At 35.6% G+C, this 288358-nt stretch overlaps 10 protein-coding genes across 27 annotated transcripts; 8 read left to right on the forward strand and 2 right to left on the reverse strand.

Moving 5' to 3' along the window:
• Positions 1–783: 783 nt before the first annotated feature.
• LOC101894479 (TBC1 domain family member whacked) lies at positions 784–25355 on the reverse strand. 2 transcript variants are annotated; one of them, XM_005178270.4, is made up of 5 exons: positions 25092–25355; positions 24815–25003; positions 10077–10289; positions 9634–9998; positions 784–7014 (listed from the first exon to the last, which is right to left on the reverse strand). In XM_005178270.4, exons 3-5 carry the CDS (start codon positions 10281–10283, stop codon positions 6084–6086), a joined length of 1503 nt encoding a protein of 500 aa, XP_005178327.2. In that variant the 5' UTR covers positions 10284–10289; positions 24815–25003; positions 25092–25355; the 3' UTR covers positions 784–6083. The 2 variants fall into 2 exon arrangements, with proteins under 2 accessions (XP_005178327.2, XP_058979304.1); XM_059123321.1 differs by lacking the exon at positions 24815–25003.
• A 1480-nt stretch (positions 25356–26835) lies between these two features.
• LOC101894641 (thiamin pyrophosphokinase 1) lies at positions 26836–28709 on the forward strand. The gene is made up of 4 exons (XM_005178271.4): positions 26836–27170; positions 27292–27536; positions 27601–27862; positions 28516–28709. The coding sequence occupies exons 1-4, from the start codon at positions 26906–26908 to the stop codon at positions 28641–28643; spliced, it is 900 nt and encodes a 299-aa protein (XP_005178328.3). The 5' UTR covers positions 26836–26905; the 3' UTR covers positions 28644–28709.
• Positions 28710–31437: 2728 nt separating this feature from the next.
• On the forward strand, positions 31438–36655 carry LOC101894967 (short-chain specific acyl-CoA dehydrogenase, mitochondrial). Its single transcript, XM_005178273.4, has 3 exons — positions 31438–31726; positions 35166–35396; positions 35470–36655. The coding sequence occupies exons 1-3, from the start codon at positions 31693–31695 to the stop codon at positions 36441–36443; spliced, it is 1239 nt and encodes a 412-aa protein (XP_005178330.2). The 5' UTR covers positions 31438–31692; the 3' UTR covers positions 36444–36655.
• Positions 36656–38155: 1500 nt separating this feature from the next.
• On the forward strand, positions 38156–41277 carry LOC101894801 (short-chain specific acyl-CoA dehydrogenase, mitochondrial). The gene is made up of 3 exons (XM_005178272.4): positions 38156–38281; positions 39919–40149; positions 40218–41277. The coding sequence occupies exons 1-3, from the start codon at positions 38248–38250 to the stop codon at positions 41186–41188; spliced, it is 1236 nt and encodes a 411-aa protein (XP_005178329.2). The 5' UTR covers positions 38156–38247; the 3' UTR covers positions 41189–41277.
• Positions 41278–41932: 655 nt separating this feature from the next.
• Positions 41933–70933, forward strand: LOC101895126 (signal peptide peptidase-like 3). 5 transcript variants are annotated; one of them, XM_059123322.1, is made up of 8 exons: positions 41933–42342; positions 42488–42561; positions 59058–60327; positions 63442–63564; positions 63650–63841; positions 63909–64362; positions 68526–68646; positions 70713–70933. In XM_059123322.1, exons 3-8 carry the CDS (start codon positions 60051–60053, stop codon positions 70779–70781), a joined length of 1236 nt encoding a protein of 411 aa, XP_058979305.1. In that variant the 5' UTR covers positions 41933–42342; positions 42488–42561; positions 59058–60050; the 3' UTR covers positions 70782–70933. The 5 variants fall into 5 exon arrangements, with proteins under 5 accessions (XP_058979305.1, XP_058979306.1, XP_005178331.1 ...); XM_059123323.1 differs by having other exon boundaries at positions 41933–42581; XM_005178274.4 differs by having other exon boundaries at positions 41933–42561.
• A 5169-nt stretch (positions 70934–76102) lies between these two features.
• Positions 76103–107640, forward strand: LOC101895531 (SH2B adapter protein 2). 12 transcript variants are annotated; one of them, XM_059123218.1, is made up of 7 exons: positions 76103–76184; positions 76775–77627; positions 96292–97399; positions 97459–97566; positions 99035–99283; positions 99354–100508; positions 104405–107640. In XM_059123218.1, exons 3-7 carry the CDS (start codon positions 97016–97018, stop codon positions 105296–105298), a joined length of 2790 nt encoding a protein of 929 aa, XP_058979201.1. In that variant the 5' UTR covers positions 76103–76184; positions 76775–77627; positions 96292–97015; the 3' UTR covers positions 105299–107640. The 12 variants fall into 12 exon arrangements, with proteins under 12 accessions (XP_058979201.1, XP_058979194.1, XP_058979205.1 ...); XM_059123211.1 differs by having other exon boundaries at positions 76106–76586; XM_059123222.1 differs by having other exon boundaries at positions 76106–76586; positions 99053–99283.
• An 8156-nt stretch (positions 107641–115796) lies between these two features.
• On the forward strand, positions 115797–123558 carry LOC101895707 (major facilitator superfamily domain-containing protein 10). The gene is made up of 6 exons (XM_005178278.4): positions 115797–116631; positions 116700–117041; positions 119227–119300; positions 122280–122455; positions 122588–122755; positions 123094–123558. The coding sequence occupies exons 1-6, from the start codon at positions 116197–116199 to the stop codon at positions 123324–123326; spliced, it is 1428 nt and encodes a 475-aa protein (XP_005178335.2). The 5' UTR covers positions 115797–116196; the 3' UTR covers positions 123327–123558.
• A 1675-nt stretch (positions 123559–125233) lies between these two features.
• Positions 125234–140418, forward strand: LOC101895881 (ras-related protein Rab-11A). 2 transcript variants are annotated; one of them, XM_005178279.4, is made up of 5 exons: positions 125234–125360; positions 126213–126455; positions 136493–136614; positions 139229–139577; positions 139643–140418. In XM_005178279.4, the coding sequence occupies exons 2-5, from the start codon at positions 126416–126418 to the stop codon at positions 139774–139776; spliced, it is 645 nt and encodes a 214-aa protein (XP_005178336.1). In that variant the 5' UTR covers positions 125234–125360; positions 126213–126415; the 3' UTR covers positions 139777–140418. The 2 variants fall into 2 exon arrangements, with proteins under 2 accessions (XP_005178336.1, XP_058979286.1); XM_059123303.1 differs by having other exon boundaries at positions 125268–125360; positions 126233–126455.
• A 4506-nt stretch (positions 140419–144924) lies between these two features.
• Positions 144925–148804, forward strand: LOC131802768 (ras-related protein Rab-11A-like; the record flags this gene model as incomplete). Its single annotated transcript, XM_059123339.1, is given in 4 exon segments — positions 144925–145059; positions 147732–148080; positions 148147–148167; positions 148170–148804. Coding segments are annotated over 4 exon segments (615 nt in total), but the record flags the coding sequence as incomplete, so codon positions are not given.
• A 3350-nt stretch (positions 148805–152154) lies between these two features.
• On the reverse strand, positions 152155–154866 carry LOC101896051 (BUD13 homolog). The gene is made up of 2 exons (XM_005178280.4): positions 154519–154866; positions 152155–154448 (listed from the first exon to the last, which is right to left on the reverse strand). The coding sequence occupies exon 2, from the start codon at positions 154347–154349 to the stop codon at positions 152253–152255; it is 2097 nt and encodes a 698-aa protein (XP_005178337.2). The 5' UTR covers positions 154350–154448; positions 154519–154866; the 3' UTR covers positions 152155–152252.
• Between the last annotated feature and the right edge of the window lie 133492 nt (positions 154867–288358).

Consider the following 288358-nt stretch of genomic DNA (forward strand, 5'->3'; position numbering starts at 1 on the left):
TTTGGATGATTTTCTCCACATTTTTCCACGGATTTGTTTTAAAATTAGTATTTGTAGTTCATAATAGATTCTAGCTCCGGCGGAAGAACATTTAATATTTAGGTCCTCGTTTTCCTATAGCGCACATATAACGATATCCACCGATATTCGGTATTTTGATAATCACATTCGCCCACGAAATTGTTTCAAATTTGGTATTTATGAAGATTTGGTAGATGACAATACTTGAAGCATAAAATTGTCTATAGAGGTTCCCGTTTTGGTATGGCCCCCCTATGACGGCCTCACGGATTTATGTTTTTTTTCCGAAAAGTTTAACTGCATTATCCAAACGGTCTTAGTGGTATTTGTAGTTTAAAGTGGAACACTTTTGAATTCATGTAATTTTGTATAAACATGTTTTTTTTTTACCCAAATGTGAAGGGTATGGATATTTAAATTTAGTCCTGTTTGTTTATTTGTTTTCCTATCAACATGACTTGACTTTATTTTTCCATTGGTGGTAGATCTAGTGAAACACATTTCAGCTTGTTTGTACAAACTTTGTCGTATTTTATTTATTTTTTCTTTTTTTATGGAAAAAATCGATTATATTTAGCAGCAAACAAGTACTTGAGTGATTTTTTCTCGGATCAGTATTGAAAAAATGTTGAATATTTTTCGTCAGTTTTTGTTTTATGCTGAAAGAAGTATATGCATGTAATTAAACTAAATCAGCTAATAATAATAAACATAATTGCTTTATTAATGCGGTGATATGTGTTGTAATTGAAACTGTATGTATGTTTTTTTGTTATAATAACATGGGTGTAGGTGTAGCTTGGGTCCTTGCAAAAAAAAAAAAAAAGAGGAGCACAATAAAGGGGCAATGTTTTGTTTTTGTTTTTTTTTTTTTTGTCAAAACATAAGATCTGTGATAACTCTGAACAATTGCAATGGAAAATAATTTTATTGAGTTTTAATAAAAACAATATTGGACTATATCTTTTTAGGAAAGAAAGGAAATTATACGATTGTAATAAATATGGTTATTTTAAATAAATTTATAACGGAATAATGTTTTTTTTTTGCAAGCAAAATCTGATGAATGGCAACTAATAGTACGTTTATATATATGAGGGTTAACCCACTGGATTTGGATTTAAATTGTCATATCCATTACTTTTACTTCAAATAAATCCTCTCAAAGTAGGTTAACCCTACAATATTCAGCTCCATCATGAAAGACAATTTCGTGGGGAATTTTTCTCTTCTCCCTAATTGTGTACCCTCAGCCATATGGCTAGAGAGGTTATATATCATTTGATACGGCCAAAACGTGCCTCATCATCGAAATAGCGCTGTTAGACCCTAGGTTTCTTTGGGACAAATCCGTCCACTCCTTCTCCTCCTACACAAAATGTCAACATTTTCAAAGAAAATATTTAACTGCACAGAAAGAGAAAGTATAGTCCGATTTTGTTCCAACTTTGCTAATCCTAATATTTGCATCAGTGCTAGATTAGGTGCGATGGACAATATCAGTCCACTCCATCAAGTACCTCCCCCACAAAGGGTCAAAATTTGGAATAATTATAAAATATAATAAAATGTGACGTGAGTGCCCGATTGTCATAAAATTACACACATCATAATATTGTTATTAACCCAAGGTCTGGAATATATCGGTCTACTTCTTTTGGTACCTCCCCTACAACGGTTAAAAAATGTTTAATATTCATGAAGCTCATAAAACACGAAATTAACATCCGATAGCATAGGAAGTAGTCGATATAGTCCAAATCTGGCACGTTGTAATATTTATATCAGTTTTTAGTCAGATACGAATTGCTCAATATTGGCCAATTGCTTCGGAAACTCCCCCATAAAGGGTAAACAGTTTGAATAATCATAACTCAAGGCTGGGGTATACATCTGTCGGAAAAAACCGACTGATTCTTTTTTACTTGTTTTATTTCATTTATATATCAAAACAAAGGTATAGTAGTGCGGGCCGACCATGTGACACCCTACAGCACAACAATATTTTAAAAGCCCCTTTATGTCCAAATCCATTTTGGAAGATTTCGCTTTTGAAATTATGTCACGAAGCACTGCCCAGATATTACACCAGATATTATATACACATCGTAAATATTTCGCTATATATATCCGATATATTTACTCTCGACATCTACATAACGGCCAGAATTGACCTTTTCGTCTATTTGTGATTTCGCCGGTATTAAAAGTATTCGCGGTTTAATGGAAAATTTGACTGTTGTATAACACAAATGTTATGGTCTATTTCACCCACTAAATATTACTTGATGACGATCAAAATTGGAAGGTTTCTGTCCGGCCGTAAGCTCTAGCTCCATGCTAATTTCCGCGTCGATTGCTCTATAATTGTGACCTGTAGAGCAACTGTAAAATCAGGAAATTTTTCCGTTTTTGGTCCATTTCAACCCCCAAATATTATGCGATCATCCCCAAAAGAGATAGGCTTCTATTCTGGCCCTAGCCCACCTCCATTCTAAATTTCGTGAAGATCGGGCCATAGTGATTACAAATTAACATGGACAGACGGACGGACTGACATATATATATAGCTACATCGACTCAGCTCGGCGAGATAGAAAGATCCATATATACTTTCCTATGTGGGAAACCAATATTTCGAGGCGTTACATAATTTTTGGCAAAATCAAACTTATAATACCTCCAACACATAGTGTTGTAGGGTATAAATATCCCATGTATAACGCTTAAGTTAAAATTTATTTTTAACCAATTATTTGTGCGTGTTTCCTCCGATTGATTCTTCAAGAAATACCGTTTGACAACAAGATATGACCAAGGTCTGAATTCCCCTCCTGGACGACCTTATAAATAAGTCTTGAATCCCAACCACAATTCTTATACATGATCCTCGCTTACAGATAGCGAAACTCTTTTAATTTTTTAGGATAGGTTAGTGGGTGTTCTCTAACAAGAAATTCTTGGGTACTACACGTTAGCCATAAAAGAAATTATATTTCACTGTTTGTTGTAATTTCTTCATTAGGATATAAATATGTATATGTGTGTATGCATGTATGTATATTCGTGTAATAAATTATAACAAAACAAAACTTAATAATAATTATAATAAGCAATATATAAATAATAATTAAATAAATTGATTGAGACAATAAAGAAGAAGAAAAAAATAAAATAAACATTTTAGTAATAGTAATTTGTAATATATATGTGTGTATATATATTTTATAATTTTAATACATTTGATGTTATTTGCACTTGTTTGCATGGTGTTTTTGTTGTTGGTTTTTAATACATATTGCTGTTAAAATTTATTCGATTTATTATATATTTATATACAAGATTAATAATTTATTATTGCATAGACTATACTAAGAATTATCGTAATAAGTATAATTATAATTATAATAATAATAAAAATCTGTGTGCTGATTGCATATATAGTTATGTATATGTATGTATAAGTATGTATATTTTCTTTTCGTTTCTTTTCTTTTCCCATTGTGTGTGAAGAACACAAAAAAATGTAGTTCTCATTTTCTCGTTATTGTATTTCGCATTTCAAACACTTGGAGGGAGTTCAACTTGGGGAGGAGGGATGGTTTTTTTTTAATTAATAAACAAAATTATATGGAGTTATTGTAACATGCCGTGATTTGTCGTGACAAGGTGAACGTTATTGCCAAAAGAGAAGTAAAACGGAAGGGCCAAAAAAAGGCCAGAAACTAAAATTTTTTCTTGAAAAAAAAAAAAAAAAAAAAATTTGGAACAAAGTTAAGAGGACCCATTCCTCGATATTTGTGTCCAGATTTCTTTTGAGAAATTTTAAGGCGATGATGCCAAACTGAACTCGAATGAAAAACTTCCATTCCTTCTAGTTTTTTTTTTTAATACATGATTTGATGTCGGCCCAAGGCTTACAAAAGGTCGGCCAAGAAGACTACTTTCGACAAAAAATTAATAATAAAGAAAGTCCAAAGGAACTAATATATAAGAGGAATATCCTCTTATGAATCGATTTCTACAAAATTTGCCGGGGCATTTGTGCCTTTCAATTTGCTATATCTAAATTTTAAGAGATTATCTCCAATTTCAAAGAGGTTCGTCCTTGGCTCAAAAAAATTACTTCTGCAAAATATCACCCGGATCGGGCAATAAATGCGACCTGTACTTTGTTCACAAAGTGATTCTTTGAAGATCCTCAAAAGAAACTATGGGTCTGTCTCGTTTCCTTTTGCCTGTTACAAACAAATGCACAAGACAATACGCTGACCACCTTGTGTTGTAGGGTATAATTAGTTGTTTTTAGAATATTGTGATTTGACCGACACTGAATTTCAAATCACAATTATATTTTTTGAAAGCAAATTTAGTTTCTCAGATGGGCTTACAGGCCGGCCTTATATAGAAATTGGTGAAAAGAAGACCTCAAGGTCTTCTATGGTGAATAGAAGTCCTCAAGGTCCTTTTGTGGCATATAGAAGACCTTAGGGTCTTCTGTAGTATATATAAGACCTTAAAATCTTCTATGGTATATAAACCTCAAGGACATCTATGGCATATGGAAGACCTCAAGGTCTTCTATGGTGAATAGAAGACCTCCAGGTCTTCTATGGCATATAGAAGATCTCCAGGTCTTCTATGGCGTCGAGAAGACCTCAAGGTCCTCTACAGACAATAGAAGATCTCAAGGTATTCTATAGACAATAGAAGACCTTCAGGTCTTCTATGGCGTATAGAAGACCTCAAGGTCTTCCAAGGCGTCTAGAAGAACTGAGGGTCTTCCAAGGCGTCTAGAAGACCTGAAGGTCAACAAAGGCGTCTAGACGTATAGTATATAGAAGACCTTAGAATCTTCTATGGTAGTATAAAAGACCTTAGGATCTTCTATGGTAGACCTTAAGATCTTCTAAGGCATGTGGAAGACCTCAAGGTATTATATGACGTCTAGAAGACCTCAAGGTCTTCTATGGTAGTATAAAAACCTCAAGGTTGGGCAGTAAGCCCATCTTACAATTAAAGGAGAGAGTACATAGAACAAGTTTATCACTGGCTTCCGTCATAGGTTGGCTTCTTCGAAGGGAGGAGTTTTATGTTGTCATAGCTCAATTTCGGCCCATAATTTATAATTATTTGGCCCATGATTCTTTGTCCTTTTATGAAGAGGCCAGCCGATGAATTCAGCTAGTAAAAAAACACTTTGTGCAGCTGCACCTTATAGATGTAAAGGTGACAATACAAAAAACGCTTTTTTGACTGGCTTAAGTCATTGGCTGGCTTCTTCGTAGAGGAACAAAGAAGTCTTAGGTTGACTTAGTTCAAGGGGCCTTACGCTCCCTTGTTCTTTTCTCTAGAAGCCAGCCGAAGACTTAAGTCAGTCAAAGAAGCGTTTTATGTGTTCTCACCTTCAATTCATAAACATCTTTAAGTCTTCGCATGGCATATTTTGTGACATATAAAGGGATGCCAGAGCCGTATTTGAATTTTGCCGTCGTTTCCCTTTATAATTTGACATATTAATGTCAATATGCCTAGCCATGATTCCAAGCTGCTTATGTGCCCTCATCTAAGTTTGCTGTTAAAAAAATATAATTGTTATTTGAAATCCAAAAGTTTAATTTTTTTTAATTTTCCACCTTTAAAAAAGATTTGAGACCCAGTGGAATTAGAGTTTTTCTCTCGAGTTCCCTTTCGCATCGCCATAGAGAAACAGTACCTTAATATTTCAAAAAAAAAATATTTATATAACAATTTTCCTTCTGTTCCCTTGGCAATTTCATAGTTCATAGAATGTATGTACGGTGTATACAAGCATTGAATATTTTTTCAAAAATAGTATTACAAAATTACAAATAGCTAATATTGAAATAGGGTTCTTTGAGTGTTCGTTTACGGAAATAAAACTTGGAAAAAGCCATAAATAATTTAGGGAGGAAATTGTGTATAAACTCTGCTTAGAAAAAGAAAATAGGTTTCACTTGTTTGTGTGTAGGGTGTTTTTAAACGCTCAGCGTTTTTTGTTTTTGTTGTCGTTTTCATTTTCCTCAATTTTCACATTAAAATTATGTATGATAGCTGTTAGTTGTGACACTAACACTACCATTGCCATTACTGTTCGTATTGCCATTAGCTCCATAAACTCCATCAAATTTTGTTGTTGTGCTTGTAGTTGTAGTTGCTACAATAACATGGGCACCCCCTCCCATTGCTCCGGCACCATTGCTGCTGGTGGCAACACCACCATTGCTGTATTCATATGCCATTGCCGCCGTCGCTCCAGCTGTTGCTGTACTACTGCTAATACTATTATCATCGCTGCCGCCAATATTCACCACAGTAACACTGCCACTGGTTATATTTGTTGGACTAGTGGTACGACTGGGTCGGCTAAAGGTATTATTTTGGCTATTCGAAGCACTTCGGGTCATTGTGGTGGTCGGTGTTGTACTGGCAACCGGCACATAACTTGCTACTGCTCCTGTGGAAGACGATGTTGCCGCCCTGGGCGCTGCCGCTGCTGCTTGGGCCTCTTGCAAAGCTTTCTGTTTGGCCCGTCGTGCCTTCTGTCGCGTATGTTCAATTTGAAAATCTTCAACGCGTAAATTTAAACGTTGCATATGATTAATTATGAAATCTTCATCGAGCACATTGTCGGGCGGACTTCGTAGCACCTCAAGCGTTTCACACAAACCATTACATTGCTTGCGCACCTTATGGCTATTGAGGGAAGCACCTAATATCACTAGGGCCACTTTGAATATGACACGTATCCCTTCGGCTAGAAAACAATCCCAAACGCGCAGCAACGTTTCCCAGGGCAAAGTTCTCGTCATGGCACACAGAAACCAATCGGTCATGTACAGCAAAGGTTCAACGCGATGCTTTTGCAGATGACGATAGACGGGCGGACAGGTTTTCTTTAGAAGGCCCTCCAAAATGCCGGCATCATTTTGCAGAACTTCCAGACCGGTAATAAAGTAATCTTCTAAATATCTGCAAATAGGGGGAGAAAAAAGGGAAACAAATTAACATTTTGTGAGAAAGGTAATTTGAGGAGAAGTAAAAAACGAAAGTTCGGCCGGGCCCAAATTTCAATTAACCCCACTATGAGATTAAGAAACAAGTAAAAAAGCAGTAAGTTCATCCCGGTCGAACTTTGAATACCCTCCATCATTTGAAAATAATTTGGAAATTAAAAAAAAATAAATAAAATCCGTTAAAAATTCTATTAAAATCTTAAAAATAACGAATATAGCTGTTATATTGGGGCATATACGAAGACATGAAACTGCACAAGCAACACTTGTCATAAGCTATTACAATATTCAAATAAGAAACTTGAAAAAAAAATCGGTGAATAATGTAGCTAGAATCATAAAAATACCGAATATAGGGAGGTACCATTATATCGGGACTATACGAAGACCTGGACCCGCATAGACAATTTTCTGTCGCAAGCTGTAGTACCCATTACAAACTTAGAATACGAAATTTGAAACAATTCGGGTTAATGATGTCGCTAAAATCATCAAAATATCGAATAAAGGGAGGTACTGATATATGGGGCATATACGAAGACCTGCATAGACAATTTTCTGGCATAGACTGTACTTCCCATTACGAACTCTAAATACGAAACTTTAAAGAACTCTGGAGAATAATGTCGCTAAAATCATCAAAATACCGAATATAGATAGGTACTGATATATGGGGCTTATACCAGGACCTGTATAGACATTTTTCTGGCATAGACTGTACTTCCCATTACGAACTCTAAATACGAAAATTGAAACAACTCCTGTGAATAATGTCGATAAAATCATCAAATCCTAATCTGAATCCGAATATAGGAAGGCACTGATATATAGAGGCTATACGAAGACCTGAACCTACATAGACAATTTTCTGTCACAGGCTGTAGTACCTATTAGAACTTCAAATACGACATTTTCAACAATTTCGGTGAATATTGTACTTAAAATCGTCAAAATACGGAATATAGGGAGGTGGAGGGTATAAAAAAACATTTATAAATAAACGTATCTGGACTAAAAAATGTGAAGAGAAAGTCTTCAAAATTCAACAAATTGAACGTTGCTGTTATGTGGGCGGAATTCCGAAGGGAGTGTAAAAAATCCACGCCATGGGAAGCATTCAAAAAAATCTTTTTAACAAATCTACGCCTTCACACCTTGAGGAAGTCTAGAAAAAAGTATTTAAAAAGTTCACGCCTTCACGTTTTCAGGTTTTGAAGTCGTCTAAAAAACCCACGCCTTCGGAAGCCTTGAAAAAAAATATTTTTAACAAATCTACGTCTTCAGACCTTGAGCAAGTCTAAAAAAAATATTTACAAAGTTCACGCCTTTAGGCTTTGGGGGAGTCTAAAAAATCACCTAAGGAAGTCTTCAGACCTTGATGAAGTCTAGACGAAATATTTAAAAAGTTCACGCCTTCAGGTCTTGAGGGTGTTTTAAAATCCACGCCCTGGGAAGCCTCGAAAATAAATCTTTTTAACAAATCTACGCCTTCAGACCTTGAGGAAGTCTCGAAAAAATGGTTAAAAAGTAAAAAAGTTCATGCCTTCGGGCCTTGAGGGAGTCTAAAAAATCCACGCATTGGGAAGCCTTGAAAAAAATCTTTTTAACAAATCTACGCCTTCAGACATTGAGAAAGTCTAGAAAAAATATTTAACTATTTCATGCCTTTAGACCTTGAGGGAGTCTAAAAATCCAGGCCTTGGGAAGCCTTGCAAAAAGTCTTTTTAACAAATCTACACATTTAGAGCTTGAGGAAGTCTAGAAGAAATGTTTAAAAAGTTCACACCTTCAGGCCTTAAGGGAGTCTAAAAAATCCACCCCATGGGAAGCCTTGAAAAAAAAAATTTTTTAACAAATCTACACCTTTAGGCCTTGAGGAAGTCTTGAACAAATATATATTTAAAAAGTTCACGCCTTCAGACCTTGAAGGCGTCTAAAAAATCTACGTCCAGGGCCTTGAGGTAGCCTAGAAAACAAAATTAACAAATCTGCACCTTTGGATCTCTGAAAGTCACTCTAGACTTCCAAGACTTCTAAGAGCTTTTGCTGAAGATTGAATAGGTTTTGGTGCTTCATCTCTATATAGAAAGCCTCCTACAGATTTTCTGTAAATAGAAAACATTTTGCGGGTCATACATGCAGATAGAATCTCATTCAGGTAGTCTCAATGGCCCATTGAATGAAGATTTTCTTTCTATACCTGCCGAATAAACGTTTCGTAACGAAAACTGTTTTCAACCCCTGAAAGACAATCTCTAACAGATTTTAAGTGTATGATCCTTTTAAATATCTTCTAGATAACCCTTTTAATTTTCCAACAGACACACTCAGGTCTTGAGGGGTTCTAAAAAAATTCACGTCTAAGGCCTTGAGGTAGCTTAGATAACAAAATTAAGAAATCTACGTCTTCGGATCTCTGAAAGTTACACTAGACTTCCTCCCAGGTAGAAGACATCATTTCAAAGATCTCTTAAAGGCTTTTCCACAATTAGAATACCTCTTAAGGGTTGGTGGTGTGTAGATCTTTCACAGTTTCTGTTTTCGCGAAGCATGATTTTTTGCAAAATACACTTACACATCACATACGCTAACAAAGACCCAAAATGCATCTTCCGCCGGCAAGTGCATAAGGAGGAAAGCTGCAATCGGCGCCTGGGCTTGACAGAAACCAACTTTTGGATTATATATGGAATAGGCCTTCAGCACATTGAACAATTCGATTTGTCCGACTTTGTCCTCGTCCAAGAACATTTCATGAAATGGAAATTGTCGATGTTTATCCTTTTTGATTTCTTCGATGACATGAGGATTGCCGGGCTTTTCCAAAAGTTCCGCATATAAATTGGGATGTTTCTTTTTCAGTAAATAGGCACCGGATAAAAAGAACCAGGCACGGGGTCGTATCGATTTGGGTATGCCTTTGCGACAGCGATCTCTTATCTGAAAAAGGGTGGAAAAGTGGGCAATATGAGAAGCAGCAGAAATAGAAACACAATATATATATATTGGGACACATACTTTTTTGTAGTTTTTCGACATATACAGCGACCAGTTGTCCAACATGTAGAGCCATTTCTTTTCGCGTGCTATAATTTGTGCTTTCGATAGGGGCTCTTTGGGCTTGTCTGTGCGTTGAAATCCACCATAGAAACCATTGCGATCCGGACAACTCGATACTGTGGAACAAAGCGATATTGTATCGGCAGAACGGGGTGAGGTGGCCATGGCAATCTAAAATGGAAAAACCATAACAAGATTCAATTAGAGCAACTCTAAAAGACAAATAAGTTTCTGAAGCTAACACTATAATGTGAACAAATTAATAATCAGGATGGGATAGGTAGCTGTGTGGTTTTCAAAATTAACAAATAGATAAATTGATTAATAAATATACAAGGTGTTAATTGATTGCACAAATAAAAGAATAATAATAAATAAAATGAAGGTGCTTTAGAATGTCGTTAAAACAGGGTATAGAGTAGAACATTTTCTGTGGGAAATTTTTGTTCGGCAACGTTAAATGGAAAATATATCGTAAATCATAAAAAGTTGGCTTGTTCTATCCCAGATCTGATGTGATTTTTTTCAATTGAAGAATTCTAAGTTCGAAATTTTATCAGGATGAATTGAAATTTTATTGAGATGTGCGAAATTTGAAGGGAAATTTTTGACCCTTTTGTGAAAGAGATACAAGAAGAAGAACCGTTATGTTTCATCTACTCGCCAGGTCTTGTGCTGGCCGAAATACTAGGATATGCCAAGTTTGAAAATAATCAGATGCTCATTTCGTGTTCTGTGAGCTTTATCGTTATTCAAAAATTTTACCCTTTTGTGGGGGAGGTACCAGAAGGAATGTTCCGATCTCTATCATCTTTATAACAGATATTCTGCGGAGGGAAATATTGAGATGTGCTAAGTCTAAGTAGAATGGGATTTTAGTTGCGCGTTTTATGAGCTTCATGGATATTCATAATTTTTACCCTTTGTGGGGAAGGTACCAGAAGGAATGTTCCGATCTCTATCACCTTTGTTACAGGACTTGAGTTGATGAAAATATTGAGATATGCCAAGTCCGAATGCAATCGGATATCAATTTCGCGTTTTACGAGCTTCATGTTCATGTTGACACTCTGTGTGGGATATTGTCCATCTTCACAGCTGATCTTGTGTTAGTAGAAATAATGGGATGTGTGAAATATGAAGAGAATCGGATGCTTATTTTGGCTTTTATAATCGATTTGGTTATTCAAAATTTTGACCCTTTGTGGGGGAGGTACCAGAAGGAATCGTCCGATCTCTACCATCTTTAAAACAGATCTTGCGTAAATGGAAATATTGAGATGTGTCAAGTCTGGATGAAATCGGATGTTAATTTCTCTTTTTGTGAGCTTCATGGATATTCAAAATTTTGACCCCTTGTGGGGTAGGTACCAGAAGGAGTGGACTGATATCGTCCATCTTCACACCAGACCCTAGGTTAATAAAAATATTGTGATGTGTGCAATTTGAAGAGAACCGGATGATTATTTCGGATTTTATAATCGTTTTGGTTATTTAAAATTTTGACCCTTTTGTGGGGGAGGTACCAGAAGAATTGGATCGATGTCTACCATTATTGTAACAGATCTTGTGTTGATAGAAATATTGAGATATACAAATTCTGAATGGAATCGGATATTAATTTCGGGTTTTATGAGCTTCATTGATATTCAAAATTTTGACCCTTTGTGGGGGAGGTACCAGAAGGAGTGGACTAATATATCCCATCTTCACATCAGACCTTGAATTAATGAAAATATTGTGATGTGTGTAATTTAAAGAGCATCGGATGCTTATTTCGGATTTTTAATCGTTTTGGTTTCAAAACTTTGACTTTTTTGTGGGGGAGGTATCAGAAGAAATGTTCCGATCTCTACCATCTTTATAACAGATCTTGCGTTGATAGACATATTGAGATGTGCCAAGTCTGAATGGAATCGGATATTAATTTCGCGTTTTATGAGCTTCATTGATATTCAAAATTGTGACCCTTTGTGGAGGAGTTACCAGAAGGAGTGGTCCGATATATCCCATCTTCACACCAGATCTAGTTTTAGAAGAAATAATTGAATGTGTAAATATGAAGAGAATAGGATGCTTATTTTGTTGTCCTGATTTTATAATCGTTTTGGTCATTCGAAATTTTGACCGTTTTGTGGGGGAGATACCAGAAAGAGAGCACCGATATATTCCATCTTCGCACCAGACGATGGAATATATCGGTGTGTGTAATTTGAAGACAGACGGACTCTTACATTACATTTTATAAGAGTTAAAATTATTCTAAAATTTGACCCTTTGTCGGTGAGGTACTATCATATCAAAGCCACTCATCCGACAGCTGATGATTGATTGTGATTTCTTTAAATTTGGCTGAAAACCCACAAGTGGCTATCGTTGAAACACTCCAGCATTTAAACATGACTCGCTCGTTACCGTGATACTGTTAGCGTAGCCCGACGTCAAGGAAGTGGACGGAAGAAAGCAACAACATCAGCAGAAATGGTTCGAAAATGGTAAAGAAGCGACTTGATCGGGCTCGTTAGCTGAACATATCGCAATATTTCATTCGGCAAATATTGAAAAATGAGCTCGGGATAAAGCCATTGAAATTCCAAAAAGTGCAAGAACTTACACCGCAACAGAACAGAAAGAAAATAGACTCAATAGAGCTGAAGAGATGCTTCGCTTGGCCGAACGAAAGTGGTGAACTGCCGAATTTTGGTTTCCTTCTATCACCGATGAGAAAACATTCGTTCTCCCACAGTTTGTAAACAAATAAAATGAACGCGTTTACGTGCCAAAGAGGTCAGCTGAAAATGTGCACCTTCGATTGGCCACCAGAACTCAAGCGCCGGCCATGGTGATGGTGGGGGCCGCCATAACAACCGATGGTCGCTCTCCGCTCGTATTAATCGACCGTGGCATCAGAATAAATGCCAAATATAATCGCGAAAATATTCTGTAGGGTGCGTACCTTGGGCACGCAAATATTTTTGCCGCAGACCTTGGACATTCCAACAGGACTCAGCACCATCGCACGCGCCACCCAAGAATGGTTACAAAATGAGGTTTCTCGCTCCATTTTAGCACAATGGCCAGCAATATCTCCTGATACCAATCCGTTGGGCAATTGTGTTTGGAGTATTTTGTAAAGCAAGGTTGACACTAAAAAATACCAAAGTGTCGATCACCTCAAGCAAGCGCTTCGCCGGGAATGGGCCAAAATACCGCAGAGCAACATTTGGGCCGTGTGTGACGGTTTCATTGGCCGTTTGAAGGCCATAATTCGTGCCAAAGGTGATCAATTCGAACAAATCTAAACTTATTTTAAAATTTGATGCTATTTCCGACATTTTTGGCTTGCTTTCAATAAAATTTAAAAAAAAAAAATGTAAAAATTATTTCGTTTGACTTTGTTGTAAATTTTTTTTGTCTCACCCTGTATACCCTTTCTAGCCATATGACTGAGGGTTTAAAAAGTAGTATTTATGATTTGATATTCCTCACTTATGTTGCTATCATTTACAACCTGCTATTTACCCACAAGCTAATAATAAGGAAGACTCCGTATCATATCATATCTATTGTTGTTGTTTGAACAAACCTTGGCATAAAACTTTTTTTGATGATTCATTGTGTGCCAAGTCTAGAGAGAGAGCGAGCGAGACAGAATCGCATGACAAATTTATACGTCTGATAAAACAGCAGAAGGGTAGAGGTTTTTATTTTTATATCTCAGATAACATTGAATCTGGCAGTAAAATCTGATGGGGTTTAAAATAAATTTCTATAAAAAAAAAGCTCCGACATCTTTTATGACACAGAGAAAAGAAATCGGCCCTCCACGACATGTACCTCACGTACATTTGCAATGGGATATGTATTTCAAATCGTTCCATAACTACCCTCCACCAATTGCAGAGCTAATGCCTTTGATTTTTTCTAATATTAAATAAATGAACACACACCACTAACACCGACCATCCATCCATCCCATCATCCTAATATGGTTTGTTTACCTCGTTTTTTCTTTCAATTGGCGGTGTGGTAGCAGGGTTATTCAATATTTTTATTGGCATTTGCATTAGTATTTCGAATTAAATAATCAAAACAAATATTGAATCGCATACCTAACCTATGTTTGGTATTTGTCGTGTAATCACAAGTCATGGATGGGTGTAATGACATTCATAAAAAACACATTCGTCAAATATTTCTGGTGGTGACCTTAACCGGCTTACCGATAATTACTCAGTAATTTAAAATTGTGTAGTCTAATCTTATCTAAAGGGAGGAGGGTGCTCTGCTGATAACATTTAGAATTTACAAGGCAACTGCCTGAGTGGTGAGTGGTCTCAATAACAAAATATTGCTGGCTGGCAATGTTTATTCCGCCTGGCGTGGAATTTTGATTTTTGACGGCGAAAAGATATTTCCCCATTGAAAAGATGTCTCATTCATTTGTATTGAAGGAATATTCCCATAGCAATGCAGGGTAAGATAAAAAAACTGCAACAAAGTCAATGGCCATAATTTTTAGATTTTTTTTTAAATTTTAAATTTAAATTGAAATGAAAGCAAAAAATGTCGGAATAGGCATCAAATTTGAGAATAATTTTAGATTTGTTCGAATTGATCACCGTTGCCACGAATTATGGCCATCAAACGGTCAATGAAACCGTTACACGCTGCTCGAATGTTGCTCTGCGGTATTTTAGCCCATTCCCGGCGAAGCGCTTGCTTGAGGTGATCGACACTTTGGTATTTTTTAGTGCCAACCTTGCTTTCCAAAATATTTCAGACACAAAAATAGTCCAACGGATTGGTAAACGGAGTTTTTGGTGAACCTCGGGGAACCTCATTTTGTAACCATTCTTGGGTGGCGCGTGCTGAGTGCGAAGCTGCAGAGTCCGGTTGGAATGTCCAAGGTCTGCGGCCAAAATTTTTGCGTGCCCAAGCCTTTAATACACCCTTCAGAATATTTACGCTATAATATTCGGCATTTATTCTGATGAAACGGTCGATTAATATGATAAAAGGGTCGATTAATACGAGCGAAGACAACCGGCCATCGGCTGTTATGGCTGACCAACACCATCACCATGCCCGACGCTTGAGTTCTGATGGCCAACTGAAGGTGCACATTTTCAGCTGACCTCTTTGGCAAGTAAACACGATCATTTTGTTCTATTTGTTTACAAACTTCTGCACAAGGAATGTTTTCTCATCGGAGAGGAGAAAACCAAATTCGGCAGTTCACCACTTTTGGCCAAGCGAAGCAACTCTTTAGCTCTTTTGAATCTATTTTCTGTTGTTTCTGCTGCGGTGTATGTTCTTGCACTTTTTGGAATTTCAATGGCTTTACCCCGAGCTCATTTTTCAATATTTGCCGAATGAAATATTGCGATATGTTCAGCTCACGAGTCATTTGTCGGTCACTGCGACGCGGTTTTCGATCAAGTCGCTTCTTTACTTTTCGAACCATTTCTGCTGATGTTGCTGTTGTCTTCCGTCCACTTCCTTAACGTCGGGCTACGCTACTAGTATCAGCGATGGTACCATAGACACAAACGATTTATTCACATTTGAATGCTGGAGTGCTCCAACGATAGCCACTTGTGGTTCTCCAGCCAAATATAAAGAAATCACACAGGCTTAAATTCCATCACGAATAACTTTTGAGTTCTGGAGAATTCCCACCAATATGCCTTGGTACACTTGTAAACAATATAATGAGCTGTCACTGGCATAATTTTAACAGCTGTCGGACGAGTGGCTTAGAAATGGTAGCAGTCCGAAGTTGGTTGCATTTTTTTTTCATCTCACCCTGTATATCTCCAACTGATTTCGGATTAATTGTGTACCAAATGCCCAATATCAGTCCAAATGACCTGAATTTTGGTACATCCGACTGAATTCAGTCTAGAAGCTAGTACATCAAATTTGGAGAAAATCGGTTCAGATATAGCTATAGCTCCCATATATATGTTTCATTCGATTTGGTATTTAAGTCCCTCACATTCGTAATATGCATTCGACAACAATGATATTTCGTACCAGATATCTTATAGAGCTCGCAACTACCTTTGCCAAAATTTACCAATATCGGCTAAGATTTGTATATAACTCCCATATATATCCTAAATCCGATATCAGCTTTTTTGTGCAATAAAGGCTAATATGGAATGAATTTCGGGACCTACATGTCGTCATATTTACATCACAGGTTAGTTCTGTGTAAAATGCCCAAACCTTCGGTGTCTGTCCCATAAAGGGTCAAAATTTTGAATAATGATAAAGCAAATCAAAATGTATTTTAATACACGGACATGGGTTGAGGATGGTATACATCTATCGGCCAAACCGGCTGGTCTATTTATTTATTTTATTTTTATTTATTTTGGGAAATAATTTTTAGTTCTGCAGCACTTGCTGCCATATTGTTGAAGGGGTAGTGTTGTTCAAAGGGGATTTTTTGGTTTCTGTTTATATTTATTTATAAACTTATAAATATCCCAATTGGGGGGATGTTTATTTGATTGATTGCCAGTGGTGTCTGTTGAATTTCCAATTCGAATAATGCACAATTAATTTCATGATCCCATAAATTTTGGAATTTGAAATGGAATTTTTAATAGGAAATTGAAGACAGCAGGAAAATTCCGTTGATAGAAATACCTATTTTGCCCGGGCTAAATTTAATTCACATCTGGTTGAAAGGGAAAAGTTTAATCGAGAAATTTCGATTTAGTCCAGGCTGAATATGCACAAGGAGTTTATACTGTTAAAGGAGTTTATACTCAGTCCAGGTTGAATGTTACAAAATTTGGTAAAAAAAAACTTCAATTCTAACCCCGGAAATTTCCTGTATATAATTTTTGGTTCAGTTCGAAAATTAAAATTTCAGTCCTACATATAATATTTGTTTCTGTCTCTTTAGCCGGGATGAATCCAAAAAAAATTACAATCATTAAAGGTTCGATAAATGTTGCTATGGGAATATGTCTTTAATCTAAAATCTGTTAGAGATTATCTTTCAGAGGATGAACACAGTTTTCGTTGAGAAAACTTTTATTCGACAGGGCTGGAAAGAACTTGCATTACGAAAATCTTTATTCAATGGGCCAGAGGGTAAATGTTCTTCAGGAAAAATTCCATTTAGACTACCTAAATGGGATTCTATCTGTGTGTATGACCCGCAAAATGTTTTCTATTTACAGAAAATCTGTCGGAGACTTTCTATCTAGAAAAAAAAGAACCAAAGGTATTCAATCTATAAACCAGTAAGGAAAAGTCAAAAGTCGGGCGGGGCTGACTATATGATGCCCTACACCACTATGTATAATTAGTAGAGCTTCCGTAACAAAAGAATTAAATTGAATTGAAGTAGATCATACCACCTATCAAAATTTGACTTTTGAGCAGTTATAGTATGGGTTCAGAGGAGGAGGTATATATATGGGAGGTATATCCAATTCTGAATCGATTTTCACTAAATTTGACGGAGACATTTTAATATTTTATACCAAATAACCAAATGGAAACGTACGTCCCGGAATTCACTCCATTTGGGTTGATGTTAGCCATTATTTGCAAAATAAACCTGGGAGCTTTATCCAAATCTGATCTGATCTTGGAAAAAAATTGGCAGAGGTATTTCCAAGCTTTATATGGTATCTGTTACCAAATATCATTGTTGTCGAAGGGATATTACGAATGTGGGTGACTTAAACACCAAATCGGCTGAAACACATATATGGGAGCAATAGCTATATCTGAACCGATTTTAACCAAATTTGAAGTACTTGATTCAAGGATGAAGTCAGTCGGATGTGCCAAAATTCAGGTCATTTGAACTGATATTGGCCATTAGGTGAACAATAAATTTGAAATCGGATAAAGGATATATATGGGAGCCATATCCAAATCTGAACCGATCGTGATAAAATTTGGCAAAGGTATTTCCGAGCTCTATAAGATATCTGATGCCAAATATCATTGTTGTCGAATGTATATTACGAATGTGAGGGACTTAAAGACCGAATCCGTTTAAACATATATATAGGAGCTATGGCTATATCTGAACCGATTTTCACCGAATTCGATGTACTTGCTTCTAGACTGAATTCGGTTTGATGTGCCAAAAATCAGGTTATTTGAACTGATATTGGCCATTAGGTGAACAATAAACCTGAAATCGGATAAAGGATATATATGGGAGGTATATCCAAATCGGAACCGATCTTGATAAAATTTGGTAGAGGTATTTCCGAGCTCTATATGATATCTGATACCAAATATCATTGTTGTCGAATGCATATTACGGATGTGAGGGACTTAAACACCAAATCGGATGAAACATATATATAGGAGCTATAGCTATATCTGGACCGATTTTCATCAAATTTGATGTACTTGCTTCTAGACTGAATTCAGTTGGTTGTGCCAAAATTCAGATCTTTTGGACTGATATTGGCCATTTGGTGCACAAATAATCCAAAATCGGTTGAAGATTTATATGGGAGCTATACCCAAATATTAACCGATCTCGATAAAATTTGACAAAGGTATTTCCGAGCTCTATATGATATCTGGTAGCAAATATCTTTGTTGTCGAAGGGATATTACGAATGTGGGTGACTTAAACACCAAATCGAATGAAACCTATACATGGGAGCTATAGCTATATATGAACCGATTTTGGCCAAATTTGAGGTACTTGCTTCTAGACTGAATTCACTCGGAAGTACCAAAATTCAGGTCATTTGGACTGATATTTGCCATTTGGTGCACAATTTATCCGAAATCGGTTAAAGATATATGTGGGAGCTATATCCAAATCTGAACTGATCTTGATGAAATTTGACAGAGGTATTTATGGGCTGTATCTGATATCTTATATGTGTAGTGTGCACATTACAAGTGTGGGCGACTTAAACACCAAATCGGATGAAGCATTTACATGGGAGCTATAGCTATATCTGAACCGATTTTCATCAAATTTGATGAGCTTGCTTCTAGACTGAATTCAGTTGGATGTGCCAAAATTCAGGTCATTTAGACTGATATTGGCCATTTGGTGCACAAATAACCCAAAATCGCTTGAAGATTTATATGGGAGCTATACCTAAATCTGAACCGACATTGATGAAATTTGGCAGAGCTACTTCTGGATGGTATCCTATATCTGGTACCAAATATCATTGTTGTTGAATGCATATTACGAATGTGAGGGACTTAAACACCAAATCGGATGAAACATATATATATGGGAGCTAAAGTTATATCTGAAGCGATTTTCACCAAATTTGACGCACTTGCTTCTAGAATGAATTCAGCCGGATATGCCAAAATTCAAGTCATTTGAACTGATATTGGCCATTTGGTGAACAATTAACCCGAAATCGGTAGAAGATATATGTGGAAGCTATATTTAAATTTGAACTGATTCTCACCAATTTCAATAGGGTTCGTCCTTAAGCCAAACAAAATATCGTTTGAAAAATTTCATCTCAATTGGATAATAAATGCGACCAGCATTTTGTTCACAAGAATACATGGACGGAAGGACGGACGGACTGGCATAAATAAATCGACTCAGAAAGTGATTCTATGAAGACCCCTTAAAGTAACTATGGGTCTATCTTGCTTCCTTCGCCATGTTACAAACAAATGCACAAAGACATAATACCCTTACCACACTATGTGGTGTAGGGTATAAGAAACTTAAATTAAGGCAAAAGGTAGGTAGGTGGGTATGTAGATGAATTAGAGATGAAAGAAAGAAAAAAAAAAAAAACAACAAAAACACACACAAAACAAAAAGTCGCGCAAACAAAAACAAATTTGTACTTCAATTAGAACACGATGAATAATATGTGCGGTCATCAGTTTTGGGCTTCCATTGATGGGGATGATGTAGAAGTAGTAGTACTTGTTGTTGTAAAACAATTTAACCATAAAAATAAATAAATTTGTGTACGCGAGTGTGTGTGCGTTTGTGTATTTGTGGGTCTGTCAGAACATTGACAGAGAAACAAGTGAGTGCACATACGTACATCATCTTCATATGTTAATTTTTGACATGATTGAAATAGGTTTTTTCTTCTTTTCTCTAGCGGGGTGAAGATGATCAGCACATCTGGTCCATGTATATTACAATTAATTGCAAATAAATGATCTTTGGGCCTTTACTGGCGGCCAATATTCTATGAGAACTTTTCCACTTAGCCTGCTTGAAGGGTAGGCATTTTCTATTCAGCCAGGCCAAAGGCGAAAGAAATGTTACAATTAAATAAAATATTGGAAAATTTTGGAGGCAAGGTTATGTGGTGGATATACGAAAATGTAAACCTGTATGGGCCACGTTTTTTCACAATCATATCCTGTAAATATTAAATTTTAACAACTAAAAAAGCAGTCAATTGGGCCGTGACGAACTTTGATTACCCTCCACCATTTGGAAAGAATTGGGGAAATTAAAAAAAAACAAAAACCCGTTGAAAATTCTGTTAAAATCTTAAAAATACCGAATATAGAAAGTCGCCGTTATATTGGGATCTCTACGAAGACATGGACTAGCATAGGCAACTTTTGTCAATATTCAAATACGAAAAAAGTACGGAAAATTATGTCGGCAAAATCATCCAAATACGGAATATAGTGAGATACCGATAAAGGGGGGCTATACAAAGACTTGGACCTGCATAGAAAGACTTTCTGTCACAGACCAATTCTTCAAATACGAAATTTCCAACAATTTCGATGAATATTGTACCTAAAATTGTCAAAATAGCGAATATAGGAAGATACCAGAATGAAGACGGCAGCTACAACAACAGCAACCGCACTGCTCATGTCTTCATGTCTCTGCTTTTAACTCCAAGATCAAAAAGCAAGTGACCTGTATTGATTGGGTCCAAGGAGGAGTAGGTTTGACTGGGAAGTTGAAAATCAATACAAATTGAGGCGGCTACACCATCCAGATCTCAGTAGAGACAAAAAGTCCTGTGGTTTCTTGCGTCTAGTTCTTCAGCTGATCACCGAGTATGGTATTCACTCTGTATTCTGCTATAACTGCTGTGACCGCATCAGAGTAAATACTATTCAGCCCTGCTTCATAGGCCTGTTGATCAAGGAGGTCCATCCATTATATCTCTGTAACTCTCTTCCTCTAGATCATGAAGGTCTCTCCTTACTTGCCTTGTCCAACAGATGGTGATGTTGTTGTTGTAGCAGTGATAACGTGCTCTGTTATTTATAGACTGATTAATCCGGTTCTTCTTCGATGTCCAGGTTTAGGAAATCTGCCAACTTAATGGACTGTAGCCGGAGATCCTCTGGACAAAGTTTAGTAGGCTTGACTGGACAATTGAAAAGATGCGGCCTGTATCGCCCGCTGGCCAGGCGTTCCGCGCATCTTCGTCAATTCGTGTCCAATATGAATTGCCTAGGCAGCCGACGTTGTTCAGTTGCAGTGGATGGGGGTTGGACTCCGAGGATGGCATTCATATTGTAATTGCTAGCTACCTCTGCGCCTGCATCAGTATGAATTCTATTCAGCCCCGCTTAATAGGCTTCAATAGTTAGGGTCTCTCTCTTATATCGCTGGACCTCTCTCTCTCTCTAGATCATGCAGGTCCTTCCTGACACGCCTGGGGGTGGAGGGAGTTCTGTCCACAATATGGTGGAACAGATGGTGATTGGGATGGTTGGGTTTATAACAACAAAGCAAATATTGCATTGCCGGCATTTTATTCGATAAGACCTTCGGAAGGGTGTCATAAGGAGGCAGTCTGTTGCGCTACTTAGGGCGGTGTTCCGGTAGCACTGAATGTGATTCCACTGCCTAACACTTATGCTGGCGGACCACAATGGAGCCGCATACTTTTCCCCAGACTGGCCTATCGTGTTGTGTAATGTAAATAAGGCTTCCTTATCAGCTCCCCAAGTGCTGCCGGCAAGAGACTTGCAAATCTTGTTCGTACTTCTAATCTTATGGCAGATAGCTGTACTAGATGTGTGTGTGTGGCAGTTCCCATAACGGCATTTAAGGTACTATTGGATTTTTATGGAAGGATTTTTCCAATAAGGCTCCCATTGGTTTCCCCTGATCTATAAAAATGTGCTCTTATATTTCCTGTGGAATATGTAATCTAAATAATGCAAAAGGTGGAGTTTTCCAACAAGGTTCAAAACCTGAAAATTCTCATTCTATTCCCTTTGTTTCCATTGAAATCAGATCTAGTTGGAATATGACGACCTCGTTAGGTCATTATATCACAACTAACACAGTGTGTGTGCATGTGTGTGTTCTAATGGTTAATGGGTTTTTTTGAAGTCACCTCATTAAGCATTGCCCTCTGGGCTCCATTAATAACAAACATAATCACTAGGCAAAAGAAGCGCGCCAAATATGGATCAACCTTTTGATGTTTTGTGTTCTTCATTAGCTCCGGGGGCCCAGAGAAAGCGGCGTGGAATGAATGGTATGATAATATGGAGAATAAGCAACAGGTATTTGAAATTATATACTTTTTTGTTGTGGAACATTCCACAAGTACAGGGTGAGATGAAAAAACTGCAACCAACTTCAGACTGCTGTCATTTCAAAGCCACTAGTCCTACAGCTGTTAAAATTATTCCAGTGACAGCTCATTATATTGTTTACATGTGTACACAAGCATTTTGCGGAGAATTTTCCAGAAAAAAAAGTTATTCGTGATGGAATTCAATCGTGATGGTGTGATTTCTTTATATTTGGCTGGAAAACCACAACCACAAGTGGCTATCGTTAGAGCACTCCAGCATTTAAATGTGAATAAATCGTTTGTGTCTCGTACCATGATACTGGTAGCGTAGCCCGACGTCAAGGAAGTCGACGGAAGAAAATAGCAACATCAGCAGATATATTTCGAAAAGTAAAGAAGCGACTTGATCGAATTCCGTGTCGCAGTGGCCGAAAAATGGCTCGTGAGCTGAACATATCGCAATATTCCATTCGGCAAAAATATTGAAAAATGAGCTCGGGGTAGGTAAAGCCATTGAAATTCCGAAAAGTGCAAGAACTTACATCGCACCAGAAAGAAAATAGACTCAAAAGAGCTAAAGAGTTGCTTCGCTTGGCCGAACGAAGTGTTGAACTGCCGAATTTGGTTTTCTCCTCTCCGATGAGAAATCATTCGTTGTCCAGCAGTTTTTAAACCACAACAAAACAAAATGATCCTGTTTACTTGCCAAAGAGGTCAGCTGGAAATTTGCACCTTCGGTTGACCACCAGAACTCAAGCGCCGGACATGGTGATGGTTTGGGCCGCCATAACAGCCGATGGTCACTCTCCGCTCGTATTAATCGACCGACCGTGGCATTAGAATAAATCCCGAATACTTTCGCGAAAATATTCTGGAGGGTGTATTAAAGCCTTGGGCACGCAAACATTTTTGGCCGCAGACCTTGGACAATCCCACAGGACTCAGCACCATCGCACTCAGCACGCGTCGCCCAATAATGGCTACAAAATGGAGTTCTTCGCTTCATTTCCAGCGCACAATGGCCACCAAAATCTCCGGATACAAATCCGTTGGACTATTTTGTCTGGAATATTTTGAAAAGCAAGCTTGGCTCTAAAAAAATACCAAAGTGACGATCACCTCAAGCAAGCGGGAATGGGCCAAAATACCGCGCAGAGCAACATTCGGGCAGCGTGTGACGGTTTCATTGGCCGTTTGAAGGCCATAATTCGTGCCAAAGGTGACCAATTCGAAAAAATCTAAATTTATTCTAAAATTTGATGCTATTTTCCGACATTTTTTGCTTTAATTCGATATAATTAAAAAAATGTAAAAATTATGGCGTTTGACTTTGTTGCAGTTTTTTATCTCACCCTGTAGAAATGAGAAAAATCGCCTTTTCTCCTCCGGCAATCCAATTCAAAATCTATGGATACCATGTAAATATGGCCCCATAACAGAAGAATGGGTATGAGTTACCTCCATACACATATTGAGTTTCAAATTGAAAGTCTTTTTTTTCTTTTGGAATAGTTGGGTGCCCGTATTTCAAATACCCAAAATTTGGTTCAAATTCAAATCATTTGAATTTCGTATCGAAGTTCGGTTTCATTTTCATGCAAGGTGCATCACTCCCACTTGCAAGAAAAATCAAGAGTTCGATATTGAAAACCTTATTTTCATATTAATGGCACACCACACCACTCCATTCCACAACAAAAACAAATACAAAATATTTATTTACAAAAAAAAAAGAAATAAATAAAAAAAAAACCCACACCACCACTCACCATCAAACGATCGACACAAAAGACTAGGAACAACACAATAACAACAACAACAGCAGTGGAACCTATACCACCACACAATACCCAACTTTAAGGTGTTGCTCTTTTTGGATATGTGTGTGGGGGAGCAACCTTTACATTGTTGTTGTTATTATTGTGATTTTGTTGTTAATGACGTTTAAAAGGGAACTAATAAATGAATGGATGGTTTGACGGGTAGGTCGGTCGGTCATTGGTATGTGGATTTCATGTCAATCCCCCCAAAACAGAGGAAGTGGGAGATGGAACCTGAGTAGTCACTGGCTGCAGCATCATTATCCAATGAACCCCCACAAAACATACAACAATAATTATCTATTATTTGTTAAAAGAAAATAATTACTCAAAACCCATTACGCTATCATTTTAAAACACTCACCTTTTGTGCGACGAAAGTTGTGGGGCTTAATTAAGCCAAAAAAAGAAATATTAAGCAATGTTTTGCCAAATAACTAACTGCCTTTAACAACTGCAATGTTTGGAAAACAAGACTCCAGGTTATCCATTAAACGATTTGGTTAAGGAATTTTCCTTTTATTTCGCTTTTTTCACGATTCTGCACATAACACTATCAAAATAAATACAATAAATTTTATACAATTTAGTTACACTTTTTTTAATTATTGTATCGTTGTTTGTCATCCACTCACACACACCTTTTATTTTGTCATATTCTCTTGTTTTTTTTTTCTGATGGGGGCACTTTCTAATTGGATTTGTTTTCTTGCCAGAGAGATATTTCCGTTTCTTATTTTCGTTTTCCAACACCTCACTTATACAAAAAATCGCAATTTATTTTCGCATGGCTGTATTATTAATTGATTTTGTTACATTTTACTGGTTAAATAAATATTTTAATTTATTTTTTTCGCAAAAGTACGAACGAACTAAACGAAACGACGTAGAAATAATTTTGACACTTGAGAGATGGGAGAGAGATATAAGTCGATTACATTTAGATAAATCGAAAAACATCGATTGTGATGTGAGTGTGAGAGAGAAGGGAGAGTAGAAACGGCCGGTAAGGCCGTATTTACACTATGGTTTGATGTTATAATATAGTTCACACGTTTAATAATGTGGATTTAAAAAAGAGATTTAAATGTGCATTTAAATAGTGAAGAATAAAGTGTTCCCAAATTTTGCCAAATTTGTGTAAGTATTTATTGTTTAATTAATAAAAACGAAGTATTTTCAAAATCTACGATTGTAAGAAACTTTTATTTCTGTATTTTTGCGAATCTATTTTACTTTATTACTGTACCATGGGTGTAACAAATCCAGTGACGTTAACCTGATGATTGTTTTCGGAAAGGTTAATGTTGACCTTTTTGGAAAGGTCAAAAGTCGGGTGGTGCCGACGATATGATACCCTACACCATTATTCGGATTTAGTTGAATATGAAAAAATCTATCTAATTTGGGCTGATATTACATAAATGGTGGGCAATAACCTAAAATCAGAGGTATTTCCGAGCTGTATCTGATGTTCGGTATCAATAAACCGAATCTTACCAATTTCAAGAGTGTTCGTCCTTGGGCCAAACAAATATCGTTGGCATCGTTACGTCTTTAAAGTGCTGCGAATAATAATGCAAGTGTGAATAATGAGCGCTACAGAGAGATGATCTCCAACTTTCTTTTCCCAAAATATAAGATCTTGACTTGGGAGAAAACTGCCAGTAAGAGATTTGTTTTCCATTTCTCTTCCCTTACCCCTCTCTCCAGCAAGAAGAGACGTGCCATAAGTAAATTTGCCCAATATAAATTCCGACTAAGAAATCGACTTAAATTTTCCAAAATTCCTTTGCATCGAAATCGATGTAAGAGTCGATTTCAACTTGATTCAGGTGAGAATACATAGGAGGACTTTTTGCCTGGCTCAAAGGTGAAAATACAGAAAACTCTTTGTTTCTAGCTTATTTGGCATTCTTAAAAAAATGCCTTTTATGTACTCTCACCAATGAGCTAATGAAAAGGCGTTTATGTATTCTCACCTTAGCTCTGAGGCTAAAGTCTTTTACGTTCAAATTTACTAATAAAAAATGCAAGAAGTTGTGTTTATTTGGTATTTTTTTTCTTGCATTGTTTAAACGACAGAAAAAAATTACAAAAAAATAACGAAACTTCGCAGATTTTCTTCCAATATTGATATAATATATACACACAGAATTTCTGTATATGTTTTGACATAACAAGGCAAAAAAAAATTGCAATTTTTATACTCTAGTACATGGTATCACATGCTCTAGTATCACATTTCACCATTTTAAAAATTAAATGAACAAAACCGTTTGTTTGATACATGTTCATTCTTTCCGAACTAGTGATCCCTACATTTGCCCACCAGCTGATTGCTGGCAAACCGAAAGTCGATTCATAGACACCTACATTCCATTGGCCAATATTTTTTGCCAATTTTGTTTTGATTCCTAATCTTTATTGGACATCTGCATTCTCTTCATGTTTCATGTGTTCTATACGACTGTCTGGCATCTCTTGGCACTCAAGGAGGAAAACAAGCTGCTGCACGTTTAGCCTAGGAATGTTAGACAATTTCTGTGGGACTAATGGAGGCAGTATTACCGAGCAGCCAACACAAAATGTTTGCCATTGGGATCCTACAGCTATACTTAGTGAACCGTATCTAGCTGCTGGCCAGGGACATGGATGTTTGGTGCTGAATCGCAATATTAAAAGTCCCTCACATGTGGTTAAGGCCTTATGGCAAAATGGTAAATAGAGACAACAGTTCAATTAAATTCAATCAACGTTATTTAACTTCTCGAACCGAATCGAGTTAACGAGTTGTTATGTAAACATAATTGTTGTTGTTCTTGAATTTAAATTTTGTAGCCTCTGTAAGATGTTGTGTGGACGGTGGTACAAACAAATGGCTTAATTTCATACGAAATGAATTACAAAATGATTGTAGTATTAAGCTGCCGGATTTGATAACGGGTGACTTTGATTCGATAAGTCAAGAAACAGAGGACTACTTCTCTTCGCGAGGGGTAAAACGAATCCATACACCCGATCAAAACAATACGGATTTTACAAAGGCTGTGGACGTTTTGAAACCAATTATCAGGGAGAAAAAGGTAAATAGCTTTGGATTAAAAAATATATCATGGATGTAATGTTGAGTTTGTTTTCATTTTCCAGCTGCGTGATATTATTGTACTACATGACACCTCGGGTCGTTTTGATCAAATCATGTCTAACATCAATACTTTGTTTACCAGAAATGATGAATTTTGCAATATCTACTTATTGGGTTCCTGTTCACTGACATGGCTTCTCCGGCCGGGGAAACATTCCATTGTTATACCTCCACATTTGGTGGAGGAGCAAAGGTGGTGTTCTCTCCTGCCCATTGGCCATGAGGCTACAAGTGTTACAACGAAGGGTTTAAAATGGAATTTAAGTGAGTGATGTGTTCTTTATTTCGGAGTCATCTATGGAAAGTTTCATTGCGAGATCTTTTTTTGAATTTTGAATGAAAAACAGAATTTGTGTCATACAGGGTGAGATAAAAAAACTGTAACAAATTCAAAGGCCATAATTTTACATTTTTTTAAATTTTATTGAATGAAAAAAAAATGTCGGAAATAATATCAAATTTTAGAATAAGTTTAGATTTGTTCGAATTGGACACCTTTGGCACGAATTATGGCCTTCAAAGGGCAAATGAAACTGTCACACCCCGCCCTAATGTTGCTCTGCGGTATTTTGGTTCATTACCGACAAAGCGCTTGCTTGAGATGATCGACACTTTGGTATTTTTTAGTGCCAGCCTTGCTTTCCAAAATACTCCAGACGTTGGACAAAGTAGTCCAACGACGGATTGATATTTGAAAATTTTGGTGGACATTTTGCGTTGGAAATGAAGCGAGGAATCTCATTTTGTAACCATTCTTTAACAGCTGTCGGACGAGTGGCTTAGAAATGACAGCAGTCTGAAATTGGTTGCAGTTTTTTTATCTCACCCTGTATTGTCCTCCTTGAAACATTTCATATATGAATTCCCAGTGTTTTTTTTTTTTATTATTTAAAAACTATTTCTTTTTAATTTTCCAGAGAATAGTCCCTCGTACTTTGGCGGCCTTGTTAGTACTTCAAATACATATGCCTCAACACACATAGAAATAGAAACAAATTCGACACTGGTTTGGTCAATGGGAGTATTTTATTTCGGGGATGACTAGACAAGGGAGAGAGAGAGAGGAAGAGGCAAGCGTCCAGTGAAACAAAATTAATTTTGTTGCATTTTTTAACAAAATTTAAATTTAAGCTTTATTTTTTCTTTGTCTTTCATCTCCATTCAGGGTTAGGGTAATGACATGATATATAGTTCTAAGATATTTTTCCTGTTTGTAAATGTTATTCTTACAATGGAGATGTAAATACTTAACCAAAATCCTTGTTACTTTCAAAAAAAAAAAAATGTTTTTGGATTTTTTTTTGTATTGTTATTTTGTAAATAATAGTTAGCTTTTGTTTTTAGCCAATATCAATGACACACCCCATCCATGACTACAATTTGTAGCTCGAATCAAATAGTTAAAGGTCTTTTTTCATCAAAAAGGTCAATGCAGAAAAGTCTTTATAATACTAGAATACTACTTAAATATCCCTCCCCCTTCCCCCTATTAAAAATCCAAAAACATGACTTGTACTGGTACTACTTTTTTTTCCTATGCTAGTATATAATAAGTCCTTTTATTGTATTTTTTATTTGGAACTGTTATGGTACTTATGTGTTTAAATATACGTACAATATAAATTTATTTATATTTTAAATAAAAAAAGTTATTTTTTATATTAAAATTTTAACCCTTTGTGGGGGAGGTACCGGAAGAAATGGTGCGATCTCTATCATTTTTACAACAGATCTTCTGTTGATGGAAAAATTGATATGTGTCAAGTCTGAATGGAATCGGAGGTTAATTTCGCGTTTTATGAGCTTCGTCGAAACTCCAAATTTTGACCCTTTGTGGGGAGGTACCAGAAGGAGTGGGCCGATACATTCCATCTTCACAGCAGAACTTGTATTAGTAGATGTGTGTAATTTGAAGAGAACCAGATGCTTACTTTGGATTTTATGATCGTTTTGGTTGTTCAAAATGTTAACCCTTTGTGAGGGAGATACGAGAAGGAATGGTCTGATCTCTACCATCTTTATAAAAGATGTTATGTTACTAGAAATATTGTGATGTGCCAAGTCTGAATGGAATCGGATGCTAATTTCGTGTTTTATGAGCTTCAAGAACACTCAAAATTTTGACCCATTGTTGGGGAGGTACCAGAAGGAGTAGACCGACATATTCTATCTTCACACCAGGCCTTGAACTAATAAAAATATTGTGATATGTGTAATTTGAAGAGAACCGGATGCTTATTTTGGATGTTATTATCGTTTTGGTTATTCGAAAAGTTAACTCTGTGTGGGGAAGGTACCAGAAGGAATGGTCCGATCTCTACCATCTTTACAACAGATCTTCTGTTGATGGAAATATTGAGATGTGCCAAATCTGAATGGAATCGGATATTAATTTGGTGTTTTATGAGCTTCTGAATATTCAAAATTGTCAACCTTTGTGGGGGAGGTACCAGAAGGAGTGGAGCGATATATTCCATCTTCACACCAGACCTTGGATTAATGAAAATATTGTGGTGTGTGTAATTTGAAGTAAATCGGATGCTTATTTCTGATTTTATGATCGTTTTGGTTGTTCAAAATGTTAAACCCTTGTGAGGGAGGTACGAGAAGGAATGGTCTGATCCATCATCCATCTTTATAAAAGATGTTATGTTACTAGAAATATTGAGATGTGCCAAGTCTGAAAGGTATCGGATGTTAATTTTCGATTTTATGAGCTTCATGAATATTCAAAATTTTCACCCTTTGTGGGGGAGGTACCAGAAGGATTGGGCCGATATATTTCTTCTTCACACCAGACCTTAAGCTAATAAAAATATTGTGATATGTGTAATTTAAAGAGAACCGGATGCTTATTTCTGATTTTATGATTGTTTTGATTATTCAAAATGTTAACCCTTTGTGGGAAAGGTGCTTGATCGGATTATCCTTTCACGGATTATCAAATCGGATACTCCCTTCGAGAGTTATTGTGTGCACCAGTTTGGACTAAGTCGGATACTCTCTTCGAGAGTTATCGTGCCCACCAGACAGACAGACGGACATCGCTAAATAGAATCTAAATGTCCTGAAACAGATTTGGTCCAAAGAGGCCTAGGGTCTAAAGTCATTATTTCGATGAGTCGCGTTTTGGCCGTATCAAATGATATATACCCTATGACTGAGAATATAAAAAATAAACAAAACGAATTTGAAATTACATTCGTGAAATATATCTTTAATCCAGTCCGACCTTTTCTCTTCGGACAGATTTTTTTAATTGAAACGCAAAGCAATTTATTTGTCCATGATAAAATTAAGAAGGTAAAATCATTTCAAATAAGCATTCCCATCTCTGTATTTTCTGTAATTTACCTTGTCACATTTCTCTAAAAAAACAAGTTCCCATCTTTACAAATTTTGACAATGAGATGTTGTCAATTGAATAATTTATGAAAAAATTATAAACATATGACTGCATATGAAATTATAAACATATTTATTCTACTATGGGGCATTCTTTAAAAAACAATAATTTACATGTTAGTTTGTCCCTGAGAAACAATTTTCAAAAACTCCAAAGTCAATGCTGTGACTCTAATTAAAAATATTTATTAAAATCCATTTCAAAATCTATTAAAAATAATAAAGAAAAATAATTTTAAATCAACGTTGAGATTGTTAGGCCTAACGTTCTATCGATAGTTTGTTTATCGATAACAGTACAGCCAATGCCTTTACTTTACCTGTACGTTACCTTACGTGTGCAATGGTTTGCAAAAAAAGACAAGACCAAACAAACACAATAATAAATAATAATAAATGTTTTGTTGAACAAAAAAGAAACAACAATAACAACCATAATAATTTTAATACACATCATTTCAACGGAGAGAACTGATTAAATCCTCTCTCTCTCTTTGACTTGGTTAAATGCCCCAGGGGAAAACAGAAGGCGGCATTAGCAGTAGTTTATTCTCAGTTTGTCTGCCGGGTTGTTTGGTTTGTTGGAGACTATTAACCAGTTGCTTCAACATTTTGCACATACGTTTTTGGAATTGGAATTAATCTTTATTAAGAAATTCCAGCTGTTTTCCCCGCTATACAAAACGAAAATGTTTAAAGTTTTAAGCTCATCAGTGAAATTGGGTGAGTTTTTTGTTGTTGTTAAAAGATAAAAACAGCCATCATTAATGGAAAGATAGAACACATATGGCCAAAGTCCACAATTATTAAAAATAGTTTGCTACTTAAGGTTGGAGGACAAAGGAAAGAAGGACATGTTGAAGGACATACGATTTGTTTGCTTAAGAAAATTCTTATTCAGTGACGTTTGTTTCGATGGGGGTCAAAGAACCTGTTGCCGTTGTTTTGGAATGTGTTGTAATTATTGTATTTTTTCCCTATTGCCATTAAAATAAGACATTTACATGCATATATATGTATCTGTGTACATATGCATCTAGTCAACCACCGTGGGAACGAATACATCATTTTGGCAAACAGAATTTCAGAGTCCATCCTGAATATTTAAGAAATATAGGGTACAAAAATTTTATTTATAAAATGTAAATATTCACAGGTTTGGTAACGCATCCAAACAAGTCATCAACAATTTGCTACATTGAATAAATAACCCATCGCGAGTTACTATGTACCTCCTCCATTGAGGTCAATCTAACAAGGAACCTTGTCTTAGGAAACCAACTTTAATCGTCATTGCGGGAAGTTAGACCAGTTACGCAAGAGATCTTCTAATTTATTTGCCATTCAACCGGCATTCATGCAGACGTTGGCATTCAACACACGTGTCATCCGAATTTCGCTACATAATAGCTTTTTAATTGGGCCTGAATTAAATTTTTGCGAATAATTCCCAATTTTTGGGGATCAAAGAAATCTGTTCTATAGGAAATCTACCGGATAAGAGAAGTATAACAGGATATCGTGAAGTTTTTAATAGAAAATGGTGAGGAACAAATACTGGAAGAGACAATTCTGTGGATAAATTTGTTAATAGAAAATGTTGTAGATCAAAATATTGTCGACATAAAATTTAGAGAGATTCCAATATTTTTGGGAAAACGTTGTGAAACATAAAATTTTCTATGGAAACCGTTTTGGATTGCAAGGAATGTCTGTGGATTTTAAAGGTATTCTATAGAAAATCTTGTGGATTACAATGGAAATGTTGTGGATTGCGTTGTAGGTGGTAATATTTTATAAAAAAAAAATAAGACTGGGAGTCATAAAACTATTGTGGATCGTAATTTTTTTCAGAGAAAATATTGTAGATCCCAAATTTTCCAAAGAAAATCTGGTGGAACGCAAGAATTTCCTGAGAAAATCTTGTGGATTGCAATATTTTCCAGAGAGAGTCTTGTGGAATGAAATTTCGTCTTGTGGAACGTAATATTTCCTATAAAAAATCTTGTGGAACGAAAAAATTTCCTCAGAAAATCTTGTGGAAGGCAATACTTTCTATAGAAAATCTTGTGGAACGCAAAATTTTCCAGATAAAGTTTGGTGGAAGGCATTATTTTCTATAGAAAATCTTGTGAAACTCATTATTTTCTATAGAAAATCTTGTGAAACTCATTATTTTCTATAGAAAATATTGTGGAAGGCATTATTTTCTATAGAAAATCTTGTAGAACGCAATATTTTCTATAGAAAATCTTGTGGAACGCAATATTTTCTATAGAAAATCGTGTGGAACGCATTAATTTCTATAGAAAATCTTGTGGAAGGCATTATTTTCTATAGAAAATCTTGTGGATCGCATTATTTTCTATAGAAAATCTTGTGGATCGCATTATTTTCTATAGAAAATCTTGTGGAAAGCATTATTTTCTATAGAAAATCTTGTGGAAAGCATTATTTTCTATAGAAAATCTTGTGGAAAGCATTATTTTCTATAGAAAATCTTGTGGATCGCATTATTTTCTATAGAAAATCTTGTGGATCGCATTATTTTCTATAGAAAATCTTGTGGATCGCATTATTTTCTATAGAAAATCTTGTGGATCGCATTATTTTCTATAGAAAATCTTGTGGATCGCATTATTTTCTATAGAAAATCTTGTGGAAGGCATTATTTTCTATAGAAAATCTTGTGAAAGGCATTATTTTCTATAGAAAATCTTGTGGAAGGCATTATTTTCTATAGAAAATCTTGTGGAAGGCATTATTTTCTATAGAAAATCATGTGGAAGGCATTATTTTCTATAGAAAATCTTGTGGAAGGCATTATTTTCTATAGAAAATCTTGTGGAAGGCATTATTTTCTATAGAAAATCTTGTGGAAGGCATTATTTTCTATAGAAAATCTTGTGGAAGGCATTATTTTCTATAGAAAATCTTGTGGAAGGCATTATTTTCTATAGAAAATCTTGTGGAAGGCATTATTTTCTATAGAAAATCTTGTGGAAGGCATTATTTTCTATAGAAAATCTTGTGGAAGGCAATATTTTCTATAGAAAATCTTGTGGAAGGCAATATTTTCTATAGAAAATCTTGTGGAAGGCAATATTTTCTATAGAAAATCTTGTGGAACGCAATATTTTCCAGCGAAAATTTTGTGGAACGCAATTTTTTCCAGCGAAAATTTTGTGGAACGCAATATTTTCCAGAGAAAATCTTGTGGAACGCAATATTTTCCAGAGAAAATCTTGTGGAACATGTTATTTTCTGTAAAAAATCCTGTGGAAGGCATTATTTTCTGTAGAAAACCTTGTGGATTGCAATGTTTTCTATAGAAAATCTTGTGGATTTCAATATTTTCCTGACAAAATCTTGTGGATCGCATCGTTTTCTTGTGGAAAATCTTGTGGATCGCATCGTTTTCCATAAAAAAATTTGTGAAAGGCATTATTTTCTACAGAAAATTTTGTGGAAGGCATTATTTTCTACAGAAAATCATGTGGAAGGCAACATTTTTCTGAGAAAATCTTGTGGAACGCAATATTCTCCTGAAAAAATCTTATGGATCGCATCGTTTTCTACAGAAAGTCTTGTGGATCGAAATATTTTCCAGAGAAAATCTTGCGGATCGCAATATTTTCCAGAGAATATTTTGTGAATCGCAACATTTTCCAGAGAAAATTTTGTGGAACCCAATATTTTCCAGAAAAAAATCTTGTGGAACGCAATATTTTCCAATGAAAACCTTAAGGTCTTGCAGAAATCTCGGGGACTAAAACCTAAATCCATGTTCTTATCTTCAATGGACATGTTGAAGATATAGAATATCGCCACACGATTTCAATATTTCAAATCAGATAAAATTTATCAGCACAGACGACCGACCTTATCTCACCATCCGACAATGGAAAATGTCTATGCCAGACAGTAATCGAACTATGTGGAAATTTTCCCTAGTTAAAAAAGTGTGCGGCTCTTATCAATTGAGTTATTGTGAAGTGATAATTAAGAATAAAGATGTGCGTAGCTAAATGGACAGATGTTATCTGGATTGAAGATGTTCCACCTTAGCTATAAATAGCCAATAGTATTAATAACTAGACAAAAATACTTTTGTAGATAACAAAATATTAATCAAGCTTTTTGTTGCTTTTTGTTTCAACAGGTTCCCACCTTCGCCGTCCCCTACAACAGCAGCTATGTGGCCGACACATTGCCTCGTTGTCGGCCTTGCCCGAAACGCATCAAATGTTGCAAAAGACATGCCGGGATTTTGCCAATTCCGAGCTGGTGCCCAATGCCGCCAAATGTGATCGTGAACATTTGTATCCCGAGCAACAAATTAAGAAAATGGGAGAATTGGGTCTAATGGCTGTGGCCATACCCGAGGAATTAGGTAATGCCGAAAATTTGCCTCCAAGAAAAAATAAATTTAATCCAACATTCATTACTTCTTCTTTTCCCCTTAGGTGGCACTGGTCTTGATTATCTGGCCTATGCTATTGCCATGGAAGAAGTCTCTCGGGGCTGTGCCTCGGCTGGTGTTATTATGTCGGTCAACAATTCTCTGTATTTGGGACCAATTGCTGCCTTTGGCAATGCCAAGCAAAAGGAAGAATTCATAACACCCTACACCACAGGCGATATTGTGGGTTGTTTTGCTCTGTCCGAACCCGGCAATGGCTCGGATGCAGGTGCTGCCTCTACCACGGCAGTTGAAAAGGGTGATCACTATGTTTTGAATGGTACCAAGGCCTGGATTACCAATGCTTATGAGGCCAAGGCAGCTGTGGTTTTTGCCACCACCGATAAGTCGTTGAAACACAAAGGTATTTCCGCCTTCATTGTACCCAAAGACACCAAGGGCTTTTCATTGGGCAAAAAAGAAGACAAACTGGGCATACGTGGCTCCTCCACCTGTCAATTAATATTCGAAGATTGTGTCATCCCCAAGGAGAATATTTTGGGAAAGCCGGGATACGGTTTTAAAATTGCCATGAAAACCTTGGATGCTGGTCGTATTGGTATTGCCGGTCAGGCTTTGGGTATTGCCCAAGCTTCATTGGAATTGGCTGTGGATTATTCGCAGAAGAGAATTGCTTTTGGTAAGCCCATATCAAAACTGCAAGCCATACAACAAAAAATCGCAGACATGGCATTGAGAGTTGAATCGGCTCGCTTGCTGACATGGCGTGCTGCCTGGTTAAAAGACAATGATAAGTCATACACCAAAGAAGCTGCTATGGCCAAGTTGGCCGCTTCCGAGGCGGCCACATTTTGCAGTCATCAATGCATTCAGGTTTTGGGCGGCATGGGTTATGTCTCCGACATGGCTGCTGAACGTTATTATCGTGATGCTCGCATTACTGAAATCTATGAGGGTACCTCGGAAGTTCAACGTTTGGTAACAGCTGGTGCCATTCTTAAGGAATATGCAGCCTAAGGAGGAGCAAATATTTGTTTTTATATGAGTGCCTTATTGCGAGTGCCTTATTTTGTTGAAAAAGGTTGATCCAAAACTGTTTTTTGTAATTTTTAAGCGAAATCAAAGATTTGAATGCATTTATATTGAAAGATCACCGGATAATAATGCCGTTTTTAGAACGTAAGAGAAAAGTAAAATGTAAATAAATTTTTTTATTCTAATTTTAAAAACATTTTTTTAATAACAGGATAGAAAATATTGTGGATAATAGGATTTTCTATAGAAAATATTGTCGATAACAGGATTTTCTATAGAAAATATTGTCGATAACAGGATTTTCTATAGAAAATATTGTCGATAACAGGATTTTCTATAGAAAATATTGTCGATAACAGAATTTTCTATAGAAAATATTGTCGATAACAGAATTTTCTATAGAAAATATTGTCGATAACAGAATTTTCTATAGAAAATATTGTCGATAACAGGATTTTCTATAGAAAATATTGTCGATAACAGGATTTTATATAGAAAATATTGTCGTAACAAGTTTTCTTATAGAAAATATTGTCGGTAACAAGTTTTTTTTATAGAAAATATTATCGATAACAGGATTTTCTATAGAAAATATTGTCGATAATAGGATTTTCTATAAAAAATATTGTCGATAACAAGATTTTCAATAGAAAATATTGTCGATAACAAGATTTTCAATAGAAAATATTGTCGATAACAAGATTTTCTATAGAAAATATTGTCGATAACAAGCTCGATATTTCCTGTTACAAGATTTTCTATCAGAAATATTGTCGAAAACAGAATTTTCTTTAGAAAATATTGTCGATAAAACGATTTTCTATAGAAAATATTGTCGATAAAAGGATTTTCTATAGAAAATATTGTCGATAAAAGGATTTTCTATAGAAAATATTGTCGATAACAAGATTTTCTATCGGAAATATTGTCGAAAGCAGGGTTTTCCATAGAAAATATTGCCGATAACAGTATTTCCCATAGAAAATATTGTCGATAAAACGATTTTCTATAGAAAATATTGCCGATAAAAGGATTTTCTATAGAAAATATTGTCGATAAAAGGATTTTCTATAGAAAATATTGTCGATAAAAGGATTTTCTATAGAAAATATTGTCGATAACAACATTTTCTATAGAAAATCTTATCGATAACAAGATTATCTATAGAAAATATAGTCGATAACAAGATTTTCTATGGAAACTATTGTCGATAACATGATTTTCCACAGAAAATGTTGTCGGTAACAGGGTTTTCTAGAGAAAATATTGTCGATAACGAGATTTTCTATAGAAAGTATTTGTCGATAACAGAATTTTCTATTAGAATATATTGTCGATAACATATTTTTTTATGGAAAATATGGTTGACAACATGATTTTCCGGTTAAAATATTGTAGACAACTAGGTTAACAATAGAAAATATTGTCGATAACTGGATTTTTCGATTAAAAATAGGGTCGATAACAAATTTTTATCAATGAAAAGTACTTTTCGTTCTGCTAATTCTTTGCAGACAACTTTTTTCATTATTAGGATTTACTAACGATTACCACAATTAAAGCTACAAAATCTACAGCATACTTTCAGGCTTGTATGATTCATATATAAAATAGAAGTGGCAACTCATATGAAAGAATGAGGGTGTAAGAAGGAACCAACTAATACAAAATTTAACTTACACACACCTTCTTCTATGTTATAATACTGGCGATCAGTTAACAAGATCGTCAGGCCAATAGTGAACATAATTTTTTTTTGTACCTCAAAACTAGAATATAAATAACCATGTTGAAATTATTGAGATCATCCACCGCTATTGGTATGTAAAAAAGGAATATATTCAAATTGATGTGCAATTTTAAACGTCAAAATACAAAGTTCAGTCACTAATATTGCAAAAGAAAAAAAAACAAAAATGTAAACACTTTGTATTGTGGCCACACGCAATCACATTCGTACACACATTCAAACACTTATGTATGTGCATAAATAAGCTTGCGTGAATATTCAATAGATAAAGAATATTTACCTTTGTGATAAGAATGCTAATTTTATTAAAAAAAAAAACATTTTGTTGCTAATATTTAAAATGCAACAAGTGTAAAATAAACTTTTATTGATAAAAAAGAACTGTCATTTACATTACCGTTACAATCAAAATGTTTACATGAACCGTACCGATTGCTCTCTTAAAGTGATCTCCAAATCATTTGTTGAAATTGAGAATATTTCTATTATTATTATTTTTATTTGCATTCTTGTTCATGACCCCAATCTATATTTTATGAGCTTACTTTTAAAATTGATAAGGCCAAAATAAAATAACTATTGCCGATAGAAAGAATAGTAAACAAATAATGAAAAAAGCATTTAAAAAAATTTTCATTTTGCATATGGTTAAAAAAGGATTGTTATCGGAAATTGTATTTATTGAAAATAGATTTTTTTTTATGGAAAACATTTTTATAGAAAGGGTTTTTATAAAAATAAATATATCAACATTATTGTTAATAGATAGTCTGTTCCAGGACTGCAAGAATGTAAATTTATCGAATAAATAAATAAATAAATTTTTACCGATTTTTTTTTGCAAAAACTATTGGCATCAACAAAAATGTTTATAGAAAATAAGGTTATCGGCAACAATTTCTGTAACAAATATTGTTTATCTACAATTTTGGCTAAAGAAAATATTGTTATTGACAAGATTTTCCATAGAAATATTTAGATATATATCTTGTTATCGGAAATATTTTTTAATAGGAAATCTTGTTATCTTCAACAAATTGTCTGTAGAAATTCTGTTATCGACAATATTTTCTTTAGAAAATCCTGTTATCGACAATATTTTCTATAGAAAATCCTGTTATCGACAATATTTTCTATAGAAAATCCTGTTATCGACAATATTTTCTATAGAAAATCCTGTTATCGACAATATTTTCTTTAGAAAATCCTGTTATCGACAATATTTTCTTTAGAAAATCCTGTTATCGACAATATTTTCTTTAGAAAATCCTGTTATCGACAATATTTTCTTCAGAAAATCCTGTTATCGACAATATTTTCTTTAGAAAATCCTGTTATCGACAATATTTTCTATAGAAAATCCTGTTATCGACAATATTTTCTTTAGAAAATCCTGTTATCGACAATATTTTCTATAAAAAATCTTGTTATCGACAATATTTTCTATAGAAAATCCTGTTATCGACAATATTTTCTATAGAAAATCCTGTTATCGACAATATTTTCTATAGAAAATCGTGTTATCGACAATATTTTCTATAGAAAATCGTGTTATCGACAATATTTTCTATAGAAAATCATGTTATCGTCTCTATTTTTTGTAGAAAATCTTGTTATCGATCATTTTGACATTTCCGCAGTTCTGGAACAGAACCGCAAAATTTACTGTGACATTCTTGCTCAGCCCATTTAAAATATTTTTTCTAGGACTCCGTCTGCAACAGCAAACAACCCAACAGCTAAAATGCCGTAATATTGCCTGCCTATCAGCTTTACCCGATACCTATCAGATGTTGCAGAAGACGTGTCGGGACTTTGCCGATGCCGAATTGGTACCGAATGCCGCAACATTCGATCGGGAGCGTCTATATCCAGAAGAACAGATTAAGAAAATGGGTGAATTGGGTGTCATGGCCGTTGCGGTGCCAGAGGAATATGGTAAATAAGATAACTCCTAAATGTTCTCATATATATTTTATTAATAACTTATATTCTATGTGATCTAGGTGGTCCTGGTTTAGATTATTTGGCCTATGCCATTGCCATGGAAGAAATCTCAAGGGGATCTGCATCCGCGGGTGTTATTATGGGTGTAAATAATTTGTATTTGGGCGCCGTTTTAAACTTTGGAACGGAGGAACAGAAAAAGAAATACATCCCGCCATATACAACGGGCGAACAGATAGCTTGTTTCCAATTATCTGAACCTGGCAATGGTTCCGATGCTGGTGCCGCATCCACAACGGCTGTTAAGAAGGGTGATCATTATGTTTTGAACGGCACTAAAGCATGGATCACCAATGCCTATCAGGCCGGCATTGCCGTTGTGTTTGCCTCTACCGATAAGTCACTTAAAAATAAGGGTATTACAGCATTTCTGGTACCCATGGATACGGAAGGTATTTCCCGAGGCAAGAAAGAAGATAAAATGGGTATGCGTGGCTCATCGACGAGCCAGGTGATCTTCGAGGATGTGCTGGTGCCAAAGGAGAATATTTTGGGCGGTCTGGGTTCGGGCTTTAAAATTGCCATGAAATCTTTGGATGGCGGTCGTGTGGGAATTGCTGGTCAGGGTTTGGGTATTGCCCAAGCCTCGCTGGAATTGGCCGTGGATTATTCACAAAAGAGAATTGCCTTCGGTAAACCCATATCAAAGTTGCAGGCTATACAACAAAAAATTGCCGACATGGCACTGAGAATTGAAGCATCACGTCTGCTGGCTTGGCGCGCCGCTTGGTTGAAAGACAATGACAAACCCTATACCAAAGAGGCTGCCATGGCCAAACTATCTGCTACCGAAGCGGCCACATTTTGCAGTCATCAATGCATTCAGGTTTTGGGTGGCATGGGCTATGTCAGCGATATGCCAGCTGAACGTTATTATCGTGATGCTCGTGTTACGGAAATCTATGAGGGTACATCGGAAATTCAACGTTTGGTCATTGCTGGACAGATTTTGAAGGAATATGCAGCTTGAGAGGGGATGTGTGTTATTGGGAATAATTGGAGATCTTTTTTTTTTGACTGAACCTGGAATATGTGCATTTAAATATTTGTTTATTTTTTTGGTCAGTTTACTACTTAATTTAGTTTTTAAGACGTGTTATTTTTTGTTGTGGTTTAATTTTAAAAACAATAATTTAAATAAAATTTTAAATAAATTGTTATTGCAAACATGACACAATCATTTTAAGGTCGAGTAGGTTTATGGTAGAATTAAGAAGGTAAAATTAAGCAATCATTGCTCTGCTCCACAATCTGCAATAATCTTCTAGTTATGATGCTTTGCCGATATCATAAAGGGTAATCGGTTATCGTAGTGAAACCTTTTATATATTCTTGCAGTTCAGGAACAGACCATTATTTAAGAATCATCTCAATTCTTCCTTCTGTTGATATGTCAAAATTTTTTAAATGTTCCTTCAAATATAAGTAGATTTGTATATGTTTTCCTATACGACGCCAATCGGAGGTTGTTATGATATGCATTTTTTAGCAATTTTTACAAATTTGAATAATTTTCCATTCAAAAATTTTAATTGCAAAATTGGTTTGATAGGTCATTGCCGCAGCAGCTGTGTCGATGCGTCTAACTTTGTTCTTCTACCATGTATGATGTGTAAACTAGTCTTTGCCATCATAAAAAATCGACTACTCTCAAGTTTCTCCAAACCTACCTCTGAATCCCTAATCACTTCCATCGATTTCACGATAAGTTGAAAAGTCGACCTAGTGAACCCTGCAATTATTGTCCTGGCAAGAAATCGAAAAAATAAATTGCATACAAGAGGCGGAGAAGTGCAAAAATGTAAAGAAAAAACGTACAAAAAATAAAATAATTGCATTTCATCGCTACCATTTATTAAATATTGCATACAAAACGCCGTGTGTAGTGTTGAAAACAAATCGGGAAAAAAGTAAAAGAAATTCTCAAAGAAACCAATCAACATCATTTTTTCCCCCAACATATCGTAGGGAGAAAAAAATGTAAAGAAAAACATATAAAACACAGAGTGTAAAATAAAAAAGTAACAAAAAAATAAAAGTATATAAAAGAGAGTGCCCGTGAGAGAGTAAAGCCCATATTTTTTTTGTGAGGCAAGCAGCCATAACAAACAAAAAGCAAGAGAAGTAAGTGTGCAGCAGCAGCAGCGACAGCAAAAAGAAAACAACAAAACATTAACAAAATAAAAGTAATACTTCTACTACTACTTCTCTTCTCTTGGAAGTACACAAAACAAGAAAATAATGAAATTAAGTTTATTTTGTTTTCAAGTGGCTTTTATTTCGTTGAATGTGAACGAACAGCAGTAGTATAACCGCGTCGTCGTCGTTGTCCGTCGGTGGTGGGTGAGTGCGAATGTGTTGCTGTGCGTTTTTTATTTATAAAAAAAATAACAATTAACAAAAAATTTAATTCCCTTAATTATCGAAAAGAAAAAACATTGTTAATAATCATTAATTAGGAAACGAATCCAAGATATTTTTATTGTGAAGCCAAAAAAAAAAACTTGTTAACAAAAGAAAAAAAAAATACCAAAACAACAAAGGTAATTTGGCTGGCCAGTGACAAAAGACAAAAACTAAAAACCACTTTTCTATAAATTGAAATTGCTCCATTTATTGTACAATGACCGACCAACCGACCGGTGTGTTTGTGTGTGCCTTGCCTTGTTTTTTTATTTGTCAGCCAAGTGTTTTCCTTTTTTTTGGCAAAGGGGGCGTCTTTGTAGTAGATCCTCTAATAAAACAAGATTTGGATTACTTATTTTCCATAGGCCACCATTAGAGGATTACTTTGTTGTGCCTGCCTTTTTGTTTTTTTTTTTTTTCATTGGAAAAAAGTTATGGTGGCAATTTTTCATTTCTTCACTATTTGCCTCGTTTTTTTCTGTGTTTTTCTTCTGGTTCTGTTGTGTTGTTGTGTGTGGTAATTGGTTTCTTGGTTTGGAGTTTGAAAATCTCTGCCATAATTAACCCGTTTTGAAGTTGTGTGTTTAAGTGGCTACCAAAATTATATCACACTTGTTTCTAAAGTGAAATAAAATGCCAACGATTTTGTAATCCTTGTTTTTTTTTTTTCAAAGAAAATCTTGCTTGCTTGCTTTGGTTTGTTACAGTTTAGTTTTCCACCATAAAAGGCAAGCAAACAAAACATTGTTTTCTTTTTAATGCCATAATTCTCAATTTAACGTTGGTGTGAGTGTGAGAGAGAGACAAGGGAGCTTAACTCTCAGCCAACACACTGAGTTAATCGGCTCTTTGATTGTTACGGTGTATTTTCATGATTTGCTTGACATTTGACATCTTGTTCGATTCTGTTTCATAGGGGGACTTTGATGGTAGCATCCAACCATGCATTGTTGTTATTGCAATCTTTATCACAAAAAATCATTGTATTTTGTTAACCCGTGACCTACCCCACAAACATTTCTTGAATATAAAAACACCTCTCTGTCACCGGCACTTTTATTTATGTTTTTCTTATCAATCACACACACACACACACACAAGCATGGTCATAAAAACCCCATTGGAATCGTGCTGCCACCACTGTTGGTAATTACCATTGATGCGTGGACGAACGTAACATCAAGTAATTTATATCGCCCTGCTTTATAAAAAAACCAAAACTATGTAGGTAACATTCACAATAATAACATTGTCATTCCATTTCTAAAATCCATTAGGCGTAACAAAATTCCACAGCTGTAAAGCGAAACAGGTATGTGGGTGCTGGTTATTTCTTCCGGTTTTGTTTGGAATTTGTTCCAGTATGGATTTCATTAAAACTAAACCGGGAAGTAATAGAGGTATTAAGCCTACTTCCAAAGGGGTGATTTTAAAGAAATTTAGGAATTACTCAACTAAGAAACCTGCTGGTCCATTGTGTTCATCCTAAATTTGTGAAAATAGGCATAGACAGAAATAAAGAAAGAAAGAAAGAAAATGATTTGAAATCCAGGAATGGTTGGTTGGTTTACGGATGCGCAGCTACAAGAATTCGGCAACTGCTTCACTCGGAGATCTTTGGTCCATTGTCTTCATCCTAGGAAGAAATGAAAATTTTTAAGGATAGCAGCGAGAAGGAAAAAAAGATTTTTTGGAGAGAAGTGTAGATGGGAGGGTGGTCTGCCTTTGGCAAACTTGTGAATGATGATGGGATCTCCCAACTGCCAAATACCCTATATCTCTTGTTGGATAACATGGTCCATTGACAAGTAGATGTTCGATCGTCTCTCTCTACCTCTTCTTTATCTTCACATAGCCTATAGTAGTCAGGAACACTGTTGTCCCATCTTGAGGTCAGAAATTTGATACTGCAGTGACCAGTCAGTATTCCCACAACGATTCTAAGTTTAGACCTACTAAGTGATAGAAGGAAGCTTATTAACAGTCTCATTAATCGGTATATCAATCTAAGCTTATTCATCAGCTACGTTTTTCCTTACTATATTGCTATGTCCAGGAACTATTAATTGTATTACCTTCATCCAATATATTCCGACATACCAAATGTCTAGGATTTCCTAGACATACCAACTGTCCATAACCAAAACTTGAAGAGCGGCGCCATCCCCAAGCTTCGTGCTGTCTCAGTGCACTTCTTGTTGCTTGGAATTGAGCCAAAATATCCCGGGGCTGTAAATTTTGCAGCACATTCAAGTCAAACTGGGGAATGCTTTTGAGAGCTCTAGTTGTCAGTACGAACGCGGTTCTGTGCACTGTGGTTAATTTGGACATGAGTTGCGCTCTCTGAATTCTAGCCACGGTTAAGAAAAGTGAGGCGTTCAAGGTTATGAAAACGGGCGATGGGTGGGTGACATATGTAAAAGCTTGAACCCCTATCTCGCGGAGCTTGCCGCATACTTCCACGCGAGGAATATGAAAATATCCGCCACGGAATCAACGGTCACACTCCACCATATGGTGAGAACACAGCTCTAGGCAGGTCGAAGAAAATTTAATACCGACCACGAACTACCCCAAGATTCTAGGGGTCACATTCGACAGCATGTTCATGACGTCCGCGCAAGCCAAAGCTATCTGCGATAAGATGAAAAGTAGAAACAAGGTCCTCAAAGTGCTAGCCGGCAGCATTTGATGTGCGGACAAGGAAACCTTGTTGACCTCTTATAACGCCATAGGTCGATCTGTGGTCTTGTATGTGGCTCCAGTGTGGTCTGCGAATACTAGTGCTACGCAGTGGAATCATATCCAGACCTGCCAGAATGCTGCCTTGCGTCAGCATAATCATATGCTTTCGTTGCAGTACCTGCTTGGGTCTTACCGTAAGAATCATCCCAACCATCATAAGGTTGACACAATTCCCACCCATACACGATCTAGAGAGCGAGGTCCAATGGAGAACCTCTAGATCAAGAAGCCTATCAGGCAGGTCTGAGTGGCATTCATACCGATGCAGTCGAAGATGCCATCAGCAATTACAGGATGAATCTCGTCCTTATTGTCCACCCCCCCATCCATTGCAGCTGAAAACCGCCAACTGCCTAGACAAACCAGACTAGTTTTGGCGCAATTACGTTCAGGAATTGACGAAGATATGTGTGATGTATGCCCGGCGTGTGATACAGGCCCGCACAATACGCTGCACCTCTTTAATTGCACAGCCAAACCTAACCAAATCACTCCAGAAGATCTCTGGCTATAACCTGTTAAAGAAGCCTGGAGCTTGAACCAGATTAGCAGAATGCAAACACTCACATGTACTACTGCTACAATAACAACAACGCTCATTTGCTAACCTCTGCTGGGAAATTTGGTTTTATCTCGGGCATTCGTCCAGCAGGTATATAGCGAACGGTTGCAGCTTTAAAGATTTTTCGGAAAATCCTTTCTGCTACCCGTATATCAGAAGGTCTGGGCAGTTCTCTGAAGCGACAGATGGTGAATTTTCTGAACTCTGGCCTGTGAACTTTCCCATGGTTAAGGAAAGTGCGGCGTTCAGAGGTTATGAAATCGGAGGACCTGCTTATGGAAACGATTGTCGGGAGAGAAAGAGAAATGACGTCATTTATCGGACCGGATGACACTATGGTTAAATCTGGCGAACAGTGACATCCTCCTCTTATTCGGGTGGGGGCATCCTCGTTTACCGTGCAGAATGTGGAGCAATCAATCTGTTTTTCCAACGCTGATCGCCTCTGCTCATTACTCAGGGCGGAATGCCGCAATTCATGGTGGGCATTGAAATCCCTAGAACCAGACGGTTATTGCCTTCCAAAGCGGGCTAATGTTTGCGGATCACGACACATTAAGCACCTCTACTTCGACAGTTCCACACTTGACTGCTACACCCATAGTACGCTATGTGTGGGCCACTAGAGATTGGCTCAGTTGAGATAGGTATTTATTGCTTAGTATTATGTAACGCCAATCCCCCACCTACACTACATGATCTAGAGAGAAAGGTACATAGGTATAAGGGAGAGCCTCTAGATCAACAGGTCTATCAAGCGGAACGGAATAATATTCACTCTAACGTCGTCTCAGAAGTCATGGCAGGATATAGAGTGAATACTGTACTAGGATAGAGAGCGGCCCCGACAAACCCGAGTAGTTTTGGCTCCGTTAAGGTCCGGATGGTGCATCCGCCTCAATTCCTATTGGGCCCGGATTGACAGCGATGTCAGCCAAACTTACTCACTTAACTCCAGCCTCGTTGTGGACCCAACCCATACAGGTTGCATTCTTTTTGAGACTGGACTTAGAGACAGAACCAGATTGGGAGGAGTCAGAACGAACACAACAGTATGTGCTGCTAAAACAACAACAAACTTTACTTCTGGGATCCTTCCTCAATCAGAAGAACATTGTAGACTACAATTTTCATTGAGCTTGGTTTCCTGCACCACAGCGATCAATATATTCCTCCAATTCATAAAGCCAATATCTCATTTATTTTGCTTCGAAGTCCGTGTCAATTTTATTTTGCGTATCATTTGTTTAACATAACATTATTTTCTTTCGCTCTATAATAAAAAAAAATACTTTCAAAATAGAACATTAAAGTGTATAAATAAAAATTATAACATTTAATTATCTTCCGCATTTGTTTTCGAGTAGTACTTCAATTTGAAGTGGTGCTTCGTGTTTACTATTTGGATACATAAAAGTGGATTTGAAGTACAATATCTTCGCCCTCCCTCCCATATTGGCTTTTGAAAATGTTAACATGTTTCTTCTTGGTTGAATACTTAAAGATCAACGATTTGGATGGATGGTTAGCTTCTACAAAATCCACTTATCATTGTTGTTATTATTATGATGTGTTGTGTTGTGATGTCCCTTTAAAAAAATAGAAAAAATGTAAATTAACTTGAAAATATGTTTACCATCTTGATTCCACGTTCTCTCCTCTCTCTCTATCTCTCTGCCCCTCTTGGTTACAACAAAATTATTATTAGTTTTCTTTTAAATCTTTATAGCTTTCTTGGCAATTATCAAAGTAATTTAAGAGGAATTTGTAATCCCAAAGCGTAACGCGCGTCGTGGCAGCATTACTTGTAGCTTCGATGCGGCTACATACATACATACAAATGAAGCTCTAGTTTCTTTAGAGGGCACAGACACACGACACATATATGTTGTAGTCATACATATATGTCGTGTGTCTGTCAGTAGTCATTTAACATTATTTGTTGTTTCTTTTTCCCTTTTTGTGTGTGTTTGTGTTTCCAACTGTCTTCTTTATTTAGTTTTGATGTAACAACTCTTTTTTTCTCTCTGAGATACATTCATGTATGCCTAGTGAACAATGTTTTGTTGTTGGATGTGTATTAGGGTGGATCGGTGAAAAAATGAAATGAATAAAAAAATGAGTGCTATAGCAAAACGTGAACGATTTTCAGCAACATGGGTTTTTATCAACATCTAGTCTGAAAAAATTATACAAAATAAAATGTTATGATACCTATATTTTAAAAAAATTTCGTAGCAAAACAAAAATAGTAGCAAAATCACACGCCTCTCGAAAAAATCTCATTTGACATTTCTCCTCTTTGTAAATTATGTTTTCTTTTTCCAATTTCTTAGATGCATATTCCCTGCAATTCGAATCCACCCTAATATACAATTTTATGTTTAAAATATTTATTATATAGTAGTATTTATGTTGCAATTGTTAAACAGTTGTTTGCTTTGTTACATGGCAGAAAGAAGAAATGTCAATTGTTTGGACGCCAAACGGCTGAATATGTATGTTGCTCTCGCACAACTCAATTTCACATTCTCACACCGTTCGATGAGAGTGTGAGAGTAATAATGTTGGCCCAATAATATGAGATTCAGTTACAACTGTTCAACTGTTGTGCTGCTGTTGTTGTTACTATTGTTGTGTGTGGGGGTGACGTATGTGACGACGCCACATTGTTATTGTGGGTGATGGGCCAAAAGTAAAAGAGAAGAGTGGGCGCCAAAAAAATGGAGAGATCAATGTAATGTGGGAAAATGTAGTAAGGAACAGAGATGGAAATGTTGAATTTATGAAAGTTTGTATAGCAAGGTCTATTGATGGACGTATAAAATATCTCCATAATTTGTACAAATTATTGCAAAATCTTGTTAAATAAACCAAGCCTTCTAGGTTTCGACAAGATCTCAGTGGCCAGGGACCAAGTCAGGCGACTCAGCTTTGCAAGTTTTGTTGTTGGTTTAAGGATGCGCAGCTACACGAATTTGGCAACTGTTTCAGTCGGAGACCTTTGGTCCATTGGGCTCATCCTAGAAAGAAATTTTTGAAAATTTTGAGGATAGGAGAGATATAGAAGCGAGAAGGAGAAGAAAAGATTTATAGAGAGAAGTTTAGTTAGCAGGGTAGTCTGCCTAGGCGGAGAATTTCTTTGGAAAACTTGTAAATGATGATGATCTGAGAATAACGTTAGAGTTTCTGTCCAATAGCATATGTCTCTTTGTATTAGGTCAGAATTAGATGGAAGAAATCTACGAGGTATCAGCAACACTACACCAACGGCATATGCGACTGGCTTTGACTATCGACAAATATATTTCTAAAGAGTATGCGACATGATGCTGCTGAAGTTCACTGCAAACCTTTTAATGTAGCTCTGCTTAAAAAGACAATGGCTACTTAACTTCCCATCCCCGCTAAAGGGCATATCAAAAACAAAGAAGCCCATCACACTCTATTAGGGAAAGCCAAAAAACATGATGAACCCATGGTTGCTGTTTTTTTTCTTGCTTTGTTAGTTTCTTTTTTGTTTTTCTTTTGTTTTTGGCCATAGGAAGTAGGTTTCCAAGAGGTAGTGGTAGTGACAACAAATATGCGAATGAATGGTTGGTCGAATGAAAGAATGAATGAATTGCTTGTTTGCTGACTTGACTTTGCTGTGTGCGAGGGGGAGGTGGAGGAAGGGGTTAACATACTTTTTTTTCGCGCTATAAGCCTAGCTTCAAAAGCAATAATTCTTTTCTTTTTCTCGTTGTATGTGAATTTTGAAGAAGAAAAACCCCAAAACAACAACCACAACAACGCCAACGACAATTAACCAGCCAGCAACAATAGACCATAGAGTGTCAACCATGGTGGCTGACATCGTTTCACCATCGTCGAACAACGTAATTTTATGCTATTTCTTCCTTCTTCAGCCTGCCCTTTCCACCAACTCTTTTCATAATTGGTTTCTTCGTTGGGTTGGCTGTGTGTGCTTTATTTTCTGCTTCTGTGTCTTTTTTTTCACACAACAACAGCAACAACAATTGTTTAATTGTTTAAATGCTGTTATCCCCCCTTCTAGCAGCAGCAACAACAATTCCGCCATCAGCAACATTCAGCTCTCATTCTCAACTATCACTCAATAATATGTGCAATAATTATGCAGATGGTTTTTTTTAAAGAAGATTGTACCACCGCCTCTACCTACTTTGCATGCTGGAAATTGGGTTTCAAGATTGTCCCCCATCATCTTCCTGCACTTCATTAAAAATGGGATTTGTGCTCTTTTGGTTTCTTTATTTTGTTTCTGTTTTGAGATGAATGACTGACTTTTGGCTCTCATTTGTCATCTCATGTTAATGAACAACATCATAAATATAATGATGACTGTAGGTTGCTTTCGTACCATCAATACATTTTGTGGAAATGGTTTTGGTTCTTCATTCTCCTGTTTCTACTTAGTGCCTATTAATATATTTGTTGCAGCTTAATTATTTATTGCTGCTTAATTGGTTTGGATGAGAAAATAATGCAAGTATGGTTAGTTATTCACTTTATCTTTCTCTCTCTCTCTCTTTGTCAATGAGCCCATAGTTGGGAGTGGAAGATCAATCGATTTAATATTTAAAATATTAAATTAATGCGATTGGTTTTGATATTAAAGCTAATCATGCAGATCCGCGCAAAATTTTATTTCCACGGAAAGCATTTTTCTCCAAAGATCATTTCTCCAATCATAAATAGTTTAGGGGAAATCATTTGTGATGATGGCAACGCGAATAGATCTTTTTCGTACCTAGTGTATCCTATTTTTTTGCAAATTGGCGCAAATTGCAAGTGCTTTGGTTTTTTATAAAAATTAGGCACCTAACAGCTTCTAATTTTGAATTTAGGACTGGAATGTATGTGTTAGACGTTGATAAGTCCATGTGGCAACATAGAAGTTCGAAAATAAGATGCTGAGCGGTCAATTTTAACAATGGTTCTTGGTTGCTTTTTTATCGATTATTAAAATGCAAAAATACGTTAATAACTATTAAAAATATTTTAGGAGGAAAAAAAAGATAAAATATAGAAGAAAACATGAAATCTTAGTACAACTTTGGCTTAAACTTTCCAACTCTTCGGCCGCTATGTCACGAATAAATGCTTCAATGTAGTCTTCCAACAGCGTCTATTGAAGCGTTCTTGTCTCTATAGACATGAGCTTTAACATAGCCTTAAAAAAATATTCCAAAGCCGCAAAATCGGCCGATCTAGACGGGCCAATTGACCATTCCCAAAGTAAAAAAGAAAATGTTCGCCTGACTCACCTTTCAATAAGTCAAATATTATGCGTGTTGTATGGTATATTACACCGTCTTGTTGAGACCACACGCCATAGAAATCAATCGCTTGCATTTTGGGCATAAAAGAGTTATTTCATCTCACAGTAGCACTCATTACTCACAGTTACGCTACGTACTTGAAAAAGTGCGGCCATTGATGTCATTAGCCTATAAAACACACCAAACTGTTGCTTTTTCCGGATTTAATCGTAAATTTTGCAAAGTTTCTGCTGGCTGATCTGGAAATTCTTATAATTGAAGTGCGTGCTACAAGTCCTCATGAAAGAAGTAAAAAAATCGTACGGTAGAATGCTAGCTAAAAATGTAAACGTATATTTCTTACAGGGCGAATCCCTAAATTCATAGTGGTGTAGGGTATCATACAGTCGGACCCCTTTCGGTCGTTGTTTTAATATTTTTCTATTATTTCAACATAGACTTTTTTTCTTTTTAATTTGCCACCATGATTCATTTGCCGTTGTTAAACCACCAAATCCGGGGATCTTTAAATCAAATTAGTTTACCTCAAAGAAGAAAAAATATAACTTAAAAAAAATACCAAATTGTTTAGCAAACAAAGCAACAAACAAAAAAATTATACGCCAGAGAGAGAGAGGGGGAAAGTTAATGACCACAACATAGTCGGGTTGTTGCTTTTATTATTTTGCTGGTGTTGTCGTAGCATAAAGCTGTTGTTATTAGTATTAGGTTTCTTCCATTTCTATGAACACAATATGACTTTGTGGTTTTTTTTTGGGTATTTTATTTTCAACTTTTCATGATGTTTATTTTCTATCAGGATAAGTGATAAATGACGCACTTCTGCTTCGGAGATTTGCAATTGTTGGCGGCTAAACGAAATTTCGATTTATATAATGAAGGCATAATAAAGCTCGGTTGTAGGTAGTAGATATTGGAGGGATATTTTTTACGAGTTTTTCAATTGAAAACTGAAGATGTTCTCTGATTCGGGATTATAGGTAGATTTAGGGACTATTTTCCGCATAGCAATTCGATTGAAAACACCCATCCCATCAATATTTTTAAGGTATAATAAAACAAGTAAAATAGTCTCAGTATTACCCTTTGTGGGGGAGGTACTTGATGACCTGACCTAGCATAGATGCAAATACTAGGATTTGCAAAGTTGGAGCAAAATTGCATTATCCTTTCTCATTCTGTGAATTATTGTCTTTGAAAATGTTGATGTTTTATGTGAGAGGTACCAGAAGGAGTGGACCGATATTGCCCATTTCCGAACTCGATTTAAGTTTGAGAATAATATTACGATGTACCAAGTTTGGATCAAATCGGATACTCCCTTTGAGAGTTATCGTGCACATCAGTCAGCCAGACACACAGACTGGAACAGATTTGGTCCAAAGAAACCTAGGGTCTAACACCGTTATGTTGATGAGGCACGTTTTGGCTGTATCAAATGATATATACCCTCTGTAGCTATATGGCTGAGGGTATAAAAATATGGGAGATTATCAATTTACCTTTAAATTAAAATAGAAACAAACACAGTCGCCGTTCCATTGATGATCTACTTTTTTTAAATATACCCCGTAATTGTTTCCAAGTCCATGTACTTACTATTGAATTGCATTTGGTGAGTCCATTCAACTTTGTCAAAGCAAAACGTGATTTTTTTCATGAAACAATAATGGCAATATTCTGACAAACTTGTTTGACTTATGGCGACGTAAATTGATATTGGCTAGAATTTCAATTCTGCAATTCTATTATTTTCAATGACAATTGGTGGTGGTAGGGTACGGGGAAATAATAGGTAATTTTTAATTCACAAAGTCAAGAAATCCCTCTGCGTTTTTGAGTAACAAAATATTGGAAAAAATGAGAGCAAGATATAGGGTGAGATAAAAAAAACTGGAACACATTTTATTGAATGAAAGTAAAAAAATGTCGGAAATAGAATCGAATTTTGGAATAACTTTAGATTTGTTCGAATTGGTCACCTTTGGCACGAATTATGGCCTTCAAATGGCCAATGAAACCGTCACACACTGCCCGAATGTTGCTCTGCGGTATTTTGGTCCATTTACGGCGAAGCGCTTGCTTGGTGATCGACATTTTGGTATTTTTTGTGCCAACCCTGCCTTCCAAAATACTCCAGACACAATAGTCAAAGGGATTGGTATCCGGAGATTTGATGGCCAATAGGTGCGCTGGAAATGAAGCGGGGAACCTCATTTTGTAATCATTCTTGGGTGGCGCGTGCTGAGTGCAATGGTGCTGAGTTTTGTTGAAATGTCCAAGGTCTTACGGCCAAAATGTTTGCGTGTCCAAGGCTTTAATACACCACCATCCAGAACATTTTCGCGACAATATTCGGCATTTATTTTGATCTACGGTCGATTAATACGAGCGGAGAGTGATCATGGGCTGTTATGGCGGTCCACACCATCACCATGGCCGGCGCTTGAGTTCTGGTGGCCAACCGAAGGTGCACATTTTCAGCTGACCTCTTTGGCAAGTATACACGTTCATTTTGTTTGTTTACAAACTGCTGGAAAACGAATGTTTTCTCATCGGAGAAAACTAAATTCGGCTATTCACCACTTTCGGCCAAGCGAAGCAACTCTTTAGCTCTTTTGAGTCTATTTTCTTTCTGTTGCGGTGTAAGTTCATGCACTTTTTGGAATTTCAATGGTTTTATCCCGAGCTCGTTTTTCAATATTTGCCGAATGGAATATTGCGATATTTTCAGCTCACGAGCCATTTTTCGGCCACTGCTACGCGGGTTTCGATCAAGTCGCTTCTTTACTATTTTCGAACCATTTCTGCTGATATTGCTGTTTTCTGCCATCCACTTCCTTGACGTCGGACTACGCTACCAGTATCACGGTAACGAGAGATGGTACGAGACACAAAAGATTTATTCACATTTAAATGCTGGAGTGCTCTAACGATAGCCACTTGTGGCCAAATATAAAGAAATCACACTATCACGCTTGAATTCCATCACGAATAACTTTTTTTCCTCGAAGATTCTCACCAAAAATGCTTTTGTAGGCTTGTAAACAATATAATGAGCTGTTACTGGAATAATTTTAACAGCTGTCGAACGAGTGGTTTAGAAATGACTGCAGTCTAAAGTTGGTTGCAGTTTCTTCATCTCACCCTGTATATCTCTCTAACTTCCAAAGAATCCATAAAAAATACCCAAGTTTTTGTTCTGTCCCTCCTGGGAATTAATACATCTCAAAAGCGACTTAAAACTTCAAAGCCTCCCGGAAATCGGTTGTGCATCTACAAAAACAAAAAAAAAATACACTTAGGATTACCAAAAAATAAATATTCCATTCGAAATTTGAATACATCATAACGGACTGCATTGAATATCAAAATTATTTGCTATTGAACCTTCAGCAACAACAAAAGCCACAACAACAAAAGGCGAACTTACAATTAGCTTAATTGAAATGTTGCTTAAATATGCTGCTTGCTGCTTTACTTGTTGTAATTTTATCCGCTGATGTTTTATTTATTAACCTGGTCCGGCAGCCCCTTCCACTGTGCTTTTTTCGGACTTGGATTACAAATTAAGCATTTGGATAGATGGGAGCCGCCAATAAACAAAAATTATGTGTGTGTGTGTGTTTTTGGAGTGGAGAGGGCGGCAAGGCGGGTTGGTTGTGCGCCTAGGCATGACAACAATTTTTTGAGTAGCTAGGTATTTCATTTCATTTTCTTTAATTATTTTGTTGTTTTTGTTTGATTTGTGTGTTTTTCTTTAGTAAAAGTAACAACAACAATAATAAAAAAATACCTTCACTTCACAGGCGAAACGGCAAAATTACCAACCCAAAAGATACACTTTTTTGGTCTAAACGCAATATTTATTGCCTGTGGTTTATTTGGCGCTGGTGGTGTTGTTGCTGTTGGGTTGATATTATCTTTAAGTCAATTGAAAAAGAAAGTGTTTTGTGGTGGTGTCTATCTAGCTGTCTGTCTGTCCGTCTTTCTTTCTTTGTTACTGTCTGTCTATTTGTCAGTCTGAGAGAGTAGTTTTGTTTTATTTCATTTCGTTTCGTTTTTTTGTAAAGATTTTTGCTTTGTTTGCGGTAACTAAACTTTTTCGCTACAACCTACTACTCTCCCTCCACTCAGACGTACACACAATGCCATGCCACCCATAGCCAAGTAGTGTCGATAGTTTTTTTTTTTTCATATTTTTTGGTGGCGCTCAAGCAGCTTACCTATTGAATCGTTGTAACACTTAAAACTTAAAAGGGAGACTTGGAATTGAAAGAGAGGTAGCGTGGAAAGCGTTTCTAAAATATTGACTCCCTTTGTGTGTGGTTGAGGCAAAAATTATAGGGGCCTAAACGAAAATTGAACTGAGAACCAAAAATTGTTTTGCGGTTTTGGTCTACAAACCGAATGGGCCTCCCTGCCTGTCAATACCACACTTAGATCCGATGTGAAGATGGACAATTCCGGTTTATTTCTTTATTCTCATACCTCCCACACAAAGCATCAAATCAGCCCACTCATCAAAATTTGATGCTTTCCCACTCCCCAAGACGACTGTAAAATTCTAAAAAATAAAAATTAAAAAAAATGGTTTTGTGCCCTCTGCCATATGGCAAGAGAGGTTAGATATCATTTGATACGGGCAAAACGTGCCGAAGTACCTCTCCCACAAAGGGTCAACATTTTGAATAATTATAATTCTTATAAAATACATAAAAAGACTCCGAATGTCTTCAAATTACATACATCACAATATTTTTATTAATCCAAGGTCTGGTGTGAAGATCGGTCCACTCCTTCTGGTACCTCCCCCACAAAGGGGCTCATAAAACACGAAATTAACATCCGATTTCATTCAAACTTGGCACATTTCAATATTTCGATCAACACAAGATCTGCTATAAAGATGGTAGAGATCGGACAATTTCTTCTCGTACCTCCCCCACAAAGGTTTGAAGTTTTGAAAAACAAAAACGGTCATAAAATCCGAAATAAGCATCCGGTTCTCTTCATACTACACAAATCACAATATTTTTATTAACCTAGGGTCTGGTGTGAAGATGGACAATATCAGTCCACTGCTTCTGTTACCTCCCCCACAAAGGGTCAACATTTTGAATATTTATGAAGCTCCTAAAATGCGAAATTCCATCCGATTCCATTCAGACTTGGTACATCTCAATATTTCCATCAACACAAGATCTGTTGTAAAGATGGTAGAGATCGGACAATGTCTTCTGGTACCTCCCCCACAAAGGTTCGAAGTTTTGAATTACCAAAACGGTCATAAAATCCGAAATAAGCATATGGTTCTCTTCATACTACACAAATCACAATATTTTTATTAACCCAAGGTCTGGAGTGAAAACGGGATATATCGATCCACTTCTCTGGTACCTCCCTCACTAAGCGTAAAAATGTTGAATATTCATGAAGCTCATAAATCACGAAATTAACATCCGATTCCATTCAGACTTGGTACATCTCAATATTTCCATCAACACAAGACCTGTTGTAAAGATGGTAGAGATCGGACCATGTCTTCTGGTACCTCCCCCACAAAGGTTCGAAGTTTTGAATGACCAAAACGGTCATAAAATCCGAAATAAGCATACGGTTCTCTTCATACTACACAAATCACAATATTTTTATTAACCCAAGGTCTGGAGTGAAAACGGGATATATTGCTACACTCCTTCTGGTGCATCCCCACAAAGGATCAAAATTTTGAATATTCATGAAAATTAACATCCGATTCTATTCAGAATTGACACATCTCAATATTTCCATCAACACAAGATCTGTTATTAAAATGGTAGAGATCGGAATATTCCTGGTATGGTACCTCCCCCACAAGGGGTTCAAGATTGTTAAAAACAAAACGCTCAAAATAGGAGATCCAAATCCCTCTCTCTCACTCTCTTCATCCAAAGATCTATTGTAAAGATTATATGTATCTGCCAACCCATTCTGGCACCTCACCCACAACATAACTTGCAAAACAATTCGGCGTTTCTTTATGACTTGCTTGCTTGATGTCGAATAAAATTGGATATAAATGTTCGATTACCTTCCAATTTTATATTTTTGTCTGCATTAGATGAAGTATGAAACTGGAATACTTCGGCCCGCTACATCTTGCACTTCACGCATATTTCTACAATTTCTAAAAATTTGCACATATCTCATATAAGGTATATGAAATTGTGGATATAGTCCAAATCTGGCACGTTGTAATATTTATATCAGTCTGAGTTCTCATACTAAAATGGTAAATTTTGTCCAACTGCTTCGTAACCTCCTCCATAAAGGGTCAACAGTTTGAATAATCATAACTCAAGGCTGGGGTATACATCTCTTGGCAAAACCGACTGATACTATTTTACTTGTTTTAGAGTCAAGTTTGGACATTTTGTTTCAAAGTCTTTCTCTTGGCTTAACACAGTTTTAGACGCTGTTCCTACCGACCATTTATGTGTACCCTTTTTGAAGTTGAAGGCCTTAACTTTACATTATATTATTAAAAAGTTATTTTAATTTTAAGCTCAGCAGCTCACATTGGTGAAATTGGCCGCTTAGGATTGATCCTCAGATTTCTCAACATCCAGTGCATATATTCAATCCTTATATAGTAAATTTGTTTATTAACGTTGTTTAATTTGTTAAATTTCCATAAAAACCACAGGAACTTAAAACTTGCGCCAATTTTCACAACGCATAGGGTGCACTAGGCACGAAAAAGTCTTACTAGCGTTGCCATCTTTGCAAATTATTTAAATGATTACTCCTCAATTATTTATGATGGACCGCTAAAGGAAAATGCTTTTTGTGAACGTTCCTGATTCGAAGGATGTACTAAGGGTACGGGTTTAAAAAACTACTGACAGCAGTAATATATTGAAACTATTGACAATAATATTCAATTATTATGATGAGAGAAATGAACACACGACGAAATTGCTTTCAAACAGAATTTCGCAAGGATATTCTTGATTGGACTGATAGTTTATGTCACCTTAAGGCTACGTGGATAAAAATCAATGCACAGCAGTAATACATTTGTGCCTCTAGTAACTTTTTTTTGCCTTTTCCCTAGTCGATTAAAAACCTCACACTTATGATGAAAATCTTGATGTATATAAGTTTTGGGACCTAGGTACATTATTCCAAGAATCTATTAACGCAATGAAACGCTTAATGCCACACCTTGCTGCACGGACTTATTCAGTCATTTTATTTTCAATTGCCTAAAAGTATGCTTTAATTTTTGTTAACTAAGCAAAGAGGTGGTAAGACCAATGTTCATTTGAGGTCTAATTAATCAAAAGATAGTCTAGACAAAACAAATATTAAAAAACGATTGAACTATTGAATTTCCTGCGAAAGAGTTATAGATTAGGTTAGGGTCCTAGCACCCAATTTGACGTAATCAAGAGATAAGCAAGGCAGACAGTCACAACGATAGTGTCGCATAATTCAGACACAGAAAATGTGATTATAGAAGAACCGAATTTTTGGAGTGAGGGCTACGAAATAATAACACGTCTGCTGTCCTCTTTATGACGCCCTGTCAATAAAGGGTTCACAGGTTGTATGGATTGTCAACAAACTATTGTTTATCTAAAACAATGACCGCCAGATAGTATAATAAATTTTATTTGCTTATTAGGTTATGTCTAAGAGTGTGTGTGTGCGCTCGTATTTGATACCAATTAATGTTGATTGGCTTAACTTCCAACTTACATACATACATACACGAACATATCTCTCTCCCATTGACAAACCAACTAATCTTCTCTTTATCTTTTGTTTACTTTTAGAAAACAACAACTCCAGAAAAATACAACACAAACACACACGGCTACAAACAAACAGAGACAATGTCAGTGTTTGTCCTTAGATAAACGTTTTATCAATGTTAAAGGTCCTGATATGATATCAGAGCAGCAGCAGCGACAGTAGTTGTTGTAGCAACACAAACGAATACCAGCAACAACTGTGAGAACTCCACTCCAAACACCGGATCTCAAATTAATAGAAAAAATAAACAACATTGGAGTGGTGCCGCGAACGAATGTGAACGCGTCAATAATGTTCTGGTGCAGCTAATGCGAGCACGGCATGTTGAGTTATCAAATTGAATTTGTAATGCACCGTCTTCTGCGCCATCATCACCATCATAAACGGTGTTGATACGACGTTTGTCGCCGTAGCTCTACTGCACTTCTGCATAGCTCTCATACCCAAAACCACAACATCAGTAACCATCATTTACCACCGGCCCCAGTAAGGAAGTAGCTAGCTAGCAGTAGACAGAAGACATATGTTCCAGAAAAACAGTCTCTTCTCCCCCTCACCGGAATAAAAGTGTCAAACAAGAACTCTAGCCAGCAATTCTGGCAAAATGCTCTCATATACCACCCATACCAAGTGATTCATCCTTCCAAGAAATGAAATGAAATAAATTGCATTTTCTTTTTCATTATTTATGAAAATAAAAAAAAACGAAAAACTAGAAAACGAAAACACCAACAAACGCCAAGGCAAAAGGAAAAGGAAATTAAAAGATTTCATCAACACAACAAGTGAAGCAAGAAAACAACCAACATTCTACCATAACAGCATCAAACATTCAAGCCAGAACACGGTCAATGCTACTAGTGGGTTGGTGGCTGTCTTGAAGAAACCTGGGAAGACACCCACACACACATACATCTTAGCATCAAGGCTCTAAGAACCACCACCAACCACCACAAATTTCCCATAGCAAACACACACACATTTTTTTTGCCTGTGGTTGGGGGGCAGTGGCAATGTCGCCCGGTTCTTTAAATGGTGGAGCAGGAGCAGCCGCAGCAGCAGCAGGTTATATCGATAGCAGTAGCGCCACCTCAAATACCTTTCAAATTGCCGCCAACGGTATCATGGATTCATCAAGAGTTTCGACATGCCTCATATCGATGCTGTTGATAGTCTATGGCAGTTTTCGTAGCTTAAATATCGAACAGGAGGCCCGCGAGCGGGAGCTAAAGAAACGCAATGAGTCGACAACAAATTTACTGACCGGCGAGCCGGTGCAACAGGAGACGAGTAAGTAAATGGAACATTTTTTTATACCCTACACCACATAGTGGTAAGGTTATCAAGTCTTTGTGCATTTGTTTTGGGGAAGGAAGCGAGATAGCCCCATTGTTACTTTTGAGGATCCTCATATAGAATCACTTTCTGAGTCGATTGTCCGTCATTATCCGATATTTGTCTGGCCCATGGACGAACCCTATTGAAATTGCTGATAATCGGATCGGATTTAGATATAGCTTCAATATATATCTTCAGCCGATTTCGGGTTAATTGTGCACCAAACGGCCAATATCAGTCCAAAGGTCCTGAATTTTAGTACATCCAACCGAATTCAGTCTAGAAGCAGGTCATTCCGTCTGTCCATGTATTCTTGTGAACAAAATACAGATGGCATTTATTATCGGATTGAGATGAAATTTTCCAAACAATATTTGTTTGGTCCATGGACGAACCCTATTGAAATTGGTGATGATCGAATTAAATGTAGATATAGCTCCCATATATATATTCTACCGATTTCGGGTTAATTGTGCACCAAATGGCCAATATCAGTCCAAATGACATGAATTCTGGCACATCCAACCAAATTGAGTCTAGAAGCAAGTACATCAAATTTGGTGAAATCGGTTCAGAAATAGCTATAGCTACCATTTATAAGTTTCATCCGATTTGGTGTTTAAGTCCCTCACATTTGTAATCTGCATTCGACAACAATGATATTTGGTACCAGATATCAGATACAGCCCAGAAATACCTCTGCCAAATTTTATCAAGATCGGTTCAGATTTGGATATAGCTCCCATATATATCTTCAACCGATTTGGGGTTAATTTTGTACCCAAATGGCCAATATAAGTCCAAATTACCTGAATTTTGGCACATCCGACCGAATTCAGTCTAGAAGCAAGTACATCAAATTTGGTGAAAATCGGTACAGATATACCCATAGCTCTCATATACATGTTTCTTCCGATTTGGGGTTTAAATCCCACACATTCGTAATATGTGTTCGACAACAATGATTTCTGGTACCAGATATCAGATAGAGCTCGGAAATACCTCTACCAAATTTTATCGAGATCGGTTCAGATTTTGATATAGCCCCATATATATCTTCAACCGATTTCGGGTCTATTTTGCAAATAATGGCTAATATCAGCCCGTACGTTTCCATTTTGTGGAATTAGGCTCCGATATATACAGGGTGAGATAAAAAACGGCAACAAAGTCAAAGGCCATAATTTTTAGATTTTTTTATAAATTTTATTGAACGACAGCAAAAAATATCGGAAATTGCATCAAATTTTGGAATCAGTTTAGATTTGTTCGAATTGGTCACCTTTGGCACGAATTATGGCCTTCAAACGGCCAATGAAACCGTCACACGCTGCCCGAATGTTGCTCTACGGCATTTTGGCCCATTCCCGGCGAGGCGCTTGCTTGAGGTGATCGACACTTGGTATTTTTTTGGTGCCAACCTTGCTTTTCAAAATACTCCAGACCCAATAGTCCAACGGATTGGTATCCGGAGATTTTGGTGGTCATTGTTGTGCGCTGGAAATGAAGCAAGGAACCTCATTTTGTAACCATTCTTGGGTGGCGCGTGCTGAGTGCGATGGTGCTGAGTCCTATTGGAATATCCAAGGTCTGCGGCCAAAATGTTTGCGAGCCCAAGGCTTTAATGCGCCACCCTTCAGAATATTTTCGCGATAATATTTGGCATTTATTCTGATGACACGGTCGATTAATACGAGCGGAGACAATCGGCCATTGGCTGTTATGGTGTCCCACACCATCATCAACATAGCCGGTGCTTGAGTTCTGGTGGCCAATCGAAGGTGCACATTTTCAGCTGACCTCTTTGGCAAGTAAACACGATCATTTTGTTTGTTTACAAACTGCTGGGCAGCGAATGTTTTCTCATTGGGGAAGAGATAACCAAATTCGGCAGTTCACTACTTTCGGCCAAGCGAAGAACAACTCTTTAGCTCTTTTAGCCTATTTTCTTTCTGTTGCGGTGTAAGTTCTTGCGCTTTTTGGAATTTCAATGGCTTTACCCCGAGCTCATTTTTCAATATTTTCCGAATGGAATGGAAGCTCACGAGCCATTTTTCAGCCACTGCGACGCGGGTTTCGATCAATTCGCTTCTTTAACATTTTCGAACCATTTCTGCCGAAGTTTACTGTTTTCTTCCGTCCACTTCCTTAACATCGGGCTACGCTATTAGCATCACGGTAACAAGAGATGGTACGAGACACAAAAGATTTATTCACATTTAAATTCTGGAGTCCTCTAACGATAGCCACTTGTGGTTTTCCAGGCAAATATTAAGAATTCACACTATCACGACGCTTGAATTCCATCACGAATAACTTTTTTTCTGGAAAATGCTCACCAAAATGCTTTGGTACGCTTGTCAACAATATAATGAGCTGTCACTGGAATAATTTTGACAGCTGTCGGGCGAGTGGCTTAGAAATGACAGCAGTCTGAAGTTAATTGCAGTTTTTTCATCTCACCCTGTATTGTGCAAATAATGGCTAATATCAGCCCGGATGGAGTGAATATCGGGACGTACGTTTCCATTTGGTGCAACTCGGCTCCGATATATATTTTTTAATATAATCCTCCTCAAAGTCATATCAGGCACTCTATAACAATGTTATTTGGTATAAAATTTTAAAATGTCTCCGTCAAATTTAGTGAAAATCGATTCAGAATTGGATTTGCCTCCCAAATATTAGTTCTCTCTGAAACCAAAGTATAACTGCTCTAAAGCCAAATATTGATGTCATGTATAATCTACTTCAAATAAGTTCTTTTGTTACGGGAGCTATACTTAACCTGCATATTGGTGTAGGTTATAAAATAGTTGGCCCGCCCGACTTTTTTCTTTTCCTTACTGGTTTTATTTTTTCTTTATTCATCGGACAATCGATTTATCCAAAAATGTGGATAACGTTTCCAGGAGCATTCCGACCAAGTGTATAACTTATATTGATCTGTACAGGACTTGAATAACTTAAATTTATATCAGCCCATTCTTTAAGAGACCTTTATTGCCTACCTTTTATTTTCCATTCTTAATTTCCTTCTCCTCTTCTCTCTCCTTTTCGTTGCAGGTAAATTTGCCACATTGGATACAATGCATGCCCTCTGCCTGCCATTGGGTGCATCCATTTCACTTTTAATTATGTTCTTCTTTTTCGATTCCATGCAGCTGCTGTTTGCCGTTTGTACAGCAAGTAAGAGTTTTCGCCTACATTCCTTTCTTCTTTAGTACTCCTCCTTCATACGCATTTTCTTTCTACCCCACCACTTTTGTTGCAGTAATTGCCACCGTGGCTCTGGCCTTTCTACTCTTGCCGATGTGTCAGTATATCATACGCCCCTGCACTGATGGTACCCGAATCTCATTTGGAGTCTGTGGACGTTTTACTGCCGCCGAATTATTTAGTTTTACTCTATCTGTGTCAATTGTCTGTGTGTGGGTGCTAACGGGTCATTGGCTCTTGATGGATGGTAAGTTAAGGAATTTTATGAAAATATCTCCATAATTATTAATTAATTTCTACCTTTTCGATTCCAGCAATGGGCATGGGCTTATGTGTTGCTTTCATTGCATTTGTCCGCTTGCCCAGCCTTAAGGTCTCCACTCTCCTGCTAACCGGCCTGCTCATCTATGATGTCTTCTGGGTCTTCTTCTCGTCGTATATCTTTAGCACAAATGTTATGGTCAAAGTGGCAACACGTCCAGCCGATAATCCGGTTGGCATTGTGGCGCGCAAACTGAACCTGGGCAATATGGTTAAGGAGGCGCCAAAGCTGAATTTACCGGGAAAACTGGTTTTTCCCAGCATACACAATACCGGACACTTTTCAATGTTGGGTTTGGGTGACATTGTAATGCCGGGTCTGTTGTTGTGTTTTGTGCTGCGCTACGATGCCTATAAGAAAGCCCAAATTGTAACGAACGATCAAATGCTACCACCGCCAAAGGGTGTCGGCTCAAGGTTGACATATTTTCACTGTTCCTTATTGGGGTGAGTAAATTTCTTTACTTTTTTTTTTTTCGAACGTTCCCACGCCTCACATTCCCACCCCTGCCGACCGAGGGGGCGACCTCCCTTTACGGAGGGATCGCGTACACATCATGATCCGCATCATAATGGGAATTCAGTAGGAAATTTAAAACCAGCTACAGAATTTAATTCATCAGCTAATTTGTCAAATAATAAAACATGTATGTTAATTGTTTAAAAATAAAATTATTCTAGATTTAATAACTTCTAAACTCATACCAAAATCTACATTACAGTACACAGAATTAAAGTCAACACACATTTTACTAAGAGGTTCGCCCATTGAATAATTCGTGCGGTGAAAATCAGTATATAATAATTGGTAGTATCTACTAGATCTAAACGGAACATTAATTCTAATAGATGAAATCAGAAAATCTGAGGGTATATTACCATTTAATATTTTTAGTACAAACATGGAGTTCAACATAATACGTCTGCTTTTAAGTGTAGGCAATCTAATTAATTTTAGCCTGCTAGCATAAGAAGGCAAAACAAAATCACTATTCCAATGTAAACCTCGTAAGGCAAATAGCAGAAATTGTTTTTGCACGGATTCTATTTTATCTGAGTATGTTGCATATTGAGGATCCCATACAACAGAACCGTATTCCAATATAGGTCTAACAAGAGACGTAAATAACTGTTTTGTTATATATGGATCAGAAAAATCTTTGGCCCACCGTTTAACAAAACCTAAAACACCATTTGCTTTATTTACCATTGTTATTACATGGCTATTAAAATTTAATTTTGGATCCATCAAGAGGCCAAGATCAACAAATGAATCTACAGTTGATAATGAATGACCGTCAATATTATATTTTAATATCAGAGAAGAAGATCTGGAGAAGCACATATGCTTACATTTGCTTAAATTTAACTCCATACAATTTAACGTGCACCATTTAAAAAGGCTATCTAAATCGTTTTGAAGTAAACTCGCTCGTTTATCACAATTATGGGAAATGAATAATTTAACATCATCTGCGTACATTAACAATTTCGAGTAATTTATGGAATTAGGTAAATCGTTGATAAATAAAAGAAAGAGGACCGGTCCAAGGTGACTTCCTTGCGGAACACCCGATGGAACGTTAATCGTTTTGGATAGATACCCTTCAAACAAAACTAGTTGTGATCTATTTTGTAAGTAAGATGATATCAATTTGACTAAGTTTGTGTTGAAACCCATATAATTTAATTTATATATTAGGAGTTCATGGTTAACCCTATCAAAAGCTTTACTAAAATCGGTATAAATTGTATCAGTTTGTTTACGCTGAACAAATCCTTTTATTACTGTTGACGTAAATTCTATAAGATTTGTTGTAGTTGAAAGACCACTACGAAAACCATGCTGATATGGACTCAATATAGATTGAATTTTCTGTGAAATTACTGCAGTAATTAATTTTTCAAACAATTTTGGTATGGCACTTAATTTTGCAATTCCTCTATAATTTGACACATTAGTAAGACTACCAGACTTATGTAAAGGTATAATATAAGATTTTTTCCAAAAAGTAGGAAAGTGACCAAATTTAAGTGAATAATTAAACAATATAGTTAACGGAAGTGCTAATGTTTCTGAACAATATTTAAGAATTATATTAGGTATGCCATCCGGTCCTGGACATTTAATCGATTTTAAACTACGCAGACTATTGGACACATCATGACGTTGTAGAAAAGGCATACAAATTTGATCAGCCTGTGATAACTTATAAGGATACGAATCTTTAATTTGGCAAGATGTACTGGAATAGGTTGTGGCAAAAAAATCTGCGAAACATTCAGCAATATCTGTGCCTGTGACAAATTCTTTATTGTTATATTTCAATACTGAGGGCTTTGAGGAAACTTTTCGTTTTAGATTAACAAAATCATAAAAAGATTTAGGATTGGATTTAACATTATTTTTAATCTTGTCTAGGTAAAGATTATACAACCGTCGAGACTCTAAAGTATATTTAGATCTAGCAACAGAGTAATTAGTATAGTCTATTGTTAAGCCTGATTTTTTATATTTACGAAAAAGCTTATTTTTAGAATTTTTTAAACTTGATAACTCAGGGGTTATCCATGGATATTTATTTGAATTTTTAACTCCAGTGGTTGGAACACATTCCAGTTTAAATCTATTTAAAATATCATAAAATTGATCAATTACATATTCTAAATCTGTATGGCTGTTACACAGGCACACAGAAGCCCAATTTATGGAGGAAATGAGAGTATTAAGTTTTCGAAAATTAGTTTTTTTGTAATTAAGGACAGTTTTAAATGAGTCGGACTGACTTTCTTCAATTACATAACTGTGAGTCATGGAGATATATAAAGTTGGATGGTATATATCTTCAGGAGTGCATATTGGAGGAATTCTGAATATATCAAAATGCTGTGTTATATTTACAAACGCCAAATCAAGAATTTTGCCATGCGAATTTTTTACACTGTTTATTTGATAAAGATTTACAACATCAAATGTATACTGGGTACTGTTCATTTCAGATGGCAAAGGAATCAAAGCTTCAGAATCTGGCATTGGAAGCCATTTAATGGAGGGCATATTAAAATCACCAAGGATCAGAATGCGATCGGAATCTTTCATTTTTTCAGTAATTAAATTTATTTCTGATAAATGCAGATTATAAATGTCAAGTGAAGATGAGGGGGGAATATAAGAGCAAGTTACAAACAATTTAGATTTGCCCAATTCAATGGAAACACAAACAAATTCTATATCAAGAAAATCATTTAGATCAATTAAATTAGTGGTATATTTGGTATCAACTGCAATAAGGACGCCACCACCTTTTTTACAAACACGATCTTTTCTAAATATTTGATATTTTGAACATAATATTTCACTATTTAATATAGATGTTTTTAACCAAGTTTCGGAGAAAACCAATACATTATAATTGAAACCAATGCTATCAGTATATAAACTGGTTAATTTTGTATTAAGCCCCCTTACATTCTGATAGCAGATAGAAAATGAGTCATTTAGTTTTTTGGCACCGAGTCTGGTCTAAGAGGCAAATGAGCTAAATTATCGGATCTCTCCACAAATTCTTTAATAAATGCCCTAGCAGGCCAAAATTCTTTTAAAATCAACTGTACAAAAATATTGTCAGGCACAACGATTTTGAAAGAAGATCTACTTTCAGAAAATGCAGATCGGAGCTTATAACATTTCAAAAAGTAATCTCCCTCAATTTTTGATTTTATATAATAGTTTATGTCATCGGCCGTTGTTTCTGGTGCAAACCTTGTTGCAAATATCATTTTCATGGCGGGGGCCATGGATAATGATCTTTGGACAGGTTGAGTTTTGCCAGTAGCAGTCTCGGGACGATCACTAGTGATAAGTGAAGGAAATGATAATTCCTGTATGTCACGAGTAGATTGTGAGGTTTTCTTAGAAACCTCACTATCAATATTCATAACATCAGGATTAATTACCCCTTTACCTATACCGCTGTTATCTACCGGAACTGGGTGTGTAATAACACTGGCATACGACTGTTCACGTCCATTCTCAGTTGTATCAGTGATATTAACTGAGACCGGTTGTGGAACAGTGTTCTCAACAGAAACTATTGCTTTGCGACTAGGCATTCCCTTAGTTGGTGCCTTTTTCGCAGCCCTTTTGCGTTTCTGTCCAGAAACTAACGGTGACGACACAAACTCATCTAACTCTTGGTATTTCTCAAACAATGTAGAGAAATTCTCAAATCGGAGTGATAATGAGGAAAAATCTTTTTTCATCGATGTCAATTCCGACTGCAAATCCTTCACAAAATTATAAAAGTCTGCAGAGAGTTTCCTGCATTGCACACAACACCAACGAACACCAACATTATTTCTAATTGTGTCTACTACTTTTGCATTAATCCTAGCACATTTTGCATGCCATTGATTAAGACAAAACCAACAGGTAACACACAATTCATCCTCAGCAACAATATTACACAATTCAAAAGGGCACGACATTTTCTTTATTTTAATTATAACTATTTCTTTTTTAATACACAAGTTCCAAATATTTTATTTAAGATTACTCCAGGAAAACTTTATTCTAACTAATGTTTATTCTTGCTATCCATCCATTCCAGTTACTTTTTGGGTCTACTTACCGCCACTGTAAGCTCGGAAGTCTTTAAAGCAGCGCAACCGGCACTTCTCTATTTGGTTCCATTCACATTACTGCCTTTGTTGACAATGGCTTATCTGAAGGTAAGAACAAAGATGTGACATTCGCAAGGGTTATTTGCAGTAGCACATTTTCTGTACATGGAGGTACTTGTCGGAAATCGTTTGTCTAGAGAAGGCCTATGAAAGAGTTTCTGTCCACGGAGAAAGCCCCATATTTTTAAAAGATCTAATCAAAAGAATACATTTAGAAATCTTCTATTTACAGATGTATTCGTAGAATTTTTTCATCTATTGAAGGTCCCTAAAAGCTTTTCCATCTATCGAAGACCTGTAAAAGGTCCTCTAAGTGTAGGAGTCGTGGAAAAGTTTTGCTTTTCCATAGTCAATCTATACAAATCCCTGTGAAAGATGTATTTGTATAGTAGCGTCGTGTTTCTCTAGAAGTCCTGCAACACGTTTTCTGTCTAGAGAAGACCCAAGAAGGAACTTCATCTGAACTTATCGACTCGGCTATTTGGCGCTTCAGCTCGCCTGTCGATGAGGCTCTATGGAGAGCTGTCTGTCCGCTTATCGAAAATACTCCTTGAATTACCTTCAGCTTGTCTATTGATAAGGCTATCTGGGCCCTCCCCAGCTCCGTTTTCGGTAAGGCTCTCTGTAGACCCTTTACCTCGCCTATTGTCTCGGCTACCTTGCTCTCCATTTCAACGCACCTATAGATGAATCTTCTATCGACGAGACTCCCTAAAGGACCTATAATTCGTCTATGCGAATAGGCTGCCTGGAAGCTCTTTCGGTCGCCTATGGAGGCCCTTCAGTTTATCTACGAGAATTGAAGGGAAAGCCAAAAAAATTCCCTAGCCGAAAAGATAGCTGAAGGGATTCAGCTCGTTCATGAAAAAAAGACTCCCTGTTGCTGCTTCAGCTCGTCTTCGAAAATAGAGACTGCATGGTGTCTATCAGAACATACACTCTCTGTTGGCTCTTCAGTTCGTCTTTGAAAATGAGAATTCCTAGATGGCCCTTCAACTCGTCTATGAAACAGAGTCTCCGAATTGGCTCTTCAGCACGTCTCCGAGAATGGAGACTGCCTGCTGGTTCTCCATTTCGTCTTGAAATATAGAATCCCTAGTGGCCCTTCAGCTCGTCCATCAAAGAAGAGATTCACCATTTGTCCTTCAGCTTCAGCTTCAGTCTTCGAGAATAGAGACCATATTGGTCCTTTAGATCGTCTACTCTAATAGCGACTCCTTAACTCGACTTCGAGAATAGAGACTCCTCAACTTGTCTTTGAGACTTCTTGGTGGCACAAGGGAGACTCCCTGGAGGATAGACTCATATCTGAGAATGTAGTCCCAGACCCGTCAGTTCATCTCTTAAAATAGACTCCCAAGCCCGTCATGCCCGTCCATAGAATAGTCTACTGGTCGTCTACTCGTCTGTTACCAAGGAAAACATTTTCCTCGCCAGATCGCTTCTCCCGTCATGAGCAGAAATAATTTGCGAAGTTGGCAACGCCAATGGGTCTTTTTCGTACCTTGTGTAACCTAGTTGTTGTATAAAGACGAGAGTACATAAAAGGCTTTTCTCACTGGCTTAAGTCATCGGTTGGTGTCTCTTTGTAGAGGAACAAAGGAGTTTTAGGTTGACTTAGTTCGATTTTGGCCCTACGCTCCTTTGTTCTTTTCGAAAAAGCCAGTCTATAGCTTAAGCCAGTTAAAAAGGCGTTTTATGTGTTCTCACCTTAAATTAGTGCAAAACTTAAAGTTTTACTTTTTTTATAAAATAATAGGCTACTTAAAATACATGTGTCGAAAGTTGAAAAGCCTATGGAGCGACAGAAGTTTGACAATACAATCCTTAATGGAATTTTATCAATGTTTCTTAGTATATTTTTAAAATCAATTTTTGAAATAAAATGCAAAAATAATTTAAAAAAAAAAACATTATGTATGTTAATAAATAATTGAAAATATGGTATAAATAAAAGGCATTATCGCTTTTTTGCCCGTCTGTAATTGTCAACATCTCTTTAGAACGACTATGATAGATATCCAGTTTTTTTAGCTCGTTCATTATAGGACAGGAATCCTTTATTTCTAATGAAACATTTTCTCATCTTCTATTTTTTTTCTTTTCCATTGCAGGGCGATTTACGTCGCATGTGGAGTGAACCATTCATTACCCAACAACCTTCAAAACAACTGGAAGTCTGAGTGTTTTTCATGAAACGAAAATACTTTTTTTTAAAGAAACAAAAAACACTACTACTACTATAACTTAATGTATAAATTATAAGTTAAACAACACTCTCTTTTTTCAAAAAAAAATCTTTTTTTTTTGTTTTCTTTTTAGTAATACGTTTTTTTACAAAACAAAAATAGGAGAAAAAAATAAGCAAAAAAAATAAATAAATATGGAATATAAACAAAAAAACCGAAAAGAAATGAAAACAAAAATGAATCAAGAAGAAGAAAAAAAAAACAAAAACAAATTTTATTTATAAAATAAGTTAGGTTAGTTTTTAAATTGCCTTTAAAAATTATTATTATTATGTATTATTATTTTTTATATATATGTAGAAATATTATATTTTTTGTTTTATAAGTTTTAAGTATAATCTTTTTTCTATACAAAACAAAAAACAAAAACAGGAAAACATTCACCCTTCCCTCCTCCTCTCGCTCTCTTTATACATTTCTTAAGATCATTAATTTTCATGGTGGAGAATCTACAAAAAAAAATAGGCTTTGGATTTATTATTTTTTTGTTTTTCATTTTTTCTACCCTTCAAAGCCGCCCCTTCGAATATTATTTAATACACAACAACAATAATAATAATAAATAACAACAAAAAAAAACAAAACACCCACATTCTGTCACATTACTTACATAGAAGACATATATTATGGAATAACTAAAACAAAATATAAACGTAAAGTATGATGGAAATAAAATAATAATAAAACAAATAATATAATTAAACAAAAAAACAAAATTAGCAACTATTATTAACAATAAAAACAAAAACAAGAAACTTGAAATTACAAAAAAGATCGAATCATTCTTGAAATTATAATAACATGAACAAATGATAAACCAAAAAAATCCTAGTATTTATAATTCATTTTCATTGAATTTTGGGGAATTTTTAGACATCCTGAATGTCTCTGGCTCCAGATAAGATAATAGCACATATTGCAGCATTTTGGAAAGGTTAAAGTGTAAAGGTGAGAATACATAAAACGTCTTTGGACTGGCTTCTTCGCAGACGAACAGTGAGTTTTAGGTTGATTTAGTTCGATTTTGGCTCTACGGCTCCTTTACTCTTTTCCGAAAAAGCCAGCTAATGAATTAAGCCAAATAAGCGTTTTATGAATTTCGCTGGGTATGGGAAACGTAGACCTAAATATTCAATGTCCTGCCACCGAAGCTAAAACTCATTTTGAAATACAAATACAAATTTTTAGACAAATCCATGGAAAAGTATGGAAAAATTAACAAAATACCGAATATGGGGAGGTACCGTTTTATGACGGCTATATCAAATTTTTGACCTATATATCTCATTTTCAATGCCAACAATCCTAGACACAATACAAATTGTCCTACCAAATTTGGAGGCTCTATGTCAAATAATGTGGGCTGTATCGTGATTTCAACAGACAAACTGGCGGATACCTAGAATTTTATGCAGATTATGAATATATGTACTTTATGAAGTGTATGACGAATACGTAGGAATGTTACAAACGGATTGACACAAAGTTAATATACCCTCCTTTTCAAGGTGGAGAATAAATAAAGGAGCTTCAGGTTGACTTAGTACAATTCGGCACCATAAAATGGCCCAATTATGTCTCTGTTTCAAAATCCGTACAAAGCAGTGTCAAATTATCCATATCGAAAAGGGGTACGCATCGTGTGATACGTTTTATGTATTCTCGCCTTAATTTCTTTCTCCAATTTTCATGAGCTATTAAATGATACTTATAATATCCACATGGGTTTAGTAGATCCGTGTCTTAGACCCGAATCTGGGTATCCGTATACGTCCCCCAAGGAAAAATAATTTCTGGGTAGTAGGGTACAAATACCTTTAGAAAAAAAGTATTTTACCTGACTGGACTTGTTCCAAAGTTGGAGTCACTGAACAGTAGCGGTCACCATATAACAATATAATATTTTTTTCAACTGCTGCTTATTTCGTAAATGGTAACACTTAAGGTGAGAATACATAAAACGGCTTTTTGACAGGCTTCTTCGTAAAAGAAAAACAGAGCTTTTAGGTTGACTTAGTTCAATTTCGGCTCATAATTTCGAAAAAAAAATGGTCCAATTATGTCTCTGGGCCAAAATCTGCACATAGCAATTATTCTTTTTGGCTGTAAAACCCATTCCATTTGATAATGCCAATCGTGAGTATCCGCGCGAAATTCTACTACCACAGATAGAGGAGAAATTGTTTACGCAGATGGCAACGCCAGTGGGATTTTTTCGTACCTTGTGTAACCTATTTGTTGTACAAAATTGGTGCAAAATTTTAAATGCTCTTGGTTTTTGTTAAATGATGATTTCATCCGCTGTCTTTTTTGTAGAGGAACAAATCAAAGACCTAAAAGACAAGACAAAATGCATTTTGAGCAAATGGTTTGTATCTACAATACATAGAGTAGCAGCACATGAATATTAGAAAAATCCCAAAATTTGGCTTCAAAATTCTATTCCATAGACCTTTCCCAAAATGTGCATATTGCTTTAGCGGTTTAAATCAATTAGCATTGGAAACTATGTTGTTATGATATCATAACAACAGAGGCGTTTTGACAGGGCTGCCATATTTTTACTCTGTCTTGTCTTATCTTTATACTTCTATGTCTTTGAACAAAAGAGTAACGTAGTTCGATTTTGGCGCTACTCAGAAAAGCATTTTATGTACTCTCACCATTACGCGTTTTATGTATTCTCACCTTTCTGCGTTTTATGTATTCTCACTTTAATTAAATGAAAGATTTGAAGAATTTCAAATATTTTTAAACGTTCCCCTACCAAACATACATACAAATTGTCTTCGTTTTACCAAATCATTTGTTCTGTTCATGTGTATAAAAATTACTCATTTTTTGATTTTAATTCCTTCCTTCTTTTTTTCTTTTTATCACACACAAAAAGCCAATGTATTATTAACAAAAAAAAACCAAAATTATATTTATAGCTAAAGAAATTAATAATAAATACTGGAGATTGTGCAACCAAACCATCTTGAAAATACTGACATATTTCAATTATTATTATTAAATTAACAATTATTACAAAACAAGAGAAAACAATAAGTAATATAAATACAAAAAAAAAAACATACATAAGTAAATGACAAAACAAAATGACATTTTAGTATTTAAGTTATCAAAAATTGGTTAAAACAAATAATTTTTAAATAAACAGCAACAAACAAGTAAAAAAATATATCAGTTCTGATGAAAGAAGAAAAATATGCATGGGTGTCTTATTCACTTTTGTGATGTTAAGTGAAATTAAACGTAAACAGTTTTATAACGTCCGACGGCAACGTGCTTTCATTTAAATTTGTTTCGTATAACAGTTTTGTTTTACGGACACTCATGATTATTGCATAACGTAACGCAACAATGACTATGGATGATACTTTAGTACTTGCGTATGGCAGGAAACACAAACGATATAGTCTTATTTATTTGTAATTTTGGCAATGAAAATATATTAATAAATTTGATATTGTTCAGTAAAAGTTTAATTACTAATAATATTATTAAAATATCACAGGAACCCATTATATCCGACGTAAAATAGCAATACTGGTAATCAATCTAAGTATTTTACTCAGAAATTATGAGAATAGAAACTGGTAAGAATCTCTAAAATAGACTTTTACTACATTTTTAGACATGGCGGAATTTTTATACCCTCCACTATACATAGTTAGAGGGTATATTAAGTTCGTCATTCCGTTTGTAACTCATCGAAATAATAACTTTAGACATAACAAAATATATATAATCTTTGAATAGCGTAAAATTCTAAGACTATAAAGCCCCGTCCGCCCTTCTGTTGTAATCAGGCTAGATTCAAAACAAATAAGGATAAGAAGCTAAAATTTTGCACAGATCAGTCTTTTGTCAGCAAGAAAGTCAAGTTCGATGATGGGCTATATCAGTCCACGATATCTTATAGCCACCATAAAACGGTACCTCCCGAACTATTTTGATGATTGTAGCCAATTTTTTCAATGGAATTTCCTCAAAATCCAAAAAAGGAGTTCCTTCTGAGTATTTTATCCCCCGGAAGAGTATTGTCTAGATAGGTCCACGACATATTGTACCCCTTATAACGGTGCATCCCAATATTCGGTGTTTTGATGATTTTGGCTACATTATTCAATGGAATTGTCTAAAAATTCATACAAGAAGTTTTTACTAAGCACTTTACCCCCTGGAAGAGAAATGTCTATATAGGTCCACAATATCGTGTAGTCCACATACAACGGCATCCCCGATATTTGATATTTTGACGATTTTTGGTACAGCATTCAACGAAACTGTTTGAATTTTCGTATTTGAAGTTCCGAATGGATACTACAGCCTGCGACAGAAAGTTTTCTATGCAGGTCCAGATCTTTGTTTAGCCCTCGATATAACGATATCTCCCTATATTCGGTATTTTGATGATTTTAGCTACATTAATCACCAGATTTTTCTCGTAGTTTCGTATTTGAGTACTGTAATGTCTTATGACAAAAGTTTCCTATGCAGGACCACTTCTTCATAGAGATCCCAATATAACGGCTATATTCGGTATTTTGAAGATTTTAACAGAATTTTTAACGGATTTTTTTTTTGAAAATTTCTAAATTCGTTAATTGGTGGAGGGTATTAAAAGTTCGGCCCGGCTGAACCCTTTGTACTATCGTTCCGACACCACTGGTTAAAACAGTCCACATACGTTTCGTGTTTTGCCACAAAGTTTACGATTTTTCCCTAATGCCTTAATTACAGTAAAAAAAAAACATCGGAATGTCTGTCAAGTACATATGCATGTACAAGGTGGCACAAAAGTAAACTTTTGTCTGTAACTAAGTCAATCGTAAAATTTATAGCATTTTCTGATAGAAAGATTACTTTTGCGCCATCTTGTATATTAATCCCCCCTGTGATGATCCAATCTCAAATACAAAACTGTTTTCCTCTAAACTGTACAGTCCCAAATGAAAAAAGTTCGCTTGTGTGTACACCACTTCAGTTTTATTCATTCTACTGAATTTTAAGGGATAACTAGGTCGACTTGTGGTTTATTTGTTTTTCATATAAAAAAAACAAATAATTTATCTCCAATGTACATTTTAACGAATTCTTATAAAATATAGAATGAATAATTTATATTAATTAACTCCTTTTAACTTCAAAATGCTCTCGCACACAATGCATTCGATTATTCTCATCGATGATTATAGATCTCCACATCCCTATGCAACGAAAATCGATTAGTCAAAAGTCGCTCTAGTTATCCCTAAACGAAAAGAAGACAAGAAGGCGGACACACACGGACAATATAAACTACAAAATAGGCAAAAACAACGTGATACGGTGAAAAATATCATAAATATTATATTACGTGACGCGTGAAAATTTCCGAAAAAAATAACAATACAATTTGGCAGTGTAATAAAATTACACAGAAGAGTGGTTGGTGTATGTGGAGTATGTTTTGAAATTTTCTTCATTCAAAGAAGTCAATCGGTCAGTGCACAAGTCAAGCCCAAAAAAAAACAGAACAAAACGAGACATTTTTATGTGTGGTGTGTGTATATATTATAGTATATATTAGAACACATATATTTGTGTACTTGTGCGATTAGAAATACAAATCCCCATTAGAATAACACCTAATAAATCTATGTTTTGATCTATATATTGTGTGTTTTTGAAAGAAACGCAGAAAGTGTGTTTTTTCTTTCCCCAAATCGATGATTTGTGAAAAAATGTGGAGTGCGTTGTGAAAATTTACAAAAAGAAAAGAAATAAGAAGAAGAAGAAAAAAATAAAATATAACAACAACAAATAACAACACCAAGAATCTATTTCATGGTTGATGTTTTTGTTGTAGATGATGTGATGTGAGTGATTACGGTGGTGATGTTCTTATTGTTGTTGTTTTTTTTTTCTTAATTTTGTAGAAGGAATCAACAGTGAAAACAGAGTGAATTTTTATGGTCGGGTTTAAGGTGTACACAACAAAACAACATCATCAGCAGCAGCAGCACCAACAACAACAATAATAACAACAGCCAGCACATCCTCAATGCTGGCAGCGACAGAGGGCACTCTGTTACAACAATAACCAGACAATGGTCTGATTTGTTGGTTCTCTGTGTACACACAAGAGAACTGCAGCAGCATCGGTAGTGCGTTCCGTTAAAGTGCTAACATCGTATGTTGCATTGCCGAAGAAGAGAGAAAGCGCGCGAGCAATTACATTTGGCTCTGATGATGCCTAGGTCACTGTTGCTGCTCTGCTAAGCCAGAGAAGAACGAAAACAAAAAGAAAAAAAAAACAAAGCAGACAAACAGACGTTTCGGTTTAGTTAGTCAGCAGTCCAGTCCGTTGTGTGTGATGAAAAAAGATGGTGATGTTGATAAACAAATAAAAAATAAAAAAAATGGAAAAATTAATTGTTAATGTAATAATCACGATGTAAAATTAACAATAACAAAGGAAAATTGAAGTGTAAAACAAACCAAGGGAATTATTAATGAAATCCATGTCAAATCTCTTAGTTAAACCAAAGCAGCATCAACAAATACAACAACCACAACAATTAGCATAGCTAAGTGAAAAATAACAACAAGAAAAAAAGTATTTATTAAAAAAAATCAACAACGACAACAACAACGTATGTGATACATACGTCAACCAGAGGCAAAAAAGATAGTAAACAACAAACGCTGACGAAACACAGTCAACATCAGCAGCCAGTCAGTCAGTCAGCTAGCCAGCCGCAAGCAAGCAGGCAGGCAGGCAAGTGCAAGGTAATTTAAACCAATCAAAAACAAACTACAGAAAAATAAACAATAACAAAATACGTAAAACATTCATGGTGGTAGACGGCAAAACAAAATTATATATGTATATTTGTATATATAGTTATTATATGTATAAATAAACAACAACAACAACAACAATACAGTGCAAAGAAATATTATTAAGCTTATTAATGTGAGGTTTTACGGCGCAATAACGAAACAACAGCAACTACAACACAACACAATGCTGCTGTTGTCGTCGTGGTCGTCGACGTAGTCGCTGTTGCCGTTGTTGTTATTGCTGTTGAAGAAAAACAAATAAAATGGTAGAGGCACAACAACAACCAAACGCTAAAATGCGTATATAAAAATATTCGCTATCACTTGATGTGATGTGTTGTTTTCATTTTATGCTGTTGTTATTTTATTTGTTTTTATTTTGTTTTTTTTTTTTGTCTTCTTTGCTTTCATATGTTTACTTTTTTATTATTATTTCTTCCACTCTATATAATATGCACACGAACAGTGAGACACGCACACACACATCCATGTACTATATACATATATACAAACATATATATTAGACATTTATTTTGTATGCTGTTATTTTACTACACAACAAATCTATACTAAAAATGGGAGTATGTCTGTATGTCCATATACATATGTAGGTTGTATGTACGTAGGTCACTCACTCTCAATGTTGTTGTTCATTTTCGTAGTGACAAAGAAGAAAACACGCAATTAGTTTTGGTTTTTTTGCACACTCTCTCTCTCCTCTCACCAGCACTACCATTCGGGTCTTGTTCTTGTTCTTACCCAACATCATCTCCTCATCAGCAGAAATGTCAAATTCCTTTAATTTAAGGAGCCCTCTCTTAAAGCAATGTTGCCAGATGGGATATTTATTGGGTTTTTTTTATTTTCTTTTATTTTGAGGAGATGTTTATACGGGGAATTTTCTAATTAGAAATGAAATAGAATTGAGCATTTTAATTGGGGTTCCTTTTAAATTCATGGTAATAGTATTTGTAAATGAGAAAGAGAATTAGATTATTGGCATGATTAACGAATTTTTATATGATCAACAAACGAAAATAGAGCATGGTACACACTACAGAACATTATCATATTTGGACTATTTTTTTTAATATAGTTCTTATTTTCGTAATGAATCATATCAGCTGGAATGGTAAATTCTTTCAATTATAACAGTGGATTCTTTTACTTTTTATGTAAAAAAAATATAAAAAAATAAAAAAATGGAGGGAAGAACAGAAAATCGTTGTTGGAATTGATAAAACGGACACACTTAGAAAAAAGTTGTAATCAGCTGGTAGCTCTATCTTACTTTTTTTTTTGTACCTATCTGCATTTCCCCCAAAAAGTCTGTGTTTCTAGAGGTTTTCTTTTTTAATTTTCCTAATGCTACTCTAAAATTTAGTACGTTTTGATGGATAACAATTATAAAAATTAACTGCCTCTGTTATATTTTATTATTTAACAAGTAAAAAAGCATTAAGTTCGACCGAGCCGAACTTTTGAAAATGCCGAATATATACGATATTGGGATCTATACGAAGACGTGGATCTGCATAGACAACCTTTGTCATAATTCATTACAATATTCAAATAAGAAACTTAAAAAAATCGGTGAATAATATAGATAAAATCATAAAAATACCGAATATAGCGGGGTACCGTTATATATGAATACCTGGATCTTCATAGAAAATTTTCTGTCACAGGCAGAAAACTTCGTTAAATATTGTACCTAAAATCGTCAAATTACCGGGGAGGTACTGATATACGATGGGCCTATACGAAGACCCTGATCTGCATACACAATTTTTTCATAGACTGTAGTTTCCTTGCGAACTCTACAGAGTGATCGACACTTTGGTATTTTTAAGTGCCAACCTTGCTTTCCAAAATACTCCAGACACAATAGTCCAACGGATTGGTATCCGGAGATTTTAGTGGCCATTGTGCGCTGGAAATGAAGCGAGAAACCTCATTTTGTAACCATTCTTGGGTGCTGAGTGTGATGGTGCTGAATCCTGTTGGAATATCCAAGGTCTGCGGCCAAAATGTTTGCGTGCCCAAGGCTTTATTATACTCTCCAGAATATTTTCTCGATAATATTCGGCATTTATTCAGCTGTTATGGCGACCCACACCATCACCATGGTCTGTGCTTGAGTTCTGGTTGCTAACCGAAGGTGCACATTTTCAGCTGACCTCTTTGGCAAGTAAACACGATAATTTTGTTTGTTAACAAACTGCTGGACAACGAATGTTTTCCCATCGCAGAGTAGAATACCAAATTCGGTAGTTCACCACTTTTGGCCAAGTGAAGCAACTCTTTAGCTCTTTTGAGTCTATTTTCTGTTGTTTCTGTTGCAGTGTATTTTGGGATTTCAATGGCTTTAACCCGAGCTCATTTTTTCAATATTTGCCGAATGGAATATTGCAATATGTTCAGCTCTCGAGTCATTTTTCGGCCACTGTGACATGGGTTTCGATCAAGTCGCTTCTTTACTTTTCGAAGCATTTCTGATGTTGCTGTTTTCTTCCGTCCACTTCCTTGACGTCGGGCTACACTACCAGTATCACGGTAACGAGCGATGGTACGAGCCACAAAAGATTTATTCACATTTAAATGCTGGAGTGCTCTAACGATAGCCACTTGTGGTTTTCCAGCCAAATATAAAGAAATCACACTATCACGCTTGAATTCCGTTACGAAAAACTTTTTATCTGGAAAATTCTCAAAATGTTTTTGTACGCTTGTAAACAATATAATGAGCTGTTACTGGAATAATTTTAACAGCTGTCGGACGAGTGGCTTAGAATTGACTGCAGTCTGAATTTGGTTGCAGTTTTTTCATTCTCATCCTGTATATATTCTCGATTTATCTTTTTATTTTAAGTTTTGCAGAAAGTGTGGCAAATATTTCCCTTTAAAAATCTCATTGGTAATGACTTTTGAACACATAATTTACATTTTATACCTTATTTGCGTATTTTTGAGGATTTGGGGAATTTTTTACAACAATCCCGATTTTTTTGTTTTCAATATGCCAAATCTGGCAACTCTCTATTCCATATTCAAGGAGCTTTGTCCATGAAAACAAGCTCTCATTGTGTAGTATTTCCGTTTGATAAGTACTCTTCTCTTTCTCACTTCCTACCAATAGAGAATGCAAGGTTATTATTCAACTCTCTCTCTTTCTCTCTCTCGCTCTTTTGCGGACAACATTCAAAATATTTCCCCCCTTTAGGAGACATTTTTTTAGTATCCTTTAACATCCTCCTTTGTTTCTTACTCACTTTTCAAGGAGTATCGAAGCGGGACAAAAGAGAGAGCGAGCAAAATGGGATATATTTGTGCCTACCCCACACTAAATGGTTGGATGGTTTTGTAAGTTTGAAATGCCTAAGAGTACTGTTTCCTTTCTTTTTTCTGCTGCTTCTTCTTCTTTATTTTTTTCTTCGTATGTTACTGTTTTTGTCACATTCTCAAGGCTGTTGGTGAGTGCTTTTATTTCTGCCCTAAATAATGCGACATAGAACATGAGAAAGGCTGGCTTTCTGGCTGGCTAACTGGTTGGTTGGTTGTAACAAAAAAACCAAACAATCATCCACACAAGGACAACAAATGGGCTTGAGACTTGTAACCGAAAAACAAATGGGGGAGGCTTTACAAGGATACTTGTTTCTTTTTGCGTTTTTCTTAAAGGAAGTTGAGACGTATGTTTACATTTTTTCTCACGATAATTAAAGAGGATATTAAACACATTGGTGTATTGGCGAAACTTGTAATTATAAAGGGTTTTCTTAATCTATTTTATAGATTGAATATAATCTAAGACCTTTCTGGGAGAAATACTACCGATGATACTTTTTAAAGGTAGTTATAGGTAGGAAATTTTCAATTTTTTTCAAATTTTGTAATAATTTCTTAAAATCCAGACCTATGTAGAAAAATCATTAATAAAATCAAAATTATTTAAATTTTTGTTCGATTCAAAGATTTTCATTCAAGATATCTAGGTTTTATGTCTATAGAAATTTGTCATATATGTCAGAACTGTGTTTTCATTTTTCGACCTAGAATTCCCTATATAACATAGGGAATTCTAGATCTAGGTCTGTTGTGTGTCAGCGTTGTAATGCAATGCAACATGTCAGGCATTAACGGCTTTATTCTAATTAGCACAACACACTGCTGCGTTAATTAGGGCACTATAGGTTGAAAAATGAAAAGAGACTTTTTGTGTTCATGTCAGTAGATAAAGGGGGTTATTTATAAATTGATCGATAAATGAAGTTGTAACCGGTAATTGGAGGTATATAAATGAATTACATGTAATTTTATATCTTTAGCACAACACACAACGGGTGATCTGTGTTACATAAGGAACTCTAGGTCGAAAAAATGAAAACGGCGTTTTGACACATATGACGAATTTTTGTACAGGGTGAGATGAAAAAACGGCAACCATCTTCAGACTGCTGTCATTCTAAAGTCACTAGTCCGACAGCTGTTATTAATTATTCTATTGATAGCTCATTATATTGTTTACAAGTGTACAAAAGCATTTTGGTGAGAATTTTCCAGAAAAAAAGTTATTCGTGATGGAATTCATGCGTGATAGTGTGATTTCATTATATTTGGCTGGAAAACCACATCGTTAGAGTACTCCAGCATTTAAATGGGAATAAATCTTTTGTGTCTTGTACTATCGCTTGTTACCGTGATACTGGTAGCGTAGCCTGACGTCAAGGAAGTGGACGGAAGAAAACACCAACATCAACAGAAATGGTTCGAAAAATAAAGAAGCGACTTGATCGAAACCAGCGTCGCAGTGGCTGAAAAATGGCTCGTGAGCTGAACACATCGCAATATTCCATTCGGCAAATATTGAAAAATGAGCTCGGGGTAAAGCCATTGAAATTCCAAAAAGTGCAAGGACTTAAGAAAATAGACTCAAAAGAGCTAAAGAGTTGCTTCGCTTGGCCGAACGAAAGTGGTGAACTGCCGAATTTGATTTTCTCCTCTCCGATGAGAAAACATTCGTTGTCAAGCAGTTTGTAAACAAACACCACCTTCACCACAGCACCTTCGGTTGACCACCAGAACTCAAGCGCCGGCCATGGTGACGGCATGGGCCGCCATAACAGCCGATGGTCGCTCTCCGCTCGTATTAATTGGCTGTGGCATCAGAATATATGACGAATGTTAAAGCGAAAATATTCTGAAGGGCATATTAAAGCCTTGGGTACGCAAACATTTGGGCCGCAAACCTTGGATATTCCAACAGGACTCAGCACCATCGCACTCAGCACGCGCCATCTAAGAATGGTTACAAAATGATGTTCCTCGCTTCATTTCCAGCGCACAATTGCCACCAAAATCTCCGGATACCAATCAGTTGGACTATTGTGTCTGGAGTATTTTGGAAAGAACGGTTGGCACTAAAAAATGCAAAAGTGTCGATCACCACAAGCAAGCGCTTCGCCGGGAATGGGCCAATATACGGCAGAGCAACATTCGGGCAGCGTGTGACGGTTTAATTTGCCGTTTGAAGGTCATAATTTGTGCCAAAGTTGACCAATTCGAACAAATCTAAACTTATTCTAAAATATGATGCTATCTCCGATATTTTTGGCTTCCATTCATTAAAATTGTAAAAAAAGAGAATGTAAGAATTATGGCGTTTGACTTTGTTGCAGGTTTTTATCTCAACCTGTATTTAACGGTGTAAACGTAGCATTCACCAAACAGTAACACTGCGTTAAGAAAAAAAGCATTTGCATTGCAATCTTTAACAATATTAAGAAATATGTGTACAATATTGCCTGAAATGGGAGATAAACAGTTCTCTGTCCGTCTCTTTGCCTCTCTTATCTCGTAGCACCGTAAGACTCTGTGGCACATGTAAAATATTACCTTCCATTTGCCGTGCAAACGCACCTGTCATTTCTCGACCTACAGTTTACTATGCAAACAGGTAACTATAGGTCGAAAAAAAGAAAAGGGCGTCTTTAAACCTGTGGCACTATGCTGATGCTGTTATTGCACGATTAATGCAATATTAGATGAAAATGAGTAGTAGTATATGCATTAAATGTATTAAATACATCATTTTGCGTTCCAAAAGGCGATGTGCAATCCAATGGTACACCGTTATGGTCGCTTACTTTTCTTTCCATTGTTTTCATATTCCAATTCTTAAAAACACATAACAGCTGATGCATGCAAAACCCAGGGTACAACAGGTTGAAAAGTTGCGGGGGCGTTTTTACACATTTGACGTAGTATTGGCTGCCAACAGCTAAATCGAAAAGCTTTGTTTCTGTTATGTTTCGTATCTCAACCGATTATTTACGTTCCAATAGTCGGCCTATAGCTATTAAAAAAATAAATTCCTATTCCTACATACCCACAAACATTGTTACTTACTTTTGCAAAACAAAAAAACAAGAATCACGCAATAATATTCCGAAAATCTCTGGAATTGTTACACAAACCTTAAATAAAAAACGTAAACAAAACTATATCTGCAAAACGAAATTCAATTGATATTTCTCGTCTGTTGTGTTGTTGTTTTCATTTTTTTTTATCAAACAACAACAATAACAAGCGCCTCCGCTTCGCAAACAAATAACAAAAAAAAAAAAACGCTCACTAACTCATAATAATAAACACCAACTACTACCATTAAATCACAACAACGACAACAACAAATTAGCAGAACTTTCGATGACTATCTAAAAAAAATAAGAAACAAAATAAACTAAAAATACCATAACACTGCTGCTTGCTCGAGCAGATGTTGTTATTGTATTTTCTTGAATGCGGCAGGAGTTGAGGGGCCTGTCAGGGGGGAACCCTACAAGCAACCAATCAGCAGTACATTGACGGCAACAATCACAATGCTGATGACGATGATGATGATGATGGCGATGACAACAACCACTACTACTACCACAACTATTCATTAATAAATAAACAAATTAAAACATAAATAATGAAAAGTACAAATAAACAAGTGTCGTCTTCCCTTGTGACTTGAATTCACAAAAAAAAAAAAAAGTAAATCATACACAAACAAAATATGGGTGGTCAGATTTAAGGCTCTCCTCTCTCTCTCTCTCTCTACACCTCTAATGTGTGGAAAGAGAACATAACACGAAGGGTGAGAGAGAAAGAAAGAAAGCAAATGGATGTCGTGGTCTGGTGATGGTGCAGTTTTGTTAAATTAAGAGATAAATAATTCATTGAGAGTGGAAGAGAATTATTTAGAATGATATTGCATATTCAATTTGTTTATCTTCTGTCTCAGGCAATGTTGTAAAACAATTTCATCAGATTATTTAATATGGCAATGTAAATGCGTTTCTTTTTTTTTTTTTGTCGAGAAATAAGGGGTGTTAATAAAACAGGTTATCACACAACAGTGAGTGGCAAATGTAATGGCGTATTTACATTTGTATGACCAGTGGGAAGGAAATGTGGGGGTGTTCAACAGTTGTATTTTTTTTTTTTTTGAGGGAAAGGAAGAGAGAGGGAGTGAGAAAGAGTTGAAATTATGTGTAATTGGAAGGAAAACGGCTAATGTTCTATCTCAGGCAATGTTGTAAAGTAATTTTATCAGATTATTGAAGATGTCAATGAGTTTTCTCAAAGAAGAATTATGTGATTAATATGACTGTTATGTTGATGGTCAATAATCTCCTATTAATTTCTCTTATCAGACCAAATGAGGGTGGTAGCGAAACAGGTTATCACACATCAGTGAGTGGTAAATCTAATAATGTGTCGCATTTAGAGCTGCGAAGATTTCTTTTGGAGGTGCAGCAGAATCTAATAGAGCGTATGATATCATATATATATAGAGAACGAACTCTGCCTTCTATTTGACATATGGAGGCATTTTCTTTTCTTTTTTTGCTTCTGATGCTTTAGTGTTAGTCTGTAATCTGCCACCATCGTTCTACACTTCACAATTCTTTACGGTGATCATTATTTCTTTCCTAAGTAAATTGAAGGCATATTTTGAAGCTACACTTCATTATTTAACAGCGGTCACAATTATTAAAGCATAAATAACGAACGGAAGAAGATTACAGTTAGATGCATCAACACTTGGGAACATTGATTTGTCAAAATTTTTAATATGTTTTTTTTTTTCAAATATAAGTAGATTTTCATAAGTTTTCTTATACGACTTCAATTGGAGGTTATAAGGGGTTTTTAACAATTTTTACAAATTTAAATAATTTTTCATTCAAGATGTTCAATTCCAAAATTGGTTTGACAGTTCATTGTATTCTGTATTTTTTTGCCATGGTTAACGGTAAATGATACTCTTAAGAGCGTAGGTATGGCTTTTGATCTAATCTCTCATCATCGAATGTGTAAAATGGGGGCATGCACAAATAAATGATAGCCTTATGTAATGTGTTGACATCTACGTGCCCGATATAAAATGGTTTTGATGATCAATAAAAAAGTGTGATCTCTCTCTTCACCTAAAGTGCAAACCAGTGGCATGCAAAAGTAAATGATAGCCTATAGTGTATTTACACTAGCATGCTTCAGGAATGACTTTTGATCTACTCTCTCATCATCCAACGTGCAAAATGGAGGCATGCACGAATAAATGATAGCCTTATTTGATGTATTGACAACTACGCGTGAAATGTTTTGAAGATCAATGAAAAAAGTGTGATCTTCCCTGTCATCACCTAAAGTACAAACCAGTGGCATGCAAGAGTAAATGATAGCCTATGGTGCATTTACACCTACATGCTTAAATAGCTGTGGAGTTTATTAAAATTTATTCCAAATGTGGAGGTGGACAATATATGAAAAGTGGTGGTCTTCTGTACAGACACTTACATCAAATGAGATGTAATTTTGGACGCGTAATGAAGACATTTTTATACCCTACACCACAAGGTGGTCAGGGTATTATGTCTTTGTGCATTTGTTTGTAACAGACTGAAGGTTCCTTTTGATGATCTGCATAGAATTACATTCTGACACGATTTATGCATGTTCGTCCGTAAGGGAAGGTATTCACTTGGAAATGATAAGACGTGAATGAAAACATATGACTCTGAAGATCAATAAAACTTATTAAAAATATAGAAGTGGAGAAGTAAAGAGTCATTCATAAGTAAATTATAGCCTATGGCGTATTTACATCTACATCCCAAATATAAAACAAGTAAATGATTAAACGACTTTTGAGATTAATAAAACTTTTTGCAAATATTAATGTGGTGAAGTATAGAGCTATTCATAAGTAAATGATAGCCTATGGCGTTTTTACATCTACATGTCGAATATATAACGGTTTTGGACATCATTTGCAAATTCGAAGGAGAAAAAGGGAAAAGAGCGAGAACTCCATGATGAAAAATACGACGTTGTAGGAGGTATTCATAAAAAATGATAGCAGAATATGATAAAAACGACTTTGGAGAATAATAAAACTTATTGCAAATATGAAAGTGGGGAAGTAGATAGTCAGTCATAAGTAAATGATAACCTATGGAGTATTTACATCTACATCCCAGATATAAAACAAGTTCGGCGAATCAATAAAACGTTTTGTATATTGAAAAGTGGAAAAAAGATGCTAACGCAGGTATTCACTTGAAAATGATAGCAAGTAAATGATAAAACGAACTTGGAGAACAATAAAACATATTGCAAATATGAAAGTGGTGAAGTAAAGAGCCATTCATAAGTAAATGATAGTCTATGGAGAATTTACATCAACATGTCAAATATAAAATAACAAGTTCGGAGATCAATAAAACGTTTTGTATATTTCGAGGTAGAAAAAATGTGCTGACGTAGGTATTCACTTAAAAATGATAACAAGTAAATGAGAAAACAAACTTGGAGAAAAATAAAACTAAAGACCGAGAACTTCATGCTGGAAAATACGACATTATAAGTTGTAAGGGAGGTATACACAAGAAAATGATAACAAGTGATTGACAGCAGAATATGATACAAAGACTGAAGATCAATAAAATCTATTAAAAAATATGGAAGTGCAGAAGTAAAAACTTCGGAGATTAATACAAATTTTCTATATTTTGAGGTGGAAAAAAGGTGCTAACGTAGGTATTCATATGAAAATGATAGCAAGTAAATAATAACACGACTTTGGATAACAATAAAACTTATTGCAAATATGAAAGTGGTGAAGTAAAGAGCCATTCATATGTAAATTATTGCCAATGGCCTGTTTACATCTGCAAGTCGAATATATGACATAATTTGAAAATTTGAGAGTGAAAAAGGGAAAAGGACGATAGCTTCATGTTGGAAAATATGACATTATAACTTGTAAGGGAAGGTATTCACAAGAAAATGACAACAAATAAATTATAGGAGAATATGATAAAAAAGACTCTGGAGACCAATAAAACTTATTAAAAATATGGAAGTGGAGAAGTATAGATCCATTCATGAGTAAATTATAGCCTATGGCGTTTTTACATCTATATGCCAAATATAAAAAAAGTTCGCAGATCAATAAAACGTTTTGTATGTTTGGAGGTGAAAAAAAAGAACAAACGAAGGTATTCACTTGAAAATGATAGCAAGTAAATTATAAAACGATTTTGGAGAACAATAAAACTTATTGCAAATATCAAAGTGTGGATGTAAAGGCTCATTCATAAGTAAATGATAACCTATGGCGTATTAACAGCGAATATATAACAATTTAGGAGATCAATTAAACTTTATGTAGGCAATGAAAATATAATGATTGACATGAATCCCCTCATTTCCAATAGATTGCAAAAGACTCTCCCCATTCGTTTCGCCCCAAACGCAATCGATCGCCAGATGATGATCACTATCCATCCAAGTCATCACCCAATTGTTCCCTTACATTGCAACAAATCAACCCCAATCCCACCAACAATTAAATATCAAACATCAGCTGCCATCACCCCAAAAAAAAAACAGTTGCAGTTGCAGCCCCACAACCGGCCACACCAAGCTGAATCGATTTATTTTTATAAAATGTCATTGTATTTTTATTTATATTTAATAGATTTGTGTATTATTTTTAATATTGCTGTTGTTGCTGCTGCCGATCTTCTATGCTATTCAGAGAAATAACAATGCGACAACGATGGCTATTTTTAAAAATTAGCATGTTAAAACGTGTTGAGGTGTGGGGGAATGGGATTTTTTTCTGTCGAAATTTCTTGGTATTTTTGGTCTGCAATGCATTGCATTATTGGCTATGCTGTTGTTGTTGTTGCTGGTTATTTTATTTTAATTCGTAAATTCCCGTCTGTCATTTGTCGCACATGGCGACCGTATTAGTAGCACCGCCACGCCACCGGTATTTACCCATGACAAAAACAACAGCAACAACGACAACTAACTATGGGATGGTGTTTTGAATTGTTTTTGGTGCATTTCTTTGTTGTTGTTGGTGATGAATCATTCAATCACTGCTTGATGTTTTAAGGAATTTGGTGATGGGTGTTTTTTAATGGTATCGGCTTTTTTTCTTTTTGGAAGAAAAATCTTTCAGATGGTTTTTTAGGACAGCAGTTCTTTTTTAAATGTTTCGATAGACCTTCACGCAAATGTTCGGGAGATTGAAGATAACTCTCGGAAATCATCGTGTAGGAAGCAAGAAAATTAATCAAGTTTTTATTGAAGAATCTATTGAATATTTATTTAATAAGGATGCGACTAAGAGTAGCACATTTACTGGAATTTGTAGACCCAGTCTATTTAAATTGCCAATTTTACTGCATATACTTTAGGTAAATGAAGGTTTAGACGTCAAAATAACACTGCTTCTTGTAAGGCCATTAGAATAGGGATGCGTAGATCGACTTTTTGATATTGATCAGGGATTCGTAGATTGACTTTTGATATTGAAGATTCCAAGTCAAATTTCTCTTGTAGAAAAAATTACAACTTATTTTGACATATCATCGACGTACCATGGTCAGCTGCGTTGTGTTTGGTGCTTTCTTCGTCCTGAATTGTAATGACACGTACTTGCTATTTGTCAAATGCTGTAAGCAGTCAAAAAACACCTCTCCTTGTTAAGCCATTAGATAAGGGATACGTTGATCAACTTTTGATATTGAAAGTCCACAGTAAAATGTTGCTTGGTAACCTGAATGAAATGGAATTTTGGACCCCTATTTCTGATCTAGTGCAATTGTAGAGTTAAAGATGTAATCACGAGAAAATGATAGCCACATGACGTACCTTCATCTGCATACCAAACATAAAACGGCATCGGATATAATTCACACGTTTTGGCAAATTTGATAGCGACATTATAACTTGTAAGAGAAGGTATTAACAAAAAAATGATAACACACGAATGAAAGGAGAATATTAAAAAAAAAAAACTCTGGAAATCAAAAAAACTTATTAAAAACATGGAAGTGCAGAAGTAAAGAGACATTCACAAGTCATTGAAAGCCCATGGCGTTTTTACATCTACATGCCAAATATAAATCAAGATCGGAGAACAAAAAAACTTTTTGTATATTTGGGGGTGAAAAAGGTGCAAATAAAGTTATTCACTTGAAAATGATAGCAAGTAAATGATAAAACGACTTTAGAGAACAATAAAACTGATAGTAAATATAGAAGTGTAGAGATAAAGAGACAATCACAAGAAAATTATAGCCAACTGACGTATTTATATCTGCATGCCAAATAGAATACTTTTTGCAATTTTGAAGGTGAAAAAGAGAAATGAGCTCTTCAAGAAGGTTTTTGATATTGCCTTTCACCACATAATTTGTAAAGGAAGGTATACACAACAAAATGATAGCATAAGTCATAAAAAGACTCTGGAGATCAATAAAACTTATTAAAAATATGAAAGTGCAGAAGTAAAGAGAAATTCACAAGTAATTGATAACCTATGGCGTTTTTACATCTATGTGTCAAATATAAAAAAAGTTCGCAGATCAAAACTTTTTTGTAAATTTCGAGGTGGAAAAAATTTGATAATGAAGTTATTCACTTGAAAATTATAGCAAGAAAATGATAAAACGCATTTGGACAACAATAAACTTATTGCAAATATGAAAGTGGTGAGCGAAAGAGCCATTCATAAGTAAATGATAGCATATGGCATATTTACGTCGGCAAGTCGAATATATAACGGCTTCGGACATAATTTGCAAATTTGAGGGTGAAAAAGAGAGAAGAGCGAGAACTCCATGTTGGAAAATACGACATTATAACTTGTAAGGGAAGGTATTCACAAGAAAATGATAACTCGAAGTTATTCACTTGAAAATGATAGCAAGTAAATGATAAAACGCATTTGGAAAACAATAAAACTTATTGCAAATATGAAAGTGTAGAAGTAAAGACCCATTCAGCAAGTAAATGATAGCCTATGGCGTTTTTACATCTGCAAGTCGAATATATAATGGTTTAGGAGATCCTTTAAAACCATTAGATTGGGAATACGTAGGTCGACTTATGACATTGAAAATTCAAAGTAAAACGTTGCTTGGTAACCTGAATGGAATGGAATTTTATGCTCCTATTTTTGGTCTAATGGGACTTTTTGTCAGGCCTCTCTATTTCTACTTGGATATTATGGGGTTTTAGCAGACTTTTTAAATTTTATTTTTTTTTTTAATAATTTTAATCATTTAAAGGTCAAAAATATAGATTTCTTAAACAGTTGGTTAAAAAGTCGACTTTTATATCCCTATTCTAAAAATGTCTTCTGTTGATACAAGATCTTCTGAAGCTATTTTATTTTGAGATCTCCAGGCAGCTCAGGCTTCTCTATAATTTTATATCTGCTAGTCTACTTGAGTATTGCCTTTACATTTTATAGCCACACATACCATTTTCTTTAAATGCATATAGTCAATGTCTTTGGGTGTCATTAAATTAGGGATATGTAGGTCGACTTTTGCTATTGAAAATTCCAAATCAAAAAAGGAGGAATTTTTGCGATTGATTTTCGATCATTTTTAGCAGGATTTTTTGTTTCATTTTCCTTTTTTTTTTCATAATAGCCTGCAAAATTCAAAAGGATCGATTTCTTAAACAGTTAATTAAAAATTCCAATTATGGAGGCACAAAATCTTCTGAAGGTCTTTTGTTGTGAGAAAATACTCGTCTCTCTTTATTTCTCTCTTGAAGTTAACTAAAGGTCCTTCAGCCTTTAGAAGACCTCCAGAAACTCATCTGGTTTTGGGCGATAAAAGGTTTCTATCTACAAATAGAAGACCCTCAACATCTTGTAACGTAAAAGCCGCAATTGTGTGATTGTTTATATTGTTTTATTGCCTTCTATTTGTTCTAAAGCAAGCCCACAAAAATGCATTTCAAACACTTGTGGTGGATGAACCGCTTGACATCTAAGCTAATTTCGCGTGGCGGCAATTATCAATATCAGCTGAGACAGCGTCAGATTTTTTTTATATATTTTTTGGCGCCAATATTCTGTCTTGCATTTCTTTCAGCCAACAACAATAACAGTAGCATCGTCATCCATAAATATTGACAGATAAGACCTATGATTTGTTAAACAGCAAAATAACACAACTTGTTGTTAAACCATTACATTAGTAGGGATACGTAGGTCGACTTTTGCTTATGGTAAAAAGTGGACTTTTCGTAATAGTTTTTCGATTTTGATATCAGGGATGTTTGGCAGATTTTTTGTTTTATTTTTTATTATTTTTAAAAGTCAAAAAGATCCAAATCCATAGTCAGTAGATCTAAAGTCGACTTTTTTTGACAGAATTGCTATTTTTTATGTCTTCTGTGGACAGAAGATCTTCTGAGGGTCTTTTTTTGTAATGAGAAAATACTTTTCTCTATCTTTCTCTCTCTCTCTCTCTCTCTCTCTCGAAGTTAACTTAAAGTTCTTTTGTCTTAAGAATTACACTAGAAGCTCTCATCTCCCTCTCTTGTAACCTTAATCCCGCCATTTTTTGATTGTTTTGTTGCTTTGATTCTAAAGCAAGCCCACAAAAATGCATTTCAAACACTTGTTGTGGATGAACTGCTTGACATCTAAGCTAATTTCGCGTGGCGGCAATTATTAATATCAGCGGAGACAGCGTCAGCTTTTTTTATATTTTTGGCGCCAATATTCTGTCTTGCATTTGCTTCAGCCAACAACAAAAACAGTAGCATCATCCATAAATATTGACAGATAAGACCTGCAATAAATCATTTTGACACTTTGATACTAGACGGGTACTTAAACATCATTTGGCTGTCGTTATTTTTTTATAGATCCTCGACACCTAGTCATTAATGCCAATTAAATCTTAATACCAAGAAATCATCCGAAACAGAGATGATCAAGATGGCGCCACCATAAGCGTGAAATTCCTTTCCCCAGATGATTTAAAGCATGTTTACAATACAAAAAGAAATCCAGTGGATTTTAAATGTCAACTTCATTCTGTATGTCATCTATATGTCAAATTTGTAATCTAATAGTACGTTTATATATATGAGGGTTAACCCACTGGATTTGGATTTAAATTGTCATATCCATTACTTTTACTTCAAATAAATCCTCTCAAAGAAGGTTAACCCTACAAAAAGTTCTAACGTAAACATGGCATAATGGATTTTATTATATTTAATGGAATTGACAGTTGAAATTTTAAAATGGATTTATTGTCCATAGACACGAGCTTTGATATAGCCCCCACAAAAAATTTTCTAAAGGCCTAAATCGCTCAATGTACGCCTCTCAGTAAAGGTGAGAGTATATAAAACGCTTTCTTGACTGGCTTAAGTCATCGGCGGCCTTCTTCAATGTAGAGGAACAAAGGAGTTTTAAGTTGACTTAGTTCGATTTTGGCCCTTCTCTTCCAAAGAAACCAGCCGATGACTTAAGTCAATCAAAAAAAAGCGTTTTATGTATTTTCACCTTAAGTCTATTGGGCTCCACATGCATTTTGGGCCTAAAAGTATGCTATAAAAATGCCTAATAAAAATAAATATAAAAGTCACAAAATATATCTTTAACATGATGTGTAAATTAGTCTTAAAAAATCTAAGCTATTGGAGACATGGATGGTCTTCAATTTAATAACAGTTCAAGAAAGGTCTCATAAAAATGTTTCTAGTAATCCCTGATGATTCTGCAAAAGATCTCGGAAGATCTTTAAAAAACCAGTTTTCCTTTTCATAACTTTCTGCATTATTTTCACTTATCAAAAATCTACTGTTGTTGGTAGTCAGTGTCACACGCTGCCTTATCACGACAATAACAACGGTGAAAACCACCAGCACATTGTTTTTCACATTTCTAATCGAAACTAGATTGTATTTCATGCATTTCTAAGAATTATTTATGAATGAGTGCTGTCTCCGTGGTGGGGTTTGATTGGTTGGTTGGTTGAGGTGTGAAATCCACTATTTAAAGAAAAAAACACAAACACCTCTAATCTTTACCACCACCTCATTTATGATTTGTTTACAAAATGACATTTTTTAAAGTCCAAACAGCGACAGCCGGTCGCTGAATGCATTGCTATGCATATCTGTTTTGTTGCTATTTTTTCTATAAATATTACAAAACTAATTTTGTTTTTCAATTGAAAACACACGCGCTGGCACACAAACCTACACACACGCACACAATGGCATGCACACTCAATGTTGTTGGTGTTGTTGTTTTCCTGTGTGGTGTTATTCGTTCGTGATGAGTAAACTCTGTTGACATTACCGTTGAGAGACAACTCTTCAATGACGGTAACGTTGTCAGAGGCTACTGTTATAATTTTGCTGACGCCGTTAATGTGGCCTGACGTTGACGGCGCCGTTTAAAATGAACGATGTTAAATGAACGGTTGTGTGTGTGTGCCGTTTTGTGTTGTGTCTTTTTTATTTGTTTTTGTCATTTGGAGGTGTCCAATTTCCGGTTTTTACAAATCGAACGACAACGACGACAACACATGTGGGCTCATAAATTTTGCTCATATTCTTTTAGAATATGAAAAACCCAACAACGACAACGTCTTTTCACATCGTTGGCCACAATAACAAAAACAGCAACAACAACACAACCAAATACCGACATTTTAATGATGATCATATTTAGCGTCGTTTTTTTCCTTAATTGTTTTGTTTTCGTTTCGTTTCTTTCATGCTGCTGCCGCGCGATGTTTTTGTTGTTTTTTTATTATTGTTGTTGCTATTGTGTGTGAATTATGAAAGTAGTGTGTAATCGATGGCAATTGGTGGGTTGTTTTTCTCGGTTAAGTTGTTTGTATTATTCACGGTGTTCATTGGTGTTGCCAGATATAGAAAATTATGATTTATGTTAAGGGTTTTTTTGGGAGGAAATAAAAGTTAAGGCTTTTATTTTTAAAGAGAATTCTTTGGAAACAAAATCAAGTATTTCCGGCTTCCGGTAAATGAGGAACTTGTATATGATGTGTCATGCACTGAAAATTATTGGCCGCAGATAAGAAAATGATTTGAAATCAATGAAAATGGGGAAACTTGAAATTGCGAGATTTTATTGGCTGCTAAGTCACTAACATTGGAACAACTCTAGTTTAGTAAAAACTCTTCGATTTTTTCGAAATTTTTTCCAGATGTATGTATTTTTACCCTCATTCCGGGAAACAGTTTTTTCTTAGGGAACGGACCCGGGACCCCAAAATTTTTGACCGGAATGTCCGAGTCTAGACCAGACCCGGATCCACTTACCCGATATAGGTATTTTCATAATCTTTCAAACGATTCTTATATCCGGGTCTTGAACCCGAAGTTTCGCGTCAAAAATCTGTGGTCCCGTGTCCATTCCCCAAGAAAAAAATATTTTCCCAAAATTAGGGTTAAAATGCCTGCAAAAAATGTCAAAAAAAATCTAAGAGTTTTTACTCAACTAGCGTTTAGCCCAATTTTCTTTCGTAAATTGTATTTTTACAGAACTTACTTGGACCGTACTATCTAAATTTTATGTTTTTTTTATGAAAACTTTCCTAAGCTCTTAAAAAATCAGCCTGCAACACTTCCAATTGTTGATTAGTTTGTCAACAATTGCATTTCCTTTATTATCCATAGTTTATTTGTCGTTACACTGCTTCCTTTCCCATTAACGATTATCCGTTACCAGTCTTTTATATCATCAGATCTGGCAACCCTTTGTTTGTGCTAATAAATCATGCATAACCAAATTAGACACGAGTTACGATGAGAGAGAGTAATTGATTTATGAATCCCCTCTGTCACTCTTTCCCGTCGTCCCTTTTGTTTTTGTTTTTTTTTTCACAACAAAACAATGATTCAATGGCGCGGCACTTGAAGTATCAAAATTATGAATGAATTGAAGAATTGAATCAAAAAAACAAAATACTATTTTTGTGTAGTATAGTATTTGACTTGGGTGGGTAGAGGTAGTTAACATAATTTGTTAAATTGCTGCGGCTACGGCTACTGATGGCCCCAACCCCAGTTGTCTGATCGGACGATGGTGTAAATTAAAATTAGCGTAACTAATTGAAATTTATGTCACGTCATTTTATTTTTGTCGCCCTGTTCTTGTTGTTGTTGTCGTTTGTTTTGTCTGTGTCTAGCTAGTTTTTTTTTATAATAATTCTTATAAGAATTTTCCTCTTTTCTTTGCTATTTTCAGAGAATTTCTACATCACAAAAAGAAAAAACACACATCACGATTTCTCAGAACAAGACACCAGAAGAAGACAATAAAATACCTATTTGTTTGTTTATTTTCTTTCTTCGGGAGGAAGAAGATCCAATCCTAGTGGAACGTCAAGCGCAACAAATAACTGAAACAACCTCCTTTCTCTCCCTCCCTCTCTCTCTATCTCTGACAACATTGGAGAGGGGGGATGCTGTTTTGCTCTGCACTACTTGGCAGCTTAGAGAATTGTGTCAATATTCAGAAGGAATTTTATGTGTGGGAGTATCATCATTGTCGCCACCAATAATAGCCAAATAGAAAAACAAACATCCATCAGCATAGACAAGAACAACAGCAGCACAGCAGATGAAAAAAAATTCCATCTCCTCAAAACTGAAAAAATAAAAAAGAAACAAAAAAAAAAAAAGACTTTGTTGATATTTTCAAAGAAAGGAGAAACAAAACAACGGCATTTACTCTTAATTTACTTTTGCTTTAAGTAAAGAGAGAACGAGACCCCCAAAAAAAGAGAACAAGACCCCCCTTTGTTTACATTTGTCCAACGCAATACACTCTCTTCACTAGGCGGTAGTGGAGTGTTGAAAACCAACGAAAGAAAACTTAAAACGCCAACATTCAAAGCACACAGCAGCAAAATAATTCCGGCGGCGCAGAAGTTCCATCACCATCAGCCACAATAACAGCAACAACAAATATGGGTGGCAATAGCACGGCCGCCTTTAGTATTGGCGGCTATATGGGTGGCAGTGCGGGCAGCACTGGGAGTGCTGGTGGTGCTGTGGGCGGTGGCACCTCCGATCTAGTACCCTCCAGCAGTATGTTGGGCAGTGGTGGTGGAGGTTCCTCATCCACGCCGGGCATACCCTATGCCTGTGGCATTAGTTGGGATGAATTTTCCGAGCGTCATGCACGAGTTGCAGCCGCCGATTTTGCCAAAGCTTGTATTTGTTTCATTAACGGTGGTCTAGCGCCCGACGAGGCCCGCAATCTAACCTATAGGAATTTTGGTCAAAAATTTCTCGAATCATTTGCCGAACACTATGAAAAGGAGTTCCTTCGGAGACGAAGTAATTTGAAGGTAAGTTTTGTATACGTTTTTTTATAAGTATTTGTTTTAATGCCATTTGTGTCTTCCAGGTCGGCAATGGTGTTTTAGAGGAGCCCGAATATACCGAAGAACAACCAAAAATCTTTCCCAAAACATTCTTTCGACGTTTGTCATTTAAGGGACTGAGAAAGGGCAAGGTTTGCTATCGTCATTGTATAAGAAAAAAAAAAAAAAACAACAACAACAAAAAACAATCCCAACAGCTAATACGAAGGTTGCTATTAACATTTTGGGTATTCATATGTGGTGGAGTGTAGGGAAACTTTTTAGAAGCACAGTAGGAAGGAAGTCTATGGGAAAGGAGAAATCTTTTGAATGCCTAGTTCGTAAGATTTTAAAGTAGCAGAAAAAAGGATTTTTAATTCGGTTAAGATAATATTTTCAGATAACCAGAAGAAGGGCAACTTTTTAGGGAGGCTTACTTTTAAGGCAACCAAATGGGCGTTTTAGACGACTAGAATTCAGTCTTTAGATAAGTCTTTATAGGTGTTCAGAAGGAAGTATTTAAGGGCGACCATAAAAACTTCTTAAAATGCGACCAGAAGTGGGTTTTTAAAGGCGATCACAGCGAGACTTGGAAGGTGGTTAGCAGGAAGTCTTTAGAGGCAATTTAAAGGGAGCCTTTAGAGGCGTACAGAAGTGAGTCTTTAAAGGCGCACAGGATTGAGACTTTAAAGGCGCACAGAAGTGAGTCTTTAAAGGCGACCCCAAGCGAGTTTTACAAATCGACCAGATGGGAGTCTTTAAAGACGACCGACCAGCAGGGATCCTTGAAAGGCCACCAGAAGGAAGTCTTTAAAGTCGATCAGAAGCGAGACTTTAAAGGAGTTAAGAAAGGAGTCTTTAAAGGCGGCCAGAAGAGAGTCTTTAAAGGCGACCACTGGGAGACTTTGAAGGCGATTAGAAGGGAGTCTTGAAAGGCAATCAGACATGAGTCTTTAAAGGCGCACAGAACTGAGTCTTTAAATGCGCACAGAACTGAGACCCCAAGCGAGTTTTTGAAGTCTTCTAAGACGACCAGACGGTGTTTTAAAGGCGACCAGAAGGAAGTCTTTAAAGGCGATCAGATGGAAGTCTTTAAAGGCGATCAGAAGGGAGTCTCTAAAGGAGTTCAGAAAGAATACTTTAAAGGCGGTCAGAAGGGAGTCTTGAAAGGCGGACAGAAGGAAGTATTTAAAGGCGATCAGAAGGAAGTTTCTAAAGGAGTTCAGAAAGCAGTCTTTAAAGGCGATCAGAAGGGAGTCACTAAAAGAATTCAGAAAGAAGTCTTTAAAGGCGGCCAGAAGAGTCTTTAATGCTCTAGAAATTGACTTTGAAGACCCTTTAAAAAAAAACTTTCTAATCAGAACACGACATCGAAGTTAGCAAAAGAGAGTAGATTTGTGGGCCAGGAAACAAGTTATTCTACTTAGCCCAGAGACAGATTTTTAGACCACCAGAAGAAGATTTCTTTAAGTTTCTTTCTTCTCCGCGTTTCCATTGAAAACCGGAGGGTGAGCACCCAAAAAAAATGTGCATAGCAACCCTTGTATATTGTTTTTCCCATCCTTTTTAAACACTACCATTTTGTTGGGGAACAGTAATTTAAAAACGTGTTATCATTAGAATTTTCTATTCTTACAGACCCTATCACTGTTTCACAAAAGTTCCGATGAAGAGGAGACGAGTAAACACAATAAGAAATTTGCCAAAATTTTAGTCGAATGCAAAAAGGAGGGCATCGTCAACAATCTAACACCGGAAAGTTTGGATCAACCCACGGGTACACAGAAATGGGAAAAATGTCGTCTACGTTTGGTAAAGGCCGTGGGAGGATTTATGCTGGAATTTTATATACCACCCAAGGCGGCTAAGGTATATTAACTACACTTTGCCAGTTATACAGAATTAAAAAAAATAATGCCTATTATTTTCTCACTTTTAGCCCCGTTGCGGTGTCTTTTGTTTCCTAATATCGGAGGCGCGTGAAACCACCGCCTTGGAAATGCCGGATCGTGAAAATACCTTCGTCTTAAAGGCTGATAACAATATGGAATATGTTATTGAAGCTCAAAATGCCGAAGAAATGCGTGATTGGTTGGATACCATACGGTTGTGTATGCGTACGCCACCCACACAACAGCCTACCACAGATACCGAGGTAATGGCCGCCGCCATGCAGGCATCTCCGATTATTATTAATCCACAAACTGCGGTGGGAGGTGGCACCACAACGGGAGGTCTACTAAATGCCGTACAAAATCCCCAGTATCATCAACAAAATCCCATGGGCTCAAATGGTAATGTGGCACCGAGTAGTTCACTTTCCGAAAATGCTCTCTCTTCGCTGGCGGCAACCACGGGCGTTGGTGGTGGAGGCATAGGTGATTCCATTACCGATATTGCCTGCAATCCTGCCGCCCATAACATACAACACGACATACAACATCGGCGCGGAGAACAACGTCTTTCCTCCTCGAGTAACATCGAACCATGTGATGGTTTTCAAGATCCCGATGCTGATGTCAATGTGGCCGATATCAGCAATGAAATGCGACAATTCCCCTGGTTCCATGGCACCCTACCCCGATCGGATGCAGCTCGTATGGTCCTACAAAATGAAGCGCAAGGTCATGGTTTCTTCCTGGTGCGTCAGAGTGAAACACGCAAGGGCGAATTTGTATTAACCTTCAATTTTAATGGACGTGCCAAACATTTACGCATGACCCTCTCCGATAAGGGTCAGTGTCGGGTGCAACATCTGTGGTTCCCCACCATACAAGAAATGTTGGAACATTTTCGTCACAATCCAATACCCTTGGAGTCGGGTGGTACCTCCGATGTTACCCTTACCGAATATATACATAATCAAGGAGTTCCTTATATGAATGCACCGACGCCGATGGGTATGGATGTTAATGGTGGCATTGCAACGGCACCAATGGCGGAAAGTGGCAATGTCTCAGTTCCCACAACATTGCCTCCAACTCAAACCCAACAGTCAACGACGCAACAACAACAAGTAACACAACAGCAGCAGCAGCAGTCGCAACAGCAACAACAACAACAAACACAACAGCAAGATCCATCACCGAGACATGTGAGATAGCCTAAATTTTGGAGTCAATTCAGTGTCAGTGATGATTTTTTATTTGAATTTATTTTTATTTTATTATTATTTATTATTTTAAAAATGAATTGATTTTGAGGGACATGCATATTTTTTCAATGTTGAGTTTAGAAGGCTACCAGAGGGGGTAGTTTTTGTAGAAGAGCAAAAGAAAGATTTTGTAGCCATGGCACAATAAGGTAGAGTTTAAAGGGGACAATAGTGCCGAATCGAAGTCTTAAAAGTGGAACACTAAAAGTGAACAAGTGGGACTTTTTACAGTGCGGTCATGACCTTACGCAACCAAGCGACTGAGAAGAACTGTTTAAGGAAAGCAAAAAGGGGAGTTTTTGAAATGCGAGAAATGGGAGTCCTAAAAAGAGACCTCAAAGATGTCTTTTATTAAAAAAAAAGTAGTTTTTCTTGACGGCAGAAACTGAGTCTTAGATGACCAAAGTTAAAATTTTTATGGCGACCTAATAGTTGTTTTTATTAGGACGAAACCTAAGGGGCAGAAACTGAGTCTTAGGTGACCAAAATTAAAAATTTCATGGTGACCTAAAATTTTTTTTTAGGACGAGACCTAAGGGAATTTTTAAAGCGACCAAGGGAGACCAAGATGAATTTTGCTAAAGTGCCCACATGGGAATTTTTGTGGAGCTAATGTAAATATTTCGACCGTCAAAATGGAGTTCAGGAAAGGTTAGCCAAGAGAGCTCCCTTAAGACGAGCAAAAAGTGATTTTTTAGGGTTACCAAAAGATGTTTTTAAGGTTACCAAAAGGGGGTGTCCCTATAGGGGTGTTTTAGCCGAGTTAAAGGTAGCTTTTAAAGGCGACCCAGAGGAACATATTAGATTATCCAAAGAGAGTTTTCTTTTTAGAAAAAAGAAGAATTTGACATATAGTTAAATAGTTGAGTAAACTATATTTTTTTAAATCATGCCTAAGGGTAGTCCCCAAAGGCGGTCAAAAGAGAATATCTTAAGCGAACAAACGAAAGTAAATATAAAATCGATCAGAAGGAGTCTTTTAGGCGATCAAAAGGTGTTCTTAAGGCGTCCAACAATAACAAATAACAAAAAAACATTTCTGTAGATGGCCAGGGGAAAGACACTGTGGCCATAGAAACGGAGTTTTTAAAGACGACCAGTTTGGAGTCTTTTAAGCGATCAAAAGGTGTTTTTAAGGCGTCCAACAACAACAAATAATAGAAAAACATTTTTATAGATGACCTGGCCATAGAAACGGAGTTTTTAAAGACGGACTAGTTTGAATTTTTTATTCTTCATCATTGAAAAAAGTGAGGTTATGAAATTCGTTTTCTTATTTCCAGTTGGGCAATGAAGTGTAACATTGTTTGCCAAAGGCATTACAAAATTTGTAGATTTTTTGGCAATATATGATAGCTTTAGAGAAACCACATAACCTCAAAAAAAAAAAAATAAGCTTAACAAATAAACAATAAGCTTAAAATAAAACAGCCAAGTTTGGCCGGGCCGGAACATTTTTCTGTCATAGGCTGTAGTGTCCATTACAAACTTCAAATACCAAATTTGAAACAATTCCGGTGAATAGTGTCGCTTAAATCTCAAAAATACCGAATATCGGGAGTTGTCGTTATATGGGGGCTATACGAAGACGTGGACCTGCACCGACAAGTTTCTGTCATAGCCTGTAATATCCATTACGAACTTCAAATGCCAAATTTCAAACAATTCCGGTAAATGTCGCTAAAATCATCAAAATACGGAATATAGGGAGTTGCCGTTATATGCGGGTTATACGAAGGCGTGGACCTGCACAGACAATTATCTGTCATAGGCTGTAATATTCATTTCGAACATCAAATACCAAATTTCAAACAATTCCGGTTAATAATGTCGCTAAAATCATCAAAATACGGAATATCGGGAGTTACCGTTATATGCGGGTTATACGAAGGCGTAGACCTGCACGAACAATTTTCTGTCATAGGCTGTAGTATCCCATACGAACTTCAAATACCAAATTTGAAACATTTCCGGTGAATAATGCCACTGAAATCATCAAAATACCGAATATCGGGAGATACCATTATATGGGTGCTATACAAAGACGTGGACCCCCACAAACAATTTTCTGTCATAGGCTGTAGTATTCATTACGAACTTCAAATTGAAACAATGCCGGTGAATAATGTCGCTTAAATCTCAAAAATACCGAAAATATGGAGGTACCGTTATATGGGGGCTATACGAAGACGTGGACCTGCACAGACAATTTTCTGTCATAGGCAGTAGTATTCATTGCGAACTTCAGATACCAAATTTGAAACAATTCCGGTGAATAATGTCGCTTAAATCATCAAATTACCGAATATCGGGAGTTGCCGCTATATGGGGGCTATACGAAGACGTGGACCTGCACAGACAATTTTCTGTCATAGGCAGTAGTATTCATTACGAACTTCAAATAGCAAATTTGAAACAATTCCGGTGAATAATGTCGCTTAAATCTCAAAAATACCGAATACTGGGAGTTGCTGTTACATGGGGCTATACGAAGGCGTGGACCTGCACAGGCAATTTTCCGTCATAGGCTGCAGTATTCATTCCGAACTTCAAATAGCAAATTTGAAACAATTCCGGTGAATAATGTCGCTTAAATCTCAAAAATACCGAAAATAGGGAGGTTCCGCTATATGGGGACTATACCAAAACGTGAACCTACATGGCCCATTTTCAATACCAAAAGTCCTGCAGACATAATGCACATTTGATTAAAATTTTATCAATCTACTTCATTTCTTTCGGAAGCTAGAGTGATTTCCACAGACGGATAGACGGACGGACATCGCTAAATCAACATTGAATTGTATGCTGATCAAGAATATATATACTTTGCTGATCAAGAATATATATACTTTGTGTACATATTTTTCGAGGTATTACAAACGGAATGACAAACTTATATACCCTCCATACTATGGTGGAGGATATAAAAAGAGAGAGAGAGAAAAATATCCAAACATCGTATTTTGGGTAAATGCATTTAAAAATTGTTATATGAACTTTTCATTACTAAATGTCAGATCTAAAGATCATTGGAAATGTGAGATCATGAATTTCGATGGTCTTCCAAAGGGGTTTCATAGTCTAGAGATTGTTTTCCCATATTATTGTCTTACAAATGTGATATTTTAGACAGAACCTGAAAAATTATATATTCCGCCAAAATTGGATTACTAGCCAAATTATTGACGGTGGTGCTCAATAAAGTCATTAACGACTTCTATGGGAAAATCTAAGGGATTTGCTTTTACATAAATTTTGAAAGGCGACCTACATATGACTATAAATATGACGTAGAAGAATTCCCGAGAGTGACTCCTCAATTAGTCTCCTAAATTCCTAGGGATAAATAAGACTTAATAGGCGATCAAAAGGAAGAATTTTGAAGCCAACCGAAAAAAGATTAATAAAAGATCTTGGGGGTCTTTATGAATGTGATGCAGGTGTAAAGTTTTTATAAATCTCAAATGATTATAAATTTATTTATTTCCCCTTTTTGGAAAGAAATTTAATTATGTTTTCTAAAGGATATTAAATTTTTTACTTCATTTTCTTTGTTTTGATTAGTTTTTTTTTTTGTTCTTAAATTACAAGGCATGTTTACAGTGTTTCTTCGTACCGCCGTAGTACTCTCTTTTTAGATCGATCCTACTATTCTTATTCTACTTTCTGACTATTACAATTAGAAACGTGTTCCTTTTTCTTCCAAGTAGTAGAAATTAGTTGCAATTTTCTTTCATTTGTTTTTTTTTTTCCTAAACAACTTTTCATATTTCCTCCTCCATTCCTGTTATCTAATCAAAAACCTCTTGTTGTTATTGTACTTTTCATTGTAGTCACAGGATGTTATCTCCATGAATTGTAGTGTACGCTTAAAAACGAATGAAATGGATTTGGCATTATTATTGGCAGCTGGTGTGGCCACGCGTCATTATCAACATCACAATCATCCTCAGCAACAACAGCAGCAGCAGCTGCAGCAGCATCATCAACAACAACAGCAGCTGCAAACGCAACATCAACAACAAATAACACAGCAAACGACCACGACGACGACGACAGCAACATCAATGGCGGCAGCGACAGCAACAACCGTAAAAACAACGACAATAATAACATCATCATCAGCAACAACAACAACATCATTAACATGCAGTGGTAATGTAACTGCAACAACAGCCAATACTTCTTCCTCCTCTTCCACATTGCCACCGTCGTCATCATCATCCATCATTCCAGTGGCCGCAAACTCAGCCAATACCACAACAGCTGTAACAACACAAAATCTTACCCAACTCCATCAATTCAATGTCTCCGATGCTTTACAATTCGAACAGAACAGTGCATTGATGGGTGCCGGTGCCATTGTTTCACTGCCACCCGAAAATATACGAGACTCTGCCTCACCCACACAATTTGGTGGCATGTCAAATGCAGCCGTGGCTGCGGCAGCTGATCTAAATCAATATTTGAGAGCCTCTAGTGTTTCGCTGCAATCACAGGCCACTACGGGTGGTGGTAGTGGCAGTGGTAGTGCCGGCATTGGTACTGGATCTTCTGGCAGTGGCGGAAGTATGGGCAGTAGTAGTGGTGGTGGTGTTATGCTGCTAACTCAGCAGCGCCAATATCAACAACACATCAGCAGCAGCTACAATGTGGATGCGGCGGCAAGTAGTGCCACTCAGGGTACAACACCCAGAGCTGTTGATAATCAATACAGTTTTGTTTAAAACAGTTTGACGGTCTAACTAACTACTCGAGTTGTTTGGTGGCGGTGAGAAATCGTTGTTATTTGAATTGGCCGGGCAGGGCGAGGTTGGGGCGTTAAATGGGGGAAGGGGGTAAAAGAAGAAGAAGAATACTGATATTCATTGACACACATCACATGCATATTATTTGATATTGGACATAGTAAAAGAATACAGGTAGATGTATCAACGCTTGGGAATATTGAAATTTGTTCGAATGTTTTTTTTTTTTAAAAAATAGGTAAATTTTTTTTACGTTTTTTTGAAAAGAAGTCAAGTGGTGGTTATGATATGCATTTTTTAAACAATTTTAAACGAAATTGAACAATTTTGCATTAAAATTTTCAATTTCAAAATTTGTTTGACAGTTCATTGTCCCAGCAGTTGTGCCAGCATTCTTCTACCATGAAATTGATTAACAAACTTATCTCTCTTTTTTTGAAGGCTTCAGTTTTAAAACATTAGTAGTCAGGAATTAATAGAAACTGTCAAAAAATATGAAATCAATGGTAATTGTATTTAAAAATACATTTCGACAAATGTAGTTTTGAGAATATACACCCTTCATTATAGAAACTGATATCAAAAGATTCTGGGGAAAAAAGTGAGGTTATGAAATTCTATTTTTTTATAAAGTTGTGCAATAAAGTATTGCATGGATTTCCAAAGGCATTTTAAAGTCTAGACATATTTTTTTATAAATATAATTGCCTTACAAGCCAATGGAAAACGAAAACGTAGAACACTTGCACACATAACCTAAAAAATTATACAGCGCTTAAAAAGAAAGAATATACCTTAATATCCTATATTGGGTTATTATATTTCAAAAAATACATTTTGGAATTTTAATTCTGCATATAGCCTCTTTTCATTACTGAAATTCAGATCTGAAAATCATTGAAAAAAGTGAGGTTATGAAATGAAATTTCATATTAAGGTGTGAAATGAAGGCTTACATGATTTCCCAAAGGCAATTCAATGTCTGTAGTTTTTTGTTTATAAATTATAGCCTTACAGAAAGAAGTAGAAGCAGGCGTGGAACATTTACCAACTTTTCACTCAGTAAATATCTACTTTCTATAACTGAATTTCAGATCTGAAGATCACTGAAAAAGTGAGGTTATGAAATTTAATTTCTTATTCAGGTGTACAATATAGTGTTACATGGTTTTTTAAAGGCACTTCCAACGTCTGGAGATTTATTTTCATATATAAAAATTTTCTTATAGAGAGAAGTAGAAGAAGACGTGGAGATCTTTCGAAAGATATTCCATTAACAGAGGAAACATTACAATAACGTCAATAGCCAAAATACCCATTTGAAAGCCTAACTTTTTTGATTTTTAAAAAAGAGATTACACTTTTTAAAAAGAGACTTTTATGTGCCATTTGTTGAATTATTAAAAACAAGTAATTTAACATTTTGTTCATACACTTTTATATTCATTTTTCTTTTTTTTATAACTTCAACAAAACACAACTATTACCCCCCTCTTCTTCCCCCTCATAAAAAGAAAGAAACGAAACAAACAAAAAAAAAATACTTTTGCGGGCTTTTACAACGCTTACAAATAATGCTAAAGAAAATTTTCAATGTAAATTTATAGCTTCCATATAAAAAAATACTTATAAGGCCGTATCTCCATACATAAAAAATTAATATTTTTAGGAAATTTAAGAGAATAAGGGCAAATGAGGCAATGTAAAATGTAAAAATCCTTTAACTTGGCAAAAGCGGGGGAATTTATATCCCCTACCCAATGGGCCCTTTCTCTCTTATATTACTTGGTAAAGCCAGCGTTTGAGACTGTACAGTTTAGGAGATCTTTCCCCATAATTTGTTGTTGTTGTGTGTTTTTTTATAATAATAATAATAAATTATTGGGAGGATTTTCAAAATAAAACTCAATGTTCTTCATTACTGTGTGTTCAAATTATAAATGTTCGTTCTTTTTTCTTTTTTAATTTATATAGAAAACAAAAATTGCATTATTGAAATATTCAAGTCTCTTACTATTTTCTTGTACATATAATGGCTAATCCTCTCTTATTTTTCTCTCTCTCTGTCAAAAACATATATTAACTCCCTTTTTTATAGATATTTTTTTTTTTTTTGTAATAATTTTGCCACACATGAAAAAGACAAATGAAATTTATAATAAATTATAAAGAATCAACAACACAAAACAAACCAGAAAGATTAACATGCAAAAAAAAAGAAACCCACATACATAGATATTTAATAATATTTAAGAAAGTATAACTTGTTCTTAAAATTGTAAGGCTTTAAAGAAGAAAAAAAAAACATAAACGAAAAAGAATTATAAAACCTAATTAAGAAAAAAAAATACTACTATACATAATTTATCCTATACACACACACATATTATATATATAAATATTTATATAAAAGAAATATTAATTAAATTATATAATCTATAATATATAGAAAGAAAAATTATGTTTAAAAACAGAATTATATATTGATAATGCATAGATAAACAAAGAAAGAAAACTAAAAATTAATATTTATTTTTTAATTTATATAACTAAGTTATTTGTATATTTATAATGTGTTATGTACATTTCCTAAACAAAAAATATAATTATAATAATAATAACAAAAAAAGAAAGAAAAATTTAACAAAAAAAGCAAAACAATGTAATTTATATATTTAAGCAACAAAACAAAAAATATACGCCAAATTACAAAATGGAAAACAAAAGGAAAATTGTCATATGTGGTAATAGGAAAAATAATAAGGATAAGAAAAAAAGAAGGTGCAGCGAAAAGTTTTCAACGTTTATTTAACAAGAATCTTATTTGCTAGAAAGCTTTTACTGTAACATCAAATCATTGGTAATTGTATTTAAAAATACATTTCAACATTATGGAAACTTAGTTCGAAAGATTCTTGGAAAAAGTGTTGCGTGGCATTTCAAAGTCTAGATATATTTTTTCATATGTAATTGCCTCATAGGCAGATGGAAAACGAAAACGTAGAACACTTTCACACATAACCTCAAAAATTATATAACTCTTAAAAAGACAGGAAAAATACCTTAATATCCTATATTGGGTAATTTTATTTCAAATAATACTTGTTGGAATTGTCATTCTCTAAATAGCCACTTTTCATTAGTGAATTTCACATCTGAAGATCATTGAAAAAAGTGAGGTTATGAAATTACATTTCTTATTCAGGTGTCAAATGAAGTCTTACATGGTTTTCCAAATTTCAATGTATGTAGTTTGTTGTTCATATATTAGGTAGCCTTACAAAAAGAATTAGAAGAAAACGTGGAACACATAACCTCAAAAATTATGTAACGTTTAAAAAGAGAGAAAAATATCTAAACATCCTTTATTGGGTAATTTTATTGAAAAAATACTTGTTCCAATCTTTCCTTCAAGCTTGGAAATTTCTTCAAGGGCACTGAAGACCTTTTTTATAGATAAAAAACTTTTCAAAGTGCCTTCGATACCTATAAAGTTCTTCAGCAAATCTTCTATAGATAGAATTTTCCTTTGAAAGAGGTTTTGTGAAACCTTTAAAAAGGTTCTTATCCAATGGAGATCTTTTTAAGGGCACTGCTATAGATTGAAGTATTTTTAAAATGCTTGTGTTTTGATGAAAGTCTTTTCCTTTACTTATGGAATAGCTTTTCCAAAAATATTTACAAATTCAAAAGGTTATTTTTAGATGGAAGGCACTTTTAAGGACTTTTTAAAAACACACTTTAAGCTAAAATACTCTAGAAAGTGTTTTCAATGCTCATGGAGTTCTTTATCGTATTTTCTATAGATAAGGCAAGAGACATTTGAAAAGCGGTTAACTGGTAGAAAACATATACCAAAGACTAGTCAAATGTTTTCTAAAAAGGTTCTTATTTAGTTGGAGGCTTCTTTAGTTTCTATAAGGTTCTATAAAAACAATATCTACCTTTTAGAACTTTTCAAAATAACTTCTTTTGAGAGAGTATTTTTCAATGGAAGGTGAAGCAGCAGGTCTTCTATAAATTGTTTGAAATAACCTCCTTATATTGATAAGATTTTAAGATATACTGGTCATCGTTAAATACAAATATAAGACTAATATCAAGTTTCAGAGGCCTCTCAGTAATACTGAAAATCACTGTGAATAAAAAATAATATCCTTTATGGGAAAGAGATCTCTTAAAGGCTATATATTTTGGAAAGAAGAAAGAGGGGACTTACTTCTAAATTTCTTTCTATGAATAAAAGCCAAGGTGTATTTGAAATGCACATTAGCCTATGCGTGTGGCCTGTCCTAATTTTTTTGAGAGTCGACTTATTCATTCCAACATGGCCGAGAATTCCTTAAGGAAATCAGTCAACAGTGTTACTTCCCTGTTTCTGGGGGTAAATGGAAAGCACAAGGTGCCTAAGTATTTGTTGCTTTCGCAGATAAGGTTGTTGGTGTTTTTCTTCTTCTGTGATGATGAATGAAGTAACTGCTAAGATACCCAACTTCCTGGCCATTATCAACAATTACTTCCTTTAAGGCAATCTGACATTATCCTAAACAAGACATGCTTGGCTTTTTACCCTTTCTAGATGTCAGGTATATATCAGGAACTAAATATATCCGTGGAAGGCAAACGTATATCATAGGACATAATCCAAAATTAGGGCGAGGGGTGTTAGACGTAAATGCTAAGATAAATGGCGTAACTGCTAAGATATCCAACTACTTGACCATTATCAACAATTACACTTTTCAGCGCAATTTGATATTATCTCAAGAAATTTATGCCGTCTTTCCTGTCTGGATGCAACACCAAGAACTAGATGTATTCATTGAAAGGAAGCGTATATCCCAGTACATAATCCAGAATAAGGGGGTGGATGTAATATTCGACAACCTTCTCTCTCTTATTTCACACCGCATAAGTATTAAGAAAGCCATCTCTGGGAAGCTGCTTCGCCGAGACATTCCCTACGCCCCTCCGCTTCTTCATAACTTTTACAGAACTATGTTGCAGTGACCTGTAATAACACACCTTACCAGTCTTAGGTCAGACATCGTTGGGGAGAATTGAGTAACTGCTAATCTTGTACAAGAAATTGATCGTATTGCCTCCAGAATGTGCTTCCAGTTGCGTTTTCATTTCATCTTCACAGATCTATTTATCCTTATTGGGTCATGCTACGGCGATCTGCTAATAAGCCCCCTAACTATTTTAGGCCAGACTCCGTTAGGAGTTATAGAGAAAATGTTTGTCGTTTGGAAGGAATTATTCACATTACTGTCGAATCTATCACCAAAGACCATCATAGGAAGAAGATAAGAAAAACCCGTCGTAAATTCGATAGCTATAGATTTTATTATCACAGCCAAAATCAGGTATCTAACTAAACACACATTTACTTGGCTCCCGATTCATTTTGAGCCTTTCCAAATTTTGAAAAAAAAAAAAAAAAACATCAGCAATTTTTCCTAAATTGACATCTAAGCTCACTTTACTACAACTGGTTTGGCAAAGTCTGCATTGTTTTATCATAAAAAGCATGCATTTAAATATTCATCGAAAGCAATCCAAAAATATTGGGAAATTAAAAAGAAAGCCACCTCTGGAAAGTGACACCTAGCGTAGCACAATTTTTTTAGGATCAACCTCTTCAAAGCACCAGACAATACCAAGAAATTGACATTAAACTCCAGAATATGCCTCCAATTGTGTTTCCACTTCATTTTTACAGATCTAAGCCAAATCAGCCACACATTAATTGCCTCCTGATTCACTTTGAGCCTTTCCAATTTTCGAAAAAAGAAACACCACCAATTTGTCTTAAATTGACATCTAACCTCACTTTACTACAACTTGTCCGCATTGTTTTGTCATAAAAAGCATGAATGTAAATCGATTTAAAAAAGTAACCTCTAAACATTCTTTAATAATCCCGCATGCGACAGACACTCGGTCAATAGGATAATACAGAGTGAATGCAATATCTGCCAAATCTAGAGATTTTTAAACACAACAAAATGAGGATGTCACCTTATTCAAATTGAGCCATTTAGAATTTCGAAAAAAAAAAAAAACAACAGCGATTATTCTTAAATTGACACCTAACCTCACTCTACAACCACTTGTTTGGACAAGTCCGCAAACTTTTGTCAAAAAATGCATGAATTTAATTCTAACCATACTTTCTTAATACCACACATGACAGTTCTCCTGTCAACATATTCCTCTACACTAAATGCAAATTAATGTTGTGTGTTTTAGTTGTTTTATTTAAAAAAATAAAAACAAAAAATATAAAACAAATCATTTTCGTTTTTAGTTTAGCTTAAATTATACAAAATTTCAAATGTCAAACCTAAAACGCTTTTTTTCTTATTTAAAGAATCAAAAAAAAATTATAATTATAATATACCATATATTTAGTAAAAATATTAATAATAATGCAAAGAGGTAAATATAAAGCTAAAGAGCTTTAAAAAAATGCATAATAATTAAACTAATGCTATATTATTTATTTTTTATTATTAAACATTTGTAATTAATATTTGCAAGCAAATTAAAAAGCTACAACTACTACTACGACACACTTTATATATATATAAAACAAAAGAAGATTACTAATAATAAAAGATATATAAACAACAAAAAATAAAAGCAAATAATTTTCATCATCATCGTCATGATCATGTATACTATTATGAAACTTAGTTTTAATAATTGCATAAAACAAACAAAACAGAACAGAAAAACGAAATTCATAATAAATTATTTAATATAATATAAAAAATATAAGCAATTGTTTTATTTATTGAGACTCTGTGGATTTTAGATGGACAGATATTAGATCCATGAAAAGACATTCTAAACATTTATCAGAAACCGATTTTAAACTTTTCTCAGGAAACTGTTTTTGAGTTGGAAATAAAGAAAATCCTTTAAGCGTTTTAATAGAAGAACTTCTGGATTGTATTAGATATACCTTTAGACCATGCTCGGGAAAACCTTCTACATTCTGTTCTTCTATTAACTATTAGATCCTCTAGTCTTCTAAAGGAAAATCAATATTCAAAAACACTCTGTTCTTCTAAAAGAAGAACTTCTCATAGTTTTCTTTTAGAATACCTTTCGGAATTCTATAATAAGGTGTTCTGGTCTACTATAAGAAGACACAAGTAGACATTCCGGTCTCCCACAACAAGTCCTTCTTCCCTTCTATAAAAAACCTTCTTTTTGATCTTTTGTTCAAAGTCACTTTGGTCTTCTATGCGAAATCATTTAGTTCTCATTCGAGAATACCTATCGGTTCCCTTCAAGCTGTTAGAAGAGCTCTTGGTCAGTTATTGGTAGACATTCAGGTCTTATATTGGACCTTCTGATCTTCTGAAAAAAGACCACTTGGCCTCCTATAGGTAAACATAGAACTTTTGATCTTCTGTTAAAAGAATATCTCATCTGCTAGTTAAAGACCTTCTAGGCTTTTAATAGAAGAAGGGAAGAAAAACCTTTTTGGCCTCCTTTGAGAATATCTATTGGTTCCCTTTTTGGATTTTTTTAGAAGAGCACTTAGCTTCTAAGAGGACCACTGGCCATCTATAGCAACACCTAAAATGATCTTCTGTTTAAAGAATTTCCCACCTGGTAGTTAAAGACCTTCTAGGCTTTCCATAGAAGACTTTCCGACCTTTTTTGGAAGACTTTCTGATCTTTTATGATTTAACCGATTAGACTTGTTTGCGAAGACTCAGTGTAGCTTCCTTCTGGAAGACTTTTAGCACCACCATTAAATGACATTACAGTCAAGTATTAAAAGACCTTTTATAATGGGATTGTCTAACTCAGTTTTTTTACTTAAAATTAAATGCTAAATTATGAAGGAAAACTTAGAGAATCCCACTACAGGTCTTCTTCTTGCTAGCCCGTGGTTTCAATTGCTAGCCCTTCCTTTCTTCTTTAAATTTTGTTTAGTAGGACCATCTTTTCTTTTATAAGAAAAGTTCTCTACAAGAAGAAGGTCTTATCTTCTATTTAATGACTCCCTCGTCTTCTAATAGAAGACGTGGTCTTTCTAAAAATACTACGCAATCGATTCCATTAAAATCACGCAAAAAACCTCAATTCGAAATCGTAATAAAGATCGATAAATTTATTTTGATATCATTTTGGGGAACAACTCTAGTTTAGTAAAAACTCTCAGATTTTTTCGAAATTTTTTTCCAGAGGTAGGTATTTTTACCCTGATCCCGGGAAACTATTTTTTTCTTGGGGGACGGACCCGGGACCCCAGATTTTTGACCCGAAAGTCCGGGATCAAGACCCCGCCTGGACCCGGATCCACTTACTCCACTTACTTATAGACAATATGGGTATCGATTGAAAGCTTATGGAAATACCTATCCAACAAGTGGTCACATGAAGGGGTAAGTTGTCATGGTTCGGAAGTTATAGTCAAATTATCGATTTTTTGGACCCGAATTTTTTATGAAACCCCCAAAAAGTCAAAAAAGGGCCCATTATGGGGGTCAACAAAATTGTTTCCAAATTATAGCTGACACTCTTACCTTTCCAAAATGCTACAATTTGTGCTAATACCTTTTTCGGGTCCAGAGATATGGGTCTTTCCATCCGCATAACCCGATTCTAACCAGTTCATTAAAATGATGTTTTTAATAAAAAAGTGTTTATTTTGCGTAGCAGTCGCCGGAATAACAAAAGTTTTCTAAATTTGGCACTTATTGTAAATAGCCGGCCTTCGGCCGGGGCTTGAGATTTTCACCTATGGGTATGTCCGACACCGGCTAACGCGAACAAAAGGTTCATAATTTGGCACTTTTTGTAAATAGCCGGCCTTCGGCCGGGGCTTGAGATTTTCTCCTCTGGGTATGTCCTACACCGGCTAACGCGAACCAAAGTTTTCTAAATTGGATACCTTTTGTAAGTAGCCGGCCTTCGGCCGGGGCTTAAGATTTTCTCCTCTGGGTATGTCCTAAACCGGCTAGCGCGAACCAAAGTTTTCTAAATTTGACACTTTTTGTATATAGCCGGCCTTCGGCCGGGGCTTGAGATTTTCTCCTCTGGGTATGTCCCACACCGGCTAACGCGAACCAAAGTTTTCTAAATTTGACACTTTTTTTAAATAGCCGGCCTTCGGCCGGGGCTTGAGATTTTCTCCTCTGGGTATGTCCTACACCGGCTAACGCGAACCAAATTTTTCTAAATTGGATACCTTTTGTAAGTAGACGGCCTTCGGCCGGGGCTTGAGATTTTCTCCTCTGGGTATGTCCTACACCGGCTAACGCGAACCAAATTTTTCTAAATTGGATACCTTTTGTAAGTAGACGGCCTTCGGCCGGGGCTTGAGATTTTCTCCTCTGGGTATGTCCTAAACCGGCTAACGCGAACCAAATTTTTCTAAATTGGATACCTTTTGTAAGTAGCCGGCCTTCGGCCGGGGCTTGAGATTTTCTCCTCTGGGTATGTCCTAAACCGGCTAACGCGAACCAAAGTTTTCTAAATTTGACACTTTTTGTATATAGCCGGCCTTCGGCCGGGGCTTGAGATTTTCTCCTCTGGGTATGTCCCACACCGGCTAACGCGAACCAAAGTTTTCTAAATTTGACACTTTTTTTAAATAGCCGGCCTTCGGCCGGGGCTTGAGATTTTCTCCTCTGGGTATGTCCTACACCGGCTAACGCGAACCAAAGATTTCTGAATTTCATTCTTACGCAAAATATACCTTTTTTTATTGAAAACATAGTTTTAATGAACTGGTAAGAATCGGGTTATGCGGATGGAAAGACCCATATCTCTGGACTCAGTGAAGGTATTAGCACAAATTGTAGCATTTTGGAAAGGTAGAAGTGTCAGCTATAATTTGGCATCAATTTTGTTGTCCCCCATAATGGACCCTTTTTTGACTTTTTGGGGGTTTTATAAAAAATCCGGGTCCAAAAAATCGATAATTTGACTATAACTTCCGAACCGTAACATCTTACCCCATCATGTGACCACTTGTTGGATAGGTATTTTCATAAGCTGTTGTTGGATAGGTATTTTCATATTGTCAATATCGGGTAAGTGGATCCGGGTCTAGTCGGGGTCTTGAACCCGGACTTTCGGGTCAAAAATCTGGGGTCCCAGGTCCGTCCCCCAAGAAAAAAATAGTTTTCCGGGATCATGGTTAAAATAACTACCACTGAAAAATGTTCAAAAAAATTGAAGAGTTTTTACTAAACTAGAGTTAAGCCCATTTTGGTTGCTAACTTGCCGAAAAATTTCTTAAATTTCGGCATTCTATCATCCACTTGTCTTCTATTAAAGGACTTTATTGAAAATCGCCCAAATAAACTCAATTTGAAATCGTAATAAAGGCCCTCTCATTGGCTCATTCATCTGTAGTTCTTCTAATAATCCAAAAATGAACAACTTTTATTTAACTAGTTCACATGGTTCTCTCAATGAATCACTCGATTGAACCCCTTGTTTTTATAAACTCTCAATTGCGTTTTGTTGTCGTTTGATTTTGTTTCTCAAACTTTCACTTGTTGGGGTTTGCTGGCTGGCTGCTAGCTACCTCTCACCGTTGTATGGAAATGTGAGTTTGATTAGCAACTTCTTAAAAAAGCAAAGCGCGTACTTGAAGACTGAAGACAAAAAAAAAAAAAAAAAAAAAAAAAAACAATACGCTAGCTATGGAAAGAGTTCATTTACTGGCACGATAAACAAGTAACAGCACGTACACGGCAGCATTTGGTGATCAGCGGCGACGAGCGACACTGCATTGTACATAGCAGCGGCATTCATTTGAAGCATCAGCAAATTTTATCATAAATCGCTCAACCCCCAACCCAATTCCATCATCCAGACCACAACATTCATTAACGGAAATGTCTTTAAGGCAACGCACAAATAATAACAACAATAATAATGTCGTGGAAGGCAGCACAGCATCCCCGGACAACACCCACACTACAGCGGATTCGAATAAGAAAAATGCCGAGCAACAGGAACGTACAAATCCTATGGTGTACATAGTTTTCATATCCCTTCTATTTGATTTGTTGGCATTTACAATCATTTTGCCGCTGCTGCCATCGTTGTTGGAATATTTTAAAAATAATGACAGTTCCGGTTTGTATGCAGTGCTAACGGATCGCATAAAATGGTTTCAAGAATTGGTCGGTGCGCCGGATCGCTACAATTCGGTGTTGTTTGGTGGCCTGTTGGGTTCCATGTTTAGCTTTTGCAGTTTCTTGGCTAGTCCCATTGTGGGAGGGCTGTCGGATTGCTATGGCCGTAAACCGGTTATTATATTGTGTGCGGTAGGTTAAACGATTGAAAACGTATTAGAGATTTTTGTTATTTTAACAATATTTTTTTTTTCTTTAAGGCTGGCATTGCTTTATCGTATTTGCTGTGGGCATTTTCCCGCAATTTTGCTGTCTTTGTTTTGGCCCGTTTTGTTGGTGGCCTTAGCAAGGGTAATATATCGTTAAGCATGTCCATTATCACAGATGTTAGCAGCGGTAAAACTCGTGGCCGTGGCATGGCCTTGGTGGGAGTGGCATTTTCACTGGGCTTTATTGTTGGACCAATGATTGGTGCTTTGTTTGCCATATTTTCGAATAAATCAACTGGACCATGGTTTGTTTTGCCATCTCTGCTGGCGCTGGCATTGGCTTTGGGGGATCTGTTGATTTTGGTGTTTTGTTTGAAGGAAACATTGCCCAAGGTAAGTGAGCTGAAAATATCGCATAGTTAATGAAAAATGTTGTTGAAGGTCATACATTGATACAGTCCTTGGGAAATACAGCAGGCCGTCTTGAAAACCAATGAACAGAGGAGAAAAAATATCTACAATAGATAAAAAACTAGACGATTTTTTTGTAAAACATTTATATAGAGGTATCTTATGAATTAACAATCTTCTAAAAGCATACTATAGGTAGAAAAGCCAAATCTCTTCTATAGCTAGATATTTCGTAAAGATTCAAGGCGGTTACAAATCTTCTGTAGAGTGTTTTAGAGCACCTTTAAATATTCCTCGAAAAATGTTAAGGTTTGAGGATCTTCTAAAGGTATACTGTAACTCCAAATCTAAATCTCTTTTAAAGATATATTTTTTAGATTCAACAGATTTTGGGGATTTTCTGTAAATGGAGGGTGTTTTAGGGATACTCTATAGATAAAGGACCTTTAAGTATTCCTCGAAACAGACATGTGCAAATAGATAGGACTTCTAAGGTTGTACTGAAAATAAACACATTTTGATATTTCTTCGATATAGGCAAAGGTCGACTGTAAATAGAATACCTTGTAATGGTTGAGTCGTAACTTCTATATACATACAGGGTGAGATAAAAAACTGTAACAAAGTCAAACGCCATAACTTTTACATTTTTTTAAAATTTATAATAAATTTAGATTTGTTCGAATCGGTCACCTTTTGCACGAATTTTGGCCTTCAAACGGCCAATGAAACCGCTGCCCGAGCTGGAAATGAAGCGAGGAACCTCATTTTGTAACTTTTCTTGGGAGGCGCGTGCTGGGTCCTGTTGGAATGTCCAAATGTTTGCGTGCCCAAGGCTTTAATAAACCCTCCAGAATATTTTCGAGGTAATTTTCGGCATTTATTCTGATGCCACGGTCGATTAATACGATCGGAGAGCGACCATCGGCTGTTATGGCGGCCCAAACCATCACCATGGCCGGCGCTTGAGTTCTGGTGGCCAACCGAAGGTGCACATTTTCAGCTGACCTCTTTGGCAAGTAAACACGATCATTTTGTTTGTTTACAAACTGCTGGACAAGGGGACAACGAATGTTTTCTCATCGGATAGGAGAAAACCAAATTCGGCAGTTAACCATTTTCGTTCGGCCAAGCGAAACAACTCTTTAGCTCTCTTTAGTCTATTTTCTTTCTGTTGCAGTGTAAGTTCTTGCTCTTTTTGTAATTTCAATGGCTAATGGCTTTACCGCGAGCTCATTTTTCAATATTTACCGAATGGAATATTGCGATATGTTCAGCTCATGAGCCATTTTTCGGCCATTGCGACGCGCGTTTCGATCAAGTCGCTTCTTTACTTTTCGAACCATTTTTGGCGATGTTGCTGTTTTCTTCCGTCCACTTCCTTGACGTCGAGCTACGCTACCAGTAGCACGGTAACGAGCGAGCGTGAGCGAGACACATAAGATTTATTCACATTTAAATGCTGCAGTGCTCTAACGATAGCCACTTGTGCTTTTCCAGCCAAATATAAAGAAATCACACTATCACACTTGAATTCCATTACGAATAACTTTTTTTCTGGAAAATTCTCACCATAATGCTTTTGTACGCTTGTAAACAATATAATGAGCTGTCACTGGAATAATTTTAACAGCTGTGGGACGAGTGGCTAAGAAATGACAGCATGTTGAAATTGGTTTCAGTTTTTTTCATCTCACCCTGTACTTAAAAATGCCATATAATCTACTGATGACAATGGTAACTGTATTTTATTCTGTGATAAATTTCTAAAAAAGTCATTCACTCCATGGTAGAAGATCAAAAAAGCTACTTCGTTGTAGACGACCCAGAGTATGATAACTTTGCGGTAGATGATGATGTCCTAGGTGATCAAAAATATCATCTACTCTTTTGTAGACGGCCCCCGAATATCATAACTTTGTCGTAGATTACCTAAAATGACATCTACACTTTTGTTCATCCCTAAAAATATATTTAACTCCCCAGTAAATGGCTAAAATAGCTTTCATTCTGCAGTAAACTATTTTCTAGATTCCCAATAATGTTATCCAGTTGACCCAAAAATTTCATACATTTTCAATGACCCTATATTTTTTCCATTGACCCACCTTTTTAAAAATGCTTATCTATTAACTCTAACTAATAAATTCAATTATCATTTTTTTAGGAAAAACGCGTCAAGGAAATCTCTTCTTCGATGTCATATGCCTTTCAATTGATCAATGTTTCCTCTATCTTTCGGTGAGTAATTCTTTTTTTTTTAATTCATTTTAATTGCCTATGCGCAAGGTTTGTAGCACGTTTTTCTTTCAAATGAATTCTTGACTATCATTATCTGTCTGACTGCTATCTGAATAGAAGCCACAGTCTTTTTAAAACAACAAAAACAACATTTAAATTAAATTATTGATTACCGCCAGAAAATGAAAGCAATGTACTCTCCCCCTATGGAGTCTATGCAAAGTTAGTTAAATGAATCAGCGGCATTTTGTAACTTGGCCACCACCGCATATTTTGTATTTCTTATCTGAATTTAATTTCAAGCAGCTTATAATCTGATTACTTTTATATTGGCCAATGCTTTTGATGTTAGAAGAAAGAGTTTGATTTACAACACTCTTGTCTGTTCTATGTCATATTTGCTTGAAAAAGATATTGTTATGGTGGGGGGAGGGTTTAGCCGGCGTTTTTTGTTGCATTTGATTCATATGATTTCATAACTTAACATATCAAGCGTAAAACATTGATTGTAATTTAATGCCTCAATGAAGAGATACATACAGGGTGAGGCAAAAAAACTGTAACAATGTCAAACGCCATAATTTTTTATTTTTATTTTTTTTTTTTAATTTTATTGAACAAAAGCAAAAACGTCGGATATAGCATTAAATTTTAAAATAAATTTAGATTTGTTCGAATTGCTCACCTTTGGCACGAATTAAAATCAAACGGCCAATGAAACCGTCACACGCTGCCCGAATGTTGCTCTGTTGGTAATTTGGCTCGGCGAAGCGCTTGCTTGAGGTGATCGACACTTTGGTATATTTTAGTGCCAACCTTACTCTCCAAAATACTCCAACCACGAATAGTTCAACGGATTGGTATCCGGAAATTTTGTTGGCCATTGTGAGCTGGAAATGAAGCGAGGAACCTCATTTTGTAACAATTCTTGGCGCGTGCTAAGTGCGATGGTGCTGAGTCCTTTTGGAATGTCCAAGGTCTGCGGCCAACATGTTTGCATGCCCAAGGCTTTAATACCCAGACCCCAAGAATATATTCGACTTTTATTCTGATGCCACGGTCGATTAATACGAGCGGAGAGCGACCATCGGCTGTTATGAAGGCCCACACCATCACCATGGCCGGCCACGAATTGATGAAGACGTGCGCGACGCCTTCCCGGCGTGTGATACAGGCCCGCACAAGCTAATTGCACAGCCAAACCTACCCAACTCACTCCAGAAGATCTCTGGCTACAGCCCATTAAAGTAGCCGAATTTCTAAACCTGTAGCTGGAACCAGATAAGCAGGATGCAAACACTTGCATGTACTACTGCTGCAACAACAACTATGGCCAACACTTGAGTTCTGGTGGCCAACCGAAGGTGCACATTTTCAGCTGACCTCCCTCTTTGGCAAGTAAACACGATCATTTTGTTTGTTTACAAACTGCTGGACAACGAATGTTTTCTCATCGGAGAGGAGAAAACCAAATTCGGCAGTTAACTGTTTTCGTTCGGCCAAGCGAAGCAACTCTTTAACTCTTTTGAGTCTATTTTCTTTCAGTTGCGGTGTAAGTTCTTGCACTTTATGGAATTTTTATGGCTTTACCCCGAGCTAATTTTTTCATATTTTCCGAATGGAATATTGCGATATGTTCAGCTCAAGAGCCATTTCGGCCACTGCGACGCGGGTTTCGATCAAGTCGCTTCTTTACCATTTTCGAACCATTTCTGCTGATGTTGGTGTTTTCTTTCCTCCACCTTCTTGACGTCGGGCTACGCTACCAGTATCACGGTAACAAGCGATGGTACGAGACACAAAAGATTTATTCACATTTGAATGCTGGAGTGCTCTAACGATAGCCACTTGTTGTCGTTTTCCAGCCAAATATAAAGAAATCGCACTATCACGCTTGAATTCCATCACGAATATCTTTTGAGTTCTGAAAAATTCTCACCAAAATGCTTTTGTACGCTTGTAAACAATATAATGAGCTGTCCCAGGAATAATTTTAACAGCTGTCAGACGAGTGGCTTTGAAATGACAGCAGTCTAAATTTGGTTGCAGTTTTTTTTCATCTCACCCTGTCTTCAAGACTTTAATAGTTCCGAAAATGACGAAGTATAAAAAGGTGTTTTTTTAAAGCATTACTATTAAAGTCTACACTGTTTCGATAGTGGAGATTTCGGGGAATTTTCAAGGAAGTCTACAAAATCTTAAATCCAAGACCTCAAGTCTCCAATTATCTATTAGGGATTTTTTAAGAAATCCAGAAGAATAAAGAATATTTTTTCAAGGACCAAAAGACCATCAAACGTGGATTTTTTAAAGAATATTTTTTCAAGGACCAAAAGACCATGAAACGGGGATTTTTTTAAAGAATATTTTTTCAAGGACCAAAAGACCATCAAACGAGGATTTTTAAAGAATATTTTTACAAGGACCAAAGACCATCAAACGTGGATTTTTTAAAGAATATTTTTACAAGGACCAAAGACCAGCAAACGTGGATTTTTTAAAGAATATTTTTCAAGGACCAAAAGACCAGCAAACGTGAATTTTTTAAAGAATATTTTTTCAAGGACCAAAAGACCATCAAACGTGGATTTTTTAAAGAATATTTTTTTCAAGGACCAAAAGACCATTAAACGTGGATTTTTTAAAGAATATTTTTTCAAGGACCAAAAGACCATCAAAAGTGGATTTTTTAAGAATATTTTTTCAAGGACCAAAAGACCATAAAACGTGGATTTTTTAAAGAATATTTTTTCAAGGACCAAAAGACCATCAATAGTGGATTTTTTAAAGAATATTTTTTCAAGGATCAAAAGACCAGCAAACGTGGATTTTTTAAAGAATATTTTTTCAAGGATCAAAAGACTAGCAAACGTGGCTTTGAAATGACAGCTGTCTGAAGTTGTTTGCAGTTTTTTCATCTCTGCATTGTTCTATTATCATTTCTTGTTTCTTTCTTTCTTTTTTTCTCCTGTTTTTTAGATTTGCTTCCATCAAAAATGTACCCCAGAAACAAATCAAGTCTTTGCAAACAATTGGTATCATTTACTTTGTCTATTTGTTTCTTTATTCTGCCTTGGAGTTTACCGTTACATTCCTAATGTATCATAAATTTGGCTATACATCCATGGATCAGGCTAAAATGTTTTTGACAACAGGTAAGTTATACCCTGACAACACACACACTGAAATTTGTTAAAATAAAAATAACTTTTTTTAAAAAATTTCTTTGCCTTTGATTTCTGAAAAGTATCCGAAAACCTTCTAATAAATCTTCTCCTCCATTTCAGGTATTATCATGACAATATTACAAGGCTCTGTGGTAAGGCGTCTACCCGAAAAGGATATTAAAAACTATGCAGTATTCAGTTTATATTTATTGATTCCGGCCTTTGCCATTGTTGGCATTGCCCACTGTACATGCATGCTATACATTGGCATGATATTGTATGCCATATGTAAGTGTCAAATATTGACATTATGGTAGAAGAATAAAGGTAGACGCATTGACACAGCTGCTGTGACATGAGCTGTCAAACCAATTTGCGAATTGAAATTAAAATTTTTCAATGAAAAATTCTTCAAAGTTGAAAAATTGTAGACAAAAACGCAATTATAATAACCTGACTTTGACGTCTTATAAGAAAACATATAAAAATCGACTTATATTTGAAAAAAAAACAACATCAAACAATTATGACATATCAATGTTCCCAAGCCTGTATTCTTCTACCATGTTTGATACACTTCTTCCCAAAAAGACACTCATTGAAATTTGTTGTTCTTCCCCCCACAGCCACTGCATTTACGGTCACCTGCCTTACCACCCTCGTCTCCAAATATGGCAATGACGATCAGAAGGGCTCAGTTTTGGGTATTTTCCGTTCTTTGGGTGCTTTGGCCCGAGCCATGGGACCCGTCGTCGGTTGCATTGCCTTCTGGTGTATTGGCTCGAAATTAACCTATGTTAGCGGTGGATTGCTATTGCTTATACCCGCCTATGTTTTGCAGAAAACTCAACTTGCATAAATGCTTGCGTTTCCATTTGTGCTTCCATGTTGTAACTTTATGAAATTATATAACATGCTTTTTCTGTATTATATACACACACATATATGCGCGAAACTGTTTAAATGTATTATTTAGTACTTATTTATATATTTAAAAACAAACATTAAATGCCTTTTTTATATACTTTATATATATACTATATGTAGAAAAACTATTTTTTATAAATAAATATTTATTATATAATATAAAATATAGGAAATTTACATTGTGTGAGGTTATAATAGGACTACATGGGAGAGTTATTAAGGGGTTTCAATAACTAGACAATCCATATAAATCCTATCTGTGGAGAGGCAATAGAAGGTCAGCTATTACCACAAAACCTAAAGAGGTTCTCGTCTACGAAAAAAAGTCTGTTTCCCAAAACTGCAAGAATGTTAAACTACAGAGTGAGATGAAAAACCTGCAACCTACTTCAGACTGCTGACGTCAAGGAAGTGGACGGAAGAAAACAGGAACATCAACAGAAATGGTTCGAAAAGTAAAGAAGCGCGTCGCAGTGGCCGAAAACTGGCTCGTGAGCTGAACATATCACAAAATTCCATTCGGCAAATATTGAAAAATGAGCTCGTTGTAAAGCCATTGAAATTCCAAAAAGTGCAAGAACTTACACCGCAACAGAACAGAAAGAAAAAAGTACTGAAAGGAGCTAAAGAGTTCCATCGCTTGGCCAAAAGTGGTGAACTACCGAATTTGGGCTGGCTCGTGAGCTGAACATATCATAAAATTCCATTCGGCAAATATTGAAAAATGAGCTCGGTGTAAAGCCATTGAAATTCCAAAAAGTGCAAGAACTTACACCGCAACAGAACAGAAAGAAAAAAGACTGAAAGGAGCTAAAGAGTTCCATCGCTTGGCCAAAAGTGGTGAACTACCGAATTTGGTTTACTATTCTCCGATGAGAAAACATTCGCTGTCCAGCAGTTTGTAAACAAACAAAATGATCGTGTTTACTTGCCAAAGAGGTCAGCTGAAAATGTGCACCTTCGGTTGGCCACCAGAACTCAAGCGCCGGCCATGGTGATGGTGTGGGCCACCATAGCAGCCGATAATCTATTAATCGACCGTGGATTCAGAATAAATGCCGAATATTATCGCGAAAATATTCTGGAGGGTGTATTAAAGCCTTGGGCACGCCAACATCTTGGCCGCAGACCTTGGACATTGCAAGAGGACTCAGAAAGCGCCACCCTAGAATGGTTACAAAATGAGATTCCTCGCTTCATTTCTCCGGATACCAATCCGTTGGACTATTGTGTCTGGATTATTTTGGAAAGGAAGATTGGAACTAAAAAATACTAAAGGGTCGATCACCTCAAGCAAGCGATTCGTCGGGAATGGACCAAAATGCCGCAGAACAACATTCGGCCAGAGTGTCACGGTTTCATTGGCCGTTTGAAAGCCATAATTCGTGCCAAAGGTAACCAATTAGAACAAATATAAACTTATTCTAAAATTTGATGCCATTTCCTACATTTTTTTGCTTTAATTAAATAAAATTTAAAAAAAGAAAATGTAAAAAATATGACGTATCAAGCCCTGTATGCAGTTTTTTGTCTCACCCTGTATTTATAATAAAATATAATAATAAACATTACCTCAATAATTGACCAATCACAATAAATCAAATTCGTATGTAAACGTACTTTCACCTTCTTAATTCTAGTATCTTTATAGCCTAATCCTGTTGATTGTTTATTTAATATTACTACTTACACCTATCACAGCTTGAAAAAATATATATCTTCATCTTTTCTTTCTTCAAGATTTTATTTCATAATTTTGTTTTAAATTATGTTATTTAACGCACCCATTACTCCCATCTCTGCCACCCATTGTCTACTACTACTACGCAAATTTACATCTCTCGTATGATAACACCACAATACAACTCTGCGATGACAGCAACGAACCAAATACGAACTGGTACAGCAGAAACGAATTTTTTCTCGTCGGCGAAAAATCAAGTCGCAAAAAGGCATAGAAAAAAAGGTGATTAATTCCTATTCACGTTGGAATGAATACATGAAAGAGTTTTCAATAAAACTATAGAAAAAGAAAAAATACCATCAAGAATTGTTGCACAAACGAGTGCGTTTAGTTAAATTGTTAAAGAAAGTGTTTGCAATTGTGTGTGAGAGAAGAAAAAACGAAACGGGAAAAAGTAGAAAAAACAAAGAAATACAATCTTCAATTCCATTTTTTTTTGCAAAAGAAAGTGTGTGTGATTACAAAGAAGCAAGCAAAAGCAAAAAAAGTAACCGCCCCGTATTCTTGTTCATTTTTCGTTGGTTTTTCACTTATTTTTTTTATGCTAACAACAAAAAAATTAACATAGCAATTTTTTTCTCTTCTTTCTTTCTTCAATTCTTTGACGGAATTTTTGTCGATTGTCTGCGCGGCGCTGACGATGATGTTGTTGGTTGCCTATGTTAATCATTGACTTCATCGCTCGATCCCTGTCGCTGATGATGATTTCGTACGGTGTTTCTGTTTAATTTTAATAATTTTTTTTTTGATAATTTGGGGCTGCTGCACTTGTAACTAACTACGCGCTGCGCTACATCAAATCACAATCCCCAACGAACAACGACGACGACGAATCTTCAATAAAAACAACAACAATAACGTACTACATTGCTTCTCTTGTTATTTTGTGCCTGTGATTCCCTTTGTTGTGCTCGTCGTTTGCTGCTGCCTGCTTTCTGCTGCTGCTGCGGGTTGACGACTGTAATGGTGTTGGTTGGTGTGTGAGTTGTGATTTGGATTTTCTGGTTTTTTTTGGTCACATCACATCAAACTGCATTTATTCTTTTGTTTTTCTTGAAAAATATCCTTTGTTAGAGAATATCCAGTAAGAAAAGAAAAGGAAAATAAACAAGTAACCAAAAACAAGAGAAAAGAAGAAATTTTTAAAACGGATTAAGAATTTAAACGAAGCTTTTTGGATATTGTTCTGTAGTAGCTTCGTTCACGAAATCTTCTAACAAAATCTTAACAGAGAAGAAGAAAAACCAGCAGCAGCAAAAACAACAACACACAACAAAATGGGCACAAGGGAAGATGAGTACGATTATTTATTCAAAGGTAAATATAAGTCTAATTGGAAAAAAATGTGTAATATAGTATATTGTGTAAACTTGTTTTTAAGTTGTGTTTTTTTAAGTGAAAATGTCTTATCTATCTCTTCTTCTATTTTCATATTTAATTATTACTCATATTTTCTCTTTTTTTTCGTCGTGTTTATTCATTGAATTTCTAATGCAAAAAAGGTGAAAAAGCATTCCAGCAATGGATATTGACGCACGGTTGACTATCAGTTAGAAAAAATAGAGTTGCCAGATGTGAGAGTTTAGGAAATGTTGTGGGGAGAATTAAATGAAGATTTTTTTTGTTTCATTTATATGACATTTATATAATTGTTAATTTAATGACCAGTTTCCTATAAGAATGACCCAATCAATTTAGGGAATTTATATGAATTTTCATTTTCTCATGGATATCAGCTGAATATGTTTAAAGTTCTTCCTTAAATAAATAAAACATTTATGCCATGGTAGAAGAATACAAGTAGTGAGTGCATCAATGCTTCGGAACATTGATATGTCACATTCTTTTTTTTTTTCAAAAAATATTAAGATTTCTTTATGTATTCTTATACGATACCAATCCGAATTTCTTATATATTTTTTTCAATGTAACGAAGTTGAATAATTTTTCGTTAAAATTTTTCAATTCAAAATAGGTTTGACAGTTCATTTCCCCAGGAGGGTATAAACAGATACATATAGAATGCTAAAGTTGCATCTCAGTCATTTCGGTATTTTTTTTTCAACAAGGGCCCCTGGCAGTATTTTAACTGTAACAGGTTTTTTGAAAAGCTATAATAAATTAAGGAAATAAACATACATTTAAGAAAAATGTAGGAATTCTTTAATTGAATAGAACGGATCATAAATGCTCTGTTCCCGAACTGCAAGAATGTAAAAGTTTTTCAATCCAATCAAGGTTTGAAGAAATTATTTTTTAAAGAAAAAATACAAACTTTAGAATAGCTGAGGGTCTACAGACGTCCTGCGTCTTCCCTAGATGTGGATCCGAATCTGGACACATATGGACAAACATATCTATTAATTTCTAGTATCAGCGCCTATTTTATGGTAGGCAATTTATTTGCAGCTTCTCAATCGTCTTTAGAAAAATTTCGTCTTTAATTTTTTACTGCCTTTTCTGACATTATTTCCATTTTCTATCTCTTCCCTTACTCATCTCTTCTACTTGCCTTATGTAAATTGCGTTTAATTCGATCGTGAATCTTTTTTGTGGGTATTTTTCATTTTTGTGCCACATTTAATTAATGATGGCAACTCTCTCTCTATAGGGTTTATTTAGAGTACGATGACGTACATTCTTTTTTTGTTCATGTTTTCTCTTCACTACTTTTAGCTGTTCTTTCCCAAAAACAATAAGTTTAATTGTTGAAGTCATTAGCCAATTTATGGCTTGTTTTTGTTGTAGTTGTCTCATATTCAAATATGAGCACACTTTTCCCCTGTGTGTTCTTTAGAAGGAAAAAAAATAATGTGTATGAAAGTTTGTTCTCCTTTGTTATCCGGATCATTTAATTATATGCAGCAGTAGCTGCAAAGAATGCCATGCCATGCCATGCAATTTTTCTTTATTGATAAAAATCGTGTTTAATTCTTGTTCCACCCACACTCTCTCGTGTAAGCTCTCGCCTTTTTTTCAAAATTCTCTTCCGCTCTTTCGCATTGTGTGCTGCTGCTGGTGGAACTTCACATCATTTGATTAGCTTTTATTATGAGTTATTATAGTTTGTTTTTTATGACACGTTGCATAAACTCGTTTCCATTTGTTTTATTCTTTCTTTTTTTATTTTTGCTTGGTGGCTGCCAGTCACTACTCAGCTGATTTGTTGTGTGTTGGTTCTTCAACTATTGATGTTTTTGCCATCTGTCATTCACTCATCCACACTCACTCTCTGACTCTCTATGTTGTGTGGTTCAAATGTGTTGGTGTTTGAGAAGAAGGTGTATGATGGTGGGGTTTGCTTTTTTTTAACTCCCCATGTCATGTCACATCTACTTTCTTTTTTCTGTTCTCTTCGTCGTCGATGAGCAGTGGCGGCAGTTGTATGCTCTTGTTGCCTAAATTTTCATGTAGTTGCTTGCCCATTGACCGTTCATCTTATCTTGAGATATTTATTGATTAGATTTAAAGAAAAATTAAATCAGTGTGTAAATAAATCTTTAATTTGTGGTGGACATTTTACGGAGTAAAAAAAGTCACCGTTTTGGGTTCACATTTGAAAATCAAAGAGCTGCTTGCTTGTTGATTGCAGGAACCGTCAGTAAAATGTATGCTGCCAATTTTAGTTGAAGTTGCCAAATACAATTTAACCTATATTTTTCGTAATGCAAAGGGGGGAGGTGATTCAGGAAATCCTTGACAGTTCTCCTAGACGTCACAAAAATACAAATGCCATGGCATAAAAACAAATGGATTTTAAATTTCATATCATGCCTAATTCACATGAAGAGACATGCAAGAAAATGCAATTGGAAGCTTTCTAAGTGGAATTTCTAAATAGGTTCCAATTTATTTAGCATAAATGCCAAGCAAACCTCACATTTTCTATTACTTTTATGGAATATTTAAAACACACGTCCACAAAACAACCAAAATTATTTAAGTATTTTATTTTTGTTAAATACTCTCTTGTCGCCATGTAATAATATTGTCGTATTTATAAATATTCATCCGATTTGTAACAAATTAAATTGAAAAAAAAATCATGAATCATATTCCAACACTAAACTGAAATCCAATTCATTATTGCGTTAGCACTGTGTGGCTATTTTCATCATATCAGCTGGCGGTGATAAGCATATTATGCATGCGATAGCGAATTTAGTTATTCATTCCAAGGGTCATAAAGATATTCAAATTATCAAATTGATTTATATGAGATACATATAACACGAAGTGGTGCCGTCCAGAAGTTACCTTTTGAAAAATGAAACAACTTGGGCTTCTGTGTTCCTTTTCCGAAAAGGTAGACTTTTGATTTTAAAAAAGGATGAGTCCACAATGCTGTGTTGGGGTTAGGTTCAAGACTGTAACCAATTCTTTCGGAGACCAATGACCGTTTGTGTATAACCTGTAAGTGACATGAAAATAATGAGTGGTCTAAGGATAGGCAGATAGAAAGATGATACAAATTTTAGAAAATGAGGTTAAAAATTGGAGGCTCCAAGAGTGTGTTTCCCATTAAATTAAAGAAAATAACCATGCCTGATATGACAGGTCAGTTTAATGAAGCATTTCTTATAGCGTTGGACCACTGTCTCTGAATCGTGTGTGGGTGGGGGAGTTGTATACACCATACCCCTTTTGATCAGTACAATATACAAGTCAGCTGTTCTCAATTTTGTGGTGATCCAATATAAATTTATACCTGCATTATCCTGCTCCCAGTTGGTATTCTGGTTTGTCGAGACAGCTGGCATTCTTTTGCTGCAATTGTGCGAAATATCGTAGATATCGGGTGAATATTATGGCATTGACTGATGCTAGATGTAAAACCAGGCGAAATTTTTGTATGGGAGGTACATCTAGTAGTTAGCGGGTAATTATCTGTTCCATATTTTCCTGGAAAAGAATACCAATCCAAAATGCGATTGTTGAACAAATAAAATACAAAACAAATGCTAATTTTTCAAGGGTATTGCACAGAAATTTATACTGGATTCAAATTGATTCATAAGATTGGTAAAGAATGCAGCGTGTCCGGGACATGCGTTGAGTACATGTAACAATTAAACATTGGAAAATGATTTGGAGGTGTCCTGTTTTGAATGATTGGAAATTGCCTATTTTTATTATTTGTTTTACAATGGATTAGGCGGAGATTTTGTTTTAATCATTTCTGCAAGGCTTTGTTATGTACTTTTTGTTAAACTTTGCACCGACTTCTGTAAATTTTATTTACTTGGTCTTTTCTTGCATCAGTTGTCGAAAAAGGCGGCATTTCTATGTGGGAGAGGAATATATAGAGAGACAATTTCCAGTGAGATTTGGCAATTTATTAAACCAGCTTTACATTGTGTGATTCCTTTGCGTTGAGCTATTATGGGAGGACAATGTTTGCGTACACTTTTTGTTAACACTTGGCACCGCTGATTTCTGTAAATTTAATTTGCTTGGTCTTTTCTTGCATCAGTTGTTTAATAAGGCGACATTTCTATGTAGGAGAGATATAGAGAGACAATTTCCAGTGAGACTTGGCAATTTATTAAACCAGCTTTACATTATGTGATTCCTTTTGCGTTTAGCTGTTATGGGAGGAGAATGTTTGCGAAAGAGATGGTAATTCTGTGAATGCATATTATTAAGGCAGATTTAGCTTTTGTGATTTTGTTTGTCTCTCAACTGCTATCAGTTAAAAAATGCGGCCTTATTTGGCATTTTATTAAATCTGCTTTACATTGTCTGATTCATTGATGTACTCAACTCTTATTGGTGGAAAATATTTGCAAAAGAGATGTCAATTCGATAAATCAGAGATGGTGCATATTATTAAAGTTGATTTAGATTATTCGATTTTTAATTGTTTCTCAACGGCTGATGTTAATGGAAATAATGAAGACGTAGGTTCTTTAAAAGAGAATGGGCGATACAAAGATTTGGCCCTTAAGTGCTACTTCTGTATTTCATTAAAATATAAACAAAATTTAAATTTTGTAAAGGAATATTTATTTTCATATTTGGTTTAATTATATGGCTGCTTTATACTTTGTGATTTTTGGGAAGTAACGTTAGCAAAGTTATATTTTTTGAGGAAAAATCAAGAGATATACAATATTTAATGTGAAAATATTATCCTAGAGTTGGGAATATATAAATCTAGTGTACATTGCTGAACGAAGGCACAATAATAAGGTGTTATACCGGATTTTCACAATAAGACGGAATAATTAAATTAGTTTGTATATTTTTTGTACTGTGCTTTGATAACATGTCTAGTAATTGTTACATGTTTTGAACGTTTAGGACACTTCGGACAAAATGTGTTAACAAATTTTGTGAAATAAAAATTGCATTTTTTTTGTAATAGAAATCGCAATTTGAAATTAAATTTTGAAATATGTGTTTTGTTTTAAATTATCCATTAAATTCGACTGAAGCAGTCAACATTTTGTGTTTTTTTTTTGCTCCAGAAGTTTCGTATCGCAAACGCTCATTAATATTAATGCAAATGGTATTCTATGAGTTCACTGATCTTAAATACAATAATTTACTTTTATTGTTAATTCTCGAATATAATTGCAAATTTCTCTACGAAATTTGAGAATATTTGAAGAATGATACCATAATATTTGCTTTTCGTCATTTTTGTTCAACATTTCCAAATTGGAATAATTGGTTGACTGGTTGGTTGGATGTTTGATAAACCGCAAACAAACAAAAAATTGTGTGTGTTATCGTCATCGTTATTTAGCCTTGCCAGTCATCTTCACAGTTCTATACTTCTACAACTGATATGCAGATGCTTTGGTATTAATAATTAAGCGACATAGTAACGATAACGCTTAACTGAATATATTTCACACTCGTTTTGAAGTTTATTTTTGTTAGCTTTTTTTCAATTCAATGTTAAGAATATACCAACTTTTTCGTCATGACTCATATATCGGTTTAGGGGTGTTGCTATTTATTCCATGGAATATATTTATTTTTTTATATTTAAAATGGATAATGATTAATAGTGTGGAAGATTCAAATTCTACATACAATGTAGGTTAGCAAGCCACTGGTGTAAATGCGAGTCTGTGGTATGTGTAACACATCATTCCGGCCCATAATTTGCTTCATGAGAATAATGAAGAATAGGATTCATTGTTTATATTTTTTTCTAGCATTTCATTTGTTTGAAATATGTCAAGAAGGCTTCAAATTAATGATAACTTTGATAAAAAAAAGTTGTGAGCACATTATCTTCATATTGCGTTATTAATTCATTAGCGTCTAATGTTTTTTTTACATGGGACGTGGAATGCCTTTTGGGAGTCTTATTTAGATATCAGACTTTTTATATCAAATCACTGGGGAATTGTATATGAAAGCTATATCTTAATCGGAACCGAGGAAAGATTGTTATACAAATGTTTCTAGAGAGTATGTAACATTCTGTGCGGAATATCGTAGCATTGACTGATGCTGAATGTGAAACCAGGCGAATTTTTTGTATGGGATCCACTTTAGCGGACTTTCTTTTAGGTTATGTTAGACCTTATGTGCAGTACTTTAAACTGTGCTTCTTTCCTAAACAAAAATCTTTACCTTAAACCGACATTTTAAACAGATTTTTTTAATTTATAAAATTTTGTTCCAACAAAACAATGCAGGTCAGTCATTAAAAAAAACTCTCCCCCTCTTTGGTTACCCATATATATTATGGGAGAAATGGCTCATTAAATACTCTTTCTCATGTCTATATAATTAGGCACACATAACAAGCGACGGCCGGCAAACATAAACACAAACAATTCCCTTTTTGGGTGGCATCTTCTATTTAATTAACCATTCGTCGTCGTAGTATCCATCATCCCCCCCGCTTCATGCTTGCAGCCAACAAATAATGGATGAGAACAACAAACCAATGATAGTTGACAGTTGTGATCGTGTAACGAACGAACAATAACAGAAAAAAAAGCCAACTATCAACAATTTTCTTTTGTTATCCACTAGGAAAAAAAAAACAGAATGAACTACTCCCCTCAATTTACAAAGTTATCTACATTGTATTGTTGTTGCTTTTTTTGTGATGATTTCGTGATGATCCGCGGGTCGTCTGTCCCACATCATCACAAGTTGTTGTATATGTATCTGTATTCATACATAGACAATAATTAAATTCTTTGTATTATTTTTTTCCTTCGTTTCCTGTACAAATAACTTACCCCAGTGCTCTTGGATAGTTTTTTTTTTCTGTGGAGTTATACAGTGAAGATCGTATAAAGCTTTCCTTGTGTTTGGAGGAAACTGCATCTTGTGATTACTTTTTTGTAGGCTTTGGGGATTTGATGAGTTTTATTATTGTATTTAGCAATTTTGTAGTCTACATTTTCCAAAAATTATGATATCCATGCAAGTCTCCTTTTGCAAATTTAGTACTAGCTTTACTTATTTTGGTTGGTGCTTTCTTTTAACAGCTGTTTTTCTCATGTAAACAATGAGTGCAAGCCTAACTCTCAGAGAGTAAGAGTATGAAGTACATACTCCTTCATTAAAGAAGGCATTTTTATGACACCTGTTACATTAGCTGTTTGTTAATGTATAAAGCTGATTTACACTTTGTGATTTTTTTGTGATCAAGTCTCATTTGAAACAAATAATGAACATATTACTTTGAAAAAAAAGATCTATAGAGATAAGGTAAATTGTGTATGTAAGTGATCAAAGGTTACTGCAATTATTTATGGGATTTTAAAAAATTTTTAAATTCATTCCACAGTGAAATTGTATTGTGAACAACAAAGCTTCAAATGAATCTAATGAATGTGAGACAGAATTTTATGGGAGATGCCAAATTTTATATCAGCTTTTTGAATGTGGGATTCTGTTAGATTTTCGGTAAAATTTTAGCCGCTATAGTTGTTATTTTCTATAAAAATTGTTATTATCGATAACATTTTGTACAGTTAGAGTACTTAAAGGCAATATTTTTAATTGACATGGTTGTAATCGATAAAATTTAGAATGAAATAGTTAATTTCGCCAACATCTTCTACATGAGGCGTTTTTATCGTTTTTTTTTGAGGCGTTTTTATCGTTTTATGTTTTCGATATTTTTTTTTATTATTAAAATCGTTGTTTTCGACATTTTTTTTTTGATTAAAATTTTTGTTATCGACACAATTTTCTATAGAAATTGTTGTTATCGACACTATTTTTTATAAAAAATGTTGTTATCGAAACCTTTTTTTATAGAAACTTCTGTTATCGACACAATGTTCTATATAAATTGTTGTTATCGATACAATTTTCTATATAAACTGTTGTTATCGATACAATTTTCTATAGAATTATTGTTATCGACACAATTTTCTTTAGAAATTGTTGTTATCGACAACATTTTCTATAGAAATTGTTGTTATCGACAACATTTTCTATAGAAATTGTTGTTATCGACAACATTTTCTATAGAAATTGTTGTTATCGACAACATTTTCTATAGAAATTGTTGTTATCGACAACATTTTCTATAGAAATTGTTGTTATCGACAACATTTTCTATAGAAATTGTTGTTATCGACAACATTTTCTATAGAAATTGTTGTTATCGACAACATTTTCTATAGAAATTGTTGTTATCGACAACATTTTCTATAGAAATTGTTGTTATCGACAACATTTTCTATAGAAATTGTTGTTATCGACAACATTTTCTATAGAAATTGTTGTTATCGACAACATTTTCTATAGAAATTGTTGTTATCGACAACATTTTCTATAGAAATTGTTGTTATCGACAACATTTTCTATAGAAATTGTTGTTATCGACAACATTTTCTATAGAAATTGTTGTTATCGACAACATTTTCTATAGAAATTGTTGTTATCGACAACATTTTCTATAGAAATTGTTGTTATCGACAACATTTTCTATAGAAATTGTTGTTATCGACACAATTTTATAGAAATTGTTGTTATCGACACTATTTTCTATAGAAATTGTTGCTATCGACATTATTTTCTATAGAAATTGTTGTTGTCGACAGCATTTTCTATAGAAATTGTTATTGACACAATATTCTATATAAATTGTTGTTATCGACATAATATTCTATATAAATTGTTGTTATCGACACAATTTTCTATAGAAATTGTTGTTATCGACAACATTTTCTATAGAAATTGTTGCTGTCGACAACATTTTCTATAGAAATTGTTGCTGTCGACAACATTTTCTATAGAAATTGTTGCTGTCGACAACATTTTCTATAGAAATTGTTGCTGTCGACAACATTTTCTATAGAAATTGTTGCTGTCGACAACATTTTCTATAGAAATTGTTGCTGTCGACAACATTTTCTATAGAAATTGTTGCTGTCGACAACATTTTCTATAGAAATTGTTCCTGTCGACAACATTTTCTATAGAAATTGATGCTGTCGACAACATTTTCTATAGAAATTGTTGCTGTCGACAACATTTTCTATAGAAATTGTTGCTGTCGACAACATTTTCTATAGAAATTGTTGCTGTCGACAACATTTTCTATAGAAATTGTTGCTGTCGACAACATTTTCTATAAAAATTGTTGTTGTCGACAACATTTTGTTGTTATCGACAACGTTTTCTATAGAAATTGTTGTTATCGACAAGATTTTTTATAGAAATTGTTGTTATCGATAACATTTTCTATAGAAATAATTGTTATCGACAAATTTTTTGATAAAAATTGTTGTTATCGACACAATTTTCTATATAAATTGTTATCGAAATGAGTTTTTATAGAAATTTCTATTTATAATTCAATATTACTCAGTTCCCCATACTATGCCGGTGTATATAAGCTATATTAAAAACCACCTCGGCCCATTACATATAAATGTACAATTAAAATGTCCTACCCTCGAAAGCATCTTAAGGCCTACCAATGGCAATGGTAAATTAAAAATAGTTCCCTTGAGGAAAATTATTGTAATTCCTCCACTTACTCTAATGTTCTTATGTTCGATTTCATTGGTGGGGAAGGTATTTAATTGCATCTAATATACACATTAAATGGTGTCAAGGTCACGTGGGTCCCCAATTAATTAGATAATCGTTGATTTGGGAAAGAATTTTTCCAAGGGGTTCTTAAGGGGCAAATAATAAAAAAATATTACCAAAACAATACGCATTTTCTTTGACCTTGCCAAACTGCTGGCTGGCTAAACATAAACCATAATCACCTTGTTGAAATTTTGCCCATATTCATCTTTCTGTTTATATTAGAAACATCAATTCATTAATTTATCAATTTCGTATTGTATTTTGTATATTTATTTGAAAAAATTTTGTATTTATCTGATCTGTTGTTTTTTCATTTCCAGTTGTTCTAATTGGCGATTCTGGTGTCGGCAAAAGTAATTTACTTTCACGTTTCACGCGCAATGAATTCAATTTGGAATCGAAATCAACGATTGGCGTGGAGTTCGCCACACGTAGCATAGAGGTAAGTAAGAATACTATTTATTCACAACTAAAAGATGTGAACAGAAAGAAAAAAATACTGAACAAAATAAAACGTTCATGTGAACAAAAGAAAGTATTAAGGCAATGGCAGCAGCATTGAGCGCTGAAAGGCAGACAGCCAGGCATGAGAAGAGCAAGGAACAACAACAAATGGTGTGTTCCATTGTCAAGAAGCAGAAGGTTATTTGGGAAAGAAAACAACATACATAACTTGTGGGGGTGTGCGGTTAAAATGTCAGTGGGTTGCTGCATTCATCTACTGAAGGTACATTGTAGGGAGATTTTATTGATTTTCTTTTGCCATTGTCAACCGAACGAAATTCGCGTTGTGAAAAGGGATCGAAATGTAAATTTAAAAAAAAAAAAAAGAATTGTAACAGCGAAATTGTAGCTATTTTTCGTGGCCGTTTCAATAAAACACCCATCAACCACCTACCCACCAATCATTCATACCCGTAAACTCCTAACAAAGGTTAAATAAAATTGTTTAGGTCAGGGATATTAGAAAAGCAAACAAAAAAATAAAAGGAGAAAAATGACAACATAAAGGCTTTGCCCAATGCTAGGCAACAGAGTGAGGTACTACATGTGTATGTGTAGTGGGATATATACACAGTGAAACACGAGAAAAAACACGAAATTCTGCTAAGGATTTGTGCCAATTTGATGTCGATAACAACATTTTCAGCAGAATTAGGTCATGTTGTTCTACGGAAATTGTTGTTATCGAAGAGATTTTCTATAAAAAATTTCGATTTGTTGTAATCGATATTATTTTCTATAGAAATTATTGTTATCGACAATATTTACAATAGAAATTATTGTTGTCGATAATATTTTCTATACATATTATTGTTATCGACAATATTTTCTATACAAATTATTGTTATCGACACAATTTTCTATAGAAATTATTGTTATCGACAATGTTTTCTATAGAAATTATTGTTATCGACAATGTTTTCTATAGAAATTATTGTTATCGACAATGTTTTCTATAGAAATCATTGTTATCGACAATGTTTTCTATAGGATTTATTGTTATCGACAATATTTTCTATAGAAATTATTGTTATTGACAATATTTTCTATAGAAATTATTGTTATCGGCAATATTTTCTATAGAAATTATTGTTATCGACAATATTTGTTATAGAAACTATTGTTATCGACAATATTTTCTTTAGAAATTATTGTTATCGACAATATTTTCTATAGAAATTATTATTATCGACAATATTTTCTATAGAAATTATTGTTATCGACAATATTTTCTATAGAAATTATTGTTATCGACAATATTTTCTATAGAAATTATTGTTATCGACAATATTTTCTATAGAAATTATTGTTATCGACAATATTTTCTATAGAAATTATTGTTATCGACAATATTTTCTATAGAAATTATTGTTATCGACAATATTTTCTATAGAAATTATTGTTATCGACAATATTTTCTATAGAAATTATTGTTATCGACAATATTTTCTATAGAAATTATTGTTATCGACAATATTTTCTATAGAAATTATTGTTATCGACAATATTTTCTATAGAAATTATTGTTATCGACAATATTTTCTATAGAAATTATTGTTATCGACAATATTTTCTATAGAAATTATTGTTATCGGCAATATTTTCTATAGAAATTATTGTTTTCGGCAATATTTTCTATAGAAATTATTGTTATCGACAATATTTTCTATAGAAATTATTGTTATCGACAATATTTTCTATAGAAATTATTGTTATCGACAATATTTGCTATAGAAATTATTGTTATCGACAATATTTTCTATGGAAATTATTGTTATCGACAACATTTTCTATAGAAATTATTGTTATCGACAATATTTTCTATAGAAATTATTGTTATCGACAATATTTTCTATAGAAATTATTGTTATCGACAGTATTTTCTGCAGCAAATATTATTATCGACAATATTTTTATAGAAATCATTGTTATCGACAATATTTTCTATAGAAATTATTATTATCGACAATATTTTTAATAAAAATTATTGTTATCGACAATATTTTCCATAGAAATTATTGTTATCGACAATATTTTTAACAAAAATTGTTGTTATTGACAAGAATTTTTATCGACATCTTTTTCTTTATAAATTGTTATTATCGACAGTATTTTCTATAGAAATTGCTGTTATCGCTGATATTTTCAAGAGAAATATCTGTTATCGACAATATTTTCTGTATGTATCGGAACCAATTACTACCGAAAATTTAGTTATCGACACATGTTTTTACTCTTGTTTCCCAGTGTAAACATTTGCCTGTAGCTGTGTGTTCTATTGTGGCAAATGACACCATCGACCTTTATTTCCTCGACTTTATTTCCTTTTAATTTTCATAAAAGCTTTAAAGTTTGTGTGTATGACAACGGACAATAAATACCCCCACCATGTGTGCGAATAGTAAATATGTACATGTGTATGTCATATTACATATTTACTATTCCTTAACATGGCAACACCTTCAAAAACCATTACTAATTTTAGCGTTTTTTTCTCCTTTCTTTTTATCCTTTTTTTCCGGTGCTTCTCTCAAACTCTTTGCTGCTCTTAGGTTGATGGTAAAACAATTAAAGCCCAGATCTGGGACACAGCTGGCCAGGAGCGTTATCGTGCTATTACATCAGCCTATTATCGTGGAGCTGTTGGTGCTTTGCTTGTCTACGACATTGCAAAACATTTGACATATGAAAATGTTGAGAGATGGTTGCGGGAGTTGCGCGATCATGCCGATCAGAATATTGTCATTATGTTGGTGGGTAACAAGTCCGATTTGAGACATTTGCGGTCAGTACCAACGGATGAGGCTAAACTGTTTGCCGAACGTAATGGCCTAAGTTTCATTGAAACTTCAGCGTTAGATTCTACTAATGTTGAAACTGCATTCCAGAATATACTCACAGGTGAGTAGAAGTGTTGGTTTTTGGGTTTTCGTTTTGAGATTAATGTAATTTTTATTGCCTTGCAGAAATCTACCGTATTGTTTCCCAAAAGCAAATACGTGATCCACCAGAGGGTGATGTTATTCGTCCTGGCAATGATGTACCCATTGATATTAAGCCGACTGTTACTAATGATGTACGCAAACAATGCTGTCAGTGACCGCCTTATAGCTGCCCCTCAATCCTAAAACAACAACCACAACAACTATTACACCTTTATTCAAGAACACGCTAAAAGCCCATGTTATGGTTTTCTTCCTTTCTTCTTGATTTCTTTACCTTTTTTTGTGTACCATTCTATTCTTTTTTTCCATTTCTATTCTTTAAGAAGCGTTATTTAATTAGTGAAAAAAACAGTTCAATTACACAACAACAACAAAAAACAAGAAATTATTATTATTATTCGTATTATAATTATTGGAAAGAAATAAAGCAGCAATTTCCATCGTGTTTGCTTTTAAATGTCCACATCATTGAACAACAACAATAACAAAAAAGCAAAAAACGAACTTCTTAATTATTAGCTTCATTCCATGTTAGCCATGAGTTTTTCTATTGTTTCCTTTAGCTCTCTTCTTTGCCAAGTCCTTGGAATATTTTCACTTTTTTCCTCCCTTCGTTTGCAACTCGCATTCATACGAAAACACACACACGCAAATTGTCCATTTGAAATGAAGGAAAAAGAATCAAAAATATTCAAGAAGAAAAAAATGAAAAAAAAAAAAGATTTTTAAGCTAACTCGTTGGCCAAAATCACAGAAGACCCCGGCCAACGTTTATCAATTAACAAGAACAACAAAAATTCAAATTATTACGTAAAAATTACTAAAACAAAACAAAACTTAACTATATCTTAATTTAGCTAGATTTGTTCTCTTTCTTCTTCTTCGACTATTTCTTAAATGCCGCCGAGAATTCCCCGTTTTTATTCTCTCTCCCCCCTTCCATTCCTCCACATACAGACAGTCAGTATCTATTTTGTTTTGCATTCAAAATTTCGTTTTGAAAAAGACTTCTTCTATTTAGTTTGCCTCTTAATAATTTTTTTATATAAAAAATTTAATATTTTTACATTTTAAATTTATAAAAACAACAACAACAAAAACGTGAACATGAAAATTTAAAAGCAAAAATATATATAATATTAATTAAAATAAAAGAAAAGTAAATATATATATTTGCGCGTAATTTAAAGTAAAACAAGAACAACAAATAAAATTTAAATATAATTTCAAATGAAATAACAATAAAATAACAAGTGGTTTTCATTCTATTTTTTTAAATAAAAAATGTAGAAAATCTCATTAACAGCAATATTCTCGTTAGAAAATCTATCGATAACAGGACTTTATAGCAAGAAAACGATATTTTTATGGAGACTTATCGATACCGAAATTTTTGATGGAATTCTATTGGCAATGTTGTCGACAACAACAATTTCTATAAAAAATGGTGTCGACAACCACAACTTCTATAGGAAATGGTGCCGATAACAAAACATTATATAGGAAATGTGGTCGATAACAACAATTTCTATAGGAAATGTCGATAACAACGATTTCTATAGAAAATTTCGATAACAACGATTTCTATAGAAAATGTTGTCGATAACGATTTTTATAGAAAATGTTGCCGACAACGATTTCTATAGAAAATTTTGTCTATAACAACGATTTCTATAGAAAATGTTGTCGATAACAACGATTTCCATAGAAAATATTGTCGATAAAAACTATTTCTATAAAAAATATTGTCGATAACAATCATTTCTATAAAAAATATTGTCGATAATAATCGTTTCTATAGAAAATATTGTCGATAACAATAATATCTACACGAAATGTTGTCGATAACAACAATTTCTATAGAAAATATTGTCGACAACAATAATTTCTACAGAAAATATTGTCGATAACAATAGTTTCTATAGGAAATATTGTCGATAACAACAAATTCTATAGGAAATATTGTCGATAACAACAATTTCTATAGAAAACATTGTCGATAACAACAATTTCTATAGAAAATGTTGTCGATAACAACAATTTCTATAGAAAATGTTGTCGATAACAACAATTTCTATAGAAAATGTTGTCGATAACAATTTCTATAGAAAATGTTGTCGATAACAACAATTTCTATAGAAAATGTTGTCGATAACAACAATTTCTATAGAAAATGTTGTCGATAACAACAATTTCTATAGAAAATGTTGTCGATAACAACAAATTCTATAGAAAATGTTGTCGATAACAACAATTTCTATAGAAAATATTGTCGATAACACTAATTTCTATAGAAAATATTGTCGATAACACTAATTTCTATAGAAAATATTGTCGATAACAATAATTTCTATAGAAAATATTGTCGATAACAATAATTTCTATTGAAAATATTGTCGACAACAATAATTTCTATGGAAAATATGTTCGATAACAATAATTTCTATGGAAAATATGTTCGATAACAATAAATTCTATGGAAAATATGTGCAAAATGTTGCCGAAAACAACGATTTCTATAGGAAATGTTTTCGATAACAACTATTTCTATAAAAAATATTGTCGATAACACTCATTTCTATTAAAAATATTGTCGATAACAATAATTTCTACAGGAAATTTTGTCGATAACAACAATTTCTATAGAAAATATTGTCGACAACAATAATTTCTACAGAAAATATTGTCGATAACAATAGTTTCTATAGGAAATATTGTCGATAACAACAAATTCTATAGGAAATATTGTCGATAACAACAATTTCTATAGAAAACATTGTCGATAACAACAATTTCTATAGAAAATGTTGTCGATAACAACAATTTGTATAGAAAACATTGTCGATAACAACAATTTGTATAGAAAACATTGTCGATAACAACAATTTCTATAGAAAATGTTGTCGATAACAACAATTTCTATAGAAAATGTTGTCGATAACAACAATTTCTATAGAAAATGTTGTCGATAACAACAATTTCTATAGAAAATGTTGTCGATAACAACAATTTCTATAGAAAATGTTGTCGATAACAACAATTTCTATAGAAAATGTTGTCGATAACAACAATTTCTATAGAAAATGTTGTCGATGACAATAATTTCTATAGAAAATGTTGTCGATGACAATAATTTCTATAGAAAATGTTGTCGATGACAATAATTTCTATAGAAATAATTGTCGATAACAATAATTTCTATAGAAAATATTGTCGATAACAATAATTTCTATTGAAAATATTGTCGACAACAATAATTTCTATGGAAAATATTGTCGACAACAATAATTTCTATAGAAACTATTGTCGATAACAATAATTTCTATAGAAACTATTGTCGATAACAATAATTTCTATAGAAACTATTGTCGACAATAGTTTTTCTATAGAAATTGTTGTTATCGACAACATTTTCTATAGAAATTGTTGTTATCGACAACATTTTCTATAGAAATTGTTGTTATCGACAACATTTTCTATAGAAATTGTTGTTATCGACAACATTTTCTATAGAAATTGTTGTTATCGACAACATTTTCTATAGAAATTGTTGTTATCGACAACATTTTCTATAGAAATTGTTGTTATCGACAACATTTTCTATAGAAATTGTTGTTATCGACAACATTTTCTATAGAAATTGTTGTTATCGACAACATTTTCTATAGAAATTGTTGTTATCGACAACATTTTCTATAGAAATTGTTGTTATCGACAACATTTTCTATAGAAATTGTTGTTATCGACAACATTTTCTATAGAAATTGTTGTTATCGACAACATTTTCTATAGAAATTGTTGTTATCGACAACATTTTCTATAGAAATTGTTGTTATCGACAACATTTTCTATAGAAATTGTTGTTATCGACAACATTTTCTATAGAAATTGTTGTTATCGACACAATTTTTATAGAAATTGTTGTTATCGACACTATTTTCTATAGAAATTGTTGCTATCGACATTATTTTCTATAGAAATTGTTGTTGTCGACAGCATTTTCTATAGAAATTGTTATTGACACAATATTCTATATAAATTGTTGTTATCGACATAATATTCTATATAAATTGTTGTTATCGACACAATTTTCTATAGAAATTGTTGTTATCGACAACATTTTCTATAGAAATTGTTGCTGTCGACAACATTTTCTATAGAAATTGTTGCTGTCGACAACATTTTCTATAGAAATTGTTGCTGTCGACAACATTTTCTATAGAAATTGTTGCTGTCGACAACATTTTCTATAGAAATTGTTGCTGTCGACAACATTTTCTATAGAAATTGTTGCTGTCGACAACATTTTCTATAGAAATTGTTGCTGTCGACAACATTTTCTATAGAAATTGTTCCTGTCGACAACATTTTCTATAGAAATTGATGCTGTCGACAACATTTTCTATAGAAATTGTTGCTGTCGACAACATTTTCTATAGAAATTGTTGCTGTCGACAACATTTTCTATAGAAATTGTTGCTGTCGACAACATTTTCTATAGAAATTGTTGCTGTCGACAACATTTTCTATAAAAATTGTTGTTGTCGACAACATTTTGTTGTTATCGACAACGTTTTCTATAGAAATTGTTGTTATCGACAAGATTTTTTATAGAAATTGTTGTTATCGATAACATTTTCTATAGAAATAATTGTTATCGACAAATTTTTTGATAAAAATTGTTGTTATCGACACAATTTTCTATATAAATTGTTATCGAAATGAGTTTTTATAGAAATTTCTATTTATAATTCAATATTACTCAGTTCCCCATACTATGCCGGTGTATATAAGCTATATTAAAAACCACCTCGGCCCATTACATATAAATGTACAATTAAAATGTCCTACCCTCGAAAGCATCTTAAGGCCTACCAATGGCAATGGTAAATTAAAAATAGTTCCCTTGAGGAAAATTATTGTAATTCCTCCACTTACTCTAATGTTCTTATGTTCGATTTCATTGGTGGGGAAGGTATTTAATTGCATCTAATATACACATTAAATGGTGTCAAGGTCACGTGGGTCCCCAATTAATTAGATAATCGTTGATTTGGGAAAGAATTTTTCCAAGGGGTTCTTAAGGGGCAAATAATAAAAAAATATTACCAAAACAATACGCATTTTCTTTGACCTTGCCAAACTGCTGGCTGGCTAAACATAAACCATAATCACCTTGTTGAAATTTTGCCCATATTCATCTTTCTGTTTATATTAGAAACATCAATTCATTAATTTATCAATTTCGTATTGTATTTTGTATATTTATTTGAAAAAATTTTGTATTTATCTGATCTGTTGTTTTTTCATTTCCAGTTGTTCTAATTGGCGATTCTGGTGTCGGCAAAAGTAATTTACTTTCACGTTTCACGCGCAATGAATTCAATTTGGAATCGAAATCAACGATTGGCGTGGAGTTCGCCACACGTAGCATAGAGGTAAGTAAGAATACTATTTATTCACAACTAAAAGATGTGAACAGAAAGAAAAAAATACTGAACAAAATAAAACGTTCATGTGAACAAAAGAAAGTATTAAGGCAATGGCAGCAGCATTGAGCGCTGAAAGGCAGACAGCCAGGCATGAGAAGAGCAAGGAACAACAACAAATGGTGTGTTCCATTGTCAAGAAGCAGAAGGTTATTTGGGAAAGAAAACAACATACATAACTTGTGGGGGTGTGCGGTTAAAATGTCAGTGGGTTGCTGCATTCATCTACTGAAGGTACATTGTAGGGAGATTTTATTGATTTTCTTTTGCCATTGTCAACCGAACGAAATTCGCGTTGTGAAAAGGGATCGAAATGTAAATTTAAAAAAAAAAAAAAGAATTGTAACAGCGAAATTGTAGCTATTTTTCGTGGCCGTTTCAATAAAACACCCATCAACCACCTACCCACCAATCATTCATACCCGTAAACTCCTAACAAAGGTTAAATAAAATTGTTTAGGTCAGGGATATTAGAAAAGCAAACAAAAAATAAAAGGAGAAAAATGACAACATAAAGGCTTTGCCCAATGCTAGGCAACAGAGTGAGGTACTACATGTGTATGTGTAGTGGGATATATACACAGTGAAACACGAGAAAAAACACGAAATTCTGCTAAGGATTTGTGCCAATTTGATGTCGATAACAACATTTTCAGCAGAATTAGGTCATGTTGTTCTACGGAAATTGTTGTTATCGAAGAGATTTTCTATAAAAAATTTCGATTTGTTGTAATCGATATTATTTTCTATAGAAATTATTGTTATCGACAATATTTACAATAGAAATTATTGTTGTCGATAATATTTTCTATACATATTATTGTTATCGACAATATTTTCTATACAAATTATTGTTATCGACACAATTTTCTATAGAAATTATTGTTATCGACAATGTTTTCTATAGAAATTATTGTTATCGACAATGTTTTCTATAGAAATTATTGTTATCGACAATGTTTTCTATAGAAATCATTGTTATCGACAATGTTTTCTATAGGATTTATTGTTATCGACAATATTTTCTATAGAAATTATTGTTATTGACAATATTTTCTATAGAAATTATTGTTATCGGCAATATTTTCTATAGAAATTATTGTTATCGACAATATTTGTTATAGAAACTATTGTTATCGACAATATTTTCTTTAGAAATTATTGTTATCGACAATATTTTCTATAGAAATTATTATTATCGACAATATTTTCTATAGAAATTATTGTTATCGACAATATTTCTATAGAAATTATTGTTATCGACAATATTTTCTATAGAAATTATTGTTATCGACAATATTTTCTATAGAAATTATTGTTATCGACAATATTTTCTATAGAAATTATTGTTATCGACAATATTTTCTATAGAAATTATTGTTATCGACAATATTTTCTATAGAAATTATTGTTATCGACAATATTTTCTATAGAAATTATTGTTATCGACAATATTTTCTATAGAAATTATTGTTATCGACAATATTTTCTATAGAAATTATTGTTATCGACAATATTTTCTATAGAAATTATTGTTATCGACAATATTTTCTATAGAAATTATTGTTATCGACAATATTTTCTATAGAAATTATTGTTATCGGCAATATTTTCTATAGAAATTATTGTTTCGGCAATATTTTCTATAGAAATTATTGTTATCGACAATATTTTCTATAGAAATTATTGTTATCGACAATATTTCTATAGAAATTATTGTTATCGACAATATTTGCTATAGAAATTATTGTTATCGACAATATTTTCTATGGAAATTATTGTTATCGACAACATTTTCTATAGAAATTATTGTTATCGACAATATTTTCTATGGAAATTATTGTTATCGACAACATTTTCTATAGAAATTATTGTTATCGACAATATTTTCTATAGAAATTATTGTTATCGACAATATTTTCTATAGAAATTATTGTTATCGACAGTATTTTCTGCAGCAAATATTATTATCGACAATATTTTTATAGAAATCATTGTTATCGACAATATTTTCTATAGAAATTATTATTATCGACAATATTTTTAATAAAAATTATTGTTATCGACAATATTTTCCATAGAAATTATTGTTATCGACAATATTTTTAACAAAAATTGTTGTTATTGACAAGAATTTTTATCGACATCTTTTTCTTTATAAATTGTTATTATCGACAGTATTTTCTATAGAAATTGCTGTTATCGCTGATATTTTCAAGAGAAATATCTGTTATCGACAATATTTTCTGTATGTATCGGAACCAATTACTACCGAAAATTTAGTTATCGACACATGTTTTTACTCTTGTTTCCCAGTGTAAACATTTGCCTGTAGCTGTGTGTTCTATTGTGGCAAATGACACCATCGACCTTTATTTCCTCGACTTTATTTCCTTTTAATTTTCATAAAAGCTTTAAAGTTTGTGTGTATGACAACGGACAATAAATACCCCCACCATGTGTGCGAATAGTAAATATGTACATGTGTATGTCATATTACATATTTACTATTCCTTAACATGGCAACACCTTCAAAAACCATTACTAATTTTAGCGTTTTTTTCTCCTTTCTTTTTATCCTTTTTTTCCGGTGCTTCTCTCAAACTCTTTGCTGCTCTTAGGTTGATGGTAAAACAATTAAAGCCCAGATCTGGGACACAGCTGGCCAGGAGCGTTATCGTGCTATTACATCAGCCTATTATCGTGGAGCTGTTGGTGCTTTGCTTGTCTACGACATTGCAAAACATTTGACATATGAAAATGTTGAGAGATGGTTGCGGGAGTTGCGCGATCATGCCGATCAGAATATTGTCATTATGTTGGTGGGTAACAAGTCCGATTTGAGACATTTGCGGTCAGTACCAACGGATGAGGCTAAACTGTTTGCCGAACGTAATGGCCTAAGTTTCATTGAAACTTCAGCGTTAGATTCTACTAATGTTGAAACTGCATTCCAGAATATACTCACAGGTGAGTAGAAGTGTTGGTTTTTGGGTTTTCGTTTTGAGATTAATGTAATTTTTTATTGCCTTGCAGAAATCTACCGTATTGTTTCCCAAAGCAAATACGTGATCCACCAGAGGGTGATGTTATTCGTCCTGGCAATGATGTACCCATTGATATTAAGCCGACTGTTACTAATGATGTACGCAAACAATGCTGTCAGTGACCGCCTTATAGCTGCCCCTCAATCCTAAAACAACAACCACAACAACTATTACACCTTTATTCAAGAACACGCTAAAAGCCCATGTTATGGTTTTCTTCCTTTCTTCTTGATTTCTTTACCTTTTTTGTGTACCATTCTATTCTTTTTTTCCATTTCTATTCTTTAAGAAGCGTTATTTAATTAGTGAAAAAAACAGTTCAATTACACAACAACAACAAAAAACAAGAAATTATTATTATTATTCGTATTATAATTATTGGAAAGAAATAAAGCAGCAATTTCCATCGTGTTTGCTTTTAAATGTCCACATCATTGAACAACAACAATAACAAAAAAGCAAAAAACGAACTTCTTAATTATTAGCTTCATTCCATGTTAGCCATGAGTTTTTCTATTGTTTCCTTTAGCTCTCTTCTTTGCCAAGTCCTTGGAATATTTTCACTTTTTTCCTCCCTTCGTTTGCAACTCGCATTCATACGAAAACACACACACGCAAATTGTCCATTTGAAATGAAGGAAAAAGAATCAAAAATATTCAAGAAGAAAAAAATGAAAAAAAAAAAGATTTTTAAGCTAACTCGTTGGCCAAAATCACAGAAGACCCCGGCCAACGTTTATCAATTAACAAGAACAACAAAAATTCAAATTATTACGTAAAAATTACTAAAACAAAACAAAACTTAACTATATCTTAATTTAGCTAGATTTGTTCTCTTTCTTCTTCTTCGACTATTTCTTAAATGCCGCCGAGAATTCCCCGTTTTTATTCTCTCTCCCCCCTTCCATTCCTCCACATACAGACAGTCAGTATCTATTTTGTTTTGCATTCAAAATTTCGTTTTGAAAAAGACTTCTTCTATTTAGTTTGCCTCTTAATAATTTTTTTATATAAAAAATTTAATATTTTTACATTTTAAATTTATAAAAACAACAACAACAAAAACGTGAACATGAAAATTTAAAAGCAAAAATATATATAATATTAATTAAAATAAAAGAAAAGTAAATATATATATTTGCGCGTAATTTAAAGTAAAACAAGAACAACAAATAAAATTTAAATATAATTTCAAATGAAATAACAATAAAATAACAAGTGGTTTTCATTCTATTTTTTTAAATAAAAAATGTAGAAAATCTCATTAACAGCAATATTCTCGTTAGAAAATCTATCGATAACAGGACTTTATAGCAAGAAAACGATATTTTTATGGAGACTTATCGATACCGAAATTTTTGATGGAATTCTATTGGCAATGTTGTCGACAACAACAATTTCTATAAAAAATGGTGTCGACAACCACAACTTCTATAGGAAATGGTGCCGATAACAAAACATTATATAGGAAATGTGGTCGATAACAACAATTTCTATAGGAAATGTCGATAACAACGATTTCTATAGAAAATTTCGATAACAACGATTTCTATAGAAAATGTTGTCGATAACGATTTTTATAGAAAATGTTGCCGACAACGATTTCTATAGAAAATTTTGTCTATAACAACGATTTCTATAGAAAATGTTGTCGATAACAACGATTTCCATAGAAAATATTGTCGATAAAAACTATTTCTATAAAAATATTGTCGATAACAATCATTTCTATAAAAAATATTGTCGATAATAATCGTTTCTATAGAAAATATTGTCGATAACAATAATATCTACACGAAATGTTGTCGATAACAACAATTTCTATAGAAAATATTGTCGACAACAATAATTTCTACAGAAAATATTGTCGATAACAATAGTTTCTATAGGAAATATTGTCGATAACAACAAATTCTATAGGAAATATTGTCGATAACAACAATTTCTATAGAAAACATTGTCGATAACAACAATTTCTATAGAAAATGTTGTCGATAACAACAATTTCTATAGAAAATGTTGTCGATAACAACAATTTCTATAGAAAATGTTGTCGATAACAATTTCTATAGAAAATGTTGTCGATAACAACAATTTCTATAGAAAATGTTGTCGATAACAACAATTTCTATAGAAAATGTTGTCGATAACAACAATTTCTATAGAAAATGTTGTCGATAACAACAAATTCTATAGAAAATGTTGTCGATAACAACAATTTCTATAGAAAATATTGTCGATAACACTAATTTCTATAGAAAATATTGTCGATAACACTAATTTCTATAGAAAATATTGTCGATAACAATAATTTCTATAGAAAATATTGTCGATAACAATAATTTCTATTGAAAATATTGTCGACAACAATAATTTCTATGGAAAATATGTTCGATAACAATAATTTCTATGGAAAATATGTTCGATAACAATAAATTCTATGGAAAATATGTGCAAAATGTTGCCGAAAACAACGATTTCTATAGGAAATGTTTTCGATAACAACTATTTCTATAAAAAATATTGTCGATAACACTCATTTCTATTAAAAATATTGTCGATAACAATAATTTCTACAGGAAATTTTGTCGATAACAACAATTTCTATAGAAAATATTGTCGACAACAATAATTTCTACAGAAATATTGTCGATAACAATAGTTTCTATAGGAAATATTGTCGATAACAACAAATTCTATAGGAAATATTGTCGATAACAACAATTTCTATAGAAAACATTGTCGATAACAACAATTTCTATAGAAAATGTTGTCGATAACAACAATTTGTATAGAAAACATTGTCGATAACAACAATTTGTATAGAAAACATTGTCGATAACAACAATTTCTATAGAAAATGTTGTCGATAACAACAATTTCTATAGAAAATGTTGTCGATAACAACAATTTCTATAGAAAATGTTGTCGATAACAACAATTTCTATAGAAAATGTTGTCGATAACAACAATTTCTATAGAAAATGTTGTCGATAACAACAATTTCTATAGAAAATGTTGTCGATGACAATAATTTCTATAGAAAATGTTGTCGATGACAATAATTTCTATAGAAAATGTTGTCGATGACAATAATTTCTATAGAAATAATTGTCGATAACAATAATTTCTATAGAAAATATTGTCGATAACAATAATTTCTATTGAAAATATTGTCGACAACAATAATTTCTATGGAAAATATTGTCGACAACAATAATTTCTATAGAAACTATTGTCGATAACAATAATTTCTATAGAAACTATTGTCGATAACAATAATTTCTATAGAAACTATTGTCGATAACAATAATTTCTATAGAAACTATTGTCGATAACAATAATTTCTATAGAAAATATTGTCGATAACAATAATTGCTATAGAAAATATTGTCGATAACAATAATTGCAATAGAAAATATTGTCGATAACAATAATTGCTATAGAAAATATTGTCGATAACAATAATTGCTATAGAAAATATTGTCGATAACAATAATTGCTATAGAAAATATTGTCGATAACAATAGTTGCTATAGAAAATATTGTCGATAACAATAATTTCTATAGAAAATATTGTATATAATTTATACAATATTTTCTATAGAAATTTCCTTAGAAAATATTGTCGATGACAACAATTTCTATAGAAAATGTTGCCTATAACTATAATTTCTTTACAAAATATTGTCGATAACAATTATTTCTGTAAAAAATGTTGTCGATAACAAAGATTTTTTAGAAAGTGTTAGTGATAACAAAATTTTTTATGTTATATATAATTTATATTAAAAATATTGTCGATAACAACAATAGTTATGTTATCGACAACAAGATTTTGAATAGATAGTGTTGTCGTTAACAGTATCTGCTATTGAAAATCTTGTCTATAACAAGATGTCCTAGCAAATCTATTACTTTGGGCTTAATGTCTATGTCAAAGTATCTTTCTTCATATTCACCTATAATAAAAGAAAACTTTTTTCCCAAAAATATAAAATATATAAAAACATATATTTTCTTTTTTATTTTACAAATACAACTTTGTATAGTAACTACTTTACAAACACCAACAACAAATCCATCCATTTGCATCTACATATCTTCCACACTATATTGATAGGCTTCGTCTTGCCGAGCTCTGCGTTCATTTTGTTTGTCAAACCATCTCTTTTCATAACCATTGGAACGATCGACACCATCCCAGCGATAACCGGGACGTATACCAAAACGATTTTCTGGGAAGGGGCCTTCATACACCGGTTTTTTGGGTTCATTGGAAGTTTTCTCCTTTTCTTTGCGCTTCTGCCGCATATACTCCAGCATAGGATCTTCAGCACGTTCTTGTTCCTTGAGGTAACGTTCCAAATCTTCATCGTTTGCATGACGTGCCAAAGGTTTACTTGCCTCGTGGGCCATTTCAGCTTGCCGGTTCTTAAAGTCTTCAATTTGTTTGAGACCCTTGCCCAAACGTTCATAATGTTCCTTGCGTTTCTGTTGATTTTCTTCTTTGAGTCGCCGCTCTTCGGGATCTTCTTCACGTGCCTCTCGGGCTCGTCGACCTTCTCGCCCCGTTTTGCGTACACGTATTTCAGCATCCCGACCCGAGACATCTGAAGACATTTTGTCGAAGAGTAAATCCTCTTGTTGGCGCCGTTTAAGGGTTTCTTCCTTTAGGGCTTGAGCATTTTGTAGACCCGCTTTTTTGCCGTCTAAAGTTTTTGTGACTTTTGGTTTATGTGTGGGCGGTGGTGAATCACTATCTTGTTTCTCCCAACGAGATTTTCTCTGTGGCGGTGGTGAGGATGGTTCGACGGAGAGTTTTTCTCTTTTAATGTGTCGTGGTGGTGTTGTGTCCCGGTCTTTACGTCGCCGGTCAGGTGATGACCTATTGTTTTTGTAGAAAGCTTTTTGTGGTGGTGACAAATCCCTTCTTCGCCTTGGCGGCGACTGATCGGAGTCACTTCTTGTGCGACCTTTTCTGGCAGGTGATTGATCAGAATCTTTTCGACCTCTCCTAGGGGGTGATTGATCAGAATTTCGTCTACCTTTTCTGGGAGTAGATTGATCAGAATCTCTTCTTCGTCTGGGCGACTGGTCTGGGGTTTGTCGTTTACCTTTTCTTGGCGGTGATTGATCAGAGTCTCTTCTACGTCTGGGAGGAGATTGATCTGGTGTTTGTCTACTCTTCCTTGGGGGTGATTGATCGGAATTCCGTCGCCTTCTTGCTGGTGAGTGGTCTAAATCTTTTCTACGCCTAGGAGGAGATTGATCAGGGGTTCTTTTACTTCTTCTTGGAGGCGATTGGTCAGAATTTTTGTGTCTACGTTGCGGAGATTGATCTGAATCCCTTCGTTGACGTGCTGGAGAATTCCCACGTTTTCTAGGAGGTGATTGGTCAGAATCTTCCCTGTTACGTGGCGATGGTGATCTGTTATTTCTTCTAGCTGGTGACTGATCTGAATTTCTTCTTCTTCGGGGAGGTGATTGTTTTTCATATCTCCTCATTGGCGGTGATTGATTTCTCTTTGAAGACCTACTATTTCTGGGTGGGCTTTGATCTCTGGATCTGGAACGTCTGCCATTTGGAGGAGATTGGTTAAAGCGTGATTTCCTCGCAGGTGAAGGACTTCTTTTACGTCTGGGTGGAGATTCATCAGAATCTTTTCTCCTCCGTGCGGGTGAGGGACTAGTATATTTCTTACGCGCTGGAGGAGGTGAATCACTGGGACTTCGTTTTGAATTTTTCTTCTTTTCTTTTTTGCGTATCGGCGAGTTATCGGGAGTCCTTTTTTCTTTCTTGATTTCAATTTCTTGCTTTATTTTAATTTCCGATGCCTTTTTGCCCCACAAATCCTCCTCTCGAGTTGCGCCACCACTATCATTATCCTCGGGTTCATCTTTAATAACAATACTTTTCCATTTGGGTACATTCTTTACAGCACTCTGTATCTCTTCCGTGTATTCTCCAACAATTTGGGGAGCATCCTCACCAGTCAACAGCAGTTCCTCATCGATTTTGATGCCATCAGTTTCGACGAAGTCATCATCGATAATTTTCACTGTTGCGGCGCCAGATTCCTTGCTTTTCTTATGTTTATCCTTCTTTTTTTTCTTTTTGACTTTATCGCCGGATAAATACCGCTTCAAGTATTCCTTTTGGTCTATTTTTGTTGCCGAATGTGAAGACATGGTCCAATTTTAAGTAAATTTAATTGAAAATATTTTTTTATATTTCGAACGAGGCCTTTATCTTCGTTATATGTTTTAAAAGTGGAAATTTAAAGGTACCTAATTAGTGAAAAGAAGGAAACAGGTTAAATAGCTCCTCTAATAGCATTAAAAATGGATTTCTACTCACTTCTCTATTTATGTGTCTTCCCAGCTGACGTATCCTTTTCGCAACAGCAGTTGGATGATAAAGCACTGAGTCTGTTGAGACAAGTTGATGATAAAGTTTCCACAAACTTTTCTTTATTCAGTCTGACATGGAACCAATTCCAATAAAAAAGTCTTCATTGACTGGATGGCATGCAGCATCTGGCCTGTGACTCCGGAAATTAGTAGTACTCCAACTGTCGAAATTTCCTTCTTTCTTGTTTTTTCGGATACTCGGTGGATCCTCCTGGCCGCCAAGAAGAGTCTTTCATGAGATTTACCAAGAAACGTTTCCAACTCAAAGAATAGTAGGGCTCTCAAGATCGAAAGCGGGTACAGCTGCTAAGCAAGAGAGTAGAAATGTATTTTTTCTCCTTTCCACAAGAAGCATATTAGGTCTCTCGAGATCGAAAAAGGAATATCGATTGATGGATTCCACAATGATAAAAGAATACAGGTAGTCACATCGACGCTGCTTGTACAATACATAATATAATAGAAGCATGTTTATGCCTGAAAACAATAATGTGCAAAATTAAAGCATTTTAACGGTAAACGAAATATTAAAGTTCAATTTGAATTACGAAAAAAATTTTAATTCACTACGATGCCATAAATTTTATAACTAATAAAGGAAAGAATAGAAACGAATTTTGCATTTAACTACAAATCATTAGAATTTAAATTGATGACGCGATTGTATTGCTAAAAGAAACAAGTAAAAAAGCAGCTAAGTTCGACAGGGCCGACTTTTTAATACCCTCTACCATTTGAAGGTTGTTGAAGGAAGGAAGGAACAATTTAAAAAAACCGTCGAAAAATACCAATTGTATGAAAATAAATAATTTTCTGGCATAGGTTGTATAACACATTACGAGCTTTAAACTTGAAATACGAATTTTTAATCAAGTCCGATCAAAAATGTCGCTAAAATCATCAAAATACCGACTATCGGGGGTACTGTAATATGGAGGCTATACAATATCGTGGACGTATATAGACAATTCTGTTTCAGCGACTCCTGACAATTCCATTAAAAATGTGGCAGAAACCATTAAAATACCGAAAATCTGGAGGTACCATTACAGGGGGATATACGACAATTCCATTCCATTCCGATTTCAGACAATTCCATTGAAAAATCTGCTAAAATCATCAAAGTATCGAATATTAGGGCTTCCATCATATGGGAGCTGATATAGCCCACCTTCGAACTTGACCTGCCTAAAGACAAAAGGCTGATATGTGCAAAATTTTAGCTTCCTATATTAGATCGTTTTGACTCTAGCATGATTACAACAGCCGGACAGGGCAAAATCGCCCTTGAAATTTACGCTGATCGCGAATATACATACTTTGTTAGGTCTAAATTTATATTTTCGATGAGTTACAAACATAATGATGAATATACCCTCCATAGTATGTATAGTGGAGGGTATTAAAATAGGTATCTTTTTCAAGTAACGGGATAAATGTGATACCTATTTAAATCAATGATAACTGATGAAGTGTGTGTTTAGTTTTTAAGAGCCATTTATAAGGTATGTTCACTCATTGCTTTTTGTTGGATAGCATGTTCAATCACTGGAAACAATCGTAAACTATATTAAAGTATTTTAACGGTCAAAATGACATGTTTTTTTATTGTAGAGTATGCTCAATCAGTACATATTATTTAGAGAAGCATGTTTAATTGTGGAAAACCATTTTCCGTATATATATAATTAAGCATTTTAAATGTCAGAATGAATTATTGAAGATTCTGTTTGAATTACTAACAACAAATATTACATACTTATTTTAACCGAGTATAACTGATGGGGTGTGTGTTTAGTCTTTCAGAGTCACATATAAGGTATGTTTAATCAGTGGCATGTTCAATCATTGCAATTTGTTTGGAAGCATGTTCAATCACTGGCAACGAACGTAAACTATATTAAGCTATTTTAACGGTAAATGACATGTTTTTGTATGTAGTGTATGTTCAATCAGTACATATTATTTAGAGAAGCATGTTTAATCGTGGAAAACCATTTTCGGTTATATATTAAAGCATTTTAATGGTCAAAATGAATTGCTGAAGATTCGATTCGAATTACTAACAACAAATATAACATTTGTATAAAATTGGTTGTTGTTTTACCAGACTTGTAAACGGAAGTTCATTTCTTGAAATTTTGAAAGATAAAAAATGTTTGTGAAGCCACAAGTGTTGGATCTGAGTACAAATGCGCGGGTGGGCCTTTAAACAGAGGACAAAGCATTACATGTGAGACTTGATAGAGGACAAGGCATTACACATTAGACTTGATAACGCGATTTTAAGACATCAACATCTTTAGGCCAAAGTACATACTTCCATAACAGCATTTTGGGTTCTTTAATTTGGTACTTCATAAAAAACCACACAAATGCTCTAAAATATAATTCCGACATCACTTTGAAACATATGGATAATACTGCAATTATAAAAATAGAGGTACAAAGCTGTTAATATTAACATTTATGATTTCTATTTCCACACCTGGCGAGCACACTGGAATGCCTATGACAACAAGTCAAGTGTTCCTGGAAAACTGATACCATATTTTTACATTACTTGACAAGGTGCCAATCATTAACGTGGTGTGCCCACGTAAACTAGTTCAATGTTAACAATCCTCAGTGTTCACGATTCCGCTAAGATTTCATCAAGGATTACAAACACCAATTATATCTAGCAATTACAACAAATTCGGTTGTAATTGCTAGATATAATTGGTGTTTGTGCATTTAAGTTGCACTTCCAGCCATGAAGCTGGCGCAACTAGTTTCAATGATATCTGTCATTAGATTTATGGCCATATGAATGTCTTGCATGCTCGATTTGAACCACTTATTAAGTATCCAACTTGTTGAGATATCGTTGGCATAATATTTCATGGAGTTTTCTTTTTTTTTTGCTTTTGCCTTGATGTTATATAATTTTCTTCGGTGTTTTCTTTAGATTTATTTTGACTCGAAGGCGATTTTCTATTTAAATATTAATTAACTCGCTTTTATTTGTTCAATACTGGTTTCTTCGCTCTTTTGTTTGTGTTGTGCGTAGCAGACAAGAGACGAGAGAGACACGATCCTTTATAGCCATCTATCTGAACCTGTTTTTATTCATTGACTTGCCAGGCATACGTTTTACAAATGCAAGCTGGCATCATGACATGGCATGAGCGTCGTCATGCGTGCCGTCATCTAAAACAAATACCTCAAGTGGTGAACTTCGAATATGCAAAATAACAAAAACAATGATGATGAAGGAGATGATGATGATCGTGAAGAAAAAGTGTTTAAATTGTAAGAGTTTGTTTAGTGGCAGCAACACTTATTTTTTTGTCGGCTGTATGTTGATTCTGCTAACCACAAAGATATTAACGGCATTTGTGGTTTCCATGACCATGGGGTCTTCTCATATGGCATGAACCATTTCTTAAATGTTGCTTACCATTTCACCAACCGATTGATGTGTGTTATTAAAGTGGTTTTTCCAAGGAAGCTGCAGACGGAGATGTAGGGAACATATGTAAGCGAATGCTGAAGATTTTGTGGTATTGCAAATTTCAAATTATATTGTTAAAGTATGTTCTGTGAATTTTAAGGTCACTCACTTCGAAGAAGATTTGATGCCTTGGTCAGATTTCATAACGAAGGCGACTAAGAGATCTCTTAATAGGAAAGGTACAAAATTGTTAAAGTGTTTCCAATTGAGAAACGGAGAACGAAATGGCGCCCGATGTGGAAATATAAACTTTGAAATCTAGACAGGTTAGATAATATACAATTAATGAATATCGACAATATGGCACACGATCTCTTAATTTCTTTTAGATATTGAGTTAAAATAATCTTATAATTTTTAACTAAAGATAAGTAGATGAAATGAAAAACAACTTTGACTGAACGACCCCATCAAAACAGTTAAAAGTAGGTGGTCAGTTAGCCAGTTACCATTAAATATAGGATTTCAGATATCGTACACTACAAACAAGGCTTAGTGCTCTGGATACCTCTTGTATGATTTTACTTTAACTTATTTTTATAGAAGCAAGTTGGCGCCCAATGTTTAATTAATGACTCATTTCATATTGCTTTTTTTGTGATTATTTTTACGCATAAAGCTAAGGACATTTTTTCTTAGACTGAACGACCAGTCACCTTGAAAATTCCCCGGGTTTTATTTCCTAGGCAAGACAATTCGAAGGTCCTCTGAAGTAAAGCATATGGATCTCTTAAAGTACATTTTATTTTCGTTGACTGAACATACCCATTGACAGTTACCTTTAACTATGGGATTTCATTTACGACATATTTACATTGTCCTTCCCTGGGCCACATAACACAAGCAAGGCGATTGGAAGATCTTCTTAAGTGGAGCATACAAAGCTCAAAAACCACATTTAATGGAATATCTAAATGTAGACAAGATGGCGCCCAGTTGATTCTTTGAAGATATGAAGTAAAGATGGCTAACTTATGTTGGCTAATTATATTATGCCACCTTTCAGGTCACTTGCCTTAAAGCACAGGATTTTCTGATCCGTATAAGGCTAACAAAATATTTATATCTAGCGTAGATCCTATAAAGAGTTCAAAATAATGCAAATAAAGTCAAAAAATGGCGCCCAATGCTTAAAGATTTAATTACTATTTTCAATTAAGAATAAAAGTAAGCTTTTAGAATGTGGAAAATCTTGAATAAAAGTTTGCTTGATGGATCGTTTATAGAACAATTATCAACTAGTATAAAAGCAGCAGTCGGCCGTGCCGAGCTTTGAATACCCTCCACCATTTGGGAAAAAAATGGAAATTTTCAAAAAAAAAAAAAAGAAAAACGTTAAAAAATACTGTTAAAATCATAAAAATATCCAACATAGGGAGTTACCCTTATATTGGGATCTATACGAAGACGGGGACCTGCATTTGTCATAGGCGATTACAATATTCAAATACAAAAAATTCCGGTAGATAATCTCGCAAAAATATCAAAATACCGAATATAGGGAGGTAACGTTATATGAGGGCTATACGAGAACTTAGACCTGAATAGTCAATTTTCTCTCACAGTCTGTAATACCCGTTATGAACTGCAAATACGAAAAGTTAATAAAGTCGCTAAAATCGTCAAAATCCCGAATATAGGGAGCTACCATTATATGGGGGCTATACGAGACAGTGGACCTGTATAACCAATTCTCTGTGACAGGTTGTAATACCCGTTATGAACTGCAAATACGAAATTTTAAACAATTCCGGTTAATAAAATCGCTAAAATCATCACAACCCGGATATAGGGAGGTACCATTATATGGGGGCTATACGAAGCAGTGTACCTGAATACGCAATTTTCTGTCACAGGCTATAGTACTTATTGCGTAGTGCATATACGAAATTTGAAGCACTTCCTAAATTAAAATTATGAAAATACCGAATATTAGGCGGTACCGTTATATGGGGGCTATACGAAGACGTGGACCTATATAGCTTATTTTCAATACCGAAAGTCCTGCAGACCAGACACACGTCTGAGTAAAATTTTATAAACCTATTTCAATTCGTTCGGAAGCTAGTGTGATTTCCACAGACGGACGGACTCAATTTTATGCTGATCAAGAATATGAATATACTTTGTAGGGTCTAAAATGTATATTTCGAGGTGTATCGTATGCCGTAAACATGAAGTTTAAGGCTATTCTACTTTGAAGTGTAAAAATATCTTAAATCATCCTCTATAGAATCAATAAAATATAAAATAGATGGCGCCCAATGTAAAACTTCTTCTCAAAGGACTTTTAAACTTCTGTAATTGAGTTTTCCATGTTTCTTCTTCTTACTTACAGTTTTCTAATCACTTCTCCCCAAAAACTCTTTTGGATGAAGTCTATAGACCGGAAGATATCCAAGTAGTAGAGTTACCTTACACGGAAGCCCTCAAAACTAACCTAATCTCCTTCTGCAATAAATATTTTATAAGCGGCTATTGTTCCTGCAAAAACTCTTCTCTCTTTAATTGTATGTAAATTCCTTAACTTACCACACGCATTTCCGCACATTTATACATACATCGGTATGTATGTGTCATAATTACAGTATCCATTGTTATAACATTGTTGTCCTTAGAGTTGACAGACATTTCACCGGATATTCGTCATGACAGCAATAATAATCAATGTTAACACACACATGCATATTCATAATCATCTCTACCTCCCCCCACCAAACCAATTCTTTACAATATCCTTATCAAAAAAAAAAAAAAACCAACGCATCTTCCGATGTTGATAAGGACGAACATATCTCACTTTACCTTGGTATGGTTCAGTTTGTCAGTTCTCTAAGGAATTTCAATTCTTTCATTGTTGTTGTTGTTTATTTTACATATTTTTTTTTTGTTTGATTTTGTTTTAATGCTTTTCATGCAAATTCTTTGTCTCGCAGCAAGTGAACGTCACAGTTGTGTCATGAAAATGACGGACGAGTGACAAAAGACAATGCCATGAAAAGTAATTGTTTCGTGATATGAATACCTTCCCCTTGGGAGATGACTACCACACCAATACGACCTACATTCTATTGTGGTATTAGGTGTGTGGTGGGAGGGAGAGAGAGAGAGAGAATGCGTGTGTGTTCCTTGGCAACAGAAAAAAAACCTTTTGTTGTCTTTGTCTGTGAAATGGTAGCATAGAATGTCTTCACTGTTGTTTTGCGGAGAAGGTTTACATACTCATATTGTCCATTGGAAATTATTGAAATTTTCTACATATTGGGCGCCATTTTATCTATATAGTACTAGTCTTTAGAAGATACTTTTCAGCAAGGTTTCCGAGTCAAGCTATTAAATTCATAATCGAGATCAGTGTCTGAGAGTCAAGTCGGGGTGGTTATAGCCATTCATGACCCGTATTTTTCGTCTCCGAAATAGGCTCCCTTCTCTGGTAGAAGAAATTGACCGCAACTCGGAAGCCCGTCTTGTGAGGACTTTGTTCTGCTTTAAATAATAAGAATTTTTATTTGTTTTATTTGAATAGCTCTCTAAGGGACCCCGTTTCTGAATTATATTATTGACCCAAGGAACGTTTCAGATAATAAAACAAGGTTAATGGAATCAGTCGGTATTGCCGACAGCTGCATACCCTCAGCCAATGTTCGGTTATTTAAATATATTTTGACTTGCGTTATGATTATTCAAATTGTTGGACCTTCATATTTAAGTTCGTAGTTCGTTTTATGTCATTCCAAAGTTTGACTCTTTGTGGGGGAGGTACTAGAAGAAGTGGTCGGTTCAATCTGTTCTTTATACTTGCCCTTGTGTTAGTAGAAATGTTGAAATGTGCGATATTCGGAGATAATCAGACTCTTAGTTCAAATTTTATAAACGACATAATTATTCAAAATGTTGATCCTTTGTGGGGGACGTACCAGAAGGAGTGGTCCGGAACTATTGAGATTTGACAAGTTTGAATGGAATCGGATGTTGGTTTAGCGTTTTATGAGCTTCATGGATAATTAAAATTTTAACCTTTTGTGGGGAAGGTACCAGAAGGAGTGGGCCGATATATTCCATCTTCGCAGCAGATCTTGTTTTAATAGAAATAATGGCATGTGTGAAATGTGAAGAGAACCGGATGCTTATTTCGGAATTTATAATAGTTTTGGTTATTCAAAATGTTGACCCTTTGTGAAGGAGGTACCAGAAGAAATGGTCCGAAATCTACCGTCTTTAAAACAGATCTTGTGTTGATAAAAATATTGAGATGTACCAAGCCTGAATGGAATCGGGTGTTGATTTCGCGTTTTATAACTTCATGGTTATTCAAAATTTTGACCCTTTGTGAGGGAGGTACCAGAAGTAGTGCCCCGATATATCACATCTTCACAGCAGATCTTGTGTTAGTAGAAAAAATGGGGTGTATGTGAAATTTGAAGAGGCTTTTTTCGGATTTAATGATTGTTTTGGTTATTCAAAATGTTAAACTTTAATTCGGAAGGTACCAGATGTCTACCATCTTTATTACAGATATTGTGTTGACGGAAATATAGGAATGTGGCAAGTTTCAGTGGAAAAGGATATTGGTTTCGCGTTTTATGAGCTTCATGTTCATTCAAAATTGTTGATCCTTTGTGGGTGAGGTACCAGAAGGTGTGGACCGATATATTCCAACTTCACAGCAGATCTTGTGTTAGTAGAAAAAATGGGGTGTGTGAAATATGAGGAGAATCGGATGCTTATTTCGGATTTTATGATTGTTATGGTTATTCAAAACTTTAACCCTTTGTGGCGGAGGTACTAGAAGAAATGGCCCTATCTCTACCATCTTTATAACAGATCTCGTGTTGGTGGAAATATTGAGATGTGCCAATGTTATTGGATATTCATTTCGCCTTTTTTGGCCTTCATGGCAATTCAAAATGTTGACCCTTTGAGAGACAGGTACCAGAAGGAGTGCACCCATATATTCCAACTTCACGCCAGACTAATAAAAATATTGTGATGTGTGTAAATTGAAGATAATCGGGCTCTTACATCACATTTTATAAGAATTATAATTATTAACCGAAATCGTTATTTTCGCACTTGTCCTAGCACTTATGCAAATATCAGGATTTTCAAAGTTTTAGCAAAATCGGATCATCCTTTCCTTTCTTCCTGTGCAGCAAAATATTTTCTGTGAAAATGTCGACGTTTTGTGGGGGAGTTACCAGAAGGAGTGGACCGATATTGCCCATCTGCCTACTCGATCTATGTTTAATAATAATATTACGATTTGCCAAGTTAGGAACAAATCGGATACTTCCTTCGAGAGTTATCGTGTGCACCAGGCAGCCAGACAGACAGACCGAAGGATGGACACCTATAAATCGACAGTAAATGTTCTGAAACGGATTTGGTCCAAAGAGTCCTAGGGTCTAAAACCATTATTTTGATGGGCGCAATCTTGCCTATATTTACTATATTTATAGTAGATATGTTCACAAACACGTTCATACTTTGAGCTAGAGGCCTCTTAAACATCTTGTTTGTATGAATATGGACCTTCGGTTTCCTATTGTTAAAAAATCCTATATCCCTTAAAAAAATCGCCCTTTAGAAGACTTCCTAGAAAGAGTCATTTAGCATTGCTTCGTAAATAAAAAAATATTTTAATTGAATTTAATGAAAGTTTTCCCATAGAAGATTATCCCTCCATTCCATTTATGAAATTTCCCATTTCCACAACAAAAAGAGAAAAATGTCAGTGTCCCTTAAAAAACGGAATAACAACAAACACAATAAAACCCAATTAAAAGCTCTTAACATTCCGTCATTGTGTGTAGGGGATATTTGCATACGTGGTCGGTCGACTGGACCGTCGGACTGTCCTCTATCCAATCAATTAGAAAGGGAATCATATCCCCTTTGTCTTTTGTTCGATGTGACTTGCCATCTGTGTGTTCGATTCCGCACACACGTATAGAGAATGATTACCTTTGGTATTTTTTTATGTTTTTGTATTTATTCAACATTGGCTCGATACAGAATATTGAAATATACACTGAGGGAAAAAGGCATTAATTATACCCTCAGCCATATGGCTAGAGAGGCTCTATATCATTTGATATGGTCAAAACGTGGCTCATCGAAACAACGGTTTTAGACCCGAGGTCTCTTTGGATCATATCCGTTTCAGAACATTTGGAGTCGATCTGGCGGTGTCCGACCGTCTGTTTGTCACACTGGCTGGTGGGCACAATAACTCGAAGGGAGTATGCGATTTGGTCCAAAATTGGTACATCGTAATATTTATAACAAACTTGAATTGAGTTCGGAGATGGGTAATATTGGTCCAACACTTCTTGTACCTCCCCCAGAAAAGTTCGACATTTTCAGAGAAAATATTTTACTGTACAGAAGAGAAAGGATAATTTAATTTTGCTCCATGTTGCTCGGAATACTCCTTCTGGTACTTCAGATACAAAGGGTCAACATTTTGAATACTTTTAACTCTTATAAAATGTGATGTAAGAGTCCGATTGTCCCAAATTACATAAATCTTAATATTTTTGTTAACCTAAGGTCTGGTGTGAAGGTGGAATATATCGGTCCACTCTTTCAGGTACCTCCCACACACAAAGGGTTACAATTTTGAATATCCATGCAGCTCTTAAAACGCGAAATTAGCATTCGATTCAATTCGGACTTGCCATATCTCAATACAGATGGTAGAAAACGGGACATTGCTTCTGGTACCTCCCACACAAAGAGTTAATGTTTTGAATAACGAAAACGATCATAAAATCCGAAATAACCATCCGGTTCTCTTCATATTTTACACATCACAATATTTTTATTAACCCAAGGTCTGGTGTAAAGATGGAATATATCGGTTAACTCCTTCACGCTTAAAACGCGAAAATAAAATCCAACTCCAATCAGAATGTGCACATCTCAATATTTCTATTGGTGCAATATCTGATATAAATATGGTAAGGATCGGACCATTCTTTCTAATACCTCCCCCACATAGGGTCAAAGTTTTGAATAATAAAAAAGATTGTAAAATCCGAAATGAGCATCCGGTTCCCTTCATATTTCAAATATCCCATTATTTCTACTAATACAAGATCTGCTGTGAAGATGGGATATATCGGTCTACTCCTTCTGCTACCTCCCCCACAAAGGCTCAAAATTTTGAATATTCATGAAGATAATAAAACGCGAAATTAACATCCAATTCCATTCCAGACTTGGTACAACTCAATATTACTATTAACGCAAGATCTGTTATAAAGATGGTAGAGATCGGTCCACTCCTCATGGGTCTCCACCACTAAAGGTCAACATTTTGAATAACCAAAACGATTATAAAATCCGAAAGAAGCATCCAGTTCTCTTCATAATTCACAAATCCCATTATTTCTACTAACACAAAATCTGCTGTGAAGATGAAATATATCGGTCACCTCCTTTTGGTACCTCCACCACAAAGGGTCAAAGTTTTTTTTTTTGGGTCAAAACTTTGAGTATCAATGAATTTCATAAAACGCGAAATTATCTCTGATTCCATTCAGACTTGGCACATCTCAATATTTCCATAAACACAAGATCTGTTATAAAGATGTTAGAGATCGGACCATTTCTTCTGGTACTGCCCCACAAAGAGTCAACATTTTGAATAACAAAACCGATTATAAAATCCGGTCCACTCCTTCGAATACCTCCAGAGGGTCCAAATGTTGAATAACCAAAATGATCATAAGATCCGAAATAAGTACCCGGTTCTCTTCAAATTTCATACATACAAACATTTTGTGAAGATGGAATATTGACGAGCTCCTTTTGGTACTTGCCCCACAAAGAGGTAAAATGTTGAATATCCATGAAGCTGATAAGACGCGTTAATAACAACCGATTCCATTCAGACCTGGTACATGTTAATATTTCCATCAGCATAAGATCTGTTATAAATATATTAGAGATAGGACCATTTCTTCTGGTACCTCCCCCACATAGGGTTCAAGATATTGAAAAACAAAACGCCCAAAGAAAGCGATAATAAGCATCATACTCTATCTGTAAATTTCAAACATACAAACACTTGTGCTAACACAAGATCTGTTGTGAAGATAATAGATATCTGCGAACCCCTTCTGGTAGTTCACCCACAAAGGCTCACAATTTTCACTACTTTTATCCGTCATAGTTTGGGAAACAAGTCAGCGATTCTTTACAATTTGCTATGCCTAAATATTTCTCTCAACAAGTAACCTGATATGAATATGAAATTTATCGGAATTTATGATTTCGCATAAAATTGGATATTAATGTTCGATTTTCTTGCAATCTTTGCCCTACGAACATTGTTATCTGCATTAGATGAGGTATGAAAATGGAATACCTCGGTCGACTATATCAGGTAACTCGCGCACATTTTAATATTTTCTAAAAACTATCACATATCTCATATAAAGTAAAGGATGTAGTCGATATAGTCTAAACTTGATACGTCGCAATATTTCTATCGAATTTATTTAGATCCGATACGAAATGGACAATATTGGCCCATTCTTTCGGAACCTACTCCATAGAGAATCAACAGTTTGAATAATCATAACAGAAGTCAGAATATATGTAAATAATCGAACATTGGGTATGTAGCTGTCGACAAAACCGATTGATACTTTTTAATTTGTTTTTTATTTTTTTTTAATTTAAAATATAATTTCTTGTTCCTTTTTTTAATTTAAATTATAATTTCTTGTCGGATATATTATTCAGCCATGCCGAAAACGTAACATCTTTGTGAATATGTGTATTATTCTCTTTGGATGTCACTTTTCTCTCAGTGTAGCTCTCTCATATAAAATCACTCCGTAATAGAGTTAGCTATATTTGTTTTTGTTTTCATTACATTTTGATTGTCTTCAATGAGGTCAGACGAAACAAAAGGTTTTTCCTTCACTTCCTGCGGCTGCGCAAAAAAGAGAGATAAGATGAGCAGCAGTTTTGTTGTTCTTGTATTTAAATCTTGTTGACATATTTGTTTACCTGATGAATGGATGGATGGATGGCTGTTCTTCTTCGAATGCCAGTCGGTAATGAATTCATCTTCAGTTCGCCGCAACTGAAATATTGTTGTCGTTGTATTGATGGCCAATTTTCAGATAAGAAAGTGTTGAAAAATGTTTGTATTTCTGCATAAATTGTTTACGATAAAGGGGAAAGTGATTAAATGAATCGATTTTGAATGTCATCGAATTAATGTGTTTTGATTTTCTACAGAAATAAGTCAGTAAGTAAGGTAGGTAGGAGAATTAAGAGATGTACGATGTGGTTGTTCCGATGGGGAATTTCTGTCGAAAATTTAACGAATTTTAATTGTAAGGCAGAACTAGAACACGTGTTGATGGCCATTTTCAAGGAATCAATAAAGGCTTTCGATTGTTGCCTTTACTCATTTGGTCCATTAATAAGCAAGGTACCTGGACCTTATCTTATCTAGGAAAGATTTTTTATATTTTAACACAGTTAATAAGTTAATAAGAATCAATCAGTTTTGTCGACAGATTTATACCCCCAGCCAATGTTCGATTATTTAAATACATTTTGACTTGTGTTATGATTATTCAAATTGTTGACCCTTTATGGAGTAGGCTCCGAATGAATGGACCAATATTGTCTATTTCGTATCGAACCTAGAAATATGTGATAATTTTTGGAAAATGTTAACATGTCCGTGATGTATCAGATATAGTCGACCGAAGTATTCCATTTTCGTACCTCAACTAATAGACATACAAATATTGGTATGGGCAAAATTATAAGGAATTCGAATATTTTTATCCAATTTTATGCGAAATCATAAATTCCGAAGTCATATCAGGTTTCTGGTTGAGAGAAATATTTAGATATAGCAAGTCGTAAAAAACCGCTGACTTGTTTCGCAATATTTTGACAGATAAAAGTATTGGAAATTGTGACCCTTTGTGGATGAGGTACCAGAAGGGGTTCGAAGATATCTATCATCTTCACAACAGATCTTGCGTTAGCAAAAATGTTTGTATTTGTGAAATTCGAAGATAGATAGATGCTTATTTCGCTCTCTTTGAGCGTTTTCTTTTCCAAAACCTTGGATTCTATGTGGGGGAGGTACCAAAAGAAATTGTCCGATATCTACCATCCTTATAACAAATCTTGTGTTGACGGAAATATTGAGATGTCCCAAGTCTGAATAGAATCAGATGTTAATTTCGCGATTTTTTGAGCTTCATGGATATTCAAAAATTTGAACCTTTGTGGGGAAGAAAACAGAAGGGTTGCGCCGACATATTCCATATTCACAAGAGAACTTGGGTTATTAAAAGTATTGTCAGATGTGAAATTCCGATTTTATGCTCGTTTGGGTTATTCAAAACTTTGACCCTTTGTTAAGGGAGCTACTAGAAGAAATGGTCCGACCTCTATCATCTTTATAACAGATGTCAATATGAATATTGAGATGTACTAAGTCTGAATGGAATCAGATGTTAATTTCGCGTTTTAAGAGCTTTATGGTTATTCAAAATTTTGACCCTTTGTGGGGGAGGTAACAGAAGGAGTGCGCCGACATATTCCATATTCACAACGGAACTTGGGTTGTTAAAAATATTGTCACGGGTGAAATGCCGATTTTATGCTCATTTTGGTTATTCAAAATGTTGACCCTTTGTGGGGGAAGTACCAGAAGGAATGTTCCGATCTCTTCAATCTTTACAACAGATCTTGTATTGATAGAAATTTTGAGATGCACCAAATCTGAATGGGATTGGATGTTAATTTCGCGTTTTAAGAGCTTTATGGTTATTCAAAATTTTAACCCTTTGTGGGGGAGGTATCAGAAGGAGTGGACATATATATCCCATCTTCACAGCATATCTTGTGTTAGTAGAAATAATGCGATGTGTGAAATATGAAGAGATTTATTGCGGATTAATCGTTTTTACAATCGTTTTGGTTATTCAAGACTTTCACCCTTTGTGTGGAAGGTACCAGAAGGAATGGTTTGATCTCTACCATATTTATAACAGATCTTGTGCTGATGGAAATATTGAGATATGCCAAGTCTGAATGGAATCGGATGTTAATTTCGTGTTTTTATGAGCTTCATGAATATTCAAAAGTTCGACCCTTTGTGGGGCAGGTACCAGAAGTTGTGCGCCGATATATCCCATCTTCGCATCAGACCTTGGGTTAATGAAAATATTGTGATGTGTGCAATTTTAAGAAAATCGGAATCTTGCATCACATTTTATAGAATTATAATTATTCAAAATGTTGACCCTTTGTGGGGGAGGTAATTGATGAAGTGGCCCAATATTGTCCATCTTTACACCTGACCTAGCACTGATAAAAATATTAGGATTTGGAAATTTACAGCAAAATCGGATTATCTTTACTCTTTCTGTGCAGCAAACATTTTTTTTTTGAAAATGTTGACCTTTTGTGGGGGAGGTACCAGAAGGAGTGGACCCATCAATTCCATCTTCACGCCAGGCCTTGGGTTAATAAAAATATGGTGATGTATGTAATTTGAAGATGATCGAACTCTTACATCTCATTTTAAATGAATTATAATTATTCAGAATGTTGACCCTTGATGAGGGAGGTACCAGAAGGAGTGGACCGATATTGCTCATCTCCGAACTCGATCTAAGTTTGACAATAATATTATCAAGTTTGGGCCAAATCTCTGTGTGAGTTATCTTGCGTTCCAGCCAGCCAGACGGACGGACATCATTAAATCGACTCTAAATGTCCTGAAACGGATTTAGTCCAAAGAGACCTAGGATCTAAAACCGTTATTTCGATGATGCAAGTTTTTTCCGTATCAAGGATTTAATTACCGGACCTATCATCATTTTAATTCTTTGTCATAAAGTTCGATGCCAATTTAACGATGACCGTCCGTCTGTGGAAATCACTCTAGCTTTCCAACGAATTGAAGTAGGTTGATATAATTTATTTCATCACAACAATGGGGTTAGATCGCATGTATCTGTAAGTGATATACGTCTCAGGATATTTAGAGTAGCCGTCTGTATTGACGGTGCATACTATAATCCTTGGAGTATCTAAATTTGGTCTATGTCAGTCCAGTACCTCTGGTATCCTCCCACAAAAAAGAAACTGTCAAAAATTTGCCGAAAATTGCCAAAAATACCAAATAACTATTTTCCCGATTTTCTTAAGGCTTCTCAAAAATAATATTTCCTTCAACACTAGATCTAGATCACAGGTACTCAGGCGGCAAAGAGTAAGAAATGTCGGACCTCATAACTTTTATAAAAGCAAACAATGTCCAATAAATTTTTCTCTTTATATCTACCCAACTATTTATGAGGAGATAACCTGCTTCTATTTCTCTTCCCCCTAAAGCTCACAATACCTAGAGAAGTCCGTCTGACTATCAGCTTGTCAATTAAAACATCAAAAGGTCAACTTCACTACTTTGGCCACATTTAATTTTTGAAAGATGTTTTTTTTCGATTTTCGGATTTTTTTTGAAAACATCTTTAATTCCCTTAAAAAAATAGTGGATTCTTAAAATTTGCTGATTACCCACTGATGGACACCCATGAAGACTTCATAGATCTATGAAATAATCCCCACCCCTGAGATCTCTCCTTAAATTTGCCCCTAAGAAATTCCCTGTCCCACAACATCCTGCCATGTTTTACATATCCCCCTAAAAGGTTGGGTAACAAAAAAATGACAGGAAACAATTTCGAAATAATGCCTAAGCCCCACGGCAAAGACCTCCGCCAATTTAAAACAAATATTTACATTCCAACACATTTTTCAATTGAAACTAAACTGTGATTCTCCCCAGTTTAATTTTTAAAAATTGTCAGCATCCTTCCCTTCAATATTGAATTATAAAATTACAGCCATCGTCAAAAGAGCAACTGACAGAGGATAGCCAACAACTGTCCGTTGTTGGAATGAAAATAGATGCAAAAAAACAAAACTGCTGAGGGTATCTCTGTCCACCACTGCAATCCAATCTCCATCAAATAGATGAAGCTACTGGCAGTGTCGTCTAAATAAATCATGTCCGCTTTGATTTCAATTCGTTCCGAATTTGTTTTTTTTTTTTGTCACAACTCGAGATGGAATGCGACATCATTTGCAAGTTAAACAAACAATGAAATTAAATATAAACATAAAAAACAACAACAACAACAAAAGTTAAAAAACAAATTCGCCAAAAAAAATGTTTCAAAGAATTCAACAGACATTCGCTGAAACTCAAGTGGATCAAAGGGAGAGAAGTGGTTATATAATTTGGTTGATGGTTGTGGCCAGCATTAATATTTGCATAATTTTTTTTTTCATTTCAAGTCATCTCTCCCTTCTCCATCCTCCGAAAATTTATTTTAAATAGTTTCATTTTTATGAGATACCTCTCCATTATCATGCCAAGGATGCAAGTCCATATTTACCGGCACGCAGCATAATGCCTGTCCATCACTGAATATGGCAAGACGTTGCCATCGATTGCGGCGACGTCGGAAGCATGCCAAAATGAACGCGACTAAACACATTTAACCACGAACTATTCTGGTATTACGCCCATCAGCTATGGTCTTTGAAAACCCCAGCAAAAGATCGGAGCTCTGGAGATGAAGTGGGCACATTAGCATTGTGGATGCATTAAAGTATTTGACAAGAAAGAGAGAAGAGAGCGAAAGGAAGAAAATCCACACAAAAGGAAAGGTGGATAATAATTCTCCCCGAACAGACTCCTAAGTAACTAGTCTGTGAAAGAGATTCCCTGAAAGAACCAAATACATCAAATGTGAAGAATAGTCTCCCTGGCCTTCAGCTCGTCTGTAAAGATTCCATGGTCCCCCGGCTCGTCTTTACAGACTTTATGGTCCTTTAGCCCTTCTCTGGCGATAAGACTTCCTGGTGGACCTTCAGAACTTCTACGTAGAATAGACTCGCTGCAATATAAGCTGGTCAGTCGAGACTCACTGGCCCGCAAGCTCATCTATAGAGACTCCCTAGCCCTCCAGCTCATCTATAGAGACTCCCTAGCCCTCCAGCTCATCTATAGAGACTCCCTAGCCCTCCAGCTCATCTATAGAGACTCACTGGGCCACCAACTCATCTAAAGATATTATTTGGCCCTCCAGCTCGTCTTTATAGAGACTTCTTTATAGAGACTTACTGGCCCCCCAGTAGCTCGTCTATATAAAGCGTCTATATAAAGACTCACTGGCACGCCAGCAGCTCGTCTATATAAAAACTCACAGGCCCGCCAGCAGCTCGTCTATGTAAAGACTCACAGACCCGCCAGCAGCTCGTCTATATAAAGACTCACTGGCCCGCCAGCCAGCTCGTCTATATAGAGAGAGACATGCTGGCCCGCCAGCCAGCTCGTCTATATAGAGAGCTCATCTATATAGAGACTTGCTGGCCCGCCAACAGCTCAACTATAGAGACGTACTGAATCACCAGCTCGTCTCTAATGACTCACTGGATTTTAACTTGAGAGCTGGAGGGCCAGAGAGTCTCTATAGGCAACCAGGAGGGCCACGGAGTCTTTATATGCGAGGTGGAGGTCCAGCGAGACATCAGAGTCGAGTTGGAGGTCCAGTTAGTCTATAGAGACTTGTTGGGCCTCAAGATAGTCTATAGAGACTCCCTTGCCTCCAAGCCCGTCTATATGAGGACTGACTGGTCCTCCAAGCCATCTTTAATGATTCCCTGGACCATAGATGCATTTTGACCTCCAGCTTGACTATAAAGACTCTCTGGACATCAAGCTCGTCTATAGAGACTTTCTGGGCCACTCACTGACCCGCCAGCTTGTCTACAGAGACACACTGGCCAGCCAGCTTGTTTACGGAGACTTGCTGGGTCACCAGCTCGTCTATAGAGATGTGTTGGGCCATTAGCTTGTCTATAGAGGTGTGCTCTGCCGCCAGTTCGTCTATAAAATTCACTGGACCACCAGCTCGTCTATAGAGACTCACTGGACCACCAGCTCGTCTATAGAGAGTCACTGGACCACCAGCTCGTCTATAGAGACTCACTGGACCACCAGCTCGCCTATAGAGACTCACTGGACCAACAGCTTCCCTATAGAGACTCACTGGACCAACAGCTCCCACTGGATCTCCAACTCGTCTATGGAGACTCACTGGACCAACAACTCGCCTATAGAGATTCACTGGATCTCCAAATCGTCTATGGAGACTCACTGGGCCACCAGCTCGTCTGTGGAGACTAACTGGGCTACCAGCTTGTCTATAGAGACTTCCCGACTTCCAGCTCATCTATAGAGACTATCTGCCCTCCTGCTTGTCTATAATTTTCAACATCTCCCTCTACTGTAATTACTCTAATCTTATTTTCCCAATTTCTGTGGGTCAGTAGATACCCTAAAGAAACAACCAAAAACATTGTTGTAACCAAAGCCGCCATTGAGAAAATTATCAGCCCCTCCTTAAGACCCGAATCCCTACCCTCTGGAAAATGTCTGAAAATGCAATTATCTTTAGATAATCATTGGAGCATATTGACGGTTGTTTGTTCCTTCCCTGCTCTGGCCTGTTGTCGAGGGTCCTCTTAATTTTGTCTATTTGAGTGAATTAGTTTGGGAAAGAATGCCACTTGATTTTGGCGAACAACAACAACCCTCCATGTCAGTCGGTCTGTGGTTGTAGTTGTTTTTTTTTACATTTAATTTTCTGTCTGATGCTCGGCGAACTCTCGGTAGCAAATGAAAAGCAATCAGAATATATAATAAATAATAATAGCAACAACAACTGCCGCACAACTGGACCAGAGAGGAGCTGTAAAAGCCTTCAGCCGTAAGAAGAGTAGTAAGTTTGGCAACAAAAACAACAAGAGGCCACTTAAGCGAACAATTAAATTTGTTGCAATGAAAAGAGCAGCCAGCCGGCCAACCAACCAACCAGTTGGAGTATGAAACCGAACATCATCAGCAACAATTATAACAACATGAAACGCGGTATGTCTGAAAAAAAAAGATGAAGAAGATGAGGAGGAAAAAAAGGAGGAGGAGTAGACCATCCAGCCGGCTAAACCATTCATCCTGCCCCGCAAAAAAAAAATCCGGCTAAAAGGACAATTGAAATGAAATGAATAATAAATATGAGAAGAACCATCCACTGCAGCAGCTGCTGAAGCCGCAAATGAAAACAAAAACAACAACATCACCAGCAAATACGCCCCAAAGCACTTTATCTCTCTTCATTTTAGTTCTCTTTGGCTTCATTTTTCATTGGCTTCTCAAAAGCCTTGTTTAGAGGGGCTTTGTTGGGAGCCTCGTTGTGATTGTGATTCTTGTGTGTTGACTTTTGGGTAGTTCCATATTTTGATTTTCGAGGTTGCAACCGTTGATGCAGGCATCTGCATTTGTTGTTTACTGTGCATTTGTGCCAGAGGGTTACCACATGGTATGAAGTTGGTTTTTTTGTCGAATGGGAAAGAGGCATTATTTCATATTTGCCGAAAATAGACACCCCAAAGGCCTTTCAGCTTGTCTATGAATAATAGAGCCTATGTAGGCCTTTCAGGTCATCTATGGAAATTATAGACAACCTAGAGGTCTTTCAGCTTATTGATGGACAAAGGGATCCCTGACCCTTTAGGTCGTCTATAAATAGACTCCCTGATCGTTCGCTTACAAAAAGCACTTCCTGGTCCGCTGGAAATTTGTCCCTAAGTTCATTTCTCAAAACTTGGCAACCCTGTCAATCCCAGCATTCCCATCATTTTCGCTACAGATTTCATTTTGTGCGGAAACAAACATTTGAAAACTCATTTCAAAATAGACTCCCCAAAGACCTTTCACCTTGACTATGAATAATAGACTCTATGGAGGCCTTTCAGATCATCTATGGGAATTATAGACTACCTAGAGGTCCTTCAGCTTATTGATGGACAAAGTGATCCCTGATCCTTCAGGTCGGCTATAAATAGACTCCTTGATCCCTAGACTATCTTAAAAAATAAGCCATTTGACCTTAAGTTAATTTCTCAAAACTTGGCAACCCTGTCAATCCCAGCATTGCCATCATTTTCGCTACAGATTTAATTTTGTGCGGAACATTTGAAAACTCATTTCAAAATAGACTCCCCAAAGGTCTTTCAGCTTGTCTATGAATAATAGACTCTATGGAGGCCTTTCAGGTCATCTATGGAAATTATAGACTACCTAGAGGTCCTTCAGATTATTGATGGACAAAGTGATCCCTAATCCTTCAGGTCGTCTATAAATAGACTCCTTGTACGTTTGCTTACAAAAAGCACTACCTGGTTCGTTGGCAATTTGTCCCTACATTCATTTCTCAAAACTTGGCAACCCTGTCAATCCCAGCATTGCCATCATTTTCGCTACAGATTTCATTTTGTGCGGAACATTTGAAAACTCATTTCAAAATAGACTCCCCAAAGGTCTTTCAGCTTGACTATCAATAATAGACTCTATGGAGGCCTTACAGATCATCTATGGAAATTATAGGCTACCTAGAGGTCCTTCAGCTTATGGATAAACAAAGAGATCCCTAAGTCTTCAGGTCGTCTATTAATAGACTCCCTGATCTTTCGATTACAAAAATCACTACCTGGCCCCTAAGTTCATTTCTCAAACCTTGGCAACCCTGTCCATCCCAGCATTACCATCATTTTCGCTACAGATTTCATTTTGTGCGGAAACAAACATTTGAAAACTCATTTCAAAATTAACAACTACTGGAGATACCCAGATGCAATGTTAAGTCTATAAACTTCGATTATTGGGTTGCCCTTGGTTTTCCAGGTCGGATTCTTCTGTGAGTGTGTGTCTGACTGTGTGTTTTTGCCTGTGATTGCCTTGCCGCCCCGTCATTTGTAATTAAACCAGTTGGGTGTTGAATGTTTTCGCGTTGATTTTTTTTGTTCGTTCTGTTCTGCCCTCCTCCTCCTCTGTCGGTCTTGTTTCAAAATAGAATGAGTCGCTCGCTTGCAATCCAGAAATGCTGAACTGCAATTCATGATCCCGACGAATGGATTCATGTTTTCTTTGTTTTTTCTTTTTTTGTTCTGCTCGCCTCCAGTAATAATGGTATTGAAGATGTGGGCATACCGCAGACCCATGTATGAGGCAATGTGCTGAGCCATGTTTTAGAGTTCGGCCGATGTGATAAACAACGTGTCTACATGTATGGAACGAAATTGTTATTGCTGATACAAAAATACAGATAGACCATTGGTACTGTCCAAACATAGCTGGCATTAGAGCGCGGGAATTGCAGCGGTATTTGGAGCATGGACTACAAGGTAAATGCCGCCAATGGCAAATGAAATATTTGGCGCGAAAAGAAGGATGTTAAAGAGTGAACTGATGGATATTATCGATGATTAACTGCCGGTCAGTGGTTAGGATTATGCGGCAGAATGGAGGATACAATGTAATTTATAGTCTTGGGAAGTTTGAAGGAAAGCAGGGAGAACTTACAGATGAGCTGAAGGACAGAGAATTTTTATAGGCCGAGGAGAGAGGTTTTGTTTTTTCTTAGACGAGCTGGAGACCAGCAAGTCGATATAGACTAGCTGACAGGCCAGCAAGTCGCTATAGACCAGCTGAATGCCAGAAAGTCGCAATACACGAGCTGGAGGCCAGGACGTGACTATAGAGTAGCTGGAGGGCCCCGCAAGTCTCTATGGAAGAGCTGGAGGGCCCCGCAAGTCTCTATAGAGGAGCTGGAGGGCCCCGCAAGTCTCTATAGAGGAGCTGGAGGGCCCCGCAAGTCTCTATTGAGGAGCTGGAGGGCCCCGCAAGTCTCTATTGAGGAGCTGGAGGGCCCCGCAAGTCTCTATTGAGGAGCTGGAGGGCCCCGCAAGTCTCTATTGAGGAGCTGGAGGGCCCCGCAAGTCTCTATAGAGGAGCTGGAGGGCCCAGTAAGTCTCTATAGAGGAACTGGAGGGCCCAGCAAGTCTCATAGAGGAACTGGAAGGGCCCAGCAAGTCTCCATAGAGGAACTGGAGGGCCCAGCAAGTCTCCACAGAGGAGCTGGAGGGCCCAGCAAGTCTCCATAAAGCAGCTGGAGGGCCCAGCAAGTGAGGCTTTATAGACGTGCTGGCGGGCCCAGTGAGGCTTTATAGACGAGCTGGCGGGCCCAGTGAGGCTTTATAGACGAGCTGCGGGCCCAGTGAGGCTTTATAGACAGCTGGCGGGCCCAGTGAGGCTTTATAGACGAGCTGGTGGTCCAGTGAGGCTCTATAGACGAGCTGGTAGCCCAGTGAGGCTTTATAGACGAGCTGGTGGCCCAGTGAGGCTCTATAGACGAGCTGGTAGCCCAGTGAGGCTCTATATACGAGCTGGTGGCCCAGTGAGGCTTTATGGACGAGCTGGCTGGCCCAGTGAGGCTCTATAGATGAGCTGCAGGGCCCAGCAAGTCTCTATAGACGAGCTGGCTGGGCCAGTAGATCTCTATAGACGAACTGGCTGGGCCAGTAAGTCTCTATAGACGAACTGGCTGGGCCAGTAAGTCTCTAAAGACGAGCTGCTGGGCGTAAGTCTCTATAGGGGCTGGGCCAGTAAGTCTCTATAGACGAGCTGGCTGGGCCAGTAAGTCTCTATAGACGAGCTGGCTGGGCCAGTAAGTCTCTATAGACGAGCTGGCTGGCCCAGTGAGGCTCTATAGACGAGCTGGCTGGCCCAGTGAGGCTCTATAGAGGAGCTGGCTGGCCCAGTGAGGCTCTATAGACGAGCTGGCTGGGCCAGTAAGTCTCTATAGACGAGCTGGCTGGCCCAGTGAGGCTCTATAGACGAGCTGGCTGGCCCAGTGAGGCTCTATAGAGGAGCTGGCTGGCCCAGTGAGGCTCTATAGACGAGCTGGCTGGCCCAGTGAGGCTCTATAGACGAGCTGGCGGGCCCAGTGAGGCTCTATAGACGAGCTGGCGGGCCCAGCAAGTCTCTATAGACGAGCTGGCTGGGCCAGTGAGTCTCTATAGACGAGCTGGAGGGCCCAATGAGTCTCTATAGACGAGCTTGTTCTGCTCGCCTCCAGTAATAATGGTTTTGAAGAAGTGGGCACACAGCAGACCCATGTATGAGGCAATGTGCTGAGCCATGTTTTAGAGTTCGGCCGATGTGATAAACAACGTGTCTACATGTATGGAACGAAATTGTTATTGCTGATACAAAAATACAGATAGACCATTGGTACTGTCCAAACATAGCTGGCATTAGAGCGCGGGAATTGCAGCGGTATTTGGAGCATGGACTACAAGGTAAATGCCGCCAATGGCAAATGAAATATTTGGCGCGAAAAGAAGGATGTTAAAGAGTGAACTGATGGATATTATCGATGATTAAACTGCCGGTCAGTGGTTAGGATTATGCGGCAGAATGGAGGATACAATGTAATTTATAGTCTTGGGAAGTTTGAAGGAAAGCAGGGAGAACTTACAGATGAGCTGAAGGACAGAGAATTTTTATAGGCCGAGGAGAGAGGTTTTGTTTTTCTTAGACGAGCTGGAGACCAGCAAGTCGATATAGACTAGCTGACAGGCCAGCAAGTCGCTATAGACCAGCTGAATGCCAGAAAGTCGCAATACACGAGCTGGAGGCCAGGACGTGACTATAGAGTAGCTGGAGGGCCCCGCAAGTCTCTATGGAAGAGCTGGAGGGCCCCGCAAGTCTCTATAGAGGAGCTGGAGGGCCCCGCAAGTCTCTATAGAGGAGCTGGAGGGCCCCGCAAGTCTCTATTGAGGAGCTGGAGGGCCCCGCAAGTCTCTATTGAGGAGCTGGAGGGCCCCGCAAGTCTCTATTGAGGAGCTGGAGGGCCCCGCAAGTCTCTATTGAGGAGCTGGAGGCCCCGCAAGTCTCTATAGAGGAGCTGGAGGGCCCAGTAAGTCTCTATAGAGGAACTGGAGGGCCCAGCAAGTCTCATAGAGGAACTGAAGGGCCCAGCAAGTCTCCATAGAGGAACTGGAGGGCCCAGCAAGTCTGGCGGGCCCAGTGAGGCTTTATAGACGAGCTGGCGGGCCCAGTGAGGCTTTATAGACGAGCTGGCGGGCCCAGTGAGGCTTTATAGACGAGCTGGTGGTCCAGTGAGGCTCTATAGACGAGCTGGTAGCCCAGTGAGGCTTTATAGACGAGCTGGTGGCCCAAAGAGGCTCTATAGACGAGCTGGTAGCCCAGTGAGGCTCTATATACGAGCTGGTGGCCCAGTGAGGCTTTATGGACGAGCTGGCTGGCCCAGTGAGGCTCTATAGATGAGCTGCAGGGCCCAGCAAGTCTCTATAGACGAGCTGGCTGGCCAGTAAGTCTCTATAGACGAACTGGCTGGGCCAGTAAGTCTCTATAGACGAACTGGCTGGGCCAGTAAGGTCTCTATAGACGAGCTGGCTGGGCCAGTAAGTCTCTATAGACGAGCTGGCTGGGCCAGTAAGTCTCTATAGACGAGCTGGCTGGGCCAGTAAGTCTCTATAGACGAGCTGGCTGGGCCAGTAAGTCTCTATAGACGAGCTGGCTGGCCCAGTGAGGCTCTATAGACGAGCTGGCTGGCCCAGTGAGGCTCTATAGAGGAGCTGGCGCGGCCCAGTGAGGGCCTATAGACGAGCTGGCTGGCCCAGTGAGGCTCTATAGACGAGCTGGCTGGCCCAGTGAGGGCTCTATAGACGAGCTGGCTGGCCCAGTGAGGCTCTATAGACGAGCTGGCTGGCCCAGTGAGGCTCTATAGACGAGCTGGCTGGCCAGTGAGGCGCTATAGACGAGCTGGCTGGCCCAGTGAGGCTCTATAGACGAGCTGGCTGGCCCATTGAGGGCTCTATAGACGGCTGGCGGGCCCAGTGAGGCTCTATGACGAGCTGGCGGGGCCCAGCAAGTCTCTATAGACGAGCTGGCTGGGCCAGTGAGTCTCTATAGACGAGCTGGAGGGCCCAATGAGTCTCTATAGACGAGCTGGAGGGCCCAGTGAGTCTCTATAGACGAGCTGGTGGGCCCAGTGAGCTCTATAGACAGCTGGTGGGCCCAGTGAGCTCTATAGACGAGCTGGTGGGCCCAGTGAGCTCTTAGAGACGAGTGAGGCTCTATATACGAGCTGGTGGCCCAGTGAGGCTCATATACGAGCTGGTGGTCCAGTGAGGCTTTAGGGACGAGCTGGCTGGCCCAGTGAGGTTCTATAGACGAGCTGCAGGGCCCAGTGAGGCTCTATAGATGAGCTGCAGGGCCCAGCAAGTCTCTATAGACGAGCTGGCTGGGCCAGTAAGTCTCTATAGACGAACTGGCTGGCCAGTAAGTCTCTATAGACGAACTGGCTGGGCCAGTAAGTCTCTATAGACGAGCTGGCTGGGCCAGTAAGTCTCTATAGACGAGCTGGCTGGGCCAGTAAGTCTCTATAGACGAGCTGGCTGGCCCAGTAAGTCTCTATAGACGAGCTGGCTGGCCCAGTGAGGCTCTATAGACGAGCTGGCGGGCCCAGTGAGGCTCTATAGACGAGCTGGCGGGCCCAGCAAGTCTCTATAGACGAGCTGGCTGGGCCAGTGAGTCTCTATAGAACGAGACTGGAGGGCCCAATGAGTCTCTATAGACGAGCTGGAGGGCCCAGTGAGGTCTCTATAGAAGAGCTGGAGGGCCCAGTGAGTCTCTATAGACGAGCTGGAGGGCCCAGTGAGTCTCTATAGAAGAGCTGGATGGCCCAGTGAGTCTCTATAGACGAGCTGGAGGGCACAGTGAGTCTCTATAGACGAGCTGGAGGGCCCAGTGAGTCTCTATAGACGAGCTGGAGGGCCCAGTGAGTCTCTATAGATGAGCTGGAGGGCCCAGTGAGTCTCTATAGACGAGCTGGAGGGCCCAGTGAGTCTCTATAGACGATCTGGTGGCCAGTGAGTCTCTATACGAGCTGGGGGCCCAGTGAGTCTCTATAGACGAGCTGGAGGGCCCAGTGAGTCTCTATAGACGAGCTGGAGGGCCCAGTGAGTCTCTATAGACGAGCTGGAGGGCCCAGTGAGTCTCTATAGACGAGCTGGAGGGCCCAGTGAGTCTCTATAGACGAGCTGGAGGGCCCAGTGAGTCTCTATAGACGAGCTGGAGGGCCCAGTGAGTCTCTATAGACGAGCTGGAGGGCCCAGTGAGTCTCTATAGACGAGCTGGAGGGCCCAGCAAGTCTCTATAGACAAGCTGGAGGGCCCAGCAAGTCTCTGTAAACGAGCTGGAGGGCCCAGCAAGTCTCTATAGACGAGCTGGAGGGCCCAGCAAGTCTCTATAGACGAGCTGGCTGGGCCCAGTGAGGCTCTATAGACGAGCTGGCTGGCCCAGTGAGGCTCTATAGACGAGCTGGCTGCCCAGTGAGGCTCTATAGACGAGCTGGCTGGCGCAGTGAGTTTCAATAGACGAGCTGGGGCCAGTCAGTCTCTATAGGCGAGTTGGTGGCCCAGTAGGTCTCTATAGACGAGCTGGCGGGCCCAGTGAGGCCCTATAGACCAGCTGGCGGGCCCATTGAGGCTCTATAGATGAGCTGGCGGGCCCAGTGAGGCTCTATAGACGAGCTGGCTGGGCCCAGTGAGGCTCTATGGACGAGCTGGCTGGCCCAGTGAGTCTCTACAGACGAGCTGGCGGGCCCAGTGAGTCTCTATAGACGAGCTGGAGGGCCCAGTGAGTCTCTATAGACGAGCTGGAGGGCCCAGTGAGTCCTCTATAGACGAGCTGGAGGGCCCAGTGAGTCTCTATAGACGAGCTGGAGGGCCCAGCAAGTCTCTATAGACAAGCTGGAGGGCCCAGCAAGTCTCTGTAAACGAGCTGGAGGGCCCAGCAAGTCTCTATAGACGAGCTGGCTGGGCCCAGTGAGGCTCTATAGACGAGCTGGCTGGCCCAGTGAGGTTCTATAGACGAGCTGGCTGGCCCAGTGAGGCTCTATAGACGAGGCTGGCTGGCGCAGTGAGTTTCAATAGACGAGCTGGCTGGCCCAGTCAGTCTCTATAGGCGAGTTGGTGGCCCAGTAGGTCTCTATAGACGAGCTGGCGGGCCCAGTGAGGCCCTATAGACCAGCTGGCGGGCCCATTGAGGCTCTATAGATGAGCTGGCGGGCGAATGAGGCTCTATAGACGAGCTGGCTGGGCCCAGTGAGGCTCTATGGACGAGCTGGCTGGGCCCAGTGAGTCTCTACAGACGAGCTGGCGGGCCCAGTGAGTCTCTATAGACGAGCTGGAGGGCCCAGTGAGTCTCTATAGACGAGCTGGAGGGCCCAGTGAGTCTCTATAGACGAGCTGGAGGGCCCAGTGAGTCTCTATAGACGAGCTGGAGGGCCCAGCAAGTCTCTATAGACAAGCTGGAGGGCCCAGCAAGTCTCTGTAACGAGCTGGAGGGCCCAGCAATCTCTATAGACGAGCTGGCTGGGCCCAGTGAGGCTCTATAGACGAGCTGGCTGGCCCAGTGAGGTTCTATAGACGAGCTGGCTGGCCCAGTGAGGCTCTATAGACGAGCTGGCTGGCGCAGTGAGTTTCAATAGACGAGCTGGCGGGCCCAGTGAGTCTCTATAGACGAGCTGGCGGGCCCAGCAAGTCTCTATAGACGAGCTGGCTGGGCCCAGTGAGGCTCTATAGACGAGCTGGCTGGCCCAGTGAGTCTCTATAGACGAGCTGGAGGGCCCAGTGAGTCTCTATAGACGAGCTGGAGGGCCCAGTGAGTCTCTATAGACGAGCTGGAGGGCCCAGCAAGTCTCTATAGACAAGCTGGAGGGCCCAGCAAGTCTCTGTAAAACGAGCTGGAGGGCCCAGCAAGTCTCTATAGACGAGCTGGCTGGCCCAGTGAGGCTCTATAGACGAGCTGGCTGGCGCAGTGAGTTTCAATAGACGAGCTGGCTGGCCCAGTCAGTCTCTATAGGCGAGTTGGTGGCCCAGTAGGTCTCTATAGACGAGCTGGCGGGCCCAGTGAGGCCCTATAGACCAGCTGGCGGGCCCATTGAGGCTCTATAGATGAGCTGGCGGGCCCAGTGAGGCTCTATAGACGAGCTGGCTGGGCCCAGTGAGGCTCTATAGACGAGCTGGCTGGGCCCAGTGAGTCTCTACAGACGAGCTGGCGGGCCCAGTGAGTCTCTATAGACGAGCTGGCGGGCCCAGTGAGGCTCTATAGACGAGCTGGCGGGCGCAGTGAGGCTCTATAGACGAACTGGCGGGCCCAGTGAGGCTCTATAGACGAACTGGCGGGTCCAGTGAGGCTCTATAGACGAGCTGGCGGGCCCAGTGAGGCTCTATAGACGAGCTGGCTGGCCCAGTGATGCTCTATAGACGAGCTGACTGGCCCAGTGAGGCTCTATAGACGAGCTGGCTGGCCCAGTGAGTCTCTATAGACGAACTCGGGGCCCAGAGAGTCTCTATAAACGAGCTGGAGGATTATTATGAGTATTTCATTTTCGGAAAGCTCCTGCATCTTGTATGAAGACTTTCATATGTGAGGCCTTTTACAGCCCTATTATATCCCTATTTATTATTTGACTTTCTATTTACCACAACTATAAATATCCACTGACCTCTAAACAAACAAAACGCACTTATCTTCTGCTCCATATTCACCTTCTGCTATGAAAACATTTGTTGATTGTGTCTTTGACCACCCTCCCACCACCAACTCCAGTTTCAATCCGACTTCCACTTACATTTTTATTTTTCCAACATTCGGTCGATTCTTTTGTTTGTCCATCCAGCAGGAAAACAAACGAGAGGATAGGCAAACAACAAAGGCCTCAGAGGCAGGAACAGCAACCAGCCAGCCAGCCAGCCACACTCATGAAGAACATTAAAACTGAAACCACTTCATATTGCAGCTCCAAAAATCATCCATGGCAGAAATATATATACACACATACATACATACATAAAGCTGTACATATGTCCAGTCATCCGAACAAACATTCATCCATCCACCCAGCCATACATCAATATTTCAGCTTCCTACAACATCGTCGACAATAACAACAACAAAATGATGGTGTCGAACTTTGTGATGATGACTAAAATAAATAAGTTGTGTGTAATAGGGAAATGTATTAAAAGGTCCGGCATAAAAGCCGAAAAGTCGGAAAAATATACCCCCAACTCCACACACACTACACCATCCTCCACACACACCCTCCCACCTCACACCCTTCATTGTTTTCAATGTTTGTCCAAAAAGTTTACTTCCATAATGGAGTGGAGGAATAAAAATAACAAAGATTTCCCGACCTAATGATGTACCCATTTATCCTCGTCCGGTCTGTATCCTGACTGCCTGCCAAAATTAAAACTTTAGAAATAATAGAGCGACTTTGGCAAAGTAATTGTCTGGCCTTGTTAATAATATTCCAAATGTCCGGTAGATTTTAATTGTAATGCTAATTAGCATTGAGGCTGAACCCGTTCGCAACCCACTGAATCAATGGTTGAAGTCATTCTTGTCATTAGGCCTAATCGAATTAATCCCCCAAACTAGTGATAACAAAGTGATCACAAATAATAGCTAAAATCGCTGTAAACTCAATATTTAAGGGGTTATGGCCAATAATTCGTGCCTAAAAAAGTGATCACAAATAATAGCTAAAATCGCTGTAAACTCAATATTTAAGGAGTTATGGCCATTTTAAAGTTCTCAATAATTCGTGCCTAAAAAAGTGATCACAAATAATAGCTAAAATCGCTGTAAACTCAATATTTAAGGAGTTATGGCCATTTTAAAGTTCTCATATTCGTGCCTAAAAAAGTGATCACAAATAATAGCTAAAATCGCTGTAAAACTCAATATTTAAGGAGTTATGGCCATTTTAAAGTTCTCAATAATTCGTGCCTAAAAAAGTGATCACAAATAATTGCTAAAATCGCTGTAAACTCAATATTTAAGGAGTTATGGCCATTTTAAAGTTCTCAATAATTCGTGCCTAAAAAAGTGATCACAAATAATAGCTAAAATCGCTGTAAACTCAATATTTAAGGAGTTATGGCCATTTTAAAGTTCTCAATAATTCGTGCCTAAAAAAGTGATCACAAATAATAGCTAAAATCGCTGTAAACTCAATATTTAAGGAGTTATGGCCATTTTAAAGTTCTCAATAATTCGTGCCTAAAAAAGTGATCACAAATAATTGCTAAAATCGCTGTAAACTCAATATTTAAGGAGTTATGGCCATTTTAAAGTTCTCAATAATTCGTGCCTAAAAAAGTGATCACAAATAATAGCTAAAATCGCTGTAAACTCAATATTTAAGGAGTTATGGCCATTTTAAAGTTCTCAATAATTCGTGCCTAAAAAAGTGATCACAAATAATAGCTAAAAATCGCTGTAAACTCAATATTTAAGGGGTTATGGCCAATAATTCGTGCCTAAAAAAGTGATCACAAATAATAACTAAAATCGCTGTAAACTCAATATTTAAGGAGTTATGGCCATTTTAAAGTTCTCAATAATTCGTGCCTAAAAAAGTGATCACAAATAATAGCTAAAATCGCTGTAAACTCAATATTTAAGGAGTTATGGCCATTTAAAGTTCTCAATAATTCGTGCCTAAAAAAGTGATCACAAATAATAGCTAAAATCGCTGTAAACTCAATATTTAAGGAGTTATGGCCATTTTAAAGTTCTCAATAATTCGTGCCTATAAAAGTGATCACAAATAATAGCTAAAATCGCTGTAAACTCAATATTTAAGGAGTTATGGCCATTTTAAAGTTCTCAATAATTCGTGCCTATAAAAGTGATCACAAATAATAGCTAAAATCGCTGTAAACTCAATATTTAAGGAGTTATGGCCATTTTAAAGTTCTCAATAATTCGTGCCTATAAAAGTGATCACAAATAATAGCTAAAATCGCTGTAAACTCAATATTTAAGGAGTTATGGCCATTTTAAAGTTCTCAATAATTCGTGCCTAAAAAAGTGATCACAAATAATAGCTAAAATCGCTGTAAACTCAATATTTAAGGAGTTATGGCCATTTTAAAGTTCTCAATAATTCGTGCCTAAAAAAGTGATCACAAATAATAGCTAAAATCGCTGTAAACTCAATATTTAAGGAGTTATGGCCATTTTAAAGTTCTCAATAATTCGTGCCTAAAAAAGTGATCACAAATAATAGCTAAAATCGCTGTAAACTCAATATTTAAGGAGTTATGGCCATTTTAAAGTTCTCAATAATTCGTGCCTAAAATAGTGATCACAAATAATAGCTAAAATCGCTGTAAACTCAATATTTAAGGAGTTATGGCCATTTTAAAGTTCTCAATAATTCGTGCCTATAAAAGTGATCACAAATAATAGCTAAAATCGCTGTAAACTCAATATTTAAGGAGTTATGGCCATTTTAAAGTTCTCAAGTAATTCGTGCCTATAAAAGTGATCACAAATAATAGCTAAAATCGCTGTAAACTCAATATTTAAGGAGTTATGGCCATTTTAAAGTTCTCAATAATTCGTGCCTAAATAGTGATCACAAATAATAGCTAAAATCGCTGTAAACTCAATATTTAAGGAGTTATGGCCATTTTAAAAGTTCTCAATAATTCGTGCCTATAAAAGTGATCACAAATAATAGCTAAAATCGCTGTAAACTCAATATTTAAGGAGTTATGGCCATTTTAAAAGTTCTCAGTAATTCGTGCCTAAAAAAGTGATCACAAATAATAGCTAAAATCGCTGTAAACTCAATATTTAAGGAGTTATGGCCATTTTAAAGTTCTCAGTAATTCGTGCCTAAAAAGTGATCACAAATAATAGCTAAAATCGCTGTAAACTCAATATTTAAGGGGTTATGGCCAATAATTCGTGCCTAAAAAAGTGATCACAAATAATACTAAAATCGCTGTAAACTCAATATTTAAGGAGTTATGGCCATTTTAAAGTTCTCAATAATTCGTGCCTAAAAAAGTGATCACAAATAATAGCTAAAATCGCTGTAAACTCAATATTTAAGGAGTTATGGCCATTTTAAAGTTCTCAATAATTCGTGCCTAAAAAAGTGATCACAAATAATAGCTAAAATCGCTGTAAACTCAATATTTAAGGAGTTATGGCCATTTTAAAGTTCTCAATAATTCGTGCCTATAAAAGTGATCACAAATAATAGCTAAAATCGCTGTAAACTCAATATTTAAGGAGTTATGGCCATTTAAAAGTTCTCAATAATTCGTGCCTATAAAAGTGATCACAAATAATAGCTAAAATCGCTGTAAACTCAATATTTAAGGAGTTATGGCCATTTTAAAGTTCTCAATAATTCGTGCCTATAAAAGTGATCACAAATAATAGCTAAAATCGCTGTAAACTCAATATTTAAGGAGTTATGGCCATTTTAAAGTTCTCAATAATTCGTGCCTAAAAAAGTGATCACAAATAATAGCTAAAATCGCTGTAAACTCAATATTTAAGGAGTTATGGCCATTTTAAAGTTCTCAATAATTCGTGCCTAATAAAGTGATCACAAATAATAGCTAAAATCGCTGTAAACTCAATATTTAAGGAGTTATGGCCATTTTAAAGTTCTCAATAATTCGTGCCTAAAATAGTGATCACAAATAATAGCTAAAATCGCTGTAAACTCAATATTTAAGGAGTTATGGCCATTTTAAAGTTCTCAATAATTCGTGCCTATAAAAGTGATCACAAATAATAGCTAAAATCGCTGTAAACTCAATATTTAAGGAGTTATGGCCATTTTAAAGTTCTCAATAATTCGTGCCTAAAAAAGTGATCACAAATAATAGCTAAAATCGCTGTAAACTCAATATTTAAGGAGTTATGGCCATTTTAAAGTTCTCAATAATTCGTGCCTAAAAAAGTGATCACAAATAATAGCTAAAATCGCTGTAAACTCAATATTTAAGGAGTTATGGCCATTTTAAAGTTCTCAATAATTCGTGCCTATAAAAGTGATCACAAATAATAGCTAAAATCGCTGTAAACTCAATATTTAAGGAGTTATGGCCATTTTAAAGTTCTCAATAATTCGTGCCTAAAAAAGTGATCACAAATAATAGCTAAAATCGCTGTAAACTCAATATTTAAGGAGTTATGGCCATTTTAAAGTTCTCAATAATTCGTGCCTAAAAAGTGATCACAAATAATAGCTAAAATCGCTGTAAACTCAATATTTAAGGAGTTATGGCCATTTTAAAGTTCTCAATAATTCGTGCCTATAAAAGTGATCACAAATAATAGCTAAAATCGCTGTAAACTCAATATTTAAGGAGTTATGGCCATTTTAAAGTTCTCAATAATTCGTGCCTAAAAAAGTGATCACAAATAATAGCTAAAATCGCTGTAAACTCAATATTTAAGGAGTTATGGCCATTTTAAAGTTCTCAATAATTCGTGCCTAAAAAAGTGATCACAAATAATAGCTAAAATCGCTGTAAACTCAATATTTAAGGAGTTATGGCCATTTTAAAGTTCTCAATAATTCGTGCCTATAAAAGTGATCACAAATAATAGCTAAAATCGCTGTAAACTCAATATTTAAGGAGTTATGGCCATTTTAAAGTTCTCAATAATTCGTGCCTAAAAAAGTGATCACAAATAATAGCTAAAATCGCTGTAAACTCAATATTTAAGGAGTTATGGCCATTTTAAAGTTCTCAATAATTCGTGCCTAAAAAGTGATCACAAATAATAGCTAAAATCGCTGTAAACTCAATATTTAAGGAGTTATGGCCATTTTAAAGTTCTCAATAATTCGTGCCTATAAAAAGTGATCACAAATAATAGCTAAAATCGCTGTAAACTCAATATTTAAGGAGTTATGGCCATTTTAAAGTTCTCAATAATTCGTGCCTAAAAAAGTGATCACAAATAATAGCTAAAATCGCTGTAAACTCAATATTTAAGGAGTTATGGCCATTTTAAAGTTCTCAATAATTCGTGCCTAAAAAAGTGATCACAAATAATAGCTAAAATCGCTGTAAACTCATATTTAAGGAGTTATGGCCATTTTAAAGTTCTCAATAATTCGTGCCTAAAAAAGTGATCACAAATAATAGCTAAAATCGCTGTAAACTCAATATTTAAGGAGTTATGGCCATTTTAAAGTTCTCAATAATTCGTGCCTAAAAAAGTGATCACAAATAATAGCTAAAATCGCTGTAAACTCAATATTTAAGGAGTTATGGCCATTTTAAAGTTCTCAATAATTCGTGCCTATAAAAGTGATCACAAATAATAGCTAAAATCGCTGTAAACTCAATATTTAAGGAGTTATGGCCATTTTAAAAGTTCTCAATAATTCGTGCCTAAAAAAGTGATCACAAATAATAGCTAAAATCGCTGTAAACTCAATATTTAAGGAGTTATGGCCATTTTAAAGTTCTCAATAATTCGTGCCTATAAAAAGTGATCACAAATAATAGCTAAAATCGCTGTAAACTCAATATTTAAGGAGTTATGGCCATTTTAAAGTTCTCAATAATTCGTGCCTAAAAAAGTGATCACAAATAATAGCTAAAATCGCTGTAAACTCAATATTTAAGGAGTTATGGCCATTTTAAAGTTCTCAATAATTCGTGCCTAAAAAAGTGATCACAAATAATAGCTAAAATCGCTGTAAACTCAATATTTAAGGAGTTATGGCCATTTTAAAGTTCTCAATAATTCGTGCCTAAAAAAGTGATCACAAATAATAGCTAAAATCGCTGTAAACTCAATATTTAAGGAGTTATGGCCATTTAAAGTTCTCAATAATTCGTGCCTATAAAAGTGATCACAAATAATAGCTAAAATCGCTGTAAACTCAATATTTAAGGAGTTATGGCCATTTTAAAGTTCTCAATAATTCGTGCCTATAAAAGTGATCACAAATAATAGCTAAAATCGCTGTAAACTCAATATTTAAGGAGTTATGGCCATTTTAAAGTTCTCAATAATTCGTGCCTATAAAAGTGATCACAAATAATAGCTAAAATCGCTGTAAACTCAATATTTAAGGAGTTATGGCCATTTTAAAGTTCTCAATAATTCGTGCCTATAAAAGTGATCACAAATAATAGCTAAAATCGCTGTAAACTCAATATTTAAGGAGTTATGGCCATTTTAAAGTTCTCAATAATTCGTGCCTATAAAAGTGATCACAAATAATAGCTAAAATCGCTGTAAACTCAATATTTAAGGAGTTATGGCCATTTTAAAGTTCTCAATAATTCGTGCCTAAAAAAGTGATCACAAATAATAGCTAAAATCGCTGTAAACTCAATATTTAAGGAGTTATGGCCATTTTAAAGTTCTCAATAATTCGTGCCTATAAAAGTGATCACAAATAATAGCTAAAATCGCTGTAAACTCAATATTTAAGGAGTTATGGCCATTTTAAAGTTCTCAATAATTCGTGCCTATAAAAGTGATCACAAATAATAGCTAAAATCGCTGTAAACTCAATATTTAAGGAGTTATGGCCATTTTAAAGTTCTCAATAATTCGTGCCTAAAAAAGTGATCACAAATAATAGCTAAAATCGCTGTAAACTCAATATTTAAGGAGTTATGGCCATTTTAAAGTTCTCAATAATTCGTGCCTATAAAAGTGATCACAAATAATAGCTAAAATCGCTGTAAACTCAATATTTAAGGAGTTATGGCCATTTTAAAGTTCTCAATAATTCGTGCCTAAAAAGTGATCACAAATAATAGCTAAAATCGCTGTAAACTCAATATTTAAGGAGTTATGGCCATTTTAAAGTTCTCAATAATTCGTGCCTAAAAAAGTGATCACAAATAATAGCTAAAATCGCTGTAAACTCAATATTTAAGGAGTTATGGCCATTTTAAAGTTCTCAATAATTCGTGCCTATAAAAGTGATCACAAATAATAGCTAAAATCGCTGTAAACTCAATATTTAAGGAGTTATGGCCATTTTAAAGTTCTCAATAATTCGTGCCTATAAAAGTGATCACAAATAATAGCTAAAATCGCTGTAAACTCAATATTTAAGGAGTTATGGCCATTTTAAAGTTCTCAATAATTCGTGCCTATAAAAGTGATCACAAATAATAGCTAAAATCGCTGTAAACTCAATATTTAAGGAGTTATGGCCATTTTAAAGTTCTCAATAATTCGTGCCTAAAAAAGTGATCACAAATAATAGCTAAAATCGCTGTAAACTCAATATTTAAGGAGTTATGGCCATTTTAAAGTTCTCAATAATTCGTGCCTAAAAAAGTGATCACAAATAATAGCTAAAATCGCTGTAAACTCAATATTTAAGGAGTTATGGCCATTTTAAAGTTCTCAATAATTCGTGCCTAAAAAAGTGATCACAAATAATAGCTAAAATCGCTGTAAACTCAATATTTAAGGAGTTATGGCCATTTTAAAGTTCTCAATAATTCGTGCCTATAAAAGTGATCACAAATAATAGCTAAAATCGCTGTAAACTCAATATTTAAGGAGTTATGGCCATTTTAAAGTTCTCAATAATTCGTGCCTATAAAAGTGATCACAAATAATAGCTAAAATCGCTGTAAACTCAATATTTAAGGAGTTATGGCCATTTTAAAGTTCTCAATAATTCGTGCCTAAAAAGTGATCACAAATAATAGCTAAAATCGCTGTAAACTCAATATTTAAGGAGTTATGGCCATTTTAAAGTTCTCAATAATTCGTGCCTATAAAAGTGATCACAAATAATAGCTAAAATCGCTGTAAACTCAATATTTAAGGAGTTATGGCCATTTTAAAGTTCTCAATAATTCGTGCCTAAAAAAGTGATCACAAATAATAGCTAAAATCGCTGTAAACTCAATATTTAAGGAGTTATGGCCATTTTAAAGTTCTCAATAATTCGTGCCTATAAAAGTGATCACAAATAATAGCTAAAATCGCTGTAAACTCAATATTTAAGGAGTTATGGCCATTTTAAAGTTCTCAATAATTCGTGCCTAAAAAGTGATCACAAATAATAGCTAAAATCGCTGTAAACTCAATATTTAAGGAGTTATGGCCATTTTAAAGTTCTCAATAATTCGTGCCTATAAAAGTGATCACAAATAATAGCTAAAATCGCTGTAAACTCAATATTTAAGGAGTTATGGCCATTTTAAAGTTCTCAATAATTCGTGCCTAAAAAGTGATCACAAATAATAGCTAAAATCGCTGTAAACTCAATATTTAAGGAGTTATGGCCATTTTAAAGTTCTCAATAATTCGTGCCTATAAAAGTGATCACAAATAATAGCTAAAATCGCTGTAAACTCAATATTTAAGGAGTTATGGCCATTTTAAAGTTCTCAATAATTCGTGCCTAAAAAAGTGATCACAAATAATAGCTAAAATCGCTGTAAACTCAATATTTAAGGAGTTATGGCCATTTTAAAGTTCTCAATAATTCGTGCCTAAAAAGTGATCACAAATAATAGCTAAAATCGCTGTAAACTCAATATTTAAGGAGTTATGGCCATTTTAAAGTTCTCAATAATTCGTGCCTATAAAAGTGATCACAAATAATAGCTAAAATCGCTGTAAACTCAATATTTAAGGAGTTATGGCCATTTTAAAGTTCTCAATAATTCGTGCCTATAAAAGTGATCACAAATAATAGCTAAAATCGCTGTAAACTCAATATTTAAGGAGTTATGGCCATTTTAAAGTTCTCAATAATTCGTGCCTATAAAAAGTGATCACAAATAATAGCTAAAATCGCTGTAAACTCAATATTTAAGGAGTTATGGCCATTTTAAAGTTCTCAATAATTCGTGCCTATAAAAGTGATCACAAATAATAGCTAAAATCGCTGTAAACTCAATATTTAAGGAGTTATGGCCATTTTAAAGTTCTCAATAATTCGTGCCTATAAAAGTGATCACAAATAATAGCTAAAATCGCTGTAAACTCAATATTTAAGGAGTTATGGCCATTTTAAAGTTCTCAATAATTCGTGCCTATAAAAGTGATCACAAATAATAGCTAAAATCGCTGTAAACTCAATATTTAAGGAGTTATGGCCATTTTAAAGTTCTCAATAATTCGTGCCTAAAAAGTGATCACAAATAATAGCTAAAATCGCTGTAAACTCAATATTTAAGGAGTTATGGCCATTTTAAAGTTCTCAATAATTCGTGCCTATAAAAGTGATCACAAATAATAGCTAAAATCGCTGTAAACTCAATATTTAAGGAGTTATGGCCATTTTAAAGTTCTCAATAATTCGTGCCTAAAAAGTGATCACAAATAATAGCTAAAATCGCTGTAAACTCAATATTTAAGGAGTTATGGCCATTTTAAAGTTCTCAATAATTCGTGCCTATAAAAGTGATCACAAATAATAGCTAAAATCGCTGTAAACTCAATATTTAAGGAGTTATGGCCATTTTAAAGTTCTCAATAATTCGTGCCTATAAAAGTGATCACAAATAATAGCTAAAATCGCTGTAAACTCAATATTTAAGGAGTTATGGCCATTTTAAAGTTCTCAATAATTCGTGCCTAAAAAGTGATCACAAATAATAGCTAAAATCGCTGTAAACTCAATATTTAAGGAGTTATGGCCATTTTAAAGTTCTCAATAATTCGTGCCTAAAAAGTGATCACAAATAATAGCTAAAATCGCTGTAAACTCAATATTTAAGGAGTTATGGCCATTTTAAAGTTCTCAATAATTCGTGCCTAAAAAAGTGATCACAAATAATAGCTAAAATCGCTGTAAACTCAATATTTAAGGAGTTATGGCCATTTTAAAGTTCTCAATAATTCGTGCCTATAAAAGTGATCACAAATAATAGCTAAAATCGCTGTAAACTCAATATTTAAGGAGTTATGGCCATTTTAAAGTTCTCAATAATTCGTGCCTAAAAAGTGATCACAAATAATAGCTAAAATCGCTGTAAACTCAATATTTAAGGAGTTATGGCCATTTTAAAGTTCTCAATAATTCGTGCCTAAAAAAGTGATCACAAATAATAGCTAAAATCGCTGTAAACTCAATATTTAAGGAGTTATGGCCATTTTAAAGTTCTCAATAATTCGTGCCTAAAAAAGTGATCACAAATAATAGCTAAAATCGCTGTAAACTCAATATTTAAGGAGTTATGGCCATTTTAAAGTTCTCAATAATTCGTGCCTATAAAAGTGATCACAAATAATAGCTAAAATCGCTGTAAACTCAATATTTAAGGAGTTATGGCCATTTTAAAGTTCTCAATAATTCGTGCCTAAAAAAGTGATCACAAATAATAGCTAAAATCGCTGTAAACTCAATATTTAAGGAGTTATGGCCATTTTAAAGTTCTCAATAATTCGTGCCTATAAAAGTGATCACAAATAATAGCTAAAATCGCTGTAAACTCAATATTTAAGGAGTTATGGCCATTTTAAAGTTCTCAATAATTCGTGCCTATAAAAGTGATCACAAATAATAGCTAAAATCGCTGTAAACTCAATATTTAAGGAGTTATGGCCATTTTAAAGTTCTCAATAATTCGTGCCTAAAAAGTGATCACAAATAATAGCTAAAATCGCTGTAAACTCAATATTTAAGGAGTTATGGCCATTTTAAAGTTCTCAATAATTCGTGCCTATAAAAGTGATCACAAATAATAGCTAAAATCGCTGTAAACTCAATATTTAAGGAGTTATGGCCATTTTAAAGTTCTCAATAATTCGTGCCTAAAAAAGTGATCACAAATAATAGCTAAAATCGCTGTAAACTCAATATTTAAGGAGTTATGGCCATTTTAAAGTTCTCAATAATTCGTGCCTAAAAAAGTGATCACAAATAATAGCTAAAATCGCTGTAAACTCAATATTTAAGGAGTTATGGCCATTTTAAAGTTCTCAATAATTCGTGCCTATAAAAGTGATCACAAATAATAGCTAAAATCGCTGTAAACTCAATATTTAAGGAGTTATGGCCATTTTAAAGTTCTCAATAATTCGTGCCTAAAAAGTGATCACAAATAATAGCTAAAATCGCTGTAAACTCAATATTTAAGGAGTTATGGCCATTTTAAAGTTCTCAATAATTCGTGCCTATAAAAGTGATCACAAATAATAGCTAAAATCGCTGTAAACTCAATATTTAAGGAGTTATGGCCATTTTAAAGTTCTCAATAATTCGTGCCTAAAAAGTGATCACAAATAATAGCTAAAATCGCTGTAAACTCAATATTTAAGGAGTTATGGCCATTTTAAAGTTCTCAATAATTCGTGCCTATAAAAGTGATCACAAATAATAGCTAAAATCGCTGTAAACTCAATATTTAAGGAGTTATGGCCATTTTAAAGTTCTCAATAATTCGTGCCTAAAAAAGTGATCACAAATAATAGCTAAAATCGCTGTAAACTCAATATTTAAGGAGTTATGGCCATTTTAAAGTTCTCAATAATTCGTGCCTATAAAAGTGATCACAAATAATAGCTAAAATCGCTGTAAACTCAATATTTAAGGAGTTATGGCCATTTTAAAGTTCTCAATAATTCGTGCCTATAAAAGTGATCACAAATAATAGCTAAAATCGCTGTAAACTCAATATTTAAGGAGTTATGGCCATTTTAAAGTTCTCAATAATTCGTGCCTATAAAAGTGATCACAAATAATAGCTAAAATCGCTGTAAACTCAATATTTAAGGAGTTATGGCCATTTTAAAGTTCTCAATAATTCGTGCCTATAAAAGTGATCACAAATAATAGCTAAAATCGCTGTAAACTCAATATTTAAGGAGTTATGGCCATTTTAAAGTTCTCAATAATTCGTGCCTAAAAAGTGATCACAAATAATAGCTAAAATCGCTGTAAACTCAATATTTAAGGAGTTATGGCCATTTTAAAGTTCTCAATAATTCGTGCCTAAAAAGTGATCACAAATAATAGCTAAAATCGCTGTAAACTCAATATTTAAGGAGTTATGGCCATTTTAAAGTTCTCAATAATTCGTGCCTATAAAAGTGATCACAAATAATAGCTAAAATCGCTGTAAACTCAATATTTAAGGAGTTATGGCCATTTTAAAGTTCTCAATAATTCGTGCCTAAAAAAGTGATCACAAATAATAGCTAAAATCGCTGTAAACTCAATATTTAAGGAGTTATGGCCATTTTAAAGTTCTCAATAATTCGTGCCTAAAAAAGTGATCACAAATAATAGCTAAAATCGCTGTAAACTCAATATTTAAGGAGTTATGGCCATTTTAAAGTTCTCAATAATTCGTGCCTATAAAAGTGATCACAAATAATAGCTAAAATCGCTGTAAACTCAATATTTAAGGAGTTATGGCCATTTTAAAGTTCTCAATAATTCGTGCCTATAAAAGTGATCACAAATAATAGCTAAAATCGCTGTAAACTCAATATTTAAGGAGTTATGGCCATTTTAAAGTTCTCAATAATTCGTGCCTATAAAAGTGATCACAAATAATAGCTAAAATCGCTGTAAACTCAATATTTAAGGAGTTATGGCCATTTTAAAGTTCTCAATAATTCGTGCCTATAAAAGTGATCACAAATAATAGCTAAAATCGCTGTAAACTCAATATTTAAGGAGTTATGGCCATTTTAAAGTTCTCAATAATTCGTGCCTATAAAAGTGATCACAAATAATAGCTAAAATCGCTGTAAACTCAATATTTAAGGAGTTATGGCCATTTTAAAGTTCTCAATAATTCGTGCCTATAAAAGTGATCACAAATAATAGCTAAAATCGCTGTAAACTCAATATTTAAGGAGTTATGGCCATTTTAAAGTTCTCAATAATTCGTGCCTAAAAAGTGATCACAAATAATAGCTAAAATCGCTGTAAACTCAATATTTAAGGAGTTATGGCCATTTTAAAGTTCTCAATAATTCGTGCCTATAAAAGTGATCACAAATAATAGCTAAAATCGCTGTAAACTCAATATTTAAGGAGTTATGGCCATTTTAAAGTTCTCAATAATTCGTGCCTATAAAAGTGATCACAAATAATAGCTAAAATCGCTGTAAACTCAATATTTAAGGAGTTATGGCCATTTTAAAGTTCTCAATAATTCGTGCCTATAAAAGTGATCACAAATAATAGCTAAAATCGCTGTAAACTCAATATTTAAGGAGTTATGGCCATTTTAAAGTTCTCAATAATTCGTGCCTATAAAAGTGATCACAAATAATAGCTAAAATCGCTGTAAACTCAATATTTAAGGAGTTATGGCCATTTTAAAGTTCTCAATAATTCGTGCCTATAAAAGTGATCACAAATAATAGCTAAAATCGCTGTAAACTCAATATTTAAGGAGTTATGGCCATTTTAAAGTTCTCAATAATTCGTGCCTATAAAAGTGATCACAAATAATAGCTAAAATCGCTGTAAACTCAATATTTAAGGAGTTATGGCCATTTTAAAGTTCTCAATAATTCGTGCCTATAAAAGTGATCACAAATAATAGCTAAAATCGCTGTAAACTCAATATTTAAGGAGTTATGGCCATTTTAAAGTTCTCAATAATTCGTGCCTATAAAAAGTGATCACAAATAATAGCTAAAATCGCTGTAAACTCAATATTTAAGGAGTTATGGCCATTTTAAAGTTCTCAATAATTCGTGCCTATAAAAGTGATCACAAATAATAGCTAAAATCGCTGTAAACTCAATATTTAAGGAGTTATGGCCATTTTAAAGTTCTCAATAATTCGTGCCTATAAAAGTGATCACAAATAATAGCTAAAATCGCTGTAAACTCAATATTTAAGGAGTTATGGCCATTTTAAAGTTCTCAATAATTCGTGCCTATAAAAGTGATCACAAATAATAGCTAAAATCGCTGTAAACTCAATATTTAAGGAGTTATGGCCATTTTAAAGTTCTCAATAATTCGTGCCTAAAAAGTGATCACAAATAATAGCTAAAATCGCTGTAAACTCAATATTTAAGGAGTTATGGCCATTTTAAAGTTCTCAATAATTCGTGCCTAAAAAGTGATCACAAATAATAGCTAAAATCGCTGTAAACTCAATATTTAAGGAGTTATGGCCATTTTAAAGTTCTCAATAATTCGTGCCTATAAAAGTGATCACAAATAATAGCTAAAATCGCTGTAAACTCAATATTTAAGGAGTTATGGCCATTTTAAAGTTCTCAATAATTCGTGCCTATAAAAGTGATCACAAATAATAGCTAAAATCGCTGTAAACTCAATATTTAAGGAGTTATGGCCATTTTAAAGTTCTCAATAATTCGTGCCTATAAAAGTGATCACAAATAATAGCTAAAATCGCTGTAAACTCAATATTTAAGGAGTTATGGCCATTTTAAAGTTCTCAATAATTCGTGCCTAAAAAAGTGATCACAAATAATAGCTAAAATCGCTGTAAACTCAATATTTAAGGAGTTATGGCCATTTTAAAGTTCTCAATAATTCGTGCCTATAAAAAGTGATCACAAATAATAGCTAAAATCGCTGTAAACTCAATATTTAAGGAGTTATGGCCATTTTAAAGTTCTCAATAATTCGTGCCTAAAAAGTGATCACAAATAATAGCTAAAATCGCTGTAAACTCAATATTTAAGGAGTTATGGCCATTTTAAAGTTCTCAATAATTCGTGCCTAAAAAGTGATCACAAATAATAGCTAAAATCGCTGTAAACTCAATATTTAAGGAGTTATGGCCATTTTAAAGTTCTCAATAATTCGTGCCTATAAAAGTGATCACAAATAATAGCTAAAATCGCTGTAAACTCAATATTTAAGGAGTTATGGCCATTTTAAAGTTCTCAATAATTCGTGCCTAAAAAGTGATCACAAATAATAGCTAAAATCGCTGTAAACTCAATATTTAAGGAGTTATGGCCATTTTAAAGTTCTCAATAATTCGTGCCTATAAAAGTGATCACAAATAATAGCTAAAATCGCTGTAAACTCAATATTTAAGGAGTTATGGCCATTTTAAAGTTCTCAATAATTCGTGCCTATAAAAGTGATCACAAATAATAGCTAAAATCGCTGTAAACTCAATATTTAAGGAGTTATGGCCATTTTAAAGTTCTCAATAATTCGTGCCTATAAAAGTGATCACAAATAATAGCTAAAATCGCTGTAAACTCAATATTTAAGGAGTTATGGCCATTTTAAAGTTCTCAATAATTCGTGCCTATAAAAGTGATCACAAATAATAGCTAAAATCGCTGTAAACTCAATATTTAAGGAGTTATGGCCATTTTAAAGTTCTCAATAATTCGTGCCTATAAAAGTGATCACAAATAATAGCTAAAATCGCTGTAAACTCAATATTTAAGGAGTTATGGCCATTTTAAAGTTCTCAATAATTCGTGCCTATAAAAGTGATCACAAATAATAGCTAAAATCGCTGTAAACTCAATATTTAAGGAGTTATGGCCATTTTAAAGTTCTCAATAATTCGTGCCTATAAAAGTGATCACAAATAATAGCTAAAATCGCTGTAAACTCAATATTTAAGGAGTTATGGCCATTTTAAAGTTCTCAATAATTCGTGCCTATAAAAGTGATCACAAATAATAGCTAAAATCGCTGTAAACTCAATATTTAAGGAGTTATGGCCATTTTAAAGTTCTCAATAATTCGTGCCTATAAAAGTGATCACAAATAATAGCTAAAATCGCTGTAAACTCAATATTTAAGGAGTTATGGCCATTTTAAAGTTCTCAATAATTCGTGCCTATAAAAGTGATCACAAATAATAGCTAAAATCGCTGTAAACTCAATATTTAAGGAGTTATGGCCATTTTAAAGTTCTCAATAATTCGTGCCTAAAAAAGTGATCACAAATAATAGCTAAAATCGCTGTAAACTCAATATTTAAGGAGTTATGGCCATTTTAAAGTTCTCAATAATTCGTGCCTATAAAAGTGATCACAAATAATAGCTAAAATCGCTGTAAACTCAATATTTAAGGAGTTATGGCCATTTTAAAGTTCTCAATAATTCGTGCCTATAAAAGTGATCACAAATAATAGCTAAAATCGCTGTAAACTCAATATTTAAGGAGTTATGGCCATTTTAAAGTTCTCAATAATTCGTGCCTATAAAAGTGATCACAAATAATAGCTAAAATCGCTGTAAACTCAATATTTAAGGAGTTATGGCCATTTTAAAGTTCTCAATAATTCGTGCCTATAAAAGTGATCACAAATAATAGCTAAAATCGCTGTAAACTCAATATTTAAGGAGTTATGGCCATTTTAAAGTTCTCAATAATTCGTGCCTATAAAAGTGATCACAAATAATAGCTAAAATCGCTGTAAACTCAATATTTAAGGAGTTATGGCCATTTTAAAGTTCTCAATAATTCGTGCCTATAAAAGTGATCACAAATAATAGCTAAAATCGCTGTAAACTCAATATTTAAGGAGTTATGGCCATTTTAAAGTTCTCAATAATTCGTGCCTATAAAAGTGATCACAAATAATAGCTAAAATCGCTGTAAACTCAATATTTAAGGAGTTATGGCCATTTTAAAGTTCTCAATAATTCGTGCCTAAAAAGTGATCACAAATAATAGCTAAAATCGCTGTAAACTCAATATTTAAGGAGTTATGGCCATTTTAAAGTTCTCAATAATTCGTGCCTAAAAAAGTGATCACAAATAATAGCTAAAATCGCTGTAAACTCAATATTTAAGGAGTTATGGCCATTTTAAAGTTCTCAATAATTCGTGCCTATAAAAGTGATCACAAATAATAGCTAAAATCGCTGTAAACTCAATATTTAAGGAGTTATGGCCATTTTAAAGTTCTCAATAATTCGTGCCTATAAAAGTGATCACAAATAATAGCTAAAATCGCTGTAAACTCAATATTTAAGGAGTTATGGCCATTTTAAAGTTCTCAATAATTCGTGCCTATAAAAGTGATCACAAATAATAGCTAAAATCGCTGTAAACTCAATATTTAAGGAGTTATGGCCATTTTAAAGTTCTCAATAATTCGTGCCTAAAAAGTGATCACAAATAATAGCTAAAATCGCTGTAAACTCAATATTTAAGGAGTTATGGCCATTTTAAAGTTCTCAATAATTCGTGCCTATAAAAGTGATCACAAATAATAGCTAAAATCGCTGTAAACTCAATATTTAAGGAGTTATGGCCATTTTAAAGTTCTCAATAATTCGTGCCTAAAAAAGTGATCACAAATAATAGCTAAAATCGCTGTAAACTCAATATTTAAGGAGTTATGGCCATTTTAAAGTTCTCAATAATTCGTGCCTATAAAAGTGATCACAAATAATAGCTAAAATCGCTGTAAACTCAATATTTAAGGAGTTATGGCCATTTTAAAGTTCTCAATAATTCGTGCCTATAAAAGTGATCACAAATAATAGCTAAAATCGCTGTAAACTCAATATTTAAGGAGTTATGGCCATTTTAAAGTTCTCAATAATTCGTGCCTATAAAAGTGATCACAAATAATAGCTAAAATCGCTGTAAACTCAATATTTAAGGAGTTATGGCCATTTTAAAGTTCTCAATAATTCGTGCCTAAAAAGTGATCACAAATAATAGCTAAAATCGCTGTAAACTCAATATTTAAGGAGTTATGGCCATTTTAAAGTTCTCAATAATTCGTGCCTATAAAAGTGATCACAAATAATAGCTAAAATCGCTGTAAACTCAATATTTAAGGAGTTATGGCCATTTTAAAGTTCTCAATAATTCGTGCCTATAAAAGTGATCACAAATAATAGCTAAAATCGCTGTAAACTCAATATTTAAGGAGTTATGGCCATTTTAAAGTTCTCAATAATTCGTGCCTATAAAAGTGATCACAAATAATAGCTAAAATCGCTGTAAACTCAATATTTAAGGAGTTATGGCCATTTTAAAGTTCTCAATAATTCGTGCCTAAAAAAGTGATCACAAATAATAGCTAAAATCGCTGTAAACTCAATATTTAAGGAGTTATGGCCATTTTAAAGTTCTCAATAATTCGTGCCTATAAAAGTGATCACAAATAATAGCTAAAATCGCTGTAAACTCAATATTTAAGGAGTTATGGCCATTTTAAAGTTCTCAATAATTCGTGCCTATAAAAGTGATCACAAATAATAGCTAAAATCGCTGTAAACTCAATATTTAAGGAGTTATGGCCATTTTAAAGTTCTCAATAATTCGTGCCTATAAAAGTGATCACAAATAATAGCTAAAATCGCTGTAAACTCAATATTTAAGGAGTTATGGCCATTTTAAAGTTCTCAATAATTCGTGCCTATAAAAGTGATCACAAATAATAGCTAAAATCGCTGTAAACTCAATATTTAAGGAGTTATGGCCATTTTAAAGTTCTCAATAATTCGTGCCTATAAAAGTGATCACAAATAATAGCTAAAATCGCTGTAAACTCAATATTTAAGGAGTTATGGCCATTTTAAAGTTCTCAATAATTCGTGCCTAAAAAAGTGATCACAAATAATAGCTAAAATCGCTGTAAACTCAATATTTAAGGAGTTATGGCCATTTTAAAGTTCTCAATAATTCGTGCCTATAAAAGTGATCACAAATAATAGCTAAAATCGCTGTAAACTCAATATTTAAGGAGTTATGGCCATTTTAAAGTTCTCAATAATTCGTGCCTATAAAAGTGATCACAAATAATAGCTAAAATCGCTGTAAACTCAATATTTAAGGAGTTATGGCCATTTTAAAGTTCTCAATAATTCGTGCCTAAAAAGTGATCACAAATAATAGCTAAAATCGCTGTAAACTCAATATTTAAGGAGTTATGGCCATTTTAAAGTTCTCAATAATTCGTGCCTAAAAAGTGATCACAAATAATAGCTAAAATCGCTGTAAACTCAATATTTAAGGAGTTATGGCCATTTTAAAGTTCTCAATAATTCGTGCCTATAAAAGTGATCACAAATAATAGCTAAAATCGCTGTAAACTCAATATTTAAGGAGTTATGGCCATTTTAAAGTTCTCAATAATTCGTGCCTAAAAAGTGATCACAAATAATAGCTAAAATCGCTGTAAACTCAATATTTAAGGAGTTATGGCCATTTTAAAGTTCTCAATAATTCGTGCCTAAAAAGTGATCACAAATAATAGCTAAAATCGCTGTAAACTCAATATTTAAGGAGTTATGGCCATTTTAAAGTTCTCAATAATTCGTGCCTATAAAAGTGATCACAAATAATAGCTAAAATCGCTGTAAACTCAATATTTAAGGAGTTATGGCCATTTTAAAGTTCTCAATAATTCGTGCCTATAAAAGTGATCACAAATAATAGCTAAAATCGCTGTAAACTCAATATTTAAGGAGTTATGGCCATTTTAAAGTTCTCAATAATTCGTGCCTATAAAAGTGATCACAAATAATAGCTAAAATCGCTGTAAACTCAATATTTAAGGAGTTATGGCCATTTTAAAGTTCTCAATAATTCGTGCCTAAAAAGTGATCACAAATAATAGCTAAAATCGCTGTAAACTCAATATTTAAGGAGTTATGGCCATTTTAAAGTTCTCAATAATTCGTGCCTATAAAAGTGATCACAAATAATAGCTAAAATCGCTGTAAACTCAATATTTAAGGAGTTATGGCCATTTTAAAGTTCTCAATAATTCGTGCCTATAAAAGTGATCACAAATAATAGCTAAAATCGCTGTAAACTCAATATTTAAGGAGTTATGGCCATTTTAAAGTTCTCAATAATTCGTGCCTATAAAAGTGATCACAAATAATAGCTAAATCGCTGTAAACTCAATATTTAAGGAGTTATGGCCATTTTAAAGTTCTCAATAATTCGTGCCTATAAAAGTGATCACAAATAATAGCTAAAATCGCTGTAAACTCAATATTTAAGGAGTTATGGCCATTTTAAAGTTCTCAATAATTCGTGCCTATAAAAGTGATCACAAATAATAGCTAAAATCGCTGTAAACTCAATATTTAAGGAGTTATGGCCATTTTAAAGTTCTCAATAATTCGTGCCTATAAAAGTGATCACAAATAATAGCTAAAATCGCTGTAAACTCAATATTTAAGGAGTTATGGCCATTTTAAAGTTCTCAATAATTCGTGCCTATAAAAGTGATCACAAATAATAGCTAAAATCGCTGTAAACTCAATATTTAAGGAGTTATGGCCATTTTAAAGTTCTCAATAATTCGTGCCTAAAAAGTGATCACAAATAATAGCTAAAATCGCTGTAAACTCAATATTTAAGGAGTTATGGCCATTTTAAAGTTCTCAATAATTCGTGCCTATAAAAGTGATCACAAATAATAGCTAAAATCGCTGTAAACTCAATATTTAAGGAGTTATGGCCATTTTAAAGTTCTCAATAATTCGTGCCTATAAAAGTGATCACAAATAATAGCTAAAATCGCTGTAAACTCAATATTTAAGGAGTTATGGCCATTTTAAAGTTCTCAATAATTCGTGCCTATAAAAGTGATCACAAATAATAGCTAAAATCGCTGTAAACTCAATATTTAAGGAGTTATGGCCATTTTAAAGTTCTCAATAATTCGTGCCTATAAAAGTGATCACAAATAATAGCTAAAATCGCTGTAAACTCAATATTTAAGGAGTTATGGCCATTTTAAAGTTCTCAATAATTCGTGCCTAAAAAGTGATCACAAATAATAGCTAAAATCGCTGTAAACTCAATATTTAAGGAGTTATGGCCATTTTAAAGTTCTCAATAATTCGTGCCTATAAAAGTGATCACAAATAATAGCTAAAATCGCTGTAAACTCAATATTTAAGGAGTTATGGCCATTTTAAAGTTCTCAATAATTCGTGCCTATAAAAGTGATCACAAATAATAGCTAAAATCGCTGTAAACTCAATATTTAAGGAGTTATGGCCATTTTAAAGTTCTCAATAATTCGTGCCTATAAAAGTGATCACAAATAATAGCTAAAATCGCTGTAAACTCAATATTTAAGGAGTTATGGCCATTTTAAAGTTCTCAATAATTCGTGCCTATAAAAGTGATCACAAATAATAGCTAAAATCGCTGTAAACTCAATATTTAAGGAGTTATGGCCATTTTAAAGTTCTCAATAATTCGTGCCTATAAAAGTGATCACAAATAATAGCTAAAATCGCTGTAAACTCAATATTTAAGGAGTTATGGCCATTTTAAAGTTCTCAATAATTCGTGCCTATAAAAGTGATCACAAATAATAGCTAAAATCGCTGTAAACTCAATATTTAAGGAGTTATGGCCATTTTAAAGTTCTCAATAATTCGTGCCTATAAAAGTGATCACAAATAATAGCTAAAATCGCTGTAAACTCAATATTTAAGGAGTTATGGCCATTTTAAAGTTCTCAATAATTCGTGCCTATAAAAGTGATCACAAATAATAGCTAAAATCGCTGTAAACTCAATATTTAAGGAGTTATGGCCATTTTAAAGTTCTCAATAATTCGTGCCTATAAAAGTGATCACAAATAATAGCTAAAATCGCTGTAAACTCAATATTTAAGGAGTTATGGCCATTTTAAAGTTCTCAATAATTCGTGCCTATAAAAGTGATCACAAATAATAGCTAAAATCGCTGTAAACTCAATATTTAAGGAGTTATGGCCATTTTAAAGTTCTCAATAATTCGTGCCTATAAAAGTGATCACAAATAATAGCTAAAATCGCTGTAAACTCAATATTTAAGGAGTTATGGCCATTTTAAAGTTCTCAATAATTCGTGCCTATAAAAGTGATCACAAATAATAGCTAAAATCGCTGTAAACTCAATATTTAAGGAGTTATGGCCATTTTAAAGTTCTCAATAATTCGTGCCTATAAAAGTGATCACAAATAATAGCTAAAATCGCTGTAAACTCAATATTTAAGGAGTTATGGCCATTTTAAAGTTCTCAATAATTCGTGCCTATAAAAGTGATCACAAATAATAGCTAAAATCGCTGTAAACTCAATATTTAAGGAGTTATGGCCATTTTAAAGTTCTCAATAATTCGTGCCTATAAAAGTGATCACAAATAATAGCTAAAATCGCTGTAAACTCAATATTTAAGGAGTTATGGCCATTTTAAAGTTCTCAATAATTCGTGCCTATAAAAGTGATCACAAATAATAGCTAAAATCGCTGTAAACTCAATATTTAAGGAGTTATGGCCATTTTAAAGTTCTCAATAATTCGTGCCTATAAAAGTGATCACAAATAATAGCTAAAATCGCTGTAAACTCAATATTTAAGGAGTTATGGCCATTTTAAAGTTCTCAATAATTCGTGCCTAAAAAAGTGATCACAAATAATAGCTAAAATCGCTGTAAACTCAATATTTAAGGAGTTATGGCCATTTTAAAGTTCTCAATAATTCGTGCCTATAAAAGTGATCACAAATAATAGCTAAAATCGCTGTAAACTCAATATTTAAGGAGTTATGGCCATTTTAAAGTTCTCAATAATTCGTGCCTATAAAAGTGATCACAAATAATAGCTAAAATCGCTGTAAACTCAATATTTAAGGAGTTATGGCCATTTTAAAGTTCTCAATAATTCGTGCCTATAAAAGTGATCACAAATAATAGCTAAAATCGCTGTAAACTCAATATTTAAGGAGTTATGGCCATTTTAAAGTTCTCAATAATTCGTGCCTATAAAAGTGATCACAAATAATAGCTAAAATCGCTGTAAACTCAATATTTAAGGAGTTATGGCCATTTTAAAGTTCTCAATAATTCGTGCCTATAAAAGTGATCACAAATAATAGCTAAAATCGCTGTAAACTCAATATTTAAGGAGTTATGGCCATTTTAAAGTTCTCAATAATTCGTGCCTATAAAAGTGATCACAAATAATAGCTAAAATCGCTGTAAACTCAATATTTAAGGAGTTATGGCCATTTTAAAGTTCTCAATAATTCGTGCCTATAAAAGTGATCACAAATAATAGCTAAAATCGCTGTAAACTCAATATTTAAGGAGTTATGGCCATTTTAAAGTTCTCAATAATTCGTGCCTATAAAAGTGATCACAAATAATAGCTAAAATCGCTGTAAACTCAATATTTAAGGAGTTATGGCCATTTTAAAGTTCTCAATAATTCGTGCCTAAAAAGTGATCACAAATAATAGCTAAAATCGCTGTAAACTCAATATTTAAGGAGTTATGGCCATTTTAAAGTTCTCAATAATTCGTGCCTATAAAAGTGATCACAAATAATAGCTAAAATCGCTGTAAACTCAATATTTAAGGAGTTATGGCCATTTTAAAGTTCTCAATAATTCGTGCCTATAAAAGTGATCACAAATAATAGCTAAAATCGCTGTAAACTCAATATTTAAGGAGTTATGGCCATTTTAAAGTTCTCAATAATTCGTGCCTATAAAAGTGATCACAAATAATAGCTAAAATCGCTGTAAACTCAATATTTAAGGAGTTATGGCCATTTTAAAGTTCTCAATAATTCGTGCCTATAAAAGTGATCACAAATAATAGCTAAAATCGCTGTAAACTCAATATTTAAGGAGTTATGGCCATTTTAAAGTTCTCAATAATTCGTGCCTATAAAAGTGATCACAAATAATAGCTAAAATCGCTGTAAACTCAATATTTAAGGAGTTATGGCCATTTTAAAGTTCTCAATAATTCGTGCCTATAAAAGTGATCACAAATAATAGCTAAAATCGCTGTAAACTCAATATTTAAGGAGTTATGGCCATTTTAAAGTTCTCAATAATTCGTGCCTATAAAAGTGATCACAAATAATAGCTAAAATCGCTGTAAACTCAATATTTAAGGAGTTATGGCCATTTTAAAGTTCTCAATAATTCGTGCCTATAAAAGTGATCACAAATAATAGCTAAAATCGCTGTAAACTCAATATTTAAGGAGTTATGGCCATTTTAAAGTTCTCAATAATTCGTGCCTATAAAAGTGATCACAAATAATAGCTAAAATCGCTGTAAACTCAATATTTAAGGAGTTATGGCCATTTTAAAGTTCTCAATAATTCGTGCCTATAAAAGTGATCACAAATAATAGCTAAAATCGCTGTAAACTCAATATTTAAGGAGTTATGGCCATTTTAAAGTTCTCAATAATTCGTGCCTATAAAAGTGATCACAAATAATAGCTAAAATCGCTGTAAACTCAATATTTAAGGAGTTATGGCCATTTTAAAGTTCTCAATAATTCGTGCCTATAAAAGTGATCACAAATAATAGCTAAAATCGCTGTAAACTCAATATTTAAGGAGTTATGGCCATTTTAAAGTTCTCAATAATTCGTGCCTATAAAAGTGATCACAAATAATAGCTAAAATCGCTGTAAACTCAATATTTAAGGAGTTATGGCCATTTTAAAGTTCTCAATAATTCGTGCCTATAAAAGTGATCACAAATAATAGCTAAAATCGCTGTAAACTCAATATTTAAGGAGTTATGGCCATTTTAAAGTTCTCAATAATTCGTGCCTATAAAAGTGATCACAAATAATAGCTAAAATCGCTGTAAACTCAATATTTAAGGAGTTATGGCCATTTTAAAGTTCTCAATAATTCGTGCCTATAAAAGTGATCACAAATAATAGCTAAAATCGCTGTAAACTCAATATTTAAGGAGTTATGGCCATTTTAAAGTTCTCAATAATTCGTGCCTATAAAAGTGATCACAAATAATAGCTAAAATCGCTGTAAACTCAATATTTAAGGAGTTATGGCCATTTTAAAGTTCTCAATAATTCGTGCCTATAAAAGTGATCACAAATAATAGCTAAAATCGCTGTAAACTCAATATTTAAGGAGTTATGGCCATTTTAAAGTTCTCAATAATTCGTGCCTATAAAAGTGATCACAAATAATAGCTAAAATCGCTGTAAACTCAATATTTAAGGAGTTATGGCCATTTTAAAGTTCTCAATAATTCGTGCCTATAAAAGTGATCACAAATAATAGCTAAAATCGCTGTAAACTCAATATTTAAGGAGTTATGGCCATTTTAAAGTTCTCAATAATTCGTGCCTATAAAAGTGATCACAAATAATAGCTAAAATCGCTGTAAACTCAATATTTAAGGAGTTATGGCCATTTTAAAGTTCTCAATAATTCGTGCCTAAAAAGTGATCACAAATAATAGCTAAAATCGCTGTAAACTCAATATTTAAGGAGTTATGGCCATTTTAAAGTTCTCAATAATTCGTGCCTATAAAAGTGATCACAAATAATAGCTAAAATCGCTGTAAACTCAATATTTAAGGAGTTATGGCCATTTTAAAGTTCTCAATAATTCGTGCCTATAAAAGTGATCACAAATAATAGCTAAAATCGCTGTAAACTCAATATTTAAGGAGTTATGGCCATTTTAAAGTTCTCAATAATTCGTGCCTATAAAAGTGATCACAAATAATAGCTAAAATCGCTGTAAACTCAATATTTAAGGAGTTATGGCCATTTTAAAGTTCTCAATAATTCGTGCCTATAAAAGTGATCACAAATAATAGCTAAAATCGCTGTAAACTCAATATTTAAGGAGTTATGGCCATTTTAAAGTTCTCAATAATTCGTGCCTATAAAAGTGATCACAAATAATAGCTAAAATCGCTGTAAACTCAATATTTAAGGAGTTATGGCCATTTTAAAGTTCTCAATAATTCGTGCCTATAAAAGTGATCACAAATAATAGCTAAAATCGCTGTAAACTCAATATTTAAGGAGTTATGGCCATTTTAAAGTTCTCAATAATTCGTGCCTATAAAAGTGATCACAAATAATAGCTAAAATCGCTGTAAACTCAATATTTAAGGAGTTATGGCCATTTTAAAGTTCTCAATAATTCGTGCCTATAAAAGTGATCACAAATAATAGCTAAAATCGCTGTAAACTCAATATTTAAGGAGTTATGGCCATTTTAAAGTTCTCAATAATTCGTGCCTATAAAAGTGATCACAAATAATAGCTAAAATCGCTGTAAACTCAATATTTAAGGAGTTATGGCCATTTTAAAGTTCTCAATAATTCGTGCCTATAAAAGTGATCACAAATAATAGCTAAAATCGCTGTAAACTCAATATTTAAGGAGTTATGGCCATTTTAAAGTTCTCAATAATTCGTGCCTATAAAAGTGATCACAAATAATAGCTAAAATCGCTGTAAACTCAATATTTAAGGAGTTATGGCCATTTTAAAGTTCTCAATAATTCGTGCCTATAAAAGTGATCACAAATAATAGCTAAAATCGCTGTAAACTCAATATTTAAGGAGTTATGGCCATTTTAAAGTTCTCAATAATTCGTGCCTATAAAAGTGATCACAAATAATAGCTAAAATCGCTGTAAACTCAATATTTAAGGAGTTATGGCCATTTTAAAGTTCTCAATAATTCGTGCCTATAAAAGTGATCACAAATAATAGCTAAAATCGCTGTAAACTCAATATTTAAGGAGTTATGGCCATTTTAAAGTTCTCAATAATTCGTGCCTATAAAAGTGATCACAAATAATAGCTAAAATCGCTGTAAACTCAATATTTAAGGAGTTATGGCCATTTTAAAGTTCTCAATAATTCGTGCCTATAAAAGTGATCACAAATAATAGCTAAAATCGCTGTAAACTCAATATTTAAGGAGTTATGGCCATTTTAAAGTTCTCAATAATTCGTGCCTATAAAAGTGATCACAAATAATAGCTAAAATCGCTGTAAACTCAATATTTAAGGAGTTATGGCCATTTTAAAGTTCTCAATAATTCGTGCCTATAAAAGTGATCACAAATAATAGCTAAAATCGCTGTAAACTCAATATTTAAGGAGTTATGGCCATTTTAAAGTTCTCAATAATTCGTGCCTATAAAAGTGATCACAAATAATAGCTAAAATCGCTGTAAACTCAATATTTAAGGAGTTATGGCCATTTTAAAGTTCTCAATAATTCGTGCCTATAAAAGTGATCACAAATAATAGCTAAAATCGCTGTAAACTCAATATTTAAGGAGTTATGGCCATTTTAAAGTTCTCAATAATTCGTGCCTATAAAAGTGATCACAAATAATAGCTAAAATCGCTGTAAACTCAATATTTAAGGAGTTATGGCCATTTTAAAGTTCTCAATAATTCGTGCCTATAAAAGTGATCACAAATAATAGCTAAAATCGCTGTAAACTCAATATTTAAGGAGTTATGGCCATTTTAAAGTTCTCAATAATTCGTGCCTATAAAAGTGATCACAAATAATAGCTAAAATCGCTGTAAACTCAATATTTAAGGAGTTATGGCCATTTTAAAGTTCTCAATAATTCGTGCCTATAAAAGTGATCACAAATAATAGCTAAAATCGCTGTAAACTCAATATTTAAGGAGTTATGGCCATTTTAAAGTTCTCAATAATTCGTGCCTATAAAAGTGATCACAAATAATAGCTAAAATCGCTGTAAACTCAATATTTAAGGAGTTATGGCCATTTTAAAGTTCTCAATAATTCGTGCCTATAAAAGTGATCACAAATAATAGCTAAAATCGCTGTAAACTCAATATTTAAGGAGTTATGGCCATTTTAAAGTTCTCAATAATTCGTGCCTATAAAAGTGATCACAAATAATAGCTAAAATCGCTGTAAACTCAATATTTAAGGAGTTATGGCCATTTTAAAGTTCTCAATAATTCGTGCCTATAAAAGTGATCACAAATAATAGCTAAAATCGCTGTAAACTCAATATTTAAGGAGTTATGGCCATTTTAAAGTTCTCAATAATTCGTGCCTATAAAAGTGATCACAAATAATAGCTAAAATCGCTGTAAACTCAATATTTAAGGAGTTATGGCCATTTTAAAGTTCTCAATAATTCGTGCCTATAAAAGTGATCACAAATAATAGCTAAAATCGCTGTAAACTCAATATTTAAGGAGTTATGGCCATTTTAAAGTTCTCAATAATTCGTGCCTATAAAAGTGATCACAAATAATAGCTAAAATCGCTGTAAACTCAATATTTAAGGAGTTATGGCCATTTTAAAGTTCTCAATAATTCGTGCCTATAAAAGTGATCACAAATAATAGCTAAAATCGCTGTAAACTCAATATTTAAGGAGTTATGGCCATTTTAAAGTTCTCAATAATTCGTGCCTATAAAAGTGATCACAAATAATAGCTAAAATCGCTGTAAACTCAATATTTAAGGAGTTATGGCCATTTTAAAGTTCTCAATAATTCGTGCCTATAAAAGTGATCACAAATAATAGCTAAAATCGCTGTAAACTCAATATTTAAGGAGTTATGGCCATTTTAAAGTTCTCAATAATTCGTGCCTATAAAAGTGATCACAAATAATAGCTAAAATCGCTGTAAACTCAATATTTAAGGAGTTATGGCCATTTTAAAGTTCTCAATAATTCGTGCCTATAAAAGTGATCACAAATAATAGCTAAAATCGCTGTAAACTCAATATTTAAGGAGTTATGGCCATTTTAAAGTTCTCAATAATTCGTGCCTATAAAAGTGATCACAAATAATAGCTAAAATCGCTGTAAACTCAATATTTAAGGAGTTATGGCCATTTTAAAGTTCTCAATAATTCGTGCCTATAAAAGTGATCACAAATAATAGCTAAAATCGCTGTAAACTCAATATTTAAGGAGTTATGGCCATTTTAAAGTTCTCAATAATTCGTGCCTATAAAAGTGATCACAAATAATAGCTAAAATCGCTGTAAACTCAATATTTAAGGAGTTATGGCCATTTTAAAGTTCTCAATAATTCGTGCCTATAAAAGTGATCACAAATAATAGCTAAAATCGCTGTAAACTCAATATTTAAGGAGTTATGGCCATTTTAAAGTTCTCAATAATTCGTGCCTATAAAAGTGATCACAAATAATAGCTAAAATCGCTGTAAACTCAATATTTAAGGAGTTATGGCCATTTTAAAGTTCTCAATAATTCGTGCCTAAAAAGTGATCACAAATAATAGCTAAAATCGCTGTAAACTCAATATTTAAGGAGTTATGGCCATTTTAAAGTTCTCAATAATTCGTGCCTAAAAAGTGATCACAAATAATAGCTAAAATCGCTGTAAACTCAATATTTAAGGAGTTATGGCCATTTTAAAGTTCTCAATAATTCGTGCCTATAAAAGTGATCACAAATAATAGCTAAAATCGCTGTAAACTCAATATTTAAGGAGTTATGGCCATTTTAAAGTTCTCAATAATTCGTGCCTATAAAAGTGATCACAAATAATAGCTAAAATCGCTGTAAACTCAATATTTAAGGAGTTATGGCCATTTTAAAGTTCTCAATAATTCGTGCCTATAAAAGTGATCACAAATAATAGCTAAAATCGCTGTAAACTCAATATTTAAGGAGTTATGGCCATTTTAAAGTTCTCAATAATTCGTGCCTATAAAAGTGATCACAAATAATAGCTAAAATCGCTGTAAACTCAATATTTAAGGAGTTATGGCCATTTTAAAGTTCTCAATAATTCGTGCCTATAAAAGTGATCACAAATAATAGCTAAAATCGCTGTAAACTCAATATTTAAGGAGTTATGGCCATTTTAAAGTTCTCAATAATTCGTGCCTATAAAAGTGATCACAAATAATAGCTAAAATCGCTGTAAACTCAATATTTAAGGAGTTATGGCCATTTTAAAGTTCTCAATAATTCGTGCCTATAAAAGTGATCACAAATAATAGCTAAAATCGCTGTAAACTCAATATTTAAGGAGTTATGGCCATTTTAAAGTTCTCAATAATTCGTGCCTATAAAAGTGATCACAAATAATAGCTAAAATCGCTGTAAACTCAATATTTAAGGAGTTATGGCCATTTTAAAGTTCTCAATAATTCGTGCCTATAAAAGTGATCACAAATAATAGCTAAAATCGCTGTAAACTCAATATTTAAGGAGTTATGGCCATTTTAAAGTTCTCAATAATTCGTGCCTATAAAAGTGATCACAAATAATAGCTAAAATCGCTGTAAACTCAATATTTAAGGAGTTATGGCCATTTTAAAGTTCTCAATAATTCGTGCCTATAAAAGTGATCACAAATAATAGCTAAAATCGCTGTAAACTCAATATTTAAGGAGTTATGGCCATTTTAAAGTTCTCAATAATTCGTGCCTATAAAAGTGATCACAAATAATAGCTAAAATCGCTGTAAACTCAATATTTAAGGAGTTATGGCCATTTTAAAGTTCTCAATAATTCGTGCCTATAAAAGTGATCACAAATAATAGCTAAAATCGCTGTAAACTCAATATTTAAGGAGTTATGGCCATTTTAAAGTTCTCAATAATTCGTGCCTATAAAAGTGATCACAAATAATAGCTAAAATCGCTGTAAACTCAATATTTAAGGAGTTATGGCCATTTTAAAGTTCTCAATAATTCGTGCCTATAAAGTGATCACAAATAATAGCTAAAATCGCTGTAAACTCAATATTTAAGGAGTTATGGCCATTTTAAAGTTCTCAATAATTCGTGCCTATAAAAGTGATCACAAATAATAGCTAAAATCGCTGTAAACTCAATATTTAAGGAGTTATGGCCATTTTAAAGTTCTCAATAATTCGTGCCTATAAAAGTGATCACAAATAATAGCTAAAATCGCTGTAAACTCAATATTTAAGGAGTTATGGCCATTTTAAAGTTCTCAATAATTCGTGCCTATAAAAGTGATCACAAATAATAGCTAAAATCGCTGTAAACTCAATATTTAAGGAGTTATGGCCATTTTAAAGTTCTCAATAATTCGTGCCTATAAAAGTGATCACAAATAATAGCTAAAATCGCTGTAAACTCAATATTTAAGGAGTTATGGCCGTTTTAAAGTTCTCAATAATTCATGCCTATAGAAGTGATCACAAATAATAGCTAAAATCGCTGTAAACTCAATATTTAAGGAGTTATGGCCAGTTTTAAAGTTCTCAATAATTCATGCCTATAGAAAGTGATCACAAATAATAGCTAAAATCGCTGTAAACTCAATATTTAAGGAGTTATGGCCAGTTTTAAAGTTCTCAATAATTCGTGCCTATAGAAGTGATCACAAATAATAGCTAAAATCGCTGTAAACTCAATATTTAAGGAGTTATGGCCAGTTTTAAAGTTCTCAATAATTCGTGCCTATAAAAGTGATCACAAATAATAGCTAAAATCGCTGTAAACTCAATATTTAAGGAGTTATGGCCGTTTTAAAGTTCTCAATAATTCGTGCCTATAAAAGTGATCACAAATAATAGCTAAAATCGCTGTAAACTCAATATTTAAGGAGTTATGGCCGTTTTAAAGTTCTCAATAATTCGTGCCTATAAAAGTGATCACAAATAATAGCTAAAATCGCTGTAAACTCAATATTTAAGGAGTTATGGCCGTTTTAAAGTTCTCAATAATTCGTGCCTATAAAAGTGATCACAAATAATAGCTAAAATCGCTGTAAACTCAATATTTAAGGAGTTATGGCCGTTTTAAAGTTCTCAATAATTCATGCCTATAGAAGTGATCACAAATAATAGCTAAAATCGCTGTAAACTCAATATTTAAGGAGTTATGGCCGTTTTAAAGTTCTCAATAATTCGTGCCTATAAAAGTGATCACAAATAATAGCTAAAATCGCTGTAAACTCAATATTTAAGGAGTTATGGCCGTTTTAAAGTTCTCAATAATTCATGCCTATAGAAGTGATCACAAATAATAGCTAAAATCGCTGTAAACTCAATATTTAAGGAGTTATGGCCAGTTTTAAAGTTCTCAATAATTCGTGCCTATAGAAGTGATCACAAATAATAGCTAAAATCGCTGTAAACTCAATATTTAAGGAGTTATGGCCAGTTTTAAAGTTCTCAATAATTCGTGCCTATAAAAGTGATCACAAATAATAGCTAAAATCGCTGTAAACTCAATATTTAAGGAGTTATGGCCATTTTAAAGTTCTCAATAATTCGTGCCTATAAAAGTGATCACAAATAATAGCTAAAATCGCTGTAAACTCAATATTTAAGGAGTTATGGCCGTTTTAAAGTTCTCAATAATTCGTGCCTATAAAAGTGATCACAAATAATAGCTAAAATCGCTGTAAACTCAATATTTAAGGAGTTATGGCCATTTTAAAGTTCTCAATAATTCGTGCCTATAAAAGTGATCACAAATAATAGCTAAAATCGCTGTAAACTCAATATTTAAGGAGTTATGGCCATTTTAAAGTTCTCAATAATTCGTGCCTATAAAAGTGATCACAAATAATAGCTAAAATCGCTGTAAACTCAATATTTAAGGAGTTATGGCCAGTTTTAAAGTTCTCAATAATTCGTGCCTATAAAAGTGATCACAAATAATAGCTAAAATCGCTGTAAACTCAATATTTAAGGAGTTATGGCCGTTTTAAAGTTCTCAATAATTCGTGCCTATAAAGTGATCACAAATAATAGCTAAAATCGCTGTAAACTCAATATTTAAGGAGTTATGGCCGTTTTAAAGTTCTCAATAATTCATGCCTATAGAAGTGATCACAAATAATAGCTAAAATCGCTGTAAACTCAATATTTAAGGAGTTATGGCCGTTTTAAAGTTCTCAATAATTCATGCCTATAAAAAGTGATCACAAATAATAGCTAAAATCGCTGTAAACTCAATATTTAAGGAGTTATGGCCGTTTTAAAGTTCTCAATAATTCATGCCTATAGAAGTGATCACAAATAATAGCTAAAATCGCTGTAAACTCAATATTTAAGGAGTTATGGCCGTTTTAAAGTTCTCAATAATTCGTGCCTATAGAAGTGATCACAAATAATAGCTAAAATCGCTGTAAACTCAATATTTAAGGAGTTATGGCCGTTTTAAAGTTCTCAATAATTCGTGCCTATAGAAGTGATCACAAATAATAGCTAAAATCGCTGTAAACTCAATATTTAAGGAGTTATGGCCATTTTAAAGTTCTCAATAATTCGTGCCTATAGAAAGTGATCACAAATAATAGCTAAAATCGCTGTAAACTCAATATTTAAGGAGTTATGGCCATTTTAAAGTTCTCAATAATTCGTGCCTAAAAAGTGATCACAAATAATAGCTAAAATCGCTGTAAACTCAATATTTAAGGAGTTATGGCCATTTTAAAGTTCTCAATAATTCGTGCCTATAAAGTGATCACAAATAATAGCTAAAATCGCTGTAAACTCAATATTTAAGGAGTTATGGCCATTTTAAAGTTCTCAATAATTCGTGCCTATAGAAGTGATCACAAATAATAGCTAAAATCGCTGTAAACTCAATATTTAAGGAGTTATGGCCATTTTAAAGTTCTCAATAATTCGTGCCTATAGAAGTGATCACAAATAATAGCTAAAATCGCTGTAAACTCAATATTTAAGGAGTTATGGCCATTTTAAAGTTCTCAATAATTCGTGCCTATAGAAGTGATCACAAATAATAGCTAAAATCGCTGTAAACTCAATATTTAAGGAGTTATGGCCATTTTAAAGTTCTCAATAATTCGTGCCTATAGAAGTGATCACAAATAATAGCTAAAATCGCTGTAAACTCAATATTTAAGGAGTTATGGCCATTTTAAAGTTCTCAATAATTCGTGCCTAAAAAGTGATCACAAATAATAGCTAAAATCGCTGTAAACTCAATATTTAAGGAGTTATGGCCATTTTAAAGTTCTCAATAATTCGTGCCTATAGAAGTGATCACAAATAATAGCTAAAATCGCTGTAAACTCAATATTTAAGGAGTTATGGCCATTTTAAAGTTCTCAATAATTCGTGCCTAAAAAGTGATCACAAATAATAGCTAAAATCGCTGTAAACTCAATATTTAAGGAGTTATGGCCATTTTAAAGTTCTCAATAATTCGTGCCTAAAAAAGTGATCACAAATAATAGCTAAAATCGCTGTAAACTCAATATTTAAGGAGTTATGGCCATTTTAAAGTTCTCAATAATTCGTGCCTATAGAAGTGATCACAAATAATAGCTAAAATCGCTGTAAACTCAATATTTAAGGAGTTATGGCCATTTTAAAGTTCTCAATAATTCGTGCCTATAGAAGTGATCACAAATAATAGCTAAAATCGCTGTAAACTCAATATTTAAGGAGTTATGGCCATTTTAAAGTTCTCAATAATTCGTGCCTATAGAAGTGATCACAAATAATAGCTAAAATCGCTGTAAACTCAATATTTAAGGAGTTATGGCCATTTTAAAGTTCTCAATAATTCGTGCCTAAAAAAGTGATCACAAATAATAGCTAAAATCGCTGTAAACTCAATATTTAAGGAGTTATGGCCATTTTAAAGTTCTCAATAATTCGTGCCTATAGAAGTGATCACAAATAATAGCTAAAATCGCTGTAAACTCAATATTTAAGGAGTTATGGCCATTTTAAAGTTCTCAATAATTCGTGCCTATAGAAGTGATCACAAATAATAGCTAAAATCGCTGTAAACTCAATATTTAAGGAGTTATGGCCATTTTAAAGTTCTCAATAATTCGTGCCTAAAAAGTGATCACAAATAATAGCTAAAATCGCTGTAAACTCAATATTTAAGGAGTTATGGCCATTTTAAAGTTCTCAATAATTCGTGCCTATAGAAGTGATCACAAATAATAGCTAAAATCGCTGTAAACTCAATATTTAAGGAGTTATGGCCATTTTAAAGTTCTCAATAATTCGTGCCTAAAAAAGTGATCACAAATAATAGCTAAAATCGCTGTAAACTCAATATTTAAGGAGTTATGGCCATTTTAAAGTTCTCAATAATTCGTGCCTATAGAAGTGATCACAAATAATAGCTAAAATCGCTGTAAACTCAATATTTAAGGAGTTATGGCCATTTTAAAGTTCTCAATAATTCGTGCCTATAGAAGTGATCACAAATAATAGCTAAAATCGCTGTAAACTCAATATTTAAGGAGTTATGGCCATTTTAAAGTTCTCAATAACTCGTGCCTATAGAAGTGATCACAAATAATAGCTAAAATCGCTGTAAACTCAATATTTAAGGAGTTATGGCCATTTTAAAGTTCTCAATAATTCGTGCCTAAAAAGTGATCACAAATAATAGCTAAAATCGCTGTAAACTCAATATTTAAGGAGTTATGGCCATTTTAAAGTTCTCAATAATTCGTGCCTATAAAAGTGATCACAAATAATAGCTAAAATCGCTGTAAACTCAATATTTAAGGAGTTATGGCCATTTAAAGTTCTCAATAATTCGTGCCTATAGAAGTGATCACAAATAATAGCTAAAATCGCTGTAAACTCAATATTTAAGGAGTTATGGCCATTTTAAAGTTCTCAATAATTCGTGCCTAAAAAGTGATCACAAATAATAGCTAAAATCGCTGTAAACTCAATATTTAAGGAGTTATGGCCATTTTAAAGTTCTCAATAATTCGTGCCTAAAAAGTGATCACAAATAATAGCTAAAATCGCTGTAAACTCAATATTTAAGGAGTTATGGCCATTTTAAAGTTCTCAATAATTCGTGCCTATAGAAGTGATCACAAATAATAGCTAAAATCGCTGTAAACTCAATATTTAAGGAGTTATGGCCATTTTAAAGTTCTCAATAATTCGTGCCTTAAAAAGTGATCACAAATAATAGCTAAAATCGCTGTAAACTCAATATTTAAGGAGTTATGGCCGTTTTAAAGTTCTCAATAATTCATGCCTATAGAAGTGATCACAAATAATAGCTAAAATCGCTGTAAACTCAATATTTAAGGAGTTATGGCCATTTTAAAGTTCTCAATAATTCGTGCCTATAGAAGTGATCACAAATAATAGCTAAAATCGCTGTAAACTCAATATTTAAGGAGTTATGGCCATTTTAAAGTTCTCAATAATTCGTGCCTAAAAAAGTGATCACAAATAATAGCTAAAATCGCTGTAAACTCAATATTTAAGGAGTTATGGCCATTTTAAAGTTCTCAATAATTCGTGCCTATAGAAGTGATCACAAATAATAGCTAAAATCGCTGTAAACTCAATATTTAAGGAGTTATGGCCATTTTAAAGTTCTCAATAATTCGTGCCTAAAAAAGTGATCACAAATAATAGCTAAAATCGCTGTAAACTCAATATTTAAGGAGTTATGGCCATTTTAAAGTTCTCAATAATTCGTGCCTAAAAAGTGATCACAAATAATAGCTAAAATCGCTGTAAACTCAATATTTAAGGAGTTATGGCCATTTTAAAGTTCTCAATAATTCGTGCCTAAAAAAGTGATCACAAATAATAGCTAAAATCGCTGTAAACTCAATATTTAAGGAGTTATGGCCATTTTAAAGTTCTCAATAATTCGTGCCTAAAAAAGTGATCACAAATAATAGCTAAAATCGCTGTAAACTCAATATTTAAGGAGTTATGGCCATTTTAAAGTTCTCAATAATTCATGCCTTTAGAAGTGATCACAAATAATAGCTAAAATCGCTGTAAACTCAATATTTAAGGAGTTATGGCCATTTTAAAGTTCTCAATAATTCGTGCCTAAAAAGTGATCACAAATAATAGCTAAAATCGCTGTAAACTCAATATTTAAGGAGTTATGGCCATTTTAAAGTTCTCAATAATTCGTGCCTAAAAAAGTGATCACAAATAATAGCTAAAATCGCTGTAAACTCAATATTTAAGGAGTTATGGCCATTTTAAAGTTCTCAATAATTCATGCCTTTAGAAGTGATCACAAATAATAGCTAAAATCGCTGTAAACTCAATATTTAAGGAGTTATGGCCATTTTAAAGTTCTCAATAATTCGTGCCTAAAAAAGTGATCACAAATAATAGCTAAAATCGCTGTAAACTCAATATTTAAGGAGTTATGGCCATTTTAAAGTTCTCAATAATTCGTGCCTAAAAAGTGATCACAAATAATAGCTAAAATCGCTGTAAACTCAATATTTAAGGAGTTATGGCCATTTTAAAGTTCTCAATAATTCATGCCTTTAGAAGTGATCACAAATAATAGCTAAAATCGCTGTAAACTCAATATTTAAGGAGTTATGGCCATTTTAAAGTTCTCAATAATTCGTGCCTAAAAAGTGATCACAAATAATAGCTAAAATCGCTGTAAACTCAATATTTAAGGAGTTATGGCCATTTTAAAGTTCTCAATAATTCATGCCTATAGAAGTGATCACAAATAATAGCTAAAATCGCTGTAAACTCAATATTTAAGGAGTTATGGCCATTTTAAAGTTCTCAATAATTCATGCCTATAGAAGTGATCACAAATAATAGCTAAAATCGCTGTAAACTCAATATTTAAGGAGTTATGGCCATTTTAAAGTTCTCAATAATTCGAGCCTAAAAAAGAGATCACAAATAATAGCTAAAATCGCTGTAAACTCAATATTTAAGGAGTTATGGCCATTTTAAAGTTCTCAATAATTCGTGCCTAAAAAAGTGATCACAAATAATAGCTAAATCGCTGTAAACTCAATATTTAAGGAGTTATGGCCGTTTTAAAGTTCTCAATAATTCGTGCCTAATTCTTCCTTCTTCCGAATTTCCCACCATTACAAATCGTTGATATATCCGTTTTTGCAATTTGTCTCCCCCATCCTCTTTGAACATAGCCTCACAATGGAGGTCACGTGTCTAATTTATTGCTGTTTTACGGATTATATTTTAAAATTCAAACAAATTTGCCAAACCTCCGAATGCGAAAATAATAATTTCCCCCCTGAATAAAATTCGAAATCAAAGAGCGATTTATTATTTCGAATCTTGAAGTGGAGTGTTTGTTTGTTCAGAGGACGAATGTTGCACGCAGGACAATAATAATGGGATTTAATAATCCGCGCGGATATGCGGCAGTGTAAACAATCGAGTTTTGATTTACTCACAATGAATGCTTAGCCAAACGTCAGTCGTCTGGAGGAACACACTTGTGACTGTTGGCAGGAAGGTTGGCAGGAAGCCTGGCAGACATGTGTGTGTTTTATAGTTTCCCTCCCTCCTCTTCCATAATTGTTGGGGTGTCTCAAAGGCATGAGAGAGAGATGAGGCTGGGGTGGGTGAGTGTGTGTTCATTGTTCGTTAAGGTTTCATAGCCAGAACTACCGAATTGACACCTTTAAAGCGTCATCATTTTCAAAGCAGCCACGGACACCACAATTATTTCCATCGCTGACACTGACGCCACAACACCACAACAACTAACCGTTTTGTCAGCCTTCCTTCTGTTGTGACACATGGTCGCGCTAATCATTCGGGATTTTCTGTTACTGACAAATCCTGCTTTTGTGTTGGCGGTTTCTTTGGACATTTGGTCAACGATGTCTTGGTGACCTTTGGTTTTTGATTTTCCGCTTCATTTCTTGACTATAGACCAGCGCCGCAATGCTTTATGAGGAAAAACTTGTTGTAGCCTTTAATCATTCCACAGCAGTCAAATGTCCACACAATGATGGACTGCAAAGGACGCTTGAATTTAAAATGCATAAATGGTTAAAAAAGAGAGTAAAGTGTCCTGCTCCATATGACCAAGTGTCATAAACATTACGACCGTCTCATTTTTAATGGAAAAAGAAATAAATATTGGTGGGTAATGCGACAAAATATTTGGACAGTGGTTTAGGGTCCTTAGAAGACGTCTACAAGGATTAGTCGGCATCTAGGAGGAAGCATATTTTCAAAAATCCTTCAAATGGTCTTTTATATTTAATCCTCAAAAACTCACCTCAAGGAACTTCAGCTTTTTCTCTGCGATCTTTCTGGAAAGACCTACACAGTTCATTCTGTTTTTATTTTTCGTGGTCCTTTTGGAAAGACCTATAGAGGGTCTTCTGTCTATTTTCAAAAATCCTTCAAATAGTCTCATATCTTCTATTCTCAAAAAATCTCCTCAAAGATCTTCTGTTTCTTTTTTCGTGACCCTTCTGGAAAGACCTACAGAGGGCCTTTTGTCTATTTTCAAAAATCCTTCAAATAGTCTCCTAACTTCTGTCTTCAAAAAATCTCCTCAAGGACCTATGATTTTTATTTCGCTATCCTTATAGAAAGATCAAAAATTCTTCAGATGGTCTCCTATCTTCTATCCTCAAAAAATCTCCTCAAGGACTTCCAGGTTTTTTTTCGCGGTCCTTCTGGAAAGACCTACACAGTGTTTTCTGTCTATTTCAAAAATCGTTCAGATGGTCTCCTGTCTTCTATCTTCAAAAAATCTCCTCAAGTACCTTCTGCTTTTTTCCGTGGTCTTCTGGAAATACCGATAGATGACCTTCTGTCTATTTTCAAAAATTCTTCAGGTGATCTTCTGTCTTCTATCTACCTTCAGTAGCAACATACTTCCCCGTAATCTTCCCAATCTGAACCGATTTCAATACAATTTGACAAAATTTACTTTTACACCAAATTCCGTCATACCTTCCATATTTAATTGAAATCGGAGGTGTATACGGTGTTTGGTGAGTCAAATATGTGAAATCGGCGGAGAATCTATATGGGAGCTATATCTAAATCTGAACCGATTTCAAATTAATTAGGCAAACAAATTTTTGGACAAATTTCATAGAAATGTGGCGTATATAGCATGTTTAATGCTTCAAATATATGAAATCGGCGGAAAATATATGGGAGCCATATACAAATCTGAACCGATTTCAATGTAATTTTGCAAATTTATTTCTGTTTCAAATTTCCTTATGGATTCCAAATTTGGAGACTGTATCTGTAATCGATCAATGGAGGTACCTCCGATTCTGATGCTATATCTTCAGTTCCAAGTAGAATTTCAACAAGTTAAAAAGCAGTAAGTTCGGCCGGGCCGAACTTTGAATACCTTTGAATAATTTTCAAAAAATAAAATCCTTAAAAAATTCTGTAAAAATTTTAAAAATATCGAATAGAGCCGTTATTTTAGCGTTTATACGACGTGCACCTACATAGACATTGTTTGTCATAGGCCATTACCATATTCAAATTCGAAACTTGAAATAAACGGTGAATAATGTCGCTAAAATCATCATCATCAAAATACCGCATATAGGGAGGTACCGTTATATCGGAGCGATACGAAGACCTGAACCTGCATAGACAATTTCTGTCACAGGCTGTAGCATCTATAAGGAACTTCAAATACGATATATCAAACAATTTCGTTGAGTATTGTACCTAAAATCGTGAAAATACAGAATATAGGTAGGTACTGATATATGGGGTCTATATGAAAACCTGGACCTGCGTAGACAATTTTCTGCCTTAGGCTGTAGTATCCATTACGAACTCTAAATACGCAATTTGAAACTTCTCCGGTAAATAGTGACCCTAAAATCATCAAAATACCGAATATCGGGAGGTACCGTTATATGGGGGCTATACGAAGACCTGGACCTGCACAGACAGTTTTCTGTCTTAGGCTGTAGTATCCATTTCAAACTTCAAATGCCAAATTTGAAACAATTTCGGTGAATAGTGCCGCTAACATAATCAAAATACCGAATATAGGGAGGTACCGTTATATGGGGGCTATATGATAACGTGGACCTACAGAAGCAGTGGACCAATATAGATCTTGTGTTAATAGAAATAATGGGGTGTGTGAAATATGAAGAGAATCGGATGTTTATTTTAGATTTTATAATCGTTTTAGTTATTTAAAACTTTGACCCCTTGTGGAGGAGGTACCAGAGCAAATGTTCCGATCTCTACCATCTTTATAAAAAATCTTGTGTTGATGGAAATATTGAGATATGGCAAGTTCGAATGGAATCGAAGGTTGATTTCGCGTTTTACACGCTTCAGGGATATTCAAAATGTCAACCCTTTGTGGGGGAGGTACCAGACGGAGTGGACCAACAAATTCCATCTTCACTGCAGATCTTGTGCTGGAAGAAATAATGGGATGCATAAAATTTGAAATTAATCGGATGTTCATTTCGCGTTTTATGAGCTTCATAGTTATTCAAAACTTTGACCCTTTGTGTGGGAGGTACCAGACGGAGTGGACCGATATATTCCATCTTCATAACAGATATTGTGTTGATAGAAATATTAAGATATCACAAGTCTGAGAAGAATCGGATGTTAATTTCGTGTTATATGAGCTTCACAGTTATTCAAAACGTTGACCCTTTGTGTCTGAAGTACCAGAAGGAGTAAACCGATATTTTCCATTTTTTCACCTGACCTAGCACTGAAGCAAATATTAGGATTTGGAAAGTTGGAGCAAAATCAGAATATCCTTACTCTTTCTGTGCAATAAAATATTTTTCTTTTGATATCGGATACTCCCTCCCAGCCAGACAGGCGGACGGACGGACGGATTTACGATCGACTTAGAATTTTACGCTGATCAAAAATATATATACTTTGACATGACTATTTCGAGGAGTTACAAACGGAATGACAAAGTTAATATACCCTCCATCGTATGATGGAGGATGTAAAAATGTATATAGCCTATATTACTTTCAGGCGATTTTGTAGCATTCTTGGAAATTTTCAGGAAAATCTGTTCAGCGGTTTTCGAGTCCATAAATTACAAACAAACATACAAACATTTTCCTCTTTTATAGATATAGAAGATTGTATTTCTACGTTTTTGTCCATAAATTTTATACTTGACGAATCTGAGCCAAAATACAATTTAGTACCTAATTTTTTGGGCAAAATGTCAAAGACAAAAATATTCTAGATCCAATTTCATTATAAGTCACCACAGAAAAGAAAACTCTATTCCCACTATATATCCTGAAAATATTTGCATACATTGTACCAAAAAATCGGGAAAATTTTTGTTATTTTTTCATAGATTTTTTTTTCGCTCTTTTTCGAATTTATGCTTGAAAGTAACATACAGCATCACTTTAGGCAGAAAGTGTCAATAGAAGAAATATTCTACACAAAATTTCACTGTAAGTCTCCGAATAAACTATATATCTTGGTTTAATAGTTTTTAAAAAAATTACATTCCAAATTTATATATAACAAGTGAAAACTATGTTTTCCCGTTTTTTGCATTTAATTGAACACGGTCTCATTCTAAGTCAAAATCTGCTATTAAACCTAATTTTTCGGCCATAGTGTCAAAAGAAGAAATATTCTATATCGAATTTCATTATGAGTCTTCGAATAAAAGAAATGTCTAAACTTGATATGTATCATGAAAAAATAACATCACTTTGGGTTAATAAAATAACTATATTTTTTATACCCTCCACCATACTATGGAGGGTATATTCATTTTGTCATTCCGTTTGTAACTCATCGAAATAATGATCTTAGACTCAACAAAGTATATATATTCTTGATCACATATGTTTATTTTGCAAGTAGGTAGGTTAAGTTCGTAAATGGGCCATGTAGGTCCACGTTTTCATATAGACCCCATATAACGGTACCTCCCAATATTCGGTATTTTGATGATTTTAGCGTCATTATTCACCAGAATTGTTTCAAATTACGTATTTAGAGTTCGTAATGGGAACTACAGTCTGTGACAGAAAATTACCTATGCAGGTCCAGGTCTTCATATAGGCCCCATAAATCAATACCTCCTTATATTCGGTATTTTTACGATTTTAGGTACAATGCTCACCGAAATTGTTTGAGATGTCGTATTTGAAGTTCGAAATGGAAGCTACAGCCTGTGGCAGTTCACGTCTTCGTATAGACCCCATATAAAGGTACCTCCCGATATTCGGTATTTTGATTTTATGGACATTATAATGGCTTATGACAAATGTTACCTACGCAGGTTCATGTAAGACACTAATATAATAGCTACATTCGGTATTTTTAAGATTTTAACAGAATTTTTAACGGATTTTATTGATTTTGAGAATTGCCAAATTCGTTCCAAATGGTGGAGGGTATTCAAAGTTCGGACCGCCCGAACTTACAGCTCTTTTACTTGTTTTTTTTTTTTTTTTTTTTTTTTGATTTTCGACAAATTCTGCATTTTTCCGATTTCGCTGCAAAACACTGTTCCACTCATTTCCAAAAAAACTTCTTATTTTGTCGCATTATTACCATTATAAAAACAGCATGAAATAATAATTCACATATCCTCCAGCACTTATGTCCCACATCCTTTCCGGCCGACCAATATCCCAAATATAATATTGACCGCTGAATTGTATTCCATTTCACCATAAAGTGTTGCCTTTTTATTGCTTTGGTTATAAATTGCCTTGTTGTTGTTGTTGTTGTGGGATAACAAATAAGTGACAGCTTAAGAAAATAATAGCTTGTATATCCTCGGCCGGGAGTGTCCATTTGAAAACCCAGGCTACACTTTCGTTATTCTTTTTGTGGGCAGTTTGGTGTTACTCGGAAATGTTAGGAAATCAAATATTTATGCAAGGAAATGGGGTTTACAGCAAAAACACCCAGACAGGGTAGATGAGAATGTATGTACATACATGTGTATGTGGGTGTGTATGTACATATGTGTTTGTTTGTTAAATAACAAAGTTAACTTTCACTTGGGACACATCCGTCTGGGTCAATGCAATAATCATCACCACAACCAGCCATCATTTGTAATCTATAATACTTTCAAATTCGCTTGAAGGTAAGGGTGTTTTCGAAACAAACTGTTATACTGTTTGTAAATATTGAAAAACATAAAATACTATACAATATTTAAAGAATTATTATAATTTTATGTAGAAGAGATTTTATAACAGCTCTGTGAAATATTCTGATAGGTTTTCAAAACTTTTAAACTAGCTGTAAGTACTAAAATTCGATAAAATAGGCACACGATATTTAACAAATTATATTAAATATAGGTATAACAATTATGTGAAACTGTCATACAATTGTTATACCATATTAAAAATTGTTTTATGTTTAAAAAAGTAACAAGTTATAAAACTGTTATATGCTCTGTTTATGATTTATAGGAATATTGACAAAATTTATATTCTTTATGTCGGGGGGTAGCAGAAGGTCCAGACTGACATGACCCATTTTAAAATTCGATTAAATTAAAATAAAAATATATTTCGATTTGCACAATTTGGACTAAATCAGATTTTTCCTTCGGGCGGACGGGTGGATATGACTAGATCAATTCCAAATACCCTGAAACGGGTTTCTTTCCAAGAGACGTGTGGCCTAAAATCGTTATTTCGATTAGGAAAAATTTGATCGTATTAAATGAAATACATACCCTCTGTAGCCACAAGGATGATGGTATTGGAATTAATAATAGTTAGATTAAATGTAATACAATTGTTACAAATATTTGTAAAATGTAAAAAAATGGATGCTACAATGAAAAAAAAATAATTAGTAAAAAATAGATATTGTATAACAGTTTTACAAACTGTTATACTCCTTACAAATGCTCAAATTTCATGAATAAAACACAGTAATTGCCAAAAACTGATATTTTAAGTGAAAAGAAATGGTGTATAACAGTTTTGTGAAACTGTTATACGCCTTAAAATTACCAAATTCATTTACAAATTATTTTTTTCAAATATTATTTACTTAAAAAAAATTAATTAAGAAGAAAACAGAATGTAATTAGCGAAGAACATATTCTGTATAACAGTTTTATAAACTGTTATACCGCTGGAAAATACCCAAAATTCATAAGTAACACGCGGTAATTGTAAGATACTATTAATTTGAGTGAAAATGGTATATAACAGTTTTGTGAAACTGTTATAACACCTGTTGTATTTCCTAAAACTGAAGTGCATCCTCAAAATTTCGAAATTTATTTATAAAAAGGGACTAAATAAATACTTCTACTGTATCAGAAATAGTTAAAATAGAACAAAAAATAACGTAATTAGTAAAGGAGAACATTGTGTATAACAGTTTTGCAAACTGTTATAATGTTGGCAAATACCTAAATTTCATGAGTAACACACAGTAAATGTTGTATATGAAAAGAGATAGAAAAACGTGAGTACTTTCAAGAAACTCGAATTGAGGATGGAGTATGAATATGAATAATCGACACCGGTCTCTAGAAACAACAATCACTAGGAATGGGAATAAATCCAGTGACATTTTCAGACAAATTCCAAATACCATTTTAACAAATTTTGTGGCACTATGAAATAATACAGAATAATACAGAGTGTCCTTTCTCAACGATGACCAGGAAGATGAGAAAGTGATTTGACAGTCACAAAGAAAAAATATTTATATTTTCTTTTATTGTTATTGTTGCTGATGACCATGCCGATGGTGAAGACAAACAACAACAAAGTAGCCGACCATTAAAAAAAACAGCTCAAAGTAGAATAAATAAAAGAAAAACATGTAATCAAATTTGGTGACTTTGATGTTTTTTTTTTTTTTTGGCATTGTTTAGACAACACATTATTGTCATCATGACGGACGTCATCGTTGTTGTTATTGTTGTTGCTTGTATACTTTTCATTTGCACATTTTACAGTTTTCTTTTTTCAATTTTCGGCGAAAAAACGTCACCTCAGACTATTCAAATATTATTATCTGCCACAAGTCTGCTTAGATGGGAGTTCCTACTTTTTGGCCTCGAAGAACATTGTGGAGATATTTTGGATTGTTTTGAAAGGACATGGGGAAGTGAGGTATGCCATTACATAATGAAATTTGTCATTATATCATTAATACCATCCTCCCTTCACCATGGATGTTATCGTCCAGGTATGGAAATATTTATTTGTTTTTATTGTGTGTAGATTTCTTCCAATGAGGACTCCTTCTTTGTGTTACTATTGTCTGCAGGGGGAGGGGGTGGCACAAAGAGGATTACAAATGCTTTGTAAAGCTTTAATAGAAATTACATTTTCCCCAGAAATACTTGTCAAAATGTTTTTTGATTGCAAGTGAGCTGAAGGAATGACAAGAGAACAGGTGAAATTTAAGGAATTTTGTGAATGGGGATTATAAGGCTATTCTCAAGGTCATTTAAAGGCGATCCCTTTAATCCATGTAAAAGAGTAGAAGAGAGTTGTGAAATAACTGGATAACTGAGAATCAATGCCCAGACGAAACAGCTGAAGTTGGAATTGTGAAGTTCTGTGTAGGCATGTTATAAGGCTGGGGTTTTGGAAATTCGTACTAAAATGTTACGAAAAGTACTAAAATGTACTAAAAATTGAATACTTTGTATTGGGCAAACGTAATGAGTTAGAATTCTGAAATTTGGAATGAGAATCACTGATGGAGTTTAGGATAAATGTACCAAAGGGTTTTTGGAAATTAGAGCTTTAAGGTTATGAAAAGTTCTAAAATTGTACTAAACTTTTTAAATGGTACCATTTGGTATTATGTGAATGGATAGAGCATAAAACTTGAAATTTGGTAAGAGAATCAAGGTTGGAAAGTAAGTTTGATATGTGAAGGTGGTTTTGGAAATGCGAACAAAGTGTGCCAACTGTACTAAATGGTACTAAATTTGGAAGAGTTTAGTATTGGACAAACGGAATGAGTTAGAATTCTAAAATTTGGTATAAGAGTCAATGATGGAGTGCAGTACAGATGTACTAAAGGATTTTTTGAAATTCGGACTTTAAGGATACGAAAAGTTCCGAAATTTTACTAAATTTCTTAAATAGTACCAATTGGTATTATGTGAATGGATAGAGCTAAAACACTAAAATTGGATATGAGAATCAAGGTTAGAAAGTAAGTTTCAAATATGAAGGTGATTTTTTGGAAATGTGTACGAAGTGTGCCAACATTACTAAATGGTACTAAATTTGGAATAATTTGGTTAAGGGTGAACGGATGAAGCTGGAGTTATGAAATTTTGTATTGGGGTACCTGTTGGTGGTAGTAAGTTTGCGATAAAGAGGTGATTTTGGAAATGTGTTGTACAAGTGCACGAAAAGTACTAAATAGTACCATATTTGGCACAAGTTGATATTAGGAGAACATGTTGTGTTTGAAATCTGAAATTAGGTTTAAGGGGGGGGATTGTTGTTTATGTGTTGCCTGGACATATGGTGGTGGTTTCGGAAATGTGTACCACAATTGTACGAAAAGCACTGAGTGGGTGAAGAAATAGATATAAAATTCTGAAATTTGGTATTGTGTGAAGGGATATGACTGGAATCTCAGAATTTGCTATTAAAGTATCTATTGGCATCAGGAATTGAGAAATAGAGATGATTTTGAAAATGTGTACTAAAAAGGGACTTAAAGTACTAAATAGTATCATATTTGACACAATTGGGTATTGGATGAACAGATAGTGCTTCAAATTTGAAATTTGATATTAGGATTGCTGGTCATGTGTTGCCTGGACAAATGGGGGAGGTTTCGGAAATGTGTACTATACTTGTACGAAAATTACTAAATGGTACCAAATTGGGTATTGGGTGAAGGAATAGAATTAAAATCCTGAAATTTGATATGGATGTCACTGTTGGAGACTGTCGTTAAAATATGGAAGTCGTTTTGGGATTGTGTACTATAATTGTTCGAAAATTACTAAATAGTACCATATTTGGTACAATTTGATATTGCGTCAACATATAGTGCTTGAAATCTGAAATTTGGTCGCACTTCATGTGTTGCCTTTACATATGTGAGTGGTTTTGGATATGTGTAGTATAATTGTACGAAACGCACTAAATGGTACTAAATTTGGTATTGATAAAATTCTGAAATTTAATATTAAGATTACTGATGGTATCTGTGTTTGAGGTTCGGAGGTGATTTGGAAATCCATTTCATATATGTATGAAAAGTTCTAAATGGTACTAAATTTGCTAAGGTCTCTGTTGTTATCTGGAATTGTGATATGGAGGTGGTTTCGGAAATATGTACCATAATTATATGAAAAGTACCGAATAGTACTATATCTGGTATTGGACGAAGGGAAAGACATAAAATTCGGAAATTTGATATTTAGATTGTTGGTGTTATCTGTGTCTGAGATTTGACGGTGATTTGAAAATGTGTACTATATTTGTACCGAAAGTACTAAATAGTACTACATTTGCTACGGGGTGAAGGGATAGGGCTGGCATTTTCAAATTAAATATTGAGGTCTCTGCTGGTATCGGGAATTGAGATATGGAGGTGGTTTCAGATATGTATAGTATAATTGTATGAAAAGTACTAAATGGTACTAAATTTGGTATTGGGTGAAGGATGGGGCTGGAACCCCGAAATTTGATATAGATGTCACTGTGTTTGTGGTAAATATATGGAGGTGGTTTTGGAAATGTGAATTGTAAATTTACGAAAAGTACTAAAGGAATAGAGCTGAAATCTTTAAATTTGATATTTAGGTTACTGATAGTATAGGCGTTTCAGATTTGGCGGTGACTTGTAAATGGATTCCATATTTGTACGAAAAGTACTAATTAGTACTAAATTCGTTAGTGTGTGAAGGGATGGGACTTCATTCCTCAAATTTGATATTGAGGTCTCTGTTGGTATCTAAGATTGAGATATGAAGGTGGTTTTGGAAATGTGTACCATAATTGTACAAAAAGAACAAAATTGGTATTGAGGGAAGGGATAGAGCTGAAACCGTGAAATTTTATATTTCGTTAACTGTTGGTGTCCGGAACTAAAATTATACGAAAAGTACTAAATATTATTAAACTTTTTATTGCATGAATGTATGGAGCTGGAATTCCGAATTCCGGAGCTGGTGGCCAGATTTTATTATGAAAAGAGGTTTTCAACTAAAAAAAATTGGATGTTGATCCATTGTGTAATGGTTTTAGTAATTCTCCTCGGTAAACCTCAAGCCGAGAGATTTTTAAGATTTATTGGTGTCATTGCTAAACTTTTTCCTATATTCTTCTCGAAATGTTAACTACTTCAATAATCTGAAAAAAAATGGAAAGTCTGAACACTTTTTACGATTAAAAGTTGTTTTGCCAATCCTTGTGCATTTTGAGTTTTAAAAAGTCCTAACACCAACTATTGGACGAATCTTAAATCTGTGTTTTTTTACATTTTTTTACCCTCCCTCCAAAATTGGTTTCGATCGACATTTCTGACCTTGTGGACCAAAAATTGTGTTTTGTAGGTCTTCTATACGAGATCAATCTCATTTCTCATAATTGCCATCTCTAAACTATTAATTTTTTTCTTCTTTGTTGAATAGCAAACATTTTTAAAAATGTTAACCCCCAATAGTTTTCAAAGAAGTTCGGCTCCCCCTTTTATGTGCAAAATTATATTCGAATAAAAACTTAGGTTATGTCATTTAGTTTTATGTCTTTGATTATTGAGTGAAAAATATTTCAATATTTTAATTGCATTCTCCCCACTTTCATTGACAAAGAGAGTGAGAGAACAGAAAGAACGCTTTGATTAATCATAAAAAAATAACGAAAATAACAACAGCAACAAAGGCCGCATCTGCATCTTTTCAGATGCATCCAGTTGCGGTGCTCTTTCAAAATTCGTGATTATTAAAGGACGGAAAATTCTAAGACTTGTCAGCACAGCACACAAAGCGCTGTTTTGTTGTAATTATTTTGTGTATTTGTTGTTGTTTTAATATTATGCAACTAATTTCTAATTTGAAATTGTCCACCAGTGACCAACCACCACAGCAGCCAAAAAATGGACTTTGTCGTTGCTGGCACCAACTTTGTGTTCTTCTTCGTCTTTGTTGTATTTCTCTTTCATTTTTCTAGTTTCCGAAAAAAGCCTTTTTAATTATCCTTGTTCATCGTTGTTGTGTTTGCTGTTGTTTATAGCTGGCGAATAGAGAGGAGCTGCTTCTCAAAAGATTAACAAACAAAACCAAAGCCGTCATTTTATGTCCTTTTTGATGAACGGGGTTTTTTTTTTCTTTTTGCTGTGGCTTTGCCTTTTTTGTTTAGCGGATTTCCACAGGCTTCGTTGGCATCGGTACAAGTTATCCTGGCAAGTTATTCCTCTGAGCTCTATGTTCAATCACTGCGAACACAAGGATTCCATCTATTGTCTAATGTAACCATGGTGTTGTTGTATTGTCCTTTGAAAATTGCGGAAAAAACGGAATTGTTCAATACTTTTTTTTTCTCCGCCAGCATGAAAAGCGGATTGTGTCAGGATAATAATAATAATCAGTAGTTGGTGGACAATGAATGACGAAGGCGTTGATGTGTAAAGTGAAATGTTACGACCGACCACATAATGGAGGCAAAAGAAAATATTTTTGATTTCCTAGTGGGAATTTAAAGTTGTGTTTTCTAATGAAGGCCTGTGGAATGACATCTTATCAAAAACAAAAAATATGTCGAAGGGATTTTACATGATTTTCGCCCATAAGGCTTAAACAATGGTTCATATTTACAATACCAGAATTATAGTACACATTTCCAAAACCCACTCCACATTTCAATTCCAAATATCAACAGAGACCTCAATATTAAATTTGGGAATTCCAGCCCTATTCCTTGACCCAAAACCAAATTTCGTACCATTTAGTACTTTCGTACACAGATACCATTAGTAATCTAAAAAAGTTCAGGATGCCAGATCTATTCCTTCATCCAATAGCAAATTTAATACTATTTAGTGCCTTGGTAAAATTATAATACACATTTTCGAAACCCCTCCATTGCTCAATTCCAATTACTAAAAGAGTCCTCAGTATCAAATTTGAGGATTCCAACCCTTACCCTTTACCTAATACTAGATTTACTACCATTTAGTACTTTTCGTAGAAATGTAGGACGCATTTCCAAACCACCTTCAAATCTCAGATGCCAAAAGAGAAAATTTTTGTACTCTTCTAACAAATTTGGTACGCATTTTAAAAATAGTCTCCATTGTTCAATCCAAGATACCAACATTGACCTCATTATCAAATTTCGCGATTTCAGCTCTTTAATTTCCACCATTTTTTAATTTAGTACTATTTAGTACAATTATGGTGCACATTTCCAAAATCATCTCCATATTTAAACCGCAGACACCCTCAGTGACCTCAACATCAAATTTCGAGATTCCAGTCCTATCCCATCACCCAATACTTTATTCAGTACCATTTAGTACTTTTCGTGCAAATATAGGACGCATTTCCAAACCACTGCCAAATCTCAAACACAGATAACATCAGCAATTTAAGATCAAATTTTTGGATTTTATCTTTATCCCTTCACCCAATACCAATTATGGTACTATTTAGTACTTATATAATATAATATAATATAATATAATATAATATAATATAATATAATATAATATAATATAATATAATATAATATAATATAATATAATATAATATAATATAATATAATATAATATAATATAATATAATATAATATAATATAATATAATATAGGACTCACTTTCAAATCAAATCACCGCCAAATCCCTCACAAAGATAACCTCAGTAATCTAAATATCAAATTTCAGAATTGTATCTCTATCCCTTCACCCAGTACCAAATTTAGTACCATTTAGTACTTCTCATACAATTTTTGTACACGTTTCTAAAACCACTGTCAAATCTCAATTCCAGATACTAACGGAGACCCCAATATCAAATTTGATGATTCCAGTTGTATCCCTTCACCCAAAATTAAATTTTTTACCGTTTAGTACTTTTCGAGCAAAAATAGGACTCATTTCCAAACCACCGCCAAATCTCAAACATCGATACCATCAGTCATCTAAATATCAAATTTCAGATTTCTATCTATGCCATCATCGATGCTAATGGCAAATCTCAGATTTAAACACTATCTGTTCACCCAATACCAAATTGTACCAAATATGGTACTATTTAGTATTTTTCGTGCATTGGTAGTACACATTTCCAAAACTACCTCCAATCTCAATTACAGGTACCAACAGAAACTTCAATACTAAATTTTCCCTTTCCCTTCGTCCCTTCGCCCAATACCAATTTTAGTACTACTCAGTACTTTTCGTACAATTATAGTACACATTTCCAAAACCACCTCCATGTATCCAGGCTACATATGAACAGCGACCCTAATTTAAGACCAAATTTCAGATTTGAAGCAATATCTGTTCACCCAATACCAAATTGTACCAAATATGGTACTATTTTGTATTTTTCGTGCATTGGTAGTCCACATTTCCAAAAATACCTCTAATCTCAATTCCAGGTACCAATAGAAACCTCAATATCAAATTTAAGTATTCCAGCCTTACCCTTCATCCAACACCAAATTTTGTACCATTCAGTACTTTTCGTACAATTATAGTACACACTTCCGAAAATACCTCTAGGAGTTCAGCCTACACATGTACATGTTACTCATGAACAGCGACTCTAATACCAAATTTCAGATTTTGAAGCACTATTTGATTAGCCAGTAACAAATTGTACCAAATATGGTACTATTAAGTACTTTTCGTGAATTTGTAGTACACATTTCCAAAAAAAAAACAAGTTCTCTGTAATATGCCAACCACCATCAGGGAACCCAATACAAGTTACAATATTCCAGCTCCATCCGTTCCTAAAAAGGAGATTAGTGAGGTAACAGGCATCCTTACGGGGCACCTGGGCCTACAAGCTCATCTGTACGAGATAGGATGTGCAGAAAACAGCATATGCAGGGCATGTGGGGAAGATGACGAAACATTGAATCATTTTATCTGCCAATGCCAAGCGTTTGCAAATTTCAGATCCCAATTCTTAGGGAACGACTCAATACCAGACCTTAATCAGACCATGGTAAATGATATAAGACAGTTAAGAAATTTCATAAAGGCAACTGAATTTCAAATATAACAGACTGTAAACTGTCCGCCTTCTTCAAAAACCCCTTAGTCTAGATCGCACAACAGGCCTATACTGGCTTAAGTGCATGCCCAACAAGTAATGCGCGAATTGCTTCGTCCTTCTTTCAACCAAACCTAACCTAATAACAAATTTCAGATTTCAAGCACTACCCGCCACCCTTAAGCAAGCTGTTCCAAATGTTGTACCATTTAGTACAGTTCGTACACTTAGTACACATTTCCAAAAAACCACCTTCATATATTAAACTTACTTCCCAATTGATGATTCTCGTACTATGTTTTGGGTTCTATCCGTTCACATAATACCAAATGATACTATTGTAGAAGTTTAGTACCATTTTGGAACTTTAGGTAACCTTAAAGTTCGAATTTCAAAAAACCGTTACAACTGTCTACTCGGCACTGTATCAGTGACTCTCATTCAAAATTTCAGAATTTTAGCTCATTCCATTTGTCCAATACAAAGTATTCATATTTTAGTACATTTTAGTACTTTTCGTACCCTTTTAGTACGAATTTCCGAAAAAAAACCCAGCCTACGCACCAAGACTGTCCCTCGTGCAAAATTTCCAGATTCTAGCTTCAGCCGTTCCGTGTGGGCGTTGATTCTTAAGATGAGGGTACATAAGCAGCTTGAGGTCTTCGTATGGCATATTCTGTGACATATCATAAATGACTACCAGAGCCCCACTTGAATCCTGCCGTAGCTTCCCCTTATAATTTGATATTAATATGCTTAGCCTGAAGCCAAGCTGCTTATGTACCCTCACCTTAATTCAGTCAGTCTAGGCCCCGTGCCGAACTTAACTGCTTGTTATACCCTCCACCATACTATGTAGGGTATATTAACATTGTCATTCCGTTTGTAACTCCTCGAAATACTCATGTCAGATCCAACAAAGTATATATATTCTTGATCAGCGTAAAATTCTAAGTCGATTTAGCCATGTCCGTCTGTCCGTCTGTGTGTCTTTTGTAATCACGCTATCTTTCGAACGAATTGAGATAGAAGGCTAAAATTTTGCACACATGTTAATTTTTTCAGTAGGCAGTAAATGCGTAAATGAACCATGTAGGTCCACGTTTTCATATAGCCCCCATGTAACGGTACCTCCCGATATTCGGTATTTTGATGATTTTAGCTACATTATTCACCGGAATTGTTTCAAATTTGGTACTTGAAGTTCGAAATGGATACTACAGCCTAAGACAGAAAATTGTCTGTGCAGGTCCAGGTCTTCGTATAGCCCCCATATAACGGTACCTCCCAATATTCGGTATTTTGAGGATTTTAGCGACATATTCACAGGAATTGCTTCAAATTTGGTACTTGAAGTTCGTAATGGATACTACAGCCTATGATAGAAAATTGTCTGTGGAGGTCCACGTATAGCCCCCATATAACGGTACCTCCCGATATTCCGTATTTTGATGATTTATCGACATTGTTCACCGGAATTATTTCAAATTTGGTATTTGAAGTTCGAAATGGATACTACAGCTTAAGACAGAAAATTGTCTGTGCAGGTCCAGGTCTTCGTATAGGCCCCATATATCAATACCTCCCTTTATTCGGTATTTTGAGGATTTTAGCGTCATTATTCAACGGAATTGTTTCAAATTTGGTACTTGAAGTACGAAATGGATACTACGGCCTAAGACAGAAAATTGTCTATGCAGGTCCACGTCTTTGTATAGCCCCCATACAACGGTACCTCCCGAAATTCGGTATTTTGAGCTACATATTTACCGGAATTGTTTCAAATTTGGTATTTGAAGTTCGAAATGGATACTACAGCTAAAGCCAGAAAATTGTCTGTGCGATTTTAGATACAATACTCACCGAAATTGTTGGAGATGTCGTATTTGAAGTTCGTAATGGATGCTACAGCCTGTGACAGAAAATTGTCTGTGCAGGTCCAGGTCTTCGTATAGCCACCATACAACGGTACCTCCCTATATTCGGTATTTTGACGATTTTAGCTACATTATTCACCGTTTATTTATAGATTATGACAAACAATGCCTATGAAGTTCCACGTCGTATAGACCCCAATATAACGGCTATATTCGGTATTTATACCCTACACCACAAGGTGGTCAGGGTATTATGTCTTTGTGCATTTGTTTGTAACAGGCAAAAGGAAACGAGATAGATCCATAGTTCCTTTTGATGATCTGCATAGAATCACTTTCTGAGTTGATTTATGCATGTCAGTCCGTCTGTCCGTACGTCCGTCCGTCTGTCCATGTATTCTTGTGAACAAAATGCAGGTCGCATTTATTATCCGATTGAGATGAAATTTTCCAAACAACATTTGTTTGGCCCAAGGACGAACCCTATTGAAATTGGAGATAATCGGTCAAAATTTAGATATAGCTCCCATATATATCTTCGTCCGATTTGCCTTTTATTGTGCACCAAACGTGTAATATCAGCCCGAATAGTATGGAATTTTGCACATACAACCAAATTAGGTCTGAAAATAAGTATGCCAAATTTTATCGAAATCGGTTCAGATATAGCTATGGCTCCCATATATATTGTTCATCCGATTTGTTATTATTGTCCTCCGCAGCCGTAATATGCACTCCGTAACAACAATATCTGGGGAAATATATCAAATACAGCTCAGAAATATCTTTGCCAAATTTGATCGAGATCGGTTCAGATTTGGATATAGTTCCCATATATATTTTTATCCGATTTCAAATTAATTTCGCACCAAATGGGCCATACAAGTCCGAATTTAAAAGATACAAATGTTTCGGCATATTTAGTCCTTTGAATTTTAAATTATAATTATAATCATAGCGTGTATGATTGAATTCTCCCATAAAAACTTTTAATTATTAAGTGGAGCTCAACTAAATTAGCAAAGTGGTGTAGTGTATCATAAAATCGGCCCCGCCCGACTTTACGACTTTCTTTACTGGTTTTAAAATTGTAACAAAATTTTTAACGGATTTTATTTTTTGAAAATTTCCAAATTCGTTTTAAATGGTGGAGGGTATTCAAAGTACGGCCCGGTCGAATTAACTGCTTTTTAAAACGTGTTTTCATTTCATTTTTGAAATTAACTTCTCCGAAACATTTAATGTCAGGAGATAATTTTCCCTTTTCCCGTTCTGAAAACTATTTAAGAAAAATTGTTCCAAAATTATTGTAATTTAATTTCAAAATTATTCAAATTAACCCATCCATTGACTGGGCTCTGCTTATTTGCGGTCGATTAGCTTTTGAGGTCCCCATTTAGAAAATCAGGCACCTGGCTGAGCAAGTGTCACATAAAGTGTCAAAAGTTAACATATGTCAACAAATTATGGCATCAGCTGACAGCGCCAAAAGAGACAATGAAACAAAAACAACAAATATGGCCTAAAAACACGCATCCTGGCCCTTCGGCCTTCTTTGGCTGTGAATTATTGTTAATTTATTGATCAATAATGTCACTCTTTATGTGACAGGTTGAAATTATCATTGGGAGATGATTGTTTGGTTGGTGGTTAAATTCAGGTCAGGTCAAATATAATTCAAAACCATGCGGATGATTATAATAATATTAAAGGTGTCATTTTCTTCTGACTCTATAACTTTTGGCCCGATGTTCTTTAATGGCTGTAATTGGCCTTACGGGGGGCGGAGCGTGTCGAATGGCCTATTCATGATGTGTCACGGCAAGAACTATATTTGATTAGTAACCGGATGTGTATTATGGCGGAGTTTTTTGTGTTAGCCTAATTGGGGGCGATTATCATGGCATTCACAGCACAAAGGCTCAATTGAGGAACAATGGCTAAGGAGAGAAAACCAGAGAGAAAGAGAGAGGGAGAGGAGGGAGAGAGTGATTGAGGGAGAAACATATTAGCAATCTAATGTGTTATCCTTGACACTCCGAACACATGGTTAATGTGACTTTTTTCCTCTCCCTCTCCTTTTTTTTTGTCCCCAGCCCCCTTCGACCTTCCTTCCACCCCGAAACCTATATTTATTGTAATTTTTGCCTGTTTTGTTTGTTATAAAGGTGTTATTTTCTAACAAGGTGTTATGTTAGTATTGAAATACTCGTTGCCGCTTAATATGATAATTATTTTCAATTCTTGGATTCCTTTCTGTTTTCCTGTTCGCGCTGCCAAAGCATTGGCCAAACAGAACGGCAAGAAAAAGATCAAAAAGCGCGTGAAATATACCCATAATTATGAAACTAATTATAGAGGTCGGAACACAATATGGTGTTGAAAAACGGCCCTTGTGGTGTTATTACGTTGGCCGCCGCTCCGACCGCCTGCCTGTCTGCCAGTCTAACCTGGAATCAGGAATTCAGTCTGGTTTTCTTAAAATACAAACAGGTATAAACGAAGCTAATTTCGGCCACTCAAAGATGTTAAGAGGAGAATGAAAGGTGGTTGTTGTTTTTGTTTTTGGCATAAAACCATGACTTGATATTAATATGAGGTGAATGCATTTCGAACCAAATAATGCCAAAGGCTATTTGAAGTCGTTGAGGATCTGTTAAAATAAATATACAAAATGTTGCCAGGAATAAATTATCTAAGGGCACTGCGATAAAGGAAGAACATAGAGGATCAAAGATCCTCTCATAGAAGGCCAGAAGGTATGCTTATAGAAGAGCAGAAGGCCCTCTTCTCATAAAATAGCAGAAGGTCTTCTTTCCACAAAAGACTAAAAGATCTACCATTGGAAGACCTGAAGCTCTTTATATAGAATATCAAATGCCCAAAAGGTCTTCTAATAGAAGAGCAATAGGTCCTTTCATAGAACAGCAGAAGGTCTTCTTCTCCTAGAAGAGCAGAAGGTCTTCTTCTCCAAGAAAAGCAGAAGGTCTTCCACTCATAGAGGAGACCAGAAGGTATCTTCTCATAGAGGAGACCAGAAGGTCTCTTCTCACAGAGGAGACCAGAAGGTCTCTTCTCACAGAGGAGACCAGAAGGTTTCTTCTCATAGAGGAGACCAGAAGGTCTCTTCTCATAGAGGAGACCAGAAGGTCTTCTTCTCATAGAAGAGACCAGAAGGTCTCATAGAGGAGACCAGAAGGTCTTTTCTTCTCATAGAGGAGACCAGAAGGTCTCTTTTTCTCATAGAGGAGGGCAGAAGGTCTTCTTCTCATAGAGGAGGCCAGAAGGTCTTCTTGTCATAGAGGAGGCCAGAAGGTCTTCTTGTCATAGAGGAGGCCAGAAGGTCTTCTTCTCATAGAGGAGGCCAGAAGGACTTCTTCTCATAGAGGAGACCAGAAGGTCTCTTCTCATAGAGGAGACCAGTAGGTCTTCTCATAGAAGACCAATAGGTCTTCTCATGAAGGCCAGTGGGTCTTCTCATGGAAGGCCAGCAGATCTTCTCATAGAAGACCAAGAGATCTTCTCATAGAAGGCCAAGAGATCTTCTCATAGAAGGCCAAGAGGTCTTCTCATAGAAGACCAATAGGTCTTCTCACAGAAGACCTGTAGGTCTTCTCATAGAAGACCTCATAGAAAACAAGTAAATCTTCTCATAGAAGAATACCAGCAGGTCTTCTCATAGCAGAAGACCAGCAGGTCTTCTTGTAGAAGACCAATAGGTCTTCTCATAGAAGACCAAGAGATCTTCTCATATAAGACCAAGAGATCTTCTCATAGAAGACCAAGAGGTCTTCTCATAGAAGACTTAATAGAAAACCAGTAGATCTTCTCATAGAAGAATACCAGCAGGTCTTCTCATAGAAGAAGACCAGCAGGTCTTCTTATAGAAGACCAATAGGTCTTCTCATAGAAGACCAATAGGTCTTCTCTTAGAAGACCAATAGGTCTTCTCATGGAAGACCAATAGGTCTTCTCATGGAAGAACAGGGTCTTCTCTTAGAAGACCAATAGGTATTCTCATGGAAGACCAGTAGGTCTTCTCATAGAAGACCAGTAGGTCTTCTCATAGAAGACCAGTAGGTCTTCTCATAGAAGACCAGTAGGTCTTCTCATAGAAAACCAGTAGGTCTTCTCATAGAAAACCAATAGATATTCTCATAGAAGACCAAGAGGTCTTCTCATAAAAGACCAAGAGGTCTTCTCATAGAAGACCAAGAGGTCTTCTGATAGAAGACCAAGAGGTCTTCTCATAGAAGAAGACCAGAAGGTCTTCTCATAGAAGAAGACCAGCAGGTCTTCTCATAGAAGACGACCAGCAGGTCTTCTCATCGAAGAAGACCAGCAGATCTTATCATAGAAGAAGACCAGCAGGTCTCTCATAGAAGAAGACCAGAAGGCAGAACTGAAGATTGTTTATCATAATTAAAACTATTTCATTTCCTTTAAGACCGCTTACAGACTGTTCCAATCACTGCAGACATCTGAATTTTATCATCCTCTTTCCCATCTCCCCACCTTTCATTCATCTTTGATGGCTTCCATTATTATTTGCGTTTCCACTTTCATTTATGAGTTTCTTCCAATGTCCTTCTCAAGTGTTCGTGCATATCCTCCCAAAAAGGGGACTTCATTTCAATAAAAAAATTTCAATTCAATTCCGATTTAAAACACATGATGTTTTCAGCTGACCACAATGCTGGTGATTTGTTGTTCAAGTGGTCTGGACAAAGGAAAATAAACAGAAGCGAATAAAAAATTGCCATTAAATCGATAAGCCATGTCATGGGATAGAAACTCTCCAAAAAATATGAGAATTTTTGTGGATGGAGTTTCTTGAAGGAAACAGAGGAAGAAAGAAAGAAATAAATTATTAAAAGCAACCACTTTATTGGTACGCAACGATAAATATTTTATATTTCGCCAATTTGTCTTTGTTTTCCTCGATTTTAAAGGTATTTCTAACGGGGCACAGTGTTGCGAAGAGGAATAAATATTGGAATCTTTTATCCATGGTAATTCCTTCTCTAAAAGTAATTATTCTATTTCAGAATGTAAAAATAGACGTATACCGCAGCAGACTTTTTACACATCAGTGAATCCAGAAGGATTCTTTTCTATTTTTTTCCAAAGGACGTTTTTCCGCTTTTTCTCGGTTGGAAAGTACTCTCAAAGTTTTTTTTATCGGGTTTAAAGCTATTGCTGAATTAAAAACTAAATTTGAATGGGGAGGGAATTCAAAACATAAAACATTTTTCATTAAAAGCGCAATGGGCCTTTGCCTAAGGGCCACGGTGATATTTTCAATTTTCAACTTTGGATTCATCAAATTCCACCGCGATGTCAGGGCGCCTAGTTGTGAATGCCTTCTCTTGGGTTATGTCTTAATCCACATAAAATAATAGACTATTATTTGACAAATCGGCAGTTGGTAATTATCAACGGCCGAGCCGAACAATTTGGAAATGTTGAAAAAAAATCGGTTGAAAATTCTGCTTAAAATCTTAAAAATGCCGAATACAGCCGTTATATTGGGATCTATACGAACACGTGGGCTGCATAGGCAACTTTTGTCGTAAGCCAATACAATATTCAAATACGTAACATGAAAGAAAATCCGGTGAATAATTCGAATCAACTTCTGTGAATATTTTAAAATACCGAGGTACTGATACATGGGGCCTATGCGAAACAACTCCGTTGAAGACCTGAAGGTCTTCTCATAGAAGACCAAAAAGTCTTCTTATACAAGAGCAGAAGGTCTTGTTCTCACAGAAGACCAAAAGGTCTTCTCATAGAAGAGGAGAAGATCTTCGCCATAGAAGAGCAGAAGTTCTTCACCATAGAACAGTTCCCATTTCGAACCCTAAATACGAACTTTGAAAAAACTCCGTTGAATAATGTCGCTAATACCATCAAAATACCGAATATTGGGAGGCACCGTTATATGGGGGCTATACGAAGACGTGGCCCTGCAGGCGGAAGTTTTTGTCATATGTTGTAGTAACCATTACGACTTCTATAAACTCCGGCGAATAATGCCCCTAATTTCGTCAAAAAATCGAATATGGGGGGTACCGTTGTATGTGGGCTATACGATATCGTGGACCCATATAGACAATTCTCTTCCAGGGGTAAATTGCTTAGAAAGGACTTCTACAGGGTGAGATAAAAAAAAACTGCAACAAAGTCCAACGGCATAATTTTTACATTTTTTTTTTAAATTTTATTGAATGAAAGCAAAAAATGTCGGAAATAGCATCAAATTTTAGAATACGTTCAGATTTGTTCGAATTGATCACCTTTTGCATGAATTATGGCCTTCAAACGGCCAATGAAATCGTTACACGCTGTCCGAATGTTGCTCTGCGGTATTTTGGCCCATTCCCGGCGAAGCGCTTGTTTGACGTGATCGACACTTTGGAATTTTTAGTGCCAACCTTGTTTTCCAAAATACTCCAGACACAATAGTTCAACGGATTGGTATCCGGAGATTTTGGGGACCATTGTGCCCTGGAAATGAAGCGAGGAACCAGCTCATTTTATAACCATTCTTGGGTGGCGCGTGCTGAGTGCGATGGTGCTGAGTGAGTCCTGTTGGAATGTTCAAGGTCTGCGGCCAAAATGTTTGCCTTGCCAAGGCTTTAATACACCCTCCACAATATTTTCGCGATAATATTCGGCATTTGTTCTGATGCCACAGTCGATTAATACGAGCGGAGAGCGACCATCAGCTGTTATGGCGGACCACACCATCACCATGGCCGGCGCTTGAGTTCTGGTGGCCGGCCAACCGAAGGTGCACATTTTCAGCTGACCTCTTTGGCAAGTAAGACGATCATTTTGTTTGTTCATAAACTGCTGGTCAACGAATGTTTTCTTATCGGAGGGGAGAAAACCAAATTCGGCAGTTCACCACTTTCGGCCAAGCGAAGCAACTCTTTAGCTCTTTTGAGTCGAATTTCTTTCTGTTGCGGTGTAAGTTCTTGCACTTTTTGGAATTTCAATGGCTTTACCCCGAGCTCATTTTTCAATATTTGCCAAATGGAATATTGCGATATGCTCAGCTCACGAGCCATTTTTCGGTCACTGCGACACGGGTTTCCGAACCATTTCTGCTGATGTTGCTGTTTTCTTCCGTGCACTTCCTTGACGTCGGCCTACGGGCTACTAGTATCACGGTAACGAGCGATGGTACGAGACACAAAAGATTTTTACACATTTAAATATTGGAGTCCTCTTACGATAGCTACTTGGGGTTATCCAGCCAAATATAAAGAGATCACATTATCACGCTTGGATTCCATCACGAATAACTTTTTTTCTCGAAAATTCTCACCAAAATGCTTTTGTACGCTTGCGAACAATATAATGAGCTGTCACTGGAATAATGTTAACAGCCGTCGGACGAGTGGCTTAGAAATGGCAGCAGTCTGAAGTTGATTGCAGTTTTCTCATCTCACCCTGTATACCCTCCATGCTAGGTATGGCGGAGGGTATAAAAAACTTTTTAATACGGAAGGTCTGGTAGACGTCCCCAACCAAGCCTTTTTGGGTTGGAATGGGTCTTTGCCTGAGGGCAACTTTTTAACTTTTAATTCATCAATTTCCACCGCGATGCAAGATCAGTTTATCTGCAAACACATCTGGAATGAACTAAATACTCCAGTTCACACCTTATATTATGGGTTATATCGGTTAGAGGGCCTCCGCTCTTATTCGGCATTAAACAAAATACAATTATTTGACAAATCGAAAGATGTAAATTATGAAACAAATTGTTCTTTTCGTAGCGAATTTTGATGTAACATTAGCCTGGTCGATGGACACGAACCTTCTTTTGATATTTAAAAAACAAGTAAAAAAACATTAATTTCGGCCGGGCCAAACTTTTAATACCCTCCACCTTAGGGTAAAAGAAACATTAGAAGAAATGTGGCAAAAACCATTAAAATTCCGAATATCGGGAGGTACCGTTATATGGGGGCTACACCAAAAGGTGAACCTATAATTACAATGTTTTGCCACACGAACTAGAACCCATTATGACCCACAAATACCAATTTTTAGACAAATCAGTGAAAAAATGTGGCAAAAACCATCAAAATACCGAATATCGGGAGGTACCGTTATATGGGGGCTATATCAAATCATGGACCCATGCATGCAATATTTCGCCACCGAAGCTGGAACCCATTATGACCAACAAATACCAATTTTCAGACAAATCCGTGAAAAAATGTGGCAAAAATCATCCAATTACCGAATATCGGGAGGTACCGTTATAAGGGGGCTTTACCAAAACCTGGACCTACACATGCAATGTTTTGCCACACGCTCAGGGACCCATTATGACCCACAAATACCAATTTTTAGACAAATCAGTGAACAAATGTGGCAAAAACCATCAAAATACCGAATATCGGGAGGTACCGTTATATGGGGGCTATACCAAATCATGGGCCCATACATGCAATGTTTCGTCACCGGAGCTGGAAACCATTATGACCCACATATACCAATTTTTAGACAAATCCGTGAAAAAATGTGGCAAAAAAAAATAAAATACCGAATATCGGGAGGTACCTTTATATGGGGGCTATACCACAACGTGGACCTATACATGCAATGTTTTGCCACACGCTCAGGGACCCGTTATGACCTACAAATACCAATTTTCAGACAAATCCGTGAAAAAATGTGGCATTTTCATTTTCAATACCAACCATCCTAGACACAGTGCAAATAGCTCTGCTAAATTTTGGCCCTCTACGTCAAATAATGTGGGCTGTATCGTGATTTCAACAGACAGACAGACAGACGGACATCGACTTAGAATTTTATGCTGATTATGAATATATATACTTTATGGGGTCTTAGACGAATATTTAAGGATGTTACAAACGGAATGACAAAGTTAATATACCCTCCTTTCCAAGGTGGAGGGTATAATAAAACCTGAGAATATACTTAATACATATACAAATATTATTCAATTACCTCCATATCCAGCCATCATAGTAATCAGTATACGGAATGAAAGCCCACTCCTGCAATTTTCAACTACTGAATTTTGATTGAACAAGGCGTACGTTTAATATTACATCTGCCTGGTCAAGGGAACCGAACTCTTTTGATATCTAAAAAAATTAACCAGAAAATACATTCGAAATATAAAATAATATTCAATTACCTCCATATCCAGCCATCACAGTAATCGCAATATAGACAAAGGATAAGAAATGAGAGTTCGCTCCTGGAATTTCCAATTACAGGCTTTTTACTGAACAAAATGTATGTAGTACCGTTGAAATTTACTTTTTAAATCAACAGTCCATTGTGTTGACTCCGCGTGCTGGAACCTCGGTTAAGTTTTTTATAGATAAACTTATAAAAGTAAGATTTACGCTAAGTATGGATATAAGGAAGTATTGCTAGTCGTAAGGTATTGAAATACTAGAAAATGCACTAAGCCGGGTTGAAAATTGTGAAGACCTGGACTCCAAGTACTTTTTTGTAAGCTACTTGTTGTTTCTTTTGATTTGATGTTGTTATTACGAATACTAATCCCGATTCCGCATCACTGTAAGCTTTTTTAAAATTGCAAGGACTTGTACGCACACACAATAGCCGCACCATATCGCAAAGTATTCCTTCCATACCATCTCTATTATTTGGGAAACGTTCGTAAAACTTCGAAACGTGATGAACTCATATTAAAATATGTTTTTTTTCATGGCCTGCCAACCCTCATGCTTCTCATTTTACAATTTGTTCGTGTAAGGTGCGTGAGCACGTTCATCGCCGTTTCTCCCATCCCCTTTTTTCTTTCACTTAACAGAACAAAAACAGCATAACCTTTATTATTTGTATTGTCTATAGGTCCTTTTGTTGAAAAGGAAAACATCCTTTTGTTGGGGATAAGAATAGAAAGCATGAGTATTCAAATTTCAATATTTATTTTGCTTCCGAATTTTTGAAAATACACGCTCTTCAAGAGCTTATACCACACATACCCTTCTGCTTATTTGCCAACATTATGCCAAAAAGAACGGAAAAAACAATAACAAATAACAACCAATAATTCAAAATAAATTGCAAATATTCAGGGATAGAGAAAGTGAGAAATGTTCTTGGCAAATGGAACCGAAATTACCTTCCCACTTTCCTTGGAGGTTATAACCTCAATATTTAAGTAACTCGTTGTAAGTCATTACCCAAAAAAGAAGTAGCTCTCAAACGTAGAGAGAGTTATAAGCCATTTGAAGACATATTTATTATTTACACCACCTCAAATCACATTTAGCCCCCGGCCATTCTTCGGATTAACTTTTCCATTTTGAGGTTTAGTTGTAATTGGGACTGGCATATGTATTTGGAAATTAAAAATCAGGCTTTTAATTATGTCCATGTCGACTTTATGCCACACTCACAGCAGGCATCACTTAGCACGTGTCATGTAAATCCATTTCAAGGCTTTTAGCCCGTTCGCAATGGCAAGTGAGGGGAGTTAGTTATGGTTGAGATTCTGATGACATAACGTTTGTTATGAGCCGAACTAAATGTGATTTATGCGTGGCAAAGTTAAAGTGTAAAATTTTTTTGGAATAATTCAAACACGGAATTCATATCTTTAGGGTCGAGAATTTGGAAACAAAATATTGAAAATCTAAAGTTCCAAATTGAGGTTAAATTTGATGTCTGTTCTCAATCCTCCGTTCAATCTTTTAGCGTACCGCCTAATGCGAGACTATGGTTAGGTAAACCTAGCCCTATCGGAGCAAGTATTTTCCGGGGGATCTCAGCTCATCAGCCCTAGGGGTTGAATAATGCACAAAAAAGGGATGCGAGAAGACAAACAAAATAAAACGACACAACACAACATACAATAATGAACAGGAAACTTGACGTATTTGTCCCCAGACATTGCTCGCCTAACTTTTTGATGCTATTTCCACATACACTTACCTCATAAACGTATCTTCCTTAAATATGAGCGTACGACTGGCAAGGCAAATTACATTTATTTACGACCAAAAATCTTGTCAATTTCACGGCTTTTACAATCTCTATCAAGGATAAATATAATCTAAGCCGAAAATAATAGACTATTCATATTTTTTTTTTGTAAAATATGGCACTCGTCATACCTATTTTAGGCTATAAACATAAAAAGTTCCGATCCTTGCTTTCGCTGAATAGTGCCATTGAACTAGTTCCTTCAGGAACCAAAGGTGTCTGCTTTCTTGGAAAATTTTTGGTATGGTAGGGACTCCAAGTTTTTAGGCAGTTTTTTTTTAAGGAGAACAATTTGAGTACAGGGTGGCCCAGAAACACCGAAGTGGTGTGAATTCCTTATAACTTTTTTATTATAATTTGTTTATTCTTTTCTTTCAGTATTTTGTAAAGAAGACTTGGACATGGAGCAATACGCAGCTGAACAACATTCTCAAATCGTTGAAATTTACTTTTCAAATCAACAGTCCATTGTGCTGACTCCGCGTGCTGGAACCTCAGTTGAGTATTTTATAATTTATTATATTATAAGCTTATAAAAGTAAGATTTACTTTTTTGCTAAGTATGGATATAAGAAGTATTGTTAGTCGTAAGGTATTAAAATACTGGAAAATGCACTAATGCACTCCAAGTACTTTTTTCCTGGCTACGAGTTGTTTCTCTGAATTTGATTTTTGTTATTACGAATACAATCCGTTTTCATTGTGTGAGTCCTAAAAGAGATTCTGGAAGAGCTACGCCGAAAAAGTGTGAGGTAGAGAATCCTTGTTTTTTTATAAATATACAGTGGCCAAAGAAAGTATAGACAATATGTCCTATTTTTAAAAATAATTTATTGGGTTTTATGCAAAAAGTAATTATAAGATTTATATGTAATTTTTATTGCAGAGGATGTATTCAATTATCGACATCACTTATTTTTTAAAGCCTCTGTATAATTATGTGGGAAATGCGTATTGTTATGGTTGTTAGTTACCTTAACACAAAATGGAAGGCAAAGGAAAAGAAACTTCTATTGATATAAATAAACATAATAATTCATAATTTTGAATTAGGAATTCTGATATTCTATAACAGAACCTTTTGGAAACCCAAAAACTACTGTCCACTATATAATCAAAAAATACAAAGCAGATAAAACTATTGAAAATAAGTCCAGAACAGGACGTCCACGGCAACTTATAGATGGACATGAGCGCCAGATTGTTAGTGAAGTCAAGAAAAATCCACGAGTTAATGCGTCAACCTTAGCTAAAACTACCCAGGAATATGCAGGCATTGCAACTACTCCCCAGGCAATAAAAAATAATTTGAAAAACACCAATTTCATGCACGATCAGCTAGGAAAATGCCGCACATCGCAAAGAAGAATCGAAATAAATGCGCGATTAGTGTTCGCCAAAATATATTCAAATAAGCCAATAGAGTTCTGGATGAATGTAATTTTTGCTAACAAGAGCATATATAATATTTTTGGATATGATGGCAAGGTCTTAGTATATCATAAACCAAATACAGAGTTGGAGGAGAGAAATATGGTGCCAACGGTTAAACATGGTGGAGGTGGCGTTATGGTCTAAGGAATTATGGCCGCATCAAGAGTAATTAATTTATCACTCATTGATGGAATTATGGATCAATTAAAATATATTGACCTTCTAAAAAACCGCCACAATCTACAGATCTTAAGCCAATCGAACATCTTTGGGGTTAACTGCAGAAAAATACTGGATTTCGCGAGTTTACAATTAAAAATTATATGAAAGATATCATTCAGGAAGAATGGAACAACATTGATCCAGGATACAATATGTCATTGGTAAAGTCTATGCCTGAACGTTTGAAAGAAGTTATACGACGCAAAGTTAAAGCAACTCGTTACTAGAATGATGGAAGTTGGGTTTGGCGGAGGTAGTTTGAGGATCACTGGCATAAATCTTACATTAATTTAGTATAGTCAAAAGATGCAGCAGTCCTTTAACCTCAACTTAGAAAAACTCACTTACAACTTTCGATAAGCATGAATATCGTTGGCTGTATAATATTAAGATATTGCTTAGATATAAAAAGGAGCGTGTACTGAAGCCAATTGAAAATTGTGAAGACCTGCATACCTAGGTCCCCTTTTTTAGCTGTGAGTTGTTTCGTTTTATTTAAAATTTGTAATTGCGCATCTTAATCCGTTTTCATTGTTCGAGTTATGGGACTGATTCTTACGGGCGAAGTGTGAGGACCGTAACTATAAATTTAATATATATTTTGCTGGAACTTCAGTTAAGTATTATACAGATAAACCTATAACACTAAAATTTACGTTGAGTATGGAAATAAGGAACTATTACCGTGTGGTATTGAAATATTGTGTAGAGATGAGAATGAAAATTGCCTGACTGTGTGTTATATCGTTCAGTTTAATGTTTGAAACTACTCGTTATGGGTTTTTACAGAGAGCTAGGGCGAGAGAGATATATCCCCTTATGATGATCGCTGGCTGCGTTATTCGGGACACTCAAATTTAGTAAACAAGGTCCCGTTATTTCATCACAAAACACGAGGGGGACCAAACTTTAAATTGGGGACAGTCAGCGCCAGACCACGAAAGTAGCCGCAACATCTAATGCGGTAAGTGTTACCATCATAAATTTAATCCTGTGGCATCCTGGGACCCAATCCTTGTATCCTTGCATATCCCTGTGTGAGCCCTTACACATCCTTGGTGAGTCCTTTATTATCCTTGAATATCATGTATTCTGCTTGAGTACTTATTAAGGTCTTTTGCGACCGTATGCTTGAGTATCCTATTGTCTGCTTGAGTACTTGTTAAGGTCTCATGCAACCGTATCCTAGATCCTTGTAGTTTGCTTTAGTACTTATTTAGGTCTCTTGCAACTGTATCCTAGATCCCTGTAGTCTGCTTGGGTACTTATTAAGGTCTTTCGCAAGCTAGATTCTATAGTCTGCTGGAGAGCTTATTAAGGTCTCTTGCAACGTATCCTTGAATATCCTGCAGTCTGCTGGAGTACTAATAAAGGTCTCTTGCAACCGTATCCTAGATCCTGCAGTCTGCTTGAATTCTTATTAAGGTCTTTCGCAACCGTACCCTATATGCTGTAATTACTCTGCTTGAGTAATTATTAAGGTCTCTTGCAACGTATCCTTGAATATCCTGTAGTCTGCTGGAGTACTAATAAAGGTCTCTTGCAACCGTATCCTAGATCCTGTAGTCTGCTTGAGTACTTATTAAAGTCTTTCACATCCTAGATCCTGTAGCCTGCTTGAGTACTTATTAAGGTCTCTTGCAACCTAATCCTAGATCCTTGTAGTCTGCTTGAGTACTTGTTATGGTCTCTTGCAACCGTATCCTAGATCCTTGCAGTTTGCTGGAGTACTTATTAAGGTCTCTTGCAACTGTATCCTGGATGCCTGTAGCCTGCTTCAGTACTTATTAAGGTCTTTCGCAACCGTATCCCAGATCTTTGTAGTCTGCTTGAATACTTGTTAAGGACTCTTGCAACTATATCCTAGATCCTGTACTCTGCTTGAGTACTTATTAAGGTCTCTTGCAACCGTATCCTAGATCCTTGCAGTTTGCTGGAGTACTTATTAAGGTCTCTTGCAACTGTATCCTAGATCCCTGCAGCCTGCTTCAGTGGTTATTAAGGTCTTTCGCAACTGTACCCTAGATCCTGTAATCTGCTTAAATACTTATTACGATCTCTCGCAACCATATCCTAGATATTAAAGTCTCTCGCAACCGTTGCCTTTGAATATCCTTGTATACCCGTTCACCCACAGTCCAACAGCAAATAGATTTGAAGAATCTTCCCCGTATCCTTGGGAAACCGATAGAGTACTTCTCCAGGTCTCGACAGGCATTTCCGTCCTGAGAAAACGAGTACATAGCCAGGTCTCATACCCAGTGAGCCCCCATAAGAACCTGTGGACAGCGGATCGTTAGATTAAGTGGACCAATTCCGTAGATAATTATAATCTCGCAATCAGTGAATAAAACCCTAGTAGGTGTACAACCAAGCAAACTGGTCTTTCTCTCTCAAACAAATCCTGAATAATTTCTGTATGAAAAGCTGGACTCCGACGAGCTATTCCAGCCCTAGGGAAGAAAACCTGCCGTTATACTTTCAGAACTCTGCTAAGGCCTGATAAAAATTCCTTTCTTTGTGGCTCATCAAATTTTTAATTCCCTGAATGATAAAAATCCCCCACGACTGACATCAACTCAGCGTGTTTATTCCCTAAACAAATAACACATGTTCTGCTTCGCCATTAGATTAAATGAAAGGTGTAGAAAAGAAACACTTAGCTTCTGATCAACGAATGTATCGAATGTTTCGTCATGGGCAAAATATAACTACAACAATATTTCATTTCATAACCTAAAAAAAGAAATTTTAAAGTGTTTCGAAAAAAAGGCATCATTCATCATTATTCGTTTAGCCAGGAGATGGTTGGCCGGTGTACAACAGGTCATCTACCAAAGAAAGCCGAACGAAGCCTTTAACCAGACTTTGTTAATTATGTTTCTTGAGTGCAGCTATTAAGGTTCACAGTTCTTCTTGCCGCTCGCTCCGTGTATGCGTTCTGTTTATGGAAACAGCAGCTTAAAAATTTGATACGTAAATCTTCTGGAGGCATATGGCCCAAAAAAGATGGTGTGAGCATGGTTAAGAAATGGCTATGTATGTTTGAACGTATGTACATATGTTGGTATAGCTTTCATAAATTTGTGAAATATGTTTGTTTAGGATGATGGGTAGATGCTTACCGCCATAATTGGCAAGAGCTTGGTGTTCTTTTTTTTTTCTTATTTTGAGGGGTTATGAGCTTCGTTCGGCATTCTTTAAATAAACAAAGGTGATGCACACACGAACGCACTCTTTCGATGAATAGATATAGGGATGGATGGATGGATATATGTTCATATTTGAACCTCAGGCCTTTGCGTCGTATCGACGTTGTGTTTATTTAAAAACACCTAAATCTTTGAACAAATTTCGCAGAATTCAATAACAACGCCTGATGGGATTTTTCTCTTCTCGTTTCGTTTGCGCTTTGCGGGTTTTGCCCTATAATTTCGTGTGTGTTTACTGCCCCCTTTTTCACACGTTTTGTGGATTTAAAACTAATAATAACAGGAAAACGAAGAGAAAATATTTGAAGAGGCGAACTCCAGACAATTATATATTTTTTTTTTCTTCTAAAAATGAAGTAGATCCTTATTTATTGCTGGGGCAGAGAAAAAGGGGGGAGAAGCAAATTTAACTTGAGGTTCGCAAATAATTAAATCAGTGAGACCTGCAGATAGAAGTCCTTCGGTCAGATTTCCGTTCTGATGAAGAATAGTTGATTACTATCGTCTCCACAGGTTGTGGATGTAGATCGAAAGTTCCGGTCCTAATATCTAAGTAGAAGTTAAAGCCTTTCTGCCGAGATGTGGCACCTCCGTCTTCCATGGTGACATGGTTTTCTTGTCGACTGGAGCAAGCTTCGCTATGTCCAAGATCTCTATAAGGGCCCACTAAATTGGCTTATATAACGGTGATCCTGATGAAGTGAAAAAGAAATTCACAAATATTTAAACAATAGATGTAGATTCTACCCTACACCACATAGTTGTAAGGGTATGATGTTTTTGTGCATTTGATTGTAGCACGAAAAGGAATCGAGATAGACCCATAGTTACTTTTGAGGATCTTCATAGAATCACTTTCTGCGTCGATTTATGCATGTCAGTCCGTCTGTTCGTCTGTCCATGTATTTTTGCGAACAAAATGCAGGTCGCATTTACTATCCGATTGAGATGAAATTTTCCAAACAATATTTGTTTGGCCCAAGGTGAGAATTGGTGAGAATCGGTTTAAATTTAGATACAGCCATCGATTTTGGGTTAATTGTGCACCAAATGAACAATATCAGTCCAAATGAACTGAATTTTGGCATATCCGACCGAATTCAGTGAAAATCGGTTCAGATATAGCTATAGCTCCCATATATATGTTTCATCCAATTTGGGGGTTTATGTCCCTCACATGCGTAATATGCACTCCGAAACAACGATTATTGGTACCCGATACGAGATACTGCTCAGAAATGAGTGTTTAAATTTTCGGTTCAGATTTGGATATGTATCCCATATATATATCTTTATCCGATTTCAGGTTTATTATGCACCAAATGGAAAGTGCCGACGGAATTCAGCCCCAAAGCAAGTTCTTCAAATTTTGGTGAAAATCGGTTCAGATATCGCTATAGCTTCCATATATATGTTTCATCCGATTTGGTGTTAAAGTCCATTACATGCGTAATGTGCACTCCGCAACAAGGATATTTGATAGCGAACGCCAGATACAGCTCGAAAATACCTCAAATTTAATTGAGATCGGTTCAGATTTTCATATACCTTCGATATACATCTTCATCCGATTTTATGGTTATTGTCCAGCATATTTTTCATATTCAACCGAATTTTTCCATTTGGTGCAATCCGGTCCGGTATCATCACGTTTTGGTCGTATCAAATTATATATACCCTCAGCCATATGGCTACAGAGGGTATATATAATTTGATACGGCCAAAACGTGATGATAATGAGATAACGGTTTTAGATACTAGGTTTCTTTGGATCAAATCAGTTTCAGGACATTCGGAGTCGATCTAGCAATGTCTCTCCCTCCGTCTGTTTGTCTGGTTAGCTGGTGCGCACGATAAATTTTAATGGGAGTATCCGATTTGGTCCGAACTTGGTACATCGTAATATTTTTATCAAACTTAGTTCGAATTCGGAGATGGGCAACATCGGCCCACTCCTTCCGGTAACTCACCCCCAAAAGATCGAAATTTTGAAAAAAAAATTTTACTGCACAAAAAGAGAAACGATAATCCGATTTTGCTTCAACCTTGCGAAACCTAATATTTGCATCAGTGCTACGACAGGTGCGAAAATGGGCAATATCGGTCCACTCCATTAAATACTTCTCCCACAAAGGGTCAACATTTTGAATAGCTATAACTGAATAGCTATAAAATGTGATTTAAGAGTCCGATTCTCTTCGAATTACACACATCACAATATTTTTATCAACCAAAGGTCTGGTGTGAAGATGGAATATATTGGTCCACTCCTTCTGGTACCTCCCCTACAATGGGTCAAAATTCTGAATATCCACTAAGCTCAAAAAAAAAACGCGAAATGAACGTCCGATTTTATTCAAACTCGGCACATCGAAATGTTTCTATTAAATCAAGATTTTTTGTGTACTTGGTATATATTGACCCATTGTTTCTGGTACCTCCCCCACAAAGGGTCAACATTTTGAAAAGTTCATAAAACGCGAAATGAGCATCTAATTCTCTTAACATTTCACATAGTCCAATATTTCTACTAAAACAAGATCTAGTGTGAAGATGGAAGGTATAGGCCCACTCCTTCTGGCACCTCTCCCACAAAGGGTCAAAATTTGGAATAATTGTAAATCTTATAAAATGTGAAATAAAAATCCGTTTGTCTTCAATTTTCACACATCCCAATATTTCTATCAGCACAATATCTGGTGCGAAGATGGGCTATATCGGTCCACTTTTCCTGGTACCTCCCCCACAAAGGGTCAACATTTTTGAATAGCCACGAAGCTCGAAAAAACGCGAAATGAGCTTCCGAATCCGTTCAGACTTGGAACATCTCAATATTTTCATCAACACAAGATCTGTTATAAAGCTGGTAGAGATCGGACCATTCCTTCTGGTACCTCCCCCATAGAGGAGCAAAATTTGGAATCATTGTAACTCTTATAAAATGTGAAATAACATTCCGATTGTCTTCAATTTTCACACATCCTATTATTTTTATTAACACAAAATCTGGTGCGAAGATAGGATATATCAATCTACTCCTTCTGGTACCTCCGCCACAAAGGGGTAAAACTTTAAATAACCATGAAGCTCATAAAACGCGAAATAAGCATCCAATTCTCTTAAAATTTCACACAGTCCAATATTTCTACGAAAAAAAGATCTGGTGTGAAGGAGGGAAGTATATGCCCACTCCTTCCGGCATTTCTCGCACAAAGGGCCAAAATTTGGAATAATTGTAAATAAATAAAATATGAAATAAGCGTCCTATTGTCTTCAATTTTCACACATCCCAATGTTTCTATCAGCACAATATCTGGTGCGAAGATGGAATATATCGGTCCACTTTTCCTGGTACCTCCCCCACAAAGGGTCAAAATTTTAAATATTTATGAAGCTCATAAAACGCGAAATTAATATGGGATTCCATTCAGACTTGGCACATCTCAATGTTTCCATCAACACAAGTTCTGTTATAATGATGGTAGAGATCGGACCATTCCTTCTGGTACCTCCCCAATAAAGGGTCAAAATTAGGAATATTTGTAACTCTTATAAAATGTGAAAAAAGAGCCCGATTGCCTTCAATTTTCACACATCCCAATATTTCTACCAGCACAATATCTGATGCGAAGATGAAATATATCGGTCCAATTTTCCTGGTACCTCCTCCACAAAGGGTCAACATTTTTGAATAGACACTAAGCTCGAAAAAACGCGAAATGAGCATCCGATTCCGTTCAGATTTGGAAAATCTCAATATTTCCATCAACACAACATCTGTTATAAAGCTGATAGAGATCGGACCATTCCTTCTGGCACCTCCCCCACAAAGGGTCAAAGTTTGCAATAATTATAATTCGTATAAAATGTGAAATAAGTGTCCGATTGTCTTCAATTTTCACACATCCTATTATTTTTATTAACACAAAATCTGGTGCAAAGATGGGATATATCGGTCTACCGACCAACATTTTGAAAAACCATGAAGCTCATAAAACGCGAAATGAGTATCCGATTCCTTTCAAACTCGGCACTTTCCAATATTTTTACTAACCCAAGAACTGGTATGAAGATGGGATATATCGGTCCACTCCTTCTGGCACCTCTCCCACAAAGGGTCAAAATTTGGAGTAATTGTAACTATTATAGAATATGAAATAAGGGTCGGATTGTCTTCAATTTTCACACATCGCAATATTTCTGTCATTGCAAGGTCTTGTGGGAAGATGGGCTATGGGCTCGCTCCCCTTTTTCTGGTTTGGCCCCATAACGGGTTAATATGTTTGAACAACTCTATTTTAGTAAAAACTTTTCGATTGTTTTGAAATTTTTTCCAGAGTTAGGTAATTTTACCCTGAATCCGAGAAACTATTTTTTTCTTGAAAGACGGATCCGGGACCCCATATTTTTACCCGAAATTCCGGGATCAAGACCCGGATCCACTTACCCGATATTGTTTGGAAACTTATGACCTATCCAACAAGAGGTCACATGATAGGGTTATTTATAAGCGGCTCGGAAGTTATAGTCAAATAATCGACTTTTTTAACCCGAATTTTTTATAAAACCCCCAACAAGTCGAAAAAGGGCCAATTATGGTGGTCAACAAAATTGATGCCAAATTGAATTTCGGGTCAAAAACCTGAGGTCCCGTGTCCTTTCCCCCCAAAAAAATTGTTTCCCGGAATCAGGGTAAAAATATCTACCACTGTAAAAATACTATCCCGAAAACAAGGTAGAGGTCCCAAACTCTGGAAAAAAAACAGATATTTTTACCGAGCCTGGGTTGTTCTCCTTTTTTATACCCATACCCATCATACCATAACTCCTCGAAATACTCATGTCAGACCCAGACAGAAAATTGTCTATGCAGGTCCAGGTCTTCGTATAGGCCCCATATATCAGTACCTCCCTATATTCGGTATTTTGACGAGTTTAGGTACAATACCCACCGAAATTGTTCGAGACGCGTATTTGAAGTTCGTTGTGGATGCTACAGCCTATGGCAGAAAATTGTCTATGCTGGTCCAGGTCTTCGCACAGCTCCGATATAACTTTACCTCCCTATATACGATATTTTTATGATTTTAGCCACATTATTCACCGTTTATTTCAAGTTTCGAATTTGAATATGGTAATGGCTTACGACAAACAATGCCTAATGTAGGTCCACGTCGTATAGACCCCAATATAAGGGCTATATTCGGTATTTTTAAAATTTTAGCTGATTTTTTTAGGATTTTATTTTTTGAAAATTTCTAAATTCGTTCCAAATGGTGGAGGGTATTCAAAGTTTGGCCCGGCCGAACTTACTGCTTTTTAACGTTTTAAGTTTTGGGCCAATTAAAATTTAATTTTTCAAACCCTAAAAATTTTCGAAAAAAATAAAACGAATATTGCAGATTTTTTATTGCTTCGACCAACCGATATTTCAAATTAACGTTTGTTTTTGTTGGTCGGCATTAAGCAAATAAGTTGATAATTAATTTTTTGCCCTCATCTTCGGCTTCTTTTTCTTTTATTTTTGGGTGTGGGGGTCTCGGAAGATGCAAGGGGCCAGTCAGTCATTCATTTTGGGTGAAGTCTCTGAAGTGAAGAAAATCTCAACCAATTACCACCAAATGGTTTTGAAAACAGATTCATTCAAATCATTGAACGAAAAGTAATTTCGGAACAAACCAAATTTTCAAAAAACCAAAAAAAAAAAAAACACCGTTCGGCACAACATCAAATACCCCCTGCCGGATTAACAAACGATTCATAATCGTTTGGTCTTTTTTCCGTTGAAGAAATGTTATGAAGTGCCGAACCAAAAAACAAATAATAATCAGTTATTAGTGGTGTTGTTGTAGCTCTTGTTGTTGTTTCTGTTGTTGTTGTTGTTGTATCCAATTCAAGTCAAAATGGAACAATAACGACAAGAAAAATGATAATAAACTGTTGCTGCTGCTGCCATCATCGTCATTGGCATCATCATCAGCATCATCTGCTGAGGCGGCAGCACTCCAAATGCCTTTGTTTTGGAATCTCAAACTATTTATCCTCTTGGCTGGTGAAGTTATACCTCCCTCTAGGCCATGGCAAATTGGCATTTCAACTTTGTTGTAGTTGTGTTTTTTGGGTTTCTTCAAATATTACAAATTATACCCTCGGCCACAAGGTGCCCACCCCCCTCCAACGGGGAATTAATTGAATTTTCTCGCTTCATTAGCCCAAGTGGCTCTCTTTTCGGTGCAGAGTGTCTACAAATCTCATTACCCAACATTAGACAAATAGAGCCCCGATATACAATAGGAAACACCTAACCGACAACGCCTCTAATTCTGGCTCACACTTGCCATGCAACCCTCGTACAATGCAGCCACAATGTCTGGTGCGACTTGGCCGTCTCCCTACCTACCAATCGACCAACCATCCGACGAGCCATCCATCCATCCTAACCATGTTGGTATTTAATAAATGGGATAAAAAGGTAATTAGGCAGCTCGTCGATTGTTCGCACAACAACATCGCATTTATTCGTGAGTTCCATTACCGTCTCGGCTTTTGGGCGTTCTTCATTTCACAGCTCCAGAGTGTCTGGGCTGACGGTAATAATCCATCCATCCAGCCAGCCATCCATTCATTTCAATTCAACGAGATAGGCAGGCGAGACATTGGTGTACCCGGGTGTGTGTGTGTGTGCGGAGATGAGCTGGGAGAATGGAAATGCAAAACGGCATTGTGTCTTAACCACAGGTAGTTTGCTTTATTACTTCGTTTCGGATAAAAGGCAACATCGCATTGCTGCCTGGCTATTTGTGAAACCCAATTGTATTATTTGCCATGTTCTGTCGTATAAGTTTCGCATATGTATGGATGTGTAGCATAAAAGGTCCTGTGCTAAGTACATTATGGATTTGGGAGGATATATGAGATATTCCAAAAACAAAAATTAAATAAATAAATAATGAAGAGTCATTCAGATGGCCGTAGAAGAGCAGGAAAAAGACTTCTTCTTCCGCCTCCAAAAAAGAGCAGAAAATTAACTTCTTTTTCCTCTTCCATAGAAGAGCAGATGAAGAAGGACTTCCTCTTCCATTGAAGAGCAGAAGAAAAAGGACTTCTTCCTCTTCTTCCATAGAAGAGCCGAAGAAGAAGGACTTCTTCTTCCTTCCCATAGAAGAGCAGAAGAAGAAGGACTTCTTCTTCCTCTTTCATAGAAGAGCAGAAGAAGAAGGACTTCATCTTCCTTCTCCATAGAAGAGCCGAAGAAGAAGGACTTCTTCTTCCTCTTCCATAGAAGAGCAGAAGAAGAAGGACTTCTTCTTCCTCTTCCATAGAAGAGCAGAAGAAGAAGGACTTCTTCTTCCTCTTCCTATAGAAGAGCAGAAGAAGAAGGACTTCTTCTTCCTCTTCCTATAGAAGAGCAGAAGAAGAAGGACTTCTTCTTCCCCTTCCTATAGAAGAGCAGAAGAAGAAGGACTTCTTCTTCCTCTTCCATAGAAGAGCAGAAGAAGAAGGACTTCTTCTTCCTCTTCCTATAGAAGAGCAGAAGAAGAAGGACTTCTTCTTCCTCTTCCTATAGAAGAGCAGAAGAAGAAGGACTTCTTCTTCCTCTTCCTATAGAAGAGCAGAAGAAGAAGGACTTCTTCTTCCTCTTCCTATAGAAGAGCAGAAGAAGAAGGACTTCTTCTTCCTCTTCCTATAGAAGAGCAGAAGAAGAAGGACTTCTTCTTCCTCTTCCTATAGAAGAGCAGAAGAAGAAGGACTTCTTCTTCCTCTTCCTATAGAAGAGCAGAAGAAGAAGGACTTCTTCTTCCTCTTCCTATAGAAGAGCAGAAGAAGAAGGACTTCTTCTTCCTCTTCCTATAGAAGAGCAGAAGAAGAAGGACTTCTTCTTCCTCTTCCTATAGAAGAGCAGAAGAAGAAGGACTTCTTCTTCCTCTTCCTATAGAAGAGCAGAAGAAGAAGGACTTATTCTTCCTCTTCCTATAGAAGAGCAGAAGAAGAAGGACTTCTTCTTCCTCTTCCTATAGAAGAGCAGAAGAAGAAGGACTTCTTCTTCCTCTTCCTATAGAAGAGCAGAAGAAGAAGGACTTCTTCTTCCTCTTCCTATAGAAGAGCAGAAGAAGAAGGACTTCCTCTTCCTATAGAAGAGCAGAAGAAGAAGGACTTCTTCTTCCTCTTCCTATAGAAGATCAGAAGAAGAAGGACTTCTTCTTCCTCTTCCATAGAAGAGCAGAAGAAGAAGGACTTCTTCTTCCTCTTCCATAGAAGTGCAGAAGAAGAAGGACTTCTTCTTCCTCTTCCATAGAAGTGCAGAAGAAGAAGGACTTCTTCTTCCTCTTCCATAGAAGAGCAGAAGAAGAAGGACTTCTTCTTCCTCTTCCATAGAAGAGCAGAAGAAGAAGGACTTCTTCTTCCTCTTCCATAGAAGAGCCGAAGAAGAAGGACTTCTTCTTCCTCTTCCATAGAAGAGCCGAAGAAGAAGGACTTCTTCTTCCTCCTCTTCCGTAGAAGAGCCGAAGAAGAAGGACTTCTTCTTCCTCCTCTTCCGTAGAAGAGCCGAAGAAGAAGGACTTCTTCTTCCTCTTCCATAGAACAGCAGAAGAAGAAGGACTTCTTCTTCCTCTTCCATAGAAGAGCAGAAGAAGAAGTACCTCTTCTTCCTCTGCCATAGAAGAGCCGAAGAAGAAGGACTTCTTCTTCCTTTTCCATAGAAGAGCCGAAGAAGACGGACTTCTTCATCCTTTTCCATAGAAGAGCAGAAGGTCTTCTTCCATATAAGATCAGAAGAAGAACTTCTTCTTCCTCTTCCATAGAAGAGCAGAAGAAGAAGGACTTCCTCTTCCATAGAAGAGCAGCTGAAGAAGGTCTTCTTCTTCCTCTTCCATAGAAGAGCAGCGGAAGAAGGACTTCTTCTTCCTCTTCCATAGAAGAGCAGAAGAAGGACGACTTCTTCTTCCTCTGCCACAGAAGAGCAGAAGAAGGACTTCTTCTTCCTCTTCCATAGAAGAGCAGTAAATGCGTGGGAGAATCTCATATTATTGTCGCCGCCGCCGATTTTCAGATCTTCTATGATAAGATCAGTTTTTCTTTGAGAAGAGCACCAGCTTTTCTGCGACGCCTCTTCTATGAGAAGATCTTCTCGAGCTCTTAAACTCTTCTATGAGAATCTCCAGGTGTTTAATTAAGGTCTTTGAGATGACCTTAAGCTCTTCTATGAGAAAACCTACTCAAGGTATTCTATGAGAAGACCTACTCCATGCCTTCTATGAGAAGATTTCATATGAGAAGACCTTCTCCAACTCTTTGCCCTTCAGAAATGTCGCACATAATTTTCCAATCTTTGGATTCGGCAAAGGGTGATTGAGATTTTGGGCTTGTTAAGTTGTTGCTTTATGTGTGAGCTTTTGTGTTTTTGTGTCGCTTATCTTTTTTCATTGCTTTACAATTTTATTTTGGTGTGATCCCCCTTTCCTACCCCCTCTCCTCCCTCTCCCCCTATCCAACACACCACAATTGGCCACAATTTGTGGGAAGTGTGTGTGTGTGTGAGTGTGCCGGCCGCTGCTGCCGCTGCAATTATTATTACTTTTTAAGAAGATTCGCATGTGGAGCTATTATTGAAGCTCAACTTGGTGTTGTTGTTGTTGCTCTTCATAAAGGCTAATACAACATCAGCGTCAGTTTTTGTTTTCAACCAAAAGGCGATGGATGGATAGATGGTTCGGATGACGAGAAGCATTGAATTTCTGTGGTATTCCAGAGCCTTGTCTAAACAGCTCGTAAAGAAGCGGCAGATGGAGAAGAAGTGAAGGAGAGGTATGGCAATGCTACCCTGTCATAATCCTCCTGACTTATCATAAACTTCAATTGTGTTGATTTTTTGTTTTCTGAAGTGGCCGCTAAGCGAAAAAAAGGAGGAGCAGCTATGGTCGCTTCCAGCTTTAGATCATTGGCAGATGGATGGGTAATGATATTGCCCGATCAATGGAGGAAGGAGGGAAGCGAAGAAGAGAGGAAAGGGTAAGGGCAGGAACGGTGAGGGATGGATGGTGAGGGAAGAGGTAGAGCAGGAGCTTATCACAATGCTGGTGTTGAAATGTTACGCGTTGTCGAGATGGGAATTTCCTCTCCCCCCGTAAATTTTTGTTCTCCTTCTCATCTTCCTTTCTCCCAGCTCAGCTCGGCAAGGCTATTCAATGCAAAGCTAATAATAAAGAATCTGCGGAGTTGTTGTTGTTATTGGCAATAAATCAAAATCCATATTCTTGAGCTTATGAAGCCTCTATTTGATTAGGATCAATCTCCATTATGTGCGTGCTGGACACAAAGGAATGAACCTCAAACAAAAAGCTTGTTTTATGAAATGTTGTGATCATTTTTATGGGGATCTCTTTTGTTGTTGTTCTCCTCTTTTGACGGTATTTTAAATAGCTGAGGTTGGAGATGTTTTAATGTTTTGTAAATAATATGACAGTTGTCAAAATACCTGGGAGGATTTGGATAAGTAAATAAACAAAAGTCGGAAACCTGAAGACAAGGTCGTCTTCATGAAATTATCACTCCCCCGCCTCTGAGCCTCAGTCCAAGTCTATGCGCGTTTCATTCCCTACCTTAGTTTGTCTTTAAAAAAAAACTCCCAGGATCAAGAGTTTGAATATTAGCTGTCGGTTTGATCCGATCTGTCGGTTTGACTACGTAAAACCCCCAAAAGGTTGAGTTCGAATAACTTCCCAGAAATTTCACTAGTCTTTCAGAGATGAGCTGGACAGAGACGTAACCAAAAATGTCTTTAGAAACCATTTTGGGCCCAACTTGAAAATATCAAAAACGTTAAAAAATGCAAAAATATCGGAACAGTAACTATAGTCTGAAACCTGAAGACAAGTTCGTCTTCATGAAATTATCACTCCCCCGCCTCTGAGTTCCAGTCCATGTCTATGCGCGTTTCATTCCCCACCTTAGTTTGTCTTGAAAAACTCCCTGGATAAATAGCTTGAATATTAGCTACTCTCCGAACTGTCGGTTAGACTACGTAAAAACCCCAGAATAACTTCCTAGAAATTTCACTAGTCTTTCAGAGATGAGCTGGACAAGGAGACGTACCGAAAAATGTTTTTAGAAACCATTTTGGAGGAGTGGCGCCCAACTTGAAAATATCAAAAACGTTTATAAAAAAATACAAAAATTATCGGAACAGTAACTATAGTCTGAAACCTGAAGGCAAGGACGTCTTCATGAAATTATCACTTCCCCGCCTCTGAGCCCCAGTCCAAATCTATGCGTGTTTCATTCTCCACCTAAGTTTGTCTTGAAAAACTTCCTGGATCAAGAGTTTGAATATTAGCTACACTCCGAACTGTCGGTTAGACTACGAAAAACCCCCAGAAGGTTGAGTTCGAATAACTTCCTAGAAATTTCACTAGTCTTTCAGAGATTTGCTGGACAGAGACGTACCGAAAGATGTCTTAAGAAACCAGTTTCGAAGGGTGGCGCCCAACTTGAAAATATCAAAAACGTTAATTAAAAAAATGCAAAAAATATCGGAACAGTAACTATAGTCTGAAACCTGAAGACAAGATCGTCTTCATGAAATTATCACTCCCCCGCCTCTGAGCCCCAGTCCAAGTCTATGCGTGTTTCATTTCCTACCTTAGATTGTATTTGAAACACTCCCTGGATCAATAATTTCAATATTAGCTACACTCCGAACTGTCGGTTAGACTACGTAAAACCCCCAGAAGGTTGAGTTCGAATAACTTCCTAGAAATTTCACTAGACTTTCAGAGATGAGCTGGACAAAGACGTACCGAAAAATGTCTTTCGAAACCATTTTTGGGGAGTGACGCCCAAATTGAAAATATCAAAAACGTTAATAAATGCAAAAAATATCGGAACAGTAACTATAGTCTGAAACCTGAAGATAAGGTCGTCTTCATGAAATTATCACTCCCCCGCCTCTGAGCCTCAGTCCAAGTCTATGCGTGTTTCATTCCCTTCCTTAGTTCCTTTGTCTTTGAAAAAACTCCCTGGATCAACTGCTTGAATATTAGCTACACTCCGAACTGTCGGTTTGACTACGTAAAACCCCCAGAAGGTTGAGTTCGAATAATTATTTTCCTAGAAATTTCACTAGTCTTTCAGAGATGAGCTGGACAGAGACGTACCGAAAGATGTCTTTAGAAACCATTTTTGAGGAGTGGCGCCCAACTTGAAAATATCAAAAACGTTTATTAAAAACTGCAAAAAATATCGGAACAGTAACTATAGTCTGAAACCTGAAGACAAGGTCGTCTTCATTAAATTATCACCCCCTCCCCGCCTCTGAGCCTCAATCTAATTCTATGCGGTTTTCATTCCCCACCTTAGATTGTCTTTGAAAAACTCCCTGGATCAATAGCTTGAATATTAGCTACACTCCGAATTGTCGGTTTGACTACATAAAACCCCTAGAAAGTTGAGGTCGAATAACTTCTTAGAAATTTCACTAGTTTGTCAGAGAGACGTTCGGAAAAATGTCTTTCGCAACCATTTTGAGAGCGTGGCGCCCAACTTGAAAATATCAAAAACGTTAAAAAATGCGAAAAATGTCGGAACAGTAACTATAGTCTGAAACCTGAAGACAAGGTCGTCTTCATGAAATTATCACCCCCTCCCCGCCTCTGAGCTCCAGTCCAAGTCTATGCTTGTTTCATTCCCCACCTTAGCTTGTCTTGAAAAACTCCCTGGACCAACAGCTTGAATATTAGGTACACTCCGAACTGTCGGCTTGACTACGTAAAACCCCCAGAAGGTTGAATTCGAAAAACTTCTCAGAAATTTCACAAGTCTTTCAGATATGAGCTAGACAGAGACGTACCGAAAAATGTCTTTCGAAACCATTTTTGGGGAGTGGCGCCCAACTTGAAAATATCAAAAATGTCTATTAAAAAATACACAAAAAAGGTCGGAACAGTAAATATTTCGGAGGGAACATGTGTCCCAGGACGAAGCACTCCTAGGAGGAAGGGCTCTTAGCTAGTGCCCATCAATTTCAAGGAAGAACTCCCTGAGCTTTATGAGAGAGATCCCTTACTCGTCTATGAGAGACTTTCTGATTTTCAGCTCGACAATGAAAATCACCCTGAAGTTCGAGCAATAATCTACCTTTAATGAAGAGCTGCTTCTATATAGACGAGCAGACGTTTGTGGTCAGTTTGTCAAGCTGAAGGCTCAGCCTGTCTACAAGGCGAGCTGAAGGCTCATCATGTCTATGTAGATGATCAGAAGGGTAAGCGTTTCTATATAGGCGAGCTGAAGGGTCAGTTTGTATATATGGTCGAGCTGGAGGCTCAGCGTGTCTACAAAGGCGAGCTGGCGGGTCAGCCTGTCTACAAGGCGAGCTGAAGGCTCATCCTGTCTACATAGGCGAGCTGAAGGCTCAGCGTGTCTACAAAGGCGAGCTGAAGGCTCATCCTGTCTACAAGGCGAGCTGAAGGCTCAGCCTGTCTACAAGGCGAGCTGAAGACTCATCCTGTCTACATAGGCGAGCTGAAGGCTTAGCATGTCTATATAGATGATCTGAAGGGTCAGCATTTCTATATAGGCGAGCTGAAGGGTCAGCTTGTATATATGGTCGAGCTGGAGGCTCAGCGTGTCTATATGGGTGAGCTGACGGGTCAGCGTTTCGATATGGGCGAGTTGAAGGCTCAGTATGTCTATATAGGCGAGCTGAAGGCTCAGCGTGTCTACAAAGGCGAGCTGAAGGCTCATCCTGTCTACATAGGCGTGCTGAAGGCTCATCCTGTCTACAAGGCGAGCTGAAGGCTCATCCTGTCTACATAGGCGAGCTGAAGGCTTAGCATGTCTATAGAGATGATCTGAAGGGTCAGCATTTCTATATAGGCGAGCTGAAGGGTCAGCTTGTATATATGGTATGTAGACAGGATGAGCCTCCATCCTGTCTACATAGGCGAGCTGAAGGCCCAGCGTGTCTATATAGGCGAGCTGAAGGCTCAGCGTGTCTACAAAGGCGAGCTGAAGACTCAACCTGTCTACATAGGCTAGCTGAAGGCTCAGCTTGTCTATATAGGCGAGCTGAGGGCTCAGCTTGTGTACATAGATGATCTGAAGGGTCAGCATTTCTATAAAGGCGAGCTGAAGGGTCAGCGTGTCTATAGAGGTGAGCTGACGGGTCAGCGTATCTATATAGGTGAGCTGACGGGTCAGCGTATCTATATAGGTGAGCTGACGGGTCAGCATGTCTATATAAGGCTCAGCTTGTCCATATAGGAGAGCTGAAGACTCAGCGTGTCTACAAAAGCGATATGAAGGCTCATCCTTGTCTACAAAGGCGAGCTGAAGGCTCATCCTGTCTACATAGGCGAGCTGAGGGCTTAGCATGTCTATATAGATGATCTGAAGGGTCAGCATGTCTTTAAGGCAAACTGAAGTGTCAGCGAACCTATATAGGCAAGTTGAAGAGCCAGCTAACCTATATAGGCTACTTTCTGAAGGAGCATTGCTGCAAAATATCACTAACCTGAGCTAACCAACTTGAACTCTCTCTCTCTCTCCGTCTATCTCCCAATCTCTACCCCCCCTTCTCCACCCCTTAATAAGCGAACATCATCATTTCGTTACTTTCAAAAAAATCCATTCTCGGTTCATTTTCTGCTGCTTACAACAATCTTGATCTTGACCAGGGAACGCTTCCATTTCCAAGCTGTTGGTGTTTTTTCTTCTCTTCCCCCGAACTAATCCTTTGTTGATGTTTTACGTTAACACTAGCCGACAAATAAAGGAGGTATAATTATCATTGACCTTCTATGATAGTCATCGGTACCTCATAAACATTTATGGTTGAGCTTTTAAAAGGAAATCTTAGAGTGGGTAGGGAATTGTTCTCAAAACTGCTTCCATGCATATGATCAGGTCTTCAAGGAGAAAACTTTCAAACCTTAGATGCAAAAAACCTCTCTATGAGAAGGTCTCCTGCAGAACTTTTATAAGAAGACCTCCATAAGGTCTTTTATGAGAAGACCTCCATTACATCTACCAGGTCTTCTAGTAGAAGATCTCCAGGTCTTGTAGAAGAAGACCTCCAACAGGTCTTCTAGAAGAAGACCTCCACCAGGCCTTCTAGTAGAAAACCGACTTCAGGTCTTCTATTAAGAAGACCGGCTTCAGGTCTTCTATGAAGAAGACCGGCTTCAGGACTTCTATGAAGAAGACCGGCTTTAGGTCTTCTATGAAGAAGACCGGCTTTAGGTCTTCTATGAAGAAGACCGGCTCCAGGTCTTTTATAAAGAAGACCGGCTCCAGGTCTTCTATGAAGAAGACTTGCTCCAGGTCTTCTGTGTGAAGACCTCCTCCAGGTCTTCTATTAAGAAAACCTCTTGCAGGTCCTCTATGGCTCCAGTTCTTCTATGAAGAAGACCGGCTCCAGGTCTTCTATGAAGAAGACCTCCTGCTGGTCTTCTATGAAGAAGACCTCCTGCTGGTCTTCTATGAAGAAGACCTCCTGCTGGTTTTCTACGAAAAAGACCTCCTGCTGGTCTTCTATAAAGAAGACCTCCTGCTGGTCTTCTACGAAGAAGACCTCCTGCTGGTCTTCTACGAAGAAGACCTCCTGCTGGTCTTCTACGAAGAAGACCTCCTGCTGGTCTTCTATGAAGAAGACCTCCTGCTGGTCTTCTATGAAGAAGAATACTTCCTGCAGGCCTTATATTAGAACACTTCTTCAGGTCTTCTATGAGAAGATCTTCTACAGGTCATTTATGAGAAGATCTCCTCCTGGTCTTCTATGATGAAGGCCTTAAGCTCATCCCGGAAAAGACTTTCAGGTTTTCTATGAAGCAGACCAGCAGATCTTCTGCGAGAAGACCTCCAGCTCTTCTACGAGAAAACCTTAAGCTCGTCTATGAGAGGACCTGCAGGTCTTCTATGAGAACACCTTCAACTCTTCTCGGAAAAAGCCCCATGTCTTCCTGGATCTTCTTTCTAGGAGAAGACTTTCAGCTCTTGCAGGAGAAGATCTACTCCAGCTCTTCTATGAGAAGAAGACATCCTACAGACCTTCTATGAGATGAATAACTCATGCGGGCCTTCTATGAGAACACCTCCTCCAAGTCTTCCATGAGAAGACCTACTCTAGGCCTCCCGAAGACATCCTGCAGACCTTCTATGAGAAGAATACCTCCTGCGGGCCTTCTACGAGAACACCACCTCCAGGTCTTCCATGATAAGACATCCTCCAGGTCTTCTATAATGAAGACCTTAAACTCATCTCAGAGAAGACTTTCAGCTCTTCTCGGAAAAGACCTTAAGCTCTTCTCGAAGAAAACCTTTAGCTCTTCTAGGAGAAGGCTTTCACCTCTCCTCGGAGAAGTCTTTCAACTCTTTTCGGAGAAGACCTCATCTCTTCTAGGAGAAAAAAGCTCCATCTCTTCTCGAAGAAGACCTCATCTCTTCTAGGAGAAAAAAGCTCCATCTCTTCTCGAAGAAGACCTCCATCTCTTCTCAAAGAAGTCCTTAAGGTCTTCTCATAGAAAATTTGTTAATTTATCTTTAACCCCCACATGACCCACTCTATTGTCCCGCCTGCAAGTCCATGCATTATATCCTTGCCATCTCATTCCATCCGCTCGTATATTCACACTTTGTTTTTGGCCATTTTAAAAGCCAACATTGAACACTTAACTCCATTCCAATGTCGGGAAGCCTAACCAAACTAAGCTTAACTAATTCGACACCAACACACACACACACTCACACACGGCATCCAAATCATTCCCACTTTTTGGGTAAAGCCATTAAAACGTCCCGATGATGATATTCCCAGAAAACCCCTGCAAAAAGAAACAACAACAACACCAACAACGGCAAGGAAGCAAAACAGAATCAAGCAAATCATCCTCATCATCATCAGATACAAATTAAACAATGGACTCCAGTTAGCCGGTCAGTCAGTTAGTTGTTGAGGTGTTGTTTATGTTGCTGATGTCGATGGAGCTGCTGCTGATCCTGCCGCCTTAAGCAACGCTTTTCATGGCTGTTGATGTTAGTGCTTCCACCAATCCACCACCACCACCATCAGCTACGGCATCATCGCATATTCATTCGCACATTAAATGTTATTAGAGATGATTCCTGATTTGTATCCCGGGTGATGATGTTCCAAAACATCAAAGAGCCTTAGCCTCCCAGCCAGCGTTTGGCCAGAACATACGGTCGGCATGTTTGCCGTGTTGCTTTACTTCGCCAAAAGTTAAGCATCTTTTGTTCGAACCTGGCAGACAGTCAGGCATCGATCCATCCATCCATCCATCCATCCGGCGGACGAAAGAAAGAAAGATTGCCGTCCTTTTTTTTTGTTGGAGGGGTTTCTGCGGCGGAACATGTCGATGGTGTTTGAGGCGCGCGAATGGACGAACGAAGGTAATCAAGCAAATTGATTCCGAAAGACAGTCAGTCACGTCACGTAGTCTGGTCTGGGCTGGTGGTTTGATATTTGGCTCTCAGCGTCGGGGTCTTGCTTACCCCCGACGCTGGGTTCACCAAAGCTGAAGAAGAAGAACAACGAGACCAAGAGCAGCGTCGGGGTTATGGAGTATTTACCAAATGCCACCAAACCTAACTCTCACGCACACACACACACACACACACTCAGACCCTCACTCAACTCCACTCTTCAATCCGCAGAGATGTTTTATTATTATTTTGTAGGTCGACCTGGAGAGAGAGTAAGTAATAGAGAGAAAGAGAGTATGTGTGTATGTTTCTCGTTTCGTTACCCAAAAAAAAGTGGGCCGGGTCGAGGGTTAGCTCTTGAAACATTTTCATTTGTTGCCAGGGCATTGTTAAGCTTTTTTGGTTGGCTGTTGTTGCCATTTGCCGGTAAACCAATTACAGACATTTAACCACATTCTCAAACTCGAATTGGAGTACGATTTGGAGATGTTGTTGTTGTTGTTGGTGAGAATGATGATGACGATACGGACGGATGGGAGATTATAACAATGGGCACACAAGAATAACAATAACGACAAGGGTATGTCATAAAGCACAATGGGTTGGAATAGAGAGGTCGGTCAGCCAGTTATTTCACTGCTCTGAGGGTATTAACTCAAGGTATTATCCTTATAATATTCTGAAATCTGGTGGAAACGTTGGAGGTATTCTCAATGAATACCCGCAGTCCTTGCCATCCAAACTTGAGAATACCTCCAAAGTTTCCTCCAGATTACAGTACAGGGTTGCCCATATTCGACGGACCCATCTGGTAACTTTTGACAGAGATGTCACATCGCTTAATGACATACCGCGTTTGAAGCGTCAGTCCAAGCAGATTTTTACCATGAACCAATACACGCCCCGCGAGCGCTCTGAAATAGTTGAAATTTACATTCAACAGAAGAAGTCAATTGTGAAAAAAAATGTGAGAAGTGCGCCTTCTAAGATAACCATTAAGCGTTTATACGAAAAATTTTCGACTGGTAAGGCTCTTTCTAATCCGAAGAGGCCATATAAAAGTCGACCAAGGCGATCGGCCGAGAATATCGCTGACGTACGAGCCAGTGTTGAGAGGTCCCCAAGAACATCCCAAAAACGCCGTTCTCAGCAGTTGGGCATGGCTCGGTCCACTTTACAACGGATTATTCGCATTGATTTGCATCTGTTCCCGTACAAAATTCAGTTGACGCAAAGAATGTTGCCTGACAAGCCTCGTCGATTGGAATGGGCCCAAAGGTCCGTCGAATATGGGCAACCCTGTATATTATAAGGATAACACTTCGGGATAATACCCTCAGAATAGTGAAATAACTGACTAAGATACGGACTGAGAATTAACGCCCAGACGAAGCGGCTAAAGCTAGAATCTCCAAGTTTTGTACGAGGCTCAGTCTTGGTGTGTAGGCAAGTGATAAGGCTGGGCTTTTGGAAATTCATATTAAAAAGGTACGAAAAGTACTAAAAATTTAATATTTTGTAATGGACTGACGGAATGAGCTAGAATTCCGAAATTTGGAATGTGAGTCACTGATGGGAAGGAGGATAGATGTACCAGAGGATTTTTGGAAATTCGAACTTTAAGGTTACGAAAAGTTTTAAAATGGTACTAAACTTCTTAAATGGTACCATTTGGTGTTATGTGAACGGATAGAGCTAAAAACCTGAAGTTTGGTATGAGAATCAAAATGGGAAAGTGAGTTTGATATAAAACGTGGTTTTGGAAATGTGTACCAAAAGTGCACAAAAAGTACTAAATAGTACAATATATAGTACAATTTGGTATTGGTGCTTAAAATCCGAAATTTGGTATCAGTTCATGTGTAGACTGGAAATATGGAGGTGATGTCGGAAATGTGTACTATAATTGTACGAAAAGTACTGAATGGAACTTAATCTAGTAGTTGTTGAAGGAATAGAGATACAATTCCGAAATTTGTTATTTTGGTTGCAGATGGCATCTGTGTTTGGTATTTGGCGGTGGTTCGCAAATTCGTCCTATATTTGTACGAAAAGTATAAAATGGTACAAAATTTAATATTGGATGAACGGAATGAGCTAGAATTCCGAAATTTAGAATGAGAGTCACTGATGGAGTGCAGAATAGATGCAGCAAAGGGTTTTTGAAAATTCGAGCATTAAGCTTACGAAAAGTTCTAAAATGGTACTAAACTTCTAAAATGGTACCATTTGGTGTTATGTGGACCCAAGAGCTAAAAATATGAAAATTGGTACAAGAATCAAGGTTGTACGAAGTGTACTAAATGGTACTCAATTTGGAACCGTTTGGCTTAGGGTGAACGGATGAAGTTGGAATTTCGAAAATGTTGTATTGGGTTTCCTGTTGGTGGTAGGTTTGTGATAAGGAGATGATTTTGGAAATGTATACTAAAAGTGCACGAAAAGTACTAAAAAGTACTATATTTGGTACAATTTGGTTTTGGGTGAACCGATGGTGCTTGAAATCTGAAATTTGGTATTAGGGCGACTGTTTATGTGTAGCCTGGAAATATGGAAGTGATTTCGAAAATGTATACTAAAATTGTACGAAATGTACTAAATAGTACTAAATTTGATATTGGATGAACGGATAATGCCGAATTTCTCACATTTTTTATTGAGATCTCTGTTGGTATCTGGAATCGAGATATGGAGGTGACTTTGTGAAATGTGCAATATAATTGTACGAGATTTGGTGAAATTTGATATTGAAGACTCTTTTGGTATCTGGAATTGAAAAATGGAGGTGATTTTGAAATGTGTACTACAAGTGCACGAAAAGTACTATATTTGGTGCAATTTGGTACTGGGTTAACGCATAGTGCCTGAAATCTGAAATTTGGTATTAGGGTCGTTATTCATGTGTAGCCTCGACATATGGAGGTCTTTTCATATATGTGTACCATAGTTGTACAAAAAGTAATAAATGGTACTATATTTGATATTAGGTGAAGGAATGGGGCCGGGATCCTCAAATTTGATATGGATGTCGCTGTTGGTATCTGAAATTGAGATATGGATGTGTTTTTGGAAATATGCACTTTATTTGTACGACAAATACTAAATGGTACTAAATTGGTTATTGGCTGAAGGGATAGAGATACAATTCTGAAATTAAATATTTTGATAGCTATGTTCAGATTTACTGATGGTATCTGTGCTTGTTAATTAGTGGTGGTTTGAAAATTCGACCTTTATTTGGTAAAAAAGCACTGAATGGTAATAAATTGGCTATTGGGTGAAGGGATAAGGCTAAATTTTAATATTGAGGTCACTTTTGGTATCTGGAATTGAAATATATAGGTGGCTTTGAAAATTTGTGCTGTTTTTGTATCAAAGGTACTAAATAGTACTAAATTTGGTATTAGGTTAAAAAATAGGGCTGAAATTCTGAAATTTCATATGGATGTCACTGTTGATGTCTGTGGCTAAAATATGGAGGTGGTTTTGGAAATATATAATGTAGTTGTACGAACAGTACTAAATAGTACTAAATTTATTATTGGGTAAAGTAATAGAGCTGAAATACCAAAATTTTATATTCAGGTCTCCACTGTTGGTTTCTCGGGTTTACATATGAAGAAGATAAAGTAGTTTTGAATAAAAGAATTAGATGTGGGTCCAGTGTGCACTGGCGCTACTAATATTCTCCTCTGGAAGCTTAAAAAAAGTTTTTTCCTTACTGTTTTCGGTGTAAAAGTAAAGTAGCGGACACTTGCTAGTATTTTAAAGGCGTTGTAATTATTCAAAATATTAAACCCTTTGTGGCGGAGGTACCAGAAGGATATATTCCATCTTCAAAGCAGATCTTGTACTAGAAGAAATAATGAGATTGGGTGTTTATTTCGAATTTTATGAGTGTTTTGGTTATTCAAAATTTTGATACTTTGTGGGGAGGTACTAGAAGCAGTCCGATATATCTCAGGCCAGATCTTGTGTTCATTAAAATATTAGAATATATAAAATTTGAAGAAAATCGGATGATTATTTTGAATTTTATGGGGGATATAATTATTCAAAATTGTAACTCCCTTGTGGGGAGGTAGAAAGAGTCGATCGATATATCCCATCTTCACACTAAATCTTGTATAAATAGATATATTGGAATATTTCGAGTTTGAAATGAATCGGATGCTTATTTCGTATTTTTTTGGCATTTTGGTTATTTGAAATTGTGACCTCTTTGTGGGACAGGTACCATAAGAAGTGGTCCGATATATTCCATAATCACAGAGGTCTTGTGTTGATGCAAATATTGGAATGTTTGAAATTTGAAGAGAATCAAATTATCGCCTTTTATACGTTTTTGACCCCTTTGTTGGGGAGGTACAAGACGGAGAGGTTCGATATATTCAATCGCTACTGCCGATCTAGCATTCATAAAAGTATTGGAATGTGTGAAGTTTGATAAGAATCGGATGTTTATTTCACATTTTATAAGCATTTGAGTTATTCAAAATGTTGACCACTTTGTGGGGGAGGTACCGGAAGAAGTGGTCCTATACATTCTATCTTCATACCAGATTTTGATTGAAGGCAATCGGGCGTTTATTTTACATTTTATAAGCGTTATAATTATTTAAAACTTTGGCCTCTTTGTGGGGGAGGTACTTGCTGGCGTGGGTCGATATTGTCAATTTGTGAGGGGGGTACCAGAAGGGGTGAATCTATGTTATTCATCTCCGAACTCGATTTAAGTTTGACAATAATGTAGTGATGAACCAAGTTTGGACCAAATCGGATACTCCCATCGAGAGTTATCGTGCGCACCAGGCAGCCTGACGGACGGACATGGCTAGGTGGACTCCAAATGTCCTGAAACAGATTTGGTCCAAGAGACCTAGGATCTTAGAATTGTTTAGTCCAATCATGGATATCTGGGTGAAAGTCCACCACGGAAATCATTAATAAGTGAGAAAAAATATTTTGTAAAGATGGAAACGCGAATGAGACTTTTTTGTACCTAGTGTAACCTATTTGTTGTGCAAATTGATGCAAATTTAAATGATTTTGCTTATACCCTACACCACAAGGTGGTCAGGGTACTATGTCGTTGTGCATTTGCTTGTAACAGGCAAAAGGAAACGAGATAGACCCATAGTTCCTTTTGATGATCTGCATAGAACCACTTTCTGATTTGATTTATGCATGTCAGTCCGTCTGTCCGTCCGTCTGACCATGTATTCTTGTGAACAAAATGCAGGTCGCATTTATTATCCGATTGAGATGAAAATTTCCAAACAGCATTTGTTTGGCCCAAGGACGAACCCTATTGAAATTGGAGATAATCGGTCAAAGTTTATATATAGCTCCCACATATATATTCGTCCGATTTGCCTTTTTTGTGCACCAAACGTGTAATATCAGTCCAAATAGTATGGAATTTTGCAAATACAATCAAACTAGGCCTGAAAATAAGTATACCAAATTCGAAATCGGTTCAGATATAGCTATAGCTCCCATATATATTGTTCAACCGATTTGTTATTTCTGTCCTCCGCAGCCATAATATGCACTCCGTAACAACGATATTCAGGGAAATATATAAAATACAGCTCAGAAATATATCGTACGAATTTTATTGAGATCGGTTCAGATTTGGATGTAGCTCCCATATATAACTTCGTCCGATTTACCTTTTATTATGCACCAAACGTCTAATATTTGTCCTAATTTGAAGGAAGCTAAGCTAATTTGAAGAAGCTAGTACGTCAAATTTGATGAAGATCGGTGCAGATTTGGATGTAGCTCCCATATATACAGTTCATCCGACCTGTTATATTTGTTACCCACAGCCGTAAAATGCACTCCGTAACAACGATATTCAGGGAAATATATAAAATACAGCTCAGAAATATCTCTGCCGAATTTTATCGAGATCGGTTCTGATTTGGATATAGCTCCCATACATATCTTTATCCGATTTCAAATTAATTGTGCGCCAAATGGGCAATACAAGTCCGAATTTAAAAGATACAAATGCTTCGGCATATTTAGTCCTTTGAACTTTAAATTATAATTATAAGCATAGCGTGTATGATTGAATTCTCCCATAAAAACTTTTAATTGTTATGCGCAGATCTACTAAATTAGCAAAGTGGTGTAGGGTATCATAAAGTCAGCCCCGCCCGACTTTAAAACTTTCTTTACTGGTTTTGAGATTCTAAAAGAATTTTTAACGGATTTTATTTTTGGAAAATTTCCAAATTCGCTCCAACTTCTACCGGGCCGAACTTTGAATACCATCCCCCAGTTGGAGCGAATTTAGGATCTTAAAAATAGCTAATATACGACGTGGACCTACACAGGCATTGTTTGTCATAAGCCTTTACCATATTCAAATTCGAAACTTAAAATAAATGGTGAATAATGTAGGTAAAACCTTTTTAACTTGTTGTGTCTCATATGGATTTATTTAGTTTTTTTTATTCTATAGAAGGTCTTGAAAAAAATCTTCTGAGTCTCTTCGGTCTGTAGAAGATCTGTTCCACTGCTTCAAAAAACCCCTTATAATTCCTTCATTGAAGAAAAGTTTATCTTTTTTTGAAATCCCTAAATTTTCTTCATAAAAAGCTAACATTTTTGAGCAGAATCATCCCACTGTGTAAATTTAAGGGCTATCATCACCACTACACTTGCCACTTAACTTCGCGACACAAGTATGCTCGTGCACACTCATTTGAGGAGGCAGGCATGTGTTGGTATATTCATAGGTATCCAGGGGTGTGTGTATGTCTGTGTTTGTTGTTAAATCCCAACAACAATAAGGGCCATAATACCCAAACAGCTTTTCGCCATAACAATGGAATATTAACTTTTTTTTTTTTTTTTTTATAAATGTTACCAATTTTTTTGAAGCCGTTTTCTTGCTCACTCACTCACTCGCTCGCTCGCTCTCTCTGGCAATTACCCACATTGTTATGAAGTAGGAAAAAAAGAGAAAAAAAGCGTGGTACTAACGCGCATTGAGGGCCAAATTTTGCAACAATGGTGTCTTCATTCTGCGGCTAAAGAAACGCGGTGGATTGCATGTTCAACAGTCGTTCCAAGAGTAGCGGCGATGCACATGGATGGATGGCGAAAAACAGCGAATGAAAGAAAAAAGAACGCCCACGACTAATGACGATTGTTGGAAGGAAGGAAGGAAGAAGACGAATAAAAATGGCCAAAATGCTTGGCTATACCCCCCTAAAAATAAAGGGGGGACAATTTAACAAAAAAAGAAGCCTGCCTGCCGTTGCCCTGTTATTATTGTTGTTATAAAATAAATAAGACAGGCGTAACGCCAAGAGTGCCCGACCATGATATGGGAATTACAATAAATGGCCTCATAGTTCAAAAAAAAAACAGAAGTACTAAATAAGCAGAATTTGAAATTGGATAAATGGAGGAAATATAAATTGCTTACGTTCAAATGAATAAATATAGGTATATATGTACGTATGTATGGATAGAGGTATGTATTTATATAAATGACAATAGGTCCTTAGGGATTTTGAGAAGAGCTCTCATTGTAGAGAAGAATTTCCATGGGAGGTATTCGTTCTACAGAAGGTCGTCATTCTATTTAAGTAAAAAACCTCCCTTAAGGTTTTCCATAGAAAACCCCATTTTTTGGTCTTCTATGGAAAAGGTCCTTTATAGTTTTTCATAGAAGAAGATATTTTCAAAGGCTTTTCGCGATAGCTACTGAATTTCATTTATAGAAGACTTCCAAGAGTCCGCTACTTCGTCAGAAAAAGTCTATCTTAACATTTTAGATTCGTACATAATTGTTGATTTACCGGAACTGTTTCAAATTTCATATTTGAAGATCTTAATGGGTACTTCAACCTATGGCAAAAAATTACTTATGCAGGGCCACGTCTTCGTATAGACCCCATATATTGGTACCCCCTCAATATTCGGTATTTTTATGATTTTAAAGACATTATTTACCGCCATTGTTTCAAATTTGGTATTCAAAGCTCGTAAAGAGTACTCCAGTCTATGACAAAAAAATTACATATGCAGGTTCACGTCACGTCGTATAGGCCCCCCATATCGGTACCACCCAAGATTCGGTATTTCGATGATATAATCGATATAATTCAACGGAATTGTTTCAGATTTCATATTCGAGATTCGGAATCGGTTCCGCAGCCAATGGCAAAAAATTGCTTATGCAGGTTCTCTTCTTCGTATTTCCCCACATGTATTTCGATATTTTTCGACGAAATCTTTTTTAAAGTTTTCAAGTTCCGTGTGGATTGTTTGTTCGGGATACCGTAGTATTTTGTTGTTGCAAAATGGTCAGGCTTTATCCCTTTATTGTTGTTTTTTAAAAACAACGTTTGTTTATTAGTGGAGAACGATGGTAATGTTTACCAGGGGGTAAGACAGGGAATACCTAGGATTCGGAAAGAGCCATCAGTCCTCATCAGTTCCCTTGTTTTTTGTCTGGGATATTCTCCCCAGAAGTTATTTTAAAAATAACTTCTATGACAAAAAACATTTTTTACCCAAGTTGCGAGATCGTAAGCTCAATAGAAGAGGAACCAAAGAGCTTACGATCTCGTCACTTGGGTAAAAATGCGTGTAAAGTACTCACATAAAACTCCTTGTGTGGATTTTCAGACAAATCGATTGGAAAATGTGGCTAAAATCATTAAAATACCGAATATAGGGGAATACTGTTATATGGGGATATACGATATCGTTAACCTATATAGAGAACTCTCTGTCAGGGAGTAAGTGCTCACAAAGAAACTTTTGTGGAGAATCTCAGACAATTCCATTGAAAAATGTGGCTGAAATCATCATAATAACGAATATCGGAGGGTACCGTTATATGGGGGATATACGATATCATGGACCTATATATACAACTCTCTTTCAGGGAGAAAAGTTCTCACAAGGAACTCCTTGTGTAGAATTTCAGACATTCCGTTGAAAAATGTGGCTAAAATCATCAAAATACCGAATATCAGGGGGGTATCGTTATATGGGAGCTATACGATATCGTGGACCTATGTAAATAATTCTCTTCCAAGGGATAAAGTACCGACAAGGAACTCCTTGTGTGGATTGTCAGACAATTCCTTTGAAAAATGTGGCTAAAACCATCAAAATATCGAATATAGGAGGGGGACCGTTATATGGGGGCTATTCGATTTCGTGGACCGATATAGCCCATCTTCAAACTTAACCTGCCTGCAGACAAAAGAGAGACCTGTGCAAAATTTTAGCTTCCTACCTTAATTCGTTTATACTGTAGCGTGATTACAGCGTAGCGTGGAACAGACGGACGGACAGGGCTAAATCGTCTTAGAATGTTACGCTGATCAATAATATATATACTTTGTTGGGTCTGACATGAGTATTTCGAGGAGTTACAAACGGAATGACAAAGTTAATATACCCTATATAGAACGGTGGAGGGTATAAAAATTATACCGATCGCCTAAAAGTATGCTCTAAAATCCAATATATATTCACCTCACATATGACTCTCACATGGTATGTAAACTAGCATCAATTTGTTTTCTGAAAATATCTCTCCTCTCATTTCCAAACCTTCTACTCTTCCTCATTCCCTCTACGTTACCCCCACCCCCTCCCCCAACAACTTCCAAAGTTATGCTCCTGCATAAGGTCGAAAATAATTAATATGCAATAAAATGCCATAAACATTTCAATTGCGGCAACGTGTGTTTGATTTGGAGGATAACGTTGACATTTCACTCGGCAAATATGTCAACTATACGCACACACAGACAGACACACACACCCTCACTCACTCCTCTGACTGCTTGCATCCCCTCGAAGAAATATTTGAAAACTGAAACAGCAACACGTTTCTAATATTCATGTGGTTGCTATTTCAGCAAACCTGTGCGGGGAGAACGGGCGGCTAATGCACTTGAGAATTGAAATGATGAACGAAATGAAATGATTTTTATTAATTAGTCGATGGCAATAAATCAATGAATGCAAAAAATGAGGGAAAATGTATTCAAAGGAAATGAGAACAAACAATTCAAAAATAATATTCGAAATTGAAATTGAGTTGTAATTATTTCTGGTCACGAGAATGACAGGGAATGGACAAAACCTTGGTTTGTTGGTCATCGTTGTTGTTTAAAATAATTTTTTGGAGGAAGTTTCTCTGTCCAAAACGTTATCCCTTGTATTACGAATTTTCTTATACCTAGTATACACATTATGTGAGAGTCCTGTGTAAATCTACTCTTTCTACATTTATGTCAGTCATTTTTATACCCTCAGCCATACATAGTATGGAGGGTATATTGTGTTCATCATTCCGTTTGTAATTCATCGAAATGATAATTTTGGACCCAACCCAGTGTATGTATTCTTGATCAGCGTAAAATTCTAAGACGATTAAACCCTGTCCGTCCGTCCGTCTGTTGCAATCACGCCACAGTCCAAACGAATTAAGATAGGAAGCTAAAATTTTGCACAGATCTGTCTTTTGTCTGCAGGCAGGTCAAGTTCGAAGATGGGCTATATCGGTTCCCGATATCGTATAAACCCCATATAACGGTACCTCCTGATATTCTGTATTTTTTACGACATTATTCACCGCAATTGTTTCAAATATCGTATATAAAGTTCGGAACTGTTACTACAGCCTCTGACACAAATTACTTATGCAGGAACACGTCTTCGTATAGCCCCCATATAATGGGTTTCATTTGAGCGGTATTTTTAGGCAGAATTTGTTGCAAATTTTTCAAGTTTCTTCCAAACGGTGGAGGGTATAAAAAGTCCAGCCAAACTTACCTGTTTTTTTACTTGTTATACCCTCAGCCATCATTATATATGACCAAAACGTGCCTCAACGAAATAATGGTTTTACATGCTAGATCTCTTTGGACCAAAACCGTTTCAGGGCATTTGGAGTCAATCTAGCGATGTCCGTCCGTCCGTCCGTCTATCTTTCTGTCTTGTGCGCGATAATATTTTTATCAAACTTAGATCGAGTTCGGAGATAGACAATATGGGACCACTCCTTCTGCTAACTCTCGCACAAGAGGTCAAAATTTTCAAAAACATATTTCACTGTACAGAATGAGAAAGGATAATCCGATTTTGTTCTTTAAAAAAATCACGTTAATTTGTCTATAGGTCTTTAAAAAATCGTCATTCACTGGTCTGTAGGTCCTTGGAAAAAATTCATAAAAAATCCACGTTTATTGGTCTACAGTTTCCTGGCAAAAAATCTTTAAAAAATCCCCATTTATTGGTCCTTAGATCCTTGGAAAAAAATTATTTTAAAAATCCACGTTTATTGGTCTACAGGTCCTTGGAAAAAATTCTTTAAAAAATGCACGTTTATTGGTCAATAGGTGTTTGGGAAAAAATCTTTAAAAAATCCACGTTTATTGGTCAATAGGTGTTTGGGAAAAAATCTTTAAAAAATCCACGTTAATTGGTCTATAGGTCCTTGGAATAAATTCTTTAAAAAATCCTAATATTTGCATCTGTCATAGGTAAGGTGCGAAAATGGGCAATATCGATTCACTCCATCAATATTTTGAATACCCATAAAGCTTATAAAACGCAAAGTTAATATCCGATTTCATTCAGACTGGGCAAACCCCAATATTTCCACCAAGACAAGATCGGTTATAAAGATGATAGAGATCGGGCCCTTTCTTCTGCTTCTGCTACTCCCCCCTCAAAGGGTCCACATTTTGAATAACCAAAATGAGCATAAAATCCGAAATAAGCATCCGGTTCTCTTCGTATTAAACACATCCCATTATTTCTACAAACACAACATGTGCTATGAAGATGGAATATATCGCTGCACTTCTTCTGGTACCTCCCCCACAAAGGATCAAAATTTTGAATAACCGAAACTATTATAAAATCCGATATAGGCATTCGATTCTCTTCAGATATGAATATGGCATATATAAGTCCACTCCTTCTGGTACCTTCCCCGCAAAGGGTCAAAATTTTGAATATCCATGGAGCTCATAAAACGCGAAATGAACATCCGATTCATATTTCTATCAACACAAGATCTGTTATAAATATAAAATAGAGATCGGACCCTTTCTTCCCGTACCTCCCCCACAAAGGGTCAAAGTTTTGAATAACCAAAACGATAATAAAATCCGAAATAATCTTCCTGTTCTCTTCATACTTCACACATCGGACCAATCCTTGTGGTACCTCCCCCACAAAGGGTCAACATTTTGAATAACCAAAAAAAAAAAAAAAATAATGGGCTACACCAAAACTCTTCACATTTCGCACATCCCATTATTTCTACTAACACAAGATCTGATGTGAAGGTGGGTTCAAGATATAGGGTTCAAGATTTTGAAAAACCAAACGCTCAAGGAAAGCGAAATAAGAATCTAACTCTCTTCAAATTTCACACAGACAAACATTTTTGCTAACCCAAGATCTGTTGCAAAGGTGAGAGATACCAAAACGATAATAAAGTCCGAAATAATTATCTGGCACCTCGCAATATTTCTCTCCGATACGAAATGTATTTTTCTCCGATACGAAATGTAAAAAAATTGACCCATTCCTTCGGAACCTACTCCATAGAGGGTCAACAATTTTTATAATCATAAGAGAAGTCAAAATATATTCAAATAATCGAACATTGGCTGAGGGTATTCAGCTGTCGGCAATATCGACTGATGCTCTTGAACTTGTTAAGACCTGGATTCTTGTTCTATGAAAATATGACATTTCCTTTATAACATTTTTCATTTGACACTTCTTTCCTCAATAAAATTTTTTTTTAACATTTTCATAGAACAAGAGGTTCTCTATCCCCTTAGAAACAAAGATGCCAAATAAGGGCCAAAAAAAATGTTAAAAGTGGCCAAGACCACAAAAATAGCTTAAATCGGGTTGAACCTTTATCTGTGAGTTATGATCGATGCCAAAGCGATTTAAGGTATCTTGAATGTTTGGGAAGAATTTCTGGAAGGATAGAAATCCTTTTCTTACTAAAAGTCCCATTCGCTTTACTATTTTGCACCCTTTTTTGTGGTATTATACTGATTTTTGGACGGACGGATTATTGTCACATGAGGCCCTGAAGAGGGTATTTTGTACATAGAAACGTCTTGAGAAAATAAAATACTCTTAAAATGCTTCAAATTCTTAAAAGGTCTGCGATTCAATTAAAATTTCCCAGAGAAGTTCTCTTCCTATTTGCAAAGAAAGAGCAACTCATGTATCCAAAATATTAACTCCCAAAAAAACATATTTTCACTCCCATAATTCCACAATTTTCCAAATCATGCTAGCATATCCTAACTCCAAATTTTTCTTCACAAAAATCTTCAAAAACAAAAACATTATTGTAAATTAATAAAAAATGTTCTCATGGACTTACAAAAGAACCGCAACTAGATGGTGGTAATTTAAATAAGGGCAAAATAATTGAAAAATAAATTCACCCCCGTCCTTCTCTCATTCTCTCAAAAAAAAGGCATTGCATTAAAAATCCTTGCACGCCCAACGCAATTCATAATTTTGTAATGATGTTTTCTTCTTTTCTTTTCTCAAAAAAAAAACAAAAGCAACAATGGAAAAACAATAAAAATTCTCGCAATTCGTTTCCAATGACATGGCATTTTTCTTTACTCTTTTCCCCTGCCTTTCTTCCTTCCTCTCTGCGACACATAACCGTGATTTCGTTTTGTTTACACCACAAGCAACATTGTTGTTGTCATCGTCGTTGTTGTAGTTGTTGTTGCTGTTGTTACCATGACAAATTGACGGTTAATGGAAAATGGCGTGAATAGATTTATGTGACCATTTTATGGCAGTGACATTTCCACGTTTGGAGGGCGCCCAGGATACAACAACAACAACGGCGACGACGATGAGGATTGCCATATAAACATTTTTTGCATTGAAATATTAGCTTAACGGTAAAGTGACTCGGAGGAAGAAGAAGAATATAAAAAACTAACCATGAAATCAGAAAGGAAAACTGATTTTTTTTTTGACAAAATGCACAGCATTAATAGGGGGTAAGGGGGAGAAAGGGAGGTGGGAGAGAATTAATGTACCGTGCTTTATGGGAATTGAATGTTACAAAAATTATAAAAAAATGAAACTCCGGCTCGTGAATGATGAAGCAGATATATTATAGAGCACCATTTAGAGGTCTTCAATGGATAGAAGACCTCATGCAGGTCGTCTATGAATGGAAGACCTCATACAGGTCGTCTATGAATAGAAGACCTCACACAGGTCTTTTATGGATAAAAGACCTTATAGAGGTCTTCTATCGAGAGAGAAACCCCTTCTATGGATAGAAGATCTTATACACATCTTCCTATACAGGTCTTCTAAGAATAGAGGTCCTAATACAGATCTTCTATTGCTAGAAGACCCTAAACAGGTCCTGTTTAAGGTCTTCTATTCATAGAAGTCCTTACACAGGTCTTCCAAGGATGTCATAGTCATTTCTAAGCCACTCGTCCGACAGCTGTTAAAATTATTCCAGTGCGTAGCCTAGCCCGACATCAAGGAAGTGGACGGAAGAAAACAGCAACATCAGCAGAAATGGTTCGAAAATTGTAAAGAAGCGACTTGATCGAAATCGGCGTTGCAGTGGCCGAAAAATGGCTCGTGAGCTGAACATATCGCAATATTCGGCATTCGGCAAATATTGAAAAACGAGCTCGGGGTAAAGCCATTGAAATTCCAAAAAGTGCAAGAACTTACAACGCAACAGAAAGAAAATAGAATCAAGAGAGTCTTGGCCAAAAGTGGTGAACTGCCGAATTTGGTTTGCTCCGTCTCCGATGAGAAAACATTCGTTGTCCAGCTGGTTGTAATCAAACAAAATCATCGTGTCTACGTGCCAAAGAAGTCAGCTGAAAATGTGCACCTTCGGTTGGCCACCAGAAATCAAGCGCCGGCCATGGTTATGTTGTGGACCGCCATAACAGCCGATGGTCACTCTTCGCTCGTATTAATCGACCTTGGTATCAGAATAAATACCGATTATTATCGCGAAAATATTCTGGAGGGTGTATTAAAGCCTTGGACACACAAAAATTTTGGCCGCAGACCTTGAATATTCCAACAAGGCTCACTCAGCAGCATCGCACTCAGCAAGCGCTACCCAAGAATGGTTAAAAACTGAGGTTCCTCGCTTCATTTCCAGCGCGCAATGGCCACCCCAATATCTCCGGCTACCAATCCGTTGGACTATTGTGTCTGGAGTATTTTTGGAAAGCAAGGTTGGCACTAAAAAATACCAAAGTGTCGATCACCTCAAGTAAGCGCTTCGACGGGATTGGACCAAAATACCGCAGAGCAACATTCGGGCAGCGTGTAACGCTTTCATTGGCTATTTGAAGGCCGTAATTCGTGCCAATGGTGACCAATTCGAACAAATCTAAACTTATTCTAAAAATTGATGCTGATTCCGATTTTGTTTTTGCTTTCATTCAATAAAATTTGAAAAAAAATGTCAAAATTATGGCCTTTGACTTTGTTGCAGTTTTTTACTTCCTCTACTGAGAGAAGACGTTGTAGAGGACTTCTGTGGAAAGAAGACCTTATACAGATCTTCTAAGGATATAAGACCTTAAACAGATCTTCTAAAAATAGAAGACCTTATACAGGTATTGTATGGATAGAAGATCTTATAGGGGTCGTGTATGTAAAGAAGACCTTATACAGGTCTTCTGTGGATAGGAAACCTTATGCAGGTCTTCTGTGGATAGAAGACCTTATACGGGTATTCTATGGATATAAGGCCTTACACAGGTCTTCTAAGGATAGGTCTTCTATGGATGGAAGACCTCATGCAGGTCTTCTAAGGATAGAAGACCTTACACAGATCTTCTATGTATAGAAGACCTTATACATATCTTCTAAGGATAAGAGGCCTTATACAGGTCTTCTATGTATAGAAGACCTCACACAGGTCTTCTATGGATAGAAGACCTTATACAGGTCTTCTACGGATAGAAGACCTTATGCAGGTCTTCTATGGATAGAATACCTTATGCAGGTCTTCTATGGATAGAATAAGTTTTACAGGTCTTCTATGGATAGAAGACCTTATACAGGTCTTTCCTTCTGGTCTTCTACAGAGGAAAGACCTTATAGAGATCTTCTAAGGATAGAAAACCTTATACAGGTCTTCTATGGATAGAAGAACTTATGCAGGTCTTCTATGGATAGAAGACTTTATACAGGTCTTCTATGGATAGAAGGTCGTCCTCATACCCATAGAACAAGAGTTCTATGGATAAAGCTCCTTATACAGGTCTTCTATGGGTAGAAGACCTTATACAGACAGGTCTTCTATGGATAGAAGACCTTATACAGACAGGTCTTCTATGGATAGAAGACCTTATACAGGTCTCCTTAGGATAGATGACCTCGTACAGGTCTTCTATTTATAGAAGGCCTTTTACAGGTCTTATACAGATCTTCTATCGATTGAAGACTTTATACAGGTCTTCTATCGATGAAAGGCCTTATACAGGTCTTCCATGGACAGAACACCTTATACAGGTCTTCTATGGATAGAAGACCTTATACAAGTCTTCTACGAACAGATATATCTTATAGAGTTCTTCTATTGACGGAAGACCATA

The sequence above is a fragment of the Musca domestica genome, unplaced genomic scaffold, assembly GCF_030504385.1.
Source record: "Musca domestica strain aabys unplaced genomic scaffold, Musca_domestica.polishedcontigs.V.1.1 24, whole genome shotgun sequence".
Lineage (NCBI taxonomy): Eukaryota > Metazoa > Arthropoda > Insecta > Diptera > Muscidae > Musca > Musca domestica.

Bases quoted from the DNA above. Each gene is read 5' to 3' on its own strand.
- LOC101895531 (XM_059123218.1), top strand. From the start codon at position 97,016: ATGGGTGGCAATAGCACGGCCGCCTTTAGTATTGGCGGCTATATGGGT. The intron at 97,567-99,034 runs GTTTGCTATCGT...TGTTATCATTAG, and splicing joins AGGGACTGAGAAAGGGCAAG to AATTTTCTATTCTTACAGAC. The intron at 99,284-99,353 runs GTATATTAACTA...TCTCACTTTTAG, and splicing joins TACCACCCAAGGCGGCTAAG to CCCCGTTGCGGTGTCTTTTG.
- LOC101894479 (XM_059123321.1), bottom strand. From the start codon at position 10,283: ATGGCCACCTCACCCCGTTCTGCCGATACAATATCGCTTTGTTCCACA. The intron at 9,999-10,076 runs GTATGTGTCCCA...ACCCTTTTTCAG, and splicing joins TGTCGAAAAACTACAAAAAA to ATAAGAGATCGCTGTCGCAA. The intron at 7,015-9,633 runs GTAAGTGTATTT...CCCTATTTGCAG, and splicing joins TTTGTTAGCGTATGTGATGT to ATATTTAGAAGATTACTTTA.
- LOC101894641 (XM_005178271.4), top strand. From the start codon at position 26,906: ATGTGTTCTATACGACTGTCTGGCATCTCTTGGCACTCAAGGAGGAAA. The intron at 27,537-27,600 runs GTAAATAGCTTT...TTCATTTTCCAG, and splicing joins CAATTATCAGGGAGAAAAAG to CTGCGTGATATTATTGTACT. The intron at 27,863-28,515 runs GTGAGTGATGTG...TTAATTTTCCAG, and splicing joins GGGTTTAAAATGGAATTTAA to AGAATAGTCCCTCGTACTTT.
- LOC101895126 (XM_059123323.1), top strand. From the start codon at position 60,051: ATGTCGCCCGGTTCTTTAAATGGTGGAGCAGGAGCAGCCGCAGCAGCA. The intron at 63,842-63,908 runs GTAAGTTAAGGA...TTTCGATTCCAG, and splicing joins TCATTGGCTCTTGATGGATG to CAATGGGCATGGGCTTATGT. The intron at 68,647-70,712 runs GTAAGAACAAAG...TTTCCATTGCAG, and splicing joins TGACAATGGCTTATCTGAAG to GGCGATTTACGTCGCATGTG.
- LOC101895707 (XM_005178278.4), top strand. From the start codon at position 116,197: ATGTCTTTAAGGCAACGCACAAATAATAACAACAATAATAATGTCGTG. The intron at 116,632-116,699 runs GTAGGTTAAACG...TTTTTCTTTAAG, and splicing joins CGGTTATTATATTGTGTGCG to GCTGGCATTGCTTTATCGTA. The intron at 119,301-122,279 runs GTGAGTAATTCT...CCTGTTTTTTAG, and splicing joins AATGTTTCCTCTATCTTTCG to ATTTGCTTCCATCAAAAATG.
- LOC101894967 (XM_005178273.4), top strand. From the start codon at position 31,693: ATGTTTAAAGTTTTAAGCTCATCAGTGAAATTGG. The intron at 31,727-35,165 runs GTGAGTTTTTTG...TTGTTTCAACAG, and splicing joins AAGCTCATCAGTGAAATTGG to GTTCCCACCTTCGCCGTCCC. The intron at 35,397-35,469 runs GTAATGCCGAAA...TTTTCCCCTTAG, and splicing joins GGCCATACCCGAGGAATTAG to GTGGCACTGGTCTTGATTAT.
- LOC101895881 (XM_005178279.4), top strand. From the start codon at position 126,416: ATGGGCACAAGGGAAGATGAGTACGATTATTTATTCAAAG. The intron at 136,615-139,228 runs GTAAGTAAGAAT...TGCTGCTCTTAG, and splicing joins TCGCCACACGTAGCATAGAG to GTTGATGGTAAAACAATTAA. The intron at 139,578-139,642 runs GTGAGTAGAAGT...ATTGCCTTGCAG, and splicing joins ATTCCAGAATATACTCACAG to AAATCTACCGTATTGTTTCC.
- LOC101896051 (XM_005178280.4), bottom strand. From the start codon at position 154,349: ATGTCTTCACATTCGGCAACAAAAATAGACCAAAAGGAATACTTGAAG.
- LOC101894801 (XM_005178272.4), top strand. From the start codon at position 38,248: ATGTTGAAATTATTGAGATCATCCACCGCTATTG. The intron at 38,282-39,918 runs GTATGTAAAAAA...TATTTTTTCTAG, and splicing joins GAGATCATCCACCGCTATTG to GACTCCGTCTGCAACAGCAA. The intron at 40,150-40,217 runs GTAAATAAGATA...TATGTGATCTAG, and splicing joins TGCGGTGCCAGAGGAATATG to GTGGTCCTGGTTTAGATTAT.